General features: G+C 37.5%; 2 protein-coding genes across 12 annotated transcripts; both read left to right on the top strand.

The window, feature by feature from the left end:
- The first annotated feature begins 47,160 nt into the window (after window positions 1-47,160).
- On the top strand, window positions 47,161-92,288 carry cwc22 (CWC22 spliceosome associated protein homolog). Of its 2 annotated transcripts, none has more exons than XM_079881709.1 (21): window positions 47,161-47,293; window positions 52,186-52,285; window positions 57,976-58,151; window positions 58,631-58,683; window positions 58,771-58,857; window positions 58,970-59,230; window positions 61,152-61,280; window positions 61,727-61,895; window positions 61,979-62,032; window positions 62,129-62,264; window positions 62,350-62,556; window positions 64,007-64,069; window positions 65,057-65,155; window positions 67,184-67,268; window positions 73,814-73,874; window positions 84,686-84,763; window positions 85,754-85,906; window positions 86,057-86,184; window positions 86,283-86,384; window positions 86,475-86,683; window positions 90,800-92,288. In XM_079881709.1, the coding sequence occupies exons 1-21, from the start codon at window positions 47,231-47,233 to the stop codon at window positions 91,360-91,362; spliced, it is 2,976 nt and encodes a 991-aa protein (XP_079737835.1). In that variant the 5' UTR covers window positions 47,161-47,230; the 3' UTR covers window positions 91,363-92,288. The 2 variants fall into 2 exon arrangements, with proteins under 2 accessions (XP_079737835.1, XP_079737834.1); XM_079881708.1 differs by having other exon boundaries at window positions 47,162-47,293; window positions 57,973-58,151.
- A 2,945-nt stretch (window positions 92,289-95,233) lies between these two features.
- On the top strand, window positions 95,234-221,002 carry znf385b (zinc finger protein 385B). Of its 10 annotated transcripts, none has more exons than XM_079880516.1 (10): window positions 95,234-95,315; window positions 122,606-122,923; window positions 187,276-187,418; window positions 199,917-200,027; window positions 209,875-209,913; window positions 211,670-211,853; window positions 216,168-216,479; window positions 217,656-217,840; window positions 218,142-218,243; window positions 219,729-220,996. In XM_079880516.1, exons 2-10 carry the CDS (start codon window positions 122,608-122,610, stop codon window positions 219,939-219,941), a joined length of 1,605 nt encoding a protein of 534 aa, XP_079736642.1. In that variant the 5' UTR covers window positions 95,234-95,315; window positions 122,606-122,607; the 3' UTR covers window positions 219,942-220,996. The 10 variants fall into 10 exon arrangements, with proteins under 10 accessions (XP_079736642.1, XP_079736644.1, XP_079736649.1 ...); XM_079880514.1 differs by lacking the exon at window positions 95,234-95,315 and adding an exon at window positions 122,260-122,530; XM_079880518.1 differs by lacking the exon at window positions 209,875-209,913 and having other exon boundaries at window positions 219,729-221,002.
- The last annotated feature ends 12,704 nt before the right edge of the window (window positions 221,003-233,706 follow it).

A 233,706-nucleotide genomic window follows, 5' to 3' on the forward strand; every position in this document is an offset into this window, starting at 1 on the left:
TACCTCCATTAGTCATAATGAGGTTCAGCCAGTGCTGCTAATGACGGCGTGATCCAGAACACTGCAGGCGTTTGAGAGCCAGCGGCTGCGGGGGCTCTGTGTGCTTTCTAATTAATGGATTTTGGTGATTTGGCAAATGTATTTGCCTCTGATTTTTTTTTCTCCTTTTTTGTGGGTTTAAGCATGTCTGCGTCATTTACCTTACCATTAACTCTGTCTCAAATATGCAGCACGGAAGTTAATCACGCTGATAGTGTTCCTCGGATTTCTTGCAGGTTTTTAGAATTTTGTGAAAATTGCAAAAAAAGGTTTCTGTTTCAAGTAAATGCTGTTCTTTTTAACTTTCTCTTGAAGAAAGTATCACGGTTTCCACAAAAATATTAAGCAGCATGACCATTTTCAACATTGATGATAGTAAAAAAATGTTTCTTGAACACCAAAACAAAATTAAAAAAGAAACCCATTATTTGAAATTCTTCAGTTTGAAATTGGTGTGAATTAAGTTATTTAAAATAACTGTTTTCTATTTGAATTGTAATTTATTTCTATGATGGCAAAGCACCAGTCTTCAGTGTCACATGATCCTTCAGAAATCATTCTAATGCTGATTTGGTACTTGGGAAACATTACTTATTATCAATGTTGAAAAGGGTTATGCTTCTTAATGTTTTTGTGGAAACTGTGATACTTTTTTCAGGATTCAATATAAATCGTCTTTACTGTCATTTTTGATCAATTCAGTGCATCTTTACTGAATAAAAGTATCAATTTCTTGTTAAGAATTGAGATTATTCATAACAAATGAACGTTTATCCTCATATTATCACTCCATGTATCTTCATTATGTGTAAATACCGTAAAGCAGTCCGGTCCACTGATATCCATTTGGATATCTGTGTCTGTCAGTCTTGGCCAGGACGCTCTTGTAAAAGAGATTCTTAATCTCAATGTGCTTCTTTCCTGGTAAAATAAAGGTTATAATAATATACTGCTCTACAAACGCTGTAGCAGAACCTCTGCTAATTGACACGTTTTTGTATCACATCATATCGCATAGCTCAAGCTAACATCAGTGGACAATGCAGAAGTGTAGAATATGGATGCCTTAATCATTATTTTATGTGAAAGTGAGATGAAAATCAAGCTGGTAGATGTGATCATCCCATTGTGCCGGATATATTATAATTACCTACAAGGATGTCGGAGAACAGCCCAAACACACTGTCCTCCTGCAGAGAAGCCTGACTGCAGGCTATATTTACAGGTTATGTGATCCACCCTTCCTTTCTCTCCACCATCTCTTTGTCTCTCTCTCTCTCTCTCTCTCTCTCTCTCTCCCTCTCTCTCTCTCTCTCTCTGTTCCTCTGACGTGCTGTAATAATGATGTAAGACTCTCTCTCTCACTCTCAAGCTCAATTCTTCCCAGCTGTTCCAAATGACTGCATTACAAGCAATACATTTCTCTCTTCCTCACACGCATCAGGCTCAGTGGCTCTATTAGTGATTACGAACAAGACTGGAACAAATGTAACATTCCCAATATTAGATTGTGTTGAACAAAACCCCCTCAGCAGTGGCTGCTGATAACAAACAAGCAGCAGCTCGACTGGATGGAGATGTTTCCTTTACAGTCGATGCATTATTCATTAACAAGGCTATTTTTCATTCACAAAATTTGAGCTCTGAGTGTGAGGATACCATACTTCCTTTCTCTGCTCGCTACTTGACATGTAGAGAGTTTACCACTGCCACAGCCAGGATCTTCTGTTTTTTATGTTTACTCTGTGGCTGTTCAACAGCATGACAGCATTTACATGCTGGTTCCAGAGGGTCCCGTTTTATACAGTCTATGGTCTCGAGCCAGATAAACAATATCACCAGAAAGGTTCTTACAGTAATTATAGACTAGTGGTTTATATTCTTAAATTGGTATATATAAAAAAAATCGCTAGTAGTATTTCGCTTCCTGCATTACTCAATTGTAAGTTGCTTTGGAAAAAAGTGTCTGCTAAATGAATAAATACAAATATATAAATATTTTTATGTAATATATTTTAGTGGTATAATATTTTGATAATATTTGTAATTAATATTAACTTTTATGAAAAAAATGTAGTGTATATATATATAGCATATATTTATACACATTTAGTGTTTATATATATATATATATATATATATATATATATATATATATATATATATATATATATATATATATATATATATATATAACTGCATAATGTATTAGGTAACATTTTAGATATTTAAGTTTAGGTATTTATTCATTATATCAATTATAATTTCAACCTAATAGAAAGTTCATATTTTTTAGATAAGATTTATATATTTATCTTTCACAGTTTAAGTGGGTCTTTATACAGGAAAAGAATATTATATTTTAGGTTGGGGGTCCCTCACATATTTGGGTATCTGTGCCATCAAAAAGTTTGAAAACATCTGGTATAGATCTCCTTGGTTAGGGCTATACTGTGCAGACAATATACGTCATAGGCCAGGGTGATTTATAATATTACTTTTTCACATTTTCTGTTTATTCCTGATGGTAAAGACCTCTCAATTTTCATTAATAAAGCCAGTATTTTACTTTAAGGTTTTATACAGTACTGTTTTATCTCATCTAGGTTGGTTTAGTGTGACTTTTGAGTCAGTAATAAGCTTGTTTCTCCGTCAGGGGTCTGTATGATGTCAGGGTTTTTAGCGGCTTCTTTGTGTGTTTGAGGCCCTGTGGGCAGAGTGTGCCAGGTGCGTAGGTAATGAAAATCGAAGCGGACATGTGAAGAGGTGGATTATTGCTTGACTTTTCTCAGCGATTCTCGCAGGAGGAGACACAGATGCTCTCTGACTGCTGAGATAGCAGCTGACCCCGGCTCTGCACGTTCTTGTGAAAGACTCATGGACTGTGTTAACCCATGCTGTGAGAGACTAAATCCTCTCCCAACATGCTAGTAGTTAAATCTTCCATACCTTCCATCCATTTTATTTCAACCTTGCTGAAATATTTTCTGCTGAATTAGTTAGATGTGTTTAGCTGTTTTTTCCATTGTTTATACTGTTTCTCTGTTTAGTATACTCCTAGCAATACTGTTAATTCAATTATTTAAAAGATTGTTTTTACTTTCTGATTATTTTCCAGTTTAAATACACTCACCATTCCTCAGAGGTTTTGGTCTATATTGACATGATAGCATCACACAGTTGCTGCAGATTTGTCAGATGCACATCCATATTGAAAGAGAACTCATGTTCAAGAAACCAGTTTGAAGTGATTTGAGATTTGTGACATGATGCTTTATCCTGCTGGAGGTAGCCATCAGAAGATGTGTACACTGTGGTCATAAAGGGATGGACATGGTCAGCAACACTACTCAGTTTGGCTGTGGTGTTTAAATGATGCTCAATTGGTACTAAAAGGCCCAAAGTGTGAAAATATCTGCGAATAAGAAAATCTGCCACACCATTACACCACCAACAGCCATTGATACAAGGCAGAATCAATCAATGCTTTCATGATGTTTACGATGATGGTACGCCAAATTCTGAACCTATCATCTGAATGTTGCAACTGAAATCAAGACTCATCAGACCAGACAACGTTTTTCCAATCTTCTATTGTCCAATTTTGGTGAGCGCGTGCGTTGTAGCCTCAGTTACCTGTTCTTATCTGACAGAAGTGGCACTGTTGTGTTTTTCTGCTGTTCTAGCCCGTCTGGTTCAAGGTTTGATGTGTTGTGTGTTCAGAGATGCTCTTCTCCAGACCTTGGTTGTTACGAGAGCTTATTTGAGTTACTGTTGCCTTTCTATCAGCTTGAACCAGTCTGGCCATTCTCCTCTGACATCTGGCATCAATAAGGCATTTCGCCCACAGAACTGTCGCTCACTGGATATTTTTTGGACCATTCTATGTGATGGTTGTGTGTTTGTGAATATCCCAGTAGATCAGCAGTTTCCGAAATACTCAGACCAGCCCTTTTGGCACCAACAACCTTTCTTCCTCATTCTAATAACAGTTTCAACTTCAGTAGATCGGCTTGACCATGGGTGCTTCTCATTTCTTATTTGTGCATCCTCGTTTCCTTTCCTCACTTCTTTTCCTTGTGTCTCAGCTCTATCCCCGTAGAATGTGAGGGAAGGATGCAAAGAAAAAAAATGAGGACAGGGCAAGGAACAAGGACAAGGAAATCTTGTTTGCATATTGGAATATTCTTTTTCACTCAAGCATCACTTCAAAGCGTCATCAGCTGTGCTCAAGGCATCTTCCCTTATGTTGTTATTTTATTTAATAATATTAAAGCAAAATGCCCTGTTGAAATATGCGAGATGTATGATTTATTTAAACTGCAAAGGGAAAACATAAATTAAAATTAGTGTGACAAATGTGAAGGGGGAGGAGAATATGTGCGCGTCAGGTTTTCCACAACACCTGTGTATCCTCACTCATAGCTCCTCTGCAAGCTCTTTCACTCCTTGTCCCTCGCCTCCTCGTGATGTAATTAGAGAATTGAGATGGTCTTCAAAATGGCTAACTTTGATTGGTTTTCGGGTCAAAGGATGGAGGAATTGAGGAAGCATCGATTTGAGAATTGATCAGCTCCCCATGTCTACATGCCTAAAGCATTGAGTTGCTGCCAAGTGATTGGCTGAGTAGATATTTGTGTTAGGAGCAGTTGATCAGTTGTACCTAATAAAGTGGCTGGTGAGTGCACAAAGAATTAAAGTGTTGGCCTTGTCCACACTACAAGGCGTGAACTTACAAGGTGTTTATTAATGTTTTCATTAATAAAAACGCTGTCTCAGTGTGGAAGGAAGGCCAAAACGGAGAGAAAAAGATGCGTTTTCAAACGAAAACGTATCTTTTTCTCTCTGTTTTGGCCTTCCTTCTACACTGAGACAGCGTTTTTATTAATGAAAACAAAGCTTTTTGAAAACACTCTCCAAAAAGTGCATCTTTTTCTCTCCGTTTTGGCCTTCCTTCCACACTGAGACAGCATTTTTATTAATGAAAACAAAGCTTTTTAAAAACGCTCTCCAAAGTGGATAAATTTGAAAACGCCGTTATCGCGTTGTAGTTGACTGTCAAAACGGAGGTTATTGTCGTAACGCATATTGAACCATAGATATTCATGTATATAGGCTACCGGTATTGTGCCTGTTATGTGCTATTTACTTTCACACAGTTGCTAAAATGTGTTACTTTGCACACTCTTCATATCACAGTCCTGCAAAGATGACAAAATGTAGGCTACTCACATTTGCTGTCCTGCGGCAATACATGAGACGCAAAATACCTCACCATTCACTATGCGTCCAGGTCGCACTCAGTCACCATATGTTTGGTCTAAAACGTTTTAGACCAAACATATGGTGACTGAGTGCGACCTGGACGCATAGTGAATGGTGAGGTATTTTGCTAAATAAAATGATCCTGTCAGAAGAATTTTTTATTTGTTCGTCTTTGTCATCTCAGTGAGGTTTCACGCATGCGCAGTAAGGTGAATTTAGCGTTTTCAGGCATTTTTCAAAAGTTTCAGGAAAACGCCTGAAAACGCTAGTGTGGACGGAGAGCGTTTTTATACGAAAACGCCGTTTTCATATGTATCCGGATTAATGTAGACGTGGCCTAAGGGTAAGTCCTAGAGACTTTGAAAAACTTGCACTTTGAGGCTACGTTTACACGGAAACGATCTGAAGAGAAAACGCAAAAGTGATCACTTTTTATTCTGCGTTTAGACGAGCGTTATGGGGGGGAAATCTGCGTGCATACGGTGACACAAAAGTGTGTGAAATTCAATGTAGTATGCACTCCAGGCGGCTAGGTGGCAATGTGAAGCACTGATCGGTGCCTTCACTGTCTAGCAGACTTAGACGGAAACGCGACGGTGGAGCGTTTTTAAGATTTCCACTCTGGAGGGTGGTTTCACTTTTTTGCGTTTTTAAGCCCCAAAAACGTCCTCGCCGTCTAAACGAAAGGCACATCTGATAAAATATTTTTACGTTTTCACCCGCGAGCGTTCTCGTGTAAACAGGGCCTGAAACCCGTTTTCAAAAGTTTGCATTTTCAGGCACCTAAAACGCAGTTGTCGTGTAGGCTAAATGGACAGCCTAAACGCATAAAAAGTTATTAGTTGAAAACGGTGTCGTGTAAACAGCCCATAAAATAATGTAAGGAGTAACTTAAATGTAATTGGATTGGATTGCTATCGGATGTTAATATTGGGTTAATAACTTCATTCACTATAGCAGCGATGTGATTTAAAAGTCCTGATCCAGTTATCATAAACTAGTAGAACATTTTTTTGGGTCAAAAAGTATGAAAACTCTTACAATAAGACTAGATATATTTATTAAGAAAGTAAATTTGATCCATTTTGGTGTCCATCTGCTTTTAAAATCTTTTTTTCAGTGCATCCACCATTTCAATGACTTGAGAGAGTTTGTGACCCCAGTTTAAATCGATGGCAGCGTCGGAGGTATGAGATTGATCAGGTCTTATCTTTAGCGCGCTACAATCCGGTGCGAGTTCTGTGTGATGTACCTCATCATTAATGCTGTGTGTTAGTATGCAGCTGGGAACAGACACTCAACACTACAGCGTCAGGAGGATAAATGGTGGATCACTGCCTGGCTTTACAACACGCTGGACACCTTCCAATATCTCAGCTGCTGATATCTCCACTTAGTTATGACATCCTGTCATGTGATGTCAGATTGTAAAAATTGCTTAAATGGTTTAATGACATCTGAGGAGCAGCACTATGCCTATCTCGTCTCTCTCGCTGTCCCTGCCTTCGTCACCCAATCTCTCATTCTGCTCTCTTTCTCTCGCTTTGTCTCTCTTTCGCCTGGTTCATTTTGACCTGATTACACTGATTAAGTGATGTCAGTGTGTGGGGGGTTGCTGTTACAGTCCTGAATTGGGAATTATAATGGGAATTTAACGATTCCCTTTCACACCATTCCTTGACTGATTATTTTAATACTTTTGAAGACATTCTTTTCAATAATTGGTCCTATTAGGGATGCAACAATATTAAAATTCTGTCCCATGTTGATAATTGTTTTCATGTATGGCAGATAAAAGACAACAGAGGACCTAAATGGGCATGGTGATGATAAAAATGATAAGAAAAATTATATTTAAATAGGCTTTTTTGCATTCCCCCGAGAAACTTTGCATTTGCTTGCAAAACTTTTGAGTTCTTTGCAAGTGAACACAACAAAATACAAAGGTTTTGTGAGCGAACGTTTCTCAGAGAAACGCCGCCGTTTTGCAAGAGAAAGCGAAAGCATTAAAATATATTATTTCTATCTCTTTTAAGGGCTCTGTAAAAGAAAAATGGCTCCTATTAAAAACTTAATTCACAATTTTATTGAAAGAAATTAAAAAACATGAAATGTATAAATACATTTAAGGTGTTTTTTAATTATTAACTATGTTTTTAAATGTTAGCTGTAATGTTAGCATATGTTATAGCTTTCTTTAAAAAAAAAAAAACTATTTAACTAGGACATTTAATTTGGACATGATGGTGCGCAAATAACTGCCTTGATTTAGAGCTTCTCAGTGTTTGTTTCTCCTGTCTTCAGGCAACTTTTCTTTTACTTTTCATATGTTACTTGTATTTATGTGTGCGCACTGGAAGCTTCATTTACTGTGCAAGAAAACTTGGCAATAATTCTGATTCTGTTTCTGCTTCTGACTCTATTCAAACCAATGACTAATGAGTTCAAACCTTGTGAGTGTTTTTGACCATTTCATTAGTACTTTTTCACAAATTGAACTACACTGTTCGTGCTGTATGAATTTTTTTCTTTTTTTCTTTTCACATTCAACTAGATGGCAAGTTATCTTATTTGCATTATTTCACGTCCCCCAAGGTCTCACAAAAATCATTTCAGCGTAAAACTGGTTTGATTCCATTGTCACACTTCCCCTGATTGATGTCTTTGGCCCTCCTGGTTTTGTTCCATTACAGTTTCTGCTTTTCCGTAGCTCAACACTTTAGAGACTGATCCTCCATGCCTAATGGCTGCCGCCAATCCATTCACACAAGGTGTTTCCTTGAACAGCCTTTTGGAAGAATCTATCAGGAAAATCCGAAACAAGGCACATTGTGTGGCGGCCCCTTGTGGCTGGTGTAATTTGAACGGACAGCGACGTGAATGAGGTCCATTCTGCCATAGCCGCTTTCATTTGGCCATGATGAATAGCGCTCTGTGCCACAGGAGAGCGGTCACTCACACTGAGGATCACGCCCGGACGGCAGAGGGCTTTCCGTGCCGTTACAGGTTATTAATCGCCGGGTCGCTTCCCTCTGGTGCTTCTTGCCAGAGATGGAGGACTTGACACGGGCAGAGGTGCCATGCTGAAGGAGGGTATCACAGTCTGGGAGCTGAGCCTTTACATTCAGCCCAGAACAAAAGGCTTTCTTGTGATAGATTGGCAGAGATTTTCTCTATGCCTCTGCCTCCACAGGCCTCTTCTGCACATTTTTTTAGTAATGCTCTTGTTAGTGCACCACAGTTCCCTGTCCGCTGGTTTCGCTTCTGGTTTTGGAAAAAAGCTGTAACTTAGGCAAGATTAAGCTTTGCTCCTTAAGAGTGTTTCATACTGCTCATTTGATATCGTGTTGTGCTGTTAAAGATGATGTATCTATTTTTTATGTGTACATTTCTCAAGCTCTAATCTTTAAGCTTGTTACAGTAGTTACTCTACCATTCAGAAGGGTTTTTTTTTTTTTTTTTTTTTTTTTAAAGAAATCAATACTTTTATTCAGCAAGGACACATTCAATTTATTAATAGTGACATTTAAGACATTTTTATTTGGGAAAAAATGCTGTTCTTTTAAACCTTCTATTCATCAAAGAACCCTGGAAAAAAAAATATCACCGTTTCCACAATAATTATTTTAATGACTTTTTTGACCAATAGTGTACATCAATGAAAAAGTGCTATTTATTACTTATTAATAATTCACAACAAAAATGACTATTTTTCTGTATACTCTATAACAGGGAACTGCAGCACCAAATACAGTCAACATTTGAAGTGGATCAAAAAAGTTCATCAGTTGTCCTAAGACAAGAACGGGTATTGTTCAAAATTCATGTATAACTTTAAAAGGTTTTGATCCACTTCAAATGCTGATTACTGTATATTACTGTAATAAAATATATTACTTTAATATTTTTTTAGGAATTCACAATATATTGGTACCAAGTCTCTTGATATAAGACTTCATCTAATATCTTACATATTAGACTTTATCAGTATCAGATGATATTGGATATTTACCTTTATCATACCATCTAATGTTAGGTTAAAGTTAAATATTCACTTTTATCATTTAAAATGATAGTTTTTAGTGTTTATCTTTTATTTAGTCAAAATAATAAAGAATTTTAATATCAGTCAGAACTAATATTGGTGCATCTCTGATTATTGTAGTATCATAAATTTCTATATCAAAACATAACATTGGCTCAACCAATGGCACGAGTTGAGGCTGTTTATCAACCAACGTTTGAGTGGGAGTGTTTTGGAAACCTGTCTAAAAACATGGTTTTTGAAATTCCATTTTTTTAAAGCAAAAATTGCATATTTAATTTTTATTAAGTGAGCATTTAAAAAAAAACAGCAGAATATTTTTACACAAAGTATCATTAAATACAGGGCAGCAGTTAACCTTTTCTTTTAAACATTTTCCAGCCTTCTGTGATTCTTCCCCCCTCGTAGATTCATTGGATTTGCTAAGCATCTTCCGAAGTCGTTCTGCTCACCAGTCTGAGGCCTTCAGTGGCCGTGCAGCCGAGCGATGAGGTTTGAGACTGAAGAATGTGGGTCATGTTTAAGTCGACTCGTGCACTGAACCACATCTTCCCATAAAGTCTTTATGCAATCCATCTGTGGCTGTCAGAGCAAGCCTGAGCGTTCTGTTCGTGTCTGTGCTGCCACCAATTACTATCCATATTCCCCCGGGGAGCTTCCATTGAACCTGGCTCTGAGATTTTACACAAAGCCAATTTGTCTGTGTTTTAAAGTCCCAAATATCACAGTTGCACAGCAGCTTTGCTTTGTTTGAGAGATGAATCCGAGTTGAGTGGATCTAATCAGCATCCTTTCCTCTTGTCTGGTTGATATGGGTGTGATTCTCTGGGGTGAAGCCGTGCCCGTGGAAGCAGAGAGCTGTGTGTTCTGTGTGGTGTGTTTTATTGTGCAGCACTGCAGGGGTTTGCATTGCATGCACATTTATTTCTTTATTCAGCATGTTTATTTAGCCTTGTAGCCATATGGCAACATTTGATTTTTTTTTTCTTCACTTTTATTAATCTCTACAAAAACACTACATTAATACGTTGTTGGAAATAAGGGAGCAGGCATTAATGTAACTAATAAAATGCTTTTTTTTAAAGGATTAGTTCACTTTTAAAAAAACTTTTGCTGATAATTTACTCACCCCCATGTCATCCAAGATGTCCATGTCTTTCTTTCTTCAGTCAAAAAGAAATTAAGGTTTTTGATGAAAACATTCCAGGATTTTTCCCCATATTATGGACTTCAATGGGACCCAAACGGTTCAAGGTCCAAATGACAGTTTCAGTGCAGCTTCAAAGGGCTTTAAACGATACCAGACGATGAATAAGGGTCTTATCTAGCGAAACGATCAGTCATTTCAAAAATAAATAAAAAAGTTTAAGTTTTATAAGGACAAATGCTCGCCTTGCTCTGTTCTGTGATGCGCGTTCGTGACGTCACATAATACGCAATTACGTTGAAAAGGTCACGCTTGAAAAATTTCTGTCCTGAAGAAAATTTTCTTTTAGGCTTTTTAATATTAAAGCACCCAGGATACGCACACGAAATGGGCATTTTAAACGATAAACTGACACAAATACATTTGAATATGTGTATATGGTCCTCCTTCCGCACATTTGTAAACACGTCAAACGTGACCTTTTCAACGTAATTGCATATTACGTGACGTCACGAACGCGCATCACAGAACAGAGCAAGGCGAGCATTTGTGCTTATAAAACTTAAACTTTTTTATTTATTTTTGAAATGGCCGATCGTTTCGCTAGATAAGACCCTTATTCATCGTCTGGTATCGTTTAAAGCCCTTTGAAGCTGCATTGAAACTGTCATTTGGACCTTGAACCGTTTGGGTCCCATTGGAGTCCATTATATGGGGGAAAATCCTGGCATGTTTTCATCAAAAACCTTAATTTCTTTTCGACTGAAGAAAGAAAGACATGGACATCTTGGATGACATGGGGGTGAGTAAATTATCAGCAAAAGTTTTTTTAAAAGTGAACTAATCCTTTAAGCTATGTAACCTTTGATGTTTTCTTCAGGACTCTTTATCAACTTTATCAAAATAGAGAAAATGTGACACCACTAACAATAGAATTGCACTAATTCTTTTTTTCCATATTATTTATCGATTTACGCAGAAGTGTTTATGATAGTATAATTGCATTTAACCATTACACAATCATGATTTTGCTAAACTAACATGGGGATTTTGTCTAAATACTTGCATGCACAGTTTGTGAACCTCTTAAGCAGTTCATAGTTTTCTGTTGTTTTATCATGATTTTCTTATTTTATCATCAGCAGTTTTTTATATATCAAATGCCAGATGTATGTTTATCAATTGCATCTGTTTGTTTAGAGTGAATTGTGTGAGTAGCCAAAAAAATACATGTCATGAAAGCTGGAAGTAGTGTATGTGCAAAAGTAAGTGAATTCCAAGCTGCATTGGTAAAGTCAAGTGGCTAACAGATTCAGGTGAAACACATTTGGGTGCTTAATTAATCAGTTAATTGGACATCCTTAGGAAAGGGGGTGACACTCATTAAAAGAGAGAGGAAACCAACCAAACCACTGTAGTGCCAAGGTGTACCCACAAAGACAGACAATGCCAAGAGGAAAGGAGATATCCGAGGACATCAGGAAGAAGGTGGTGACAGCCCATCAGTCTGGGGAAGGCTATAAGACCATCTCCAAAAGATTCCAGCTCCATCCATCCACTGTAAGACAAATCATCTACAAATGGAGGGCATTCAACATAACCCCAACCCTGCCTAGAAGTGGATGCCCATTAATGGAACACGCCAACTTTTTGGGACTTTAGCTTATTCACCGTATCCCCCAGAGCTAGCTAAGTCCATACATACCCTTTTCATCTCCGTGCATCAATCCGCCCAAGTAGCAGTGCTTTGCCTTCTGAGAATATAGTTCCCAGTATGTGTATGGTTAGAAGATGGCTGTGTCTCATGTGACCTTGTTATTTGTACACGATGTGACAATACAACATGTAAATAGGAAAATGTTGGCGTTATTTTGTCACTTATTGGGAGCAGTATGCTAGCTGGAGCCGTTTACCTCCAGTCTTTGTGCTAAGCTAGGCTAGCGGTGGGTGCGTCAGACAGAGTTACGGCACGCACGGAGATGAAAAGAGGATGTACGGACTTATCTAACTCTGGGGGATACGGTGAATAAGCTAAAGTCCCAAAAAGTCAGCGTGTTCCTTTAAAGCTATCGTCAAGAATCATCAGAAAAATAATAAATGAGATAAAGGCCAACCCACACATGACCTCTAGAGAGTTGCAGACCTCTCTGGCAGCATCTGGGGTAAATATACATGCGTCTGCAATCAGACGAAAATTGAACAGACATGACATTTATGGGAGGGTTGCTAGAGGGATACCTCTGCTCTAAAAAAAACACAATGCCAGTTTCAACTTTGCCAAAGAGCATTTGGACAAACCAGAGGCCTCTTGGAAGTCCATTCTCTGGACAGATGAGTCCAATAATCAAAACTACCATCTTTGGAGGAAAGCCAACACTGAATTCCAAGAAAAGATCCTCCTCCCAACAGTGAAGCATGATGTTGGAAATGTGAAGGTCTGGGGCTGCTTTTCTGCCTACGGACCTGGACGACTCCATATTATCCAGGGAAACTTGAATTCTTAGGTTTATCAGCAAGTTCTTGATGGGAATCTCCTGCCATCAGTCAGGAAGCTGAAGCTGGGCCAAAAATAGGTGATGCAACAAGACAATGACCTAAAGCATTCAAGCAAAACCACCAAGGAATGGCGGATTCAGACTCTGGATTGGCCTAGTCAAAGTCCAGATCCTCAGTTAAATTGAAATGTTGTGGCTAGACCTGAAGCAGGCGGTACATGCCAGATGTTCCTCCAGCCTCTCTCAACTGGCTGAGGAGTGCAACGAGCAGTGGGCAAAAATCCCCAAAGGCAGATTGGAGAGACTGCTCAGTGGTTACAGCAGACGTTTGGTTGAGGTAATGGCTGCAAAAGGATGTGCCACCAAATAAAAGGGTTCACATACTTCTGCACAAGTAAAATTTTCAGTTGTTGTGAGATAAACCACTTTTGTTATATATATTGTGTCCATCATTTGGAAAGTCTGCTTTACAAATTGGGGTTTGGATGTACATTTGATAAGGTTATATAAAAAAATAAAAAATAAAAACTTCACAAACTTTCAAGCAGCACTGTGTATATAGCAATATATGTATGCATGTATGTGTATATGTGTGTGTATATACATATACATGACCCAGATGGGAGTGAGGTTTAAGGGGTTAGTGTAATGGGAGGAAAGGAAAGAAAGCTTTCCTGTAGCTCAAACAGTAGAGCGTTGGCGCTTGCATCGCCAAGGTCATGGGTCCAATTCCCAGGGAAAGCAAGAACTGATTAGAATGTAAATGTGTACCTTGAAATGCAATGTAAGTCGCTTTGGATAAAAGGGTGTGTAGGACCTGAGAGGTTATATATCTAAATATATTGTTTTAATTATTCCACCTGTGTCTGATCCTGTGGTAGTGATCCAGGCAGGGGTTAGAGATCTCTGGTTTCCTCTGGAGCCCCATGCTATTGGAAGGCAGCTTGGCATAGATGCCTATAGGATTGAGTGTCGAATGCAAGAGGTCTTCAGACCCTGACCAGTATCCCAGAGTTAGACAGTTGTGCTCGGCTTGTCTGGCCTCGACCTCAGACGGTATGACCATGCACCGTTTAGGGAATATCTGATGTGAACTGCCCTTAAAAACGGTATGAGCTTCCTCAAAATGTCCAATCTGATTGGCTAGATTTATGCAATTTCTACAGGGTTTTATCAGTCCGCCGGGAAACAGTCATGTTTACAAGTTCCCAGGCAGTGAATGCTTCCAGGGAAGAACAACTAGAATTTGCCAAAATCTATGGTATCAAAGTAGTAGATAAACAAGGGTCTTTAGTGCAGCTTTGGCTATGTTTGGATAGAATACAAGCTACTACATAGATACTGAACAGTATGCACTGTATACTGCCTACAATTATTTAAAAATAGTAAGCGACGGACGTTGGTTTTGGTAAATGCTTGCAATGCCGTATGCTATGTTATTGTCACATGACCTTTTCACATTGCCTTTGCATCCATATATTATCTAGTCAAGTATCTCTAATTTGATTGTTTGTAGATTATTCTACATTCATTGTAAATGATCTTGAGCTTTCATAAAGGAAATAAATGCATTCATATATTAATATAAACTACCATTACCAAGTAAGTTTTTTTATTTATAAGTAAAGACTTTTATTTACCAAGGATGCGTTAAATTGTTTAAAACTGTTTTCAACATTGATAATAATAATAAGTGTTTCTTGAGCACCAATTTAGCATATTAGAATGATTTCTAATAGGATCATGTGACACTTCATATGAAAACATTGCAAGATTATTGTCTGATTTCAGATTTGCCCTGAATGGCACATAAAAGAAAGCAAAGCAGTGGTTGTTTGCCTTTAATATCAGTCAGACAGCTTCTTCCTGTGTAACTGTGCGTTCCTGATCTGAATACTGTGCTGTGTGGATCTGTCTTTATGCGATACTGCTGGTTGTCTAACAGTATCTAGTCTCAAGCTGAGGCTGTGGTTCTTACTCTCTGATTTATTTAGTCTCCTTCCATTCCACTTCTCTTTTTTGAAAGCAAAAGAGCCCGTCCCTAACAAGACTGTGCTGAGAAATGTGAAAGTGGGCGGTCAGCAGCTGGAGGCCGAGATGTCACGGCGGCTGAGCCCAGCTGGAACATCTGTCCCTTGCATTGGAACTTCTCCGTGAGAGGATGGCTCTGCCTCTGTGTCATGCTCTACCCCCTTCGGGGAGGAGAAAAGACCCTCTGTCCCGCTGGGGGAAAGAGATGCACTGCTCAGTCTTAAGTCTGTGGCGTCTTTATTCTCACATACTCTCTCCATCGCTCTCTCTCTCTCTGCTCACCACTCTTTGCCGCAGTTCTCAGCTGGATTCAATTTGGGAGCAGATAGCAGTTTTGTCATGTATAGCGCTCTGTGGTCATCTGTAGTGTTGCTGTGGTTTCCACAGGGCCCAAGCTTTTTGAGATTATCTTTGTGCTGAGCCAGGGGACATAATGATGTGGGGTGGGGTGCGCAGAAGAATAGCATTTCTCCATCTGTTGTCATGGTGTTGAATTGTGTGCAGATTCCACAGCGTAGCTCGCGAGATTTGCTGTCGGTTGATAGACTTCTTTTGATTAAGGAGACACTTTCAGAGTATTTGTGTGCCCTTCAGGGGCCTTTTACTTTTATGGCTGATTTAAAAGTTATGTTTCAGCTCAACTTCCTCTAAACGTTTGTCTTTTTTATTGTATTTTGGGGCTGTTTGCCTTTTTATTTACGGTTAAACAGCAGAGAAAAGATAATGATTTTTGGGATGAAAGAGAGAGGGGAATAGGATTAGGATAGACTGCAGACTGTTATTATTGCAACAGTCATAATCAACTTATCAAAGTTTTTGTTTTGCAACAATGACTGGATGACTGTACAGTTTTTTTATTTTTTTTCATATTATTTTATGTTGTTGTTATGTTAGTCAAATGTAACCTGTTATGTTATGTTATTAAAATGTAACCTGTTATAGTAAAATTATATGTTATGTTATGTTATGTCATTATGTTATGTTATGTTATGTTATGTTTGTAACCTGTCTTAATATGTTATAATATGTGTTATGTTGTGTTATGTTGTTGTGTTATGTTGTTGTGTTATGATGTTGTGTTGTGTTGTGTTGTGTTGTGTTGTGTTGTGTTGTGTTATATGTTATATGTTATATGTTATATGTTATATGTTGTGTGTTGTGTGTTGTGTGTTATGTTAGTAAAATGTAACCTGGACATCTCTTTGTTCTATGGCCAGAAATAAATACTATTGAATGTTTGTTTGCCCTGCCAGTGCTGGTATGCTCTATTTCTCTTTTATTACTTGTATATTTACTTGTTCATTTGTTGCCAGCTCTTTAAAATTCATTAGATATATCCTGTGCTTATGGGTCCAGTGCTTGAATGGCCTCTCTTGAATATGAGCCTTTAATAAGAAGCGTCTTTAATCCCTCACACCCAGCGTTCAGCTTCTTGAGGCCATTAGGGGTTTAAACTAATGTTACACATCACAGAGGTTGATAGATTGGTCTGCAAGGCTCCCGCTCAAATCAAATATGACCCTGGCTCATTTAGACTGACTCCAATTATGAATGGAGTGAATTAATTCAGTGATACTTTACTTAATGAAATGTGATTCATATGGTTGTTTTAAGGCAGCGATGGGACATAAATCAATGGCTCATCCACCTGATTGACTGTTTGTAAAACGGGCCGTGACCTCCCACTCATGTACGTAAATGTGTTTGGAATTGCTGTAGGTTTCCGCCTTATTCTGTCATAAAATATGGATGTTCCTCTGCACACCAGCATATGATTTACTGAGCTCTTCGCAGCATGAACACGCACCTTTGCAGTCAAACAGAGCTTAAGGTAAAGTAGGACATCTTTCCAAACCTCTTAAGCAGACGGATCTTGAAAATGGATCCAATTTGACAACTGAGCATGTTTAGTGCTGAGTGCTGTTCCAGCAAAAGCTCATTGCTGTGTTTGTGTTTGCTGTAACAGATGTTTGATCTGTAATACAGCATCATTAGAGTGACATTACAAAAAGCATGCAATAGAAAGAAGCTTTGAGTTTTTAATGCAACATCCTTTCCGACACTGCTGTAGATCTCGACATCTTCAGAATAGGGGCCTTGGGAAATAAGCATATGCTTTAGAAGTCTGCTACTGTGAGGATTGCGTGTGTGTTTATGACAAACAAGCCCACTTAAAGAAGTGCACCCCAAGGAAGCCAGTGCTGATTGCATGATTGCATTCAAAATCCTTCCTTGTTGCAACCGAGTCCCACCCTTAAGCTCCACTCTTTCCCTCCACCAGATGATCCAAGTGAAATGTTGACTCTCTGTCCCCCATTGACTGTATAGTGGAACCACATCTCTGGATATTTGAATATGGTGGCAGCTGGTGCGTCTCAAGAGTGGGGAAACACAGGTGTCACTTAACAATGGCAAAATGTTTCCTTGATTCTATTTTTTATTTAGATCAATCAGCCAGTTCATAATTTTGGTAATATACAGTATATATATTCCCCCATGTCATTTTTATACATAAAAATTTTATATATAATATATAACATTTTATATTTTACACTTGTTACATATTTTACATTTAACATTTTCTATATAAACAGTTTAATTTAATATTATATAATTTCAATGAATTTGCATTCACAACTTTTGTTCTTTGCGAGCAAATGGAAAGTTTCTCGGGGAATGCAAAAGTTTGTCATGTGAACACAAAACATTTGCGAGAGAATGCAAAAGAATTGACATAATATTTCCTCCCATCTCATTTCTTTTTTTTTTTTTTTTTTTTTTTTCATCACGATGTTCCTTTAGGGGCTCCGTACACTACTGGTCAAGGGTTTGGAATATTTGTGATTTTTTTATGTCTCTTATGCTCGCAAGGCTGCATTTATTTGATCAAAGACACAGTAAAAACAGTCAAATATTATTAGAATTTAAAATAACAGTTTTCGATGTGAATATATTTTATATTCTGTATTTATTTATTCCTGTGATGCAAAGTTGAATTTTCAGCATCATTACTTCAGTCTTCAGTGTCACATGATCCTTCAGAATGATAGTGTATCAGTTTTCACAATAATATTAATTGTTTGATATTTTTTTCTACATTAATAATAATAGGAAATGTTTCTTGAGCAGCAAATCAGCATATTAGAATGATTTCTGAAGGATCATCTATCTATTTATATATTATATGATTTGATTATTTATTTATTTTTATACATGATTATATTTTGCATAAAGAAAATGAAGTCTTTTGTTTTATGCACTCTTAAAGAGATGAGGTGGGCAGGTTTAAGAGCTGATTTTTCCTCAGAACCACTATGATCAAATTCAACATGGCACCATATCGGTGGAAAAGGGCTAAAACTGTGCTTAGATTGCCAAAGTCTGTAATTAAAAGTCCAACATTTCAATATGAACCCAAACATCTTGCATCAGATTTTCCCAAAACCATAATCTGAGCTATCTTATCCAAATTAATTTTCTAGCTCAACTGTGTGTCAACAGTTTGTTTCTATTTTTCCTCCTAAGGAGCCGACAGGAGACAACACACTCCCTGTGTTCTCCTCTGGGGGTTTGTCACGGCTGTAAGTGAGAAGAACACTAATGAATATACAGCCAAAACAGTCTTGCTCAAGACTAAGCAGAATCCTCTTGGGTTTGAGCACTTATCACATTTACACTGATGTCTAACTGAATGCGAGTAACCAAAATCTCAGCTTTATTCATTTGTTTATAGCCGACAAGATCTTATCCAACATTTCTGAGGTTTCTTCTCTCTGAAGCCATGCAGTTTTAGATCTGGAGAGTGAGACTCTATTCTCCGTCTCAAATGTCTCCGAGGACTCTCCGGGAGGTAGACGCAGAATCCTGCCATGTTTCACAAGCGCTCGTGTCCTTGAGGGCTCATCATTTCAGGAAAGTTTAATGAAGTCTTTACAGTCACAGGGAGAAAGCTGTCGCTCGTCTGCTCCCAAGTTCAGCGAAAAATACTGTCTGGAAAATATTTACTTTGTATTACGTTGACAGCATATTTTTTTCCATCTACTATTAGAGTGATGTTAGATGTATAAACCTGGAGAGAAACCGTTTCAAATCACATTTATTTGTATTGCACAATAAATATTGTTCCAAAGCAGTTTTGCACATGCCTTAAAACCCCCAGTGAGCAAAGCAATAGTGTTGAGAAACAAATAAATACTTTAAGACTTACAGTAGATGTTTGTTTGTTTGTTTTTTACAGAAATATGCAGATTTCTTACTACTCAAACATATGTCTGTCAATAAAAAACTAATGATTTCCCTCTATTCTTTAGAAAGCAGGATGAAACATTTTAAATGTTAACTTTTATTTATTTATTTATTTTTTTAACGCACTACCAGTCAGAGGTTTGGCATAATTAAGATTTGTTTAATGTTTTTGAAAGAAGAGTCTTATAGTTTTTGCTGCTTAATATTTTTGTGCAAATCATGATAACTTTTTCAGGATTCTTTGATGAAAAGAAAATGCAAAATAACAGCATTTATCTAAAATAGAAATCCTTTAATGTTATAAATTTCTTTACTGTCACTTTTGATCAATTTAATATGGAAGAAAAACAAAGATTCAGACTTTTTTCTTAGAATTGCGCTATATAAACTATTTTTTCTTTTAAATTAGACTTTTATAACTTGCAATTGCAAGTTTATATTTCACAATCCTGAGGAAAGAAGTCAGAATTGTAAGATATAAACTCGCAATTGCGAGAAATCTTTTTGAATTGCGAGATATAATACATGGCAGTCATCATAACTCATCTGGCAGTTCTGACTTTATTTCTCACAATTGCTGGTTTATATCTTGCAGATTGCTAGATGTAAACTCACAATTCTGAGGAAAAAAGTCAGAATTGTGAGATAAAAAGTTGATTATCTTTTATATATTTTTTCATTCCGTGGCGGAAACAAGCTTCCATAATTTCCATAATTAAAGTGTCCTTGCTTAATAAAAGTATTCATTTATTTTCTTCTTTTATTTTAAAATGTTTTTCACCCCATACGTTTGAATCGTTACGTGTCAAGGTTTCCACCAAAATATTAAGCAGCATAACCCTTTTAAACTTTGATAATAATAAGAAATGTTTCTTGAGCATCAAATCAGCATATTAGAATGATTTCTAAAGGATCATGTGACACTGAACACTGAAATTCAGCTTTGCAATCAGGAATAAATTTCATTTTAAACTATATCATAATAGAAAGAAGTAAAATTTCACAATATTACTATTTTTACTGTATTTTTGATCAAATAAATCCAAACTTTTGACCATTTTTTTCCCTTTTTACACTTTTTGTTCTCTGATATTATCAAGACATCCAAAGCAACATACAGTGTAGTTCAAGCTATACAGTTCATGCATCAGATGAATCAAGCCCATGACCTTGGTGTTGCTTGCGTCTTGTTGTACCAGTTTGGATCAACAGATTATGAACTCATTCATTTTCAGATTTATACTTTCCTAAATGGCCATAAAATCAAAACAAACTATGGTTGGTCACTTTACATGCTATTCAAGCCGCATTCTTTCTAGTAGCCAGTTCTTTTCTGCTTATCTTGTCATTCTGTTTTCAAGCTTGAATGCTAAGAGTAGCTGCAATCAACGATCTGTTTTGTTAAGTACGTTTGTCCTGGGTCTAAAAACATGGACATGATCTCAATTTGCATGCTCTTGATGTAGCCTTGTGTGAAAACCTGTGCATCCATTTCTGCCTCAGCTTTTTGTTTCTTCATTGTCTTTGTCTCATTTGTCCTGTTCTGAGGTCAAATCTTTGCATCTTCTTTCATCGCTCTACCGTTCCGTACCGTAATGGTTCCTTAATGAGCAACTGAAATGCCTATGAAATAATGGCAGTTTGGTTATATACTGCTAGTTTTATGTGTTCATTTAGTAGAATTCATTATATATGTGTTAAAAAAAATAACGCACAAGAGGTCAAAGACGTTTCTCTTATACGAACAGCTATCACTTTTTAGCATATTCAACGCTTTACACATCTTCCACTGTGATGTAAAGTCTTTTAATTCTCCTCATGTGGGGTCTTTTCTCAGAAAATATTGATAGATGAAACCAATTTATGTTCATTTTTTTCAGCTTCTTGTAACATAACATTTGTGACCATGGATCACAAAACCAGTCATAAGTCGCATGGGTATATTTGTGGCAATAGCCAACAATACATTGTATGGGTCAAAATTATAGATTTTTCTTTCATGCCAAAAATCATTAGGCTATTAAGTAAAGATCATGTTCCATGAATATATTTTGTAAATTTCCTACCGTAAATATATAAAACATTTATGTATGTTTTATATATTTAGACAACTTTAAAGGCGATTTTCTCAATGTTTCGATTTTTTTGCACCCTCAGATTCCAGATTTTCAAATAGTTGTATCTCGGCCAAATATTGTCCTATCCTAACAAACTATACATGAATTGAAAGCTTATTTATTCAGCGTTCATGTGATGTATAAATCTCAATTTCATAAAATTGCTCCATGTGACTGGTTTTGTGGTCCAGGGTCACATTTGGATTTGTACACTTGTGTAATCTAGTGCAAATTATTAGTGCAGATCTGTATGTGTCTTCTGTAATGTCTGTTCTTGGTCTGAAAAGGTCCCTTGAAGGCACATGTGATCTTTCATTTCCTTTTTCGTTTTACTGAGGCAGCGCCGTAACCACAGTCTCGCCTTGTGAATGAACTGACATGAAATAAATATGGAAGCTTTTAAACTGCAATCTCTCTGAAAGGCTGTGGACTTTAAGATCACATTACAGCTTGTGAAAAAGAGATGTGCTCTTTACAAAGCTCACACATAATAGGGGATTCATTACGGTGATTCCAGCGCTGGGGGAGATAATAAAGAACATGACACAGGTTTATCACTTGACAAGATGATAAAAGCTGGTGCAGAACAAGATCTGGGATAAAAAAATAAAACGGCCACCCTCCATCAACTGAGCTGCGTGTTAAACGTACAAGTGTTCCTTCAACTATATGTTCTGTCATCATTTACTCACTCTCATGTCATTCCTTTTTTGTTTTCTTGTGACAAGAGTTTTAAAAAGCAAAGTTTTCAAAATGTCATTTATTTTGTCCTGTAACAATGTCAAATATAGATACACATCCATACTTTTAGAAACATTTTAGAACAAAATGAATGACTCCTTTGCATTAGTGGCTAATTTTATTGCTCCTAATTATACACATTTAAAAAAAAAAAATATATATATATATATAATTACACAAAATTGTAAATAAGTAATGTCACTTATTTATAGTTTTATAGCATCTTTTTTCACGTTTTTAACACTGCTCACACTTTACAATAAGGTTTCATTGGTTAATATTTGTTAATGTATTAACCAACATGAACTAACAATGAACAAAACATTTGTTACAGTATTAATTAATCTTTGGTAATGTAATACAATACAGTTGTTCGTTGTTAGTTCACAGTGCATTAACTAATGTTAACAAACACAACTTTGGATTTTAATAATGTATTAGTAAATGATGTAATTAACATTAATTTAGAGCAATAAATGCTGTGGAAGTTAATTGATGTTAACTAAAGCGGTTAATGATGAAACCTTATTGTAAAGTGTTACCAAAAAAACATTAATTAATGGCAAAACTTGTTTGTGGTGGAAATTACACATCAAATATTTGTTTTATGTTTATTTCACTTTTTATTTAAATCATAGTTTTTTTTTATTATTATGATTGTATGTTTGGGTCTTTTGACTAAAGTAAAACAATCAAATCTATACCTAAAAGTTATTTGAATAGTAGCTAAAATCAATCATTCCTAAATGATTTGACTGTAATATAACAAAATTTTAAGAAACTAAACCCCTCTAGGACACCAATAAGTGTCAGATTCACCAAACAGACCTTTACACAATACAATGTGAGTATGATTACAGCTAAAAGACCTTCATGAAATGTAATCACCTACTCTTGTGTAATTTACCAGCTGTTCAATTATGCATCCGTCTTTCTGATGGAGTGTGGCAGATCCAGCGCGAATCTCTTTTAAGGAGAAAAGTGCTGCCGTGACCCAAAGATGCTATGAAAAGTGAAGTGCTTTCATGGAGGAAAATAGAGATGTCAGTATCCTGCGGTGAAAATAACAGTTTGCATGATACGTTTTTAGACAAGTAGGCCTCATTCGTTTGACCAATTATTTAGTTTGTTCGTTTCACGTGCTGTTGTTTTGAGCGAACCAACGGGGCTAGTCGAGTTGTAAGAGCCTGACTGTATTCATTTGGTGTTGGAGGAAGACGGTAAGCCTGAAGATACCTTCTGTCAGCTCTTGCTTAGGAGCAGAGAGATTTCCCAGTGAGACCGGTCACATGAAATATTTATAAAGAGGAAGTGGACTGGATCGCAGACACTAAAGTGAGAATTAATTCTGGAGGGCTGAGAAACTAGATCTCGCTGAGGGCACTGGCACGCCTCACTGAGTGTCCGGCATAGATGCCGGTCTGTTCTAAAAAACACACAAGAAATCTGGTCACTGTAGCCTCAAAAGCATCAGATCAAACTAATCTGCTAAACTAATAAATGCCAAATTATCCAGGATATTGGTTTTAAAGGAATCAATACAATACGCTTTATTGTCCCCAAAGGGAAACATGCCTTGGATTCATGGTGCGTACATGTACACAATGACTTGTTGTTCCCTTCCCAATTGTTAATAAGTCAGTAAAAGAACGATAATACCACTTAAACCATCTCACAGTATAACAAAAAGCATGCAACATGTTCCCTATGAAAAGACACTTTCTTTGCAGCTAAAGACACTTTCTTGGCTACGTTCAGACTTCAGACTGTCAGTCCAAATTCGATTTTTGTGCATTTCCGATTGAAACCCGATCAGATTTAGCCAGTGTGAACGGCCTGAAATCACATTTAATGCGATTTTTTTTTTTTGCATTTCTGGAATTCTGGAATCACATTTGACTACAAAATCTAGTGAACTACTTACTAGGCATCACTACATATTATCACACACTCTTAAAAATATAGGTTCTTTATTTGCATCGATGGTTCTGTGAAGATCCATGGAACTTTTCCATTGCACAACAGGTTCTTTAGATTTTTTTAAATGTTCTAAGTGAACACGGTAGTCCTTCACCTCAAAGGTTTTACATACCCTAAAGGTGGTGATACATGGGGCAATTTTTTTGAGCAATGTTGCCGAGAGATGTTTCCCATTGAGAATTGGCAACAAATTTCTATCTGCAAACTCTAGATTGGTCATGGGCCACGTGTCTCACCTGGTTGCCCATTGACGGCAACATTGCCCAGCAACATTGCTCAAAAAGTTGCCCCGTGTATCATCACCTTAATGGTTCTTATGGGAAACTAGTAAATGATTCTGCATTGCAATTAAAAACTTTATCTTTAAGATTGCGTTCCAAAAGGTAAGAACATTGAAAATTTTAAGCGAACTTGTTTTTGGCCAAATTTGTCTTGGTTGCATCATTTATGCTTTGCAGAGAAGGCACTCCCATAATGCACCATGACAAGCCTGGTAAAAAGGATTGATAAAATTCAGTGTCTTTAAAAAAAGTACTAATTTACTCAATATTTCTGTAATGCATTTGTATTCTTAGCTTAGCAGCATGCTATAACAAAACTCTTTTGAAATCAGTTGAGCTATCCTGATGTTATGGTGCAGTTAAGTTGCTCTGCAAACTTTGGCGAGCTAAATCCAGTCATTCCAATAGGAATCTAAGTAATCTGGAATTTCGTGAGGGCGCGACGTTTTTGCACTGTACTCAAGCCATTTGTGCAAAATCACTAGCCTGGCTAACGTCAGACCTCGTCTCATTGAGACGTGGTCTGGGAACCACATGTTCATTTTCCCGTATTTGAGGCGTGGTTTACGAATGCCCAGAGCCGTTTATTGGGCGCTACGAATGTCTATCAAATGCACCTGTACGTAGCTCAGCCAATCGTTTCAATTATACCAGATGACGTATGTAGAGCGACAGAAATTCGACGAGGAAGAAGACGAAATAAACTTGCGTTCTAAACTACTTAGAACACTATCTAAGGCTGCATCGAAAGGTAACTTTGCATCTGATGCCATGTTGGATCCATAGATATAAACAAACTGCTTCGGTGTGTCGCATAGACGTCGTCATCGTCTTGCTGCTCCCTCCCCGTTCTGTGATTGGTTCCCTTTTTGAGGGGAAAATCTGGTCCATGGTGTCCAGGCTGCCTAGCAGCGTGAATAAAATCGTGCTGCGCTCATGGCAGCATGGGGAAACCCAGGCTACAAAATCACCGCAATGACCAACAGAATGCTGCTAGTTTTGAAAGTGACTTCTGTGGGAGATGTGCTTCAGGCAATACTTCACTATTGACAGTGGACAAAATATTTTGGACGAAATTCACATTTGTGCTTTTAGGGTTTTTGTATGACGCTAAGAAATAGTGTTCCAATAGGTATTTGTTCAGTCAGGATGCTGTCATAGAAGCTTGTTGCCTATGGCTGCTCACTAGGTTTTAAACCAGAGCCATATAGAGACAAATTATGTTTGGATTTTTTTGGAAACAATTTGCTTTAATATTTGGTTATTTGCGGCAGCAATGTCTGCCAAATGTTCGCTAAAGGGATTTGGAAGAACACTATATTTTTCTTTAAGGCAAGTTGTTTGTTAGATGTTATTTATCTGTGTTATTTAATCAATGTAAATATATAATGAAAAGAAAAGGCCTGAATTTACCACTGAAGTGCATTAAAAGGTTTTTGCTTGGCATTAGCAACACAAAGGTCATGGGTTCAGTCCCCAAGTACAAGCATACTGATAAACTGTATATCTTAATGTGTTTTAAAGTATCCGCCAAATGAATTAATGAGTAATTCAATGAGTTTGTTTTCCATTTTCCAGTGCTAGAGTGTCCTGTTCTGTCTGCTCCAGAATAAATATTTCATAAGTTGCGGGAATATCCTTCTACATGTGAAATCCCTTTGAAAGCCTCAATGGAACAAAAGTGATGTGCTTTTTCACACCCAGTAATGTATTTGGCTGGAGAAACAATGGGTGCATTATACGCCGTGCCCCTGGAAAGGGGAAAGTGTGCTGGCTGTTGCATGTGTCTAGTGTTCGGAGTGGCACACGGGCACAATCGTTGCCTGCAGCAGGACAGAAAGCTGAGTAAAGCTGCTTTCACACACAATCCGCTATGTCGGAATTAGAAAATAAACTTCAAATATAATGTAAGATACTGTGTGGTCAAAAAGTCTGGGATTTTTTTAAAATTCAAATGATTTAATTAGGATTTTGTTAGATTTTTTATATAAAAGTATATATATATATATATACATACATACATACACACACACACAAAATAATTGTATATATAAATATTTATATAAGTTATAATATATAATATATACAAATATTTAAAAATGTTCAATATAAATATATTTAAGATTCTGGACTATTTCTAAGCCACTTAACCTCTTTATCTACAAAACATGTTTTGTGGTTATCAATAGCAGATAATTAATTTCACTGTCCATTGTTTTGAATACAACAGCTTAATTGATAAACCATTCAGCTGAAAGGTGAGCTAAATTCCCCTTTGTGTTTTTGGCGTGAACAAACATGCCGTGCAAGACATGAGCCAGGAGCTTTTCATCTGCACCCTTCTCACTTTCTCTGTCCCTCCCACACACACACACACACACACACACACACACATGAAGCAGTGACCCTGGGTATTCACTGGTATCTCTGGCATTCAGAACTCGTCCTGCCCTCCTGTGGTGCTCATCGCAGAGAACTTCTTTTCCACCCTCTCGGTTCACTAACCTTTTTTTCTCTACACCTATTTGGTAAAGACATGAATGAGTACAACTGAAAGTATATATATATATATATATATATATATATATATATATATATATATATACATATATCCTTTTATAGGTGAAAATGGGTACAAATTAGATGGTGTCTTATCGAGGCTGCATTTATTTGACAGTAAAAACAGTAAATTTGTGAGATATTATTGGAATTTAAAATAACTGTTTTCTATCTTAATATATTTTGAAATATTTCAGCATCATTACTCCAGTTTTCTTTGTCACATGATCTTTCAGAAATCATTCTAATATGTTGATTTGGTGTTCAAGAAACATTTCTTATTGTCAATGTTGAAAACAGTTGTGGCGTGATTCTTTTTTTCAGGATTCTTTGATTAATAGAAAGTTCAAGAGAACAGCATTTAATATACATATTAATATAATATATAATTAAAATGATTTGTGATAGAAATCTGTTGTAACATTATAAATGTCTTTGCTGTCACTTTTGACCAATTTATTGCATCCTTGCTGATTAAATGTACTAATGGAGCATAAGAAACACATTGGATGATTTATTTGTTTTTCATAAAAACAATTTAAGCATACACAGTCTTTTTTATCTAAGTACTTTTTTGCTTTGAATCAAATATAATGATATGGTTCATCTCAGTGGTTGGTTTGGCTTTGCTGAACACTATTTTGAATTCCCACTGGAAAAAATTAATGGGGGAAAAATTACTTCCGGAGCCAAAGCTGCTTAAACAAAAAAGAAAAGAAAAAAAACATTCTGACTGTGTAACAATAAAACGTCAAACCCACTTGTTGTTGTCTGCTTGCTTTAATAATTGTATTATTCAATTTTTTACGAGACACAACTGGTGCTGGGCAAAGAGCAGTTTCTCCAGGCTGTTTAAGCTCATCTCATTTATTTCAGGCCAGTTGGCTGTCATTGTGCAAATTCTGCTTTGAATGCATTATGACACCCTACAGCGAGGTGTATAATAATCTACACCTATTTTAAAGCTTACCTCAGGTTAAACAGATCAAACTACCCTGGAGCAATGCACTTCACTTAAAGATTACAATGTGCTGTCGCTTAACAATGAGGATTTAGCTTGAAGTGTCTGTCTTTGTCCTTATCTCAATGCTGGCAGAGTCATGATTCTGTTTACTGGCTCGTTTTATTCATGGATCAGTCACAGTGGCTATGCCATAAATCAGTAAATCATATTTATGGTTTTATATTTTTATTGGTCTGTCTGTCTGTCTGTCTGTCTATCTATCTATCTATCTATCTGTCTATCTGTCTGTCTGTCTGTCTATGTTCTATCTATATGTCTATCTATCTATCTATCTATCTATCTATCTATCTATCTATCTATCTATCTGTCTATCTGTCTGTCTGTCTGTCTGTCTGTCTGTCTGTCTGTCTATGTTCTATCTATCTGTCTATCTATCTATCTGTCTCTGTCTGTCTGTCTGTCTGTCTGTCTATCTATCTATCTATCTATCTATCTATCTATCTATCTATCTATCTATCTGTCTGTCTGTCTGTCTGTCTGTCTGTCTGTCTATCTATCTGTCTATCTGTCTGTCTGTCTGTCTGTCTGTCTGTCTATGTTCTATCTATCTATCTATCTATCTATCTATCTATCTATCTATCTATCTATCTATCTATCTATCTGTCTCTCTCTCGTCCGTCCGTCCGTCCGTCTATCTATCTATCTGTCTCTCTGTCTGTTTATATCTATCTATCTATCTATCTATCTATCTATCTATCTATCTATCTATCTATCTATCTGTCTCTCTCTCGTCCGTCCGTCCGTCCGTCCGTCCGTCTATCTATCTATCTGTCTCTCTGTCTGTTTATATCTATCTATCTATCTATCTATCTATCTATCTATCTATCTATCTATCTATCTATCTATCTATCTGTCTATCTATCTGTCTGTCTGTCTGTCTGTCTGTCTGAACCAGCCTGACCATCTGAAAATCAGTCTATGAAATGCCCAAAGCCCCTCTCAAACAGCCATCAGATTAGCTTGACCTGGAAGACCAGCAAACCAGCTTAAACTGGGTTAAGTAATTGTTTTTTGTTTGTTTTTTAGCAGAAAAAAACAAATGCCTTAGCAACCATTCAGATGACCTTAGAAACCCCATTGCAAGGCATCTTCAATTCTTTTAGACTATTCGAATATTATAAGGTTTAGTAAAGTGAAGTGAAGTGACATGAAGGCCAAGTATGGGAACCCATACCCATTTGTCCTCTGCATTTAACCCATCCAAGTTAGTGCACACACATTAGGAGCAGTGAGTAGTGAACACACACACAGCGAACCGTGGACACACACACCCGGAGCAGGACAGCCATTCACTGCGTCATTGACCTCAGTCGATTCCTGCCAGTATTGAGAATCAACCATTAGGCCCCAATATATAACCTTCAAACTTCCAGGCAAGGATTTGTAAATCTAAAATTCAAAGTTTGTTTTGACAAACCTTTCTATTTTTGTATCCAAATAACATCCTGTCATCCTGTCAATGCTGTTATTATGGTGGATAACTTGAATGAATAATTTCAAAACAAATGTGTAACGTCTCGTGCACATCTAAAACTATTCTGGTGTAAGTTAATATCTCTGTTACATTTTTTTTTCGTCCTTTTTTGGCATCCATATCTCCCTCTCTCAGCACAATTATCAGATATGGAAGTGAGTGAAACCTGATCAGCGTAATTAGAAGCATGTGGAGTGCTGAGCAAGCTCCAACGAGAACCTGCACAGTTCACTCAAGCTGAGCACATTGTATGATTATTCAGGTAATTAATTCCTGCCCTGGACACTGGCCGACAACACAGTGTTTGTGTTTAGCAGCTGTACTGAGATCTGATGTTTGAAAGAAGTGTCAACCTGCATTAAAGCCTCAGGCTTCTTTGCGGGTTGGATGATAGGAATGCACAAATATCTGTACAGCGTATGCTGTTGGGGTGGCATACCCATCTGTACAAAAACATACAGTTCTGACAAACAGCTGTAGCATTTTATGTTTTGTGAACGTTCATACTTCATTCATAAATGCAAATAATGTCATTTTTTACCCATCATTATGTCTTTCTGAACCCGTATGCAAGGGATAACATACAGTTACCTGGTCATTGAGACAAAATAAACCCTGACAGGGTCATAAGGACAATCAGAACAACACTTTTTAATTGTACTTTTTAACACAACAGTTCAGGCCCTCGATTTTGATTTGAATTATCAATGCAAATCTTCATGCAAGTTACACTGATACACCAGTAGGTGGCGACAAGTGACTGTCTTTATGTGTAAGTCACTGAATCACAGTCGATGAAAAAAAGATGGTGTCAGAAAGTTGTGGTTGGGAGTCAGTTTAGGTGTAAATGTTTTCGACTTTTGATGTAATTTCTAGTGAGAAATTAAATACTTGCTTAGTTAACAACAAAGCTCTCTCTATTTTGTTGTAGATCATTAAATTGTTGCACTGCTTCAGAAGCCTGTCCGAAATCAGTTTCATGTGATACCTTTGTGCGCAAACGCTGCCTGCAAAGTCATTGCCTGCAAGGCAACAAGTCAGCTGCCTATAAGCTTTCGAACGAGTGAATCACTGAATCGTTCACTCAACTGATTCATTCAGGAACACCACTAATCGTGCTTCTGCTGTTACCTGCTGCCATTGAAGAAAATAACAGAATACGAGGTTGGAACAAAATGAGGGTGATTAAATAGTGAAATTTCTGAGTAAACTATCTTTAAAAGTACATAAATATTTTGTTCATGAACACTGATTGGCTTTTGTTTCCTGTAGATTTCCTGTATTGTCGTGTACTAAATTAATTACATTTATTAAATGAATTAAAATCCATGGTTGTATTAAAGACATATTTGCAAAACATCATATGCTTTCCAGGACCTCGAAATACAGCAATCATGTTTTTATAACAGTTGTTGCATTAATGAATGTTTGAGTGTGAATGATTGAGAGGTTTCAGTGAGAAAAGCTCCTCAGCCTACTCAGCGATTTCCTTCAAGTCAACTCATCGGGCAGAATCATCTATCAGCCTGTGTCGTCATAAGTGGATTAAACATTCTGTTCCTAGTCATTAACGCTATTATTCAAAACTAATGAAATCTATAGCCAGATTACTGTAATGCTTCTGAATTTACTGACATGAAATAAACCGCCTGTCACAACCGCTCAGAGCGGGGAAGCTAACGCGGCAGCCTTGTCTGTCATCTTAATTATGCTGATGGATAGTAATGCACTTTGAGGGTGGTTGCATGTCGGTTAAGACTAAGATTGCCCCCGCCAATTACTCTGTGGTTATTTATGAAGATAATATTGATGAGGATTCTTACAGCGAGTACATGACAAAGCTAAAATTACCTCTTTCACGGATAATTACTGTCCGGGCACTTTTAAACAGATTGTACTCTAGTTGTAAATCTAAATTTAACCTTTAAAAAATGATGATGGATAACACACTCAGACTTTGTTCTTTTCAACTGAAATGCAGCTGCCTACCTTAAAAGGTCCACAAGCTACCCTTGCGCTCTTTGATAATTGAACCGCTAAGGTTAGTGTTGCTAACGCTTTACAGTGCGGTCCATGGGAATGAACTGGAAATTTCTGACTGAAAGTAGCACAATTTTCATGTCAGCTCGAGTGGCATGTGATCATAAAGTGGTAAAAATAGATGGATATTATTTTTATGTGGGCTGGAATTAAGTATAAATCTGCTGTTTTTCTTTAAATAAGGTGGTGCGCATTCACATGTTTAGCAACTAATTCCGCATACTGAAAAGACGACAACCTTCATTCAAAAGCTAATACGTGATAGTGTAAGTGAACACAACTATTCCTCATACATTTACTATCGGGCCCAGTTCTTGGCAGCTATATAATGGTTGGCTGGCAAATAACCTTGTTTGTGCAGTGTCAATTCAGAAAAGAATATTCCTATCGAACGCAACTTGTTCACACAGAACGCGTTTTCGCATTCCACTTCGATTATTTTTTCATTGTTTTTCAATGTACAGTAAATGTGCTAGACTTTCATTTAACATCCATGATATATTTGCAGCGTTTTATGGTTCTATAAACGCAGTGCTCAAGTTAAAGTAGCCTATGTTTAACTTTTACGCCTCTCTAGACCTGCACTGACAGTGCGTTTTTAACCGCACAACGCGTTCTGCTTTAATGGCCCATAACTGGAATTTTTATTCCAGTGTTGTTATTTAAGCAGACAGTTTGCCTCATACATTCAGTTTAACAGCATTAACAGCAAAGAGGGCAAGATTTCAACTGTACTATGCATATGTATTTTATACACTTACATTATGTTCTTGCTCGGTCATGCAATAAATGCATGTTCTTGAATGAGCAAGGTTTTCTATCGTATTTCAACTAATGGTATGAGCCATTTTAGTGGTGGCCAAATAACACTTTAAAATGAGTCACAGCTATAAAATGTATAGGCCTATTCATTTTTACAAGTAAATATGAAGATACTTGTTCATTTTTACCCGTTATTCGCACCTTAATAGCAGGCAAATCTTTTTTTGCTCGTGTGATCCTTAGCATCTTTTCCTGTACAGACTGAAAGCCACCTCGTGAGTGTACAACGTGCTGCGCCATTACTTTCAGCTAATAAAAGAAAAATTCTGAAGAACTGAATGCCATCTAATTTCAGGGCAGTCGTGGCCTAATGGTTAGAGAATCAGACTGGTAACCTGAAGGTTGCTGGTTTGACTCAATGCTGAGCACCGCAGTGAATGGCTACCACTGCTCCGGGTGTGTGTGTCCACGGTTTGCAGTGTGTGCGTGTGTGTTCACTACTCACTAATCCTAATATGTGTGGACTAATTTGGATGGGTTAAATGCACTTCACTTGTCACTTTTCACTTTCATTTCTCATTTCTTCTGCATAAATGTCAAACGAATGTTTCACTTGCTTCGCATGCTATTTGATAATTCATTTTCACAGACGCCAGCATATGTTTTGGTACTGAAGAAACCTTGAGTGACCCTTCAGAAACAGATCTGCATTCTTCAGCACCCTGCTCTTTCTCATGTGTCAGGGTTTGGAATGACGAGACCCCCATCAACTGCTCTCTTCTAACCGTGGTTCTTCTTCCTGATGATTCACGATGACCTCCGAGTCATTGAATTCTTTCCACTTAAACCATTACTCAGCATTTCACAATCATGGACAAAAATCAGTAAAGTTCTTTAGGCATTCAGAGGGGCACTAAAGCGGCCTGTTGAATGCCAGAGCCTGGAGATCAGGGCCCTTCAATGATGAAAACAGAGCTTTGGGGCCAAATGATGATAACAAGTGGTTTTCGTTCCACTTGATTAAACTAATTTATTTGGCAGACATAAGATGGAGCGAAGCCTTTGTGCTAATCAGGCCAATTTCTGTTAAAAACAAATCCAGAAAATGGGTTTGGAACAACATGAGGATAGCCTAAATAATGAGAGAATTTTCATTTTGAGGGGACATATTATCTTCCCTATTGTGACATATCTGGGTGAAACAGTTTCTTGAACGAGAAAAAGTGTAGGGCGGCTCTTGAGTTTGTCGATCTCATGTGAGTGACAGGTCGTCCCGCCATCGTGCCAGTAAACACGTCATCGGAGAAGAGAAGTGGTTGGAAGAGGGAGTTATTTTGACTAAATATTGCAAGGGCACATGATTTTTAAATAAATAACGATGTGCACAGATTGTATTTATAATAAAAACTGCAATATTCAAAAAAAAAAGGAAAAAAAAGAATTGCCCATATTGATTTCATGGTGACTTTAACCATGGTAAAATCATGATAACTTTAACCGTGGTAAAATCATGGTAACACAGGTCCTCAAGTGGCTGTTAATTTTGCAACATTTCTCTCTATTTGAATCTCCCTGAACACATATTTTGAATTAGATATCAACATAAAGGACCATTTAAATAATTTATGCTGAATTTAACATTGTGTTCAGTGTCACAAGCAATATAGGAGGCAGCTGAGTGTGTGTTGCTGGATTAAAGCACAGCTATCATCTAACCTGCTTTTGACAGGCAAGGCTGTGCTGCCTGAAAAGACATAAATAGACACTTATATCTGTGTGAAAAAGCTAACTGCATCTGAACACACAATGCAGATAAGAGAAGTCTCAGGGGCTTAACCGCAAAGCTGATACTCCCTCCAGAAAAACCTTTGCTGGATGACACCACAAATTGTGTTAAATCATGTTTAATGAAAAGGTAGCTCCGCAAGGCAGTCAAGTTAGATTACATAATTACAGGAAACTAGGGCATCAGCACAGCAGCGGCAACACACACGGCATACACCAGGAGACAAACACCTCAGGGGATGAAAGGCCCAGAAAACAAACAATGATTTATCATCCTTTCTCAATATTGCTTTTCTTCTCTTGCCTTTGCAGATTTTCATTAATAATCAACATTAAGACAAAACTGACCCCATTTACTGTCTCAATAAATGTCTCCTCTTTCATCTAAACTGCTCCGACATCAAGAAGAACTTTTCAGACCCTCGCCTCCAACCACCTGTGCAGGTATGACGTAAATTTGTAGGCCAAAACACGAAAACAAGTTAGCATTTTAGCACTTCCGGATCCATCGTCCCGAAGTCAATGGGTTTTTTTTGTAGATGGAACTCCCGTTTGGCCTACGAAATTACGTCATACCAGCACCACTATTTTCTGGTGAGTCCACTTCTCACAATCCAATCAATTCTCAATGGATAAAATCCTTCTACAATTGTTCTATTTTGTTCTATTTCAATCAGAAATACTCATTTCATTTAGGTGAACATGTAAGTGTGAGCATGTTAAATGGAAAGCAAAGTTTGGAGTCAGTAATTAAAAAAAGAGAGAGAAATTAATACTTTTATTCAGTAAGGATGCTTTAAATTGATCAAAAGTGACAGTAAAGACGTCTGCGCTGTTATAAATTCTATTTCAAATAAATGCTGTTCTTTTGAACTTTCTATTCATCAAAGAATCCTGCAAAAAATGGATCACAGTTACCACAAAAATAGCAAACAGGACGGCTGTTTTCAATATTGATCAGCATTAGAATGATTTTATGAAGGATCCTGCGACACTTAAGACTGAAGTAATGGCTGCTGAAAATTCAGCTTTGTCATTACATATTATAAAAAAAAAAATGCATCATGGGTTACTTTTTGTTTTGACTTTAACTGGCTACTGGCCCATTTCAGCAGAATTCTGCCGGTTTTAAATTACATTGTGCTGGACCTGCCATGCATGCTTATAGGCATATACATGCTCTGATTCACAGGAAATGCAGATCAAGGCTTTTATTTTAAGAGTGCTTCTTTATATCGACCTTTCCCATCTCTTGTAAAATTGGCAACATATAAAAGTGGGCAGGTGCTCTCAAATCAAACTCCCTGCTGCTTACCTATCAGCTTAGACCCCATTATGAGCTGATGATATGTCCAACTACTCAGAGGGGTATAATACCAGTTAGAATTGGATAAAATAAGCTCTTTCTTCCATTGCCCACTGTTCCCATTCAGGTTTTTTACAATCTACACACTTGCCTGTCATAATATAATTAGCCTAGTCTATTTAGCTAGTCGTAGGTGTTCTTTTTGTGTGCGTTTCTACTGCCTCTTTGGTCCTAAAATTAACAATTTTCACAAAAATGAAAATAATTTACTCACCCTCATGTTGTTGCAAAACACATTAACATTACACTAAATGTCAGTGCTGCTCTTTTTCAGACAATGAAAGCCACAAAACATGCTGAGTATAAAGGTTCAATGACCAATGCATTACTATGCATTATTTAAAGCACGCTTCCTATCCAGTAATCACAATGAGCTTTGTTACTTTTGATTAAAAAAAAGAAGCTACTTTTCCACCTTCGAGGCATACCATTCTCGTTGTTTAACCGTTTCATTCCGTGCCGATCAAGCCCGTCTGGTAAGTTTTCCATGCGTCAGCAGTTGCCTTGGAGACACAAGAGTTTACAGACATTATGAGATGTAAATAGCGATCAGATATTTCTATTATGAACTTGTTTACTTAGCTCAAATAGCCAGTAGAGCTTAGCCAGTGATAGAGAAACTGGTAGCCAGGCAACAGACAAGTGACCAATTCTGAGTGGCGACGTCACTACACGCTTTCTATCAGCACAGTTTATATCCAACCGTGCTGAGAAATAGTGGAAATATAACTGTCTGTAACCGTTCCTTACTGTTCTTAGAACCATTCGGCCCGACGGTGGAAATGCGGCTAAAATCTCTGATTTCAAATTCTGACAAATGTATAATGAAATTCAATCAGTAATGCCATTTTGACATTCTTTAGTGTCATGCGAGAAATTGGTGTAGCCGCCGGAGGACGAGCGAACTGATCGTCTCTCCTCTTTACTACTAGTTATAGCACAAAATAAACAGGAATGAACAACAGCAGGTATGTTCAACTTCAAACAGCTTGTGAATACCCAAGATATATCAGTGTTGTCAAATTGATTAATCACAATTAATCACATCTAACATAGAAGTTTTTGTTTATATAATATATGTGCATATATATGTATTATACATATATTATATAAACAAATACATTATGTTAGATTAGCACTATTATATATTTTATAAGTTTGCGCAATTAGAATGTATACAAGTCCGTTTTTCTTTTAGTGTTGATTATCATGTGTAAAGTATAGCAATTTAATTTAATAGTTTGGGGGGGGGGGGGGGTGACATATTCCTGACATATTTACAAATGTGTCAATGTCGAATTGAGAGCTTGTGAATTAGAATTGAATTGTGAAATCTGCACACACACAAAACAGCCTTACTTTCACAAATTGTATTTGCAGTTGATTTGATTCACATCCAATATTAATCAATGATTGATTATTTTCTTTTGCACGACTTGAACCGCATGGTGTCTTGTTTCGGACGTGATCCTCTTCTGGTCACAGTCTTGCCTGAGAATCGACCAACTCAGATCTTGGCCTGGACTCGAATGGACTGATCTTGACTATAAACATTTTTTTAAAAAGCTGCTGTTTTCTGAATTTAATTAAAATATCTGCTAAATGCCTGTTCCACCCACAGTTTCACCTCCTACTGCTTCACTTTATCATGTCCTCTGTTCATTTAGAAAGAAGAGAAGCGCTGCGGTTGCCCACAGAGTAGAGGTAGACTTCTAAATAAACATTGGTATTCAGTTCAGATAGCAGCTGCATCCCCTCTGGTCCAGTCGCCCACTATTCAATTTATACAAACACAAGGTTGCAGGGGTTACAACAATTGTCAGATCTCCTGCTTCTCAAACACAGCTTTGTCAGATGTAAATGACAGACCGACATTAGATGTCTGCCTCGCAGGAGCACGTATCCAGCAGCACCTCTTTCAGATGCTGTGATGTTTAATGGAGTGTAGAACATCTCGACAGCTCGCTCAAAGAAAAGCATTGTGAACTAAATCTTGGGGTGTGTCTAATCTAGACAGAGCTAGATATGGATTATTGTCTAAATGGCAAGTCTACACTGATTTAGCCATAAATCGCCCACTTAGACAGGAAGAGTAAGATTTTCTGTGATTTTTCATGGAACACCAGGAGCATGTCGATCAGTTACTCTGTTGGCTCTGGGAACCCCAGAGAACATTCACTGGGATGAAAACCAACAATCACATTGTGTATCACGCCATTTATTTACTTTGAGAGCTCATCTCTCCCAAAGGCTCACTGTGGCTCTGTTCCAAAACCTACCGAGCTGCCTTGCTATCTACTGCCTATAGACAGGTGCTGTTCAAGGGAACATCTTGACTTAAAGGAGACATATCATGCTTTTAAATCGTTCCTTTTTACATATAAATCATACATTTGTAGTCTATATAAAGCGGAACTGCAATGCTTGGGTCTGAATTCCTCATTATTATAGCTCCACAGGCCCCTTTTCTACCCCTTTTCTGATGTGCGTCTGAGAGCAACTCGTTTTGGTGCGGTCTCTTTAAATACAATTCAGACACTTCATACCCCGCCCCCTCTCCAGGATGCAGAGGTGACACTCGGTTCAACTCCACCCCGTTCGGCCATTTTTGTAGTTTGATAGCAGAGATACGATTTAGCGGCACAGAAACTTTTTATTCACACGTTATTAACAAAATGTCAACAAAGGAAGACTTGTCCAGCCAGCCTTACATGTTCGAGCCAGAGTCGGAGCCGGAGCGAGATGAAAATGAAGACGACGAACCTGCAGAACAACGTCTTCATATGGATGTATCGCAATGGTGTGTTACTGTATTTACACATGAAACTTTGGTCTTCCGACCTTTTACCACTGTGTCGATTTATTTTGATTAATATGTGCGAGGGAGAGAGAGCAAGACAGCGTCTAGTTTGGAGACAGTGTCTTGTTTACATTTTCGCCTGGCTCCGAAGAGAGAGAGAGTGCGCGCGCATGCCGGGTCTCTCTCTCTCTGCTCGTTCTTTCAGTTAAACATGCGCCCTGTCACAAGCGTGTGGGTTACTACATCCAACAACCGAACATTTTAACTTACCCTCTCGTAACTTCTGCATCTTTTAGCTTGGACTACAAAATTGCAGCGAGAAATAAAAATGGCGGATTGCTCGAAGTGTTGGGCTGGAAGTCAATGTCCTTATTTGGCAGTTCCACTGCAAATACTGTGACGTAATAGTTAACAAAACGTCATAGATAACAGAAAAATCGGAACAGGTTGAAAAATAAGGCCAAAACAGAATATATTTTCTGTACTTCTAAACACTCCAAATATACAACAAAATGCATTTAAGGGCTAAAAAAGTGGATTTAGCATGATATGTCCCCTTTAAATAGAACCAGAAGTGACAGATTTGGAGTGCTCTACATATGGCACAACACATACAATTGACCTATCGGTAAGCCCCTCCCCTCGAACGCAGATGAGCCAATGGCAGTTGAGTATCAGTTACACGGGGACCGGAACTCGGACATCTTAAGATTTCAGCGCCATAGAGAAACATTGGAAGATCCGAAACTCTCATCGTTTTGATGGTGTTTATGCTACAAAAATGGTAAAACGATGTGCCTGCGGGTACTTGTAACTCTGATTTCAGGTATCCAAAGAGGATGGGCATGGGTATTCATGTTTTAAATGACTGTGCGCTCGTTTACCAGCGTGTTTCAAAAGTGTGATAAGATCTGCGCAAGGACTGAAGCCTGGTTCATTTATCAATGATGTGGGCACAGTAACCTGGTTCCCTAAGGATTCAACCCCAATCCCAATGAAGACGAAAACGTTCGTTTTCTAGTTGTCTCATTAAGTTACAATTAAAGTTAGTGAGTCCATGCTAACGTACAAACCTAAATAGCTAACTGTTCTCACGTCATACAGTGTAGTTCAAAACATAAATGAAGGTCTACATTTCAGTGCCTCTCCATATTAAACTGGTTAATGTAAATTAATTTAATCTTACCCTGCGGCATATGAACAGTGTTGATCCTGGATGTTGCCACCTGCAATCATGACAACCGTAAAATGGCTTCTCCCCCCTTGTTAATCTTGTTACCCACCATATTTATTATAAAATCTAAATCTTTTATATATCCATCCATGGCCATCCATTTTTAAGTCCCACTTGAATGCTCTTCGATGAGAGGTGGTCCTTCTGTGTCCAAAATGCATCAAAAACATCTTGGGACAAGGTTTACTGATAGGTCAATTAGGACACAGGAAGCTTAACTCACAGCAGTAAGCGATTTCTGAGAAGCACTGTTGCAAATTGAAATTGACTCCCAAACAAATAAACCCCTCCTTTCATTGCTCCGACCCCAAAATAACGAACAAGCTATACGACACCAGTGTTGTGCCGAATACTGATCCCCGCCAAATTATTACCCCCCTACTATTGGTAGTTTTAGGATTAGTTGTGGGGGAGGGGTTAGGATTAGGGGAGGGGTTAGGATTAGGCAATCAGGTACTGACTTCAACGAGGGGGGGGTAATAATTTGGCAGGGCATCAGACAACATTCGACAACAACAACAGGATATCTTGGTTCTGTGAAAAAGCAATAAAACAATGTTACTCACATATCGCGCAGAAACAAGGCAACCTCGGCATTCGTTTTCAGGCCTTCCTGCTAGTTTCTCCCCGGCCATCTCTCTCTCTTTCTTCAAATCTATGGCTGCGTCCGAAATCGCATACTCTCTCTAGTAGGTACTTATTTTGAAAAAGTAATTACTTCACGACCGCTAAAAAAGTACGTTATATAGTATGAGTGTGTAGTATGATTGTAATCTGGACGTACTAGATTCGGCATGTTGTCATTATCATGTGACCAACCAGCGTCAGTTATGGTGCCTTCACGTGCTATAGTAATTATGGTAAATACCAAAAGCCGACGTGGAAAATGCACATGAACACCCCCTCATGTGGTATTTTTCAAAATGCACATGAACACCCCCTCATGTGGTATTTTCCCTCATGTGGCTATACAATGTTGTCACAATTGTAATATAATGCGTTAACACTCAATTTTCAACTTCGCTGCAATTTCCTTGGTTCATATTTAATCATTTTATGTTGTTTTATTATTTTTTATTATTATTTATTTTTTAATCATCAGAAAGCACCACATTTACGTTTTTTGTTTTGTTTTGTTTTTTTGTAAAGATAAAAAAGATACTCTACTGACACAGACCTTGCGGGTACATTACGACAACAAAAGTACTTGAACACAACACACTGGTAAATACCAGTTCACAAGTGGAAAATATCATCTTTTCCAGAGCACACGAAGGCAGCATTACACTGCCATTCATAAATCCTCTCCCGCGGCCTCAGTTAAGTGTCCATGGTATGCACACTTCAGATTCAGAATAAGTATGCCATCTGGGTACTTTTTGCTTATACTTTTTTATGAGTACTGTGAATTCGGTCACTTCATTTGTCACACACTGTTTTTCGCCTTCTATATGGTATATAGAAGTATGCATTTTCGGATGCAGCCTCCCTCTTTATCACTCTCTCCCCTCCCCCATCATGACCGCATACGCCCCCTACAGGCCTGATGATTGGCTACAAGATTGTTTTGGTGCTCTGTGGATCAGTCTGTTCCACTTTTTTTTTTCTTCTCTTATTTACACACCCAGGGTTATGTAAAAAAAAACACACACACACACACACACACACACACACACACACACACACACACACACAAAAATTCAGCACACACACAGAACTGACATCCAGCAAATATTCACAAAAAGGTGTGTTTAGGTGTTTTACAACAGCGTTTCACAGAGATCGCTTAGGCCTACTTCACCTAAGATTGATTGACACTGAATGACTTATAATTATGATATTAAGCGTTACATATTATTAGGTTAACATTTAAAACAAAAACTAAATAATGCAGGGTTGCACTTCTGAGACCATACAGCTCACCTATTGCAACACATTGTGCAATATTAAACTAAAAACACAACCCCAAGTAGTCTTTGCATGTATTTGGGACAAAAAAAAAAAGAAAGAAAATCAGAACTGACCCATGCAATATGTATCTAAAATCAACAATTTTCTTGCTTTGTCCACTATATCATAGATTTATATTTTCCCACTGATGTATTTTCTGTAAAGCTTCTTTGAAACAATATGTATTGTGAAAAGCGCTACAAATAAATGTGAATTAAATTGCTATGCATTTATATATCATAAAAAATTGCAGCACATTAGGTTTTAGAGACTCTTTCTAACAGTCCAGCTCTTCGCTGTTCTCTTAATACTTCTTGTTATCCTTCCTGTCTCCTGTGGTGAAACCAATACGAGTCCTCTTTGATTTCACATTCAAACTTATAAAATTCCCAGCTGTGATAACCTGCCTTCTAAACAATATTGTGTCTCATAACATCATGGCAGGACTGTGGTAATGGCTTGAACCTGTGTCAGCTTAAACCTATTAGTCACACTTAATGGAACAGAAAGGAGATAAAACGGGGAAATCGTTTATTCATATATCCTCTGGGGACTACATGAAAAACATCCAACCTCTTTTATTATTTGATTTGACTATGTGATATTGCATTTAGAAAGCAGCAGACCCTTTCTGTTTTTAATATCCATCTCATATCTGTGTTTGCAGTGCTGTGAAAGCATTTCTGCAAACATCCTGTGGATATTTGTTCTGGGTCACATTCTGTGACTTCAGCTATTGTGTCTACATGCCGTGCTGTAAACTGTGAAGTCACTGGTGGATTGGCTTGAATATACAATTTTGAATCTGTTAAGGCAGTGTCGTAATGTTTCTGCCTTTATCCAGACTGCAAGAAACTGCTTTGACTTTTTAAAAGGATTTATTACATTAGAATTGCATATCTTCGCAGAAAATTTACAATTGAGCCCTTTTACTTTTTGTAATTCCCAGTAAAGAGAATTAGGTGCTTAAAATTAATTTCTAAATAATTTTACAGTAGCCATTTGCATGACACCGTTTTCAACTAAAAACGTAAAACTTTTTATGTTTTGACCGTTCATTTACACGACAACAGCGTTTGGGGGCCTGAAAACGCAAACTTTTTCAAAGGTCAAAGGTTTTGAAAACGATACCTTTATCACCTCCGTGTAAACTACAAAAACGCAAATTTGTGAAAACGTAATACACATGCGCATGGGATCTATTTCTGTAAATCAAAATACACCACCGTTCAAAAGGTTTGGGCTGGTAAGATGTTTACAAAGGTTTTTGAAAGAAGTCTGAAGGCTGCATTTATTTGATCAAAAATACAGTGAAACATAATATTGTGAAATATTATTACAAGTACTGTACTTACTGTATTTACTGTATTACTTTTTAATATATATTAACATTTTCAGCATCATTACTCTAGTCTTCAGTGTCACATGATCCTTCAGAAATCATTCTGATATGATGATTTAGTGCTCAAGAAACATTTCTTATTAATATCAATGTTGAAAACAGTTGTGCTGATTTTTTTCAGGATTAATGAACAGCAACTTCAAAAGAACTCTATTTATTTTATTTTATTTTATTTTAAATTTCTTTACTGTCATATTTGATCAACTTTCCTTGCAGAATAAAAGCATTACTTTAAAAAAAATAAAATAAATACTGACCACTTTTGAATGGTAGTATCATTTTCTTGTTTTTCTTTTGATTGCTCAGTGTATACGCGATGAAAGTATATTTAATATTTGTTTTTGCTCTGCATTGGATTCAAGTATATTTCTTAGAACACATTTCATGCACTTTATGCAATGGTAAAATGTAGTAGATCAGCTCTAAGTGTAGATACATTAAAGGAACCTACATTATGCTGTTTGTTTACCCTGTAGTTCACATTCAACAGCACTTAAGGAACATTAAATATGATGTAACTTGTATGGTAAGTTAAGCAGGAGCATTAATCTTTCAGCTGCTGTGAGCTGCTGCTTCTGATGGCTCTGGATAGAATAAAGAGTCTTTGCAGTTGCACATGTTAAACTTAATATGACTCTAAGTGAGGCTGCCTCAGGGTCAATGACAGGACACTCATTTGACTTATTGAGTTATTTAAATGACATTAAAGACAATTACTTGAATACCTCTTTTCAAAAATGAACATGTTTTCAGTTGATGAATTAAACTTCTGTCTTAAAGATGTTTGAAAGCAAAACGTCTTAATAAACGGCTGAGCTTTCTGAAAGTTTCTGTGTGTTGAACAGAGAAAACATTTATTACCGTTTACTGTTTCACCAATTTACATTTTATTTTAAAACTTTAGTAACAATACAAAGTTGATTTGCATTACACTTTCGCAATACATTTTGTTTTAAAGCAGGTTAATGTTTTATTGTTACAATCAAGAAGTATTCTGTTATGAGTAAGAGATGAGTGTGTGAAAATAGGTTAATGTTCATATGGCAGTAATATACAGCTATATAAGATTAGGTTATGTGGTCCATCATGTATTGAATACTGTCATTTTAATATTTGAATTGTTTAAATGAATTGTGTACTTTGTTTCTGCTCTAATTTTGAATGAGATGTGTAAAGTAGAGTCAATGAATTGTTTGAAGTACCAGTAGATGGCAGTGTTGTCTTTCAGATTCAGTTCATGTGAATGGAAATGAGGGGAAACACTAGACCTCACATTGGTTTTTAACTCACTTTAAATAATGACAAGTTTTACAATACTATCAAACTGAGACCACCAGTGAAAATGCTTCTGTTTGCATTATTTTCTAATTTAACACACAAAAAAATGTATTTACAAATTTTATCAGCATATTAATTTGAGTGAAAAGTTAATTAAAAATTAACTTGAAAAATAACAATAACATATTTAATAACAATAAATAAAAAATTTTTTTACCTATCTGTTAAAGGAATAGTTCACCCAAAAATGAAAATTATGTCATCATTTACTCATCCTCAAGTTGTTCCAAACCTGTATGAGTTTATTTATACACAAAATAAAATGTCGGTCACCACACACTTGATGGACCCCATTGACTTCCATGGTATTTTTCCCCAGACTATGGAAGTCAATGTTCGGTCAACTGTTTGGTTACTGACATTCTTCAAAATATCTTCTTTTGTGTTTTGAAGAAGAAAGAAATTCATACAGGTTTTGGGACAACTTGAGGGTGAGTAAATGATGACAGAATTTTCCTTTTTGGATGAACTATACCTTTAACAAATCAAATGTTATTATCAGCATAATAATTTGAGATTTATCTGTTGTCCAAACTAAAGGTTTGAGGGTTTTTTTGTGTGTATTTTTGTATCTGTTAACAAATGCTATTACCATTATATTAATTTCAATAAAAATTGTTTATTTGAAAATGTTACCCCCCCCCCCCCCCCAAAAAAAATCATGTTTCACTCAAACTATTTTGCTGATATTTTTTATTTTTTTTTACAAATAAAATTTAAACATATAAATAACGTTAACAAATTGCTTTATCTGTTGTCCAAAATAATTGTTTGAGATTTTTGGGTACATTTCACCTGTTTGTTAACAAATTTTATTATGAGCATAATAATTATGTGAAAAGTTATATTTATTTATTTATTTTTTTTTTTTCAGTTAGCAAGACTTATATTTAATGAATTGCTGTATCTGTTGTCCAAAAGAATGGTTTGACATTTTTGGTACATTTTACCTGTTACATATTACCCTACCCCTTATCTATTATTGTAATTATGTCATAAATTATTTTTTGCTTTATAATTGTTTTACTGTATACATTTTACAAAAAAAAAAAGAAGTGTGCCTCGTCCCTACAGCTCTGCCCTCTCACACTTGATTCTGAAATGCCCAGCAGCCTGAAGCTGGCACAGATATTTTATGTCCCTTGACATTCACGCTTTTGCAGACTAAGTGCTTTGAGAGAGTCAGAGGTGGAAATAACAACAGCAGCAGGGAGGCAGTTCAGGTCACTTCACAACGGACGCGTCGTTTCAGCTAAAGAAAATGTCACATAAGCCCTTAAACAAAAAAAGGAGAGAAAATAACCCCCCTCTGGGAAGGAATAATATTTAAACAAAACCACTGTCTTCACCTTTAGAAACAAGAGCTGTATGGGTCAGGAATGCTTCACACACTGTCAGAAATAGGGGTACAGTAGGAGTCCATTTCTGTCCCCCAAGGTACAATCTACACTAACGTACCCCATAGGGATTATTATTGGACCTCAAGGTACATATATGTACCTTTTTGAGGGTCAAAAAGTATTAAAAGGTACATATATGTACCGTATCTTTTAATATTGTACCCTTGAGGGTACAGCCCCAGTGACAAGCCATTGTACCCCTAAAGGTACAATTATGTACTTTATTTTCTGAGAGTACATGTAGTTGTTGAATGTTTCTGAACATCTTTGTCATTATATTATGGTAAATGCGGCTTGTTTACAGAGTCATGGTTTGAAATGTGTTTTAAAAGCACAAGCTTCATGACTCATGATGTGAGCATCTGATGGATCAACAGAATAATGCTTATTAGAAAACATACGGTCTGTGCAGAAGCTGTGCTTACAGAGCCAGAGATTATGGTTAGTGTCAATAAATGCATGAGTTTGTAGAATGCAACCTTTTCAATGATTCATGTAAACAATGGTATTAAATTAGATTAGATTCAACGTTACTGTCATTCTGCAGAGTGCAAGTACATAAGTATAGAGTATAGTACAGAGCCTGTGGAAAATATGAGCATTGTGTCATGGTCTGTAACTAAATGACACTTTCCCTTCATGGATATACACAGCATTCCTTCTGTTTTGCTCAAGGGACTTTTTCATGTGCTGTTATGATGAGAGAAAGGAAATGATCCAGGTCAGTGATGTCTCTGTGACAAAGCAATATAGGATGTGATTTGCAAAGGTGACCTACAAAAATAGAATTGAAAAGGGCATTATAGTATATTTATACTTCACAAGTTATGCACAATGGCTTTAAACCTCAGATTCATTTTCAAAGGATAACAATATATTCATGTTTTCTTTCAAAAAAAAAAAGGGAACACAATCATTAAAATCAGTTTAATGAGAATGATGTTCATAATATTATTAGATGATTTTTTTCTTTGCTTGTATTGCTAACTATTTTGAAAACGTACAGAGGAGGTGTCATCATAAAAAGGGAATAACACAAACAGAATAACACTAATAGCATGATTAGATGATTTTGGAAGAATTTATTTTAAAAAGTTTCAAATCATAAATTATAATTAAAGTTTGTAAAGGGTAAATTAAACTAAATCCCTTTGTTTTAGGCTTGTAACTCACTTTTAAACTTCACCATAATAAATGGATACAATTTGTAAAAAAAAAGAAAATACATTAATTTTATTTATTTAATTTAATTTTTTATTTAATTTTATTTTTGTTGAGAATTTGGATTAAGAAACATCACACTACACCATCAAATTACATATCACACACACACACACACACACACACACACACACACACACACACACACACATTAATTTGATGGCTGTTCTAAGATGAAGTAGTCACCAGTGACACTGAGAAATCAGACTGTGATTCCTGGAAACAATATTTGTAAAAAAGTAATTAATTAATCATTACATTTCTGTTACTTTTCCCTGGACAAAGCATTAAATTGGCCTCAAGACATTAATATAATGTAAAATAATATCAAGACATCTGTTTCCTGGAGTTAAGTATTTTTTTCCTAACAGTGATAATCATCCAGCATATGCTCAGTAATGCAGTGTGGCTGTTGACGAAAACGCGTTTTGCTCCCCTTTGGAACCTCGCGGGCATCCGTAGCATCACTTCCGGAAGACGGCGGGAAAGATGGCAGCCGAGGCAAACGAGTCCAAGACGGTGTTGAATATGAGTCCTACATCCAGAAACGAGGTAGGGACATCATCAATCAACCGCGGTAAAACAGTAGTATGTATGTTTGACTGCGAAAGGCCGTTTAAAGTGGGTTAAGGATATGTTTAGCTGGATTTTACGAGGAAGGCCTGCACACATGGAGCAGGTGGCGCTGCTTTAGTCTGTGTGGGGTCAGTTGTGTGTAACATGGTTATAAACACTGAATAAACACGTATGTCGTTTCATACAGCTACACTCTAGTAATTTATGAGTCCCTTGATTCTCTCTTAGTGAAGTTAGGCTAAGTTCCCTACACTAGTTATTTAAAGAACAAGGTTATAAACCATAACATGTGATCAAGTCACAAAAACATATATTTTTAGACATGTTCTGTGTTTTCTAAAAAATGTTAAGCAACATATAGCCATCTTATTTACTAACTAGGTCGAATTATTTCATATATAGTGGAAATCCATTTGAAAACAATCAGATTATTATTCGTAGACAGTTATGGAAGGGTTTGATGAAATAATTGGTCTTTTAATTTAAATGAATGTTCTCATATTGCAGATTATATTTCATTATGAGAAGATCCATTTATAGGTTATTGTATGTGTGCATGCATACATCCTTATATTTTCCTGGCACTTCTCCATGCAGTGTTTTATTTACTTATGAGTTCATGTCTTTCAAAGCCTTTTGACTTGACAAAACTCACTGTTTGAATGTGAATAAAAACAGACATTGACTGAATTGTCCATATGTGATTAACAAACTACCGAATGCCATTAATTTAATAGCTTGGCACAGACTATGTTAAAGTGTTTATTGTTTTAATTTTGCTTGTTTGTACACTGTTCTTGTAGGGCTCTTAAAAACATCATCAAACTAGGGGTCCACAGTGAGACTATCTAATGTCACATCATGACTGTGTTTGTTCCACAGTAATGAAACACTACAGTGCAAAAGTTTAAGGTTAAGATTTTTGAAATGCGTCTCTAATGCTCATCAAGGCTGCATTTATTTGATTAAAAATTAAAAAAACAGAAATAATAAACTGTAATAAATATTATTTTAAACCGAAATTTATTCCTGTGATGGCAAAGCTAAATTTCCAGCATCATTACTCCAGACATAAGTGTCACATGATCCTTCAGAAATCATTTTAATGTGATAATTTGCTGCTCATGAAACATTTTTTATTATCAGTGTTGAAAACTGCTTATTTTTGTAGAAACTGTGATCGGTTTTTGATATATGGAAAATAAAAAACTGTATTTATTTGAAACATTTTTTTGAAATATTTTGTATGGTTATAGTGTCCTTACTTTCACTTTTGATCGATTGGAATGCATCCTTGCTGAATACAAATATTAATATTTCTTTAAAAATATTTTTTTTTTCATTTGACCATAGAACCCATCCCGTTTGAAGTTCCAGTAGTGTCAGTTACTTTTCAAATGTTCTGTGGTCAGATGAAACAAAAACATTAGCTTTTTGGCAGCAAACACTTAAGATGGGTTTGGTGCACACAGGGATAAAAAAGTACCCCATGTGTAAAATGAAATACTCTGGGCCTAATTTTCTGCCAGAGGTCCTGGACATCTTGTTCAGATACATGGCATCACGGATTCAATCAAATACCAACAGATAAAAAATCTAAACCTGACAGCCTGTGCTAGACATCTTATAACGGAGAACAGGATGGAGGGATTCTGTATGCAGGAATGGTCTCTGATCTCTTGTCAGGTGCTCTCCAAACTCATCAGGCATTATAGGAGACAACTCAGAGCTGTAGGGCAAACATTTTTTCCCAACTTGTTTTGGAGAAAAACATTTATTTCATAATGTGATTTTCCCCCCACTTTCAATTATTTTACTTCAATGAAAGGTTAGATTTTTGCACGTTTTTTAAGTAAAATATCAAAAGGATTAAAAATGCAGATTTATTATAAAAATGCGCTTGTCTGAAGTTTACAATCATTGGTTACCCGTAAGCCAATCACATAACGTTTGGTTATGGCGTGTGTTAACTTCCACTGTAAACACATGTATGATGCGAAAACAAAACCATCGAGCGAAATACCGGAGTGAACGTGGCTGTGAACGACTTTTGCAGATTATGTGAAGTAAATCTACGCATCCACGGTACAATCAGTGTCTACGTCACGGCTCTCAGTCCGCCCTCTGTTCGTTGATTGGCCGGCTGTTTTCAGGCCGGAGGAAAACGGGGAAAACGGTCGCTATCTCAGACTGAGTACAGAAGCGAAATGAAATTGAGCGGAAGTACGAAGTCTGACGTAGTCAGGCTAGGATGAATCAGCATTTTTGAACAAATCTCTTAAATGAATGATTCAATGACAAATACATTTTTTACTGTCACTTGTCACCACCTGCTGGTGTGACGATGTAATCAATAATCAGAGTTGCTTTCAAAAGGTGATTTGCTCTATTTTGATCACTTCCATAGAACTTTTATCACAGTACTTCAGTGATAATATGAATATGCAAGACAGAAATAATGATACTGTATGTGGTTGAAAAGACAACTACACATGACAACTGCTTTCTCTGGGTCAGCAGCGCCACTACAGATTTGAACGTTCCAGTGTGATTTAGTCAAAGGTTTAATAGACATAGCCGAGTCGCTGTCATTTAGGAATGAGATCAAGTGGGTGTTTGAATCGAGATTGCGATCATTTAACGATTAATCGTGCAGCTCTTCTGGCCCTCCAGGAGCAGGATTGGACACCCCTGGTTTAAACCATGATCCAGCTATTGATTCTGTGATTGTTTTTTTTTTTTGTTTTTTTTTCTTATTTACTCCTGCAATAATATCAAGAAAGCTCTTCATTGGCACTGAAAGAAACTCCAGTCAAGCTTTTTTGGGGTTTATACAAAGTGCTGATATGGCTCTCAGTCCGCTCTCTCACTTATTATCCTTTTTTTGATGTCAGACAGGCACTGTGTTTCTGAATGATTTATTCCTCGAGCGCTCAGCATTCTCAGTGTATGTGTAACTCTGAAATACCAGCCTACCTGCTGAATGGCAGATCCATGTTTGAAAGACCAGTTTCCCATAAGCTTGCAGAAATCACTCGAGCCGCCCACTGCGTTCGGCCTGGGATTAGGCTCAGTGGGAACAGATAGGATGTCGAGTGAGACTGTTTTTTTTTGTTGTTGTTGTTTTTTTATGGAGGAAAGCAAGCTCATGGCTATTCTTTGAGTGTCCCGCGTCCGTCTGAGGCCGATGCAGGAACAGCATGAAGAGTTTCGCATTATCAACACCCCCAGAAAACAAATCTGCTTCCTGCCCACAGCCCGTCCTGCTGAAACAGCAAATTGAATTTTGATTGAAACGGTGACAGTGGCAGCTGTCAGTGGCATATTCAGGGAAATCGAATTGAGAGAGCGATGCTTTACGGCTGCTGGGAGAGAGTCATGCCTTTGCTGCAGATCCAGATGTTAGTTCACTGATAGATCGTCTGATTAATTCTCAGTGCTGCTTGTAATTGAAGTTTACCTCTCTACTGCAAAATGCTGTATAACTGTCAGAAGTGTTTTGCATGACCAATTCTGCAGTAAATGCTGTCATTTGATCTTGGTTATTTTGTAAAATAATGCTCGTTTGATATTAACATCTAAGGCTAAGCTATTCTGGTCAAAACTGGACAGTTCTTAAAGGGATAGTTCATCCAAAAAAGAAAATTTTCTTGTTGTTGCAAACTGATATGAATTTCCTTCTTCTGTTAACACAAAAGAATATATTTTGAAGAACGCTGAAACCAGAAAACACTGTAACCCATTAGCATCCATTGTATGGACGGAAAAAAAAGGTTCTCAAAATATCTTCTTTTATGTTTCACAGAAGAAAGAAAGTCATAAATATTTGGAATGATCTGAATGTGAGACAATTGTCAGAATTTCCATTTTTGAGTGAACCATCCCTTTAAATACATTTTGTTTTTATAATGTAGCATTTTGTAATACGCACTTAGTAATAAAGCAAATGTCCATGCAATAAATATCAATACAGAGTTACAGACTGAAAACAATTCACCACAAAGTGCATAGACATGCAAATAAGACATGCATCATGATAATACAAAAATAACATTATGCATTTATGTTAAATAAAACCATACTGGTCCAATAGATAGTACAATTGATTGGCTTGAAGAGTGATCAATATTTTTAAGCTGCAGCTGGGAAAAAATGCAGACCATTCTGCAAATTAAATGTTAATAATTGTATGGCTCTGCCATTTTTTTCACATTTCTTTTTAGCTTTAATTTATTGTAATTTGAGTTTTTCTAATTTGAGTAACTTAAACTTATTTTTTCAGTCAGTTGCTATTGTCTGTTGTCTTTGAGTTTAAGTTTTTTTTTATTTAATTGTAGATTTTTTTTTCAGCTATTTTATATTCAGTTTATAAAATTAAATTTTTATAACAAATTTTATTTTCCCTTTCCATGATTGATCAAATTTCCACAATACCCCATTTAATAATCAGTAGAATAATAGATGGTAATAATATTAGTGTGCAATAATTATGTAGATATTCATCTTAAATAGAGGTGTAAATTGAGTCCAAAATGTTTTCCCATTAGTTCAAACCACATTCAGAATTCATCAGAGGCCATCAACTCAAAATTCATACTCAAGCGGTCACAGGACACATATGCATGTTAATACAAGATGTGAATAGCAATATTTTTCACTTCTTGTCTGATCACCTGAGACAAATGTACAAGGTATAAGCAGGGCTGTACAGTGACACAGATTTTGGGCTTTATTTAGAAATCATTCCTCTGCCATTGTCCTTCTTTTCTAGCACACTGCTACTACTGCACACACACGTACACTTAGACCTACTGTACTTGTACTTTACTGCACTAGTTCTTATTCTATGTCCTCTCTCTTTCTTCCAGCCGCCCAGCCCAGGAGAAATGGAGCCGCGACAGAGAAAGGCCAGCACAAGTTCATCTGAGAATGGAGACAGTGATGGTGATGAACGCAGGAGGGTTGTTGGTGAGCTTGTCCTTTTGATTTTGTTTGGTTCTGTAGCATTCAAGCAATAGTCAAATACTAAGCAGCATTACAACAACATTCTTTATAGTGTTTTTTACCCAAAAAATTACATTTCTGTTGTGTATTCACCTTCATTGTTCTGTAAAACAAGAACAATATGACCCTTTATGACTTTCTTTTTTGTGTGTTTTTGTCCTTACAATGAAAGCCAATGGGGTCTAGAACCACATTACACCCCAATGACTTTCATTATATGGACCAAAAAACAAAGTAATATAGGGTTGGAACAACATAAAAGTGAGTAAATGATGACAGAATTCCTTTTTGGCTGAACTGTCCTTTTAAATCATAATGCCATTGACCCTATATCCTCTGAATATTATGGTTAAAAATAATCCAAAGTTTAGCTCCAGTAGAACAAACCGTACTTCTGATGACCGGAATACTGTTGCCTCAGCACTAAATTGGCACATAAGCCTGCTTGTTACCTCACAGCTGAGACCTACTTCCAACATTCCCTAAGTCAGCACAAGGACAAACACGACGACAAAGTAATGCTTCATTGTAGACGCACCTGTTGTGGGTGAACATGCGGTTTGTGTAGCTAGAGCGTTTCAGTTGATGTGAAAAATGACCTCAAACAAAAGGCTTGTTTATACCAACGACTGTCTTTATCAGATTGAATTGGTCACACTACACTTACTCATGTATATTTATTGAAGGGGAAGAATTGCCTTTATGTGATTGCCTTTAAGTCTTCCATGACTGTAAAGAGTATTTTATTGGAATATCCTGCTTTAAATGATATTAGGCAATGTTTTTATTCAGAAAGTACATTAATGGACATTTTTGAAAAGAAAAAAAAAATATCCAAGGAAAATATTAGTATTTTATTCATCAGCATACCCTGTACGATATTAGTTTTTAGTGTCTAAGGAAATAAAAATGAAATGCATTGCCAGCCAAAATGTCATAATCGTGAAAGTCTTAGATGCGAGCCTTTCCTTTTTGTGATGGATAAGATTCAGAATTGTAAAGATATTTATGCTCATTGTTATGAAATATATTACATTAAATCCTGACATTAGATGTTGGTGTAGAAAACAATGCTACTGTTGAATGACTTTATGTTTGAACCTTTTTGTACCTTTCAAAATTTTGGGGTCAGTATGGGTTTTTGAGTTCGTATGCTTACTAAGGCTGCATGCAGTCATAAATACAGTAAAAACAGTTATGTTGTAAAATATTTTTGCAATTTATAATAAGTGTTTTATTTTAATATATTTTAAAATGTAATTTAGCCTATTCAGCATAATTACTCCAGTCTTCAGTGTCACACAATCCTTCAGAAATCATTCTAATATGCTCAAGACACTTTCATTATTAATATCAATGTCAAAAACGGTTGTGCTGCTTAATATTTATGTGGAAAATGTCATAATTTTTTTCCAGGATTCTTTGATGCATTTATTTAAAAATAATAGACATAATGTTACAAAAGATTCATGTCATTTTTGATAAATTTAATGCATCCTTGCTGAATACAAGTATTCATTTATTTAATAAAATCTTACTGACTCCAAACTTTTGAACGGTAGTGTATGTGTTAATATTATGCTACTATATGCCTCAAGTGTCTCCAAAACCACTCTTCTACGACAATGTCAAGTCAATAATCAGTGTTTTCCCATAGAGGTCTCAGGGCTCATCTGCATCCGGCCTCAAAGTAGCGCTGCAGACGCGTGTAACCTCGCTCCTCCTGCCTCTTTATCTGATCTATTGCTCCCTAGTCTCTGGAGCTCATCACTAACAGTCTCACTTCACTAGCTCTCATAGTCCGTGTTATCATCCATAAAATGCTTTCAATCATCCCTTCTGCTGAGCTGTTGCACATCCAAAATCTGTCCGAGCGAAAGCAACACAAGCATCCTCCAGCCTCCTGAAACTTGCACAAGGATACTTTCCCACGTATGAGTCTAATTTTTATAATTTGTCCTAAAAAAAACCTAGGGGCACGTCACCTATTAGGAAGCTGTGTTATTCAGTGATCAATATGTATAAGGCCAGCACATTTCACATTTGGCATGCAATTTAGTGTGTTCTTTTATCCAACGTAATATTGAAAAACAAAAGCACTAGAGCACTAGATCCGATACATCATTCTTGAGCACTAGATCGTCATATTAGAATGATTTCTGAAGGATCATGTGACACTGAACTGAAGACTGGAGTAATGATGCTGAAAGTGTAGCTTTGTCATCACAGGAATAAATAACATTTGAAAATATATTAAATTTAGGGCTGTATATTACAGTTTTTAATCGTGATTCATCGCACCCTTTTTGTGCTTTACATTAAGAGCGAAGCTGCCGCAGAGATTGAACTCCATATTGGGAAATGTTACCAGCTGTCTGGGAGCCATTTCACACTGCGACTGCAGCAATTACGCATTTCAAGATCATTTAACAATATTCTTCCCATCATTCATTTTTAAACCTCTGCACTGTTGTGATAAGTCATTATCGTAAAATGCCTTCGAAAGAAGAGTGAAAACTGCATTGATAAAAGCTTCACTGTTTTTGTTCTCTTTCTTTGGTGCCTGTGTCTGAACTGACAAAAGGATCTGCAGGAAAACAGCAGGTGTTGAGTCACAGGCCCAGTCGTGAGCTTGGCAGAATGATCTGCTCTTTATTATTATTTCATGGGCTTTTATGCTCCCCGGCACTGATTCAGTGCTCAGTTATTGGATTCTGTTGGTTTGAATGTCACTTCAGATTTGGGAGAATCATCGACTGAATCATTCTTAAATAGAAATGTAAATCAGTCTTTGACTCCAAGCATGGAGTGCGTTTCCCGAACACCGCCATAACTCGCTGCTTAACCACAAAGGTATGATGCATCATTGGAGAAACTGGAGCTTATAGTAGTTTATTATTTGCTCGAGCATGATCGATTTGAGTCCTCATGCCATACTGTAGGATATGAGAGCAGATCGGACAGAGATGATATCGGACAGAGATGATTCGTTCGAACAGAACAATCTAAGACCATAAATGAAGTGGGCACCATCCAGTCGAAGCTACAAACCTTGTGAAGAGATAATCCCAACTAGAGAAACCCCCAGCTAAGTAGTTTATGGCCATGCAAGCTTCAAAGAGATGAGCCTAGCAAAAGGAAGAATGTTGCCAACGTTAGTTATTTTGTAAAAGATGGGTTGGTTCGGAGATGGCACAGTTTGAGCCCCAGAAAGATAATGCCAGAGTTTTTTTTTCTATCCCCAAGACAAAAAGGTTTTAAAGACCTTTGAATGAACTCCTTGATTAAACATGATTACATTCCACAGGAAAAACAAAAGAGATGTTTTTTTGTTTTTTTTTTGTTTTTTTTACATATAAAATGCATCACATCATTCCAAACAATGCTAGACGGACTTATAATCAAACATCATTCGACTGCATAATTCTATTACAACCTATATATGTAAATATGATGCTTAGATCACACACATAATTCACGCAATTATTATAACTTTTGAATGGCTGATTGAAAGGGTGCCTTGTTTGGTGCCAGAGGGTGTGTCTGTTCATAACTCTGAAGATGACTTGAATGAAATCTGTGTAAAATGTATTGTATTCTTATAATAGGAATCATGTCTAAACTGTACACTCTGCTTAGAGCAGGAAGTTAAGAGACCACAGATAACATGTCATTTATGGTGAGAGGAGGAGAAACAGCAATCTCTGAACTAAAGACCGAGTCTAATTGGTCAGACCTCAGGGCTCCAGACTGCGACCAAATGGTCGCATTTTGCGACCAAAATTTGAGAGTGTGCGACTGAATTTTACATCCAGTAAATTTCATCTCGTATAGTGTGTCATAGTGGGCGACAACCGACGTCGCGTCTGCGATGCTTTACGACATCATGACAAAAAGACTAGCATGTTTAATTTTTTAACGGTCCTCCATGACGGGTTCTGTCGTGAGTGAGTGAGTGAGTGTGTGTGTGTGAGTGTGTGTGAGTGTGTGTGAGTGCGTGTATGTGAGTGAGTGAGTGAGTGCGTGTACATATATGTGCGAGTGAATGTGTGTGTGAGACGGCTCGCGATGACTGATCGTAAAGCAACGTGTAGTCTGTCTGACATGTTTCTTGTCCACGACATGACAAGATTTTTAGGAGTCAAAATCGTGTAATCTGACACAGTGACTATCGTAACATACAAAAAAATTGTGTAATCTGAACCAGGCATAACTATAACTATGTTATACTATGGTTATAAAAGTAGCGTACATCTTTTTCCAGCACTTCAAAACTATATCATATTTAAATGTTATTTTTATTGTGTTGACCAAAACATTTTTGTTCATCCTTTAAAGATTGTCTCTATTTATAAAACTGAAAGTTTCAAGAAGTAGGAAAACTCACACTTATTTAAAATTACCATAAAATTTAATTACCATTGTAAACATAGCTGCTGAGGGCACTTATTGGCTATTTTCACTCCCTAATATCTATTTTGTCACTCATTTTGCTTTTGAATTAATATTAAGACATTATGAATGATAATAATTAAAGTTAACTTTATCTTTACACCTCAAATTAAGCTCAGTGCTTTGTCATCCCACAGTGCTACCAAACACTTTCAGTAGAACTTAGTGCCGCTGCCCTCAGATGTTAGTCTGGAGCCTGTGATCTTAAAATAAAACTGCTCCATAATTTCTGTACGTTAAGTCTATTTATTATCAAAGCATTTGTCTGTAATAGTTATTTAGGGGGAAAATGTGAAGGTGTGCCCCTAAATTTTCTGCTTGCGCTCCTAAAATTTTAAGTCAGGGGCTAGCGCTCCTAATAAAAAAAGTTAGTCTGGAGCCCTGGACCTCCTCTGAATCTTAAGACACGAACAAAGCTTTAGATGAGTAGACAAAGACCGCAGAGCAAGATCAGAGAAAATGGGTTCACAGCTTCATTCAAGTCATCTAACTACTCTCGTCTCACTTTTCTTTCTTTTACTTAGTTTTATTTTTTTCCATTGAGTCCTGTGTTCTAAGTTAAGTTTTGCCGCAAAGTTTAGCAACAACCTTTTAACGCCTTAAAAGCTTCAGCCACGAGAAAGACTCCGTATCCCATTTATCCGCCAACACGCCAATGCGATTGGCCCCAAAGACATCAATCCAGACACAACGAGATAGTTACGGCCCGTTTAAGTAAAAGTAGTGATTCTTTCAAATTCCCTATAAATTAATGAATAATTTCCTTTGAGCTAAATTGACCTGTTTCCCTTACAATCCTAACAAGAAACTATGCTTCAAACCACAGATCTAGAGGTGTAGTTCCAACCACACAACTTTTCGATTCCGTTTGTGAATGTTCATTGGCGCTATATTCTTGGGAAACACTGAATTGTTGAACTATGCTGGTAAAGAGAGAACTTTCATGGCTAATTAAGCTTTTGGGAAATGCACCCCTGGGTGGTTTGATGGCATGTGTACCATGCAACAGTAACGGAATACTTGATTTAGAGGACTGTCAGTAATAGTTAAGTGTGGCCAAGAATTGAGGTGTTCTCCTCTCTGACATTCTTTTTAAAAGAAGTTAGACCCTCTTTATCTTTGTTCATTCATCTCTGTGGTTTAATTGGAATGGTGGCAGCTGTCTGAAAACCTGTTCTTAATGTTGTGTAACCCTGAAGCAGGTAGACACGAGGGTAGCTCTGGTTCAGCTCAACCTGAGGGCTCTGGCATCAGAGATGGGAGTCCACGAGCAGGCAGTCCTGTGGCGAGGGCCAGCGGTTCAGACAGCGACAGCAGTGAAGACGACAGTGATGATGGTGTATGGCACAAAATAAGGAGTAGTGTTACGCATATCAAGGTGAGTTACAGTCATACAGCATTTTCCTAATGTTAAAGGAATAGTTCACCCAAAAATGAAAATTAGCCCATGATTTACTCGCCCTCAAGCCATCCTAGGTGTATATGACATTCTTCTTCCAGACGAATACAATCGGAATTATCCATCCATGCATGATAAAAGTGCTCCACACGACTCTTGGGGGGTTAATAAAGGCCTTCTGAAGTGAAGCGATGTGTTAGTGTAAGAAAAATATCCATATTTAAAACTTTATTGACTAAAATATCTAGCTTCTGGCACACGGCCTACGCAGGCCTTTACTGTGCCATACATCAATGACAAGCTTTTATAATCGCAGCCTTTGCTATTTCAAAATCGTGATAAGCCAAATCAGTCTAAGTGCGATTATATGGAAATTGCGATCCATCGTGCAGCCCTAGTTTATATGTACCTTAAACTGTCCTATCCAATTAAAATTTCTATGTGTTTGTTTGTTTCAGCGTGCCTCTGACGATGAGAGCAAAAACAGACAAAGAAGCTCCTCACCTGAGAGGTAAAACTTGTGTTATTCTTGATTTAGGAAAAATCTATGTAGAATTCAGACCTTTCTTAAAAACTTTGCTGTTTTTCTCTATTTCAGGGATGAAAAGAAGTCACAGTCAAGATCCCGCTCTAGATCTCGCTCCAGATCTCGCTCTCCTCAAGAACGTTACGGAAGGGGTCGTAGGTGAGGGGTCCGGGTGATTATATTCTTGACAAATTTGCTGTTGTCTTTTTCATCCAAATGTAAAAAATTGCACCTTTCAGATATGACATTTTCTCCACTATCCTCGCATCAGATCCAGGGAGCGTGAGCGTGATCGAGAACGCTATGGCGATCGGGATCGTTACGAGCGGCGCTCCAGCAGAGAGAGGGATTGGGAACACAGGAGGAGGGGAAGGTCAGCCTCCCCAGACAAAAATGATAAACCTCCCACCGAGCAGCCTCCAGTAAAGAAGAGGAAGGAAGCACTGGACCCCATCCTGACCCGTACCGGTGGGGCCTACATCCCACCGGCCAAACTGCGTATGATGCAGGCTCAGATCACTGACAAGAGCAGGTTGGTTTCAGTTTTTGTAGTTTTAAATTAAATTATTTAATTATTTCAAATTGTCCATTGCAATGAATCAATTCAAAACTCTAAATTATTATTTTGAATCAGCGCATAATGTTTCCTATTAAAATATTTTTGTAAAAATACTCACTATCGTTCAAAAGTTTGGGGTCGGTACGATAAAAAAAAAAAAAAAATTAATACTTCTATTCAGCAAGAATGCATTAATTTGATCAAAAGTGACAGTAAAGACATTTATAATGTTGCAAAAGATTTATATTTCAAATAAATGCTGTTCTTTTGAACTTTCCTTTCATCAAAGATTTCTGAAAAAAAAAAATGTTTCATGGTTTCCACAAAAATATTAAGCAGCACGTCTGTTTCATACATTGCTTGAATATATTAAAACATTATTTTGCTTTGTAATAATATTCCACAATATGACTCTTTTATTGTATTTTTGTTCAAATAAATGTAGTCTTATTGAGCATAAGAGACTTAAACATTAAACAAATCTAACGGACCCCAAACTTTTGACCAGGAGGTTATGTAGGTAAATCTATTTTTTTTACTTTGATTTGTTATTTTAGTGTTTATAAATAAATTATTCATTCAATTTTCCTGGTGTTCTTGTGAAAAACAGTGCGAGAGAAAATAGCTAAATGTTTTTATTAAAGGTGCTGTCACACGCTTTTTAGGCTGAAACATTTTTTTTTTGTCACATACAGCAAACATCTCCTCACTTTCCGCTAGCTATCTGTCCCCTGAACACACTGTAAAAAAACCCGGTCTCTGTAGACAGCCCAGGCTCCACAAACGGCAACAAAAAAAAACTGGCCCAGCCTGGACCACGAAACATAACAAATAGTGTTCCAGCAAATAACTGACAAGAATGATTTGGGGTTGAGGGCTTAGTGCGCATGCACATGAAGGGGGTTGTGTGGAGTGGAGGAGAGAGAAGCATGAAGAGGGAAGTTAGCTAGAGGAGAGATGTCCTAGACAACAACTAACGTTAGAATTATATTCTCTTGAATTTTGATATGGCCAACACACGGCCAAAAAGACGACGTTCCGATGAACAAATAGCAAAGAAAAGTGAAAAGAAGATGGAACACACGGAAGGAAGAGGAAGGGGAGGGGACGGGATGAGGAGGAAGGAGGGTCGAGCATTTTTAACATTTAACATTTTTAGAGCAGATAAATTACTGAAGTATTTATTTAATACTGTCAAAAGGCTGAAAGATATAGAAATATAATTTTTAGGTTTATTGCCCAGCTCTAATGAGGAGTGATCATCAGGTAAGATAGGTGGTCTTTGTTGGTCCATTTTGAACTATATTGATTTTGGAGTCTTTTCAGACATTGTGATAAGAATAGATTGTGATTTATTGATGGTGGGAAACGCATCCACATGAATTCAATGAAGGGGTCGATTAAATTTCCTCATGCTGGGGAATAGAGGTCACCAGCCAGGAAATAAAGAGGTGTCCCTTAGGGATGTGGGATATCTATAGCAGGAGTGGAGTGTGCTTGAGGCAAGACACTGAAAGACAGGTGCTCAAGACAATACATCAGAGATCAGTCTCAAGAGCAGCTAAGGGCAGGAAATTAGATGGGGGGGGGGGGGGGGGGGGGTAGCTGTTCTCTAAGAACCCGAGTACGACTCGCCATCAGCGTTTTCCATGCATGCTGTTTCGTGCTGAAGTACAGACTGGAGAGCAGACAGCGTTGAGGGTTTTGTCCTGCTATTACAGTTGTACAAACTGTGACCTTTAAAATGGTCTATTATGGTGCACTAAAGACACGTATTAGAAATTCAAGATTACCTGCTGTTTTAACAGGCTGAACGTGTCTCCTTCAAGAGATACACCATCATGGGATCAGTGTAGTTGGTTTTTCATCCATTCTTTTCTTTTTAATTTCACAGTTTGGAGTATCAGAGGATGAGCTGGGAAGCCCTGAAGAAATCCATCAATGGTCTGATCAACAAAGTGAACGTTTCCAACATTGCCAACATTATTCAAGAGCTGCTGCAGGAGAATATTGTGAGGGGCAGGTAATGACTACTGTTTTTGTGCTTTACTGATTTATGGCTTTGTTCCTAGTGTGCTGTCTCTACATAGGCAGCGTTTAAAGACGTCATAGGCACAATCCCAGCTTGAAGTCTGTTTCAGAAAGTGGGCAGCATTATGCTACCTCCTAAGATATCTTCATTTGGCCAAATGCTCAATTCCAAAATGCATGTGACAAGTGCAGTGGACAAAACTGAGCTTTTATGCACCTGTAATCTTTTAGCCCTGATGAAGGCCTGTGCGTCAAAACGCGTTGGCGAAATAAAGAGTTATATCTTTTCAGCTCCATTTTCGGACTATTTTGATCGCTCCATTTCATAAGTGTTGCTGGTAGATTCCCAAAGCTTCTTTCGCTTTTCTTCCACACACCTTGCTGATCTTGTGAAGTTGCACCAGAACAGCTACAAAACACTGGTGTGTCTCTCTCCAGGGGTCTTCTGGCCAGGTCTACACTTCAGGCCCAGGCTGCCTCTCCCATTTTCACCCATGTGTACTCTGCTGTGGTGGCCATCATCAACTCCAAGTTTCCTCAGATCGGAGAACTTATCCTCAAGAGACTTATCCTCAATTTCCGAAAAGGTTACAGGAGGAATGATAAAGTAAGCATTTAGGAAGCTGGCTGTGGGTTTCTAAAAAGAGCAGTGATTTAAATAATGTTCTAATTTTTCTTGTATCTTTTCAGCAACAATGTCTCACAGCGTCCAAGTTCGTGGCTCATCTCATCAACCAGAATGTGGTATGTTCTTCTGGAGCTTTAACAGATTTTTGTTTAGCCTGTAGAGTAAGGGTATTTACATGTTCTGTATTATTGTAATTTTTTTTAATTCCTAAGGCCCATGAAGTCCTGTGTCTGGAGATGTTAACCCTGCTGTTGGAAAGACCCACTGATGACAGTGTGGAGGTTGCCATTAGCTTTCTAAAAGAGTGTGGTCTCAAGTTGACAGAGGTCTCTCCCCGAGGCATCAATGGTACATTCTAAACTATTTTTATTAGTTATAAGTATTTAATGGATTTTATCTTACATTATATCTACACTGTCATTTTTTTTTCCAGCCATCTTTGAACGTCTGAGGAACATCTTGCATGAGTCAGAGATAGATAAGCGTGTACAGTACATGATTGAGGTGATGTTTGCCATCAGGAAGGATGGGTTTAAGGACCACCCCATCGTCCCAGAAGGGCTTGACCTAGTGGAGGAGGAGGACCAGTTCACGCACATGCTTCCTCTGGAGGACGAATACAACACAGAGGACATCTTAAGTAAGATCAGCCGCACTTATTCATGCCATTTCAGAGTGTTTAAACCTTTTCCATTTCTTCATATAAGGAGTTGGAATGAATAGATGACTGATTTGAGATTTCAGTTAAAACTGGTTTAAGATGTTTATTTACAACTGATTTTATATTTGGGTATTTTTAGCAGTCTTTTTTTGCTAAATATAACTTAATAAATATTGTTTTTGAGATTTCAATAAAGTACTTCTTTAAAATTCTGTAAACTGTAAATTTGACAGTTTCAGCAACCACTGATTTGAAATTCCAGTAAACTACTGATTGGATTGGATTTCAATAAGTACCGATTTTAGTTTTAAGGAATTCGAATTTAGTTACTGCTGTTCAAAAGTTTGGTGTTGGTAAGATTTTTAGATTTTAGATAAGTCTCTTATGTTCACCAAGGGAGCATTTATTTAGTCGAAAATACAGTAAAAACAGTATTATTGTGAAATATTATTAATATGTAGTGCAATTTATTTAAAGTGCAACTTCCCTTCAGCATCATTACTTCAGTCTACAGTGTCACATGATCCTTCAGAAATCATTCTAATATGCTGATCTGCTTCTCAAGAAATATTTATTATTATTATTAATGTTGAAAACAATTGTGCTACTTAATATTTTTGTGGAAACCATGAAACGTTTTTTCATTATTCTTTGATGAATAGAAATTTCAAAAGAACATCATTTATTTGAAATGGAAATAACATTATAAATGTCTTTACTGTCACTCTTGATCAATTCAATGCATCCCCTCTAAATAAAAGCATTCATTTATTATTGCTTTAAAAAAGTTATTACTGACCCCAAACTTTTGAACTTTAGTGTAGTTTTAATTCTTAACTGTGTTTAAATGCATGCTTCAAGTTTTTTTTAAATTTTATTTCCACTGTTTTTTTTGTTTAAAACCTGTTCTTGCTTTCATCATTGCTACTGAATGTGTCGAGTGAGTAAGATTCACTACCTCACTCACCTAACCTGCCAGGCCTCAATTTCTCATGTTTAGCAGCTAATTACCTTGATACGATCATTATGGATGACTTCCTTCTCTCTAAAGCCACCCACGATGGAATGCATGCTCTCAAAACAGAGGCTGCAGTTCCTGCTCTGTCTGTGTGTAATTGAGGGGTTTGCTCTCTCACTTCTATATATTTAGCCTCTGTCTGTACTCTGTACTGATGTTTACGGATAAGCATCTTTTCTGAGGCTTCTGAGACAAAGTGCACTAATTGAAAATCCATACTAGCAAGCCTTCGGGGAGCATGAACAGCCATTATCACATTAAGCTCTTTTTATGTAATGCGACTAATACACAGCAAATTTTTCTTTATGGGTAATTGCCTCTGATTACATCTCATTGGCACTGACTTAATTGCTGCGAAACGTGTAATTGCAAACAAATGTCTGCTTTACATCAACAATATTCCTTTTGCAGATGTCTTCAAGTTGGATCCCAACTTCCTGGAGAATGAGGAGAAGTACAAAGCAATTAAACGGGGTGAGTTAATGACTCGTTAGCTATACGCATATTCCATTCTTCTCATTACTGCCTATTAAAAGAGATGCCCTCTGATGCACCATCTCTGCTAGCGCATTTGAATTTTAATAGTGTACTAATTGTACAAAAGACAGGAGACAGCCATATGGTACAGGAAGCTGAAATGTTGTCCCTTGATTGCAACTATTGTAGATACTTGTTCTCTGATGCAAAGAGGATTACTCCGTTTACCAGTGGAATCCTTCAGCAGTGGAGGAAGTGTCAGTACATAGTTATGACCTAAGATGCCAACAAGGGACCTGGGCAAAGACCAGAGTGTGTTTGTTACGCTTGTCACTTTTTCCTAAAGTCAAATTCAAATGAATGATGAAATTTTAACTGATAGAGACTTAGACAGCACTGGAGTTCTCTACAGTAATGCAACTTGTCTGGCTCTGTATTAAAGACAAATAAACTATCGGCATGAAATCTGGTGTACTTTACAGCTTATTCTGGCCCAGAACCATTCAGTTAGTTTGGAAGACCAAGGCTTTTTTTGTTAGATAAAAACAAAGTAGTTCGCAAAAACAAACTATACTGAGGTATAAATGTGCAGTCAGTTTGAATGAAACCTAAACAGAAATGCAGTTTTTTTTTTTTCGTGGTTTCAATGCCTGATGATCTGATGTAATTCATATCCATAGTGAATGAATGGAAACTAAATACAAATGTATATAAAAAAATATTTTCAAAATTACCAATGAAATGAAAGCTATTTATGCACCATTAAAATTAAAACACAATTGAAATTGTAAAGCTAAATACAAAGTGAAACTAGTAACCCTGTGTCTGACCAACATATGAAGTTACCAACTACAGTTTGTTGTGTTTTTGTGTGTTTAATAATTAAAAACGTTTAAATTATTTTAAAGATTATACTTTTTTTTTATTTTATTATTTTTTTTTTTATTAAAAATGTAATTAATCTGTCTTGTTTTCATACCTCAGAAATTCTTGACGAAGGAAGCAGCGATTCTGGCGATGACGCTGGCGGCAGTGGAGATGAAGACGATGAGGAGGAAGATGAAGAGGAGGCAGCTGGAGAAGGTATTCATTTTAAATATTCATGCTTTACTATATACTTTGAGAAAAATGGGCACAACTGTATTAATATTCACTGTTACTATATGACACTGAATACTATATGTGGTAGTGGTGCGGTAGTGGTGCTATCCTCTCATTGGTCTGAGTTCTAATGCGAGTGCGGGTGTTTGGGGACAATGCTTTGCATTAGTTCCCCTAGATAATCCTGCTTATGTGGTCCCTTGGGGTCCTTGTGTTGAGGAAAACTGCATAAAACACTATGGCCATCAGGAGACTGCCTGTTCCAGAGTGTAGCACATTGTTTCAGGCATTAAAGGGATCTTTTTTTTTTTTTTTCTCCCTAAGGTCCACTAACAATGTTTCTTGCATTTAAAACAGTCATAATTTAGTTTTAGGCCAGAAATATGCTCTACGGAAGAATGCAGATGCTTGGGCAATCCAGTGTCCTGTTAAACATTTACATTATTGTGCCAGTAACAAACCTCAGTACGCAAGTGGCTGATGGTTACTTTTAGATGCTATAAACATGTAGACGTCAAAAAGATTCTCTTCAAACTGTCATGAAAGTAGCTGATCTGACTATGAAAACTGACCATATTAAGGCAGGGGTGTCCAAATTTCTTTAAAAAGAGGCTAAATTTGTCATTGTGGACACAATTTTGAATATTTATTTGTCATTATTTGTATAAAATTTTATATTATATAAAAATTAATAGTATTATTTGTTTTAATTTTCATTAATAGAACTAATTTAATTTTCATTAAAAAAAACAATAACATCTGTAAAATTTTAAAGGGTAGCATTTAAATATTTTTACTGAGTTAGAACTCTAAAATGAACAACATTGTTCCTATGGTAGGCCTATCTAGAATGGCTTTATGGTATTTAGTCTGTTAACACATTTAGTATAGATACAAAAGCACAAAACTATATTTTAACAAAAGTTTCTGTTGCCATATATTTCATTATAAGGCCTACTCCCTTAATATTTAATACATGTCTACATAATTAATAAAATGTTATATGATTATCCCACATTTCTGCCACTATACCGTGTTTACTGTTAGTGTTACTACAGTAAATCCATAAATGTTTGTGATTTGTGGACTGTTTTCCAGTTTTCCAGTGTTGTTCAGAATGTCAGCACTGGTTTCATCTGGCTTTAAACTAGTTTAAATCACCAAGACATTTATGTTTGTATCAGAGACCTCTGCACATTCGAATGCTCCTCACTGGATCCCACTGCACTGTTTACTGGTCGTGTGATCGAGATGGTCAGAGAGAAAAAGCATTTGTTCTGAGCTCATGCTGCGCTGTATTTTAAGCAGAGGTAATAAATGGTGTGGCGCATTTAATGTTTCTCATAAGCAACAGAAATGGCAACGCTTATCAGTTATCAAATGTTGTTTCACTCACAGTTTACTGCGTCACCTTGCCTAAAATCTAGTGCTGTCACCTTTTGTTGACTGTGAAACTGCATGATTTGCCACATATAATGTATTGTGATAGACAAGCTGCGGGCCATTTGAAATTTATAATAATTGGATTTTTTTTTATTAAAGTGCTACAATATTTATTACTTTGAGATGTGTAGTATTTCAGTTTAAATTGACTATGTTGGTAAATTTAAATTCGGTTCAAATATATATTCCCCCCCACCCCCCCTCGCCACAAAATAAAGGAAAATGACAGAACACATCATCGAGCACCACTCTTGTTTTTAGATGTTCCTGAATGTGTCACTTCTGTAGGATGTCTCGTTGATTATAATTTAAGGGCTCAAGTACTCCCTGTCATTGAGGGCAGACAGTGTAAGCTCTCTGCTGTTCTTTAGTTTTGTTCTTGTGATCAGATGAGCTTAGCTCTCTTAATTGCTTCTTCAAAAAAGGCTTTGAGCCTGTGAATTAAAATCACTCTGCAAAGAACAAGTACTATTGACCTCTGGAGGGAGACATATCATATGACAAAATCTTCAGCCAGACAGTTTTATCTTTTTGGCTCTCTTTTCTGTTTTTCTTCTCTTTATTTAGAACAAGAAAAAGTCACCATTTTCGACCAGACAGAGGTGAACTTGGTCGCGTTCCGTCGAACGATTTACCTCGCTATCCAGTCAAGGTGAGTGTGTATGGTGCGTCATGTGATCCAGTGATACTCTGTCGTGTCTTCCTTGCTTCCGTCAGCAGAATGGGAGCAGCTCTAAAAGCCACCAGAAATAGTATGTGCAAAGGCTTGTTTTGGCTGGAACTGAAAAACAGCCTACATTTGAGATCCCATGTGCAAGAGATGAGGCTGTTTTTTCTTGTTTTTTGAGACCAAAGCCCCTGAGGGCCCCAGCATGCAGATTAAATTAATAACGTTTCAGATTAGTTGTTTTTAATTGAATTTTGCCGGCACAGAGCAGCAGAAGTGCCATCACAGATCAGAAATTGCTATGGTGAAAGACTTCAAAATTAGATATCCTTTGATATCAAGAGTGTTTGAAAATTGTTTAAACAACAATTCAGGGGCTGATTGACTGTAAGAGGAAGGCAGCATGAGTCTATTTCCCTTGGCGTCACAGGACCGTTTCACAGTATGATTGTCCTCATGGGTATGGAGCTGAAGTTTATTTAATATATATCTTGATATTGGAATTTGGGTTGTTGATGCATAACATGTCCATGAGCTCTTTTTTTATCATCAAAAATCAGTTGGTAATATGAATTTAAGGTATTTAGACATTTCTTTTGAATGTATAAGGACAAGTGTGTTTTAGTTTCTGTTCACATTTTTGCCCTGTTATGTTATGTTTACGCCTACATTTTTATAAGCGCAAATATTCCATGTAGTCTCTCAATTCATTGTTTTAATGATTATAAAAGAATTGGCCAAATCTTGTTTAACATAGTTATTGCACAACTATATATACATAAAGTATAAATGTAGCAATATTAGTGTTGTCAAAAATTTTGATATTTCAATGCATCAATACTGAAATATCTGAAACGGTTCCAATACTCCTTTTCTGCAGTATCGATACACCTGATACCAGCTTCACGTTCTCACTCTCTCCGATAACGAATTGACACACACCTGCCTCCAGTCACTCCCTTGTCTCATTCGCTCTGTTTGAATAGTGCTTGTATTACACATCATTTTACTCATTCTCGCTTGTTTCATGTTCAGATCAAAACCGCGTGCACCACTGATCTATATGTGGCGCTCTCATAAAGCCGCCTTTCAAACAGCTTGCGAGAACCAAATTGATTTCTTTTTCATGACTTATTGCACTCAAAGACATACAAAATGTCAACTCTTGGTGAGTTTTCAAGTAAACGCAGTCAGTTTTAGAACGTAAATAGTTGGGAGAAAATGCATGTTGTGTAACAGTATATTGAATCCGTGCATAAGCTCTTAAAGTCACAGCAGCTCAAGTTTCTCATTCCTAAATGAAAACGATTCGGCTGTCTATTAAACCTTTGACTAAATCACACTGGAACATTCAGATCTGCGTTCACGCTGCCGCTGATCCAGAGAAATCACTTCATAAATATTCATATCACAGAAGAACTGGGAGAAAAGTTTATACAGTGCTATGCATAAGTTTAGACACCCATACTAAAGTTGACTAAAAAGAGGAATAAAAAATCATCTTTTGGAAACTGAACTTATTGCCTTAATTTAAAAAATTAGGAAAAATCCAACCTTTAAGGACACCAATTTTCTTTGTGAATGAATAATGTATCATAAATAAATAAATGTTCTTCCTTAAAATACAGGGTGCATAAGTTTGGACACCCCTATGTTAAATTCCCATAGAGGCAGGCAGATTTTTATTTTTAAGTATTTTTTTTTATTTTATTTTTAGGATACTATGCATCCTGATAAAGTTCCCTTGGCCTTTGGAATTAAAATAGCCCCACATCATCACATAGCCTTCACCATACCTAGAGATTGGCATGGTTTTATTTCAGTTAGCCTAATAGCTAGTTTGATTTGCATTGAGAGATGATCTTATGGAAAGTACCCCATGCCAATCTCTAGGTATGGTGAAGGCTATGTGATGATGTGGGGCTATTTTAATTCCAAAGGCCAAGGGAACTTTATCAGAATGCATAGTATCCTAAAAATAAAAAAATAAAAAATACTTAAAAATAAAAATCTGCCTGCCTCTATGGGAATTTAACATAGGGGTGTCCAAACTTATGCACCCTGTATTTTAAGGAAGAACATTTATTTATTTACGATACATTATTCATTCACAAAGAAAATTGGTGTCCTTAAAGGTTGGATTTTTCCTAATTTTTTAAATTAAGGCATTAAGTTCAATTTCCAAAAGATGATTTTTTATTCCTCTTTTTAGCCAACTTTAGCATGGATGTCTAAACTTATGCATAGCACTGTAATTCTGATATAAACACTGATGTCTACGGTAGCAATCAAAATAGAGCAAATCCTTTAAAAAGTGACTTGGCAATTGCATCAAGTGACTTATATAGTTAGTTATATAGAAAATATAGTTGTCATTGAATCGTTCGTTCAAGAGATTCGTTCAAAAACCCTGATTCATCCAGTAATGAAACAAGTGAAGTATTTATGAGTGAGTCATTGAATCATTTATTCAAATCGATAAAAATAAAAAAAGTAATTTAAATTAATTAAAATGGACTGCAGCAATTAACATTTTGTCAGAACCTCTTGTAAATTACATGTTAAAATATTTTGTTTAGACTGTTGACTGTTCACAATCGTGGGAGAATCGTGATCTCTATTTGAAACAAAAATTGTGATTGTGAATTTATCCAGAATTGTGCAGCTCTACTTTATTCTATTGTATTTATTTGTGTTATCGTTTGGAATTTTTTTATTTGCTCTTTATTACTCAGTTTACTATCGAAAATGTAATCGAAAATCTATATTTTTCATGGTATATTATCGAAGTTTGAAATTCCAGTATTGTGACAACACTAAGCAATATAGGTGCAATATTTCATCAAATGAGGAACGAATAATATTTAATTGAAAATAAATATCAATATTTCATCAAATGAGGCCCACGGAAGAATATTTAATTTTTTTATAAATAATTTTACTTTTGTATATTTTTCCTTAAACATTAATAATTAACACACAAAGACATGAGCGTTTATAATCATGCGTTTTAAAGTATGATGTGAGTGAAGTTTTTAATCAGAGTTTGAAATAGTCTCACAGAGTCTTGTGAATGTTTATAGTGTGCATTTTAAATTGACACAAGAAAATTGTTGAATCAGAGTTTGGACAGTTTCAACTGATTCATGTAAATGAATTGAACTTACAAACTGCTATTTTTGCCACTGAAGTTTAAATAACATCTAGCACAACATCTGACTTCACACTCTCTCTAAATTGTGAGTCTTGACAGGGAACGTTTGTGAAACTAGCCTAATGACCCTTAAGGAAACTTAATGGTTGAATACAAAGTTGAATTCAACATGAATATTCATGTATCCTTAGCAGGCACCAGGTCACACTCCGATGCGAGTGTGTTTATGGCCCTGGACTCCCAGGCAGCCTCACAGCTTCCCTTTTCCACTTCTATTGACCTGAAGCTTTGAAAAAGGCTTCCCACATGGAGAATGTTTGAAAGTACTAAACCTTTCAGCGCCTCGAGGCTGCCGAGCACTCGTAGGTCAAAGATGCAGCGGAGGCTGTTTTTGGATTAAGATCTTAGCGGTCGAAAACAGGTTTTGAATGCATACGAGCTTCATTTAACCTGTTTTTTTGTTAAGTCACTCTGTATTTGATCACAAATGTACGGCACCACATCAAACATAATGTGCGGCTGTGATGAGGCTTCATTCGTTTAGTTTCTGTATATGTAACAAATCTTTAAATATTATACCAGCTGGGTGTCGACTGGCTTCCCTAATGTGTTTAAACTTGCCCGCTGGCAGCTGGATTGACCTCTTAAAACAAACCTGGTGTCTGCAGAAAGACAGCAGAGACAAAAAAGAGAGGCACTACAATGGTTCTCACTTTCCCTTTCTACAAACTGCCTTTGAGGTCGGGATGAAACTGATTTGGCCCACAAATCTCGTGTATGGACAGGAAAAAGTATGACCCATCAGGGAATTAGATTAGGTCAGCTATTTTTCTGTTGAAATCTAGTGTATTCGTTTTGTGGCACGACCCTGTAATTCCCATAGTGAGGTTTTCTTTCTTGTTATATAGAGAAGAGAGGAAATGATGGAAAGAGTAGAGAACAACCTCTGTAAGTTTGGCCATTTTAACATTTTTTTTATAATCTACCGTTGAAACATTTGGGGTCAGTGAGTTTTTTTTTATTTTTTTTTATTTTTTATTAATGCTTTTATTTAACATGGATTCATTAATTTGTTCAAAATATTTGATGCTCAGGAAACATTTCTTATTATTAGCAATGCTGAAAACAGTTGTGCTGCTTAATATTTTTGAGAAAAACATACTTTTTTTCAGGATGTTTTAATGAATAGAAAGTCCTTAAAGCTGCATTGTGTCATATTTAGGAGGATCTGTTGACAGAAATGCAATATCATATACATAACTATGTTTTCAGTGGTGTATAAAGACCTTACATAATGAACCGTTATGTTTTTATTACCTTAGAATTAGCCATTTCTATCTACGTACTCGCACGACATGAGGGTGATTGTGTTGACAGTGTTGTTTGATTCAGTTGTGTGCGGTGTATAGTGCTGTGCTCACTGTGTCCTGCTGAACAGTCCTGTCTTTCGGGTTGATGTGAATAGGGACTGTGTTGAGTGACATTTATATGGATTTTGTCCTAGGGGCGAACAGTGCACCATGGGACCTGTAGTGTCAAGTCTAGCCACCACGTCTCTCTCTTTTTGGCTGCCCTTGCCCTTTGAAGTGGTCTTGGCACAGCATTCAAATAGTAAAGAAGAAGAGTAAACTTTATTTAGAACAGAAATAAAATTGTCAGAGATTCTAGTTTGGTCAGACTTAACCACGCTTCCACTCTGTAAACTAAAGCATTTAGCTGAGTTTGTTTCTCATGCTGTTTTGGTTTGTGTACAGGGGAGATTAGTATCTGCGGGCATCACATGACTGTGTTCGTCAGCAGTTTGTGAAACTAACTGATAGATGCAGAATTCTGGCAGCAATGTCTAAAAGAGATGTGAGGCTCATGACCACTGACAGCATTGAAAGACTTTGATCTAAACAACAATTTAATTAAAATGCCAGTATGGAGTCATTGAGAACATTGAGAACATAATGAGTTTAGCACATACATGACATTTTTATTTTGTTTATTTTCTTGTCATCTTGAGTGATGCTTTATAAACAAATGGTCAAAAATGTGTTCGATTTCAATTCGATACCGATTCAGTTCTATTCGACTCGATATTGATTAATTTATAGATACCTCAGGTACAGTGCATGGTCAATTTTGTATTATATTGAAGGTTAAAATCAACTGATTTGTATACAAACACTTTAATTACACACAAGGAAGTTTTAATAAATTTTTAATTACCTAATTATTTCTACTCCAATTTTTTTTTTTTAAATATCAGCATTTAAATGATGGCTGTCATAACTTGATGGATTCATTACAAACATATATTAAATGTTGAAGGAAAAAAAAAATGTAATATGATGCATATGTTTAGCTAAATGCTCCTCTCTAGAGTTTATTTTTCTAGCTGACTATTGAGTTTATGGTGACTGAATGACTTTTCTGAGGCAAATGTAAAGCTTTTTTATTGACGTCTTTCCGCAGTTGAAACACTGACTGAACGATTGTATGAGACATGATATGGATTTCGTTCAGTTGTTCTGTATCCTTTAACACCTTTTGATGTTCATTCATGTTTGTTTCATGCTGTAACAAGTAGTAAAGCGGAAGATATGGTCAGTTCACTTCACGCATGCTGCCTCTTTGCTTGGTCTAAGCCGGTAACAGCGATCTGTCATGCCACATTAAACAGCCAAAACTGAATTTATAGTTTGAATTTCATAATAAAATGGACAGAATTTTAAATCTGAGACTTTTTCACATCAAAAGTAACAACACAAAGGCTAGTGCTATCTATTGGATGGGATGCAGGCTACATTAGTTTTTATTTAATAAACTTAAAACAGCATAGACTGGAAGATTAATTCTTGGGATTTAGGAATTGATATCGGTTCATAAATTGAGAAACCAATCATTTTCAAACCACACACATATATTTGTATATTATATTTTCTCTATCATCACTTTTTTTTATACTGCAAATGCACAGCTCAGCTACAATCTGTCTTTATTCATGCTGCTACAGATCCAGCAGCTCCACTGTAAACATTGACCCAAAATGTGTCCAAATATGCTTCAAAGCGATAGAATCTTGGGCTGACCTTAAATGAAGTACTGGAGAGCCAACACAATCCCAGGACAGGCAAAAGGGTCTGCCTGCTTAAGATAGAAAGCCTCAATTCTCCTTAGAGTGAACATATTTTGTAATTTCTTTTAGGTTTTAGGGCTGTATTATTATTCTGATCATGCAGTTAACCTTGTTAAGCTTCAACACATTTCATTACATTTGATTTATTATGTGGAACAGTTGCATGTAATATATTAAAATTATATGCATGTCAATACATTTCATTAGCACATGAGATGCAGGAGGTGACATTTTCATGTTTTTTCTTCACAGCTTGGACTTCGAAGAATGCGCCCACAAGTTGATAAAAATGGATTTCCCCGATAGCCAGACGGTACGTAAATAAACGCTTCTCTCTCAAATCCTGCAGATCTGTGTTGCTTTCTGTGTCCCTGCACACAGCTGTTTATCAGAAGCTTTTTCATCTAAATATTTGTTTTCAGTCTCAGAGGTAATTTGTGCCTTTGTGGTCACTTGGGAAGCATTTGTCATCTTAATATCCTTGTTTTGCAGTTTCACAGTGGGGAAAAAAGGTCTGTTTTGGCTAATGGTAACTGGGTGTTCCCTCCTGTTTTAACTGATCAAATGCCTTTCTCCAGAAATGTCCCGTTTGTGATTGTCACCCTGCTGTTTCACGAATCAAACTGGAATTCAGTGATGGAAAGTCTTGTATTTGTCAGCACATTTGTGGCATAAGTGCTAGTTTAAATTCACAATCATGACACCATGATACCTTTAGCCATAGCTCTTTCATGGATGCTGGCTTTCTAAAGTTCTCTGTGGTCTGGTTTTGTCTTCAAGGTGGATTGAGGTTTGCTGTGACCTTTTTTTTTTTTTCTCACAACTTATACTATACCACTGTTAGACAACCTAGAGAATATATAGAGAAAAAAAGATAATTGTTTTTTTTTTTTTTCATCTGTGTGTGTGTAGATACAGATTTGAATGTTCCGGTATGATTTTGTCAAAGGTTTAATAGACACAGGCGAATTATTGTCTGTCTGTCTGTGTGTGTGTGTGTGTGTGTGTGTGTGTGTGTGTGTGTGTGTCTATATATATATATATATATATATATATATATATATATATATATATATATATATATATATATATATATATATATATATATTATTATTATTATTATTATTATTATTATTATTATTATTATTATTCCCCCTTATTATTGCTTTTATGTTTTAAAGCTTAAAGAGAGAGAGAGAGAGAGAGAGAGAGAGAGAGAGAGAGAGAGAGGAACAATTAAACCTATTACAAGCAATAATCAAAGAGTGCTTTAATTATCTGAACGTTTTCCAGTCAAGAGCAGTGAGTGATTTTTCTTTTTCGCTGTTTTACTGCTGTTTGATTCTTACTGAAGACATCATAGACAGCGGGAGATCTAATAGGCTGCATTCACACTAATGCACAGATCTATTTTTACATATCAGATGTTTTATCCTGTCTGTTTAATCCCTTAAGACTTAACTGACTGTTTACATTCATTTCGTGTCATTAAAGCATTTTGAGATGCAAGTGCATTTAACTTACATGGAGTTGCGCACAGCCGCGAGCGCTCTTCACAAAGGACACATAAGCATTTGAAAACAGCCGTCTGAGTGAGTTTTGTGTATTGAAAATATAGGCCTATTGCATTCCAAACAGAGGATTGTTTTTTTTTTCTCCTCCAACTCCTAGCTGCAATGGAGTAACATTATTTTCCATCTGTTTAATGAAAAAAAATTCATTTCAGAACAAATACACTAATATCAATATATCAAATGTCATCAAAAGTCTGATGAATATTGCGATAGGTTTGTTTTTAGCTATATATTCAAGCCCTACTCTGAACACACTGGTTTTCTTGGCTCTCAGCCTGTTAATCAGTCCGTTTGACCTTTTAAGAGAGATGAGGATGATAACCGGATTCGATCCCCTTGGTCCACTCTGCCTTCTTATTCCATATACGGACTGTCTTGTTTAGCTGGTGCAGTACAGATAAGGCTGTATGTTGTCCCCAGAGCATATATGTAATGTCAACAACATTCACGGCAGGGATCATTATGTTTTTTTTGCCCCTTTTTGAAATGACTTCCACTAAGACGATCTGTATCAAATAAGATGGGATTGTAAAGAGTCCCGAAATAGAATAGAGCCCCCTCACCCCCACCACCACATCTGCTGCTTTTGGCCATTTGAGAAAAGAGCCAGTGAGGTGCACAAGATGGAAACATTGTGTTTGCAGGCCTGAGGGAGATTGTGTAACAGGGGTAGCATCCTACAAATGTCTTCTTTATCGCTTCGCTCCAGCTCTCCTCACAGGCTCAGGAGCGGCTCAGGAGCAGGTCAGGAGGGGAGAGGCATGTACTCGCTCCCTAGCATACAAACATATGTCAGCTGTGTTGTGGGTGACATCTCTACATCCACCTACTATCATCTCCACATAAATCTGGGATGTCTTTGGCTCAAAAATAAGGATTTTTTTCTGTTGGTGCCAGTAGTTCAGGTTTGCACTTCCCTTGCCAATATTTGAATTTGCTCCACATCAAAAAGTTGTACATTTCATTTAAATAAAAAATATTGGCAACCCATATAAGTTAGTGCACACACATTAGGAGCAGTAAGTAGATCTAATTTATATTATATTTAGACTTCATATATTTGGCATGAATACTTCCATATATTTATTTAATTTATTAGCTTACATCCAACATTATAAGCACACTAAACTAGTGTGAAGAAACCAGGGAAAATTAAAAACATTCAGTTGAAATTGGTGATGTAAGTATTGTAGATGCTTAATATATGTAGGTATTGTTATTAGTTTTTAATGTTTATACATTTATATTCAGACTTGTATTCATACTATATAGTTCTTATTTGACAATTTTTCTGTTTATATGTTATTTACGTATATATACATATATTTAGAATATTGTCAAAATTCTATATTGTTTTTGTTGTTGCTGGTTTTTGTACGTTGTTTACACAGAAACGAAACATTAAGCAAATTGACAATGCTGTTTCTTTGAGCTGATAGTGGAGCCTTTAAGTGATTTAAATATAAAACCAATATAAATGATTACCTCATTGCAAGGAAGTGCTCGTGTTTGCCAGTTTGTTGGTGGTGGGTCGTTCTCAGATCTCTCTCTGAAGCCAGAGCTGGCAGAACATGGCTCACATCCAGACCTACCACAGTCCTCTGCGTCATCAGAAAAACACACACACACACACACACACACACACACACACACACACACACACACACACACACACACACACACACACACACACACACACACACACACACACCTGAGCCTGCCTCAATCCCCCCAATCTCTGTGCAACATGAGGAAACACGTCAATACTCTGGTTTCCTTAACAGCACTGTTTGATAAATAAGTTATTATTGGAACAAGACATCTGAAACTGGTAATCTGAAAGTTTGACGGGGGGGTTTCGTTCATCCAATTAAGTGTACACTTTATAGGCGTCTCAATGACATTAACATATAATGTTACATAAAACGTAGAATGTCAGCCTGTTTTTTTTTTTTTGTCGTATGATTGATGTACTGTGGTGTACTGCAAACCCTGTGCCTCGTTTAGAGCTTGTTTTAACATTGCGGTATGCGCTGTTTCTTTCACACATATGGGTTCACGTCCTTGGAACCCACTGCGTTTTGTCCCTCCTGAGTTGTCGTACCAGAATAAACCGTCCTTGAGTCTTTGGTTATTGCCGTTTCTGCCTAGAGATCTGGCTTTGCTCCTAAATGCAGGGTTCCCACAGTCATGAAAAACCTGGAAATATAAGGGTATTTTAAAACTGTTTTCCAGGCCTGCAAAAAAAGCATGGGATAATCATGTCATGAAAGGCATGGAAATGTATGGAGTAAATATAGGGTTTTCTGGACTTTGTTTTAAAATATTGTACAGCTGTGAGCAAATCATTATTTTGAGTCAGTTGAACTGGTCCATCTGAAAGACTAATTAGTGAATTTGATCTGAATTCGAATGTTTTTGTTTATTTATTTATTTTCATTTATTTTTTTCATTCATTCTAGTGGACATTCATTGATGTAAGAAACTCTGTTAAGCAAAACACCCCATTTGTCCAACCTTCATAGCTGTAATTCCAAGTTGAACATTTGTGGTAAGAACTCTTCTGTCTTACGAAAATCCCTCTAGATGAGGTCATTAGCTTTTGCGTGTTTAAAGGTTGCTATAAAAAGGTGAAATGTTGTTTTAAATTCCGTACAGCTGCTGCTGATTGGCAGGTGTTCCTGTTAGGGTGGAGATTGTTTATAGTCTGCAGCAAGAAGTCTACCACGTGTTTGGTTTCCAGTTTCCACACAAGACATTGAGAACAGCATTACAGAGCCAAAGACCAACATAGAACTTATTTGGAATTGGAACTTCCATCATTCCCAAAGTTCTACACATCATTTGCCACTTGTGCGTTTAATAGCGGTTTGTCCAATTTGTTGGTCTCAGTTATCAATGAGAGTGTATAGTACCCCCAGCTTCATTTAACATATACAATGTTTTCTACCTACAATTACACTTGAAATAACTGTTTTCTATTTGAATATATTGTAAAATGTAATTTATTCCTGTGATGGAAGGCTGAGTTTTCAGCATCATTACTCCAGTCTCCAGTGTCACATGATCCCTCGGAAATCATTAATTCATTGACATTGACATTATAACGTGGATTTGGTGCTCAAGAAATTTTTTATTATTACCAATGTTGAAAACTGTGCTGCTTCATTTTTGTGGAAACCATGATGTTTTTTCAGTAGTCTTTGATGAATAGAAAGTTCAAAAGAACAGCATTTATTTGAAATATAATTATTTTGTAACATTATTAATGTCTTTGTCACCTTCGATCAATTTAAATCTTACTGACAGTGGTGTATATCTTTCCAGTTAACTTTTAGAAAACATGGGCTGTAAAAACTAGGAAGCCTCATCATTATTCACATCACATTAAATATGCTGTCAACTCTGACTGAGGTCCATGAAGCTGAGATGATTCACAGTTATTCAGCCTTCATTTTATAGGGATCATTTAATACTTCACCCTCGGAGATGTGAAGGCCAAAGCATGGCGTGTGAAAATATAAATGTTTTAACTTGCTGTGTTGATGTTTGCACTGAAATGTCAGTGCAGAAATGATTGAAAACATTACAGCCAGTCTCATAATTTCCGTGTCGACACATCAAAGTTTCCCCTTCAAAAGAGGATTGTAAAATGTTTCATAGAGCACACTTTCGACGAGGTTCAAGTGAAAATTAGCAAAGGCACTGACAATTGATGTGGAGCAGCCGCTGTCTGGCAGAGGAGTTGATGGCGCGATTATTAGTCTTGTGAGCAATAAACACATCACAAGTGCGGAATGAATCATGGGACTTCACAGATGGCCTGTTCATTATTCAGCCACATTTCTGCCTCCGCCCGCCTCAGCCACATGGAGTACAAACTTATGGATTGAGTGCATCGAGCTGAATCATAACTGCATTCAGTTAGCAGATAGATAATTCAGCTGCATGAGACGCTAATCGAATGATGATTTATTTCAAAAGCTTCTGCTGCCATTGCCTTTTTCACTGAGCGAGAAAGCATTAAGTGCAGATAGGGATATGGATGACCGTTCATTTTGTTTACTTGGGGTGTCTTGTATGTATAACTAGCTTTCCTCTGTGGTCTGTTTTCATTTAGTACAAGTGCCTCGGATTATCTCTAGATGAAGAAATTTAAGTCTTTTTTTTTTTTTAATCAGAACAATGTTGAGTCTCATGCTCATGAGAGAACTAAATTCTTTACACTTTACAATAAGGTCCCATTAGTTAACCTTAGTTAATGCATTACCATTAACTCATAATGAGCAATACATTTCAACAGTATCTTTGTCAATGTTAGTTAATAAAAATTGTTATTTGTTAGTTAATGTTAGCTCAGGTCCATCAATTAAAATGAACAAAGTTAGATTTTAATAAGTTATCATTAAAAGTAAATAAGTGCTTACTGTGTTGGCTGTTGCTGGCTATTTCAATTTAGTGGGTGTGTCGCAAATCCAATGGCGCTGGTAGTGACGATTCTCTCTGACCAATCAAAGATCTCCAGTCTTTTCGCATAACATTTTAGTTTCGGTATGGCTCGCTTGAAACCTCAACCGAGGTGGTACTAAGAAAAGTTCCAGGTACACAGTGGAACCACCCTAAAAAATGTGAGCCGTACCGAGATATACCATGCAGTGAGAAAACGCCAATTAGGGATGTTTTCAAATCCCTAATCCACCAAATGAGCATTAATGAAACCAAAACTTTTCTAAAATTTTACAATTTTCAATACCACACTAAAAGTTAATAACATGCAGCTGCAAAGCAGATATTCTTTGAAAGAATTTTTTTTGCAAATATGCATGTGTTTGAAAGCAGTCGTGGGTACCAAATTGAGCTGTTACTACCATTGGGAAAACTGGTATCATATTTTTGTTTTCTTGTTGGATCGACATTTCACACCCAATACGGGGGTAATGAAAAACACATTTTTCTTGCAAAGTGCTCTTCACCTGAACTTTCACTTCAGGTGTTATTGATTGAATGCTCCAGCTTGTTCTTTACACAGCAGATCTTCAGCATGACTTTCTTTGCCTGTCCCACAGACGTAGATGCCTAAAACTCGGGCCGTACTCATCCACGCAGAAAGAAGGTCTTCATGCTGACCCCACTGCACTTAGGGAATGCTGCTTTGCCTCTGATTGAGTTCACTCAATGTCCCACATATGCCAGAATTTCAGTCGAGCAGTTTTTTTTTTTTTTTTTTTTTTTTTTTTTGAGGTTTCAGTTGGGTTTTAGCAAGAGAAGTGATAAGTTTTTTTTGTTGTTGCTCTCAATATAGAAGTTTTATTGTGTTGTGGATATACTGGAGGTAAGTGGTTATTGATTGTCTGGATGTGAGTCTGGGTTTCAGTCCTTGTGCTGTTTGTTCGATCTGACCGCTGACAATTTTTCTTCAGGGGAAATGAAATAGGCTGGTGTAGTTTTGAAGTTACTTCAGATGGTTAAAGCCCTAAATTTGTTTCTTTATGTTTTTCATGTTCTGCAGCTTTAATAAAAGTTAATGGCTTTTCCATCAGTCTTTGCAGAGCAGATGGCTGGTCATCTGTGGCAACAGTCTTGCTGTGCACGAATGCAGATTTCACGGACGCTCTCTTGCGCTCCCTTCATCTCATATCGCTCTTCAAATATTTCTAGTCTGCCCTGAGGGAAAAGCTTCTATCAGCTTCGTGTCAATCACAATCCGTCCGTCATTCTGTAGTTCCTCTAGCTATAATGTATCCAAGCAGTGAAAGCAGAGTGGAGTGGGATGAGATGTTGCACTTACAGTGAGGGCATGCAGGAGCTCGACTGGGCCGCAGGTGCAAAGAGGGAAGTGCTAAAATGGCTGTTTTGACTATGTAATCCCTCTGGTTTGCTGTGTGGGTAGGATCGCCGCAAAGGGTCACTATGGCATTCCGGCCCTTCGGGCTGAAAAGATTTACCTGACATCTCACTTGATAGAATCTCTCATGGTTTTTCTGCTTGAGGCAATGGGGATGATGCTAATGAGGGAATCAGGGAGTGATTTAACCAATGCCGAAGCCTGGCTTTGTGCTCCTGCTTGGTCTGCTGCGCAGTAATGCTGCTAGTGTCATAGAGCAGTTTAATTAACAGGGATTTCCCTGTTCATACATGAAGAACAGGTATTAGCTGAGTCAGAGAACCGTAGTCAGACTTCTTCTAGAACTGGAAACTTTGCTGACAACTGCATTACCAATTTGTGAGATGCTTAACTGTTTTCAACATTGATGATAATATGAAATGTTTCTTTAACAGCAAATTTGCATATTAGAATGATTTCTGAAGACTGGAGTAATGATGCTGAAATTCAGCTTTGCCTTGATAGGAATAAATTACAATTTAAATATATTCAAATAGAAAACTGTTATTTCAGATTATATTTCAGAATATTACTGTTTCTATTGTATTAAATCAAATAAATGCTGCGAGTATGTTGCATGTATTTAATAAATAAAAAGCAAATATAGTAGACAATATAATAACCGTGACATTGAGGCGCCAGCGCGCCGCGTTCACTTGCATTGCATTGTTAAAAGCCTTTCTTTAAAGCGAATTTCGTTTTGTACAAATTGTATCTTAATTTTAATAAATGTTTCATCAACCAATTGCATGTATTTAATAAATAAAAAGCAAATGACAATATAATAACCGTGACATGGATGTGCCGGTGCGCCGCGTTCACTTGCATTGCATTGTGAACTAGAGCGCATCTCATCGTAAATGAATGAAACTCAGCGTAGGCTTATGCCTCATACATTAGCATTAAATATCTTTGCTGCATCCTTTCTAGAACAGACAAGGGCTTTCTTGTGGCTCGCATCAGCAGAGCATTGCATCGTCCATAGACCGCAAAACAATCGCCGGATGGCGGGCGGGTGCGGCTTTGAAATTTGGTCAAAAAACGTTGGTGCGGATGATGAGTTTTGTGATGCGGTTGCGGATGAAATAATACCCCATCCGCGTATCTCTATCGATAACAACATTGAACACTACACAAATATTAATTTTTTTTTTTTTAATTTGGGCGATCAAATAGCAAATTAGTGTCTGCTCGTTTATTCAAACTAAATTGTCCTATAATAGACGAACGTCGCGCACCCCCCCCCCCCCCCCCCCCCCCCCGACGGTTATGTTACGAACCGTCACATTTGACTCACGTCATAACCGTCATCACCAATTCTGAAACCGGCACACCCCTACTTCACTGTAGTTCACAATCACGTTCATGTTTCTGGAAAGTGATTGAACTTTTCCTTTACTCTGATATTGCTTGAAAGCGTGAAAAGGTTCTATAACCGAGTTACAGCCTGTAAGATTTTAGCTCCCTGAAAAAAAAAAATTATATATATATATATATATATAGAGAGAGAGAGAGAGAGAGAGAGAGAGAGAGAGAGAGAGAGAGACTAGTGCCGTAGGGCTGAGCCACCTTTCTGCTCTGCACTTGCTCTCAAACTGTCCTGTGATCAGAACACCTTAACGTCACACCTGGCACATTTGGCTCTCTGCCTGCAGGCACCTGTTAGAAGAGTCAGAAATGATCTCATCAGGGCTTAATGCCATCTCAACTGGACCTCAAGTGCTCAGTACTTTATCTGCTTGGACACTGTTTTTGATATCCAGCGCTGGTTTCTTTTGCAGGTGTCAGGTGATTTTTAAGACCTCTTAAATTGATCACAAGCATGCTTTTCTTCCTTATAATCCTCAGCTCCCTGGTGAATATATGAAGTAGATCATGAAATCAATAAGCTTATGGAGTGTTATTATAGGGTATAAGTAGAGAAGTGCTGCAGCTCATACAGTAAGATGAGATGTTATACCTACTGTGTGTGAGGGGCCGTGGAGCTCAGCTGAGTCGCAGGTGTGAAGCTCGAAAAGTTAAATGGCTTTTTGGAGCATAGAATCCTTCCTGTTTCCTGTGAGGGAAGGAATGAGCATCTGTGGGTAGGATCACATCCAGTCCAGGCATGAGGAAGGGCTCGCTAAGTGACTTCAGAGAATTACTTGACATCACCTCAATTGAATCTCTCCACCATAGGTTTTCTTTGCATGCCCCCAGTCACTGCAGACGTTTTGATGTTTCTGTCCTAAATGTTTGAAACAACCTTAAATACTGTGCGTGTGTACCTTGGAAAAGATGTTTTAATTGGCTAAAAGTGCCTAAAAGTTTTCACAGTACTGTAGTGTGCAGGTAGGATAAGATGTTCCAAGCATCTTGAACTTGCCACAGTTAGTCTAACAGTTAGGCTGTAGATTGGCTCATATGTGCTACTGTTCAAAAGTTAATCATTTATTTCTTTAGTTTTTAGTTTTTTGCTGCAAGTCTCTTATGCTTACCAAGGCTGCCTTTTTTAATCAAAAATACATTAAAACAGTAACATTTTAATTGTAAAAGCCATTACTCCAGTCTTTTGTGTCACATGATACTTCAAAAATCATTCTAATATGCTGATTTGATGCTCATGAAACATTATTATCATGTTTACATGCACCCTCATAATGCGATTATAATGGTATTTTGGCAATATTGCGGTTAAACTGTACCTCATGTAAACGCTATACTTTGATCAAATTAATGTGATTAATCTCATAATCGTATAATAAGCATACTCATATTATATGCTGATTTTAATCGCAATAAACAGGCTCAATCACATTATATGGTTATAATGCGTTTGAGGTGTTGACATGCCTGTTTATTTCGGACCAAAGTGCGCATGTGCTTGGACGTACACGGATGCCACAGCTTCATGAATGAACTTGAGTGACATTATTCTGAAGTTTTCATAATTTCTTTGAAATAGTGTAGGCATTTGTAATGTATGTTACAAAAGATTTCTTTAACTTTTAATCAATTTAGTGCGTCCTTGCTGAATAAAAGTATTAATTAAAAAATAAAATGACCATGCTGGCATGGGCTATTTGGTTTAAGCAAGGTTATCACATCTCTGGTGTACATTAAAGTCAAAGACCCACCTGACGTCAATTAATTTTTATATACAGCCATTCAAAACCCGATGTCACACATGTAGCTGAAAGCGATCACCAATAGAATCATTCTGGTTTGGACGGGGATTCATGTAAATGCAGATATCGGATACAAGTCTTGTCTTATGTGAATGTAAACAGGTGGGACAAAAAAAAAAAATGGTCAAAAGATCAGATCTGTGCATTATGCCATATGATAGCTTTGTTATATATTTTTTTTCCCCCAGTTTACAAAACATTTAATGATTAATCTGCATCTCAAGTGCTCAACACTTCACTTCATTGAAGTCCACTGTTTCAGGTATCCAGCTCGCTGAAGGAAAGAGCCTTGAGATTTTACAATAACTGGTTTTAGATCATCACATCTAATAATGCGGTCAGAAGATATGAGGTTATGAAATCAATAGACATTAGTGAAGAAGTGCTGGGAATGGATGATCAGCTCCACACCTTCACTTTGTTGCTTTAAAGTGCAAAACTGATGTTTAGTGTGCTTTTGAGATTTTTTTTTCTCATGTGCATCTGTTTCTCTTCACAGAAAGAGCTGTGCAACATGATCCTGGACTGTTGCGCCCAGCAAAGAACATATGAGAAGTTCTTTGGTCTCCTAGCTGGGGTGAGCCTGTCTTTCCCCCGTCACTGTTATGCTGTATTCACGTCGTGTTGAAATGACCATAATTAAAATATGAAACATTTTATTTATTTATTTTTAAGTATAAGATGACACTTTAAACATTTTTTTTGTTTCATTACAAACTTTTTAGTTTGTAGTTTTATTTTTTTAAATACTTACGTATTCATTTGTTTTTATTTTTATTTTGTTTAGTATTTATAATTTTTATTTAAATTATTGAGTTTGTATGGCAATTTAATTATAAGGTGAAACCTTTTATTTTTATTTTATTTTTATTTTAGGCATTTTTAAATTATTTAGTGGTTGGTTTGTTTTGTTTTGATTTTGTTAAAGGGTTAGTTCACCCAAAAAGGAAATTTCTGTCATTAATTACTCACCCTCATGTCGTTCCAAACCCGCAAGATCTTTGTTCACCTTCAGAGCACAAATTAAGATATTTTTGATGAAATCCGAGAGGTTTCTGAACCAGCTATAGGCAGCAACGTCATTGCAACTTTTAAGGCCCAGAAAAGTAGTAAAGGCATCATTAAAATAGTCAGTGTGACTACAGTGGTTCAACCTTAATGTTATGAAGCGACGAGAATACTTTTTGTGCACAAAAAACAAAAAAAGAACGACTTTTTTCAACAATTTATTCTCTTCTGTGTCAGTCTCCTATGCTGATCACATAGTAAACACAGTGCAGCGCTTCTGGGTTCTATGTCAGAACGCCGGCTCATTATTGGCCGATGCTGATCACGTGAGCATGCGTGTGATGCTGACGCAGGAGCTGGCCAATAATGAGCCGGCATTCTGGCGTTGCTGCCTATGGCTGGTTCAGAAACACCTCGGATTTCATCCAAAATATCTTAATTTGTGTTCCGAAGGTGAACAATATGAGGGTGAGTAGTTAATTTTTGGGTGAACTAACCCTTTAAGAGATTGCAACAGTTGTTTTTGTTTCTCCGTCTGATATCTTCATCTTGTATGTAGAGGTTTTGCCTGTTGAAGAAAGAATACATGGAGAGTTTTGAGGCCATCTTCCAGGAGCAGTATGAAACCATCCACCGGCTTGAAACCAACAAACTTCGCAATGTTGCCCGATTGTTTGCTCATCTCCTCTACACAGACTCTGTTCCATGGAGTGTGAGTTACTTTTATTGCTTCCTCCTTTACATTCACCACATCAGCATTTAGCATCCCGCAAAGCTGTAATTACATTTCAGACAAAGACACATCAATATGGCTGGACACATTATTGGTTTCCTGATGCAGTAAAACAATGTTTTCTCTCAGGTCCTTGAATGCGTTAGAATGAGCGAAGACACAACGACATCCTCCAGTCGAATCTTTGTGAAGATTTTGTTCCAGGAACTTTGCGCTTACATGGGTTTGCCAAGACTGAACGAGAGACTGAAGGACATGTAAGTGCTTTTCTTTGTGTACTGTGCGCTTTCATTGAATAAAATTAAACTTTAAAATGAAGCCGTATAGCAGACCATTTCATTTGTTTATTCCTCAGGACTCTTCAGCCTTTCTTCGAGGGTCTGTTCCCACGTGACAACCCGAGGAACACAAGATTTGCCATTAATTTCTTCACATCGATCGGCCTTGGAGGACTGACGTACGAACCTGTGAAACCTCTTTTGTTGGGTCACTTCAATTATTATGAAATAATGCTCATCAAACTTGTTTTTTTTTTCTTTTCTTTCAGGGATGAGCTGAGAGAACATCTGAAGAACGCTCCTAAGATGATCATGACCCAGAAACAGGACGTGGAGTCATCTGATTCTGATTCCTCTTCCTCTTCCTCTTCAGACTCCTCCTCATCTTCAGATTCCTCATCTGACAGTGACAGCAGTGATAGCGACTCGGACTCGTCCAGCGGCTCGAACTCCTCCTCCAGCAGTGACAGCTCTTCAGGTATCAAAACACTTGTCATTTAAGTTTAAAAAGGGGCCTTTTCTCCAACAAAATCATTTGTTATGACTGGCTAACCTGTTTATCTGAAGTACTAAAGGAATAATTTAGGGAATATCTATTTGGAAAGAATGAATCATTCTAGAATTGGTTGAAATAACTTCAAAAATGTGGTATGCACACTTTACTCTTTCAAAGGACTCAAAACTCCAACCTCTTTCAACCATAAAGTGAACGGTAAAAAAAAAAAAAAAAAAAAATTTATTTTTAAAAAAAAAAATATTATATTGTTAAAAAATATATATATATATTTTACAAAATTAAAAATAATTTTATAGAACACTTTAAAATTACAATACTAATGTTTACGTCATTAATTTATTCATTTTCTAGTTTTTATTTTTGTCATGAAGCACAGAGCTGTTTTACATGCATACAGCTCATTATACAGTATTTCAGCATCAGTGAAACCAGCAGCGCATATATTATAATTAATTTACAGTTTCACTATCGAACTAAGCCATATTGCAATATCAATTTATTTTGATATATCATGCAGCCCTAATTACAATTCCCAACTGAATTGAAAGTAGTAGTGTTATACCCATGACTGAATGTCCCATTTTTAATGGTTTAGATTGGATTGAAAGCTTTTATGAGCAAGAGCAGGGACAATCCGGTTTCCCATTGTAACTTGATGAAATGTGAAAGAAAGTGCGGCCATTGGCCGAATTATTCATGCCGTTCGTGTCTGGACTTGACATGCGATCAGTTTTGTGTTTGTTTTTGTTTTTGTTCCTTAATTATTCTGCTTGTTATGGAGTGTTCCCCCCTCCCTTCCTGAGCCCTGATGATCACCAGCCTGTACTTCAGGACTTTAGGAGTGTCCACTTTGTAGATCCCATCACACAAATGCTCAAATTTTGACAAGAATCCTTCCAGTTTCAGCTATTTAGGATCCCTGTTGTTATGGAAACCCAGGGCTTTTTAAAGTTTCTTTATATTGTTTTTATATATATATAATAAATAATGTAACACACACACACACACACATTGTGTATATTATGTATATGCATACATACATACATAAATATATATATATATATATACATACATATATATATATATATATATATATATATATATATATATATATATATATATATATATATATATATATATATATATAACCTTTAATTAAAACCCTAATTTGTTTCATATATCAACTTTCCATGGGAGAAATATCTTCATCCCAACCAGGAATAGTTTCTTTTAAATTATGGCATTATAAATATCCACTTTTTTCCTAATGAGATTACTGCGTTTTAGATTATGGGCGGCACTTCCAGTTTAGGGAAGTTTTATTCAAAAAGACTAAATCAAATCATTTCAAATCATAAGGTTGCGCTACAAATAATCCTTATCCATCAGTTTGACTGTATGGGCTGTAAAATTTTCTTCATGTTCTCATGTTCAGACTTAAAATGAATAACGTAACACTTGGTATTTTAATGTGACGTAAGATGACAACAATATCTATGGCAAGAGCTCTTTTCAGTCGCTGCATTCTTTTTCGAAATTCTTCCGATTTCATTTATGATATATATACCACTGGAATACTGGAATTAAGATTCTCTCGTTTTTTTCTCCCTAAATCCTCACGTCTCTTTCCCAGTTTGTTTTCACACGGATGCTTTAAAATGTAATTGTCGCCCCTTTTCACTTTTACTCCCTATTAGCAGTGTTTACTGGAATGTTTCTAAAGCAGGTAAATACAATATTTATTGTCTGTCACTTTTTTAATTACTATTCAAAATTGACTTTGAATCACTTTGAATTATTATCACACAATGTTCCAGTTCATTAACATTTTTGATCAAGGCAATGCGTTTCATAAAACAGACATATTACTACAGTGATATTTAACATCCGTAATATTGCTGCGGAAAAAAACGGGGGTTATTAATGGTCTGTGGTTGTAATTTGTAAATGCTTTTACACTTTTAAATGTTCTTTTAATGTTTGATGGTTGAAGGGTGAGTAGAATAATGTCATCTCATTGTATTCATTGAAAATGCTTATTGTTTCATAGTGAATCTTTCGCTGATTGTTTACAGTTTAACAGAAGTTACTCCCATCATTTGCACAAAGCGTCATAGGACGTAGGAAAAAGGTGGATAAACACTTCCCCTTTTCAATCTGCATGCAAACAGACTCTTTTTATGGCTTCAGCAATGTGTAAAAGAGAATATAATTAGATTTGAGAACAGGCAGATTCTGACAGGAGTCTAAGAGTCTCAGCCGTTCAAGTGCTGTAATTTGTTCTTGAGGCTGTTAATGAAGTTACATTTTTAGACGAGATGTGATGTCAGGCCTCTATCATCTCCTCTGCTACCGTTTAATGAATGTTAATTGATGTTTATTGCTGCTTTTCAAGGAAGACATACTTGCAGTTCCCTCAAACGTGTACATGCACAAACACATTTGAAGTCACCATGAAATCAAAATGGACAATTCTTATTTATTTTTATAGAATGTTGCAATGTTTGTTATACGAGATTTATCTGTGCACATCTTTGTGTTTTTTCATAATTTCATAATTAATCTTTAATCAAAAACGTTAACCCCCCTACCCTCGTTTTCTTCATGACGTGTGTCTCTGTGGAGGGTGAGGTTAAATATCCTGCAATCTGGCATTCACATCTGCCTTTAATTTAATTAGCGTAACTTCCTACGATCCAATCAATTTCTGAAGGACGAAATCAAATCCCGCCCTACATTTTTCTCATTCAAGAAGCCGTTTCACTTGGATATACGTCACAATAACGAAGAAAAGACTATTGCAACTTCCATTTCATGTCGACTTTAACACTGCATTTTAGTGGTTTGATCATATTGACTTTATTGAAAATAGGCCAAATTTAGAGCTGCGGGTTCTCTAGTCTAAATCACAAATCATTTACAAATTACTTTCATGAGTTGATTTGTTATAATGAATCAGTTAAAAACAGCAATCCCAATTCATCGGTTTGAATCGTCGGATGACTCACTCACTGAATCGGTTTGAGTTGTTTTGAACTGGCACAGTTTTATCTACTTAACATCGACATTAATGGGATAGTCCAGAAATTTAAATTAGCCCATGATTTACACTCCCAAGTCATCCTAGGTGTATATGACATTCTTCTTCCAGACGAATACAATCAGAGTTATATTAAAAAATGTCCTGGCTCTTCCAAGCTTTATAATGGCAGTGAATGGCCGTTTCTGATTTGAAGTCCATAAAAGTGCGTCTATCCATGATAAAAGTGATCCAAACGGCTCCAGGAGGTTAATAAAGGCCTTCTGAAGTGAAGCGATGTGTTCGTGAAAAATAAATCATGGGCTAATTTTCATTTTTTGGTGAACTATCCCTTTAAATGGAAATTCACCCTATTTTCTAAATGCATGTTATTGATATTATTGTGAATGTTTCATTTTGCAAAAATATTTTTTGGCAAATTTTTTATCAAATTGTCATCTTCCTGCTATATGACAAACTTCTCTCTGGTGACATACGCTGGGCTTCTCCAATCATTTTGTCGGCTTAAACCCCTCCTCTTTCTTACAATTGACTACAAGCTGCATTGAAATCTGAACTCATTGCATAATTGATTAACTTTTTCACTGTTATTGAACCGAACTGATTCAACACTGAACTGACTTCAGCTGAATAATGACACTATTGTCTTTTTAGAGCTTGTTTACAGCAGAATTGAATTCTGTTTGCATCACTGATGATTATTTTCCTGTTGATCACTGTAAAGCAGCTTTGAAACGATGCATATTGCATAAAGAGCTATATAAATAAAGGTAACTTGACTTCCATTCGATCAACAACCAAGTCCCGTCCTAGATTTTTTGTCTTTGCGATAATCAGATTCACTTGGGGGTACATCACAATAAGATGTTACATCGCGACTTTAAGGCTAACGTGCAATCGTAGGGGAACCGAACTAAAATTCCTTTTGATTCCTTATCCTTTTCATATGTTACTGAATGAACTCCTCCTCCAAACCGAACACATCACTTTTGATTCGACCCTTGAAATACTTACGAAATTCTTCTCTTCCTTCACAGACTCTGACTCGAGGCGCAAGAAGGCCTCGGGCAAGAAAAAGGACAAGAACAAGGAGAAGAAGTCCAGCAAGGCAGCAAACCAGCGATCTCCTCTGGAGGAGCGGCCCAGCAAGAGGCACGAGAACCGCCGGCAAGATGGCGACAACGAGGACCGCCGTGGACCCGACAAACTCCAAAGAGATTCTCGCCGCCGGGGACACGGGGACGAGTCGCCCCCTGCTCGACAACGAGGAGAACCGGAGCGTGGAAGAGGACATAAAGAGCAGCAGCATCCCAGACACGCTCAGGACTATGAGGACAGACAGACAGATTCACGCAGGCACAAGGACGATGGTAAAAACGACTCCCGAGCGGACAAGGACAAAGATAGACGGCAGAGCCGAGAGAAGGAGCCTCTGCGGCGGAGCCGGGACAGGTCAAAGTCACGAGAGAGGAGCCGCAAAGAGATCGACTCCAGGGACTCGTACAGGAACGGCTTGGAGAGGGCGGACAAAGAGAACAGGCATTCTGACAGGAGGAAAGACGAGAGGAGCAGGGATGGCTCACCGAGGAGACGCAGATAGCCGCCTGAAGGAAGACGCAAATCAAATTATGATCTTCATGTACCAATTTTGAGCCGTTCCTCGTTCAGTGTACTTTCACCTGTGCTTTTGCTTAGCCTTTATGTTATACAGTAAAGCATAGCGTTTTTGAGCTGCCATTTGAAAGGACTCATGGGGAAATGTACCGTACACACTCTGACGGTGGAAATGTACCGTACACACTCTGATGGTGTGTAAGGTGTTCCTGAAACAATTAGCGGTTAAACAGGGCTGTGTTCAAAAATATTTTGTATTTTGTGTAACCTTTACTCAATTGTATTTTTGATGTTGTTTTGGAAGTAATTGGGGGAAAAGCAAGATTAAAGATGACATTTGCTATAAATTTCAAAGGTTTACTGTGCTAATTGAAGCTGCATGTGATTTAAAACCAATTAAGAATATATCAAGATATTTTGTGAGGATTTTGCCAGAAATATAAAATGTATAAATTTCTGCTCAAAAGTTTGGTGTCGTAAGATTTTTTTATGTTTTTAAAATAAATCTTTTTAATGCTCACCACCAAGGCAGCGTTTATTTGATCAAAAATACAGTAAAAACAATAATGTGGAATATATGCTTATCAAGAAACATTTCAGAATTATTATCAGTTGAAAACAGTTGTGCTGTTTAATATTTTTGATACATTTTTATGCAATTTTTAATATTTGTGCATCCCTAAGCAAATATTTAAAGTTGATTATTTTCTTTTGTCATTTCAGTTAATTGATTTAGTTGTTTGTGGCATCACATCTACTCATACTGCTTTTGAATTAAAAATGTATTTATATTCATTCCATCTTGGTGACTATTTAATGTTGGTTCCTTTGATTGAAAAACAAAAGCCAATTCATACCAAACAACAAACTAAAAATATATTTTGCTCCGTTCTGATTTTGAATTAAATGTCGAAAATGAAAAATCTGGATTTTTTTTTAATGTCTCAAGAGGTTTTCTATCTCAATTCCTTGTGTCAGTGGTAAAGCTTAAGTAACATTTCTGTGGTATACGCATGATATTCGCTGTTGCGCATACACCAAATGTGATTTCTGTCACATCTCATTTCAGATGCACTGAAATGCATGTGTTCCAAACAGCGTGCCCGTCATTGAACATGAAGCTACTTTGCTTTCACTGATTTCTGCCGTGCTGCCCAACAGGATTCACATCTGCCGTGACCTTCAGGGGTAACTGAGACTGCATACGTGAAGCCTGATATAGAAACAGCCCTTTTCTTTGTAGCTGATGTTAATGGGACGCAGGACAAGCCCACTGGGATTGTAAAGCAGCGAAACTCATTTGAATTAAAGGTCATCAATTGAGAGCTGGCAGTCAATTTAAAGAGGAAGGATCCCAGGTTTGCTTTGTGGGATATATATGATATGAAATGAAGAGTACGATGCATTGCGTGAATTATAATTATTTAATTATGATTTTATACATATATATAATAGCAAAAAAATGAAGTTTATTTTCCACACAATTCTCATTACCATAATGAAAACATTCTAATTACTGTAATGCATCTTATTTTTGATATATTTGCTAGTTTAAGAAATATACATTTGAGTATTGAGATATATATTTAGCATTGCAGTAATGAAATAAATGTAAAAAAATAAAATAAGCTTTATTTTCTTTAAGTGTAGTTTCTTATATATTTGTTATTAATGACTAAAGTTTTTCTATTTTTCTTAATTGCCTTGTTTATCATTGGTTCCTGCTCGAGACTGACTCTTGACAGTATCAAAGTAAAAGAAGCTCATTCTCTGTCCTAGAAGTGGAAGAGCGCTCTGGAGGGAAAAGCTTGCCTGTTTCATTATCAGTGAGGCAAGAGATAGACCTGTTATTTCTTACTCCTTCGACACCACACTGTCACAGTCCCTAGCTCTTTCAGCGTCACCAGCATCTCTGCAGGAATTTGACACTTTGGTTTCACAAGACGTTTTTGGAAGCAAACTCCTTCCAATCACAGCTAACTGCCAATTTGCACGCCTGACTCAGAATCACTTTTTTTTCCTCCATGTGGTTCTTTATTTTTACATTTATGCATTTGGCAGATGCTTAAATCCAAAGCGACTTATATTGCATTTAATGTATACCTCTGATCAGTTCATGCATTCCCTGGGAATCAAACCATGACCTTGGCGTTGCTAGCACCATGCTCAACTGATGATGCTATAAGAATGCTGCTATTTCATTTTTCGTTCAGTGGAATTAAGCAAGACTATGCGTCTGATCTTCTGTTCTGCTGACATTATACTGTAGAATGTATTCATAGTTCACAGGCTGAGAAATGAGGTGAGATAATCGAGCACATTCAGGGATGTGGGAATAGCAGCTTTCATTACACCCCAGTCACTCCTGGGACACGGGACAGACTTGACATCAACATCTGGTGCACTTAAGATGGTTGCATCCATCTCCATTAATATCTGTGCATGCATGTTTGTATTTATGATTATTAATGTGGAAATTGATTTAAACCCGCCACCAGTCTCATCATGCGGCCCATGCGTTTCATGTTCATGCTGATGCTGATGGCTGTTGGTGTGAGAATGGGCAGTTCTGTGAATGCCTGGAAATACCCCATGAATGGAAGCTTTGCCCAACGTCACCACAGGAAGTGAGTGAATGGGTGGAGTTCCGTGTGGGTGCTTCCTCAAACCCTGTTTTTAAATTCTAAAATAGAATTTTTGTAGATCACTATTACTGTAGCGTGCAATTAGGGGTCTATACGTTGTGGCGGGCCGTCTCGCCACAGCAGACATCTTGAACATTATTTAAACCTTGTGTTACCGAAGTCGAATTTGGCTCAAGCTACCCCTGCCTAAAGGAGGGGAGGCATTGGTTGTATTAGTGAATTCTTGGGTTATTCCAAACCTGTATGAATTTCTTTCTTCTGCTGAACAAAATTATAATTTTGTTGTTGATATTTTGAAGTAGGCCTATATGGGTAACCAAACAGCTGATAGGCCCTATGGAGAAAAAAAAAAAAAAAACTATGGATGTCAATGGGGCCTATCAACTGTTTGGTTACAAACATTCTTCAAAATATATTATTTTGTGTTCAGCAGAAGAAAGAAATTCATACAGGTTTGAGTAAAATACAGAATTTACAGGGTGAACTATCCCTTTAAAGATATTCTTTACCTGATTTACTTTTAAAATATTATTTTATCCAATAGCTTGCTTGCATACCAATTGTCTATAATCCTGCATTGTGCATTACTGTTTGCTCTTTGACGTTTTTTTTCCTGCTAAATGCATGAATATAAATGTAAAACAAATAAAAACGTTTCACATTTTTCAGTGTTTTTTTTTCTTTTCTTCTTCTTCCTAATTTCCCCTGAGGATGCAAAATTATAAACTAATTACAATATTTGCTTAACAACATGTGCAAGAAGAGAAAACTTTCAGGGGTATTTTTATTGGCGTATAATTGCCAAGCGATTTCTTCCCATAGGGAGAAAGAGAGGAAGGGAGTGTACAGGCAGTGAAAGTAGGGCATACAGTATGTGCTCTCAGGTAGCGCTGCCCCTGAGGTATCGGAAAAAAATTACGAGTTCTACACAAATACTATGGCGACGTAAGTTTGTGAATAATACTTGCACAGTGCTGACGTCCCGTGGTTACCATCCAATAGGGAATGCTCAAAATATGAATATTAATTACATCACGCTGACGTTCTAGTTAACTGTCCAATGGCGAAATATTGGGGATGAATATTAATTAGGTCCAGTTGACGTTGCTTAGGAACCTGCCAATGGTGAAGGCTTGTGGGATGAATATTACTCACGAGGCCTTCGCCATAGTAGGATTCGTAAACTTCAGTCAGGATGCGGCGCATCGCCTCGCAGTCCGTTTGCGCCGTGCAACCTGCAACCCAGAGTGAAGCCAAGTCTGCTCAACTTCACCGGTAAACATCAGCTGTTCAGGTAAGTGAACCACAGGAGAATTCATATGCTAATGCGTTTTGACAGCTTCAGTACTTCAGTACCGCTCCGTCCAACTTCATTTTAGTGATTGAAAAACAACTTGAAGCATCAAGCCAGTATTTGATATTTCAACTCATTTGTGTGATTTTATGAGTATTTTAGGCAGAAATATTGCGTATTTTCTCTCGAAGCGCGTCTTTCTTCATTTTTTTCCCCCCGTATGTTTAATTAAGTTTGGCAAAACACTTTCACCTCATCTGTTCGCACCGCTTTCTAACCGTTAAAGTAGTTTGCTGTCATTTCTGTCCTGCAAGGCATCATCAAGCGTGATAGTCACAGATTTACTTCAGGAATTAAGTGATAGCTCAACCGACGCGCTAGTTATGGCCAAAAATGCTGTTTAGTTGGGTAGGTTTCTCTGTATAACAGATATTCATAATACTTAAAGGTATAGTTCACTTAGAAATTAAAGCTCATCCTCATACAGTGCCAATGGCTTACTTTCTTTGAAAGTATGAAGAATGTCCTGCACTGTATTTTATTTTCTGTGCTATGTCAAGCCTTTACAAATGACTTGAAATCATAAACGTGTCATAGTCCATTTGACTCGTATTACATATTCCAGGTTTTCGGAAGCCATATGACAGCTTTGTGGATGAACAGTTTAAATGGATAATCATGAGTTGCGCCCTTGTCATTTGAGAAGTAGAATCGGATCGTTTGAATCGGATCTTCTCTTAATCACCAGTTAATAAAACCAATACGAAGGATTCGTTCACGAATCAAACCGATCAGGCTCTACCAGTTCTACTCACTTTCTCAATAATCTGGTCTCATCTGGTGATTTTGCGTCCTTTTTGAGTTTTGGCATCTTTGATTTTGAGTGAAACATTCCATTAAATAACAACAGAAAAAACAAAATAATAATAATAATAATTCATGAATGAAATGAATTATACAGTATGGTTTCATTGGCAGCATGTATAGTCTGTAGGTCTTGGGTGTTCTCAGGTGTTCAACATCAGACATCTTCATCGCCTTAGCTATGAATTATAGCTATTTATATATATATATATATATTGATGTATGTGTGCAAAAAATGATGACAGTGGAATGGAAGTGCATGTAGGCGCACCAGTAATACGGGATTGCTTGCTGTGTGTTTGCCATAATTTCGCATTTGTCCTTGGACCAAATAATCCTCTCATATTTGTAACACTACAGTAAGCCTCATAATATAGGCTAGGCTATGCAACCTAAAGGGCTTTATGCTCACTTTAAGCTCTGGCCTTTGTGTCTTTGAGCAACCTTTGTTCATTCATAATTGTAAAAATATTAGAAATATCCTAAATGGAAATACAAAACCGTTGAATATGATTGCCCTGGACTTTAATCCAGTGTTGGTCAAAAAGCGTTGTGTTCATGCATTATTTCAACCAAATGTACCTGGTTAAATTTTGTCAGAGCTTTTGGAAATTTGACCTTTTATGCTAGTTGTGTATTGTTTTGTCTGTCTGTATGTCTCTCTCTCTCTCTCTCTCTCTCTCTCTCTCTCTCTCTCTCTCTCTCTCTCTCTCTCTCTCTCTCTCTCTCTCTCTCTCTCTCTCTCTCTCTCTCTCTCTCTCTCTCTCTCTCTCTCTCTCTCTCTCCCTCCCTCTCTCTCTCTCTCTCTCTCTCTGTGTGTGTAATGTGAACATAAGGCAGTAGGTGTGGCTTCTCAGATATTCTCACTGAAGTGTCATCTACCTGTACATAATTAATAGAGCACTTATGTACTTTATTCATCAAGACTAATTTGTTCAGCAGTATTGCGTCATGCCTTGAAAAGCAAAACAAGTTGTAGGCTTAAGGCATCTTGGGAAATGGGTTGGTTTGAAACATAAACGCATAGTCCACCTTTGTTCTAGACGTCCATAAGATGAATGTACCCATAGTGACAATAAGCAAGCATATGCAGGCATAGAATAGAGCACATGTTCGTCCTTCTTTCCTTCCTTCCTTCCTTCCTTCCTTCCTTCCTTCCTTCCTTCCTTCCTTCCTTCCTTCCTTCCTTCCTTCCTTCCTTCCTTCCTTCCACACTATCTTCCTCCTGCATTTCATTATTCCCACATACCCTTTCTTCTTTGAAGATAATCTAGACTGTTTAATAAGTCTGGAACATTGTATTATGGGACTCTGATCTATGCATTTTTTTAATTCAACTTTGAGATTGTTCTTCAGCTCAGCACAAAATTGTAACCCAGAGCTCTCAAATGTTCACAGGGCTGTTATTATACCTGCTGTCTCTGTTAGAAATATGAGCTGGTGATGTGCCCTTGGTTTCTCAGTGAGTGTGGAGAAGCACTTGTGGAGAGTAAAATCAAAGAGTTTCCCTTCTGTAGGGCAGTGTTAGACAGTCTCATCGCCGCTATTTAATATCCGTGATAATCACACTCATAAAATCTCAATCAACAGCATGCTGCTGCAAGTCATACAGAAGACCTGCTGTCAAATAGAGAGAAAATGATTTTCTGCACAATATTTAACCTCCCCGCCTCTGCTAATGATTATACAAGGTTAACAAGAACATCTTGGCAATTTCATAGATGTCTTTTAAGGAAATACTGGAGCATATTCGAGGTCAACGAGAATAAGTCATTTCAATGTGTCATTTCTGCATTCCCTCAATGGATTGGAACTGTCTGTCATTGGTTGGTTTGATAAATAGGCTAATAATAATAATAATACATTTTATTTATAATGCGCTTTTCTAAAATCCAAAGCGCTACAGACAGTAAAAGCAAATAAAATACAAAAGTACAAGAATAATACAAAAATAATTAGAGTACAACATACTAATCATGACAGTCTATTTTAAAGGACAAGTTCGGTATTTTACACTTAAAGCCCTGTTTACAGATCGTTTCTGATGAAATAGAACGGTTAAGATTAAATTTTGGACAAATGCTGCTGTCCCGAGAATTTTAGGTTTCTTTCGCGTTCCCCCCCACCAGTAGACTGGGTGTATAGGTGCACTCGAACACTCCTTCCTAAAACACATTAAACTTTCGTTTACAAAGACGTGAAACTCACCGAGTGGTCAGGGTTGTCCACTGATATGCTCACACAAAAATCGCTGCAAAATATGCTTTCCAACAGGTTTTATCGTAGTTTTTGTCCAACTCCATTGACTTGCATTGGATGTGCTGTGAGGTACGGTATTACTCCACGCCGGAAACTGAAATGGGGTTCAGGGGTTGTTTTCTTCTTCTTCTTCGTGTTTTTTTTATTTATTTTTTATGGCGGATCGCAAACAATGAAATGCCAGTGGTTTGCTTGCAAAGGTGCATTATCGCCACCAACTGGGCTGGAGTGTCTATTATTCAAGCTCTCAACGGAAGAATCTACGGGTGTGAGGCGTTTGGAAAAATAGCTCCACAGTTTTACAACGAATGGTAAAACACCTGTTGGAAAGCATATTTTGCAGCGATTTTTGTGTGAGCAAAACTGGACACCCCTGACCACTCGGTGAGTTTCACGTCTTTGTAAACGAAAGTTTAATGTGTTTTAGGAAGGAGTGTTCGAGTGCACCTATACACCCAGTCTACAGGTGGGGGGGAAAGCGAAAGAAACCTAAAATTCTCGGGACAGCAGCATTTGTCCAAAATGTAATCTTAACCGTTCTATTTCATCAGAAACGATCTGTAAACAGGGCTTTAAGTGTAAAATACCGAACTTGTCCTTTAAGAAATTTTAAAAAGATGAGTTTTTAACAACTTCTTGAAACTGGCTAATGTGGGAGCATCTCTAACAATAAGAGGAAGTGCATTCCATAATCTGGGTGCAGCAACAGAGAAAGCTCTCTCCCCCATAGATTTGAATCTACAGGGAGGCTGCTGAAGAGTAAGCGAATCAGTTGACCGAAGGGAACGGGAAGGCACGTACTGGCTGACTAAGTCACAGATATAAGAAGGGGCGATTTCATGCATAGCTTTGTATGTTAGTATGAGAGTTTTAAAAACAAAAGGCGACTGAACAGGAAGCCAGTGCAAGCTATAAAGCACGCCTGTGATGTGCTGACGTGGTGAAGTGAATGTAAGAACACGTGCTGCTGAATTCTGGATGTACTGCAGCCGTTTTATTGATTTAGCAGGTAAACCAACAAATAGTGCATTACAATAATCAATCCTGGAAGTAACAAATGCATGAATAAGCCTTTCAGCGTAATGTAGGGCCTAATTCTTGCAATGTTTCTGAGATGATGGAATGTAGATTTTACTCTTAATATGTGAGTCTAGTGTTAGGTGAGTGTCAAAGATCACACCAAGGTTACAAGCATGAGAAGATGGAAATAAAACGCTATCATCTATAATCAAATTAAAATGTCTCCCTTTGAGAGTAGCCGCAGGTGTGCCAATGAGTAGAATCTCTGTCTTGGAAGAATTCAGTTTTAAAAAAGGATCCACGTTTTTATTTCCTGCACACACTCCGAGAGAATTTTAGAGGTGACAGTAGGATCAGATTTGGAGCTTATGTAAATTTGAGTATCATCATCATAAAAGTGATACCCCAAACCATATTTCCTAATTATTTGCCCCAAAGGAAGCATATAAACACTAAATATGAGGTCTCTACTTGCCATCATATTTTTTCTGGGTCCATTTGAAAGGAAGTAAGTACCCTGGAGATTTGGAGATAGCGTGATAATTGTAATGTTTTAAGTCACAGATTTACATCAGGAATTAAGCTTCTTGGTGAGAACTGAGCTTGTCTCATCTTGTAGTATGATATCTCTCTGCTCTGCAGATAAATAGTTTACCAGTAGCGATACAAATCTGTTGCCTGAAAAATGTTAAGCAGCACAACTTTTTTGACTTTGATAATGATAAGAAATGTTTCTTGAGCTCTAAATCAGCATATTAGGATCATGTGACGAGTAATGACAGTAATGATGCAATGAGTAACAGTGGAATAAATGACTTTTTCTAATAGGCCTAGGCCTATATATTCAAACAGAGTCTTAAATTGTAATAACATTTCACAATATTACTGTTTTCTACTGTATTTTTGATCAAATAAATGCATCCTTGGTGAGCACATGCGCATGAGAGACTTCTATCAAAAAAAAAAATCAAAAAAATCTGTTAACACTTTATTTCGATTGTCCACTTTAGACATTCTACTAACAGTATAACTAAACCTGCTAACACTTTATTTTGAAGCTCCCCCAACAGACATTCTACTAACTATAAGTAATTTTAGCAAGTAGCCTATGTCAACTTGTTCTACTAACCCAAACCCAACAGTCTCTACTAATACTCTGAGTTAGTTGACATGTAGTTGCAAATAAATGAGAGTTAGTTGACCTGCAAAGTTACTTATAGTTAGTAGAATGTCTAAAGTGGACTATCAAAATGAAGGGTTTATAACTGACCCCAAATTTTTGAATGGCAGTGTATATCAACCAGTTTACACAATCCAATCAATTCCTGATGGACAAAATCAAGTCCTGTCCTACATTTTTCACTGAATGTCCTGTTTTTTTACTCTGACATACATCAGATTATGTCAATAAAACGGGTTGCAAATGGCAACATGTTGTCATGATCACTGGAAAATGAGTTACAGAGTTCGCCCACAGACAATTCCAGAAAATTGTTATGTTTCCCTTATATTTACCCAATATCGGTTGCAGACCAGACATTGCGCATTATTTACAGCAAACAGACTCACATGGATCATTCTCAGTAATTTGTTTCATATACCACATGCATGTTATTGTTTACCTCCCGTTTTTTTTTTCTTCAGACACCGACACTATTGTGGGTCGCTATCTTTTCCGTGTGTTGCACAAAAGCCTTGCGTCACAAAAGACTGGTTTTGTGGTATAGCTTGTCCCCCCTGCAGCTAGGAGATGCCTGTATAGGTGACTGGTAATTAGTCCCATTCTGTCTGCAGTGATTTATGGAGCTCACCATCATGCATGCAAGTGATCCATGAGCCAAAGAGGCAGTCCTTCTACACAAGCAAGCACAAGTAGATATTTCATATTTTAGTCAAATTATTTAGGTTAACTTAGTACAAACCATTAATTGGCATGTTTAAATTTGATCCTATACTGTATTTTGTGGCCTTTTTGGTTCCACGTTGTCTCTACCATAATAATAGGCTTATCTGTAATCAATCCTTAATAATATCTAAGGATGGGCAGAATGATCAATATAGCTCTTCTGACTCTGTTTTTTGACATTCCATGTTTTTTCGTTGCAAATATTTTTACGGCGGTATAAACAGCAGGAAAAACTGACACATTCCTACCGTCACACAGTATAGCCTATACCGTCATCTCATCAGTAATGTCTGTTAACATAGGCTATGTCTCAGTTGGTGTAATAGTCATTTGTACCAGCTGAATTATATAAAAACTCATTTGCTGTTAAGGTCATGACTGCTGTGGAGTGACATGCAATTGTGACATGACATCTAACATGACCTGAATTAGCATGCATATTACCTCCAATATACACACACACACACACATACATATACCTTCATCATTGTGTGCGTAGCTTTTTTGACCTTGCATTTATTTTTACTGACGGAAAAGCCCAGGAGGGGGCTGCTACTCCTGGTTGGGTATGGAATGGGGCAGAAATAAATTGCCTCCACATCTCCTGCGTCTCTGCGGAGTTTAACGAATGATAAGGAAGCTGGGAAACTAGGATATTGGGAAGGTCAGCTAGTTCTAGTAATTAGCAGAAGGGATGAAGATGGAAGGTGAAAGAGGGAGAGGGTAAAGATTCCTCTTTGAAGGGAGTAATGTCTTACTGTATTTTTTCCTGACAGGATGGGATATTTTGAGGGACTTAACATCAAATCCTTGGGAATTTTATATTCTCCACAGAGAATTTGTTTTAACATTGAAGGTTTTCGATAAAGATACAGTGCATCTGGAAAGTATTCACAGCGCTTCATTTTTTCCACATTTTGTTATGTTACAGCCTTATTCCAAAATGGATTAAATTCATTATTTTCCTCAATTCTACAAACAATACCCCATAATGACAATGTGAAAAGTTAGTTTGAAATCTCTGCAAATTTATTAAATAAAAAACGAAAGGGGGGAAAAAAAACAAAAAGTATAAGTATTCACAGCCTTTGCACCAATTACAGGCTCAAGTCTTTTCGAGTATGATGCTACAAGCTTGGCACACCTATTTTGGGCAGTTTCTCCCATTCTTCTTTGCAGAACCTCTCAATCTCCATCAGGTTGGATGTGGAGCGTCGGTGCACAGCCATTTTCAGATCTCTCCAGAGATGTTCAAGTCTGGGCAACTCAAGGACATTCACAGAGTTGTCCCATAGCCACTCCTTTGTTATCTTGGCTGTGTGCTTAGGGTCGTTGTCCTGTTGTTAGATGAACCGTCGCCCCAGTCTGAGGTCTAGAGCACTCTGGAGCAGGTTTTCATCAATGATGTCTCTGTATATTGCTGCATTCATCTTTCCCTCGATCCTGACTAGTCTCCCAGTTCCTGCCGCTGAAAAACATCCCCACAGCATGATGCTGGCACCACCATGCTTCACTGTAGGAATGGTATTGGCCAGGTGATGAGCGGTGCATGGTTTCCTTCAGACATGACGCTTGCCATTCAGGCCAAAGAGTTCAATCTTTGTTTCATCAGATTTTGTTTCTCATCGTCTGAGAGTCCTTCAGGTGCCTTTTGGCAAACTGTCATGTGCCTTTTACTGAGGAGTGGCTTCCGTCTGGCCACTCTACCATACAGATTGGTGGAGTGCTGCAGATATGGTTGTTCTTCTAGAAGGTTCTCCTCTCTCCACAGAGAAATGCTGGAGCTCTGTCAGAGTGACCATCGGGTTCTTGGTCACCTCCCTGACTAAGGCCCTCCTCCCTGGATCGCTCAGTTTGGCCAGTCGGCCGACTCTAGAAAGAATCCTTGTGGCTCCAAACTTCTTCCATCTATGGATGATGGAGGCCACTGTGCTCATTGGGACCCTCAATGCTGCAGAATTTTTTCTGTACCCTTCCCCAGATCTGTAGTCCAGTCCAGTCTAGTCTACAGATAATTCCTTGGACTTCATGGCTTGGTTTGTGCTCTGACATGCACTGTTAACAGTGGGACCTTATATAGACAGGTGTGTGCCTTTCCAAATCATGTTCAATCAACTGAATTTACCACAGGTGGACTCCAATCAAGTTGTAGAAACATCTCAAGAATGATCAGTGGAAACAGGATGCACCTAAGCTCAATTTTGAGTGTCATGGCAAAGGCTGTGAATGCTTATGTGATTTTTTTTTTTTTTTTTTTTTTTTTTTTTTATAAATTTGCAAAGATTCCAAACAAACTTCTTTCAAGTTGTCATTATGGGGTATTATTTGTAGAATTTTGTGGAAAATAATGAATTGAATCCATTTTGGAATAAGGCTGTAACATAATAAAATGTGGAAAAAGTGAGGTGCTGTGAATACTTTCCAGATGCACTGTATGGAAACCAAGACCACTGAAAGAGTGGGCATTACTATTGTGTTGTATAAACCACATACTCTCTGAATATTTCATTCCCTTTCCGTGACACTGCAGTCTCTACTTCTCCCTAGCTTCAATGTGGATGTCCCTGTGTGCATCTATCTTTTAACACCATTAATGTCCATTAATTTGTGAGTGTTTTTTTTTTTTTTGTACGTTGCTTTCCCAAGTTAAATGCTGCTCTACTGTAGGGGTCCCGTCGAGCTCATTCTAATTTGGCCAGTTCCTGCTAGTTGAAGCCCCCGTTTGTCACATGCGTTTATATATGTAACGTAGCTGTGACAATTCACACCATGCACCGATGCCAAGGGATGGATGTGATGAGTGCCATGAGAATGAGAGCAATACAGGGACTGATGGGACATTACGTCATTGGCAGATTTTGTATGGCAGGTTCATAATAAGCAATGTCTATCATGTCTTCACTGCATAAGTCCTGATGATACCAACATGTATGTAATTCAAATAAAAAAATGCTGAGTAAGACTTGATTTTATGCAGAGGAATTGATTGGATTGTGTTAAGTGAAGTGAAGGGAAGGGAAGGGCCGAAAAGTAAGAGAGATTCATGACATAACTTAAAAAGGATAGTTGTTTCAGAGGTGGAGCAAGTTTCCCATTTAGGTAAAACAGTGTATTGTGTATGAGTATTGTAACAAGAATTTGTATTTGTAATTGCATGTACCTATACATTATGCACAATAAGACAGTGAACATATTTATATAAGTAATGATTGACTTCTAATCCAGTGTGCAGCTCAGTTGTGTTTCCCATTGTTTTGTCTCCTCTATCATACAAAGCAACACATTAAAATAATAGAAATTCAAATCTAAAGGTAAAGGAGTCAGCTATTTCAGACGATCCCTCTACGGCACCCAATTAGATTGTTACTCTGCATCAGCAAAATGAGGTAGGCTACAGATTTCTCACCGTGGTGCATGCTGAAATCAATTAACCAAGTCGTACCTCTTTGACTGACAGTAACTGAATTCATTCAAACACTTTACTCCGCACTTAAACTGTTGATGTCAGTGCTAATGATGTCAGTTATTATGAAGTCATCTTTTTATATTTTTCCAAAATCTGGGATGTGACTTGTAACCCTGATGTCAAAATGACTTACATCAGTAGCTCCTACAGGCTGTGTGATTGGTCGTAGTCTGGCTAGCGAGGACAGAGTGGGAAAAAACCCACTTTAAACTTTATAATGGGTGACAAATGCTGAGTCCCACTGTTTAGCTCTGTACTGATTCACAGGATTCAGTGCTCCTGTCATACTGAGCAGAGAATCTGTAGTTCACTTCAGTTGACAACTTGCTTATTTGAAATTGCCTGCAGTGTCTTCAAAAACATATAGCTTTTAAGATGGAAAGGTCAGGATTTTCCAGTACAACCTTTTTTTTTTTTTTTTAATGTGTACATATATAATACTATATATATTTTAGTTGTATAATATATGCTTGTATTATCGTTTGAAAATTTTAGGGCTGGTAATATTTTTTTTTATTTAGCAAGGATGCATTAAATCGACAGGAAAGACATTTAATGTTACAAAAGATGCTGTTCTGATAAATTATGTTTTTTGAACTTTCTATTCATCAAAAAAATTATCATGATTTTCAACACTGATAAAAATAAATGTTGCTTTAGCACCAAATCAGCGAATGATTTCGGAAGGATCAGGAGGAATGATGCTGAAAATTTAGCTTTGCGTCAGAGGAATAAATAGCATTTTAAAATTGAATAGAAAGTTATTTGTAAATACAGTCTTGGTAGACTTAACATCGCACTGACTCCAAACTTTTGAATGGTAGTGTATATACAATACAATGTTTATTTACTTTTTATTCATGATGTCATTGGTCCTGCTAATATATGTTTTTCATTTTTCCTTGGTGCATAGGATATGATATGAATGTGGAATAAATCAAATGTATATCTAATAGATATTTCTTTAAAGTTTAGAAAGCAGTTGAAGTAAAGTGCTGAGTCTGCACCTGCTAATTCGGTTCTACTATAATCAGGTTGCACACAGCACTGCCCCTTAAAACCCTCGGCATAACTGGGCTTTCGCTGATCTCCTTTTGATTGGCTGCTGGCACGGGGTGTCTGCCCTCACCTAGACTTCTAAGTTCTTTAGATTTCCCGTCAATCAGCAGTGGTTAGTGGGATGGAACCTTCCTCCCACCGCTGATATCCAGGACTGAGTAATGGACCTAAGAGAGGAACTGAACTGCAACAGCTGCCCCGACTGTATTGGTTTATTTAGCATTGCCTCGGTTATATGTAACCCTGCAAAAATCTGATAAAAAGCCTCTCTTCTCTATTTATATTTCAACATGTGCATTAATGATTTAAGTCATGAGCGTAGCTTTATTTCACCACCTACCCAATCCTAGATAATGGCATGCATGTAACTCAATCAGAGCGGATCCAGCAACAGACTGGCTGCCTTGCTGCCTGTGGTCTACAATATTTAATTAATTATATTTATAATTAACATTTCTCAGATTTTTTTTTTAACTAAGCTTTTTGTAATGCATTGTAGGGAATAGGAATGCCTTCTCCATGAAATACACATGCTGCCTTTGAATTTTGCCAAATTAATTCATCTTATAAGGCAGAATAATCATATAAGGAGTGTGCCCATGATGCCTTAAAATGCTGCTTACGTACTAGGTTTTGGAACAGAGCTGTTGTGTCTTTTTATAGATCCACACAAGTGGTACAGTATGTGGGCCAAAAAGTGTCAAATATATATATATATATATATATATATATATATTATAACAGAACTGGGGATACAGGCTTTAATCAGAGAGCGAGGAATCGTTTGTTAAATGTGATTTTGAGGAAGAAAGCAGCTTGTGGATCAGATGAGCCGAGGGATGGTTTGGCTCAGTGACAGATGGGAAACATTAGGGCTCCTCTAATCCTTTCAACATTGACACCAGAGTGTGAGAGAGGTAACTCACACCCACAGCGCCTGAAACCAACGCACAAAGCAGAAGACCTTGCGCAGAATATCTCTTAAAGCTAGCGAAGGAGCAGAACTGCTGCATGGGTCAATGACTTGCTCTGTTTGAATAGAGAGCATTCAGTGCAGCTTTATATACTCACTGGAGGCAGAGTTAATGCATTTCTATCAAGGGGTCAAGGTTTGGTGACCCAGTTTACCCCTGCTGGTAGATGTACACCATAAGATGGGCAAAAAGCATCTTTCTCCATTGACTGCCATTCAAAAGTTGTTGAAATGAAATTGATTATTTTGAAATGAATCAAATAATATATTTTTTTGTAAGCAGAAGTAGTTGATTTTATAGTAGATGATTTAACTCTTTCCCCACCATTGACAGAAATTTCCGGCTTTCCGTGTTTTCACTGTTATATGGTAGAGGGGCGCTATTACACATCCTCTGAAAGAGTACTAAATCTCCTGATCAAAACACAGGAAAAAAAGAAGCAGAAACAAGCGATAGCATATGATGCATGTAAAATAATACGATCATCAACATTAAACAGCATATAAATCAAAACTGGCTAATGTTACCAAATGAAATGTTGACCCAGGATGAGCTATAGCACTGTGAAGATTTAGAATAAAGTAATAGAATAAAATAAAATAGAATAAAATGTTTTTTTTGTGTGTGTGTGTGTAATAGCAGAGGGTCTGTTCTTTCTTTTGATGTTAAGATTTTAGGCTAATACAAATAAATATTCTGGGGGCCTTGAAAATGTAAAAAACGCTGGCGGGGAAAGAGTTAACAACGCCTGCTCTTTTTTTTGTTACAACCATGAAAACAAACATAACACTCCAAGTAAAATAGTGCTGACCTTTATCACAAAATAATAATAATAAAAAAACTACTGAACCATGAAAATGTACTCTATTTTTTTAAATATAAATAAATATTAATTATACCTTTATCATTCATGTTAGTTCATAGTGCATGATGATGATGAATGTTAACTTATGATATACAACTATTAACAGTCAAACAATGAATAATACTTAAACAACATCTATTAACCTTAATGTTACAAATGGATTGTATTGTAATGAGTAAAGTGTTTCTGTAAAATGTTACCATTTCATGTAGGCTAAATCCAAACCGTAATGCTTAGATGCTCATATTTAAATATCTACTCAAAGGTCATAGCATTGAAATTAGATATTGTATACTCTCTCACTTTATTTGCATCTATTTTAGAACTAAGTGTCTTTTTGTCACATTGTTTTATCTGTTTGATGTACTACTAATGTTAGCGGCCTCTCAGCCTCAATGGCAAACATACTGGTGTTCTCTATGCAGAATCTACTCAACACATTAATTACTTTATAATAATATGAAAAGGAGGTACCCGCGAGCCCACTTCTTAAACCTAAAATGACAATTGGGACACCCTATGGTCTAGTGGACTTAACGGACACAAGCACGCGGCGACCATTGTAAGTCCACAAGATCGTAAGTGCATATGAAGTGTGCCATTTGGAACAGGGCTTATCTGTCAGTTGCTGTTTCCAACCACCTATTTTTATGCAAATTTTGGGATACTGCATAAAAACGCTGGATGGAAATGCCAAGATGTGCATAAATTCTAAAAATGTATAAAAAAAACGTGCATTCAAGAATTTTTTTTATCTGATAAGCACACAAACTATGATGGTAATCTATCTATCTGTAAAATTGCAATTCTGCATCTCATTTGCTACCTCATTTCAAAATTCCAGTTGAAGAATTAAGCAACTGATAATGCTAATGGGTAATTTTGAAGGTAGTGTACACCACTTTTATGAAGCCCTCAACCGCAGTAACTTCTGGACTGACCATGGGTTACTCTCTCTTTCACTGTCAGGTGTTAGTTGTTGTGGATTTGCTATCATAATGGACAATCATATTGCAACAGTTTCCTTTTAATTTCATTTTAAAATTTCTGCTGCTGAAAAGGGCCCATATGGATTAATTGTCCCTCTTTCATTCATTGGTGCTGGTTTAGGATGTCATTGTCATAAATTAGCCTAAATTTTCCATGAATCATCAAATTATCCTACAGGGATTTTACTACTGTAAGATATTTTATGAATGCATGTTAAGAATGAAATGCTTGAATTCTTTCATTTATCATCTGCCTTGCTTATTTTTACGTGGAGTCCCATGTTTATTCATTCTTGGAACATGAAGCTTAAAGATTATCTGTCCAGTGAGGACGCAAGTCATTTAGATTTAGAGTAATCTGATTGCATAGTAGGTACAAATTATAGCATAAAGGGCCACACAAGTAGGGTAACAGCCGGCCTTTGTAAGCCCCATCTCTCAGTTGATTGGTCAGCGATGGATTACTAACTCGGAGATAATTATGCTGGTAAATCCCAAATCCTGAATATGCAGCAGCTGTACAGACAAACATGGGCTTTTTTTGTGTGCTGTTATGATATTGAAAATACTTCCAGCCCCTTTTCCCCTCTCCTGCTGTGTAATGGTATGATTGTAAATCGCTTATGACTGCTAATCCAGTTGAATTTCAGTACACAAATATGAGTGATATTGCACTACGCTTCATCCTATAATCGAATGCCCTATTCCTGACCCACCTATAAAATACTGGGAAAACAAAGTTGAGGGGATTTGGCTGTGTATTATCTAACCAAGAAAGGATTTATGTATTTATTTATACAAAATTAAATAATTGTATAATTAAATTGAGGGTGAAATTTGCCTCCTTTTTTCCATTTCCCCCCTCAGTTTTCTCTGTGCTTTGTTTTTCAACTGTTTTTATTGCTTTGTCTTATTAACATGCTGTCCGCAGTCCAACCAGTATTGACACAGCGTGACTTACATCAAGTCACTGTTACTCTTTTCTAGACAAACTTTGGGTATTTTCTACTTGCCCCTGAGCTCTTTGCATTGCAGCAACGTAAGTCTATTGATGAATGTCCACCTTGTCCTGCCTTTGGACCCTTTTTAATAATTCATCTGTCATCTTTGCTTACGGCACGTATAGTCAGACCAGGTTCATTAGGATGTCCCACAGCAAGGTGAGCCGAACCTTCTCATTTCACCTGAAATCTTTCACTCCTTCAGACTCCGTCTCCTTCTCCTGATCACTTACTTGAAGGGATTGTTCATCCAAAAATGAAAACTTGCTGTTAATTTACTCACCCTCAGGCCATCAAAAATGTAGGTGATTTTTTTTTTTTTTTCTTTAGTAGAACGGTAAAGATGATTTGTAGCTGAAACCATGGTCCTTGGTGATTCAGATAATGCAAATCAATGGCTATTGTCACTTTGAGAGTCAAAAAAACATATACAGGTAAATACAACCTTAAATACAACCTAACATATTTACAACCTTATTACCTGTAATCAGAGCGCGTTCACGACAGTCTGCAGCGCAAGCTTCCTAACGCATAATGACGTAAAAACATGTCAAAGATTTTGAAAAAATCCAAGAATTTTGTGTAGTTTATTGAAAACAAGTTCTAATATCAGTTTTGTTTCTTTCATTATTAAAAATATTATTAAAACAATTTTGTTTATTTGATGTTTACTAGTTTTGCTGTTTTCCCCTCCAGCATAGCATCTAGCTAATGAAATATTTTTGAGCAGAACATGATAGCAGAAAAAAAATTATGAAATAATACCCATTTCAGTGACGTTTACCTTTTTTTCAGTGACTTTTCCAGGCCTGAAAAACATCTGATATTTCCAGGTTTTCCATGAGTGTGGGGACCGTATTGTGTGTTTTATATCTTTTTTGATGCATGTGTGTGTGCAATTGTATGTGTGTCTTCCTTCTTTCTTTACCCCCCCAGCTCTCCAACCCCAGTAACAGGAAGTGCCATTAATGTTCCTCGGAGCCGTCTCCTTGCGTGATGGGGTGGTTTTTCTTCACACTGTAGGGCAAAAGGAGACATTTTTCTCCTACTTTTGCTCAGTGAGGGAGCTGACAGCCTGGTTCTGTCAGGCGATGAACTGTCTGGGAGAGTCTTTTCTCATTTTTCTTGCTCATAGAGCATATGTGGCTCTTATTCATCTGTAACGGCGTCACGTTCTTCTCCTGTCTTAAGCAGACTGTGAGCTTCGTGGCTAAATACAATAACCTTGACCTGCGTCAGGCACTTTGGCAGAACAGCCACACGAACAGCCACACTACTATACTGGTCAAATGCAGTCTTGGATGTGGTGACCAAATAAACATGATTAAGCTATTAGCATATCTGTTATTTACTTTTTCTCCTTTACTACTCAAGCATTACAATTTTATTCTGCCTAATTCAGCCCAAAGTAAACTTGCAGACTCTATTTAAAGTTAATTGAAAACAGGATGTGGGCATGTCCAGTGACTTGAGAAAAAATATTTTTTTTTGCAAATAAGCAGTGACTCATGCTGCAACTACCAACAGGCATATGAATCTATTGATCACATTTCTTTATTTAATAATCTAAATATTAATATTAAATGAACACAATAGCATGTAGCCTTCAGGTAAACCTTGCTTGAGGGTCTTATGTAGGAGTCAATTGCAAATAATATATATATTTTTTCATTATTATTTTATTGACAAATTACTGGTACTTCTGACATTCTAAGCGAAGACCGGAATGCAAAATCCTGTGTGGCCCATTAATTGAGTCTTGTTCACAACGCAAGGCACATACTAAGTGTTGTGACAATGGCATTATGTATTTTAACACTATTTTTTTGCTGCCTTGCAAGCACTGTCGTTTCCCTCATCAAATGCGGAGCTAGCCTCTGTAATACAATGCAGCTCTCAACTACAAATGTTTCTTAGCTTGCTCATATACCATTGCATTTTCATCATCATCACCTTCTGCTCTAAATAGCTCAGCAATATTGACATTCAACTAGTTGACGGACGCTGTCGTCAAGTTGATGCCCAGCCTATGAAACAGAACTCATCGTACACATATACCATTACACACTTGGGCAGACGTGGCCACAATTGCAAGGGCAGGCATGCTCGCAGCGGCTCCCTGCAACGGTAAACTCAAGACTGTAAACTCAATGCTGCTACAGCACACACGTGAATGCCGTGGGGACTCTAAGGGTGGAAATGTTTGTATCTCACACTGCTCTGGTTTCGAGGCCTGAGATGTGGTTGTTTTGTTGGGGAATGTGGAATCTGCTTTCAGGGGATTTTTTTTTTTCCAAGTGCATCTTGATCCCCATCATGGGTGATGATCTTAAGGGCAATTCACACAAGATACATTATTGTGTGTGTGTGTGTGTGTGTGTGTGTGTGTGTGTGTATGTATATTTATATACTGACCCCAAACACTAGGCTAAGTGTAAAAAGGAAATGAACAGAATATTAATCTGAATTAATTATTTAAAAAGAACTGCTTGAACGAATGATTCAATGACTAAATACTTAACTTGTTTCATTACTGGGTGAGTCAGCATTTTTGAACAAATCTCTTGAATGAATGATTCAATGACAACTACATTTTGTAATGGTCACGTGTCACCACCTGCTGCCGTGACAACGTAATTGATACAATCTTTAGTTAAATCGCCAATGACTTTCAAAAAGTGATCGCTTCCGTAGACATCAGTGTATCCGAGCTATGTACTTTTATCCCAGTTCTTCTGTGATAAGATGAATATTTGTAACAGAAATAACGATATTGTGTGGTTGAAAAGACTGTGAAGCTGTTTCATACCTACACATGACATCTGCTTTCTCTGGGTCAGTGGCTGCGCCAACTCATATGAATGTTCTGGTGTGATTTTGTCAAAGGTTTAATAGACACAGGCGAACCGTTTTCATTTAGTAATGTTTCCGTTTTGTCTCTGCGCGTTCTAGACAGGCACCATGAAAACCCACAATCATTTTCAAAATACTGTTGTTGTGTCACGGAATGTAGTTTTAAGTGTTTTCAGGCGAGAATGTAGTTGTCTAAACCTCAAATCCGTGGTTTATTTATAAAAATAGCGCCTATTCTAAAATTTGCTTTTAAGTTTTTGTAGTTGTGAGGTCCGGCTTTGTATATTCGACTGTATCGTTTGCTTGTTTTTTTTCTTATTGTACAATCTTCCTATTGTCAAAATGTAATTCAAAGCTGAATTATCAGCATCATTACTCCAGTCTTCAATGTCACATGATCCTTCAGAAATCATGATAATATTTAGATTTTTTTTAAATCAATGTTAAAAACTGTTATTCTGCTCAACATTTTTGTGGATTTATTTTTCCTTTTCTTTTTTTTTTTCTTTTCGATGGTTTGTTGTAGACTAGTTCACCCTGTCAGAGGTCAACACGTTCATTCTCTGTGTACAGTCAAGCAAGAACTCCTGGAATTGAATTCGGTTTTGTGAGTTTATGAATGCGGCTAATGTGTGGGGAGAGCTGGCACACTGTGAGGTCTGAATAGAATGTTGGACATGAGCTTTGGTCTGACAGAATAAATAAAACTGGTTAAAATACAACTTCACCTCACCTCACCTCACCTTTCAGTTTAGGTTTTTTCTTTAACAAAACAACAATCGAACATCTGTTGATCTGATGATCCACAGTGTTCGTATTTAACATAGAATATTCCTTAATACTTAATAAAAAACTTAATACACTCACCTCTGGCTGATAACAGAATACTTCCTAAATTATAACACTGAAACAAACATTTTCTGTAAAGTTGCTTTGAAACAATATGTATCGTGAAAAGCGCTGTACAAATAAACTTGAACTTCAGAGTCTGAATGTCGCCCTAAATCAAGGTCATAGAAATCATTCAAATTTTCCCTGTTTTCTCATGAATTTCATTTGTACTTTCCCCTTGAACATTCTGAATGCATTTCTACCTCATCTGGTTTGGAAAGACAAGTCTTATGTTGAGTCTAACCATGCTCTGTGGCAAATGTCAAAATGTCACACTTTCCCATTCAGATTGCCCTCTGAGAAAGCACCCACAAATGTTGTTGTTTTCCTTAGATGTGCCAGCTGAACCAAGAGAAAGGTTTATTGAGGTCTAGACTATTTAAGAGCATTCCTTTCAGACGGTTAAACATGTGCATGACAAATGTCAGTAGGTGTCCAAAGCAGTAGTGTCCTTTCCTCTTGTTTGCTCTCTCTCCTTAGATTTTATTGCATGAATCAGCCACAAATGTTGTTGTTTTTCTCAGACATGCTAGCTACAGCAGGAAAACCAAGTCTAAATTAGTCAAACGCACCAGACACATTTTCAGACGGCCCAATGTGTCGATACTTAGTCACAAAATGGGGGAAAACACGATTACTCTGCTTTACCATCAAGCAGCTAGTCCTGAGTTCCAGTATGTGACAGAGTCATAAAAAAACATACTTTGTTTGGACCGAGATGAAGTCTATACACAGTAAGTCAGCAGTGAGAGGGTGAGATTACATGGAAATGGTGTGTGTGATGGTTTTTATAAGCGGTGCATGAGCTGTGTTTCCAAGTTGGCAACATGGTGCCCAAAGGCCTGCTGTGTGCTTCAGCCGCTCATCTCACATTTAATCATAGAGTTGGGAATCGAAAACCAATTTCTTTTTTTGAAGAAATACTGTGACCAAAATGATTTAAAGTTAAGTTATGTTAATAGTGTTAGTTTAGTTAGCAGTAACTCTTTCTGCAGGTTACACTGTTACGCCAAGTAGCATGATTATGAGTGATTCATCGACTCATTCAAAAACACTCTTTTGGAATGAAACCAGTTACTGTATTTTTGAGTGAGTCATTGAATCATTCATTCAGCTGACTCATTCAAAAACACTAAATCGTGAATAATTAACTGGAATCAGAATCAGATTCAATTTCCTTACAGTTCCCATCCATATCCAAGACTGCATTTATTTGATCAAAGATGCTGTAAAATGTAATAATATTGTGAAAAATTATTACAATTTGAAAAAGTTTTCTATTTTAATATATTCAAAATGTAATTAATTCCTAGCCTGGGTTTCCCCATGCTGCCTTGCGCGCAGCGCGATTTTATTCACGCTGCTAGGAAGCCTGGACACCATGGACCAGATTTTCCCCTCAAAAAGGGAACCAATCACAGAACGGGGAGGGAGCAGCAAGACGATGACGACGTCTATGCGACACACCGAAGCAGTTTGTTTATATCTATGGATCCAACATGGCATCAGATGCAAAGTTACCTTTCGATGCAGCCTTAGATAGTGTTCTAAGTTTATTTTGTCTTCTTCCTCGTCGAATTTCTGTCGCTCTACATACGCCATCTGGTATAATTGAAACGATTGGCTATGAGCACAGTACAGTACGTACAGGCGCATTTGATAGACATTCGTAGCGCCCAATAAACGGCTCTGGGCATTCGTAAACCACGCTTCAAATACGAGAAAATGAACATGTGGTTCCCAGACCACGGCTCAATGAGACGAGGTCTGACGTTAGCCAGGCTAATTAATTCCTGTGATGACAAAGCTGAAAACAGCCAGAAGTGTCATTAATCATATGATCATTTAGAAACCATTGTAATGTTCTAATATTTGATGTTGAAGAAACATTTCTTCTTATTTTCAATGATGACAGCAATTGTGCTGCTTAATATTTTTGTGGAAACATTTTTTCAGGATTCTTTGATGAATAAAACATTCTAAAGAACAGCATTTATTTGAAATTGTTTTTTTTTTGTAACATTCTAAATGTGTTCACTGTCACTTTTTATCTATTTAATGCATCTTTGCTAAGTTTGCTAAATAAAATTATTTCTTTAAATATGAATAAAAATGAAATCTTACCAACCCCAAACTTTTGAATGGTAATGTAGACCTGGGAATAGCTGTGCGGACATGCATGGGCCTGTACCCTTTCATAAGTGATTCTCTCTTTCTCTAATTCTGTTTCTTATTCTCAATCTATCCCTCTTCTGATCTCCATCTCACTTGGCATCTTTTTTCATCTCAATCTCCTTCACTCCTTTTTTACATCTTTTCTTCAATTCCCTTGTCACTCTCCCTGTCTCTGCCTTTTATCAGCTTTTTTCTCCATGGATCTGTTTGGTAATGAGTGGTAAATACAGTCATGTCTCATCACCGTTATTTATAGTCTGTCTGAGAGAGAGTGTGTGTTCATGCGATAATCTATTTTATTTTCTCTTGGCTAGTTTTTCTTCAATGATATGTTGTCTGTTTTTAGGGAATTAGGGAAGTTGAAAGTACCGTTACCAAGTTAAAAATTAAAAGTCCTAAAATAAAAAAGCATCAGTAAGTCTCTCATTACAACACTTTTTGGGTGGAAACATCCATATAAGAGATTAATTATGAATGTTCTGCTTTATTGAGTTATTGCTGTGAAGCTGAGATGGATAATGTAGCAGGAAAAGTTCCTTTCCTCATAGTTAGTTTGTCTGTGTGCTGTTCTGGATCTGAGAGGTCACTCATCGGGAACGCGGCTGTATGTAACCGGCGGAGCAGGTGCAGTGATATCAGAGCCCTTTGTAGGCAGATTTTCCTCTTGTATTTCCACACACTTCAGCATTGTCAAAGACCCCCATCAACACAACCTATCCGACGCTCCACTTAACTGCCTGTAAGTCTGTTCTGTCAGCTTTCAAGGGTCAGTGAATATTCTTTAGACAACATTGAATCATGCCACAAGGCCAGACACATGCCGACATATGTCAGCTCAGCTCAGTCTTATCAGCGCAAGTATTTTCTGTACAAAACTGCTTATATAGTGGATTGGTGTAAATGGCTATATAATATCCACATGCTCTGGTCAAAGGCACATTGAGGACATCTGTGAACAGCTTAGCAATTGAGACTCTCCAGTTCTTACCTGACACTGCTGTAAGCTGTCGACCGTCCATTAACAGAGCTCTTCCTGTCCAGATGTTATGCATGTGAGTGCCAAGCCCCCCCTTGCGTGTGACAGACGCACACGGAGTGGAAAACTTTCACATTCATTTTCTTTTTTCTGTGTTTCTGCTAAGAGCTTCCAGTGAAAGGCATTAGTGCGGAATTGGGCTGCAGAAACATGTTAGCGACCTTTCCATCTGTGAGATTCTAGCTGTGGGTTTTGTAATGGGCCATAAGTTTGAAATAGGCACGGCTGACCGGGTGCGACAGGAGCGTCTCTCCATACGATCCCAAAGAGAGCTTTGAAGTAATTCCTTACTTTTCTGATGTGCTCTCTATCATTTATACTGTGTCCTAACCTGGCTCAGTGTGAACAGGTTTTGCTGTAGTTGTGTCTGTGTGATTTAATTTACCACTAAAAACATTTTTTTAAACGGCTGATCAGTTTTATAAGACAAATGTTATGTTCAATAATGGATATGCAGATCTTTTTCAACTTTTTGACTAAGCAATAAATAATAATGAAAACTTAATCTGCATTATGAATATATCAATTCAATTATTATTCATAATTTAAGAATTGTTTTTATTATTATTCATTAAACCATTTGTAATTATGCAAAATATCTGTTAAAATCAAATCTCGATCCTACTGTAGTTTCTAGGTCTTGAATATATTCTGTGTTTTTGGACTTTGCAATTAGTGGTGTGCATAAATAACAGTAATTGCTATTTAAAGCATATTATATTGTTAATACACAGGATTGCAATTTTTTTATGAAGCTGTGGCATTACTTTTTAAGGATTGGCTAAAATGTTTACAAACCCTAGTTCCTTCGCTTCCAAAATGTGATGCAATTTCCTGAAAGGGAGCATAGTGAGTGTAGAGGCTCCCTGTTTTTTTTGCGGTGCATTGTGGGATTGTTCAAGGAGCGAACGTTCCAGTGCACTGGAAGGATTTTGTGATTGAGAAATCGCTTAAAATGACCAACTCCCTGATCAGTGCCATGATGACTACTGAACTAGGGAGCTGATTGAGATGCTCCCATAGAGACAGGTGTGATTTCATATCCATCTCTATTTTTCTCCTTCCATCTCTATTTTCTATTTTCTGTCTTCTATCTTCTTTCTCTCTCTCTCTGGTCTCTAAATGAACAGTGTTTTTAGTTAATGTTGCTATTTTTATTCAACTCCCACAACCTGGCATAGAACTCAATATCTGGGTAAAGCTGGTAATTAAGACCAAACTGTTATAGAAGCTAAGGGTGCCAAAGCATTAACATTTACCTTCTGTGGCTCTTAAATATGGCCTGCAGTGTATTCATCAGCACCTGCCCACACACAGGTCACCCATACAAGCTCTTTGCCAAGGGCCACAAACCATTATACTTGAGACATGTGTTTTGTGCTGATTCCTGGTTCACTGTTGAACCACAGACGTGCCTCTATTGGATATTAGCATCTCTCAACAGAGTAGATATATTTTCTCACTGTTTTCTGTTTTTTCACATTTCACTCTGATTCATTCTCTTTTTTTGAGATGAGTTTTTCCTGTGTACATTCAGTGAGTGCAGTGCATTGCAAAAAACTAGATCGTTCCCATTGTAATCAGCGAAGCTGTCTAGACTGGGAGCACCAATTCTGTCGTATCATGTCACAATGCGAAGTGCCTTCAGTTAATGAATGGACTCTGCATAGATACTGCAGATATATACTGCTCTGAATTGGAATAAATACATAAAATGTATGTGCGTGTGTAATATGTGTATGTACAGTAAATACATATATACGGTAATATTAAATATCATTATAAATTATTAATAATATAAGATATATACCAAACTATATCTTAGTTGCTTAATTTTTTTACTTGATTTTTGAATTGAGATAGCAAATGGGATGCAGAAATGCAGAATTTTAATGATAGATAGATAGATAGATAGATAGATAGATAGATAGATAGATAGATAGATAGATGTAGCCTAATATTAATAAATTTTTACAAATATTTCATATTATTTATATAATGTTCATATCACAGCCTTCTTTGTTTGCGTCAGTGTATTGTATTATTAAAATAAGTTTAATATAAAGAGCAATGCTCCTTTCTCTTCCTCTATTTCTTTTTCCTTCCTTGTTTTTTCTTTCTTTTTTGCATGCATGTGTCTCCCTGCATTACTGCCTACTTGACTGGAATGACCTGTGAGCACCTGATTAACTTCCTGTTGTCGGACCTCAGAATCTCACCATTGATTGCACATGGCATGCCTGAGCGCACAGCTCTCCATCTTAAAGCTGGAGGAGAAGGAGGAGAACAGTTGGGGGTTGTAGCTGGGAGTGTGTTTCACTTGAACATGAAAATAAGGGTTTTCTCAGCCGACAGTCTCACCTTTGCCCTCAGGCATACAGCTGACATGACCACAGCATGACACTTATCATATCACATTTGTTTTAATGCAGTAATCACCTGACCTTTAAGAGGTAGATTGTGAGTAGAAGAGAGCATTTGCAATAAAATGAACAGATAGTCAAATATCTAATTTATTCAGCTTCCACGTTCTTCATGCTAAAATACAGTAGTGCATTTGCAATGAAGGTTCTCGCGCTATTTTAAATCTCTCAGTGTGTCATCTTAAAATTTGCATTTGCTCTCCTACAAAGTGAAACTTTACTTTTCACAATTTGGTGCAAAGGTAAACTTTATCACAGAACAATCAAATGTTTTTGACCTCTTCACCCCTTTTAAAAGGTCCACTTCAGTCTATATTTCTCTGTACTGGAGTGCTGTAATGGATGTTTTCTGGAAATTGCTACACTACACGTGAAGTATCAGGGTCAAAGCGCTCTTTATTTTTTGCTGTATGGTATCAATATCCATTTTCCAGAAAGACCTTCAGAAAATGTCTGAGAAATGTTTGCACTTGTCACACAGTAGAACTGCTTCGTAAATTTCAAAAGGACATTTTCATAAAGTCACTGCATTCCACTGATCAGTCACGATAATAATGTTTTATAGTTCTTGGCCTACTTTGATCTGTGATCTGCTTCAAGATTAACACATTTATGGCCTTCTTATTATAGCAAGGACGTGTACAGAAGAGTTTAGCATTCATTCTTTTAAATTTCTAGGTCCAAATTATATGTTGTCTTGATTACATCGTCTGTTTGATTTGAAATGCATCGGCTGTTTCATTTAGGTCATGTGATTCAAAAAAAGAGATTCACATCACTATTGTTATTTTGTACAGGTTTATGATAAAGCTTTTTACAAAAAAAAAAAGTCATATCTAATTTTATATATTTTTATACCTTAAGGCAGACAGTTTTACAAAAAACTTTGCTGTACAGAAGGTCATTCCCTGGAGTGTGCAATTTAAAGAAATAAAACCGCATTGGCCTGAAGTTATCTTTAAATATTTTAAAGCTATGAAGCTATAAAGCTTTACTATTACATTTATGAGGATTGTGTAAACACCCAAATTTTATTTTATTTCTTATGTTCGAAATACTAACATACAATTTTTTTCAGTGTGTATATATATATATATATGTAAAAAACATATTTGTTTGCATGTACAGTAATGCCATGATGACCTACTATAATTGCCCTAATATGTATTATAACTTCAGAGCACATTGCATGGAATAATATATCTCACAATGCAATGCGTTTACTTCTATTTCCAGAGTGACAAATGTGAGTGAGATTCAACCAGAATGAAAATCAGCAGTCTTTTTCATACAATTTTATTTTCTAATGTTTATTGTGTGAAATAATGCCTTGGCTACTTATACCTTCACATGCTATTATTTAAAAGCGGTATACAGTGCATATTGTGCGGCATGTAATAGAGCTGCACGATTAATCGTTAAATGATAGCGATTTCGATTCAAACACCCATGCAATCTTATTCCTAAATAACAATTTGCCTGTGTCTGTTAAACCTTCGACAAAATCACAGCGGAACATTCAGATCTGCATTGGTGCTGCCACTGAGCCAGACAGAGCAGTTGTCATCTATGAAACAGCTTCACAAACAGTCTTTTTAACTGCACTGGATCATTATTTCTGTCTTAAAATAATTCAGATTATCATAGAAGTACTGGCTTAAAAGTTTATAGCTCGGATATAAACACTGATGCATACGGTAGTGAACAAAATAGTATGAAACACCTTTTGAAAGTAACTTGAGGCTTAAAATAAAGATTGTATCGATTACATCGTTACACCAGTAGGTGGCGACAAGTGACTGTTAAAAAATGTGTTTGTCATTGAATCATTCGTTCAAGAGATTCATTCAAAAATACTATTTTCATCCAGCAATGAAACAAGTCAAGTCTTTATGAGTGAATCATTGAAACATACATTCAAATTAAAATTTAACATTCGATTAAAAATTAAAATAAAAATTTTGTTAATTAGTTTAGTTGTCTAAACAAAAGCAAAAAATTGTGATTCTCAATTTATCCAGAATCGTGCAGCTCTATTATGTAAGCTTGCACTCAATGTGTTTGCACATTGATGTGACACAGGAGTGTTGGAGATGCCACTGGGGAAAAGTAGAGGACCCTGGCTGGTTGATTAGTTGACCGCTAAACCAACAGATGTGATGTGAACAGCCACGAACTGAGCATCACAGTCGGTTTACTTCCTCCAAACCCCAGGGCATGGACCGCACCACATATCTGGAAATCCTGCCTGCGTATACAGGTCACCAAAATCACTGCAGCTTCGTTTTTTTCTCACTGGCCTCATTTCCACCGCAAAGTAGAGCAAAGCTCAAGCTTAAGTAATAGCTAGGAGTTAGAGAAATAGATTCACAACATTGAAAGAAAGTGATTAACATCAGGGATTTCCACTTACAGTTTTTCTTTCTCTGAATACAATAGATTGCTGAGAAAGTGTTAAGGAATGGAGGAGAGCTGAATGGCCCGAGAGGCAAGGGAAGTTAGAGGAAGTTTATCTGCAGGGATTATAGTGTGCAGCTGCCCACAGAGATTACTGAGACAGTGTCAGGAGGATTACTGGACAGAGACCGAAACATGCTCGATGTGTGCAGCCTTTATACTCACATACGTGTCTGGGTCATTTCATCCTAAAATGAAAAGGGAAATGGAATTTTTTTTTTTTTACTTAAAGAAAATCACACCCCTCTATTCTCTCACACATGTAAACACCTGTACGTGAGCACAGCGAGGGATGTTTCATCCTCAGTGTGCTCTTAAAAGTGCAGCAGCTGACTCAAATGGTATCTTTATGCTTCTTTATCCTCTATCATCCAGCCCAGGAACCCTGCAGCCGTGGCATTAGTGCAGACTGACCAGAAATGCAGTTTTTGCAATTTTCAGATTAAAAACATCACCGTTTCCCAGAACTCATCATTCTCCTTTTGCAGCTATCCATTACACCGGCCATTTAATTGTAGCGCTCAAGAGGTCACGGCTCGTGGGGAGGCTTTATGTAATTTATTCACTCTTGCAGACCACCAAACACACAATAGCTTCCGCTGACATGCAAAGCCCCTCCTAGCTGCTCGTGCCCCCCTGGGCCGACTTTCTTCCTCCTATCCATGTTGGTTGTGTAAGACCCGTGGGCACGAGGTATGCGAGTCGGGTCTCTTCTAAAGGCAACAGATGGGCACAGGAGGTCAGTCCGTAGCTCTGTGCCCGCTCCACAAGTGGGGAAGCTTGGCTTGAGTGTACAGAGGGGAGGAGTCAGAGCTCAGCGAGAAGAGAACATTCAGCTACCCGTGTAGCCCACACAAGCGCTCCAGACATCCACACTCACACACGTTCCCGTTTCTCTACCTTGGTGGTTTTAGGATGTAAACTCTCCTCACCTGGTGTTCAAAAAGCTCTGTGTGGGGTGATGTTGAATTCAGAAGGTGAGTCATCGCCAGTCCTGGTTTGGATTAAACACTTTCCATGCTTCTAACCCTCATCCTTTTGCTGTCCCGCAGGTATGAAGACACCCTTGAGTCCCACCCAGCTCATAGAAAATGGACAGCTGTGCTTCGCCATCGCAGGCTGCATGGAGGTAAAGGAGCCTAGCAATATCAACGCGGACATGCAGCTCCATCAGGAGAAGAAGAAGCTGCTCTACTCGCTTTGTGAAGTCTGCAACATCCAGCTGCACTCCGCCACGCAGGCCCAGGTCCACTACAATGGCAAGTCTCACCTCAAGAGGGTCAAACAATTGAATAAAGGAGAGCTGCCCACGGCAAGCGTCAGCTCGGCTTCCACTCCACTACACTCTCTCAGCAGCAGTGGCAGTCAAGGTAAGACCTCCTTAACCCAGGGGAGTGAATCCTCCGATGCTTTCCTCCATGCAGGCGTAAACAGCTCTGATGTTAATGCGCCCTGAGTTAGCATTTGACTCAGAGGGCCTAGCTTGTCATTTCTTGTGGTATTTTTAAAGAGGTGTTTTTATTAAAGCCATATAGTTCACTCAGAAATGAATATTCTGTCGTCATTTACTCCTCTTCATGTAATTTCCAAACCTGTATGACTTAATTTATTTTGTCAAACACAAAATAAGCCTTATTTGGGTCTGTCAAGCTCAAAAATGACAAAAAGATTTCATAAAAGTACCACAAAACAGTCTATAATGACATATTGACTTTTATTTCCAGACTTCTGAAGTCATACATTTCGTTCTGTTCCTTACACAAAGGAATCATTATTCACTGAAAATAATGAACAACCAATTTTGAGTTGGATCTTTTAAATGAATCAGTTGATCCAGTTCACAGAGCAATCTGGTGTGTGTTTCCCATCAAATAGCATAACTCGTTGGCATAACTATCATAGTACGGTGCATTGCATTGGAGAAATCAACTAGCAAGTCACAAATGTTTCCCGCAATAACTTTGTTGCACGTGCCATGTTGGTTCAACAATATAGAGTTGTTGATAATGATGTCACACAGCTGTGGATTAAAAGCTTCTGCAAATAAATTGGTTTGACGTCAAATTAATGTCATATTATTGCTGTAAATAATGAACATGGCATTATTTTGCTCAAAAGCATAATCTATTTAAGTCATACTAACAAGAAACTATGCTTGTAAACATGAAAGTCGAGACCTGTAGTTCCAACCACACAAGTTTGCAATGCTGTTTGCGAATGTTCATTGGAACTATGGCTTCTAGAAGCACAGAATCATTTAACTATGTTGATAACGACAGAACTTAGTTGGCTAATGATGCTAACGATCAAATCAAACTGATTTGAATCTCGATTTCGAATTTACTGAATCACATGTTTACATGTTTATCAACGAATAATGACTAGTTTTTGGTCTGTTGATCACACAAAAGTATTGAATGACTTCAGAAGACTCGTGTGGCAAGCATGGCGAGGCTGAGAGTTGTGGGAACGGAGCGGGGCCGGAGGTGTGAGTGCTAATGAGTGTCACCTGCACACCACACTGATCTCGAGCCACGGAGGAGATCCTCATGGCTCTCGGCCACGCCCTGCTTGCCACAACTCGCAACATAGCTCTCAAGTCATGATTTCTGTAAACTTTTAATGCTTTTTTTGTAATTTTGTAGGCCCAGTCCTTTTTCACTATGTTCAAAATAGTGGCCAGGATACTGTTTTTATTTTACAAAAAAAAAGTCCATACAGGTTTGGAACAACAATAAATGAAGATGATGATGACAACCTTTAATTTCTGAGTGAACTATAACTTCCAAATCCAAGCTACCATTTAGTAAAGCAAGAAGCACACTTATTCCAGGCACAATCTCCCTGAAGAAACCTCAGGTTTAGTGTCTTGCTCTGGGGCACACCTGTGACACGGTCGTCTTTTGTGAGGCTTGAACTGGCAACCTTCCACTTTCAGGTCCTGAACTTTAGACACTACAGAGACCACTTACACCACTTCGTTGATTTCGTTCATAAAAAAACACAATTCGTCAAACACTTGTACAAATACTTTTAACTGAACTTAAATACATTCTAAATCTGAACAATTGTGGGTGTTACCTACAAAAAACATCATATTCAAATATATTTTATATACAAAAATACCTGTAAATTATACTCAAAATATCATAACACAAACACACGCACACAAAAACACTCAGCTAGAGAACATTTAAAATAACTCTTGCAGTCATTGGGGATTTTTTGTCCCGGAGCAGTACTGAGGCTTGTGCATGATTTTTGTAACCTCTTGGGAGTCTCTGACAAATAATGTTTTTTTTTTTTTTTTTCTGAAGTATGCTTTTCACGTGGACTTTCAAGGATAATGTGTGTCTTTAACAGGCCTGTGGTGGTGCTGGCATGTGTAACTGGTGCGAATGGCAGCAACTGCACTTGACCAGTAAGTGACAGTTTATCAGTGTGTTCACAGTCTGGTTGGTGGGTGGAACTGTTGAGACTAAAAAAAGAAAAAGAACCTGTATTAATGGCTCATTCAGTTTATGAATAGGATCCAGATGCATACCAGGTTACCTCTTCATATTTAAACAAACACGCTCTTGTTTTGCATGTTACCTGGGAAACATTTTGGGTTGCATTGATGCAAGATGGGCAGAGGATCTGTGAGAAGTTGGTGCTGAACTGGCAGGCGAGACTGTGGCTCCCAGTGCAGTGTCAGAGCGGTGGTGACCAAACTTTCATTAGATTGGTGGAAAAGTAGCATACAGGCTACAGACATTAGACAGACCTTGTTGGACTCCATGGGAAAACTTTGCCTCTTTTGAAGGGGCGGCCAGAGCAAAATGGAATTTTTTATTCAGTTTGAAGAGCTTATTGCACTATTAGAAGGTCTACAATGTCATAGCGAATTTCATGACTTTATGAATGCTGGTAAAATAATCTGTGTGCTTTCGCTTATGAAGAATCATAGATATGGTATTTTCCCACCATGACGTTACTCTACTATTAAACGTAAGAGAAGTATAGACAGTGAAAACTTTGGGGAGTGAAAACTTCTTTTAAATCCCCTAAATTATCATACCATTTGTGATGGTTGATGAATTGATAATCTAATATAAATTAGAAACATGAATGTTCACATAAGAAATTAGAGACTGGTAGGGATGGGAATCTGGCCACATGATATTATATTGACATTTCTGAGCCACAATGTGATATTATCGTGATTGTTTATATGTACACTACACAAAAGTTTGTGAATTCTTTATTATTTTCTTTAGCAAGGATGCATTAATTGATCTAATGTTATGTATTAAAGCTACACTGTGTGATAATTTCCCCCATCTAGCGGTGAAATTGTATATGACTACCCAGTGAATATCAGTTTCTGTTCCTTTCAATTTCGAGGGTGTTTTAACTCCTACGGTGGCCGTATTATTCCAAGATTAACATGGCTTCCAGTTCAACTTCGTCCGACTTCGCGCCTTTAAAACTATTCATCACCTGTGATCCGTCGCAGCACAGATTTATGTTACAAGGTAAACAATACTTTTTCACCATTGACGTGAGGAAAAGTAACGCAAGTTATACTAGAGGTTGTTCTGGCGTTATGCACAACCATGCTATGGTTAGACAAGCAACTATAAAACTTCGAATTTACACAAATAGGCTGAGTTACCTGTCGAGAAGAAAGCAGGCAACTTCGGTGTCCGTTTTAAAATCTTTGCTCCTCATGAGCTCTTTCCATCTGGGAAAAGTTACTCCAGTATTGACTTTGGTCTTGCTGATTTGCCTGTCGCGTTGACGTTTTAATTCTCTTTTTCGCTTCCTTGGCGACTCTGCTACATGTCCTCGAAAATAGGCGTGATCCTCCATCAGCAATATTTCAAATCTGCCGGCAGTCGCGAGTAATCTCCCCCTCGCATTCGTCTCTGTGTCACTGAGTGTAAAGCGCGAAAGGCGAAGCTTGAATTTACAGGTATGTCCCTCTTTGGCTAGTGTAGTTTCAAGATGGAGGGGCAACATGGCGACCGGCATTCGAACCCCTCACCCGTATGTACTTTTATTACTTGAAAGAAGTAAATATACATTAATGAGCACATATTTTTGAAAGAACAAAGTGTTTTTTGCTAAGAATCAACAAAAAAAAATTACACAGTGTAGCTTTAAAATAAATGCTGTTCTAATGAACTTTTGATATCAAAGAAGTTTCCACAAAAATATTAAGCAGCACAACTGTTTCAACATTGACAATACAATTTTTATCTTTAGCAGCAAATCAGCATATTAGTATAATTTTTGAAGGATCATGTGACACTGAAGACTGGAGTAATGATGCTGGAAATTCAGCTTTTTCATCACGGGAATAAATTACATTTGAAAATATATTAAAATAGAAAACAGTTTTTACTGTATTTTTGATGAATGCAGCCTTGGTTAGCATATTAAGAGATTTATTTAAAACACATTTAAAACAAATCTTAACCATAACCAACCCTAAACTTTTGAATGGTAGTGTAGTTATGCAAAACATATTGCAAGCTTTTGTGAACTTGTTTTTTTATCATCTGCATTGGATTTTAGTGTTTCTTGATACATGTATATGAGGTTCATGAGGTAAAATATCACAATATTTTAAACTGATTCCCCCTCCCCCAACCCTAATATTAATATTTGTCAACCGTTGGTAAATCAACATAGGCAACGTGTTTTGTTTATGCTTTTAAGCTCTGTCAACTATGATGTATGGGTTGCTGTTATTGCTGGTGGGAGAAGCTATGGTGGAGTCAAATTGTGAATGAGTCAAGACACACCCCTCTGTTTCTGAGATTTTCCAGAAACTGTCCAAAAGAGAGTGCGATCAGTGCATTTGCAAGTAGCTGTTTAGTGAAATTCTGTTCAGATTTAATATGCCATTTTCTATTTTTCTGTAGTGAATTTGGTTATCAAATGCAATTTCCACTCCTGTAAATAGCTAAACTCATAACCAAACTCTGTGTGAACAGAACAAGATTAAGCACTCAGAAGGGGTTTTACGAGCATATTTATCAGCAGTGTGAATATGGCCATCACGTTTCTCTCGAAATGAGGAGATTGTCATGTATAACGTGATGCAAGTGCGTAGTTTGCCTGTGTTTGTAAGTGTGTCATCAATTTTCGTTTGTCAGCTAATACGTTTAGTTGGTGTTATGTACTGTACGTCAACCCATATGCGCGTGTGAATGTAATAGTGATTTATTCAGATTATCTTTTTAAATATATGGGTGTGTGAAAAGCAGAGGTGATGTTTGATCTTCCCCACACAGCTGCTGCTCAGGGGATGTCACGTGTTTTCATCTCTCTCTCTGGGAGCATCTCTAGTGTTCCATGGAGCTTCAATAAACAGCAATAAGAGCTGCAGGGGCTGGTGTATTTAAAGCAGTCATCTGTAAACGCCTCAACTGCTATTTATAATAATAGGTTAGCTAGTACTGTGCCAATGAACCTTTATGTGTTTCGATTTTTTTTTTTTTTTATGATATTCAATATACATTTTGATGATAAAAGGATTTTTTTGGCCCGAAAAGCCATAATTTGGACAAAAAAATAATTGCCGTGAAGCACATTTAAAATCATGAAAACATTTTCTACATTTTTATGTTGCACAAAGATCATATTGAATGTATTTTGAATATTTGAAAAGAATTTGCCAATTTGGCCAATTGCTATTTTTAGCATTATTTATACATTATTAGACATTATTTTATAACAACTGAGTACTCCCCTGCTCCCCCCTTCCCCCCAATATGCAATATTTTCCTTTTTTCTATGCTAATGAGAATGTAGAGGGATTTTTTTTTTCTAGTAGGAAAACAATGTAACAATCTTAAATATAAATATATATATATATATATATATATATATATATATATATATATATATATATATATATAATTGATATTATATTATTTATCATACTAACATAACATAAACAGTTTGGAAAAGTAATTTCCAGGTCTGGATAAGCATGGGGGAAAAAAACAGTATGGGAAAAAAATGTGTTTCCAGACTATTGCCCATATTCGGTTTTCTAAAATATAAAATTAGGAATTTCTAAAACTAAATTGATCATACAAGCAGTGTGTTTTCATGGCAAAAATTTAGTGATCCTTTAGTGATTGTAGAATCAGAATGAATGAATTCCAAGCGCACATTTTCATTACCCAAAACTGTTTGTCTTTACCATGAGCAAGTCTCTTTTAAACTTCACTACAACATAAGGGATAAGGGAGCAAACAGTCATCTAAATCAGACTGTACTTTGCTATTTGGTGATCGTGCAACACTAAACCACATTTACAGTATCAAACTGATGTGTCAAAATTTGAGTCTGGAAAAGTATGGAGTTTTTAAATGGAAAATGTGAAGGAACCCTGCATAAATCTCTCAAGCTCACTTTATCTGTTGAATAGCTGTGTTTGTAAAATGAAGTCAGAAGAGTGGCTGTGTTTGTGATTGATTGAGCCTGTTTGAGTTGGACACTGGTGTCAGTGGCTCTGAATCTTTAAGCAGGCTGCTCATTATTTGCTGTAGTCTGAGCCGGACATATGTAATTACAGCAGGGAGGATGTGCTGTGCTTTACCGCGGTGTCCTGTTGACTGACAGTAGATCAGGTCTGTTGAAGAAAGGAGCTCAGCTCGCTCCTCACATATGTGCGCTGACTTTGATGGATTATTGAGAGCATTTCTGCCAACGTGGCACCTCATTTACTCACTACATACCGAGTACATTTCTGTAGTCTGTGCATGTGTGTGACCATGTATCATGCTCTTGTTGTGGTCAGAGCACTAGTGACCACTAGATGGCAGTGCTATCATCTTGAAAAAGTTTTCATCATTAAGGCCTGCAGAGTTCATTGCAGGTGAAGATGATCATATTTTTAACTAAGATTAATGATATTTGTAAACATAATATAAACTGTCAAAGTCTTGCTGAGTCATATTTCCAATTTCTGTTCTCTTTCACCATCATTTCCTTCCACTCTTGACACTCCTACTGATAAAGTGGCCAAAAAGTATAATGACTAATGACATGAATAAGCCAGACAAATTCCCTCTTCCTGTTCTTTGAATCATCATAGCTCACGCCTGTCTACTCTGATTCTGTCAGAACTACCTCAGATTAAAACAAACATAAGCTACGTTCACAGCGCAGCTGAGTGCGGTTCAAATGTGTTTTTTCCTCATCATATGCGTCACAGATCTGGGGGCTTTTTCTGATGATAGTGTGGATCACTGTCTGAAAAAGAAAATGTGCACAATTTGTTCCTTTAGGAGTACAAGCTTGCCACTGGTTACTTGTCATCTTTGTACCTTATTTACCCCTAAAAGGTGCATATTAGTATGTACCATTAAGGTACTACTATGAACCTTTTAGAAGTAATTATGGTACAAATATGTCCCTTTAAGATTACTGCCCTAGTGACAAGCTGTTGTAACCTTAAAGGCACAATTTTTGCCTTCAGTCTGACTTTTTCTATTTTGATCTGGGCCACTGGCATGAAATAAATTGAAAATGCATCAGTTTTTAAAAAAAAAATTTTTTTTTTTTATTTCATTACACAGAATTGTGCAAAATGTACAGTATTTGTAGATTAATATGATGAACATTTACTTATAAAACAGTTCCAGTACTTCATTCTGAATGCAATAATTTTACATATATACATAACTGTTTAGAAGTTTTAGATCATGAATGTTTTTAAATGTTTTGAAAGTCTCACCAAGGCTGCATATTTATTTGAAAATACAGTAATCATGGTAATATTTTGAAATATATTTACAATTTCAAATAGTTGTTTTCTATTTTAATATACTTTAAAATGTAATTTATTCCTGTGATCAAAGCTGAATTTTCAGCATCATTGTCTTCAGTGTCACACGATCCTTCAGAAATCATTCTAATATGCTGATTTGCTGCTCAAGAAACATTTATTATTATTATTATCAATGTTAAAAACAGTTGTGCTGCTTAATATTTTTGGTGGAAACCGTTTTTTTTTTTTTTTTAGGATTCTTTGATGAATAAAGAACAATAATTTAGTTAATAGTTAATAGTCAATAAAGAACAATAGTTCAAAAGAACAATATTTATCTGAAATATAAATATTTTGTAACAATATTACCCCCGGTTTCACAGACAAGTCTTAAGTCTAGTCTCAGACTAAAATGCATGTTTGAGCTGTTTTGACTGAAAGCAACTTGCACTGGCATATCTTAAAATTAAAATATGTCAGTGCCATTGTTTTGTCTCAAAATGCACATCAGTAATGTTTTTTTTTTCTAAGGCATTTTTATAAAAGCTACTTAGGTATCCTATAATTGAATTAAGACCTAATCCTGGTTTAATCGAATCCCTGTATGTGAAACCAGGCCTTAATGTCTTTACTGTTGTTTATAATCAATTTAATGTATCCTTGTTGAATAAAAGTATATATATAAAAAAAAAAAAACAGAACTGACCCCAAACCTTTCACCAGTGCACAGTAGAAGTGTTGCTTGTTTAGACATGCCAAATATGAGCCAAATTATCACTCATGCAAACAGTCAGGCTGAAATTTGTTTGCATTTTATGTCAGTTTAACTTGAACATTTTCATGATTCATAAGCCTTGCAGAAAGATGCTGACATACATAGTCAAATTGTAAAATTCATTGTGTGTGAATGCTTTTACATCATCCCAACTTTCCTGGTTCAGATCACACTTCAATCCATCCTGTACTTTTGAGGCTTCATAGAATGTATTATTTAAATTTTGCCCCTGTTTTGCCTTCCGCCCTCTTAATTAATCAGCATGCAATTTGACACCAACCTCCACTGCACAATGTGCACATAAGCTTCACGGGCATTGCCTCACTGTATTTGTTTACCTCCAATGAGTGTAGTGTAAGGTATTTTATGCAGGCGGGTCAGTTTAGGTCATCTGTTCAAACTGGTGTTATAGGCCACATTTAAAAGGTAATGTAAACAACCTCACAAAAAAACATTAGATTTTAGACAAAAATGTAAGTTTTTTTGTTGTTGTAAATAAACTCATTTGTGAAACTGCTTGAATTATGCAGCATGTTGATGAATAAATGCCATAAATCATTTGGCGAGTCGTTTGCCGTCTGGTGAAATGCGGACGCCTCACAGTGATGTAGTCTCAGTTGATGAGTCATGACGTGTTCGTGAGGTACGACCATCGCCAGAATGAAACTTTAATGGTCCCTGTTGAAAGATTTATAGACCAACGCTACTTTTGCGTCATCGAAGGGTAACGCCCCTTTTTGGGGGAAAACAAACGGATTCCCCTAAGAACAGAACTCGCTCGCTCTAGACCTGCAAAGTTTCTTGATAGCAAAAATGGCACAAACATACACTCTCTTTGCCGGTGTTGAGGACCGTGAGCGGTATTTAAAGAAGCTACTGGATAGGGAGTTACAGAGGTGTCCCTTTGAAATGGTCGAAAACTGGATTAATGACCCCACGCAGTGGCCAAATATGGACTATTCATATCTCGTGGAATCACCAAGTAAGTAACGTTAGCCTATTTTTTTGTCATTAACACACTCACAGTATGACAAACTAGACGATGAGGCCATGTCAAGAGGAGTCGGTGGTTTACTTGGATCATATTTCACTTGATTTAAGCTATTGACTGTTTTGTTGTCGACTAACGTTAGCTATACTAGTAAGAAACCCTCAAACACTGTAATCAGAACAATCATGTCAGATGCTAAAAACATAAATAGTCCGTACCTTAAGTGGGGTAGAGACAATGAAAAACATGCCCCATACATAGGTCCCATACATATTTTGCCGTACACTGTAAACCTTTTTACAACTTTCAAAGTCCTAGCACTTTCTAGACACAAGCAGAAACCAGCCAAGTCCACTTTAGTCCTAGCCTGCCACTATTTCAACAGTAAAATCAGTTAACAGCCAAGGTAGCGTGCCTAGTGAGAGCTAACGTTAATCACGTAGCTGCTAGCAGCTTCGTCTTTCTAACTAGTAAGTTATAGCTAGTCGACAACAAAACTATGTCAGTAGCTTAAATCAAGTGAAATATGATCCAAGTAAACCACCGACTCCTCTTGACATGGCCTCATCGTCTAGTTTGTCATACTGTGAGTGTGTTAATGACAAAAAAAAATAGGCTACTTACTTGGTGATTCCACGAGATAGTGGTAGATGTCTGAATAGTCCAAAGAGAGTGTATGTTTGTGCCATTTTTGCTATCAAGAAACTTTGCAGGTCTAGAGCGAGCGAGTTCTGTTCTTAGGGGAATCTGTTTGTTTTCCCCCAAAAAGGGGCGTTACCCTTCGATGACGCAAAAGTAGCGTTGGTCTATACTATTTAGAGCAGCAGGGGTGTGAGGCGGCGTTCTCACATGATGTTTTGAATGCGGCCCTCACCTCAGCCTGAGAAAATTAGGCTTTCTAGAGTGAGCTGTGAGAGCATGTTGGCCTGGAGGCTTCCCTCATGAACATATGCTTTTTACACATACCATTAACATGCATCTTGTATCCGGATAGTACAGTATGTGGATTTTCTTTAGTATACCTTATGAATATCTATATCTTCAGAATCCAATGCATGTCCAATGTGATTGGATAAAGACCTGATTTAACTTCCCTGCAAAAAATAATAATAAAAAACGTATAGGCCTACATCTCCTTCTTCTTCTTCACCTCCTTCTTCTCCTCCTCCTCCTCCTCCTCCTCCTCCTCCATCTTCTTCTTTTTCTTATCCTCCTTCTTCTTCTTCTTCTTCTTCTTCTTCTTCTTCTTCTTCTTCTTCTTCTTCTTCTTCTTCTTCTTCTTCTTCTTCTTCTTCTTCACCTTCTTCTTCTTCACCTCCTTCTTTTTCTTTTTCTTCTTATTCACCTCCTCCTCCTTCTTCTTCTTCTTTTTCTTATTCTTCGCCTCCTTCTTCTTCTTCTTCTTTTCTTTTTCTTCTTCTTTTTCTTCTTCTTCTCTTCCTTAACCTTCTTCATTGAATTTAGAATCCATCACTGACCACATTTGAATTCAGTGGTCTAACTGCAATGCATCTTACGTAAAGTGCATTTACACCTGGCTTTAATGTGGTAAAGCTCTATCCGATTGTGAAGCATGCATAATAATTCCAGGTGTAGAGTTGGTCATACATATGAGAAAAGCATCCAGTTGCAAACAAACAACGCACAAAAATAATAATCACCTCCTGTTTGAGCAAGAAAAATTATGCAAATGTTCAGATCCAATTTTCCATGTGAGTGCAACTCTGCACGGACGATTTGCTATTCAAACTCCATCAAACATGTTTCTGTCGCAAAGACAGAGGGTGAGACAACCCACCCAACAGGCGTTTGATGAGTCTAGGACGGCCAGTGCACGCCTCCCAGCAGATGGCCCGTCCTTCCCGTCGGCCTGTTTTCCATGTGGGTTTACATTTGTCTGTGTGTCCGTGAACGAACTTGCCTGCCCCGTCCAGCTCCTTTAGATTAACCTTCAAAATATATCCTGGAGAGAAATTGTTTGGGTCACACACACAGTTTGAAAAGTTATTTATAGCTGTGTGAGGTTGTTGAGAGTGTGTGTGCTGCATGAATTTCTTGCTTTCTGTTTGTTTATATGCTGCAGGCACCTTATCTTCATTTGCCTCCATGACCTGATGCTCTGCATTGTAAAATAAGTAGCCTGGGATTAGTTTGGTGTGTTTTTTTTCTTTGAATATGCTGTGCCTTGTTCTTGAAAACAGCCTTTACTCTCCCTTTGAAGTAGAAAAATTGGCCCATATGTTTGGAGGTAAACAAAAGATATTTAAATTATTTTCATTGTTGTTTGTTATTCAGATGCATGCTCATCGTTATGCTTAAATCTGTTTTGCAGAGAGATGCTGCTTTGTGTGATTACATCTAAAAGCAAGCACCATTTCACAAACTGGACAAGAGAAACAGAGAACTCTTTTGTGCTATAACTTTGCTAGTTATTTCACTCAAAAATGGAAACATTGTCATCAGTTACTCACCCTCATGCCGTTCCAAACTCTTAAGACTTTCCACGATGGCTTTATATTATGAACAGATTGAATTAAGGCTTTTTTTTCACACATAGACATTGATAAGCGCACATAAACAGAAGTGCAACCGTATTTGATTGACACGTGAGAACAAACCTCATTGGTTCTTGCAAGCATGCTCGAGCTTCCGTTTGTGCGTTGATGAATGTGTATTGAATCATTATTTTTCATGGGGTTTCTATTGCATTGTAAATAAAACGACAGACCCTTTCAGGATTCCTGTCTGACTCCTGTCGCAGTGAGCTGGCCTGACCTGAGCACAGATACAGAAGAGATGGAGAGGAACGTAAATGAGGAACACAGCAGGACTCCACACCAGAGGTGTGACATTTCATTAACAATGGATTTAAGCCTAATGGCTTTACCCTCGGTATTTCACCGGATGATTGCATGAATAATTTTCTCTTATGCTCCGGCAGATTTGTCTATGAGTTGGGTTGTTAGGCAGTTCATTGTTTAGATTATGTGGAGCTCTTGAGCTGGAGTATGTGCAATTCCGGAATAAGGCCAGAAATATACTCTATGGAATACTTTGTATACATAATTGGAAATTGTAACAGCAAATTATATCACAGGTGATTAAAATGCTTCTTTTTTTTTTTTAATTGACATGGTAACATTAATTTATGTTTTGTCAAATATAATAACCCCAAGAAGACTTCCTTATTCATGATTCAAAAACTCTAAAAATATGTTTTGTCTTTTGTGTGTTTTTGTGTTTATTAGTATACCACATCATTTGCTTAACAATACGCTAACACAAACACTTAGTGAAACTGTAAGTCGAGTCCCCCTGGTGCTTCAACTGAGGAGCACTATTATGATCCACAGAGTTGTTTCCATTTCAGGTACAGTAAAGCATGCTGTCTTAGAAGACAGTATACATCAATGCAGTGCACTTTGTTTTGGAACAGAGCCTGTTCATGTACTCAATATGTTTTGCATCAAATTCTCTGTAGTTGTGCGGCTTAAATAAAGATTATTTCCACATCCATCTCATTCAGCCAGTGGTCATCAGTGGAACACATAGTCACTGTTCTGTAATTAACACACAAACACACACAAACAGGTGATGCTAGCCTTTGGAAACGATGACTAGATGTAACCGTGATAGCCCAGTGTGACATTACTGGTGGCTCGTGTAACAGGGCTGAAATATTCAGTTACATGCTGTGTTAGAATGTCGTTTGGCAGCTGCTTGAAGCTTTCTGAGCCGTGGGGTAACGGGGCTCATCCGGTGACATATACTCACACATTTATCTTAGGCAGCATGGCCGTTTACTCACGAGTGTCAGGTTCTGCTAGCCACTTCTCCATTCATTTTGTCACCTCCAATGGCAGGGCCCGTCCATCTGATTCTCTCTCTCACGCGTCCCGGGTCCTTTCAGATCGCCAATCATTCTGATTTGTGACAAGGCCCTTTCTGAGGGACAGGGATGAGATGAAAATGTCATTTGGTTTAGTACAGTCATCAGCAGAAGCCTGTCATCGCTCCTTAGATAGTTTCAGTGCTGTGACATTGTTTCAGTTGTTGTTTTTATTTGCTTTTGTTTTAATGTATTCATATATTATAATGCATGGAGTGTGGAACATACCAAAAGAAAGAGTGTTTGAGGTGGTTGTGGCGGGGGTTCTAAAAGTGGTTTGAAGAACTTGGACACTGGATGAGAAGCACCACATATTTAAATCTATGAAATTACAATCACACCCAGACATTGCGGATCACACAGTCATAGCGGAATCATTATTGTCATTTAGGAATAAGAGCGCGTGTGTGTTTGAATCAAGATTGCGATCTTTTAATTATTAATCAAGTTTACATATGCATATTTACATTTTTCATTAAATCACTTTTTGTTGAAAATGAAAGATTTTCATTTTTTCTTCTAAGAACTTGGTGAAATAGTATGAAGAAATAGTCATTTAGCATTATTCATACTGCTGCCTCTGCCAGTCTAAAGGACGAAAAGATACTGAAAAATGATGTGTTTTCTCATGAGTTATGCCTTATGGTGAAAAATATGTGGTCTGCACCATTACAGTGAATGAGCATCAATGACCCGAGGTAATTAGCCGGCTGACACAGTTTTTCTCTCTTCCCCTCCACCTCATACAGATGGGTGTATGAACCTGTGTGGGTGTGTGTTTTGTGTGCCAGAGACTCTGGGAGTCCACTGAGAGGGGAAATGAAGCGGTGTCTGAGGAGGTGCATTGATCTTAAAGACTATTGTCACACAGATTATAAGACACGAGACTGAGGCACTGTAGCACTGCTCAAAGCACCGCGCAATCTGTGGGATTCACGCTCACGGTTTTGTTTTGTTTCGTCATTTGAATACATCACTGTTTGTGAAAATGTGGACCAGCTTTCTCAACAGAGGTGAGCAATCCAGTTTGCGTTACAAATTTGCAGTGTTTTTTCACGTATTAATGTTCTTATCACTTGCAGAATAAATAAAAGATGACATTGTGGTCACATTTGGATGTTGTTTGTAGACAAAGTACTTTGAGATTAATCTTAATGATTTCTAGCAGCAGGATGTGTGCCAAAGAAAAATGCAAATGAGATCTCTCTAATGTCTCAATTGTTTCCCCTAGACCGCAGTGAGATTAAATGGAGAGCAAATGGAGACTTTGCACATGTCTTTTGTGTCTCAGATGTTTCTCCCTTCCCCAGTAATCTCATATTTGTCTTCTTTAGAGTTTCGGAAAAGATCATATTTGTCACCAGACACTAAAAGTCCCCCATCTAAGTTGAGGAATCTCAATATGGACTCAAATATTTCTCAGTAAATTGTTCTAAGACAGCATTATCTGAGCTGATGGAATTTTAGGCATCTGAGACAAAGTTGATACCTAAACATGGGTAAGCGACAGTGTAGCATTTTATTTCTGCTCTTGATTATTGGTTGTGGCATTTCTAATGTAGTAAATAATGTTTTAAGGCAAGTTTGTTTAATTTAATCTGAAGCCCTGTTTTTAACAGCATCGTGACAGAGTTGTGGATGCTTTTGCGTATTCATCCATAAGTCATCTCCATCCTTCAGGTCAGCGGCAGGGCAGCGTGGGGACTAGACGAGGGAGGGGGCAGGAGTTTTCCATGTCTGTGTCTGTATCCGGGAGGCATAGCAGACACACTCTTGTGCGTGTGTGTGTGAGGCAATGGAGTGTGACATGGAGAGGAGGATGCTGGGATCAGGTGAAACGGGAGAGAGAATTCAGCGTGTTTCGCTCAATATGAAGCAAATCATGGATTTGGGGCAGATTATAGTACAATTCACTTCATGCAGATGAGGAGGTAATCCACAAGAAGAGGTTTATAATACCCTGGAGGAAGATTTCAGTTAGCATTGCCATCTCGGTGGCATCTTTGAGCCAATCATCTGAGCTGTGAATGCCATGTGACTAACCACTTTGGAGTGGCAGGATAGTGCTAACTAGTTTTTGGAACTAGGTAACACACACAGTTCGAAACCCTTTTTTCACCTTTGAGTTGTGACGTTAAAAGACAGAAATTATTGTTATTATTATATTTTTTTATTTCACACTTTTAGGAAAAAAGAATGTCGCTGGTCAAACATCTACTAAAATATAATGAAATATCTGAAATTTGTATGTTGTGTGCAAAATATTTTATTTCATCACAATACTCAACTATTGTACTTTTTGAAGATTCTCAATGGAGTAAGATGATTTTCGCAGCTAGAATGGTATTGTCACTAACCATGTTAACCCGCCAAATGTTGGTAATCCAGTCCACAGATTTTTTTCTCCTTTAAATGTCAAGAGAAAGTGGTGTTTGGAGACTTGTGGTGTATGTTTGGCACATATGGTGGCATGAAGTACAGCCTGACTTCCCTGATAATATTATATTGTATTTACATATTATAATATTATATTTTATTCCTGTAGCGAGCAGGGTTTTAACAATTCCAATTCAAAGTCATGGGTTTGATTTCCCTGGGAAATCAAAACATTTTGAATACTTTTGTATATTTTGCAAATGAATTAACCTCTTGTATACATCTGTTTTTTATTCTTAGTTTATTTACATATAAGTATTTAATTGTTGCATTGCTTCTTACTTTTTTTAGATTCTCATGTCTTGAGAATCACATTTAAGATGGCTAGTTAAATCAAGTTCAACTGTTAAAAACATTTAGCCTAGTTGTGCTTTATCTACCTGCTTTTGAAAGGATAAGAGCTGACGATTTGAACCACAACTACCACAAAAAATGGACTTTTCTTCCCACTTCGATTTAAGCAGAAAAGGTTGTATCTGTTGAGGCTCCTGCTTCTGAATTAAAAGATGTCCAGTTGTAGGTTGCATTTGTAGTGGTCAATCAAATTTCAGGCCGCTCATGTGGGCACATGGATGACTGGAGCAAAATAAGAATCTCTTTCAAGAGGTTAGTTTATTGATGGCACGATCAAACGAGTGTCACAGAAATAAATAAGTTTTCCCTATCAGACTTTGGGACTCCAAACAGCTCTTCTTGGTTTTTGAAGTGTGCTTTGAAGGCATGAAATTGCATTTGATCCCTGCTCTCTTTCCCCTGTTTACAGGCTCTTTTATTGCAATGGTCAGTTTGTGGTTCACTGCCAGGATTGGCTGCTTTCTGTCTCTAGCCCTGATGCGGTATCGGGAAAGCCAAGGTGTCTGTGTGAGATAAAACACCACAATGACACACCAGAGAGCGGGCTAACCATCCAACCGAGACACCAAGGGCATTATTGCATTAATTCTCTGGAATCACTGTCAGTGCTGAGAAATGCACGATTCATTACCGCCATCTAATTTCATATAATGGCTTTTCGTGCACAGTTTTGTATTTATGTGGGAAACACACAGCATGAATGTGTGTGCACTTGTCTCTGAAATGCACCGCTGTTATGTGTGAGAGTGTTTTACAACCATCACGTGAGTGTGTGTGGCTGACAATGCACATGAAGTTTAACTTCCTTGGCAGATCAATAAGCACTCCGCGTAAAGGCGCTGTCTGTCAGCAGAGCCGCGGTGAGTCGGCCGGCTTTTAGAGCATGATTTTATTAGCTCCACTAATCGATTTCTCCCTTCAGACCGCACAGCCGCCTCAAACCGATCTCTGCCTCTTTTCCTCCGTAATCGCTTGGCACGCTGAGTCCTTTTGTTTTTCCCCTTCACAAGAACTCTGATCCCCAGCTGATTGAAGGACACTTTCAAGAATGAAAATCATGTCATTAATTACTTTCACCCTCATATTGTTCCAATCTTGTATGTTGTTATATTTTGTAGAACACAAAAAGAATTTAAGGACATTTCATAGTCATTACAGCTGTCAAACAGAGCTTGTCCGATAATCGTTTTCACCAATATTCATACTTTTATACTGTACTAAATCAGTTATGTAAAATGTCTAAAGGTCTACCTATGATTAGCACCATCTAGGGAAGTGTCCAACGACTGTATTCAACAGGTACGTTTCTTTACCTGAAAATGGTTCTTGTGTAAACCAAAGTAACTTAAAGGTGCTGTATGTATCTTTTTCACTCGACTAAAGCATAAAAATACCATAATATGTTTGCAGATATTTAGGAAACATGCTGAGTTCACATACTCGTTTCTCTGAAAAACATTTCTACAGCCAGTTATTTTACTTTGAAATGTGCGTTCCGTGTTGGAAGGTCTGTTTTTGTTTTGGTCTTTGTGATCTCGCCCACTGCCAGTTCACCCAATAGTATTTCGACACCCCGGGATGACATTTGGCAGGAAACACAGCGTATTACAGCCTGCAAACAAACTGGGTCAGAGATTGCAGATTCTACCCAACCTAAAAAGCCTCGGTATCCATCTAAAAATCTCTATATAAACGAGAGCATATTAAAACGCAGATAAATCAACTAATCACTTACAGTGTGCATTCATTGTCAGTTGCGCTCGTTCCTGTTGCGTGTCCTCAATCCTTGTCCTCTGCATTTTGAATATCAATCATGCTGTTCACTTTCTTCATTCCAGGCGGCCCATGTTGTTATGAATATATTTGCATATTGGAGTGCTCCGTTAAGATGACATAACATTAGAACAGCCTTCTGTCTGTGCCGTCTTGACTTCTTAGCTCACTTTCGCTTTTATTCTTGTGCACTGACTTGTTTGTTAAACTGAGCAGTCAATCAGAGCGATCTGTCTCACTGATGGCCCCGACGCCGATTCAACACACTGATGTGAGCACGACTAGAGCTGAAGAGTGGAACAAACTAGTCTGACAGACGCTCACCGATGGCCCAACGTTGGCCAAAGGCCGACCATTGGCTTGGTGTTTTGCGGCCCTTACTTATTTAATATGCTGTGTCTTTAGCATAAACTAGTTTTTAGCCTTTTTACATCTATTCATTTTGAAGTGCTTAGTTGTTCTGCTTAATATTTTTTGAAAACAAGTATACTTTTTTTCAGGATTATTTGATGATTAAAGTACCACAATTTATTTGAAATAGATTTTTTTTTCAACCAGGGTTGAATTATAAATGTCTTTACTGTTTTTGAACAGTTGTGTAGCTCAAAACAAAGATGGCAATAAACTTGAGACCATTTAGTATTATTGCATTAATAATAATAGAAAATAATAATAATAATAATAATAATAATAATAATAATAATAATAATATGTTCAAATTGTTTGGTTATCATCCATTTAAACATAAAAATGTTGGTCCATAAAAGTCCATAAAAGCATAACTAAAAAATACAGTCTGCATGGCTTCCGAACTATATATGAAGAGTTCAGATGCAAAAGCCTCTAAGTGCCATCTGAAATTTTCTTCTAGAATGATAATTTTTATCAAGCTCATATATTTAAGTTCAGTAATTTCACTTAAATGGCAATGAAAATGACCTATTAATTGTCATTTAAGTGAAATTACTGAACTTACATATACGAGCTTGATTAAAATGATCATTCTAGAAGAAAATTTCAGATGGCACTTAGAGGATTTTGCATCTGAACTCTTTATATAAAGTCTTGTGAAATGCAAACGAAATGTGGTTCACCCAGGACAACTTTTGTAGAGAATTGTTATTTTTAAAGGTTCAAAGAGATTGGTTTTGAAAGGACAGTTGCAGGTGTTTTTATCCCTTTTTGCTCTTTAATTTGTTTTCTGTCTGGCTCATGAATCTTCACAGAGAAAAGTACTCGTTACGAGTAGATATGGAATATAGAGAGGAATGAGTTGATTTAAGATAAATTTCAGCTGCTTCATGTGAATCAAATTCAAATGTTTTAGCTCCAAGCTGGGCAGTTTTTTCCCATGACCTTTCTGTAGACTCATTCATACGATTTATTTCCTCTATAATTGCTTCTTTTCATCTTATCAGCAGTTGTAAGAATAAATATCATAAAAAAGCGCCCTGGCCATGAGATAAAATGTGAGTCAATATAGCCATTAATGCGGCAGAAAAAAGTAAATATGCAGTAGTTAAAGTATCGCCCTAATCCAATAGTGGCTCATGTAAGAATGGTTCTTTGATGATTCACTTCAAGTTTCTACTTCCATTTATTTTCAAAGCAGCCTTTATCCACCTTTTCAGTTTCATTAAATTGGATTAGCCTCATCAATTGAAATCACTTCATTTCACATATCCTCAACTTAAAAAGTAATGGCGAGATATGATTTCCCCAGCATGTCGAATTTCTACAGGGCTTTTCTAATTTCGCTGTGTTCTGTTTGCCACACGGTCCTACGAGGCCCCTGTCAGCTCGTATCTCTGTCTTTTCATCTGCAGAGTCTCTGGAGAAAACTATCTCTAATGTTGTTACTTCATCATTGCTGCAGTAGTGCTGCAGCAATTAAGATTTCAGCATTGATAGTCGGCAAACACAGATGCTGCACCAGTGTTACTGATGCATTACTCTAAGCCGCTCTGCACGCAATCTCAGTCGTCTCAGATCATAGCTGATGTTAATTGATTTGGACATTTGCACACATGCACATTACCGATGGAGTACCAATCGAGATTTCCACCATTCATTATAAATGTGAACAAATATAGCGGTCTCTTGATTATTAAGAATTTACAAACATGTCTGTGTCGTGTATAAAGCAATAAGCTTTAGGCCATAAATTATAGTGATTTTTTTTCTTTTTTTACCACAAATACACCTAAAATCCACTTATTGTGGTAAAATCACTGTAACAAATAGCCTTATTGACATATTGCTTGAATGGCGGCAACAGCAATATGGTAAAAGACATTGGTGGTTAAAAAGAGTTTATTATATAAGTTGTCAGAAACCGGTTTGATTTTCTGTATGTGAATCAGATTGCAGAACCAGAACTATTCGTTTTTATAATTCAATATCTGTATTTAGGTTTGACTGAGAAAGACGTTTAAAGTCGGCATGAAATGTAAGCTGCAATAGTATTTTCTTCCCTATATCTGAGTTAAACAGCTTCTCGAACAAGAACAAATTTAAATGTAGGACGGGACTTGATTTTGTCCATCGGAAATTGATTGGATCATTGGATTGTTCTGGTTTGATCTCATGACAGACACACGTCATCAGAAGAGAAGAGATGATCCTCCAAGAGGGAGTTATTTTGATTAAATATTAAGAGGGCACATGAATTAAAAAAAAAAATTATAATGATGTGCATTGATAAATCATTTATAATAAATACTGCAATAATCCATAAAAAATAAGAATAGTAAAGTTTTGGTTTCATGGTGACTTTAGGATTGACATAAATAGTCAAATATGAGGATTTACCCAGAGTTCAATGAGCTGTGTATTATTGCTGCCTTAACATACTATCGGAAATGTCTTATTTCCCAATTCTGAAGTTGTGATTATGAGCTTGTCGCATTAAAGGTTTGTTGTCAGAAAGAACAGGAATCATGGAGGACACCAGGTTTATTCTTGCCTATTTATTAAGAGAATCGATGAAACACTTTATAACAATGTTTCATTTTTTAACATTAATGTATTAACTAACATGAACAAACCATGAGCAATACATTTGTTACTGTATTTGTTCATCTTTGTTAACGTTAGTTAATAAGAATACAGCTGTTCTTTGTTTGTTCATGTCAGTTCACAGTGCATTAACTAATTTTAATAATGTATTAGTAAATGTTGAAATTAACACTAACAAAGATTAATAAATGCTGTAGAAGTGGAGTTCATTATTAATTCATGTTAACTAATGTAGTTATCTAATGTTAACTAATAAAACCTTATTGTAAAGGGTTACTGGCAAATCTTACTAAAGCCAAAATCATATTTTGCGCCTCATTCATTGACAGCCATTGACGAGACAAGGCGATGTAGCTCCTGGGATAAAACGAATACCAGTCACAGAAGCGATCGTTCGCCCCTCCACCATGTTTAAAGTTTATGGCACGACCAACTCTGGAACTCTGGTATCAAAATGATCCCAAGCTTTCCAGTGGTAAATACGACATGAGAGTTCCTTCACATCCAATTTTTAATTTCGTTTAGAGTTCATTCTGATGGCACGTGAAGGCAGCATATGTCACAGTGACACTGCAATGTTGGTTTTGTGCTATTTGAAGAAGACTTAATAAACTGTTAAATCTGACATGAATCTTTTCACCACAGCATGGAGGTTGAGACCTGCGTGTGATGAACATCCTCTCTGCGTTTTATTATAGGCATAATGGCTTCATCCTCACCACAAATGTCTTCTCTTGATGCCTGATAGTGGAATTATGGTGAGAAACAGCTGGTGGCTCATTCACATGCACTTTGCCAAGCTTTTGTGTGGTTTGTTCTTGGTCAAAAGAGACCTCCGCCATATGCGAGCCATTACTGTCAGTTTTTACTCTACAAGATGCCTGAAAGAGCCTGTGATGCCCTTGGATTAGAGAATCGCATTTGATTCATGTAATTTCAAAGCTTGTGTTAACATGGTTTTCAGTTTGTCTCCTTTGTGAAAAAGCTACCATGACATGACTTAACTGTGGTAGAATCGCTGTAATGAATAGCCTTATTGGAAAATGTGGCCAGTAATAATGATAAAAAATAGCTACCAGTAAACTAAAAAAAACATTGTTTTTCATTAGAATTAGTTTAAATTAGATTTTTTTCTAAACATTTCCAGAAGATTTCTCTGATTTGTGGGGATTTTCAGTAGTTGTGTTGGTTTGCTGAGATAATTAAGCTCTCAGTGATTGTCTGCATCCCTTTCAGGAGTCAAACTGTGTGCTATGATCTAGAAGAGCTCATTCTCTCTCATTTAGTGTGCTGTTATGCAAGTCTTGGCTCATGTAATTCATTTTCCCCTCTAAAGCATTGTTCAAGTGTGCTTTGGTGACGCACTGCTTACCCCTGCAATCCTATTATGCTTAAGATCTTTGTTTAGACTCAAAAACCTGGAACTAAAATCTGAGGTAAATTCCAAGTTAAACTGTTTGCACTACTGGACTAGTTAATCTTATAAAAGTCAACTTCAGTCATAATCCTCCAACAAAAGTTTAAGATGAATATTTGATTGGTGCTGCAGCCAGTGACTGTTCCTGTTGAAATCACTGTGAGAAATTAACCTCTTTTGTTAATGAGTTTCCTTCACTTTCATCCTCAAGAGAAAGCGATAAAACTCAGATGCAAAGAAAGGATATTCATGTTCTTAAATTGGATGCATTCAATTTAAAAGGCTTAATTTCAGAAATAGATGTGAACAGCTGATAATGTCTTTTTTTGTTGTTGTTTGGTGAATTAATAATAAAGGATTTTGCTGCCTGACCAGCTGCTTTGAATAATAGGCAGCTCAGCTGACAGATACAATAGATTGAGTCTATTCATAACACTTACTGTCACCTTTTATAACCTCTATGTATTTAGTCAATCAGAAGATCATCAGCCAATCAGAAGGAATTTCACTATTATTTACAACAGTATCTGCATTTGCATGGGTTTGAATAAAAGAAAAGGTTATACGAGGCGATAAAAAAACGTTGTGCATCAAAACCACTCAAAACCAGTCAAAAAATTAACTTGATTTTAAAAGTCAATGAATTTGTGACAGCTGAATGTAAACATTTTCGACAAGCCAAACATATCAGTCTCGAAGTAACATGTTATTTATGAAATAAACTTTATTCTGTAAAATAAATTAATAAATCAGAAATTTCTGACTTAAAGGTAGGGTATGTAATTTTCCGAGAGGCTAGCAATAGCAAGATGAAAGCATGAGCTCCCACCCTCCCTTCAGAGCGTCTCCAAAGCCATGCCTCCTTCAAAACGCATGAACGCGTTCAGCAGGGAGCAAAGAAAAGCGTCACGAGAGGCGGTGTTAAACTACCTCATGTCTCAAAGCAATAACATTAAAATAATTATGAACATAAACAACTTAAAGAGCACCTGACCTGTACCACCTGACTGCTGCAGCTTCATTTCGGCGTTGATAGTGTTGCCATTGAAACGCATAAATTCGAGTCACGAACCGCTCCGAGTATAACCTCACGGGTTTCCATCTCTTTTAAATTACAGTAGTTATGACATGAACAGAGCGTCAACATGTTGTTTTGGTTCAGGAGGAACTGTAAAAGGTGGTTGCGGTTGCAGTTGCGGTGCTCACGCTGACATCTGTGTAACTTGCTGATGATGTGTGATGTGAGGGTATGTAAAAACATACGTGGACAGGCAGGTAGGACATCCTATTGTAGCCCTTGGAACGAAGTCTATGATTGGACGAACATTTTATGGTCCTACACCTTTGACAGACGAGGAACTGTAAAAGGTGGTTGCGGTTGCAGTTGCGGTGCTCACGCTGACATCTGTGTAACTTGCTGATGATGTGTGATGTGAGGGTATGTAAAAACATACGTGGACAGGCAGGTAGGACATCCTATTGTAGCCCTTGGAACGAAGTCTATGATTGGACGAACATTTTATGGTCCTACACCTTTGACAGACGAAATAAATACGTATAAACACATTAAGACCACTTAACTTAGTGATTGCTATGTGGGATGTGAAGAGACTTTCAACTAGCATAACAAAAAAAAATTCTGGAGCAAATCACCCACCCTGCCTTTAATCATGTACAGTATATGCAGATCTAATACTTTTTTATACATTGGCATTATGAGCACTGCAGCTGTACTGTTTTATCATTTTCATAAAATGAAATTTTAAGTGCCTCTGCTGAATAGCCTACATGAAGACTGGAGGCAGTCATTGCATATAACTTGCAAAATTACTATATCAATATCTATTGAGACTTGCATATTCTGCTTCTCTGTGTTACTGCTTACCAGGAGTGACCATCCAAAATGAGTTAAGCGCCATCTGAACATCTAGATAGAAGCTCTGGCTGTCAGACTGTGTCGACTTCAGATTCCCTACGGTGAATTTGAATGTAGCCGGAAGTTGCAGTTCACTGAACCAGAGCTTGAGTTCTTCCAGAGTAATACCATTTTGCATGAGCTTTCTGCATGATTGCAAATGTAGATGCATGACTAGTTTTTTGTTTTTTTGTTTTTTTGGGGATTGCATATAAAACCTCATCAACCTAACAGAAGGGTTATGTACATTCAAACTTAGCAGGCATGACTAGACTATGCTTATTCTTAAAGGGATGGTTCACAATGGGGTCCAAACAATTGACTTTCCTTGTTATTTTTTGAAATTTCATCTTTGTGTTCCAGGGAAGAAAGAAAGTCAAAAAGGTTTGGACCGACATAACACATTTCAATTACAGATGGCAACAGGGAGGCCAAAGTTCCTAGAGCACATTTAAGTAGTAAACTGCAAGGATATTAAAAAGTTGTTGGTAAAGTCTAGTCTATGGAACCAATTGAGGTAGGTTTGCCACTGGTAAACCCCTCAAAAATAGGTGCTTGACCCTTAATCCAGTTTTAAATGCTCTTGAAATGCTGAATGTTTCTGAGAATAAGTGGTTGACTCTCTGGAATGCTGGAGAGGTGTATAATAAATTCTTGGATGTAAATTCCAATCAAAGTCCACAAGAGAAAGCCAATAGTTGTGGTTTCCCTTGGAAACTCACTCCAAGGGTTATCTGGAATCAATTTTCCTAAAACGATGTTATTCGGAGATGATGTCATGGTGAAAACCTGCAGCTGGACTCTGGAGTTCAGAGGATTGTACCTTTTGGCTCTGGATCAAATTTCCAAGCCTCACGTCAAAACTCATTTTCATCCTTCCAATAAGTGTTACACATGGGTTAGGTTAGCTGAAGAATTGGGAGATGGTAATAGAAAAAGAAGACAAAAGCCCACCAAATCGGCACCTGTTTTCCATCCATTGCTGTTTGGTCTCCAAGCTTTCCTCTGCAACTTGCTGGATTCAAGTGGGAAGTAATTATTGTACCATTAGTCTAATGAAACGTCTGACTCTCCGGGGAATGTGTCCGTCCACTGCGATTGATTTCCTTTGTAGCTTTGCAGCATAAATATAAAATCACTTAGTATATGGTTATACTTTTGTGGTGTAGCATTAACATATTTCTCATGATCTGCTGTTTAATAGACACAATAGAGTTGGGTCTTTAAGGGATAGTTTAGCCAAAAATTAAACTATTGGCATCATTTCAGAAGTCATAGACTTTTATGATACTTCAAAGTGTCAAAGTTATGCTATTTTAAAGGCTTCTTGTTTTATTTTGGAGGTCTCCTATGCATCCAGAATTTTCTCATAATATAATATTATGAGAAAATTCTATACACTGCAGCAACACCTCTTTTCTCACAGTGTCTGAAACGCCTACTGTGCTCTGATTGGTCAGACTGCCCAGTCTGTTATGAAATGAAACGCCCATTGCCATATATACATTTCAGCTCTGGATCTTCCTCAGCACTTGATTCACATTGATCCAAACAGTAACTATGGCGTCGGTTTTACCGTATCAGTTCAAGACTGAGTCCTCATCCTTTGGAAGTGCATGGTGGATTTGCTTTTGCAGCGCAGAAAACAGCGTCTTCTCTACGTTTCAACAACATAAACCAAACTCTTCCATGATACAGCTACTAATACAGTGTTTGGGGAGCAGCCAATAAATAGCCTGGCATTATGCGACGACTGGTTTCAGGCAGACAATAACTCCATTTATTGAACTTTTTGAATATAAGCATGTACAAAACATGTCCCTTTTGTGCTCCACTGAAGAAAGTCATAGAGATTTGGAGTAAATGATGACAAAATGTACATTTTTGGCTGAAGTGTTCCTTTAATGAGAGTTACATTACTGCTGTTAAAATGTGCATACTGCATATTTCCTCTCTTAGCACCGCATCATGCAGCCCCCAGACTGTCATTTTCATTGCTCTTTAAATAACAGATACGCTCCATATGCAAGTCCTCTCTCAGAGCCACGTAGCAAGTCAGAGTTTGTCTGTGCACATATTTTCTTTCTCAGCACAGGGCATCAAAGGCAATTGCCTCTGAACTGCCTCACAGTTTGTCTTCTTTTGTGTCATTTTGATTTGACATCTCTTTAATGTTTAGGATTGTGTCTATGTGCATATCCCACTGAGACATGAGTTTTCCAACTGTGGCAGGTTAGAGATGTTACACTTTTTTTTTTTTTAGATGAAGACTATGGGGTTTAACAATAAAGATGCTCTGGGGCCATTGTGAATGTTTCTGGTTATATTGTATGTTATTACATTACAACAATCATACTTTTGTTGATCATGTCAATCAATCAATCAATCATTTATTTCTAGAGCACGTTTTAACATCCCCCCCCCCCCCCCCCCCCAAAAAAAATAAATAAATTTCAGACTCTGCAACTAAGGACATTAGTGTCAGATTTTTGTTAAATGCTTGAAAATACTTGTGCTTTTAACTTTTGAATATGCAAGGTGAATAGCTCCCCACGTTTTGTGGTATGTATTTACTGATAAAAATAGTACAAATTAGATTTTTGAAATATTGTGCATTGTAGATTTTAATGATTTTAATGATTGTTCCTTTTATAAACACATCAGTCAACCAGTACCCGAGCAGTAATTCAAACACACTTTGCATATAAACAATATATAGTAATAACTATAATTAAAATAAAAACAATTTCTTAATTATATACATTCATATTTCAGAAGTGTGTATGTATTTATATTTTTATTACTTTCTGAACATGTTTTAAAAATGTAAAAAAAAATCTTGTTGTTGATCCCGGTACTATTTTGACCATTGATTCACAAGAAGCCATGATTGAATTGGAAAATGTTTTGGGAAATTATATTGTCGTCATTATTGTAAACTGATCTTGGAAGCTCCTTTTATTAGCTCTTTTAATGGGCTCCCTGTTCATTACAGGTTGCAATTTAGCCTTTATTGCTCTGCGGTCCTTAAAACTGGGAATTGCATGTAGTTTTATAAGAGGTCAGTGGAAGTCCTTTGTAGGTAGGCCCAGTCATTGTACTTTTAACTTCTAAAGGGTCTGACTCGTCCACATTGCCAAACTAATTCATTCTGACGCAACGCTGACAATATTTCACTAAGTGTCCCTTTAGGGATGTGATTTAGCTGTTGGATCCTAGGAGCGAAGAGGACACAAATCAGGAAACCTCTATAAAAACCTGTAAACATGACCGTAAGAACTTTTATGAACCTGCCAGTGGTTGCCAATTACAGAGTTCCAGCAGGGGTATGGCATAAGGGGTGGAATGGGGTGGTTGACTCGAGGAGGATTTTGAAGGGGTAGAGGATTAGCATGAAGGACATCTTGCTAGAAGCTTCAGCAGAAGGAAAGTCCAGATGGAAAGTGACAGCTTGGCTTGTCCATTGTGCAATGAAGTACACCCAGTTCTTCACAAGCAGAAGGTAAATCCTTGACTTTGATTGGCTGGCCTCGTATGCTCCTCTAGACTATGACTGGCCACATACGCCGCTCATTACCCGTTTCTCAATGCTGTGAGCGAAGATAAGTATATGCAAATTCCCCTGAGAGTTGCAACCTAATTTTTGAAACTGGCAATGCAGAATAAGACGTACTCTGCTCTAAGAGAATGACTGTGCTAGACTCTTCAAGGCGTACTTGAGCCTTTATTTGGAAAAGACTTGATCTGAAGACCCTGTCATCTATTGTTGATGAGCTTCCTCTGATGCTGTGATGGTGTCGCCCTTCCAACACCAGACGGAATTCTCCCTGAGAAACCTTTAGGTAGCAGCTGGGTAGGCTGACAGTTTTGAGAGGCAATTATTGAATAAGTTAACTATACAAGCGTAATCAAATGCAGTCAGATGGGTAAATTGCGGTGAGTTGAGCACCATTCACTCTTGAGGTATTTTTGTGGTGTATCAATAGGGGCCTGTTGCTACTGTTCTTCAGGGAATTTCCCAGCAGGCCTCTGTTGCACAGCAGCAGTGATGTAGCGAGGCGTTTAAAAATATTTTATATTCTTACTTCAAAAGCTTCAAATGTGTACACTATTAGAGCTGTATTATTCCGTTATCAACTACTGAAGGAACGTTCCGGGTGCAATACAAGTTAAGCTATATTTACCACGGCAAATAATTTCAACTCATTCCTTAGTTTGCAAAAACAAACAAAAATGTGTTTGCAGTAATTAACTGAAAATTGAGAGCTGTGGAACAAGGATGAATGCTGAAATGCAAAAGACATTACACAAAGCTAAAGCAGTGAGCGGTTTAACCCAGTATCTTTCACAATAGCACAATGACGCCAGAAAAGAACAACTGTAACACAGATGTTCATCCTCCTAGAATAGTAGTTTCACCGTTAAAGGATGATTTAAAACAGCTCAAATGTTGCAGTGCATTTCTGCATTTAAACTTTCTTGAAAACCTTGCCCCTAAGACTTACTTTGAAGATGCAGTTCTTGTACACTAACATATTAACATACAGTAAAAGACTACTTAAAAATCTTGCTGACCCTAAACTGTTGAATTGTAGTGTATGCCACAGATGCTGTCAATAAAGCTTAACTTGTATTGAACTCGGAGACTTCTCCTTAACCTCATTGAGATTTTGACAGGCGGTATTCAGTATGAACACAAATATACTATAATGCAGCAAGTCATTATTTTCAAAAAGCAATCAGATGAGAATCTATAGGTGGTCATATCATGAGGGATCAAATTTCCCTTGATCTTTTGAGATAAAAGAGTTCATTGCACTACAAAAACACTGAAACTTTCAGACCTCAAAACCTTCTCCACAGTGATAAATGTTGTATGTAATATATTGCAGGGTTTTTCCTGCATAGAGAATTATGGGGCGGCCGCCTCCGTCAAATTTCGTGCCGCCTCCGGCTCTCGACAAAACTCGGACAGACAGTCACATGGTCAAGATACAGTTTTTCCACCGTAACGGTTCTGTTGCAGTTACCACTTGTGTCCATTCTCAAACCGTATAGTGCTGCGCGGATTGCGGATAATCCACGGGTCGGGCGGGCCAAGTAATACAAACATTCCATTCCAATTAATCGAGGGTGGATGACAGATAAATCATTATAATGTGTTGAGTTTAATAAAGACACGGAACTCTCATCACGGTAAAACGCAATGAACGTGCGTGACTCTACTTTCGTTTTCAACAACGTAATTCTCTTCAGGGAAAACCCATCAAGGAAAACATATCAGGGCTCGAGTAGCCTAACGCTTGTCAGGGAACCGAGACTGATTTCATAACAGTTCAATAAACAAATAGTTAAAATTAAGTCACTTACATTTTAGACGCACTGACTGTTTTTGTTCTGTTTCAGCAGCGAAAATAGTTCCAAACAGAGATCACAGCAGAACCATTGCGAATCTCACAGCAACACTTGTTGCATTACTGAATGATTCAGCGTTTTCAACGAATCGGTTGAGTCAAAGATTCAATAACCTATTCATAAACTGCCTCATTCTGAATAAATCAGCCGTTTGAACGAATTGTTTGAATGAATGACTCAATGACTCGCTCATTAAGACGGTCGCCTGCTGCCTCCTACTGGCGGTTTAGTTTCATAAAGTATCATTCTTTTCAACATTCCTTATTTGTATATTCAAAAATATTTAAAATAATCTAATTTAATACAGTTATAATTTTTCAATGTAAATTATTTAATTTGATTGGTAACAGCCTAGTGTCTTATTATTTGAATTGAATATATTGATCAAATTTATGAATTTGAAATGAAAGACGGAGCATGCATTTAATAAAAAGAAGAACTTTTATTTTTAAATAAATGTTCATTTTAAATCAGCCTACTTCAGTGTGATATGTTACCATATTATCATGCTTAACACTGAGAATTTGAATAATTGTAATGTGATGATCAGATGCAGATATCTAAATCAAAGAATATGGGTGGTTTGCGGGTGGATTATTTATTTTTAACAGTGGATTCGGGTGACTCAAAGTGCACCAGATTAATGAATTTATCTTTAAAATGTACAAAATTTTCTTACGGGCATGCCCCCGGACCCCCCTAGAGGTACCAAGCTACACCCACAAAAATAATGTGGGAAACACATTAGGCTATATGATGATCTGCAAAAAATAATAATTTAATTATCTTATTATTACAATTTTACCACCTCCGCCTCAATTTGAGCCAGGAAAAACCCTGTATTGTATCTAATAATATAACACATATAGGAAAGTTGTCAAACCTTGTGATATTCCTGACTGTCTTAAGCTCCTGCCGATTTTCTATTTTTTTGATGTGAGAAGCTAAGCAACTGATAATTTCATGTCTTAGATCTTTCACTGTGTAATTGAGGCTATGAAAAGAGGCTAATATTGAAGGATGGGGCTGATGGGACCAACCTGCTCTTTTGTGATTGAATGCAGTGGAGCGTTTCTCAATTCACATGTGAATAGAGTGTTTACATAAGTCTGAAAGACACAGCAGCAAAAAAAAAAAAACGGTTTAACACGACTAATATTTAGTTATTTATTTAGTTAGTTAGTTATTTTAATTCAACAGAGACAGACCAATTTATCAAGACTTAAAACTATCATAACAAGACTAACATTTATTTATTTACTTTTGTCTTTAACATGTTTTTGTGACTCTTGATCACTTGCTATTTGACTTGATTCGACTTTTGCTTTTAGACTTCTGATCTTGGCATTCGGTGAGACATTGTTGAGATCTGCACGCGAGATTATTGTAAGTGTATTTCACATCATGCATTTTTAATTAATGATTAAAAATGCATGATATGACCACTTTAAATGTCAGTGAACACCCAAATCTTGCACAAAAAATGAATAATTATATTCATCAATAGACTAGAAGAGAGATTTTACAGTATCACGCAGCCATGGCAATTCTGCAAATTGTCAATTCCTCCTTGAATGCCTTTTCTATTCTCATGCACCATGTTTCCACAGCCTGAAGGGCACGATTGGGATTGTATTTGGCCCCGGCCCCAGCCTGAAGAAGTCACAGCAGGATTAAGCAGTTGTGCCACACCTCACACGAGTGATCATTCCAGTCACCATGGGGCTGCAGCTCAGATGGCGATGACAAACAACCAGAACTCGAGCGGTAATTCAATCAGCACTCTACCGGCATGAGAAGGAGCTCTCACAGCGAGATTGGCCCGGGACTTTTGATAAGGTCCTCCTCGGAAGTCCTAACATAAAGATATTTAAGGAGAAACAAAGGGAGGTGAAGGATTGTGGAGGGGTCAAGAGAACAGATAAAGATAGATAGAGTGAGAGACAGGCCCGAGGGGAGGGCTGAAATAAAATGAAAGAGGACCGGGTTTGAGACAGAACAGGCGGTTCACATTCCAACGTGTTTTGATGACTAATGTGCAGAAGAATCCTGTTAGAGCCAACGACAGCATCGAGTGATCCTGGGATTGGGCTTTCCCGTCAAGGTACACAATTCACACCGGAGTTCATTAGTGCGATGTGTCTAATATCTTTCATTTGGACTCTCTTAAGCAGGTTTTATATTGTCTCTCGAGCTTATTTGATTTACGGTCTGGTAGAGGCGGCCAGCCGTGTTGAGTGAAGTATTTGTGTCCCGCTGCAGAGATTCGCAGCGTGCAATGTGTCCAAGAGCGTGAAGACAGCAGGGAATAAATCTACAAATTGGGAAAAAGTGAACTTCCACAAATGGAATCTTTGTAATGGTTGTCATCCTGATCTAATGCCTGGTGAGAAAACGATAAAATATTGTTTAATTCTGAACAGTGTGAAATCGGAAGGCCTAAAGGGTTTTCCATGTGTGTTCCAGAAACGTGACATGTCAGACACCAGATCACCTCTGATTTTGCTAGTTCGCTGACTCACAGGATGGCATGCACGAGTTTTACCTTGTCTCTCTACAGCTTTTCTTTTAATGAGAACCACCCCATACTCGATCGCAACCATCCATAAAGTCGACATGAAATCATAATTGAATCTGCTTACTATTTTAACAGGCTTTGTCTTAATGTGCGTAATTCCTTTGTGCATTTTGTTATTGTTATTTTTTTACATTTCCTATAATAATAATAATAGTAATATTATATTTATGTATTCATTACTTTCTTCTCCTCTGTTAAATAATAATAAATTAGAATTATTAATAATAATCATTTATTATTATGATTATTATTATTAAAAACATGCATTGAAGAATTATGCTCTCTGGAGAGAAGGGTTTTCACTGCAGAAACATAATCACTGCACTTCCAGAAAGATATCATTGCTCAGATGTTCCTCTTTGTCTCTAGTGTTTCTTCTAAATTGATTTAGGGGAAATAAAAAACAAATGGAAGCAAATTAGACAGTTGTTTGTGTAAGCCATAAAATCAATAAGGATGGCATATTTCATAGATCATTTTTTCTTGGATACATTTTTCATGATTTGATTGTGAATCGCAGCACAGTTTCCTAACTTTTTTCAGTGGAATAAAAAAGCAAAAAATAAACTAACTGTATTCCATACAATCCATTGCTTTGTACTATAAATAATTACAGAATTGTAATTTTTGGGTGAAGTGGACCTTTCATTTTCATATCAGCTCAAAAAAAATCACAAAAAGCTACATGCATTCATCATCACGGGTTTGTCCTTGTGTGCTTGTCTGGCATCTGCTGCACACAAACCCCCTTTTAGTCTATTAACTTGCGCAGTGTGCCATTGTCTCAAGGCTCAGTGCACTCTGAACCTAATCTAACCATAATGTTCGTGTGACTGACTCAATTCCACCCCTTATCTGTGCTCTGCCTTTACAATAGTAACAAACTGGGGATCTCTACATGTCCTCGTCTAACTCATTAGCGAAACGTTGCCACAGGCTCTATTTGTTTGTGTTTTTCACCACCTATAAAGGTCTGGCATCCTCCCGTCTGCTTAATGATATCTTAATGAAATACAGACACACTGTATGGCTCTTACAGCTGTATATGATGTTTTATTAAGTATGCTCTGAAGCATTGTGGGTAAACTTGCATTTTACCATGAGTGCTGTGTATGTTAACTGAGTAGTATAGCCTATTTGTGTGTGTGTGTGTGTGTGTGTGTGTGTGTGTGTGTGTGTGTGTGTGTGTGTGTACTACATATACTATTTCAGTCATTCTACTTCGAAATTTCACGTTTAATTCAATGTGTTACTTGTCGTTTCTTTGTAATTATTTGTGAAATTAGCTGAGTGAATTTTTTTTTTTTTTTTTTTTTTTTTGTCAGACTAAAACTAAATGTAACTATTTTGCTTTATGGCTGCTGTTTCTTTTCCTCACATTACAAATAAAGAGTCTCTTATGCATGAGTGAAAAAATTCCCGGATACTTCTGAGAGACTATTATTTTGCCTGGCTAGCATCTTTCCATCTCACTCCTTATATATATATATATATATATATATATAGTTCTTTTTTAATGTTCTTTTTTTAAAAGCATACTGATTCGTCTCCTGAGAAATGGCAGCGGATATCTGGATATTCTAAAACAGATTATGTCCATCTGAAACACTTTACTCCCTGTTAGAAGACACAAACTGCTCCGTGCCTTTACCTTTCGCGCTTGCCAGAAAAAAAAGATTATTTACAACTCTTTGAGTCTGACAGCGTCTTTATAGAGGACGCCATTATTTACTGTAATTCCTGACTGTTCACACATGCTATATTATCTTAGACAATGACAGCAGGCCAAACAACCGCTTAGGGCATCAGTTCTCAAATGAATGTCTTTGACAGCACCAAGGTGAAATGGAGCAGTTTACGAAATGTCCCAAATGGCACCCTCTGTGTTCACTATCCTATACTTTGCCGCATGGGCTGTTAAAAGTTAATTGGGTCCAAAACAACTTTGGGTACCACTGACATTTTTCACATATTTCTTGGATAATTTTTTTTCTTCATATTTCTCTTGCTCATTCTCTCTTCTCCCTCATCATGAGTGTATATGCCCCTACTGCTGATTGGCTACAAGTGTGTTTTGGTGCTTGGTCTGATCCACTTTCAACAGCGTTTCTCAGAAATCGTTTACTGCACCTTTAACAGTGAAGCGTGCCATTTTTTTTTTTTAAACCAACTGTGACCAATCTGTCATGTTTTGCTCACCATCATGTCATTCCAAACCCATAAGACTTTGGTTAACACAAATTCGAAACAGATTAAGATGCAAGTTTTAATGAAACCTGAGAAGTTTCTCTCCCACCATTGAAAGTCCAGGCAACCAAAAATCCAAAAGGTCCAGATCCTGTATCATTTGATGACACCTCTATGTCCAAAAGGTCGTAAAAATGAATCCATATGAATTGAACCGTTTAATCCAAGTTTTGAGAAGAGATACAATCACTTTATATGATGAACAGATTTAATTTAGGCTTTTTATTGACACAAACACGCATAACTAGAGCGCATCACATATGGTAAAGATTAAAGCTTGTGCTTGAGCATGTCTGAGCTTCCATGTTTACCATATGTGATTTAAGTATGTGTGGCGGTCATTGTTTAGATCTAAATTAAATCTGTCCTTCATATAAAGCGATTATATCTCTTAACAAAACTTGGATTATATGACTGCTCAATTCATATGGATTCATTTTACGACGCCTATGACATTTTTGGATCTCCGAAGTTTTGGTTACTTGGATTTTCATTGGAGTGACATAAAAATTGAAGATTTGTTTTTCGAAAATTCAAGTCTTATGGGTTTGGAATGGCGTGAGGCAGAAAAATTATGACCGCACTTTCATTTTTGGGTGAACTATCCCTTTAAGTAATAAAAATTTTGGGGCAGAATTGGCGCACTTACTGCATTGTTTTGTCAATGGAAAGAATCCTTGATATGCATCATATATTTATAGTTCCCCCTTAGCTTTGCATGTTGTTGTAAACAGAGAAAGGTTAGAGTAGTATTCGGCACGCAATGGAGGCAGTCTGCTAAGTGATCAGCGCTTGTAAGGCCTCTCTATCCAACACTGTAACCAGAGAAGGAGACAAACTTTCAGTTGCTGAAATGTTGCAAACAGATGCCGCTGTCCCTGTCCCTGTAAATCACATCAGCACCTCCTGGTGGGGAGGGTGCGATAACCCTTTATAACCTCCTATGCTCCGCGGGCACCGACTGGACTGGAATATTTGTCGAGATGATTGGGACTGCGGCGCTGAGAGAAGCGCGAAGCGTTGTTGTGCAAACTCTCGTTCTCCGAAGCGGATTTCCGCAGAAAATGAGACGGAAATTGCCTCTGCTATGACAGGTTTGTCATCTCATTGTAGCTTTTATGGACTCTGCAACCTAATCTAAGACACTAAAGTAATACTTATGGTATGTCCGAGTGGGCTGTGATTACGAGTTCCATTCAGGCCGAACGTGTAGGTTGGAAACCAGATCTAGACATTACATGGACACTTCAAAAAGGAGGTTGTGTGGAAGTAGGAGTGGTTGAATGTAATTACATTTTGCCGTTTTGTTCTCTGCCCTTCCTCAACTGCACCCATGACGCATTGGGCGCATAGTATATCTCTCCTTTGTAAGCCGTCGGATTTACATGTCGTGAACTGTTGTATTCTTGGATGTGGGGTCTTGCACTCATCGCTAGCCAGAAGAGTAACTTGATCCTAGAGCATTCTGTGTAATTTCTTTCAAAATGTTCCATGGGAAACCCAACACCAGATGAAGGGCTTTGAGACCTAAAAAAAAAAGCCCATGCACAGATGTTTCACCCCTAGATTTGCACCTCCTCTCCACCTGTGTCTTTATATATACACCATCAGAGAGTTTCCTTTATGAAGTCACTCTGTGGTCAGTTGTTTTCTCAGAGAGTGGATCTGGTTTTGTTAATGCTCCTGGCATATTTGCACACGCAGCGTCTGCTATGACAGAATCACATTATGATTTCTCTGCATATGCGGCACATCGCTGCAGCTCAGTCACGATTTTGTTTTGTTTTCATTGTTGGCACTGCCGCTTATCTTGGTGGATGATGTGCAGGTCTGTTCAAAGGTTTCTGTGGTTTGGTTTTATTTACTGTGTCTATTTTACTTTGTCAAGGTTGCCTTTTTTCTTTTGGACACAGAGGACAGGTGTTCCGCCACAGCATATCTTAGAATCGTGTAGCTTTATAAATAATTGCAAATAATTAACTATGCATTGTCATTTGAACAACTAGTCAGTTGTAATAATTTTTAGTTCAGTTCAAGCCAGATGTTGATTCGGTAACTAATTCATTGAAGAACTCGTCAAACCAATTTAAACCAGTAACTTGAAAGAGTTATTACAACCAACTCATAAGAGTCATTTGTTCATGAATCGAACTGCACTGGTCGCACTGTGTGTTTGTTTTCACCCTCAACTTAATTGGACCACTCAATAGACAGGCGTGTTTATTTTAAGAGTATACGTTTACATGACAACAGTGTACTAAAATCAGAAAGTTTTTCCTTCGTGTTTTTCGTGTGTGGACAACAACGTTGTCAAACTATCCCCATTCACACGGATCTGCGAAAACGACTAAAAACACTGCATTATGTTGCTAGTCCATTATTTGGCAGTGACTTTGTAAAGAAACGCTATGCGCCTACAGACTGAACATGTAATACGCATGCTCATGATGTCACAGTTTTCACAAATTCGCGTTTTTGTAGTTTACACTGAGACTTTAATGTTATCATTTAAAAAAAAGGCACTTTGAAAACTGTTTTCAAAAGTTTGCATTTTCAGGCCCCCGAAAACGCCATTGTCATGTAAATGAATGGCCAAAACGCCAAAAAAAGTTATCTTTGTTTAGTTAAAAAAACTTTGTCGTGTACACAGCCCCTAAGTCTTTTTATATCATCACATTCAATTCAGACTGAAAAAAAGTTTCATATTATGATAATCATATTAATATGCAACAGAAACAAATTTCTCGACTTATTAGTGTACTTTTGTAAAGGACATTTTGCTTAACATTTCTTTCAAATCTTAATTGTAGCCTTTATGGGACTCACTCTCCAACGCTGAATCTTTCTGTATTATTTGAGTGACCAGTCTGTGTTCCAGCGTTCACAAAGTGAGCCTGGGATTGCCCCTGATTTACGAGATCCAGATTCCTACGAGCTGAATCACAGCCAGGTGCACGATTTCCAAAGCACATCATCCAAAAACCCGTCCGATCAGCTGCTTCGCTGATTTTACACAGATTCTCGTGCCACATCCACAGCGCAGCGACCTAGATTTTCCCTTATTCTCCACACTCAGAGGGACTGTGGGAGCCGCATCTGCCGAATCCGTCTCTGGGTAGACTCTCTCTCTCTCTCTCTCTCTCTCTCTCTCTCTCTCTCTCTCTCTCTCTCTCTCTCTCTCTCTCTCTCTCTTCTCTCTCTCTTTCTCTCTCTCTCTCTCTCTCTTTCTCTTTCTCTCTCTCTCTCTCCGCTTCATCTCAGCTGAGAGCAGCACGCGTTCAGAGTGCATTCTCTCTCTGTCAGCGCTGTACCGCACGGACTGCTCCTGCACGAGTGCTTCATCACTGAGCTTGACCGGCACAGAAACCCTCACCAGCAGCGCCTAAAGCCCTAGAGACACACAGCGTGCTTCAGCCATGCTCTTAGGTGAGTACGGTTTACACTCAGGGCAGCGGCATCGATTTGTCTGCACGCTTCTTTTCCCATGCAATACAGCGGTGAACATCTTAAAGAATGTGTCGGACTGGACCTGCCGTGATTCCAGATATATAGTTGAAAGCAGCTTGTGATTTGTTCTGTTTCGCTTTGCTCTGTGTGTTTGCCAGGGGAGCTGAGCTTTGAAATACGACTGTGCTCTGGATTTATGTAAGAGATCCTGTCAGCACCATTGTTTTGTTTATGTGGGTTAAGTTTGTTCCAATACTAATACAGTGCGCCTGACACCAACTTCACTGAACAGACTGGCTGAATCCTTATAGCATTAAAGACAATCGATAGCTCAGTTAAAGATCAGAAATGTGATATTATACTGTACCTGATGGCTTACAGTATGACCAGATGTTTCTATTAATAGCTTTGTCTTTGACAAAAGGCATTTAATTATCTCTCTTTTTTCATTTTAAAGTCTTGAATTGTTACTAAACAGTTAGATTAAGCACTTGATTTTTTTCCTATATTAGTTTCACTCTGAATATATTGTATCCAGAATTTGCTCACGTAACCCACACCTACCAGCTTAGAGCGTGTGCTGATCGCCCTCGTAGCGTGACATTGCTGCTTACGTGTGGGTGTTCGTGTTCAGTCGGGCTCCTTCAAAAGCTCATTGATACGAGCGAGATGGAAAGCCTCTCTCAGGAGCGTCTCGTTCGATGAAGTACTAATGCAGTGTCAGATTCCAGAGGAGTGCGACTTGGAATAATCAGGCGTGTCTGTGGGGAACGGAGGTTTGAAATTGCTGTTGATGGTTGCTACGCGGCCGTCTGCCAGTCTCCCGAAGCCCCCCGTGGAGAAGACCTGGGGGGCTCAGCCCTTTGCCAGAACTTTAGCAGCTTCGTTAAGCTTGCAGCTCCTTTGCACTAATGGAGTGATTTAAGGAAATGAGTTCAGTGCAAGATGTTTTTTTTTATATAAAAATATTTTTCCTCCCTAGTTTATTCTATAAGTGAGCCTATAAGTAAGTGACTATAAGTGGGGTGATTTGACCGAAAAGAGTAAACACTGTGGCTCTGTGTGTATATCAAAACATTGTCCTGTTTAAGGATCCCGACATAGCATGGCTTGAGATTGGGGCGAGACTATCCGTTGGAGGATGAAGGTGGGAGTACTCAGGGAAAACATAAATATTTGACGATAGTGGCACAGAAATCATTTTTATTTTTATTTACTTTAATAAAAAAAATACATTTAATAAATTGTTTATTTTATCTATTATTATTATTATTATTATTATCAGGGCTTGACATTAACTTTTTTGCCCACCAGCCAGTGAGGCTAATGGTTTTTCAAAAGTTACTAACCACTCAGCATTTTCACTGGCCACAATTTTGACATTGATACAATGGGGGAAAACTGTCATATAGATATTTTTAATATTATCTCATAATTTGGCGGCAGGTACAATAGGCTGCTGTCACTTTAATCTGACACACAGATCCATTATACTGTTACACATGCATTTTCTTTCTCAACTGTTTACGTTCATTTAAAACATAATTGACTGTGTTTACGTGAATACTCGCCAAGACCGGAATTTTGACATTATTTTGGATGTATTTGACTGTTTAAGCGCAATAAGCAGTGAGCACAAAATCTGCGAGAATGTGTAAAATTATGCGCAATACGGGCAATCCCAAACTGAAATTCAAGCCCTGTAACACCAACAATATTCATCTGGAGCAAATGAAAGAAGTGAGTGAGGGGAGGCGGGTTTGTGTGTCAACTCACTGTTGGAGAGATGAGAGAGTGAGAAGCCGCAGCTGGTATCATGTATCTATTATGCGGTGAATGAGTAAGCGTTTCAGATATATTTTAGTATCGATATGTATCGAAAAATCTATGTATTTGATAACACTACATTGCACGATTATTTCAGATGCCTTTTTAAAAGATTACAATTGTGAAATGTATGTATTATATATAAAATTCAACCCGCCAAAGTGGCTAGTCGGAGGGACTGTGTTACACACCACTGCTGAAATACACTCGCATTTAGCAGGTGTTAATGTCAAGCTCTGATTATTATTATTATTATTATTTCTATTATTGATTATGTTGTTTCTTTTTCTCTCTTTCTAACAAGTGCATCATGTTCTGTTCACAGTGTGGAGGTGTAGTACATGACTTCTGATCTCGTCAGTAGCTCGATACAGAATACTAATCGAAAATTGGTTTTGTTTGTCCTCCAGGAATGTTCTTCCTCACCCACTACTACCATTTTTAGTAGTATTTATGCCCACACAGATATATTTAAACATTCACGACATTACACATGCCCAAAATAATGTTCCAAAACAGATTCTGCATCATTTGATTTCAGAACGTAATGTCTTCATTGAGGATGCATTTGCATAATCAGGTTTCTTAAATTGGTGTATACTGTATGTGATAAAATATTTAAGCACTGTATTTGAGCAAATGAGGTTTTGTTGATTTAGGGAAAAGCTAAAAGCGCTCTTTCTTTCTCTCGCTCCCTCTCTCTCTCACTCCCTTGCTCTCTTTTTCTCTCACCGTTTTCTCTTTCTGACAGAGGAATCTGATAGTTGAGTGTTAGAAGCCGAGCTCAAGGATTGCTCTTTGGGTTGCTATACTTGCCTTCTTGAGACCATCTTAATTATGATTCATACTCTCCAATCCAGTTGTGCTTCCCTTTTGACCAGTTGCACAATTATGTTATGCTTTAAAAACATAAAAAAATGCATGTGCATGTTCCTGTTCTGACTTATAAGTATTTTGCATAAAGAACGTGAAAAGAAAGATTCATTGGTACACAGTGGAAAAATGTGTTTTCATAATCGCTTATCTAAATGTACACTTACATTCAAAAGTTTGAGGTTGGTATTATTTTTAATGTTTTCGAAAGAAGTCTCTTATTTTTTACCAAGGCTGCATTTATTTGATCAAAACTTCATTAAAACAATAATATTGTGAAATATTGTTATGATTTAAAATGTAATTTATTCCTGTGATGCAAAGCTGATTTTCAGCATCATTACTCCAGTCTTCAGTGTCACACGATCCTTCAGAAATCATTCTAATATGCTGATTTCAATGAAGGTGCTCAAGAAACATTTCTTATTATTATCAATGTTGAAAACAGTTGTGCTGCTTGTTTTTATTTATTTTTTATTTTATTTTTTTGGAATCTGTAATACAATTTTTTCAAGATTATTTGATTATTTAATCAGAAGAACAGCATTTATTTAAAGTCTGTAAAAGTTTTTATTGTCACTTTTGATCAATTTAATACAAGCCAAGTATAAAACTTTTTTTCTTTTTTTTTTTTTTGAGTAGGAAAGTGACCAAAGATTAACAAATCAAAATTAAGAGGACAATAATTGAACAATAACCATAAATAAAGGCTAATGACAAGTGTTTAGTTTCGTGCATCCCACCGTACTATTGCTGTGATCACATTGTTTTCTTTTGACCGATGCTGTAAACAATTTTAACTTGATGACACGGGTCTCTGGAATACTTGGAATATTATTCTGTTGTCAGATACAGTAAATAATTTCTTCCAAAAGGTATGACTGTATGACTTATTTAAATTACTTTGGTGAGATGCATTTACTAAGAACAGAAATGTAACAATTCATACTCCATATTTAGTACTCTGTACAATTTTTTTTAAATAACCTTTACTTACCTTCATGTCGGTCCAAACCTGTATGACTTCATTTCTTCTATTTCTTCTATTTTGAAAAATGCCATACAATGAAAGTCAAGGGGGTCCAATGTTGTTTTGAGCTCCAACATAGGAGAAAGAAATACAGCCATACAGTTTTGAAACGACATGAGGGTGAGTAAATCCCTTTAAGCTCAGATCTATCAGTATGCAAAACGAGTGAGACTTTTAGGTCCATTGTTTTAAAATATTTCCAAATCATTAAGGGAAATAAGTTTGCAGGTACCAATTGTCTTGTGTTGCCATGGTAGACTGCACTGATATGCATGACAATTACCCTGGTCACCATTTGTGGACCTGATCTCTCGTCTCTTATCTGTAATTAGAGTCGAAGCGCTCTTCCACGCTTCACTGCGAAGTAATCGTAATTGCAAACATTTGTTATAGCAAACAACTCTGTCAGCAGTACAGTGATAAATCTACAGGCCTCTCTCATTGACCTTAGGTTAATACAGCCACCGTTTTGGTTTTAACTGATGCAAAAGTGTATCTCCTGCCCAGGAGGAACGGCACGGCAGACGTACACAGCCAATATGTCAGCCGTAGCTTTGAGCGATGCAATAATCCTCTCAACAGGATTTGATTTGCATGCCCTCGTATGCTTCACACTGCACTGAATATTAATGCCCAATACTGTTTGATAAAGTAAAATCAGAAAATACATTGGGGAGAGAGAGAGCAGTCACTTGGAGCATCGGCCCACGCGTCTCGAGAGCAAACCTTCCGGGGCCGATGCAAGGTACGTTTCAAACCAGCCCTGGGGGTTTGTTGCGGCGTGCCATGTTGCCAACGCTAAGAGCTGGCTTTTAGCAAACATTTGAGATTCTTTGACCAAAAAAAAAAAACGCCTAAAGCACATTAGCACGGGTGGCCGGAGGGGGCGGTCTGTCTGTCTATGTGTCTGTCTGCTCAAGGGATGTTGTTACCAGAGAGAGCCTCGCTTGGAAACAAGCATTAGGGACGGAGTTTGGGCTCAAGCGTGACAAGAGGTTCTACTGTTCCTACTGTTCCTTAGTCTCCATGGAAACCACAGAGCTGAAACAACAAGTACTGCCGCTGGTAAAATCACTTTATGAAAGTAATTTGCACAGCAAGAGTGATGCGTTCGGATACAACCACGTTAATGGCTGCAAACATGAGCGTACTCTTAAGAGGGTGATATTTACGTTTCCTTTTTTTGACCATTCTTGCGTGTTAAATACAAAGACAGCCCAATTGGATACCGCATTAACTTACGCCAAGCCACATGAAAAGAGCAAATGTGCGTCATTTAATCCCAGCTGGCTGATGCTTTTATATGGCAATCAGGTGAACATGCTTATTTTGAATTCTATCGCTCGCACTTTACGGGAGGTTTGTAAATGCAGATCAGTTTTCAGGGGGCCTTGTGTCACACACTGAATCTGACATATTTCGTTCTTAGTGTGAATAATGAAACAAGCTCCCCCTGTCATGTGCCAGAGATCCTGTGACAGCACGTTTTAATGATCTTGTTATTGTTCTTTGCAGAACAGATGTTGGTGACTTAACCGTTGTTCACGTTTTTTGATCCCCCTTTTTCCAAGCATTACCGTCCCCGTAAATCTCTGTGTTTGATTTGCGCTGCATCTATTTGCATTTTTGTAAGCTTTTAATGATCATAGCTGCTTGCTAAGCCAAAAAACACTGTTATTGTTGCTCATACTTGAGGTTTAGTTTTAGGTTTTTCTGTTGTTGTTTTTTTATTCAGGTTGTAGCTTATCCGATATGGTATGATCCCATAGAATTTTGCTGGGTCATTCTGGGTTTATAAATCACTTGGGCTCCAAAGCTTCTGAGTTTGTCGGTTCTGTTGTTGTTTCGATCCTCTTTTGGAAGATAAAAATCTTGCGTTTCCAGTATACTCCATATATATGCATATGATATGAATAAAATTGAGTGGAGTAAGGTCTTGTGTGACCATGGGTTTAAATTGAAAGTGGGTCCTGGGGGGTGAGCTCTAATGACTTGGGCCTTCAGTAGCAACACCCTTGAACACCCTAGAGAACACTCAACCATTCCCATTTAGAACACTCGACCATGTTAAACTCCACTCAGCGCACTATAGCAATCAATCACATAGCAACAAACAACCAGAAGATGTTTGGATTGCGGCAGGAAATTTTGCAAAAGCAAAACCACTCACGTTTTCTTTTGGAAGTGTAAACACTTAGTTCAATTTTACTCTTCCCCTTTCTTCATCACAGCTTTTAATAGTTTACTGTGATATTGGGAGGAATTAATGTTTTTTGTCTAGATATACAGTCTTCTGAGAGTGCCTAGGGAAACTAGTAATCATATTATTGACAGGCTGCCAACATATCAGACATTCTCTGCTGAAGTGTTGTGGCTGAATAACTGTACAACGTCTCCTTTATCTCTTTCTTTCTCTTTCTTTCTTTCTTTCTTTCTATATTTCTGGTGGTTTTGCTTTGGTGTGCCATGCTTTATTGTTCTGTGAAGTGAAGACCATGGGACTAATATTGTTGGTGGTATTTCTTTCATGCTGTTTTTCGCCAACATTGCGTAGCTGATTCATGTCTCTCACCAGGCTGAATATTTCCTTTCCCAACCTCCCCAGAGTGGACACAGATTTAGCTGCGGTCCCTTTGCTGGCACGTCTCAGTGCATTGAGTTCACAGGTGTCCAGAAAGCAGGTGATGGATCTCTTGAACGTTCCCAGTGCATTGTCTCCAGTTATTATCCTCCTGAGAACCTCTAATCCTTCTGTCAACACAAAAGTATATCTCACTGAACGATCAATCCCTGGACACGCAGATCTCCTGCATTTCATTCTGATGGTGAGGGTCTGACAGCTGTGGATTCTGGCAGTGGGATACAATGCATCTTCTAAGCATCCAAACACAAGAAGTTGGCTTCAGATTTTGCCCTATGATTCCACCTTCTTCCTCCTCCTCTTCCTCCTCCTCCTCTGTTTCTTCTAGCCTTTATCTCTCGTTCCATCCGTCATCTCTTGCAGGTGGATTGAGTCAATCTCGATGAGTCACTCCTGTGTACATATACAGAGTAAAATAAGAGTAAAAGATTCACCACCCACTATTCCACGGGGCGATTGAGAGAGCGAGAGTAACCTTCCTCGCTATAGCTGAAATACATCTGCTCATTTGCACTTTCACTCGAGGACCTCGCTTCCATTTGCACGCTCACTTTTAGTATGTCCGCCCCCTCTCTGGAGAACAAACACCAAGCTTCTTCTCGCACACAAATGTGCGCTTACAACTGAAGGAGGGGGCGAAACTTTACCATCATCTCTCACAGATATGTGTTACAAAACAATCTGTAGCGGTCTGGTTCTTGTGTTTTTATTACTCAAAAAAACAGTACTTGAGATAAGTGAACCCATTTAATTGTGAAGTACCCTTTGAGTGCACTAAATGGACAGATGGTAGACAATTCGAGAATGGGTTTTGTTACATTATCTTTGTTTTCATTCAAATAAAGCCAAAAACATTTTTAGTATGCAAAGACAAATGTGACTGACTGGATACAGGATTCTTTGATGAATAGAAAGTTCAAACATTAATTTGATTGTTTGTTTTTTTCTGTAACAATGTAAAAGTCTTTACTGTAACTTTTATGCATTCTTGCTGGAAAAAAAGTAACAATTTATTTTAAAAAGGCAAATCTTACTGACCCCAAAACTTTAAACATCAGTGCATATATACAAATATATTTCAGATTAATAGAAGAAATAATTGACAAATTAATCAATTATCATAATGATCAGTGGTTGCAGCCCAAATACTGATTGGCAAAAAACAGAATGGCCATTAAGCTAATGAGATACCGGATGAATTGTTATTCCTGTAGCTAGTTAAAGTTTTTTAGAGATCTTCCCACAAACTCTTCAATCTATTTCCAAAACCGTTGGTTGTGTATTCACGGAAAGATGGTGAGAAAAACAGTGCCTCGTGAGAATGCTGCATTGTGACCTGTGGATGCTCTTGTAATTCCAAGCTGTTCATTGCATCACCTGCCAATTTCTGGCAATGTAATCATTCCCTGTAGCACAAGGACACACGCTCGCAGTGAGGCATGATTTCATTTACCCCGTTGTCAGGAGATTTTTATTAGAAGCCACACCAACTTCGTTTTCACAAATTGTGTTTAAAGGCACAGACTGAGCCCGTTCTGTCTCGCTGTGATGCGGACCTGAAGCACTGGCTTGTAAATCTGCATTTAAATTGAATTTAGGACATTATTAGATTTGCCTGAAATAGTGAAGGCTTTGCGTGCGTTGTCTACATGTGACCGGCTCCACACAAAAAAAAAAAAACACACACACACATTTGAGCAGCTGTGTCACATTAAGTAGCTTCATCCGACTGTGGTCACACATTATACCTGCTTCTAGCTGCGATGGACAGCCTGCGATATCACTCTTTGTGTCGTCTAGCCTGACAGAGAATGTGCCAGAATTATGGCCTCTGTTTACTTTTCAGCACCACTTATGATCCATGACTGACTTCATAAAGCCATGTAAGCTGGCTAATAGTTAGTCTATTCCAGTATCATATCAATTTACACTAGACAGTCAGGCAGTATCAAGGCCAGACTTATTAAATCCAAAAATATGTTTGTGAAGTCAACATGAAATCAAAATTGATACTATTTACCTTTTTCTTTATATAGCACCATTGCAACTTTTGTGTATATCTTAAAATTGAGACAATTGCTACTTTAAATCACAGTGTGCCTTTTTCTCAAATCTCAGTAAGACAGTATCCATATGATTATTTATTAATTTTTTTCATATTGCATGTTCTTATCATTTAGAAATTTCAGATTATGGAAGTAAACGGGTTGCAAATTGCATTTTATGTTGACTTTAACATATTTGTGAGTTGTTGAAGCTGTGACCTAGCAGACCTAGTGCACAAGCTTGAATCTGACTTGCAACATTTATTGATCTTTTGTGATTTCAGAGCATCTCAGTGATTTATTTATTTATTGACCTGATATTTACCTTAGCCAATTATAAAATAAAATACTCTTTTTGCATCAGTGAGCAGTTTTGCAGCAAGTAAATAATTCATTTAAACAGATTTGTATAGTGCAGTGCTCTAACGCATAGTTCTCTTTTAATATAATTACTATGAAAAAGTGTTTTAGACACTCAGTGCATCAGCTAGTTTTTTAACATGTAAACGTGTTGTGTGGGTGGTGGATCGAGAGCTGAACACCGGTATTATAATAGCACTGTGTCTTTATGCTCTTTTGGTTCAGTTCAGTACATTTCACACTGGGATGTTTCTGTCGCTCTCTTAGACTGTCCTCTGCATGGATTCACATCAGCTGAAGCTAATATCATTGACCTGCTGTCGTCTTTCTAATGAATATCTTAGTGATGGAAGGAAGTTGCTCTCCTTAGCAGACACTTCCCATCCATAGTGACTTATGGTGCACTAATTACACGGACAATCCCTCTGGAGAAACCCAGGGTCAAGTGCTGGCCTCAAAAGGCTCATTGATGAATGAATAGGATTGTGTGCTCAGTAACTCTTCAGCCTGCAACCTTGATTTTACCAAGTCTAATCCTATTTTAATCCTTTGCTCTTCCTCATGTCTTTCTGAACCTGTATGGCTTTCTTCTGTAAACACAAAAGAAGATATTTTGAAATATTGGACCCTTTTAAGTTACTAAATATATTTTTGTGTGTTACAGTGAAGAAAGAAACCCATACAGAAGGGTGAAGGAAAAATGGGATTCAGCTATAAAGCAGCTCAAGAGAAGATAATTGTCATTTTCCAGTTCAATTTAGTACAAATTTGTTCTCATCCAATAGTGTTAGTACAGTCAAATTGATAATATTACTGAATAGTAAGTGTCTTTTAAAACTAAACAAGCCAAAGGTGACAGTGGCCATCACAAAATATTAAAGGTTCGCCCAAAAATTAAAACATCATCTTATGTTGTTCCAAACCCATACAATTTAATTTCTTCTGTGAAATGCAAAAAAAAGGAGGTGCTAGGCTGACCTTTTCCATACAATGAAAGTGAACTGGGACTGTCAAGCTCCAAAAAGGACAAAATAGCACTATAAAAAATACCATAAAAGTGTGGCTTTGTGCACTAAATTCCGAGGCTTCTGAAGTCATATGATAGATTTTTGTGAGAAACAGACTGAAATTTAAGCCATAATTCCACTGATTAAAAAAAAAAAAAAAAACGCTAAAGTGTGTCGGTCTAATGGACCACTTTTATATCTATTCTCTTTTACTGTATGGAAAAGAATCACTTTGATATTCTGATGAATAATTTTGTAACTCCATGGTTGAACTAAAATCATCCAGGTTTGGAATGACATGAGGGTGAGTAAATGATGACAGGATTTTCATTTCTGTCTGAATTACTCCTTTAAACAGCATAAGCAAACCACCATTGAGTTTAATCATGCACCTGCTTGCGGATATTCTAAACACTGTAGATCACAGAGACAGTCTGCTGTTGGGCTGAATTATTTTCACTCCTTCGAGATCTCCTGTATTCGAGCAGAATTAAATTCAGATGTGTGGGTTTCGTCTGTGCTCTGCAAAAATGAATGTTCATCGTTTATGGCAAGAATGAAAAAGCCCATCTATACCGGGCATGATGTGTGCTCATTTAATCCCAAACATTTCCCTTTGTTGGCGTAGGAAATTGTCCTCAAACTGTCAGCAATGAGTGTTTCTGTGATTCAGAGCGTTCTCCTGTTGTTTAATTCTGCAAGCTGCATCACCGCAGCCTTTTTTCAGTTTCCCGTTCAGTGGGTTTCTATGCTTCCAATGGTAACAGCCAGAAAAAATATGAAGTCATAACCACAGTATCTGTTTTCCCCTGTACAAAAGCTTAAGAAACATTACCCCAGTCTAATAACGTACACTCTTTGGAAAGGCCTTTTTTAGGAATTAGTGATGAAATCATTCTCTGATGGCCATTTAAAAGGAAAAGTCACTCTCACAGTTGGGTTTGGAGCGCCATCAATATTTGGGAGGGCTTAATTTACTCAAAGTACTGGTCTTGCTTGTTTTTCCAACTAGATCTGAAAAGCTTCACCGCCACCCTCATTTACTGTACTATACTATAATTGCATAAATTCAGCTGTTATTATGTCTTGTGGATGTGAATAACTGCCAAATCAAGGTAGTACTAAGTAGAAAAACAGATGTTATGTTTATGATCTCTAGGAATGCCCCTGCTGTAGTGTTTACTGTAGTGAAAAGATGTGGTTTTTCATTGCAGCTTGGTTTAGATTAGGTTTCAAATGGCATCTAAGCCTGTGCAGGTTCAACATGATTTCTCTTTGCTGCTCATTTGTTGCAGCAGGTGGCTAGAGACCTGCAGGGTGCAAGTGAGTGACCACAACTAAAGATCTCCCTCGCTCTCTCTATCTCTCTTTCTCAGCTTGGTTTCTTGCTTCCAGTACAAGGATTAAACTGATTAAATCCCACCTGCCACAGAGACCCCCTTCCAGGTAAACTACCTCAACATTTCCATTCCCACCTGGGAGAGATGGAGCGAAAACCCAGACCAAGCAAACAGCCTGAACTCGGAGACCACACAGTATTGTTAATGAAATGTTCCTTTGACTTGGATCTTTTCACTGAATCGGTTGAATCAGTTTGTGGATTTAAATAATTCTTTCATGAATCATTCACAAATCACATTATTTTAATAGCTGAAATTTTGCCAATAAAATGTATAGGAAATATTACCTGACTGTATGATGCACATTTATATTTGTTTCAATTTATTTCAATTTTATTTTTTTATATTTATTGTATGTATTTATTTATTAATGAGCCAAAACATTTTCAGCCAAGAGATCATCATTAATTTGTTTAATGAACACTAGCGTTCAAAAGTTTGGGGTTGGTAAGATTTTTTTTAAAGCTTTTGAAAGAAATCTCTTATGCTCACCAAGGCTGCATTTATTTGATCAAAAAATACAGTAAAAGCATTACTATTGTTAAATATTATTACAATTTAATATAACTGTTCGCAATTGTAATGTAATTTATTCCTTATCCCTCGAGAAACATTTCTTATTATTATCAACGTAGAAAAGAGTTGTACTGCTTAATATTTCTGTGCAAACCGTAATACGTTTTTTTTTTTTACAGGATTCTTTAATGAATAGTGTTCGCACAGCATTTAATTATAATGCATCCTTGCTGAATAAAATTCTTAATTTTGTTTCTACGAGCAGAATCGGTCTGCCACAAACTGAACTAGGAAATACGAAATTACTTTATTGTCTTTATTGTAACATTTAGAACATGCAATATACCATGCCGGGATATCGGGGACCACGTGATGACATGAAAGAATAATGGATTCCTTTTTTGAGACAGTTCATTGAAACAAACTGTTCAAAAGAACTGGGGCCAGTTGCATAAACTTAGCCACTTTGTTAAGACTGTTTGACCAACTAGCAGTAAGACAAGATCAGTCTTACGTTTCAATTTAAATGAGACTGTTCAAGTCAAGTCACCTTTATTTATATAGCGCTTTTTACAATACAGATCGTTTCAGAGCAGCTTTACAGTGATAGCAGGAAAATAATGCAACAAAGTTTGTTTCTGTTGTACAGCAGATCTAGAAGAAAATAGCATCATAGTCCAGCTTAAGTAAGTTCAGTGATGGTTCATTTTTGTTGTAAAAAAGTTATTAATTTAGTTCATATATATATACGCTCTGATGTCATTGTCCAGCTCAGTTCAGTTCTCATTTAATGGTGTCAATGCAGGCAGATCAATAATATTGTTGAATATTAAGTGTCGCCAACTAAGCAAGCCAAAAGCCAAAGGCGACAGTGGCAACGAACCAAAACTCCATCGGGTAGCAGAATGGAGAAAAAAAAACCTTGGGAGAAACCATGCTCAGTCGGGGGGCCAGTTCTCCTCTGACCAACGAACGGACAGTGTATAATTATGATTCAGGCAGCATTATAGGTCAGAAGTCAGATTGATCAGAACATTCAAAATATTTATCCAGTTCCATCTGGTTGAAGATTGGAGTCATCACACCGGTATGGAGACGGGTTTGTTTAGGATCAGTGCAGATGGCTGTCGTGTCGATGAGGCCTTCACAGGGGAGAGTCTAGTTGACCATCTCTGCTGACCCTTTAGGGATGCGTTGTGGTCGTGTCTAGGTGCAGGTCAACCATCTGATCTGGATACGGCCTGGGTCCAGCTGACTACATCATGTGTTGTGGTCATGTCTAGGAGCAGGTCCACCATCTGATCTTGATACGGCCCAGATCCGGCTGACTACAGTAAACCTCGGAATAAACAGAAAGACTAACATTAGCGTACAGTAGATGCCATTCTTCTTATGATGTAACGAGTACATCGGGTATTATAGGAAGTGTTCCCGGTTCCAGCTGACCTAGTTTTTGCAGCCTAACAATCATTGAACTGATTTGAATAATAGAAATGTATAATGTTCTATGTGTATGCCAGGTTAAAGAGATGTGTTTTTAGTCTAAATTTAAACTAACAGAGTGTGTCTGCTTCTCGAACAATGCTAGGAAGACTATTCCAAAGTTTAGGTGCTAGATAGGAAAAGGATCCTAACTGACGACGAAGACTTGACAGAGCAGTAGACAGTATTCTAGGTTACTATGTGCGGAGGTTTTTTGTCCAATAATTAGAAAATCTTTTCTTTTTTTTCAGAATTAAGTAGTAGGAAATTACTAGTCATCCAGTTTTTTTAAATCAGCTATGCATTCCATTAATTTTGTGAATTGGTAAGTTTTGTCAGGGCATGAAGAAATATAGAGCTGACTATCATCAGCATAATAGTGAAAACTAATGCCATGCTTCCTAATGATATCTCGCAAGGGTAGCATGTACAGGGTGAAAAGCAACGGTCCTAGTACTGAGCCTTGCGGTACTCCATACTGAACTTGTGAATGATAGGACATCTCTTCATTTACTGCTATAAACTGATAACGGTCAGATAAGTATGATTTAAACCATGCTAATGCATTTCCACTAATGCCAACATCATTTTCGAGTCTATTCAAAAGAATGCTGTGGTCGATGGTATCAAATGCAGCACTAAGATCCAGTAACACTAATAGAGATACAACCACGATCGGATGATAAGAGCAAATCATTTGTAACTCTAATGAGAGCAGTCTGAGTAGTACTATGATAATGTCTAAATCCTGACTGGAAATCCTCGCAGATTCCATTTCTTTCTAAAAAGGAACATAGTTGTGAGGATACTGCCTTTTCTAGTATTTTTTACAGAAAGATTAGATTAGAGATCGGCCTGTAATTGACTAATTCTTTAGGATCAAGTTGCATTTTTTAAGAGGTTTAATAATAGCCAGCTTAAAAGTTTTCGGTACACATCCTTCTGCCTTTTGATTTAACTGACTTTAAAATGTCTTGAAGAAAAAAATTAGATGGCTAACTTTTAAGACTAGTCTAAGAAGTTTATGCAACTGGCCACTGATTTGCAGTGAGTCAGAATTCCCATCACTGACAACGGATGTTCATGTATAGCTGTGATATTATTCACAAAATTGTCTAGTAGGCTCCAAATAAGACACACAGAAAGGTTACCTAAACTTAGACTTTTGACTCCATAAGCTCTGCTTGATTCGATGAGTTGTTCCAAAGTGTTACAATTCAGTCATCGTGATTGTGGAGAGTGAATTGTTGGCAGTTCTGTATCCACTGAATTATTGTTTGGACTTTTTTCAAGGACACATATCCTGTGTTTTGTGCTGCAGGGTTCTTTACGCTGTCATATTTCTTTGCTTCATCAGAAGGTATTTGTATCATATTTCTTGCATTGTGTGCTTTGGAGGATAATTTGGATTTGGTTCACTAGTCTTTTTCAGGTGAAATATTTAAGATTTGTGTGTGGAAAACTTTGTGTCTTGATCTTTTCATACATTGCTTCTCAAGTTAATCATTTCTCTGTAAATACAGTTTCGTGAAAAGTGAAACATTTTGTGAAATTGTAACTTTACAAGTTTTATAGATAGCATGCAACACTCTTTTGAAAATAAAGTTGCTGTAGAAAATCCCTTTGCCGAACTCTTAAGATGGCTAAATTCAGAATGAAGTCTCTATTCCTGTTGTTTTCTCCACTTATTTTTATCTCCCAGAGTGCCCCTGTGAGGTAAGGTGCATGTTGGCTAACCTTTGGGGAAAAAGCAGCCTCACACAGCACACTATTTGACATGGCGTTGTCGAATACAATTAGACGGAGGGACTCAAAATTGCAAAAGGGTGAAGGTGAGCCAAGGGGCTCTCGCCAGCTCTCGTTCCTGCTCTGCGGGAGGGTCCAACCTCTCACTCCATCAACACTGCAAATGTCACGGAGCCCCATCCGACAAGGCAAAGTACTGATAAGCACTCTGGTCCGAACCTACAGTCGCTCCAAAAAGGATTTAGGCACTTAAGGCACACTTATAACTGGACAAATGTCACTGTGTTAGATAACAAAATAGGAAAGTATCTGCAAACAACTTTCACTATTTTTGACTTAACTGGTTTGGAGATCATTTTTAGTGGATGTATATTCACATAGGTGTCCTTTTCAACCGGAAAGTTTCCAATTACCATTTGTTTTCATTTCGCACAGTATATTGTTTTATCATTTAAAACCCTGCTTGTGCTGTCTTTCTTTGATATTTTTACGATACAATGCAGTGATGTTCAAAACATTTTTTTAGTGTTGCTGATGTGTCCAAATGTTTTTTGGCTACTGTATGTTGCAACTGTATTAATGGAGCGAAAGTCTGCTGGCCGTTTGCACAAAGAGGAAACCTCTGAGAGACAAGTGCCGCTACCAGATGTTGCTCAGGCGTTTCATTTCGTACTTGGAAGCACATGGCTAGATGATGAAACGGAGTTGAAAGAGAAACTTGGGTCAAGGCTGATTTGAGTATAATTGTTATCTGTCAAGACGGATATAGTCTCGCGCCCATCTACCAACACCTTTCCCTTTTTTAATCCAATTTTACAACCAACTTATAAATAAATATTTTTTTTCAACTTTTCTATAAGAGGTCTTAAGAAGTTCACCAAGGCTGTATTTGTTTGATAAATAATACAGTAAAAACTGTTTTATTCCTGTGATGCAAACCTGAATTTTCAGCATCATTACTCCATTCACTAATATGTGACCCTGGACCACAAAACCAGTCACATGGGTCATTTTTTTTTAAATTGAGATTTATATATCATCTGAAAGCTGAATAACTAAGCTTTCCATGGTTTGTTAGGATAGGACAATGTTTGGCCAAGATACAACTATTGAAAATCTGGAATCTGAGGGTGCAAAAAAATGTAAACATTGAGAAAATCGCTTTTAAAGTTGTCCATTTATGTGCAGTTATTTTGTGCTGCATTCACTCACAAAAATAAATGTTTTATATATTTACGGTAGGAAATTTACAAAATATCTTCATGGAACATGATCTTTACTTAAAATCCTAATGATTTTTGGCATAAAGAAAAATGATAATTTTGACCCATACAATGTATTTTTGGCCTTTGCTACTTGTGACTGGTTTTGTGATCCAGGGTCACATATGCTGATTTGGGATGGGATCAATGTTGAAATCAGTTGTTGTGGAAACTGCATGTTTTATGAATAAAGAGTTCAAAAGAACAGCTTTTTTTTTTTTTTTTTATAATAGAAATTTTGTGACATTAGAAATGTAATGTTTCTTTTGAACAGTATCATAGATGATCACAATTTTCAGAACTTCATAATTGGCTCAAGCTGAAACATCAAACCTCATATCTTCTCAACTTCTGTTCACATTTACCATAAATACAGATTTTTTCCAGCCAGCAGGTTGCAGCTAAATGACAAATTAGCCTTTTAGAAAGTGTATATAACAATAAATTGCAAAACATAATGCAATAATGTGTTGAAAGGGAAGAAGGAAATGTTTTCTGTGGAACCTGAAGACTACCTGCTGAAAAATTCTCAGCTTTGCTAAAAGCCGTCAGACAAGAGTCTGAAAACAGTTTTTTTTTGTTGTTGTTGTTGTTAAAAACCACCTGTTGTTTACCTGGCTGCGGTATTTCAGCTCAGGATTATATGCTGAAAATGATTTTAACCTTTCATTTACCTTTACTAATGACATGCAGCTCACAAGCTTTCGGGGTTGCAGCTGATTCTTCAGCATTGTTAGGAAGAGCTAACCTTGGAAACAGCTAACCAGCATGATCATTACCTGCATCAACAACTGACTGCAGTAGATGTTGGAGAGCTCTGTATGAGTGTTCAAGGCTCTATAGCCTGTTGGTGGCTGATTGGAGAGGGTTTGGTGATGTTTTTCCATTTTAAGAGGTTAATTATATTCCAGCAGAACCAGATGCATAATAAACAAACATTTTTGACAGCTTTTACACCATTTTACCTGTTTTTTAACCTCTTAATTAAAACATTCCCTATCCTCAGATTGAATCACTATCAGCATAAGCAAAAACAAAATGGATTAAAAAAGGGAAATGAAGAGTTTATTTTTACCCTCTCCATTATCAAGGTAAAAGCAAATCCTGATACGGCCTTGTTCAAATCGCATACCTAGAATCCATGTAAATTACACTGAACTCTATCTCTTCTCACAACATGCTCTCTGGCTGTCACCGCCGTTTCCCAGGTAACAGTCATTACTTTCATCGGTTTCATTCTCGGGATGCTGATGTTGTTTAAGAGATGGTGAATCTATTTGAATGACACATACATTCAAGTCTCTGATACACCTGATAACTGTTGCAATTGATAAACAAATCACAGCAGAAGCTCACTGCCAATTCATATTCTAATTCTATAATCTTCTTGAACAGAGTAAAGAGAATGAACATTTTGTATTTTAGCCTTCAAATAACTACTAAGTGTTTTTGGACATGGAAATATCAATATGGTAATTATTCATAATCATTATTCATTATTATATTTATGTATTTATTTTCAGCCTTTTTATAGGATTTTTAATGAATCTTTCTGCAAGTAACATAGTAATGCCAGTAGTTGGCGACAAATTACTATGTTTTTAAGTGACTCACTGCCTTAACTAGTGAGTCATTGAATCATTCACTCATGAGATTCGTTCTAATATCGCTGTTTCATTCAGGAAGTACACGTCGCACTGTGGATGCACAATGCTGTAGTATGGAGTTTGTTTTCATTGGCAGAGCAAAAATACAGTTTTGTGTGTGTATGTTACTGAATATGTTTTTCGCCTATTGTGTTTTTTTTATATAAAAGTGGTTTGTGATTGCAACAATGATTGCTTGTGTTGCTTTTTGTTTGAATTTTAAATGTAAGGCGCCCATTATATTATTTAGTCTTTATATATATATATATATATATATATATATATATATATATATATATATATATATATATATATATATATATATATATATATAATATAATATAATATAATATAATATAATATAATATAATAGTATTATTATTATTATAATTTTTTTTGTTTTTATTATTATTATTATTTATTTTTTTCCTGTTACATTTTTTTTTTTACAATGCACATCATAAATAATCACTGACTCTGCTGCTTTTTTCTCCCATGCTCTGTATGTGCTGGTCTGCTTCATTACACCTGATCTGGCCAAACACAGCTATTTGGCTGCAGAGAGCGCAATGAAGAACAGTTATTACTGTAGCCCATTTCACACACACAGTTTATCCTGTCATTGGTTTTAATGATTGGCCTTGACCACAGTCTTGTCTGCCCTGCAACACAGAATCTTGTCTATTTGTAATGGTTCGCTAGTATTATTCCCTGCAATTTAGCCTGGTGTTGAGGTAGAGTGTAAGAGTGGTTAAATAAGTACAGAGAAAAAGAGAAACTGTTAAGGAAATACATTTACTTTGTTTTTGTTTGTTTGTTTGTTTTATTTTTGATGCATGGAATCCAGATCTTTTCAAAGCCAATTTAACAATCGAAATACAGGAAATTCACAAGTTTCATAGTTAAAAAATGAACTCAAGTCATATTTACCACAGGGAATCTCAGTGAGAATTTTGATACCTGCGAGTTGGTCGTGCCATAAACTTTAAACATGGCTGACTGGAGAATGATTGCTTCTGTGACTGGTATTCTTTATTAGTTTTTTTTTTTCCCAATAACAGCTACATCACCTTGTCTTGTTGTTAATATATTTTACATAGCCTAGCCTATATTATTATGAAGCGTATTGTATGTTTTATACACAGCGAATAGCATGTATTTGACCGAAATTCCAGAATTGTCAGTAAGCTGACTATTCTAGATAGTGCAGCAAATGTCCATATTGCTGTCAATGAATGGGACATTAAATATCATTTTGGCTTTAAAAAGATTTTCCCAATAAATAGGCAAGAATAAACCTGTTGTCCTCCATGATTCCTGCTCTTTCCTACAACAAAGCACTTGAATGCGATAAGCTCGTAATCAAGACTTCAGAAGTGGGAAGTAGGACATTTCCGAGAGCACACGAAGGCAGCATAATATTACTTCCTAACCACCATGAATGTTGACCTTTGACCCTTAGCCATAATTTTATGACTGTTGTCTTTCTTATGTCACAGTGGCTGTGTCTGAAATCGCATTCTCTTAAGTACTGCTTTTTAATAAGTAATTACTTTGTGACTGTTAAAAAAAGTATGTTCTATATTGTATCAATGGGTGCAGTAATCCGGTCATATTACATTTGTCATGTTGTCTACCAGTTTAGCTGTGTGATAGTAAAGTGTCCATCAGATGCACAGTTGTGTTTAATGAATTTTGAATTCGGACATACTACTCTTTTCACATACAGTGCAAGTAGGGAAGTATGTTATTTCAGATGCAGTCTGTTTTTATGACAACATAGAAACTGCTGACAAATACTGTATTTTATTGCAGTGGCCAGATGTATAACTCTTAAAATGAATCATTTTGGCAGGAAAAAAAAACATATTGCTAATGATTATTGCCTTATTTTGAAGTAAAAATTATCCCTGAGAAATTTTTACTTTGTGATTAGACAATTCATGCATCAAAGCGGTGTGTCAAAAACTAATACGGTGTGTCAAAACCTTAATGATGAGGACCATCATTACCCATCTGAATCAGCACATCTCTGATGGTTTCATTAAGCTTTGAAATATGCAGCGTTTTTGCCTCATCTGAACCATGAAAACACACTTGTTTTATTAAACTGAATGTTCTGGTCGGGCCACAGAGCTTCAAATCACGGCTATGAATTTTGATGCCATTCGGAGGGCCAAGTTCAGTTATTACATGTGGTTCTCATTAAACTCAGCAAATGGGAATAAAATATGTCTGTTTCACCGCTCAGATGTACAGGTGGAGAGGGAGACATCTGTCTAGCGATGGAGTGTGTGCATTTGTAATGAAGCGAAGTGGACTTGTTCTGGCCTGTGCATTGCAGTCAGTGATGTTTTGGAAAAAAAACAAAAAACATCTTTTATACGTAATTTAGAAGAGATTTTCTTGAAAATGTTGACTTTGATAGTGTGAAAACACTGTTTTGAACACACTGTAACCATGCTTTTTTTCATCTCCATAATTGGATTTTGTTTTACAGCCACAAATGCAGTTTTATATAACCAAACAATGTTTGTGAGGCAGCCACAAAACATACTACAAGACGCCTCATTGAGCTTGTCTAGTCAGCCTCGGCTTGTTGAATTGCATCTAAAAAGGGAGCCAAAGGCTCATTCTCTGCCTTACTCCTTTTGCTGGTTTGCTGTTTAGCTCACACTGACAGCCTTTGATTTCTTGTTTTATTTTTCGTACTTTTGTTCAGACAGACCAAATGACAAGAGAAAAAGCACATTTGCAGCCTTTTTTTTTTTTCCTGCAAAGAGCACAAATGTGCCACACTAGCTTATGATTAAAGCAGCTTTAGTGTGCATTATACCTCCCGGAGTGCCGTGCAGCAGCTTTAGATGTACCTCTGCCATGCTAAAAGCATGTTTGCTTTACTGTTGCCATCATTTTTACCAGCATTACAAGGATTTGTTAACCATTACATAAAGAAATGCAAGACTAAGTCGACACAGCCATGGTCTGCAGTTTTTTGGCCGCACTCAGGCTGATTATGTTTCTCAGCTTGACCTCTGATTCGTACAACGAAGGATCTCGGATCTCTTTTAATTGAGCAGCGAACTGGAAATGACCCTTTTCCTTTCGTCACATACATGATTAGATATCTCCGTGGCACATTACACGAGATCCTTCTTCATTACATGTCCGATTGGAGCTGTCATTGTGTCATATAAATGGACATGGTACTGCTCATGCTTATCAAATCATATTAGGGGCCAATTTATTCAGCAATGTCGCACTAACATTACGACTCGGTTTTTTTATAGAAGAAGTATGTGATCCAGATCTCCAGTCGGGATGAATAACTGTGAGTAATGAATAGAGACTCAGTTAAGGCGGGTGTACACTGTGCGAGTACAGACACTCGGGAGGTCGTGAGCCATTGATAATCAGTTAACAGATTATTGTGTCAAAGCAACCGGTACATGGCACTACTGTACTGCACGGCGGCAATTCATGCTAAACACAGAGACTGGAGCTTTCAATGTTTCTGCTATAGCGTCAGATAGAAAAAATAAAGAAAATGAAAAGACAAGTGTGCAAATGATTTTGTGAAAAGACAACTAGAGAGTCTATTTGTATGTGTGTCACTCACTGGGCTATAATAATATTCATAATATTCATAGATCTAGCGTATGTGACAAGGTTGTGCATGATTTGGGGACAGCTAACATGTTTAAAAATTGTCTAGAGGTGCTCATAACTTGGCTTGGTTCGTAATTCCTCTCGCAAAGTTTGAGCCGCGACCATACGAGCATCAACGATTTCCACATGATTTCTCCTGAGAGAATCAAATCGCCTGCAAGCTTGTACGACAGCAAAAGTTGTACCGTGTACACCCGTCTTTAATCATTGTATAGAATTAAAAACTATTTAAATGAATGATCTTACTTATAACAAATGTGTATGTTAAAATGACATGTAATTTAGCCCCTGAAGTAATGTGGGGTTACACTTTATTTTAGTTGTCCATGTTGCAGTATTATACATTTAAGTACTGTGTAATATTAATTAAAGGAGAAGTTCACTTTTAAAATGAAAATTCTGTCATCATATACTCACCCTCATGTTGTTTCAAAGCTGTCTGAATTTCTTTCTTCTGCTGAACAGAAAGGAAGATATTTAGAAGAATATCAGTAACCAGACAGTTTTGGGTCCCATTGACTTCCATAGTATATTTTTTTCCTACTATGGAAGTCAATGGGACCCAAAAACTGTCTGATTACTGATATTCTTCTAAATATCTTCCTTTCTGTTCAGCAGAAGAAAGAAATTCATACAGCTTTGAAACAACATGAGGGTGAGTATATGATGACAGAATTTTCATTTTAAAAGTGAACTTCTCCTTTAACTACATGTACTTAATATATGGTTAGTTGCATGTAATTATGCATAATTTTTAGTTATTACTATAGTAACTACATATAACGTGTTACAAGGACACTGTAAAATAGTGTTACCACGTGTGGTTAGGCGTGTTGTCAATGACGCAATAGTAAAGATTCATGGATTGTCCCTGACTGGGCTCAAACCTACAACTGTCAGTGTTTAAGCCAAGATCATTATCCACTACGTCACGACACCATATTGTACAACTAGTGCTCCTTACATAAGGAGAAACGAATCACAATTAATCTTAAGAGTTTGGTAAAGTGTTATTTTTATCTATTAAGTGTTATTATTATCTATTAAAGTATTTAATGATGTCTTGAATTAACTTTTATTTTTACATTTTATATTCTTCTGTCATTTTATTAGTTTTTTATACATTTCTATTTAGTTTTTTTTTTTTTTTTTTTTTAGTAATCTTAATGCTTCAACTCATTTTGTTTCAGTTTTATTTTAATTAATAAAAACGTTTTGTAATAGTTTTTGTTTTAGTTAACAATAACAACACTGTTTTGCTTAGCACACACAAATATTGGGTAAAATATTTCATTTTAAATGTTTGTTATTAATACAATGTTGTATAGAATGAAATGAGTATATTATATTTTAAGCATTTTTATAATCCACATTATTAAATGCATTTTTGCATTAAGTTTGTTAGAGTTTATTATGGGATAGGTTTCTCGCAAATAATATATGTGCCTATGATGTCTTAAAGGGATAGTACACCCAAAAATGAGGGAGAGTCAATGATGACATACTTTTTATTTTTGAGTGAACTAGCTAGGTTCAGAACTTTCCTGATATGTTTCTCATCGCCCTCTCACTCATTTCTATCTCTTTTGTACCAGTCTTCCTCCCCAGAGCGCTCAGGTATTCTGCTTCTTTGGCCGACGATGATGAGTTAGTTTTGTCACGATACGGTCAAGAAACATAAACGAGGACTCAAATGCAGCAAAACAAGATAAGACTTTAATTAACAAAACAAGCAAAAAGGTACAAACAAAACTCCCACGTGGGGGAAAACACTAGAACAAAACTTAAACAGATCAAAACACTGGGAACAAAACACAAGAACATTAGACAACGTAACAGCACAGTACAACAGACACAAGGAGACTAAATAGGGAGGCAAACAAAAGAAGGTAACGATGACAACAGGTGGAATTAATTAAACCAATAACAAGATAAGAAGGGCGGGGCTAACAATGAACACGAGCACATGGCCCAACACAACAAACACCCAAGTGCAAAACAAGACAGGACAAACTTGTGACATAACCCCCTCCTTAAGGAGCGGCTACCAGACGCTCCACTAGGACAGGAGGGACAGACCAGGGCGGGACAGGAGGAACAGACCAGGGCGGGACTGGAGGGACAGACCAGGGCGGGACTGGAGGGACAGACCAGGGCGGGACTGGAGGGACAGACCAGGGCGGAACTGGAGGGACAGACCAGGGCGGAACTGGAGGGACAGACCAGGGCGGGACGGGAGGGACAGACCAGGGCGGGACGGGAGGGACAGACCAGTGCGGGACGGGAGGGACAAACCAGGGCGGGACGGGAGGGACAGACCAGTGCGGGACGGGAGGGACGGACCAGGGCGGGACGAGAGGGACGGACCAGGGCGGGACGGACCAGGGCGGGACGGGAGGAACAGACCGTCCATCGGGCGGCCAGGGAGGAACAGACCGTCCCTCGGGCGGCCAGGGCGGAGACTTTCCCTCGGGCGGCCAGGGCGGAGACTTTCCCTCGGGCGGCCAGGGCGGAGACTTTCCCTCGGGCGGCCAGGGCGGAGACTTTCCCTCGGGCGGCCAGGGCGGAGACTTTCCCTCGGGCGGCCAGGGCGGAGACTTTCCCTCGGGCGGCCAGGGCGGAGACTTTCCCTCGGGCGGCCAGGGCGGAGACTTTCCCTCGGGCGGCCAGGGTTCAGGAACTGGAACCACCGGCTTGGGCACTGGAACAGACACCACCGGCTCAGGCACTGGAACTGGCACTAGAACTGGCACCACCGGCTCGGGCACTGGAACGGGCACTGGAACTGGCACCACCGGCTCGGGCACTGGCACCACCGGCTCGGGCACTGGAACTGGCACCACCGGCTCGGGCACTGGAACTGGCACCAACGGCTCGGGCACTGGAACTGGCACCACCGGCTCGGGCACTGGAACTGGCACTGGAACTGGCACCACCGGCTCGGGCACTGGAACTGGCACTGGAACTGGCACCACCGGCTCGGGCACTGGAACTGGCACCACCGGCTCGGGCACTGGAACCACCGGCTCGGGCACTGGAACTGGCACGGGCACTGGAACTGGCACCATCGGCTCGGGCACTGGAACTGGCACCACCGGCTCGGGCACTGGAACTGGCACCACCGGCTCGGGCACTGGAACTGGCACCACCGGCTCGGGCACTGGAACTGGCACCACCGGCTCGGGCACTGGAACTGGCACCACCGGCTCGGGCACTGGAACTGGCACCACCGGCTCGGGCACTGGAACTGGCACCACCGGCTCGGGCACTGGAACTGGCACCACCGGCTCGGGCACTGGAACTGGCACCACCGGCTCGGGCACTGGAACTGGCACCACCGGCTCGGGCACTGGAACTGGCACCACCGGCTCGGGCACTGGAACTGGCACCAACGGCTCGGGCACTGGAACTGGCCCCAACGGCTCGGGCACTGGAACTGGCCCCACCGGCTCGGGCACTGGAACTGGCCCCACCGGCTCAGGTTCAGACACAGACACAGGCTCAGGAACAGACACCACCGGCTCAGGAACAGACACCACCGGCTCAGGAACAGACACCACCGGCTCAGGAACAGACACCACCGGCTCAGGAACAGACACCACCGGCTCAGGAACAGACACCACCGGCTCAGGAACAGACACCACCGGCTCAGGAACAGACACCACCGGCTCAGGAACAGACACCACCGGCTCAGGAACAGACACCACCGGCTCAGGAACAGACACCACCGGCTCAGGAACAGACACCACCGGCTCAGGAACAGACACCACCGGCTCAGGAACAGACACCACCGGCTCAGGAACAGACACCACCGGCTCAAGTGTGTGCGTAGCCCACACACACCACATGGCTGTGGCCATAATGGCCAGTGTCGCGGTCACTGAGGGCTCAGGCTCAGGAACAGACACCACCGGCTCAGACACAGGCTCGACGGTGGCCATCTTGTCAGGGGACACAGGCTCGGCAGGCGTGACGTGAACAGGCTCGGCGGCGGCCATCTTGTCCGAAGACACAGGCTCGGCAGGCGTGACGTGAACAGGCTCGGCGGCGGCCATCTTGTCCGAAGACACAGGCTCGGCAGGCGTGACGTGAACAGGCTCGGCGGCGGCCATCTTGTCCGAAGACACAGGCTCGGCAGGCGTGACGTGAACAGGCTCGGCGGCGGCCATCTTGTCCGAAGACACAGGCTCGGCGGCAGTGACGACCATCTTGTCCGAAGACATAGGCTCAGGAACAGTCTCTGGCTGGGCAGACGTGACGTGAACAGTCTCTGGCTGGGCAGACGTGACGTGAACAGTCTCTGGCTGGGCAGACGTGACGTGAACAGTCTCTGGCTGGCCGTGAACAGTTGCAGAGGAAGTCCTTCCTCTCCTCCTGCGTCTTGAAGCCCCCGAACTCTGGACCACCGGCACTGAGATCACTGGAACCATCGGCGTTGGAACCACGGGAACAGGCGATGAAGGACGCTCGGGGCTGAACCTCACCGGTCCGTGGTCAAAGAATGACCAAACTGGAGAATACTGTCGGTGCTCACCTCTCGTATCTCCTCCCCTACGTCCTCCACGAGTTCCCCTGAATTTAGCCAGCCTGGTTCCTCTAAACTCCTCTCTGTCCCATGTGGTAGAAGAAAGCCCACGAGAATCCATGCTGCTGAGTCCTCAAATGGCTGTTACGTTCTGTCACGATACGGTCAAGAAACATAAACGAGGACTCAAATGCAGCAAAACAAGATAAGACTTTAATTAACAAAACAAGCAAAAAGGTACAAACAAAACTCCCACGTGGGGGAAAACACTAGAACAAAACTTAAACAGATCAAAACACTGGGAACAAAACACAAGAACATTAGACAACGTAACAGCACAGTACAACAGACACAAGGAGACTAAATAGGGAGGCAAACAAAAGAAGGTAACGATGACAACAGGTGGAATTAATTAAACCAATAACAAGATAAGAAGGGCGGGGCTAACAATGAACACGAGCACATGGCCCAACACAACAAACACCCAAGTGCAAAACAAGACAGGACAAACTTGTGACAAGTTTCCTCTAATCGTTTCCCACTCTCTAACGTACCTTCTCTTGCTCCCCTCATCTGTGCATGAGTGAGTGCAGGAAAAAGTCCCTAGAGCTTTAAAAGTTTTGTCTTTTCTTTGTCTTGACCGTCTGCTTCTTTTTCCACTCCAGGAAGTTCCTGTCATAGCAACACGCTCCCCGCGTTGGTTCGGACTCCTTCTCTAATGATGCAGTCCGGTCTGGACATGAAGCCTTTCATGACCTTCCCTGTGGAGAGCTCCTCTCCGGTCGGCCTGTTCCCTAATTTCAATACGGTAAGCAAGCCTGCTTTCATCTCCTTTCTTTTGGCCGCCTGCCTCTTTAATGTTGGCCTCGTTCCTGTGTGGGTTGACACTGATGGAATTAAAACCTTCTCTGAAGATTCAGAATAACATTGAGTATGGGTAGATAATGTTCTTTATGTTAAATGTATATCGTTCCTCACAAACTGCAGCTTGTGTGGTTGTTTGGAAGAGAGTCCAATAATTGTGTGCTAGCGGCTATTTAGAATGGCATACAACACTGGAGCCTCAGCCAAAAATGAGGTTAGCAGACAGCAGGGAAAAAACAATGCTGAATGCAAATAGCAAAATTCAACTAGTCATATAAACCATGCATAGTTAGGACAGCAAAATAAACTGGCTTTTCGATGTTTAAAAGGTATTTTGCCATTTTTAATTTTGTGGCTTGCAGAAACCTAGAAACTTGCAAATCAAGTTTCAAGCTCGCATTGTTGTGGCAAATTCAAAGTTCTTTTTGGTTCAGGTCTCAAAAAAGTTTCTCATAGTCGAGGTTCCAGGTCAGAAGAATTAACTTTATTGTGCAAACAATTAAGAAGCAGGCTGGCCATCTGGACATCTGAAGTTACAGTATCCAGCACTCATTTTTTATACCTTTTTCATGTCATTTATCAAGTCTCCAATGGATACCCTCAAATCTATCTCTTCCCCTCTGTCACGCCTGGTGACCTTGACAAAGTTAGACATGTCTTCTCTATTGGTCAAACCTCACATAATGGTGCTTTGTTTCATACTGTATTTTGACACTTTGCATTTCTAATGCATACTGGGTATTTTCCATTCTCTCATCCTTTTCAGACCTATTTTTTCATGCTTGTCATTTTCATTGCATCATACTTAGACATGAATCAAGGGAAAATTCTCCAACAGCATCAGCTGACTCTCAGCTGATCCACGTCTACCTATAGGAATATGACACCTATTACTGTATTCATATATAAGTTACTTCAGTATTATCAGCAGCTATTGTGTTCTCAGGAGCTTATTACCCTCCTCCATCCCCAACTCCTCAGTATTTGGCCTTCTGATTCCACTTTGAATACTCAGACTAAATTCTCAAATTATGTTGTTCATTAAAATATTGACATTAATGATATCTGCAATACATTCATGTTGGTTCTGTTCTGTTAACCCTAAGGGGGGTTATTGCTGCTCTTATCCATGCTAGGCTGCATGGATGCGCAGGGAGTTCTTGCCCTGAACAGAACCATACCGCCAATCCTAACTATATGCCAATGGTCAATCGTATTTGACGATAGTGGTCCTGACAGTATCGAGTATTGTTGGGCCTATGCAGTTAGTGGCAATATTAATACATTTCAGTGAGAATTCAATGCCATTTGGGTTCTTTTTCCAAGCACTACACTGTTAGAAAAATCTGTAGAAATTACAGTATTACTGGCAGCTACTTGCCAGTAACTTACTGTAGATTTAAATTGATGTTATTTACTGGCAACAATTTGTTCAAAATTAAATGAACATTAAACATTAACAAGTCTTTATCTTTACAGAATAAAACTAAAATAACATCCTCATGCAAAGCATTCTGGGAACCAAAATCTGAAGGAAAAAAACAGAAAAAGGTTGATGAAGATTTCTGTTTCCCAGAATGCTTTGCATTAGATTGTTATTTTATAATTTTATTCTTTAAAGACAAAGACTTGTTAATGTTTAATGTTCATTTAACTTTGAACAAACTGTTGCCAGTAAATAACATAAATTTAAATCTACAGTAAGTTACTGGCAAACAGCTGCAAAACTACAGCAAATTTTTTACAGTGTAGCACTATTTCTGACACGAAGAACAAATAGATTTGCAGCGATCGCTTTGTCGCATCCAGTGTAGACACGGTGTTAGTTCACTTCTGGATCAACTGTTAGTGGTCTATGTTTGTTTAAACATCCTTAAGCAGTGACTCTTTCTATTCCTAGCGCGTGGGCAAAAATGACAAAAAGCATTGCAGGCAAGTTGGTCATATTTGCTCACTCTATTCAACACGAGATCTGCTGCTTCAGTTTTATTATCTGCCTTTTGTTCTTGTTACCTTGATATTAAAAAATGTAGCAGTATCATATGTTCAGCTTATCATATCAGGTAATGGCAGTTTAATTAGTGTTTTTTTTTGTTTTGTTTTTTATCAAAGTATGCAGTCCTTGTATACAGTATAGTCCATTCTGAAAGTCGCCAGTGTGTTTGAGGGAAAGTCTGCAGACGTGTCGACCCCTCACGCATTGATTCTAGCCCCTGATCCAACCCCCAAAATGAGGGAGCAAAATCGATTTGTGCTTTTATCTCCCCAAACCCAGACTGCTGTGGTGATTGCAATGAAGGGAGAAGGAGAGAGAGAGGCTGATGGGATCTGAAATAGAAAGAAATTCAGTCTGAATTTGGGGCTTGTTTAACCACCGCTGTTTTATTGTGCCACTCAAAACCTTCTTCTTCTTTCTTTTCACTTTCTCCCTCTGTCTCTTTCACTTTCTTGTCACTCTTCTCATTCTCTGCTATGCACTGTCCTGCCCTGATTCAAAGTGACAGTGCTCTTTAAAGCGGTTACTGGAGGCTAAGGCTTGGGTCAGTGTGACACGAGGGTGGTGTGCCATTTAGAATTAAATTACAATGTCTTTTAAATGTCAGTTCAATTCTTAAATTCAATTTCATTTTAGATACCAAACAGGATGCAGTATTTAAATTTTATACATAACAAAAGGCACTTCCTTAATGCCATCGTCCTACAGAAAGTAAATATATATTGTAGTTATATAATATTGAATTGGAAGTCAGTAAATTCTTCTTCCTATCATTGCAGCCTGGAGAACTTCCTGTGTGGTGTTGCTAATTCAATTCTAATTCCAGCTTTTGAGTTGAATTCTCACAGATCTGTCTGCAGTTGACCGCACTGTTTTTATGGCCCAGCACCCAATGGATTGCTCCAAAAATAAACAAATAAACACGGCAGAAGCTGTCATAATTACTGCTTGACTGTTGGTGCAAATCAAGAGGTTCTCCAGGCTGCAATCACGCCACCGCAAAATTAGCGTAATTATACCGTCTCCCTACTAGGCCATCAAATGAATTATTTTCTCCTAATGAAGCTAATCACTGTAGTCTCTGTTGAGCTTCCCAGGAACTGCATAGGCTAATGATAGTTAGTGGTGCACACGATTTGCGTGTATTTTCGGAGGTATCACTTGATCAGCGCTGTTGTTTGTTTGTCTCTTATACTGATCTCACCTCTTCTACCTCATGCTGACTCCCCTCCAATCAACATCTAAGGTTCTCAGCTGGGTCATTCCTACTATGCAGTACATTTTCATGTGCCCATCTCATTAAAAAAAATTTTTTTTTTTAAATCATAGTAGTTTTCTTTCATCCAAATATCACAATTAAGTCTAAATCTAGATGTAAATTTTAATCAATTTAACCAGTTTGGTTTGAGCGTACATTACCATTTTTCCATAAGTGAATAAAACATTTACCTAACCCTAACATTCTAATTGAAATATTTCAAACAAAGCATATTTCGTAAAAGCCACTTCCGTAAAGACTTCATTCTCCAGGAAGTGATGATATTTTGGAGGGAAAACAACAGCACAAGCTTCAGTGAGTATTAACAATGGCCATGTACACACTGCAGTTAAATTTGATTGTCAGTTCACTTTTTAGTGCTTAATTCCTTTCTATACACACACAGTTCAGTAATTCTCTAGAGTGACATCCGCATTCTACAACTGAATTAACTGCAACCTAAAAATGCAAGGAGTGACAACCGCATTTACAAAAAATTATACAGTGTTTACAGAACCAAACTAAACAACTAGTTGTTAATGGCATATTTAAACACACATCAGAGATGTGTCTCTCTTATGTGTGCGGTGCAAGAAAACCACTGGGAAAACCACTAGTGGTCAGAGCGTTGACTCATTTGTGTTGCCAGATCTTGCTGGAAAAACAGTGAACAAGAACAAGCCCACAATAAACCGAGAGAAATCAAAATGCTTTATATTGAGAACAAGACCAAAATATCGCGACCCGCACCTGCTCACTTTAATATCCCCATAAACTTGATCGCTTTATGAACCAAACCTAAACAACAAGCCCAAAAACTTATAACAAGTGGAAATGGCAATACTTCAAAAGCGTCCTCTGTGAAGCAGCCTTAAAAACAGAAACAAAACATGACGCCTCTGTAAACGGTGGTTTAGTTAAAATTGCAGAACAAAACGATTCTTTAGCCGCTGTATATTACTTTTGTCAAAAATAGTGGATACCAAACATGCGAGATGCCAGAACTTTGCTGCGGTTAGCTGCCATGCTGTCAATCATCATAATTTTGGGAGTACACACACGGAACAATAATTTAAGGGATTGACTCCTGTATTTAAATGCAGTTGTCACTCCAGAAACTATTTTGTGAGATTAATTGTTTTATCTAAAACATTTGATCCTGTTTGATAAAATCACAGAAATTGGTATGCCATCCTTTTGAAAGTTACAAAATATCAAAATGAGTCCTTCCATTTTTTCCCAACTTTAGCTCTTTATTTATGTATTTTTTAGGAATCATGTTTATTTTCTTGGCATTGAGTAAAACGAATGTTATGCTTCTCAGCCTCATCTTTTCAACAAGGCATATTTCTGAATGTTTAGTATATCTTTTTTTTTAGAAACATTTCTTTAAATTCTAGCATAAATATTTTTATTATTATTTTAAGTTACAGAGTTTTGAAAGTACTGTATAACCTCAACGAAGAGAGTTAGAGAAAAGAGAACTGCCATTGTGTCATAATAACAAAGAGTTGTGTGTGTGTGTGCCCTGACATATGCCTCTCCTGGCACACCGTCAGAGCCGACTGTTTGTGGAACATTATGAGCAGGTGTCCTTATGTATAATTAGTGCTTCCTCCACTCCACATGCAGAGAAGCCTGCAAGTCCTCCCAAGCTGCTATTAACACAAGGCCACCTTCTTACTGAACACGATATCTTTAAAAAAAAATACACACATTCTGCCTTTTGGAAGTGATAACAATATGATTTACACTAGAGATGGGAATCATGGCAAATTTAATCATTTTAATTCCAAATATACTCAATGGTTCCATTAACTATTTAAAAGCACAAAAAAAATCATCACAATTATTATTCCATTTACTATATTTTGTTTAAATACACTTCTTTTCAAATGTTCGGGGTTAGTGAGATTTTTAAAGAATAATAGTTTTATTCAGCTAAAATCCTATTGTCAGGATTCTGTCACTTCGGTCTGTTTATTCCTGGTTTGGAGACGGAGCTTTGAGACTCCTTTTGTCATATCTTGTCATTGTGAGCGTGCTCTCATGCCTATTGTCTAACCTCACCCTTCTTGCTATCTGATTATTGGTTCATTTGCCCCACCTGACCTCCCTCTTTAACTGCATATTTTGATGTAAGTTAAAGGGATGGTTCGGAGTAAAATCAACCTAGGGTCCTTTGCACCATGACCTTGAGCCAAACATCCCCCAGAAGCCTTTTTTCCCTTGATCGAACATTATTAAAGTTAGAGCTTATTTAGAGATATCAGCCGTATGGCTTAGTGCAGGCGCTAATGGATCCTAGGCTGTATCTCGTAAATTACCCCACTAATAATGCCCGGAATGGGACCAAACTTCTACAGTAGTACAAATAGGTTCTGTACACATAAAACGAGGCATTGGAAAGTTTGTAAGTACATCAGGAGTTTATTTAAATAACACTTGCCTGATACTGCTACTGCTAACCCGCACGTTGAGGTTACTTCAGTGATTAGGGAAAAGCACGTAAAAGTCCTGTCAGAAAGCGATGCATAAGGATGTAGTGTAACGACACCCAGTTCCAGGAATGCACTAATATTTTGTTGGTAGTTTATATTAAGTTGTCACTAAGTTGTCAACACTAAGTTGTCAACACTTCGGGAAAAAAACAAAAAAAACATACATGTTGGATTTCCTGGCTTTCTGCCAGGACTAACATTAATAATGTTCGACCAAGGGAAAAAAGGCTTCTGGGGGGGTGTTTGGCTCGAGGTCATGGTGCAAAGGACCCTAGGTTCTTAGTTCTTTCTTGTTTCTTTATTTTAAACTGTTCTTTATTCTAAACTGTTTTAATTATTTTTAGTTCTTTCTCGTTTCTTTATTTTAAACTGTTTTGTATATTCTTATTTCTTCTGATTATTTTTAATAGTATGTAAAGCACTTTGAATTACCATTGTGTATGAAATGTGCTATATAAATAAACTTGCCTTGCCTTGCCTTGCCTAGGTTGATTTTACTCAGAACCATCCCTTTAAGTAATGTAAAAACATGTTTGTCTGCTGTGACTTAAATGTAAATTGTTTTGATCAGTTTTTTTTTAACTGACCCGGCTCATAGGAGCCATATTCATTTACGAATCAAACTGCATTTTTTGCATGCAAGATGTACAGATGTGATGTATTAGCGATTTGTTTCAATGTTTTATTGTACTGCATTGGCAGAATACACGTTTAAGAAACGTTAACAGACCCCGTTGTCACCAAAATCATACAGTTTGGCTTTTGAAACCAGTTCAGAACAAGAACCCGAGTTAATGAACACAAGTGATAACAACAGAAAGTGGAAATGGACTAATTTGCCTCATGATTTGTGAAATATATTGAAAATAAATCTCTGCGATGGAGGCAGTTGAGGCAACATTGGATAAAGAGGAGTTAGTCATCAGTGTGATTGTGTTTATGTGCTTGAGAAGACTGCGCCCGATGAAGGATCCCAGTGTGATTACAGCGAGTGCATAGTCACGGCTCTCTCTCTCTATGACTGAAATCAATGCTGCCAGAGTCACAACAGACTGAGGCCGGTTTGTGCTCAGCCAGGTGTTCTCAGCCATGAAGAGAATCACCACATTATCCATCTGCTGTGCTTTCTGTTCTTCAGAGACAGTCTCCAGCCTTGGCAAGGTCACAGCTATCGGCTCACTTTAAGATATTCTTGTTATTACAGAGCTACAGATATCATTGAGGGAGCTCGTAAATAGGTTTAGAGACAGTGGAAGAGAAACAAGGAAAGGAAGAAGAGAGAATGTTTTTTCTATCAATATTTTGATATCAAATTTCATGTTTGTTTACTTGATAGATTTTTAATTATATCAGAATGACAGTGAAGTGTAAATTTAAATTGATTCGGCAGTGACTGACTGGGGTGTCTTCCACTCAAGCTAATGTGATCAACAATGCTTGATTGACAGGTAGCTTTCATGAGATCGGGCTCCGCCCACACATTGTGAAATCATTGTATATTTTTGTATAGGAGGTAAACTGTTACTGATTGAGACATGTTGATATATCATGTTGATATCAAATGATTTGAAGGGTGCTCATGTGTCTTTGCAGCCTTTGGATGTAGTCTCAGCCTCAGGCATCATGCCTACGGACCATTGGCTGAACGTCTAATGCGAATTGCACACAAAACTGGAAACTCTTCAGGTGTTTCAAACTCGTCATCTGTTGACGAATGGTTGAATTTTACAGGTTTTCTGGGAGATGTGTGCGTTGTGTTCTTTAACGGTCCACCTGGAAACAAATCCGTTGTGACGCCAAACCCCTTCATGGAAGAAGAAAGCGGTCATGTTTATATCTTTGACAATGAGTGCTTATCAGGATCAACTAAATGTTGGATTTCCAAAAGTATGTGACGTTGTAGGGACATCGACTTTACATTTTTACTCCCCTAAACATGATGTTGAACAAAGCAAACTGTGATTGGATCTTTAAATGTCCTGATGGCCCAGATGGCCTCTGGGCGGTCCATTTCCAATGAAAGTAAAGTGAAAGTTACCCATACTCTGAATTTGTCCTCTGCATTTAACCCATCAAAGTTAGTGCACACACATTAGGAGCAGTGAGTAGTGAACACACACACACACACACGCCCGGAGCAGTGGACAGACATTTTTGATGTGGCGCCCGGGGAGTGATTGGGGGTTAGGTGCCTTGCTCAAGGGCACCTTAGTCATTTCCTGTCAGTATTGAGAATCAAACCAGCAACCTTTAGGTTACCAGTCTGACTCTCTAATTAGGCCATGACTGCCCCCAAAACAAAATGTGTTAAATCTAGACAGATCAAATATAAGAAAGCAACCTTTACATTTGAATTTGCTTATTTTGATTAGTGTAAAATTAAATCAACAAATGAAATAAAATGAAATGGTCATGTTCATCTGATGCCTTTAATTAATTAATGCCTTAATTAAAAAGCAATTCAGTTTACAGTTCTGATGGTTTAGCATTTATTTACATTTATTAATTTATTGTTTTATGTTATTTCTGATCTCATAGTATTTTGACGTTTGACATTTAAGAGTTGATTGACCATTTAATGTGAAATCATATTGTTGACTGTTGACATCTCTGAGCAATGTCAGTGCAGACTAATTCATATTCATGAGCTCTTTTTTTTTTTGCCACATAGGGACGTTGGAACCCATCCGTCCTCTGTTTCCCCCTCTGTAGAACTTGTTCCAACACCGCAGGCTGAGCTGCGTCCCATACACCAGATTTTGATTACACATCAAGACGCTCCAGCCACATGCTGTGGAAGAGCACAGCAACCCCACCAGCTGTATCTTCTCTCCTGACCCCTCCATCTCCCACAGTCATTATATCTTTAGCCTGTAACTTCCCTGCACTGATAGCAGTTGTGCTTGCTGTGGTGGGAGAGTGAGATTTTAATTACAGATTACTGCTGTTCAGCATCATGCACAACAGGTAGCGTGTCAGAGAACTGACAGACTGCAACTGTGGACTTTGGATTCTTTAAAAAAATGACACGGGGAGGTTTCTGTACTGTGGTTTGTAGAGTTAGCAGCGGAGTGGTGAGGAACTGCATTAGTGACCCGCAGAGGGCATGAATGGATGGCTGCTAGTCCACTGTACCATCCCCTAATCAAATAGAGAGCACTATACTCTTATCCAAGGAGAAAATGGCATCAGCAAAATGCACCCAAGTCTGCTTGAAATGGTAGTCTGGGGTGCTATTTATGTGAACTCACAATTATTGCAAAAGCAACCTCTCCTGACTCACAGAGGTGAACTGCTACATCATTTGCATGTTTCCGGTCATACAAAGGGGTCAAGGTTTTGTCAGTTTTTTCATGTCGCATAAACAATATAAAAGTTATATAAAATATATATTTTAAATGTATTAATAAATTAATTTATCAATATATACATTTATGTGTTCAATTATATACATTGAAATAATTGTAATTAAATAAAATAATTAATCATATGAAAAAAGGGTATTTACTCAAATGTGTATGTATGTATGTTAATATTTTAATGACAGCAAATAAGTTTCTGAATAAGATTCTAAATAACTTTCTGAAAAAAATGCAGATATTGATTTCTATACATTGGCAAAGCTGTCAATGCTGGAAACTAGTTGCACAGGCACTTGCAGACCTCCAGTGATTCAGTGATTTCATTGCTCTCATGGTAAACGGGGCTTGAGACATTGAGCTAAACATCTAGCTAGTTAAGGCGGAATTCAAAACATCCATTTTAGTTAAATAAAGTCAAGGCTTTGGGTGCAATCCATCCGACTCGAAGGGTGACTGTCATAAATTCTTAATGGACCGAGTTCATACGAACTCTTATCAGGAGTGAACAGAATTGGCTGTGTAGAGTTGACTCCTGTTTACCCAAGCTCATCAGTTATTCAGAGCTAATCAGCCTGAGATGCGAGGATCAGCAGGCAGGCAGGGTGACAGTGAGCGAGCGAGCGTGCGTGTGTGTTTTTGAGAGATGGAGAGAGAGAGAGAGAGAGAGAGGTGTTGCCGTGAGAACAGACCTCCAGTGCATCGCTACCGGAGCGCAAGCCACACCACATCTCTGTCCGTCTCTCTCTCCACTGGACTCCTCTCTCAGTTGTGATTTCACGCAAAAGTGCGTTATGGACACTCTCCATTTGCTCCAGGTAAAATATGCCAGAATTGTGTCTCAAGTTGAATAGGTTTTTTTTTTTTTTTTGCTTTTGTCTGTATTTTAAGTGAGCTATGAAATGCCTTCCTGCTAAGAGAGACGGCTGTAGTGAGTGGGTGAAATGGTTAAATTACTTGGAGGCAAACTCAGAAGTCAGCTCTCTCGTGCCAGGGTTTCATGCATGGCTTCGAGAAGTCGTGAAACACTGTGCGTAATCCTATTGGATGCTGCACAGCACATTTTTTAGAGCTTGTTAAATTTTGTCCGTTTATTTTCTTGTCTCATTAAATTCTCAGATCCATGAGCATAGATTTGGGACAGAATGGGAACGTGTCCCTACCATAGTTAGAAACTACTGAATAATCCTTACCAATATTTCTGATCATTTCTGATTTTAAGCGTTGAATGTTTTTTGGCATATTTTTATTTGTTGAATAAGAGTATTTTATGTCTAAATTAAATGAACATGGACTCTATTTGCTTTTACAGTCGTTATTCACAGAAAATGTATTTATTATGTGGCATTATATACATTTATAATAATGTTTCCGTTTCAAATAAATGTTGTATTCTTTCTATTCATCAAAGAATCCTGATGTATCAGTTTCCACAATAATATTAAGCAGCATTACAGTTTTCAACATTGATAATAATAAGAAATGTTTTTTTGAGCACCAAATCAGCTCCCTTTTTGACTAAAAATAATCTAGAAAATCTGAATAATAATTGTTGCAGAATGCTGAACACATTAACAATTTATTATTGATTCAGTTTATATAGGCTAGAGGCCAATGTTTTGGATGAATATTTTGGTGGGGCTTGTTTGGAGGTTTTTATTCAACATACAAGTTACTGAAGACCAAATCTAGATATAAAAAGAACAACTGTTCTGAGCTTGAAAAGGCTGTTTTTATGAGAATATGTGTTTGTTTGCAACATGTAACATGCATGCTAATGTAAAAACCAAACCTACTCTAAGCTTTTCATGTTTTCTTGCAGTAACAAAGTGTATTTGTTGTCATTTTGCTGTCATATTATGAAGTATTCAGGACTTAATTGGAGAAAATGAGTGCATATTTGTAAAGGTTTATAAAAGACTTTTGTTTGCTTGGATTTCAAATTATTTGTTTGATTACAGGATAACAAGCTGGCATAACTTCAGGAGCTGCAATCGATCAAGGCCACAAATGTGCTTGGTTGCTCTCCTGTGCTGATGTGCCAGTGTTCATATTGCTTTCCTGACTTCATTCTCCTTATAATCAGAGTATCTATTTCTATCAGTTTGAGCCCAAGAGCCCAGCAAGGCTGCCATTGATTCTCACCGTTAAACAGCTGTCTTGCCTGCAGCTTGGGATCCTTATTGCTCTCATTTCCACCTAGCGTTCAGGGCCGTGGACACTGACTAATGCAGAGGACACTGTGTGTGTCTGATTCATGTCTCTCTAACTTTCATTCTAATGCTGTTTTCATACTTACTTCATTTTCTTTGTCTCTTTGCAAATTTTTGGTCCAGACGTTCATCGGTTTAAGAGCATTGTGAGTACTAGCAGCAGCTGTGTACCACTGTAATGACTCTGGACAAGAAGATGCCAGCTTCACTGTTTTATTCATGTTTTTGTCACTTTGAGTTCACCACCAAAACTTTACGTTCACATACACAAGTGCTCTGCTTCCTGAGCAGAGATGGAAAGTTAAATCTAGTGGCGCTTTTCACAAAACTGACTTGTGACTTATCAACTTAGGCAATTGACTTGGGCTCCTAGAGTCTTTAGGTTTACAAGGAGAATTATTATTTATTTATTTATTTATTTATTTATTATTACATTTTTGGGGTTGGTAATATTTTGTTTTTAAATGTCTCTTGCACTCACCAAGGCTGCATTTATTTGATCAGAAATACAGTAAAAACTAATTTTGTTAAATATTATTACTATTTAAAATAACTGTAGTCTATTTTAATATTTTTGAAAATGTAATTTATTTCTGTGATGGCACATCTGAATTTTCCAGCAGTATTAGTGATCAAGAAACTTTTTTTTTTGTATTATCAAAGTTGTGCTAAATAATTTTCAGTAAACAATTTTTTTTTTCAGAATTCCTTGATGAATAGAAAAAGTTTTTTATTTTTGCATCAGCATTTATTTGAAATAGATTTTTTTTTTTGTAATATTAGAAATGTACTGTCACTTTTGATCAATGTATCGCTTACTTGCTGGTAATGAGCAATGTATGATTGTAAACATGACCAGAAGCATGAAAATATGCAAATTCAACATTATTAATAGCATTTCATATCCACAAATTGGACATATTACCTTTATATGCCAATTGCAAACTGTTCCCCAAACCAACTTTTTAATATATTTTTGTAAGTTTTATTCAAATAAATCTATATGTGTTTTGACATCAGCCAAACGATTCACACTCTGATGACAAACAGACTCTGAAAATCACACTCTCTAGTGTGAAAGCACCCTAAATGTTCCTCTGCTCTTTGTCTTCCAGATGGACCCTGTCCAGAAAGCTGTAATCAACCACACATTTGGAGTCTCCATTCCTCCCAAGAAAAAGCTAGTTATTTCTTGCAACATCTGTCAGCTTCGCTTTAATTCAGATGTGAGTACAAAAACTCTCTCTGGTTATTTATGTGTGTGTTTATATGAAGGCGTGTAAATGTTTGTCTTTGGTGTGTGCATGTGCTGCATCTCCTTCTGCATCTCCCTTTTCTCTTAAATATGGAAAGAGGAGTTATCATAGCCCATTCCAGTCCTGCCTGTGTAAAAGTGGTATATAGTGCTGTGTTTCGCTGTGCACGCTGATGGCTGATTAAAACTAGCCCCAGTACAGCCGTTTAGGGTGCAAGTGGCAGCGCTCTTCATTAATCATACAAAACAAGGTAAGTGCGCTAATGTATGGTAATTTTAGCAGACGTGATGCTGCCAGTTCACTCAGCCAGCTTTTAATGAACACTTCTCAGCCATTTTCGACAAGACGCATACTGGATCATTTAAATCGTTTCATTAAATCAGTTGTTATGTTTGCTGTTTTTCAGTGCTCTATCTCATTCACTTCTTCTACCTGTGTTATTGCACGCTAAGACATTGAGCCCATAATAAACACTGTAATTTAGCACAGAGACTAAAGTACACCTTTATAATCAATTTTTGATGTTGTCAGTTGTATACACAAAAGCCTAAGGGTTTACATAGGGTTGGGAATCAAGAATCTTTCTTATTCAGAACTGAATTATGTAAAAATGTCTTCTTTATTCGTTTTTAGACTGGTGAAAAAATATTCACATACAAACTTATTTTCCTTATATACAATGCTTATTTAATTAAAAATCAAATAATTGACATACAACTTTTTTTCCGTTTTACAAAAATGTGACATTTGATTTCTGCATTTTATTTGCGTTGATCCGGAACATTTAAATAACACGGAGCCCGGGAAGTCACCTGTGGGGAAAAAAAAACAATCCGTGGCGATGGTTTTGCAATCCGTCCCCTTAGTTTATGAACCGTACTCACAAATTCTTAAACTGTTTCCTCGGTTTAACAAATCATGCCCACAGATTAATAAACCATACCCACGAGTTCCTATTCCGTGCTCTCAGATTTGTAAACCGTACCTTCAGTTTTTGCAATCTGTACTCACAAATTCATAAATCGTGCCCACGCTTTCGCAATCCATTCCCACGGGTTTGTAAACTGTACTCACGGATGTGTGGCCCCTCCCCCAGTCTGTGCCGGCTGATTCAACCAGGCCGCCTGTTTAGATGCGGGATGCATTGCATTATGTTGAAACTTAATTTTTTTAAATGGGTAATTTCTTGAATTTTCAAAAAAAAACGCTAATTACTTGTATCTTTAAAGTCCATTTTTTGGGAGGAAAAAGCTCAGTATAATAGAATAAGCAAAAAAAAGACTTCATATATATATATATAAACACATTTCCAAAACTAAAAGGTTAGGTTATATAAAAATAAATTTCATAAATTATTTTATTTTTTATTACTGTCTTAAGTGAACTCGTTTATAGTTATAAACGCAAGTAATAATAATAATTATCATTATTATTATTATTACATTTAGGCTACATATTTAAAAGACGCTTTTATCCAAAAAAGGAACAAAACAATTCGTCAAATGTCAGTCATAATACAGGTTAGACAATAATAATACAGGGCTAAGATTATCACAAATAAACACAAGATTTTGACTCATATCCAAGGGTTTGTGCGGAGTGTGGAGCACTTACTGCATGGCATGGAGGCGCCGGCGCGAACACTTGCATTTTCCTATCAACAGTGGAAACAACTCAAAATACTCTATCATTTCTGGTCATACAGAAAAGAATAATACATCATTCGCAACTACTTTTATTTGTGTAAACATTGTGCTTTTGTAAAATAAGAGAAAACAATCAGGCGCGCTTTTATGATCTCCGTGAACTGGAGCGCGTCTCAAAAATGAACCAATATAAAGCTTGAAATGTCCACTTTTAAACGAACAAATTCGAATCGAAAGCAAATACCGTCTGATTATGTTATCCGTATGAAAGGTGCATTTCTCTCTAAAGGCGCATCCGCTTTATTGTGGAGATATTTTTGCAGCCGACACTGATTTAGAAAACACTAGTTAATTAATAAACAATTAAAATGCCTCGTTATTTTTTCAGACACATTTATTATCATTAGCCTATAAATCACCTCTCTGTATGGTTCCAGAGATGGCTCTTCTCATTCAGCACTGTGGGAAAAATATCATTTCCGGGTTCTAATTTGGCCTTAGAAAACCAGTAAAATCTACATTTTCTCCATATTAATTTGTGAATATTTAAAATGTTTAATAATAATAATAATATTTATTTTTTTGCGCAGCATTTGGTGTCTACAGTTCAAATACAAATTTTAGTGTTCAACTTTGCGTTTTAAAAATGCAGCGAGTGCATTCTGGGAGTTGTTGTCTTTCATCCACATGAGCCGAAAATAAATTTTCTGTCTTTTTTCAGTCTAGAATGCACCAACTTCTAAAATAATTTCACATTTCTTCTACATAAATGACCCAATTTAAATACACATTCATCTTTCCAGCAGTGAAATATCCCTTTAATATTCACACTCATGAATTTTAAAAGTCAGCCAATCCTCTTCATTCTGAATTTTGCATAACTCTGGGTGTGAGCTTGCAGTATATTGAATATTATGAAAGAGAAAGACTGAGATATTCCACCAATATCAGCACTGTTTACCGTTTGTACCACTCTATATTGTATATTGCAATGTTACTGTTTTTACTGTATTTATAATCAAATAACTTAAACAGGTGAGCTTAAAAAGGTATTCATTTTTTATTGCACAGTTTACATCAGTTTTATCAGATTGTTTTGGTATATCACTTAGCTGCTAGTTATGTGTTCCCTTACATTTTGTAACCTATAGTAATAGATTTTCATGCATAATGTCCCAAATAAAATGTGGCATTGTTTACTCACTGGCAGAGCAGTAAAATCCCAGCGGTTGCACTAAACAGTACCGTTGTGTTTACGAGTGCACACACAGGTGTGGGGTTCTGCGCAGAGTTAGCTGGCAGAGGCTTGTGTTGTGTTGTTCTCTATGGGAGAGGGGTAATTACTTACTGTACAGCCATGTTGTTCCACTCTGTCTTGGCATTGATTAAGCCATTTAATTCAAGATGAATGGCACAGGGTGGCAATAAGCCCTGGATGACAGAGGGCTCCCACTGCGAGCGGTAATTGAGAAAAGGTTTCTCTCAGAGTTGAAAACAGACGCAGGAACACCATTGTGCATCTGTTTTGTCTCCTTCAGGTCTTTTTCATCTTTTTCATGACAAACAGGCAGGAATGCAGCACAGGAACCCGGGGAACCCCTTTGGACTTTTGAGCAAAGGCAGATGTGGTTCTGTTGTCTCTGTGGGGCGGCCGCTGGGTGTCCCAGCCGGCCTGTTCTTCCCTCCCGCGGTGCGTAATTGCTATTGAGTTTGAAACCCTTGTTTTCCAACACAGCCTATGTGCTTCTGAATTGAAGCGACTGTTAGAGATTAACTTGTCTTGGCTGTTATCGGTTTGCCCCTTTTCTCTCTCTTTCTCTCACGTGCTCCAAACAAGCACAATAAAAGCGGAAAGTGTGATTGCCCTTCTTGCGATAATTTAAAACAGTTTTCTCTCGCAATCGCCCATTTGAGCAATGCTTTTAAGATTAAGCGGCGTATCTGAGCTAGCATGGGGCGAGCAGAAGTGTCAACGGATGTTCCCCAGACTGCCAAGCGCTTTGATGCTAATTCGGGGTGCATGTGTTGCCACGTTGTGATCTCCACCGATAGAGCTGTCTCTCCTGCTCTCTGCGCTCCCTGGAGATGCTCATCTGCAGGCCCAGTCCAGAGCACATCTTGCTTAAGTGGAAGTGATGCTCTGGTTTGCGTGTCAGAAGGAATCAGCCCGTGTCCCCTGTTTACCTTCGTTCTCCGCAGGCCTGAAGATGCCTTGTTTGTCAAGTGCTGTGCTGTTACTATTTCATGTTCCAGGAGAGCAGAGATCTGCACACATTATACACAGGCAAAATGGCTGGCATTGGTCTCGCAGCTTGCTCGTGTAGATTAGCCTTCACTCTCGGAAGCTACCAACTTTATCCTCGACTTTATTAAAGCTTTAAATAAACGCCTCTTCGTTTTGCCACAGTCCTGCGATGTAATTTAATCCCATACTTTAGCGCACGCTCTGGACTCACTGTGTCATCCAATCCTGTTGCCAGAGAGGAAAAAATCATTGTGCAACTAGGCTAAAGGTTGAACACATCCTCGGCCAAGCTCGAATGAAGTTTCGAGGGAAGCAGTTCCACTAAGTGCGTTTCTTTCCATAATTAGTCCAAGTGTGTCGCTGTGAAGTATCTTATGGACATTTTATGAAACATGAACAGATTAGATAAATAGGGTGTGATATACCTCTCTTCTTGTACTGTAAAATATTCCCATAGTAGCGTAAAATAACAATGATATTCAGATTCGTTCAGATCAGTGGTTTTCAAAACATGCTGTCTAGCGACTTGTTTTTTTGTTTTTTTTGTTTTTGCACAGAGTGCATGTTTATGTAATTGTCTACATATTTTCTAGAATATTAGAATGTCTTTATATTTAGTTGTACGTTTCTGCTATTTCTATTATTTCTGCATATATTTTTACATTTTATGAATGCATGTTATGAATAAATTGAATAAGTGGTGCTTGCTTGTGCAAAACTTTTAGGTGGTTTCCAAACTGTTGCTATGTGGTTGTTAGGGAATTCCAGGTGTTTGCTGGTGGTTTGTTGCCAATCTTTTTTAAAAATTTTTAATTAAATATACATTTAAAATAATCACAAACAATTTACACCACCATCCACATTTTTGCGGTCATTTTTTAAAAAGAAATTAGTACTTTTATTCAGCAAGGATGCATTAAATTGATCAGAAGTGACAGTAAAGACATTTACAGTTTTACACAAAATTTCTATTTCATATAAATACTTCTCTTTTAAAGTTTCTATTCATCATTAAAATATATTACCGTTTCCACAAAGAATCCACATGACTGCCAGCTTTGCCATCAGGAATTAATTACATTTTTAAATATATTTGAATATAAAACAGTTCTTTTAAATTGTAATAATGTTACACAATTTCACTGTTTCTGCTGTATTTTCTGTCAAATAAATGCAGCCCTGGTGAGCACAAGATATTTTTGAACTGTACGTTGTGTAACTGCTGTCACACTGAGCATTTGACTGGCGTCACCAATGCTGTTAGGCTAATGTGTTCAAATGGACAGACCGATCACACGCAGTACATGTTCCCTGAATCACTATAGATTAGCTCTAATTAATGGCTCAGATCAATGTGTGTAAAAGCCAAACCTTAAATGGCATTTATGTCCATTATGAAACTTTGCCAGGCGTATAATTACGGTCTTTAACCATTCAAATCCATCACGCAATTTACTGACCCCGTGCAACTTTATAGTTCAACTCCAGCCTCTGAAATGCCTCATATAAATGACCTTACCATTAATGTGTTCTGCATTATATTTTATGTTCTTTCCACAAACTAAACATGCTCCCATTTTCTGTAGAATGCAACTTTTTAAATGCCGTAATTACACTTCAGGCAAGGCCTACAGGCAGCTGACAGTTCTATAAACTGGTTTTTGGTTTGATATGGTTTTTTTATTTTATATTTTGTCTCAGAAATCTTGGCCCTCGGTTTAGCTGTTAAAATAATTTTTTGCAGATGTGGCCTGAATAAACTCTGCGATTGTGGGAAAATTGCAGCTGAATTTTTAAGCTTTTTTCTCCACTGGCTTTTTCAAAAACATATAAACTGTTTATACTATAACTTTTCCCCCCCATCGGCTTTGTCTTTTGTCAGTTACATTACATTGTCTGATTTTTCTTTTTCCTTCGTAAGGGGTTTGTTTTGAAGGTGAATCAGCCGTGTGTTGTTCTTTTGAAGACTGCATTAAAGAAATGAGAATAATGGCTGGAGTACGCTCTTAGGTTTCCCTTATCTTCTGTAAATGAGCTGTTTTATCTCCATTTGCGCTTAGTGTAACAGAGAAGCCCCGGCAATTTCATTTGAAGTTACCTGATCTAAAGGTGTGTGTCCTGCTGTGATGTGACATTAGGTGAAGTGGAGGCTTCCCCCCAGAGACCAACAGCCCTTTTGTGAGAACAAGCCAATATGGCAGATAACCAGCATATCTCATTAAAGCTTTATGGTCGCTTATACATGCTGTGTCATTACAGCCGCCACACCCCCGCAACACGTGTCTCTGTTGAACTGTTGTGTCGTTGCTTGACTAACGTTACCCAGCAGCATAAGGTGAGCTTGGTTTCAAATTTCAACACAACTTAGTCAACATTTACAACATTTACATCATGTCGAGTCGAAGGGCATCAGATTACCTGCCAGATTTTAGGGTTTTTCCACCTTCAAAACTTCAATTTACTCCGTACTAAAAGGTGTACACAGTGATATTTTTGGGATGACTGATCGGATCATTGAGACAGATCTTAATACCTGGTGTATATGGGCCTTACAGTACATGTGAGGAGATTAAAAAAATAAAAAAATAAAAAAAAACTGTAAATTGGAATCCTTCACTACTTTGAGATCTGGAGCAGTTCTTGTAAACTTTGTGTGGGTCAGAATCAGTTCCATTTAATACTGTTACTGAATAATCTATTTCTTTTTAACTTTTTAGTTGTTAACGGTTCTTGACAATCTGCATTTCTGAGAATAAAATATGCTACTAGTACTGTAAAAACAGGGCTGCATTCAATTCAATTGACATTTATTTGTATAGCGCTTTTCACAATACATTTCATTTCAAAGCAGCTTTACAGAAAATGCATGTTTCAGAGGTGGCTGTGTCCATGTAATGTCCATATTTCAGAAATGTACAGTTCTAAGATAATACAAATCACAGTTAGCTAGCTTCATGTATTCATTTAGGCTGAAAAAAATAATCTCATTGAAGCAGTTATTACAAGTTATGATCATATGATCTGAAAATTTGGCAGTTGTGTTTGTTGATTCAGAGTTGTCATCATCTGAAGTCCACGCAGGGGTTGGCATCATCTCTTCACAGGTGTTGTTATTGAATCCAGCATCACGGCAAAATTAATAATGTTGAATTTAGTTGTAAACTCTTTAACTCCTTCCCCATTATTGATGAAAATTTCTGTCATTTGTGAGAAACTGCTACCCCACTATTGATGGAATTCTCAGGCTTTAATAATCATATGCATATGAAAACTAATGCGATCATCAACACTAAAGAGCATATAAATCAAAACTGCCTAATGTTACAGAATAAAATGTCGACCCAGGACCTGCTATAGGGCTGAGCTTTTTACTCAAAATGTTGCTTTTTTATGAAACTTACCTACATTCAGGACAGGTGTTGATAAAAAATAATGATTTGTTGTTGTTGTTGTTTAAAAGCAGACCTTTGTTTAAAAATGGCATGTTCAGATATTCATAAAACAAAATATTCTTTGGGCCATGCATTTTTTGTGAAAATGGTCAAAAACTTTTTAACTTTAAAAAAAAAAAAAAAAAAAAAACACTGGCTGGGAAAGAGTTAATTAGAAATAAAATATTAAACAAAAACATTCATATTTTAATGTTTTGTAGTTAGGACTAATTATGAGGATGGGTGTTCTTCAAAAGTACTAAAAGAATAATGGAATCGTTACGGAACAGTTGCAATTCCAATCTCTATTTAAGAGCTAATTCTTTTGTCTTTTTAAAAGTAGTTATTTGGAAGATGTATTACCAGAGGGAGTTCAGATCAGGGTGTGTTCTGCCAAAAGATGAATCTGGAGTTCACACATGTAAGGAATCTTCTGATGTCTTGAGCTTTGAGTAGGAGGTGGAAATGTAAAAAAAAAAAAAAAGATGTATTATAAGCTGGACTAAAACACTTTTATCTATGCTCTGAGGTGATAAAAAAAAAAAAAAAATTGGAGTCTGGAAATTGGCTAATAATCAGGCCTTAACGTTTGGCTTGTATTTTTCATCAAATTAAGGCTGTTATTGTGCTTAAAAATTATTTAAAAGGCTGAAATGAGGGGTGAGGGAATAGAGTAGGTAATAATTGCTGTATGACTTCATGCATTGAGGAAGTTTGTGAGCAGATGTTTTGTGGCAGGGACTGTGGCACTAATAATGCTTGTATTGCATAATTGGCTAAATCATTTGAGATTGTCATTGTAAGACTAAATTTGTTGCATGCACATCTTTGCAAGCACACATGCGTTTAAAGGTGGAGTGTGTAATTTCTGTGCCATTAGCAGCACCAAACCAAGAATATGACATATAACGACCTACATATTTTCTGAACCCTCCACCCTTCTGCAGTTGTTTGGAAAAACAGGTAGTCCTGCTAAAAAAGGAGCTATGTTTAAAGTATTGCAGATGGCTCAGATAGGATAGGCATTTCAGTTGCATTCTGCAACTAGGACAAACATGTACAAACCACTTTTATAAGACACATTGTAGTGGGATCAGAGGATAACAAGAAATATGAGAAATAGGAAATCAAATACATTTCTGACAGTGATGCCCCATCTGAGGCCAGTCTGTGTATTGCATCAGCCAGGCCTGTGAAAACCACAAAGTCAAAGCCTGTATGCATGAGAAAATAGACTCCCTAAAAGATCAACTGTGTACTTTCATACATCAAGCTGTTACAATGTGTAGGTGTGTATGTGTTTGACAGGTTTCTTGTACAGTACATGAGCACTGAACGGGAGGATACAGAGACAGCTGTAGGGTAATGCACTGATATTGCTGGCAGCTCGTATTTGCAAATATCAGCAGAAAGGCTTACTGGTGCCTATTGCCAATGCAAGTCTTTTTATGTTTGCTTGTTCATGTCCTGCTCTTGTTGCAAAGACTTTTTTTTGCAACTTAGCTATTAATAAAGCGTGTATGTGCCTGACTGTTCACTGAAGAATGTCATATACGCTCAGTGGTCCTCGTTGATGATACACGAACGGAACGGATTTCTGTGTGAGTGAAAATATTTGTTAAAGTATTCTCAAATAAATTGCAGCATTGTGACTTCATTCAAGACAAGCAGAATGAATTTGTATATTAAATCGTTTTGCAAACCATTCTCGCATAAATTGATGGTTGATTTTAATAATCTGTGTACGTTACTGTTCAAAAGTCTGGGGTCATTAAGATTTTTTTCATTTTTTGTAAGAAATTAATACATTTATTTAGCAAGGATGCATTTGTATTTTCTAAATGTACTATGGTTTCCACAAAAATATGAAGCAACACAACTGTTTTCAGCATAGATAATAATAAGAAAAGTTTAATGAGCATCAGATCAGTATATTAGAATGATTTCTGAAGGATCGTGTGGTTCTGAAGACTGGAGTAATGATGCTAAAATTTCAGCTTTGACCACAGGAATAAATTGTAATTATATATTTGATCAAATACAGTAAATACAGCTTTGGTGAGCATAAGAGACTTCAAAAAATCTTACAGATACCACTTTTGAATGGTAGACTAAATTGAAGGGCCGTTTGATTCCAGAATTTTTTGGAATCAGCTTTGATTCCAATTCCAGATTTTTTTTTAATCAATGGAGCTAATTTCCAAATTGCAATTCCAGACTCATTTTCTCAATTCATTGGAGAGTGAAGTGAGGACTTAAAATAAACAGTGCAAGATATACACTTATGATTGATATTGATGTTACGATATTGTTTAGCTACTGTGCTTTTAAAATCTGGAAAATTAAATTTATTGGTGACTTTCTTCTGTGGAACACAAAAGAAGATCATTTGGAAAAGAAAATGCCTCAGTGTTTCCCCCTCCCCATACAGTTCCATACAGTTACAGTCAATGGAGTCCAACATTCTTCAAAATATCCTCTTTTGTGTTTTGCAGAAGAAAGAAATATGCGTACAGGTTTGGAACAACATGAGGGTGAGTAAATTATGAAAAAATGTTAATTTCTGGGTGAACTATACCTTTAATGTTCACAAAACATAAACGGGTTTGTAAGCCCGTTCTATGTTTAAAACAATTTACAGAGAAATTTCTGCTGATCGTGCTCCAAGAATGAGGCCCTGTGATTGCTAGAACTAAGCTGGAAGACACTTGATGTTATAAAGACTGAAATTATGGTCCGGTTGTTAATGTTTTTGTAAATATTGAAATGGGCTCACACTTAGCTTGGGAGAAAGTCAATTTATAAATGTCAAGTGCACTTAATCCAGGTCACAGACGCTGCTAACATTTGCACAGTGCAGAGAAGACAAAACGCCCCAGGTCGTCACATCATTCTCTCCTGTCACTGTCTGCAGGAGCGTCCTGTGTGTCATTATGACTGTCATGCCTGTCACTTGAACAAGCAATCTGTGCTGTTGGTGCGATGGATGTTACGCACCTCATTTTCGCTTGGTCTGTCTCTGTCTTTCTTCTCTCTTATCATATTTCATGTTTTTTCAGCTCTGACTCAGATGGTTCAACACACATTCACAAGATCACAAGTGAACGGCAGCCATTTTGTCTTTATGACAGAAAAAAGAAACAAAAGAACTTTGACCCCTCACCTTTACTACATGATGTTAGCCGCATGCTTTGTAATAGATATTCTTTTGTCTGTCTGTTCGTGTGTTTGTTTTGATCAAATGTATATATGTATTAACTAGTAAAGTTAATATGTTTCTTTCAATAGAGGCACATCCAATACTGTTCTGCAATCACTGAATTTATAAAACTCGTCCCTATATCCAAGTCCCCCAAATACAGGTTTGGTGAAGGTTCACACTGAGAGCGATTGATTTTTTTTTTTAACTATATATATATGTATATATGAAATATATAATTATAAATGTAATACAATTACAAGATAAAAGAAAGATTTATAAAAAGATTAGCAGCACTTGTTGAGAACAATCTCTGTCAGTGTGAATGGCCCTTACCTGAAATGCTTGTTGTTTGATTTGTGATGGAAATCCTAATGATTTAAATGTAATGCTATTGTTTATATCTCATTACAAAGCAGTGACAAGTCCTTACATTCCTGTAATTGCTATTTCAACACCTTGAAAACTGGAAACTGCAGGCTTCCTCTTTGAATAATGTGCAGGAAAAACATCCGTGAGCGGCGTTGTCTGGCTTCTGCCTGCACTGTGAGAAATCCCTTAAACTTGCAGTTAGTGAATGTGACAGAGTATCAGCATTTGGTGAGAAAATCCATAGGTCTTTTGGGACTTTGTCACTTTTGATGTCATAAAATTGAGAAATTAAGCCCCTAATTCTTAGCAGTCAGATATTCAAAGGGATCCAAATCCATCATAAGCTCTTTCTCTCTCACTCCCTCTCGTTCGATTTAAGTGTGAAGTAGTCATTTTCCCTTTAAATCTCCACTTGAAAGTTGAACAACTAAAGACACGAGTAAACTCTCCATTAACAACCACAATGAGTGCCAGCTATCGATGCCCATTTAGTTTTTTTCTATTGAGAATCAATCCCCTCTAAACACGGCATCGTCTCTATTTCTTAGGCTCTGGAAAATTTGCTCACCCAAATCTCATCCTCTCATCCTTACCTTGATTTGAACAGTGCCTGCTATTGAAAGCATGTCTGAAATGTGTGTGTGATTGCGGTCCATGATGGTAGATGCTAGTTGTTAGAAATGAGCCTGATTGGATGGTTCATTTGTTCTCCTTTGTAGAGCCAAGCCGAGGCGCACTACAAAGGCAGTAAACATGCCAAGAAGCTCAAAGCACAGGAGTCCACGAAAAATAAGCAGAAAAGTGCAGCCGCCCAGGACAGCGGTGCTAAGACAATCACCACCACCAACACCACCACCACTTCCTCCTGCACTGCAGTCACTGCCAGCTGCTCTGACCAACCAGGTTAATAGCTCCTTTTGTTCTTGCTCCACATCACCTGTCCCATCCTCTTTCTCCTGTCCTTCCCTCTCCATGTGCGTTTAACTCCATGCTTTTCTTCCCGCCGCTCTAACCCCGAACCCTCGCCACTGTTTACACACTCCATGTGCTTGTGTTTGTGTGCACTGTACGTAGTTCCTCATAAAAACATCTAGACCACTTTAGGGTGACCAAGGGCGTTCTCGTTGTTCATGTGCCGAGGTAAGCAGCAGCCCTGCTGTGGCAGTAATAAGCCATATGCTTTATCATGCTAACAACAGAACACTTTTCCCGCAGCTCTGTTTGCTTCTTTCATCATTACCTGCATACTGAGTTTCAAACATTTACCTTCTTGCGTTTAAATGTTTAATTTTGGAAAAACGCTTACGGAATTGGAACAGGCGGTAGGATGCGTGCTGGGATGCTGTTGTTTTCTTTTTTTCATCCTCTCTGGCCTTTGATTTGACTGAATTAGATTTGTGTTACATTTGAAAGAACATAATCATCTGATCTTTGCTTCACGCTGTGACCCACTCAATTCCAGGCCCTTGTGTCTGATTAAGAATTAAGACTGGGATGTACCAAGACACATGCCCTACGGGGGTGCAAATCAGAGCCAGTGCATACTTTCCGAATTCGCTCGTTCTCTAGCTACAGTCTCTGAGACAGATTTGGGTGCGCCTCGTTTATTAGGCAGTGGTGGTCCTCATTGATATGCAGTGTCTTTGCACAAATCAGGCCAAATGAATGTCAGCCTGATTCACAGATGGCTTATGGGTCCTCACTGTCATGCCGTCGTATTAGTGCGGTGTTGATCTCGGACTGAGGCTCGGGAGGGGGGCTGCTGTTTCCGTCTCTCCCCAAACCCTGGCAACACACAATTCAGTCAGTTTTAGTTTACATGGGAAAACTTCAAGCACTAAATCATTAAAATTGCTAGCGCCAGTGCTTTACGTAAGAGCTAGCTTTATGTAATTTTTTAGAACTCCATGTGTTGGATTATTCTGGGATGTGTGTGCACGGTAATTGCTCTGTTTTTTTTTAGTTTTTTTTTTTTAGTTTTTTTGTTTTCTTAAGATCCAGACTTTTTCAGAAAGGATATAGCAAGGTCGTTTCAACATTGCGTTCACTGCTTGATCTGCATCCAAACAAGAAGTGCCAGTTGTTATCACTGTGACTCTGTTCCAAAACCTAGGGAGCTGCCTACTGTATTTTAAGGCATCATAAACACTTTTGTTTCAAAGGGTGGATTGCTTCGTTTAGCCAAAATTTAAGTTGGAATTGTTTTATACCATTCAAAAGTTTGGAGTGAGTAAGATTTTTTTTTTTTTTTAAGAAATTTAAATTTTCAGCAAGATTACATTAAAATGTATCAAAAGTGCCAGTAAAGACTTTTACATTGTTACAAAGATTTCTGTTTCAAATAAATGCTGTTCTTTTAAACTTTCTATTCATCTGGTAAAAAAAATGTATCAGAGTTTCCACACAAAAATTAAGCAGTTTTCAACGGTATAATAACAAGAAATGTTTCTTGTACACCAAATCAGAATATTAGAATAATTTATGAATCATGTGACACTGAAGACTGGAGTAATGATGCTGATTATTCAGCTTTGACATCACAGGAATAAATTACATTTTTTTTACAATATATTAAAATAGAAATCCAGTTACTTTTAAATTGTAATAATATTATCACAATATTACTGATTTACCCTATTTCTTTTCTGTAAATAAATGCTGCTTTGCCGACCACAACCTTTTCAACTATATCCTTCAGAAAGTAGGCAATCTCATAATGCACTGCATCTGAAAAATAGCCAGATAAATATTTATTGCAGCAGTTTACACATATGCATTTTATTATATGGTATATCCAAGACATTTTTATTAGTTAATGCATTCAATGGGAATCAAATCCATTACCTTGACACCACTTAAGCCGTGTGTCTATCAAAGCGTTTTTTTCACGCGGCTGGCGTATTTTTTCAATTGTTTTAAATGGGAGCACCGCATTTTTAAAACGCCATGAGCGTATCGAGGCACTGAGCGTTTTTTTCACGCTGAAGCGTTGAGCGCTCTGCATTTTTTACAGGTCGCCGAGAGTTGAAGAATGTTCAACTTTGGGTAAAACGCAGCGCTCATCACTGTCACTTTTTACCCAACCGTCCAATCACAGTGGAGGAGGGGCGGGACTAATACCACACTGACAAACCGCCACATTCTGCTTGTACAACGTCAACAGATGACAACAAGCATAATAATGAAACAAAATCATTTAAAACAAGAGTTAGAGAAATTATTTTTATATAGAATCAACACAGAAACAAAATATGTGTGAAATGAGATACTAGTAACACTTTCACGGATATTCCGTATCATAACAAGCAAAGCATCTCAACTGAAAAAAATGCTGCGCTGCCAAGACGCTCTCAAGCGCCCATAGCCAGGCGTTTTCAGCAGAGCGCCTAGCGTTTTCAGCTGGCTAAAAACACTTTGGTGGACACACGGCCTTACTGCTGTTTGAGCTACTGAATATTCTTATAAATCATCTGAAACCAAAAACTTTGATTATAAAAGTTTAATCTAATTAAAAATGACCTAATATTTGTGTGTGCTGCATGTTTTTATGCTTATTAAAGTATCACACTGTTAGCTTAGCAGCAATTATAATTCGAGTCTCTGTGTGCTTTAGATTTTTTTACTGCCTATGTTGGGCATTTCAAATTAGCAGCTGCCAATGTAGAGACAGTGAGGCAGGTTACTTGGATTTGTTACATAGTCTATGATTTCTGTTAGTTTTGAAAAGTTTTCCAAAAAGTACTTTATCTCTGATCTGTCTTCTTATTCGGTTACAATACGCTCTTTATGACTCACCGCAAAAAATAGTGAGAACAAGAACAAAGAGGCATATGTCTCCACCTACCACGCTTTGGAAGATTTGATATATAAACTGAAACTGGGAGAGAGAAAAAATGCAAAAGAGCAGCAGTTCCAGCCTAGAGGTTCAGGTTAGTGTCAGTGGGTGTAATGTCACTATATAGGGGAACATTAGACTGTTCTGGCTGCTTTGAGTCCTCGGGGAGAAAAAAAAAAGCAAGAGCAGAAAGCGACATTCATATAAAGCAGAGGAATATTCCCTCAGAAGCCTGTTAGAGTGGGTGGAGAGTACAGGCATCCTCCCGCGGCATGTAACGCTATGACAAGGGCGTAAGGGTGGTGGGCGATCCAGGGGTCACGTCCTATCACATTACAGCACGCGGGACAGTCACTGGTGTTTGAAGGAAGCCTGACCCTATCCAGCGCTGTTGTAATCAGTGCTGGCTAGTAACTGATTATATGTAATCCGGATTGCATAATCAGATTCCAAAAGATGGCATACTTGTAATTAGATATACAGTACCGGTCAAAGGTTTGGAAACATTACTATTTTTAATGTTTTTCAAAGAAGTCTCTTATGCTTATCAAGCCTACATTTATTTGATCAAAAATACAGAAAAAATAATAATATTGTGATTGAAATATATTACAATTTAAAATAATGGTTTTCTATTTTAATATACTAATATCATTTATTTCTGTCATGTAAAGCTGAAGTTTCTTCAGCCCTTACTCCAGTCTTCAGTGATTTGACTAGATATTATCAATGTTGCAAACATAACATGTGATATTTTTTTCAGAATTCATTGATGAATAAAAAGTAAAAAGAACAGCTTTTATTCAAAATAGAAATCTTTTCTAAGAATAAAAATATTTGTATATACATTTTTATAAAAAATTTGATCATACTTGCTGAAAATAAATATTAATTTAAATTAATTAGATTATATAAAAAACGATAGTGCGTTACAAAATATTTATATTTTAAGAAAAGAAAAGGTTTATTATTTATATTACTGTAAGTTTTTTATATACAATATATCTTCTGTTATGAATATGATGCTAAATACTCCTATTAAAATGTATGTGTTAGGTCAAAAGTAATCAAACAAATAGTCAGAATGCATTACCTAAAATATGTACAATTTTTGTCATGTAATTTGTAATCAGTAACGGACTACAATTTTTGTAAGTAATCTCTTCAGCACTGGTTGTAACTCATTTGACACAGAAACTAGAGTGCTCGCCTTCAGCAAAGACCTTATATCAAACCCTAACACACAAAATAATGGAAAAAAGGAAAGATTTGAAAATGTGACAGCGCATAATACAACATGCCGAGCCCTTCACCACTAACTGTCAGATTTGCTCTTTTCTTGTTTCTTTCTTTCTCTCTCTCTCTCTCTCTCATGTTCCCAGAGAAAAGTGCAGAGCCGTTGGCTGCGCACAAAGTCCCTGCCTCCCCGCAAGCCTTTGTGCCAGCTCCCGCTGCGCCCGCGGTGGCATTAGTGCCCAGCCCATGCAAGACGGCACCCGCGCATGCCAGCCCACCCACCGAGCCGACAGGGCACGCGGCAGCCCTGAAGAACACCTCCAAACCAGCAGCGGTGCCAACGGCCCCGTCAGAGCCCAGCGTGGAGTCCGAGGACGAGAAAGCCAAGAAGCTCCTGTACTGTTCGCTGTGTAAAGTGGCTGTCAACTCTCTCTCACAGCTGGAGGCACACAACACAGGTGTGGCCAACATCTGCCTCCGCATCACACTGGCTTTCCCACGCTCCCTCGCCATTACACCTTCTTCTTTATCATAAATGTTTCATGAAGTGACCCTCTGAGGCTTGGGAGTGTGGAAATGTACTTGCAGTTAAAACATAAATCAAAACCAGTGTAGCGATGTGAGGCTCATCATTGATAATGTATGAAGAACTGGAAAATGTAGACGGATTTCCCACAGTCATGGAAAACCTGGACACATTGGATTTTAGAAAAGCCTGGAAAAGTCATTGAGACTAATCAAATATTAAAATGACATGAACATTTATGTAGTCAATATACATTTTTTTTCTAGTTATGCTCAGCTTTAAAATATTTAATCTGCAAGAAATAGCTTTTTTATGCTTAAAAAACATCCAGACACGCTATAGAAGAATGTGTTCAGAGTCGGGCGGGTGATAAAGCTACTAAATATCTTGATATTTTTCAGCCTTTTGACAATATTCAGTATATACACAACTGTTTAAAAGTCTGTGTATATATATTTTTTTTATTTCAGTGAGTTCAAAAGAGTCTTCAGTGTCACATGATCCTTCAGAAATCATTCTAATATGCAGCTTTGCTGCTCTTTCTTATTATTATCAGTTGAAAACTTGTGGAATCTGATGGGTTTTTTTTTTCAGGATTCTTTGATTTATTTACAGCATTTATTTGAAATAGAAATCATTTGTAACATTATAAATGTTTTACTGTAACTTTTGATTAATTTAATGCATGTAATAAAAGTATTAATTTCTAAAATAAAATCTTACTGATCCCAAATTTTGAATTGATTCACTTAAAGACAGTGAAATAAATAAAACTTAGTACTTAGAGATTGTCCTGACATTTTCATACTCGCAAGTCGTGAGACAAGGGCGTATCACAAAATTAGTTAGTGAGTCTTTAGGAAACTTAAAATACACATACAGTCTTGCTTAATATTATACCTTCAACAAAATCACTGTGTACTAGTATATTCCACAACCTTAGGCCGTAAAATTAAGCATAAGTTAATTCAAGTTCTCATCTGACTTAATTGAAATATTCGGTTAGATCAATGCAGCCAACAGCCTTACAGCTGCACTGAATAAACAGATGTGTTTCTTTTCTTCCCTTTAAGCCAGAGAAACCCTTCTACTTTGTCTGTTTCACCAGGTTCAAAGCATAAAACGATGCTGGAGGCACGAAATGGAGCTGGCCCCATTAAAGCGTACCCCAGACCAGGGTCCAAACTCAAAGTTCAGGCCACACAACTTAACAAAGGCTCAGGCTTACAGAACAAGACGTTTCATTGTGAAATCTGTGATGTCCACGTCAACTCAGAAATCCAGCTTAAACAGGTATTCGGTTCAGTTTCAGTGTAAGAGGATGTATTCTTGTTAGCATGTGTCTTTGGTTGCATTTGGCATGATCATTACTTATGCAGTTACAACAAAACTTAACGTGTGCAGTGATGAATAATGAAAGCACTATAAATAGTAATGTGATTCTGTGGCTTGATCTTACCAAATTTGCATGCGGGTAAAATGGAGTTGTACTTCCTATTAGGCTGTTTTTGATAGTTCGGTTCAGTGTTAAGTTTGGTCACAAATGTGTATCACGTGCATAACAAGGTTAATTAAGTCTCTGTTTTCTTCACAGCATATTTCCAGTAGGCGGCACAAGGACAGAGTGGCTGGAAAACCCACCAAACCCAAATACAGCCCGTACAACAAGCAGCAGCGCAGCTCCAGCTCTCTGGCTGTAATGCATTATTTATACTCTTTATAATCAAGCGCTTTCATCAAGTGTTTCTCGCATCTCAAGTGTCAGTGCTGTGAGGAGTTTGTTCCACACTTTCTAGGCTGACAAATACCTCTCTGGGATGCTAATGCTCACTTGTCATTTTTTTAAATTATATGCAAAATATGCTTGAAACAACTTACTATTTATTGTAGTACAGTTGGCCCTACGCTAAGCTCCACCTCCCTTGGTTACTGTTGCTAGCTCAGACGAGCTTTACAGAATGTCACATAAGAATGAATGTTTTTTGTTTGTTTTTTCTGTTTACAATATTTGAGGATAATTTCTGTAAATCGCATTTGAAAGTATCCAAATGCACAGATCCTACAATCTATAGACTTGCATTAGAAAAGAACGGTAATATTTTAATAATTACTTATAACAACAACAAAAAGAATAAAAATATTAATATTTTTGTATTTTTCCAGTAAAGCATTAAAATATTTTAAATTATTATTATTAGTAGTAGTAGTAGTAGTAGTAGTAGTTATAACAACAACAACAATATTATATTATTATTATTTGTAAAGTATTAATAATATTATTATCATCATTATAGTTGTTGTTATTACTATTGTAATATTATACATAAAGTATTAAACTTAATAATAATAATTATAATATAAATAATAATAATTTGTAAAGTATTAAACTAACAAAAAAGTATTTATATTATTATTACCAATAGAGCATTAAACTATTTAATATTATTATTATTATCAGTAATAATTATAACAGCAACAATATTATTATTAGTAAAGTATTAAATATTATTATCATTATAGTTGTTGTTATTACTATTATTTAGTATTAAACTTGCTATTATTAATTAATTAATAATAATTTGTAAAGTATTAAAATAACATAAAGTAAAGCAGTAAAGCATTAACATATTTTATATGATTATAATGATCAGTAATAATTATAACAACAGTATTATTATTATTTTTATTATTATTTGTAAAGTGTTAAATAATAATAATAACAATAACGCATTCAATAACTCTTCTTTTTTATATTATTATTCATAAAGTATTAAACTTAATAATAATATTAATGATTATTATTATAAGTAATAGTAGTAGTAGTAGTATATCACGTATACAATGGAGTATTATGTTCAATAGTAATACTTATAATAAAATTATCATTATTATTTGTAGATTAATGAACTGAAGGAAGACGTTTTAATTTCTGCTTATAGTTGACTATTTTTACATTCCAAATCTAAAACCAATTTCACAAAACCTCAGATGTGTATGGTGCATGCAGACCAGAGTATATATTTAATTACATCACAGGCTTTTGAGGTTCAATAATCACACTAGGCCTTATAATCAATGTCCTTTCGATTAATCGTGCAGTCCTCGTTTCTTTATCGATGTAGACGCTGTTCTTTCTCCTTCACCAAATTGATTCAGCGTTTATTTTTTCCTTTTCCTCCAGGCCAAACTCGCCCTGCAGAATGACTTGGTGAAGCCCATTTCACAGGCTTTCCTCCACACACCCTTCGCCCCCACCACAGTCCCGTCCATCTCCCTCCACCCTCGTCCCAACGCCTCCATCTTTCAGACGGCCTCGCTTCCGGCCTCCTTCCTCCGCGCCGCTCCGGGACCGATCCGACACACCGCGGGCTCCATCTTGTTTGCGCCTTACTGAGACGTTTCTCGAACTACGCCACACTGAGTTCAGACCTTGAAACAATGGTGTGTTTATTGAAACTTTCTCCTCAACTGTCCTCACCATTGCTAAACCCAGGAAGGATATTCCGTCTTAGTGAGGACTTTTGCATTTGAAAACACTTCAAATAAAGTGTTGAACTGCTTCCTGAAAGACTTGAATTATCATGGTCTTCCTTTTCGACTCAACCAACCCCGGACAAGCACATGCCTGGAGGCGCTGTCAGAAACAACCCCAAATCTCACCGTGTTCAGTCAACGGCTTGATGTTGTCAGGGAGCCTGTGATGCAGTTTTTGGCCTGTGTGCTGTCTTGTGTCGTGTAGTCAATAAGCTCAATCACCAGTTCACTCTTATCCTTTCATCTGACAGGAAACACAGCATTTCTCTTCTCCGAGTGTTCGGGTTCCTCTTTTTGTCATATAAGTAGGTTCAGCCTGTTTTCATCATGATTCAAACTCTCTTTTGTGGAATAGGACAACCGTGGGCCTTTCATCTCTCTGTGATATCCTTATTTGTCACGAGACTGTACTCATCTGCAGCTCTCTGATGATGCAATAATGTATAGATCATTAATATTGATATTCTCCATTGTGTATTTAATGTTTACCTTCCAGGTTGCAATACTAGTTGTATTTTATGAGCTGGAGGAGAACTAGGTATGTTATTTGGTACATTTATTTTTAGAGATCGAGAGAGAACCGTTTCCATTCACTGAGAATTCTTTAAGTCCATAGTATATATGTATGAGAGGCTGTACATAAAGATACTACATTTTCAATAAAATAATATATTTAAATGATTTCTTCATTAATTTATACTGTATATTTCTTTTCATGAATCTTTATTGTTCATTATTAAATGTTTAGTAAAAAAACAAAAACACTATATGCATTAATATTACATGAATCATTTGATTTATTTTCAGGTATTTTTTTAATTACGCTGTTTCTACTGTACATTTCTCTGAGTTCGTTCATTTGTGCAGGAGATTTGTTTGCTAAATTTGATTAAATCCTTCAGTTCAGTGTTGTGTAATTTGATTATTAGTTTTATGTTTTTCATATTTCCCAGTGCTTTTCATGTTCATTCATCTCTGTGATGAATGACTCATTCAGGTCTTATTTGCTAATAATATAAACATGATCATATCTCAGTTGTCTGTTTGCACAGTCCCGTGTATAGTGGAACTTGCACAGTGTGTGTGTGTGTGTGTGTGTGTGTGTATATATATATATATATATGGCATATATACACTCACCTAAAGGATTATTAGGAACACCTGTTCAATTTCTCATTAATGCAATTATCTAATCAACCAATCACATGGCAGTTGCTTCAATGCATTTAGGGGTGTGGTCCTGATCAAGACAATCTCCTGAACTCCAAACTGAATGTCAGAATGGGAAAGAAAGGTGATTTAAGCAATTTTGAGCGTGGCATGGTTGTTGGTGCCAGACGGGCCGGTCTGAGTACTGGGATTTTCACGCACAACCATTTCTAGGGTTTACAAAGAATGGTGTGAAAAGGGAAAAACATCCAGTATCCAGCAGTCCTGTGGGCGAAAATGCCTTGTTGATGCTAGAGGTCAGAGGAGAATGGGCCGACTGATTCAAGCTGATAGAAGAGCAACTTTGACTGAAATAACCACTCGTTACAACCGAGGTATGCAGCAAAGCATTTGTGAAGCCACAACACGCACAACCTTGAGGCGGATGGGCTACAACAGCAGAGGACCCCACCGGGTACCACTCATCTCCACTACAAATAAGAAAAAGAAGCTACAATTTGCACGAGCTCACCAAAATTGGACAGTTGAAGACTGGAAAAATGTTGCCTGGTCTGATGAGTCTCGATTTCTGTTGAGACATTCAGATGGTAGAGTCAGAATTTGGCGTAAACAGAATGAGAACATGGATCCATCATGCCTTGTTACCACTGTGCAGGCTGGTGGTGGTGGTGTAATGGTGTGGGGGATGTTTTCTTGGCACACTTTAGGCCCCTTAGTGCCAATTGGGCATCGTTTAAATGCCACGGCCTACCTGAGCATTGTTTCTGACCATGTCCATCCCTTTATGACCACCATGTACCCATCCTCTGATGGCTACTTCCAGCAGGATAATGCACCATGTCACAAAGCTCGAATCATTTCAAATTGGTTTCTTGAACATGACAATGAGTTCACTGTACTAAAATGGCCCCCACAGTCACCAGATCTCAACCCAATAGAGCATCTTTGGGATGTGGTGGAACGGGAGCTTCGTGCCCTGGATGTGCATCCCACAAATCTCCATCAACTGCAAGATGCTATCCTATCAATATGGGCCAACATTTCTAAAGAATGCTTTCAGCACCTTGTTGAATCAATGCCATGTAGAATTAAGACAGTTCTGAAGGTGAAAGGGGGTCAAACACAGTATTAGTATGGTGTTCCTAATAATCCTTTAGGTGAGTGTATATACACACACATTTATTTATTTTTTATTAATCAAGAATTTAAAGTGTCAATGTGGGCCTTTCATTATATGGGCTACAAAGGTGTGAAACCACTGGTGAAAATTTTGCTTCCTTACTAATAATATTTCATACTTTTTTATTAGAAATTATTTTATCATCACAATTTCAGTGCAAAAATTGTCCATGAACTTCAGAAAGTCTTAGTATTTTAATAACTCTTACTTGTTTGATTATAGTGCAGTTTTTTTCTAAATTATCCCAAATTATAATTTATATTTTTTTTATATTTATTGTTTATTTCTGAGTTTAAACGAAAAACATCCCAGTCAAAGTGGTTTCAGACTTTTGCACACCATTGTGCCACTTTATTAGGTACACCTTGCTTGTACCAGTTAGGAGCCACTTTTGCCTTCAGAACTGCCTTCATTTTTCATTGCACAGATTCAACAAGGTCCTGGTTAACATTCCTCAGAGGTTTTGGTCCATATTGACATGACAGCATCACGCAGTTGCTGCAGATTTGTCGGCTGCTCATCCATGATGGGAATCTCCCGTTCCACCACTTCCCAGTGGTGCTCTATTGGATCTGGTGACTGCGGAGGCCATTTGAGTAAAAGAACTCATTGTCATGTTCAAGACAAACTGTTTGGCCAGTCTGAAATAAGCTGAGCTTTGTGACATGATGTTTTATCATCAACAAGGCATTTTCGCCCACAGAGTTGCCGGTCACTGGATAATTTCTCTTTTTCTGACCATTCTCTTTATATTGTGTGTGAAAATTCCAGTAGATCAGCAGTTTCTGAAACTCAGACCAGCCCTTGTGGCACCAACAACATCACGTTTCTTCCTCATTCTGATGCTCAGTTTGAACTTCAGCAGATCTTCTTGATCATGTCTACATGCCTAAATGCAGTGAGTTGCTGCCATGTGATTGGCTGATGACTATATTTGCGTTAGCGAGCAGTTAAACAGGTGTACCAAATAAAGTTGCCGGTGAGTAGCTATATATTGTGATATTTGTGTAGTAAATGCCAAGAACAATGTGTCATCACTATTTATTTGTTTTGGCATTTTGATTCACCACCTCACAATTTCTTCCATATTGTGACTTGCAACAAGACCCAGATCGGGACGTCTAGCAGTGAGTGTTGATATAATGGGACTGCTCTTCACCTCTGCTTTTCATTAGGACTGATAGTAATACTGCCTGACAGATGTCCAGCTCTCAGTGAGACATACTCCCTTCAAACACCCAGATGAGCACGTCAAAATGACCGGTTCACTGGGTACAGAACACCCCTCTGACCTATAGCACGCCACCCTCGGCATTATTAAAATGAAGGTGGTACATTCCATGCACAGTACTTTTAGAGAGGTAAGTCGTAGGTCATATTTCAGGATGGCTAAAAGAAAACCAGTCTCAGTTGACATGGGTAAAAAAAAAAAAATACCAGCCATAAATGGCTCCAGAAGTGACAAAAAAAATGCATTTTTAAAAATACATTACTCTAAAATTTGATAGGCATATATCATATGTTATGAGTTCCTGTGGTGAGTGTTGTTGAAAATGGAGATATGAAGTCTTTTTGATAAAAAAATAAATGAAGACCCAGAACTTGAAGACCAAACGTTTCAAAACTGGCAGAATCTACCAGTAAAGCACTGATCGTCTTATTATTACAAAATAATTCTAGTACAGCATTTATTGTGTTTGAGCATTATCTACAGCTACTTGTCTATATTAACTTATTTTCTTGGCATGACATGAAATGATAGTCGAATGATTGTTCTGTAAATACACTTTCATTCTGGCAACCTCAGCTGCCAGTTGACATGATTTCAAATCATTTGAACTCAAATATTTCTCGTAAGATTCTTTAAAGAGCAAATGATGCTATTTTTATGTCGACAATTGTCTCATTTGTGTTTTGTCTTTTAAAGAATTTTAAGAGAAAAAAAAAAGATATTTAAAAGCAATAAATGAACTCCATAATGAGCAACCTTTGTGCAATAACATGTCAGAGAGGGCCACAGGAGATGGAGAGAAATCCTTTCAGACAAAAGATTTCAGTTCTTATTGAAACGCTGAGCAAACAGTGAGGATTAGCTGCCCTTTCATTTGAGCTGAGTGACAAAGCTGCACTTATTCACAGATTCAGTCTCCACGGCACAATGTTGTCTCCATGTAAAGATCTCTACAGCTGATTTACACTCGTCTCTGTCCAGGTCAAAACACAAGAGAGCAAAACACGAGCTGGGCATTCACTAGCAGCTCAAATATCCCCCACTGTCCATCAGGAGGATTTACAGTCAGCCCGCATTAGAGGACACGTATTATATATCATTAGTTCACTGCCAGCAGCTCTTCATGTATTTTCGGATAAGGCTGGAGTGAACGGGACGCTGTAGTCATATCCTCTGACAATAATTCCTGTTCTTTTTTTACACCGATTACAGCACCTATACATAGACAGCATAAGAACTGTGTATGTTAAGCATCTAGAACAATCTATCCTTCACTTTCATAATCCTGTTTACCAAAATGACTCACTATTACACCTCAACCTGGACTTTGACACAAAAACACTCTCTGAGTACTTTGAAAATCAGCAAATGACTGATCTGATCTCACTTTAACTGATCTGGATACTTCATCAAAAGTGCTGTATGAGTCAATGGGGAACATGTACGTTGTTTGACGTATCATAATCTAACAAGCAAATGTGTTTTTAGATGTATAGGCTTATACTGTAGATGAATGTTTTTGTAGATGAAACGTCTAATCTTTAATCCTTTCAGCAAACCCTCCTTTTGGAATATCAGTCGCGGTACCTTTCTGCCCACAGGAAAAAAAAAGATGAAAAACCTTCAAAAAAAGACAAAAAGCTTTTGTAGAATTGATGAGACCAGGCGGCATTCATTCACCCGCTCCACGCAGAGCCCATTCTTCTCAAAACGACTCTTCTCTGTTGGGATTCATTTGTGCCTTTCTTGGGCATTGAAGTTACAGCGTAGAATAATAAACCCAAATAAATGACTGTCAATGTCTGACAAAGTCAATAGCAATGACAGAAATTACCTTTTTATTACAATATTTACACTCTAGAATTGATTCCTGAGCTTGCATGTGCAAATTTGTTTTCAGTGTGTGTTTGTGTCAAATTGAATTAATTAACTGAAAGAAAAAATCTATTTGTGAACAATTATGGCAGTTCATTATAAAACCAAATGAATTCTATTTCAAGACGAACCCTTACTGGACTGAAGCAACTCAAGTTTACTTGATTTTCCATACAAAAAGACATTTTTTTAGAAAAAATAATGTTCAAATGTAAGTATCAAATATGATTCAGGCTTTTGAGGAACGTTTATTTGAACGTTTATCTCTCAATCATCATTGTATTGCTTTGCATTGTTTTGCCCCCACAAACTACAGACCTATTGGAGTTGACAACTGATATTTATATGCAAATTTTGTAAGTTGTCTGCTAAAGATCTCACTGATTTACATTACAAACAGAATTTCATAATACTTGTTGGCCATATAAATATCAGCAACTGCACCAAATTGCACTTTGCTCAGTTTGGGCCTCTGAAAATGTCTCCTTGAATATGATCTCCATATTCTCCTATATCATATATAAGCCATAAAAGCCGGATACTCAACAAAAAAACACATATGCAAACTGTTCCATATCAAAACAGTACGTTTTATATGTACAACACATTTTAAATTGGTAAATTCAACAGCCTTTTTCTGCTGAATTAGCAAGTCGACGCTACTACTAAAATCTGTTTTGTACCTTTAAAATATACTGACATCCACTATAACACCGGGGAAATTTACATGATGAATCAAAGATCATAACAAGTAGCTTTTCCACAAGCTGAGGGAAATTCTACACACAAAACACCATCATGGCAACACATGACAGTAAAATAATGCAATAAACATTAATTACACAACATAAGCAACACAGATTAGTAACAATAAAATAAGAAGAAACAGAATTATTAAAATGTGAATTGTCACACAGGGAATGTCAGGCTTTTCACTGTAAATTAATAAAATGATCTCTTTTTTTTTTTTTTTTTTACTTCCAAAAAGGGTAACAGTATTTTACTGTAAAATTACATGAAAGGTTAAATGTAATGTTAGATCTATTACAGTTTCCCCCCGTATATAGTAAGGGAACTTATTGTTAACCAGTTTACTGTAGCATCTTACAGTCTTTTAAAGATAAAATTACGAATTTGCTTTAATTGCAACAAGCTTGGCAAAGTTGATTATGATTATCATTGATTATGAGAAAAAAAGAGAAACATTAAAGAGATTTTGTTTTGAGATTATTCATTCCTATATGGGTAAGCAACTGCTCCTTAGGCTCGTTTCATACTCACAATTCTTCTCCGCTATAAAGCACACCGCCTACACAACTTAAAATTGCTTGTATTCAGCTCATCTCTGACACGCACTCTTGAAATCCTTGTGTGCCAAGTTGTTCACTAACTAAAGTGTACTAAACTACACTGACTGTAAGGCTGTTAGTGTAAATCAAGCTCACTGTCACTTGCTGCAGTAAGACAATTTAACATTTTCACAAGGGCTCTTCTTTACTAATAAACATCAGTCAACGCCCCAGCAATAAAGCGTAAGTTGTATAAGTGTTTAGAAAATGTATTTTGACAGTAAAATAAATTGTTTCATTTGTATGATGTTATGCTACACACCAGGTAGTATTCCAGTATTGACCATTTCCAACTTTCATCACAGCTGCATGCTGAGTACATCAAGACTGTCGTCTCTCATGTAGAAAAATAAATGACTGTATTGGATTCTCACAATAGCTTGCTTCTAAGTCTTTAATGGAAACATTTCAATTTGTATGACTGATCAATGCTGTTTTTTCTTCCTAAAATGACCTATAATCCAGCGCTAGCCTACAAAATTACACTGAATTTCCCAGCAGACTGTCTATTTACAAGGATGAATTGTTTTCATTCAGACTTGTTTGTTCCAATTTATTTTGTAAATTAGATTTGTAAGATAAATTGGAATCTCATGAGACCTGGAAACTACTGAAAATTGCTGTAATCATAGAAAGACTTTAGTTAACTACATGTATGGATTATGGAAGCTTGTTTCCGCCACTGAAAAAAAAAAAAGAGATAAATTGCGACTTTTTATCTCACAATTCTGACTTTTTTTCTTGCAATTGCGAGTTTATATCTTGTAATTCTGAAAAATGTCAGAATTGCGAGTTATAAAGTCCAATTCTGAGGGGGAAAATACTTACTTTTTTCTAAGTAAGAGAGATATAAACTCTTGAGAGATGTAAACTCGCAATTGCAAGGAAAAAAAAGTCAGAATTGAGATAAAAAGTCGCAATTAACTTTTTGATTTCTGTGGCGGAAACAAGCCTCCATGGGCATACTACACGTGTTGTAAACAAATGATTTATCATCTGCATAGACAACAAAGATCTAGTCAGTTGACTTGGCGACCATGTCGGTAACGACCAGGTAGTGATTTTCCACATCATTTAGCACCAATCTACTTGAATGGGGAAATAAAACGCTACAAGGTTGTTGTTGTTGTTGTTTTTGTTTTTTTGATTGATTATGTATCAAACAATAAGCAGACATAAAGGACAGAACAGATAGAACTTCTACAGAAATTATATCAAATATGTACAGTTTCACACACACACACACACACACACACACACACACACACACACAAAATCATCATAATATTTCAAGAATCTGTCACTATTCTTGTTTTTAATCAACCTTAAAGATTTGAGAAATGCATCAATTTCAATTAAGAAATTTGGAAAAGTAGTCTGCGATTTAGAGAATTTTTGCTTGTGAATATTTTTTTCCAAACAAAATAAAAACATTGGTTACACTTTATTTTAAGGTGTCATTGTTACAGTGTAATTATACATTTAAGTACTGAGTAATATTAATTAACTACATGTACTTACTATAGGGTTAGGGTAGGATTAGGATTTGATTGAGGGTTGGTTGCATGTAATTATGCATAATTTACTGTTATTACTATGGTAAGTACATGTAACATAACAAGGACACTGTAACATAAAGTGTTACCAAAAAATTAACAATGTAATTCATTGAAGTATTAGCTTTATCTTTATAGTAACAGGGTTTTTTTTCACACTGGAAAAATAAATGGATTAGTGTTTCATCCTTATTCCCACAAAATGAGCAAGAACTGTCAACATCCGGCAATCTATTCGGCAAGTAGTTACATTTCAATATAAAGGGAAGGCCACCAATTTTTGTAAAGATATGATTCGGGATTTTAAAAAAAAAACAGAATTAGGATTTGTTAAACATCTTTTAATCCAGTTTATCGGAAAGGTGTTCACTGTATCACTAAAATCTAAAACTTCAAGCCCATCTTTTTTCAGACTATTTAAAAGGCCTTTTTTTTTTTAGCTTTGAAGGTTTGTTTTTTCATATGAAGTCTTTTGAAATGTTTTGTTAATTCCTTTAGCAGTAGAGTCATTGACAAAAAGAGAAAGAGAAGGATATACAAAACGAGATAATCCTTCTGCTTTGGACAAAAGAACCCTCCCATAAAGGGAAAGGTCTCTTTGGAGCCAAAGATTAAAGATGTTTTTGAGTTTTTTGACCCAGACAGAAAAATTAAGCTGTTGTCGAGCTGGTAAATTTTTTCTTAAATAAATACCAAGAGACCTTACGGTCTCTTTTACTGAGATACCATCGATTGAAGAATAATCATTTTTATAGAGCGTCATTATCTCACACTTGGACATATTCAGGTTCAATCCAGAAGCACATGAAAACTGCTCAATTACATTAATAGCCTTGGTTAATTGACTCTAATCTTTTAAAAAGAGAGTCGTGTCATCAGCCAAAAATGGGAGATTTTAATTTCTCTATCAAAGATGGATATACCTTCCAAGCTTGGAACATGGATAATACTTAACGATAATAGTTCTGTAACTAAAATAAATGAAAAGGGGGAAATTGGACATCCCTGTCTGACACCGCGGGTAATGAAAAATAATACATTAAGACATTAATTAAACATTTCAATAACATTAACAAAAAAGTCACCAAAACCAAATAAGTTGAGATCTGCAAAAGAAGTCAAGGGTCTGCTCAAGGGTGTCAAAATCTTTATAAAAGTCTTGGAAAAGAATCATGGCTTTAGAATGCATAACAGTCCAAAATATGTCAAATAATTATTATATTGTTAATGATGTGCCTATCTTTTATAAAACCTGATTGTGTATCTGCAATCAACTGATTAAAGGGCACCTATTATGCAAAATTCACTTTTACATGGTGTTTGAACATAAATGTGTGTTGGCAGTGTGTGAGCAAAACCACCCTAGAATGATAAAAATCCATCCAGTGTTTTTTTTACAATCTCAATAAATCATAAGCACTGTCTCAGAATGAGCTGTTCTCAGATTCGGCGCAATGTGACGTAGAATTGAGCAGGCCCCTCCCACGACTGTTGAGTGACACTTCAGTTTGAGCCTAGACCCGCCCTGAGTGAGCTGGACACAGAGTCCGCCATTGTTCAACGCTTGAGCAGCTGTAGACAAGAATGTCTCCTAAGCAACTGAGGTGTGTTGTTGATGGATGTAAGAATGAACATAGCAGTCTTCATTTACTCCCTTTGTTACTCAAGGATGAATCTGTACTGTTTGTGATCAAGCTTACACTCTCCGGAGCAACAGGCCTAACGTGACTGGACACGGAAGAAATGAAAGTGCGAGCGCGCTCTTTATGACAGCTCTTCGAGTCATTTTACGGATATAAGGTTTACCAGTTTATTTAGCACCCACTGAAAAGGTGTGTATATTTGTTTACTGTTAGTTGTAACGAGTGTTTTGTGTACTTCGCTGTGTATGTTGTTGATAATGAAAGGGAGAGAGAGAGAGAGTTTATGGATAAGACTTTAATGCGCACTTCTTATACTATGTTTATTCAGCTCTTACAGAGATTCTCTGGAGTAACAACTAACGCTCATCTTTTGTGTCATGTACAATAAACTTCACTGAACTCGTCAGTATATTTTGGTCATCATTCGGACGGGTTTTGCTACAGCAGGCTTGTATTAGTGGATAAAAGCAGATGACAAATAAGTTATATAACCATAATTAAACTAAACTATACCTGTTCTATGTCCATACAGCAAATATTCTCTGGCTCTGTGGGCATTATTGTCCGACTCCGAGTCGAAATGAACACCGCAACTGAGAGTTTCTGTTCTGATATTATCAGATGAGATTGTCCTGGCTCTGTAGCGCGAGCTCATGAAGCTCCGCCCCCTGTGTCGTGCAGCAGCAGTTAATTTGCATTTAAAGGGCACACACTAAAACAGCGCGTTTTTCTGAGCCCCAAAAAATTACAATTTAAACATGCTGTAAAAAATGATCTGTTGGGTATTTTGAGCTAAAACTTCACATACATACTCTGGGGACATCAGAGACTTATTTTACATCTTGTGAAAAGAGTCATAATAGGTGCCCTTTACGTTTGACCTTTAATCTATCAGCAAAAACCAGGGCTAAATTATAATCGATAGTCAGGAGCATAATTGGACGCCAATTATCTATTAAAAGAGTGTCCTTGTCCGGTAAGGGAACAAGGTTGATAACGCCTTGTTTCATTGATGCCGTTATTTCCTTTAAATCAATACATTCTTTATACTGTACATACAAAGCATTTGCTGTTTGATTAGTTCCCAAAAATTAATATAAAACTCAACAGTTATCACTGCCTGGAGATTTTACTTTCTTCATTGAGTGAAGCAAAAACGCAAAGCGACACGCGTCATAATCTGAAGACCACGCCCACCCGGGGGAAAACAAAAAACAAGCGTTTAAGGACATAAAAGTGGATACGCGGCGAGTAGGCCTACACAGAGCCGTTAAATATTAAAGCCTAGCTTTACGGTGCGTGTCCACTACAGCGGCAAAACTCTGCTTAGTGCCGCTGGCAACGCTATAGGCTAACGTCTTTTTTTTTTTTTTCAACACACACACACGGTAATCATCAGAGATGCACGCGATTACATTCGGAAATAGACTTTGTTTCCAAATGCCCCAAGCAAAGATATTCTGTCAATTTTACAAACTTTTATAAACCCAGCCAGTATCACAATGAACACAATGAAATCCAAAATGAAATATTTAACATAACAACTGCAAAGCGTCTAATTTGTAAACAAAATGATTTATGCACTAAATCCAACATAAACTCCGGCACTATTTGCATATTTTTAAACTCTCAAGACAGACGTCACATCCCGAATCTCACAGCGATTGTCTGCCGATCGCGATTTTCGCTTGATATTTAAAGTCGAGAACTGCCCAACCTTTTGACGCTCTCAACTTTCTCCGGTCCGCTGTCAATCCCAAAATGCACTGCGCGAGCGTGAAACACGATTTCAATAAGAAAAACTATGGCTAAATCAGTTTAAAAAGCCATCCCCATTTTGTAAGATAACTAACAAATAAGTTAACATTCTAACAATCTTTCATAAATCGCTCAACTTCACTCGCACCGTCCCAGTGGACACGCACCGTGAGGCTACGCTACTACTTCTCTATGAAAGATTGTTAGTATGTTAACTTATTTCTTAGCTATCTTACAAAATGGGGATGGCTTTTTAAACTGATTTCTCAAAACACCATCTCCTTCTCTTTAAATGTCTCGCATCCACCTTATTTTTTTAAGGCAAGAGCGCGCGACTGACCATAAATTAAATGTGCAAGCTTCCGGTCAGCAGGTGTCATTCGATTCACTCGCATCCTAATTAATTTATTTGGTTACCTTTTAGCCTGGTTAATTTACAACTCGTTTAAAATACTACATTTTGCTTCTGATATATTGATGACTCAGTCATATAAATGCTCTAATTATGGCCATTTGAAGTCTCTGGAGATCCTCACAGACTGAGGCTCAAGTGCGCCCTCTGTTGACTGGATTTAGTCTGCTGTTATTTAGGTGAGAGTTTTAAACTTCTTTCAACCTTTACTGGGAATTTGAGAAACTTAGAATACTACACAACAGATAGGGATATTTAGATTTTTATTAAATATTTTACTTTGAAAACGCCTATTTTTTTATATTATTTATAGGGCTACATATTTTATTGTAAAAAAAAGAATGATTCAAAAGTATACCTGCACATCATCCACCCAAAAGAGGATGAGATCCAATTTAGCTGATGCCTGAGGAAAACAGGAACAGCACTAATAGTGGCTGGATACACTGTCCTTGCAATGTGAGTTCCAGTAGAACCCCCTGTGTGGGGAACACATATGCCCTGCCATTCTGCTCTTGTCAAACTGTCCCCAGGGCTGACAGGTAGTAATTACATATCAGCACAATTACTGCACACTGGCATGAGAACAATACGCTGAGCTGGCCGCATCTTTGCATCTGCTCATTACCGCAGTAAGCTCATTGTGTAATCCAGCGGTAACCGTCTCACTATGGTGAATGCATATAATCTCCTCCTCCAGTCCATTCAGCCTAACACCTTTATTTGACCAACAACTACATGATGAAAATTTGTAAGCTGACATAAAAAGTTTCTTATTAAATCTAGGAGACCAAAAATAATCGATTCTTCAATTCCGCTGCATTGGAGTCGATTCCACTCAGAGATTCGACTCAACTGAAGAGCCAAATTTGTCCAGCTGTGAAAAATTCCAAAACAACTCCTCTGGGATTTTATTAATCCAATTGGCCAAAAAGAAGCATCCAGATTCTTTCACTGATTCATTCTGTGAATCTTTCTTTAGCTTCCATCATAAGCTGTGTCCGAAATCTTAAAAATGCTGCCTTCAGAGAATGCATCAAGGCATGTTTGAATCCAATGCTTCTCTTCCTCTCTCCTGAGATAGGCTATACCTTCACCTGATCGGTTTTTGAAGGTAGCATAGATGTATCCTTCACTGCATTTGATATCCCACAATCATGTGCTTTCCATTCTGTGACAGTCGAGCTAAAGATGGCGTAAAGATAAAAAATAAAGATGGCGTCTGACAGTTGCGGTTGGTGGTGTAACAGACTTTGGCCAGTGAGAGCAGTGTGTGTAAACCTCATTCCCCTAATCAGCAGCCTTTAGCCTTCTTGTTAGAGCGCCCGTCTCCAATGCGGACAGGTCGGGGTTCGAATCTTGCTTAGAGAGGGCGGTTTGAGCTGGAGGGGCTACAGTGGCATAGACATGTACACTCACCTAGGATTATTAGGAACACCTGTTCAATTTCT

The sequence above is a fragment of the Squalius cephalus genome (assembly GCF_949319135.1).
Source record: "Squalius cephalus genome assembly, chromosome: 9".
NCBI lineage: Eukaryota > Metazoa > Chordata > Actinopteri > Cypriniformes > Leuciscidae > Squalius > Squalius cephalus.

What these genes read in the sequence shown, in the direction of transcription:
- znf385b (XM_079880514.1), top strand. An exon ending in AGCTTCGCTTTAATTCAGAT is followed by an intron (nt 200,028 to 209,874) that starts GTGAGTACAAAA and finishes TGTGTTTTGCAG; the next exon opens with AAGAAAGAAATATGCGTACA. An exon ending in GCTGGAGGCACACAACACAG is followed by an intron (nt 216,480 to 217,655) that starts GTGTGGCCAACA and finishes CTGTTTCACCAG; the next exon opens with GTTCAAAGCATAAAACGATG.
- cwc22 (XM_079881708.1), top strand. Translation starts at nt 47,231, where the DNA reads ATGGCAGCCGAGGCAAACGAGTCCAAGACGGTGTTGAATATGAGTCCT. An exon ending in AGAAGCTCCTCACCTGAGAG is followed by an intron (nt 58,684 to 58,770) that starts GTAAAACTTGTG and finishes TCTCTATTTCAG; the next exon opens with GGATGAAAAGAAGTCACAGT. An exon ending in AACGAGAGACTGAAGGACAT is followed by an intron (nt 86,185 to 86,282) that starts GTAAGTGCTTTT and finishes TTTATTCCTCAG; the next exon opens with GACTCTTCAGCCTTTCTTCG.